The sequence below is a fragment of the Triplophysa dalaica genome, chromosome 19 (assembly GCF_015846415.1).
Source record: "Triplophysa dalaica isolate WHDGS20190420 chromosome 19, ASM1584641v1, whole genome shotgun sequence".
Classification (NCBI taxonomy): domain Eukaryota; kingdom Metazoa; phylum Chordata; class Actinopteri; order Cypriniformes; family Nemacheilidae; genus Triplophysa; species Triplophysa dalaica.
The window spans coordinates 6,459,241-6,746,503 of NC_079560.1; the positions used below are offsets into that span (position 1 = coordinate 6,459,241).

The 287,263-nt window shown below is 39.0% G+C and overlaps 15 protein-coding genes, 1 long non-coding RNA gene and 1 other non-coding gene across 19 annotated transcripts; 10 read left to right on the plus strand and 7 right to left on the minus strand.

Moving 5' to 3' along the window:
- Window positions 1–26,887: 26,887 nt before the first annotated feature.
- aqp3b (aquaporin 3b) lies at window positions 26,888–34,067 on the plus strand. Of its 3 annotated transcripts, none has more exons than XM_056730210.1 (6): window positions 26,888–26,998; window positions 31,664–31,790; window positions 32,274–32,411; window positions 32,563–32,681; window positions 32,864–33,081; window positions 33,277–34,067. In XM_056730210.1, exons 1-6 carry the CDS (start codon window positions 26,930–26,932, stop codon window positions 33,464–33,466), a joined length of 861 nt encoding a protein of 286 aa, XP_056586188.1. In that variant the 5' UTR covers window positions 26,888–26,929; the 3' UTR covers window positions 33,467–34,067. The 3 variants fall into 3 exon arrangements, with proteins under 3 accessions (XP_056586188.1, XP_056586187.1, XP_056586186.1); XM_056730209.1 differs by lacking the exon at window positions 26,888–26,998 and adding an exon at window positions 29,079–29,157; XM_056730208.1 differs by lacking the exon at window positions 26,888–26,998 and adding an exon at window positions 29,996–30,139.
- Window positions 34,068–35,179: 1,112 nt separating this feature from the next.
- Window positions 35,180–38,139, minus strand: LOC130407419 (uncharacterized protein C2orf81). Its single transcript, XM_056730215.1, has 3 exons — window positions 38,018–38,139; window positions 37,587–37,843; window positions 35,180–37,431 (listed from the first exon to the last, which is right to left on the minus strand). Exons 2-3 carry the CDS (start codon window positions 37,833–37,835, stop codon window positions 37,234–37,236), a joined length of 447 nt encoding a protein of 148 aa, XP_056586193.1. The 5' UTR covers window positions 37,836–37,843; window positions 38,018–38,139; the 3' UTR covers window positions 35,180–37,233.
- Window positions 38,140–38,603: 464 nt separating this feature from the next.
- vps29 (VPS29 retromer complex component) lies at window positions 38,604–41,758 on the plus strand. The gene is made up of 4 exons (XM_056730212.1): window positions 38,604–38,715; window positions 40,673–40,864; window positions 40,980–41,215; window positions 41,324–41,758. Exons 1-4 carry the CDS (start codon window positions 38,713–38,715, stop codon window positions 41,439–41,441), a joined length of 549 nt encoding a protein of 182 aa, XP_056586190.1. The 5' UTR covers window positions 38,604–38,712; the 3' UTR covers window positions 41,442–41,758.
- A 7-nt stretch (window positions 41,759–41,765) lies between these two features.
- Window positions 41,766–44,397, minus strand: LOC130408230 (uncharacterized). The gene is made up of 6 exons (XM_056731716.1): window positions 44,300–44,397; window positions 44,172–44,197; window positions 42,981–43,099; window positions 42,774–42,900; window positions 42,484–42,670; window positions 41,766–42,236 (listed from the first exon to the last, which is right to left on the minus strand). The coding sequence occupies exons 1-6, from the start codon at window positions 44,371–44,373 to the stop codon at window positions 42,092–42,094; spliced, it is 678 nt and encodes a 225-aa protein (XP_056587694.1). The 5' UTR covers window positions 44,374–44,397; the 3' UTR covers window positions 41,766–42,091.
- Window positions 44,398–44,447: 50 nt separating this feature from the next.
- Window positions 44,448–46,556, plus strand: gpn3 (GPN-loop GTPase 3). The gene is made up of 8 exons (XM_056730211.1): window positions 44,448–44,640; window positions 44,817–44,925; window positions 45,116–45,283; window positions 45,361–45,485; window positions 45,588–45,703; window positions 45,784–45,880; window positions 45,970–46,098; window positions 46,278–46,556. The coding sequence occupies exons 1-8, from the start codon at window positions 44,593–44,595 to the stop codon at window positions 46,341–46,343; spliced, it is 858 nt and encodes a 285-aa protein (XP_056586189.1). The 5' UTR covers window positions 44,448–44,592; the 3' UTR covers window positions 46,344–46,556.
- Window positions 46,557–46,761: 205 nt separating this feature from the next.
- On the plus strand, window positions 46,762–49,343 carry arpc3 (actin related protein 2/3 complex, subunit 3). Its single transcript, XM_056730213.1, has 7 exons — window positions 46,762–46,877; window positions 47,296–47,395; window positions 47,545–47,621; window positions 48,315–48,383; window positions 48,504–48,630; window positions 48,781–48,875; window positions 49,082–49,343. The coding sequence occupies exons 1-7, from the start codon at window positions 46,872–46,874 to the stop codon at window positions 49,142–49,144; spliced, it is 537 nt and encodes a 178-aa protein (XP_056586191.1). The 5' UTR covers window positions 46,762–46,871; the 3' UTR covers window positions 49,145–49,343.
- Window positions 49,344–49,755: 412 nt separating this feature from the next.
- On the minus strand, window positions 49,756–52,151 carry ube2g1b (ubiquitin-conjugating enzyme E2G 1b (UBC7 homolog, yeast)). The gene is made up of 5 exons (XM_056730214.1): window positions 51,938–52,151; window positions 51,301–51,403; window positions 51,122–51,219; window positions 50,858–51,036; window positions 49,756–50,778 (listed from the first exon to the last, which is right to left on the minus strand). Exons 1-5 carry the CDS (start codon window positions 51,978–51,980, stop codon window positions 50,692–50,694), a joined length of 510 nt encoding a protein of 169 aa, XP_056586192.1. The 5' UTR covers window positions 51,981–52,151; the 3' UTR covers window positions 49,756–50,691.
- A 3,737-nt stretch (window positions 52,152–55,888) lies between these two features.
- atp2a2b (ATPase sarcoplasmic/endoplasmic reticulum Ca2+ transporting 2b) lies at window positions 55,889–86,788 on the plus strand. The gene is made up of 20 exons (XM_056731405.1): window positions 55,889–56,482; window positions 57,043–57,060; window positions 57,164–57,246; window positions 60,016–60,120; window positions 63,807–63,945; window positions 75,185–75,265; window positions 75,844–75,929; window positions 76,637–77,101; window positions 78,664–78,752; window positions 79,481–79,583; window positions 79,752–79,883; window positions 80,026–80,145; window positions 80,247–80,465; window positions 80,557–80,892; window positions 80,998–81,218; window positions 81,665–81,867; window positions 82,370–82,455; window positions 82,547–82,680; window positions 83,331–83,448; window positions 83,603–86,788. Exons 1-20 carry the CDS (start codon window positions 56,365–56,367, stop codon window positions 83,870–83,872), a joined length of 3,126 nt encoding a protein of 1,041 aa, XP_056587383.1. The 5' UTR covers window positions 55,889–56,364; the 3' UTR covers window positions 83,873–86,788.
- A 132-nt stretch (window positions 86,789–86,920) lies between these two features.
- Window positions 86,921–140,833, plus strand: bcr (BCR activator of RhoGEF and GTPase). Its single transcript, XM_056731404.1, has 23 exons — window positions 86,921–89,956; window positions 118,966–119,150; window positions 121,377–121,481; window positions 121,568–121,753; window positions 124,370–124,477; window positions 125,629–125,689; window positions 125,971–126,023; window positions 126,577–126,717; window positions 132,371–132,492; window positions 132,730–132,895; window positions 132,977–133,096; window positions 133,179–133,254; window positions 133,345–133,446; window positions 133,636–133,710; window positions 133,858–133,955; window positions 134,297–134,428; window positions 135,607–135,666; window positions 135,753–135,862; window positions 136,551–136,690; window positions 136,811–136,945; window positions 137,030–137,135; window positions 137,428–137,590; window positions 138,136–140,833. The coding sequence occupies exons 1-23, from the start codon at window positions 88,459–88,461 to the stop codon at window positions 138,223–138,225; spliced, it is 4,032 nt and encodes a 1,343-aa protein (XP_056587382.1). The 5' UTR covers window positions 86,921–88,458; the 3' UTR covers window positions 138,226–140,833.
- Window positions 140,834–145,792: 4,959 nt separating this feature from the next.
- gfi1b (growth factor independent 1B transcription repressor) lies at window positions 145,793–150,283 on the minus strand. The gene is made up of 7 exons (XM_056730288.1): window positions 150,141–150,283; window positions 149,607–149,728; window positions 148,287–148,466; window positions 147,974–148,203; window positions 147,738–147,875; window positions 147,432–147,597; window positions 145,793–146,957 (listed from the first exon to the last, which is right to left on the minus strand). The coding sequence occupies exons 2-7, from the start codon at window positions 149,719–149,721 to the stop codon at window positions 146,779–146,781; spliced, it is 1,008 nt and encodes a 335-aa protein (XP_056586266.1). The 5' UTR covers window positions 149,722–149,728; window positions 150,141–150,283; the 3' UTR covers window positions 145,793–146,778.
- A 1,076-nt stretch (window positions 150,284–151,359) lies between these two features.
- Window positions 151,360–151,431, plus strand: trnam-cau (transfer RNA methionine (anticodon CAU)). Its single transcript has one exon. It is a non-coding gene; the product is annotated as a tRNA-Met (tRNA).
- Window positions 151,432–152,290: 859 nt separating this feature from the next.
- Window positions 152,291–167,851, plus strand: tsc1b (TSC complex subunit 1b). Its single transcript, XM_056731358.1, has 22 exons — window positions 152,291–152,346; window positions 153,874–154,132; window positions 154,250–154,353; window positions 155,417–155,569; window positions 155,658–155,802; window positions 155,974–156,128; window positions 156,416–156,489; window positions 156,562–156,740; window positions 157,610–157,728; window positions 159,121–159,286; window positions 159,544–159,662; window positions 159,750–159,831; window positions 159,939–160,034; window positions 160,222–160,828; window positions 161,291–161,334; window positions 161,490–161,656; window positions 162,690–162,872; window positions 163,040–163,150; window positions 163,251–163,373; window positions 163,470–163,657; window positions 164,756–164,929; window positions 165,098–167,851. Exons 2-22 carry the CDS (start codon window positions 154,024–154,026, stop codon window positions 165,693–165,695), a joined length of 3,696 nt encoding a protein of 1,231 aa, XP_056587336.1. The 5' UTR covers window positions 152,291–152,346; window positions 153,874–154,023; the 3' UTR covers window positions 165,696–167,851.
- A 32,028-nt stretch (window positions 167,852–199,879) lies between these two features.
- gtf3c4 (general transcription factor IIIC, polypeptide 4) lies at window positions 199,880–206,477 on the minus strand. Its single transcript, XM_056731924.1, has 5 exons — window positions 206,154–206,477; window positions 203,900–205,639; window positions 203,247–203,377; window positions 202,283–202,371; window positions 199,880–201,993 (listed from the first exon to the last, which is right to left on the minus strand). The coding sequence occupies exons 1-5, from the start codon at window positions 206,457–206,459 to the stop codon at window positions 201,929–201,931; spliced, it is 2,331 nt and encodes a 776-aa protein (XP_056587902.1). The 5' UTR covers window positions 206,460–206,477; the 3' UTR covers window positions 199,880–201,928.
- Window positions 206,295–211,135, plus strand: LOC130408417 (uncharacterized). Its single transcript, XR_008904751.1, has 3 exons — window positions 206,295–206,433; window positions 209,724–209,777; window positions 210,341–211,135. It is a non-coding gene; the product is annotated as an uncharacterized LOC130408417 (long non-coding RNA).
- A 20,776-nt stretch (window positions 211,136–231,911) lies between these two features.
- barhl1b (BarH-like homeobox 1b) lies at window positions 231,912–237,658 on the minus strand. The gene is made up of 3 exons (XM_056730238.1): window positions 236,401–237,658; window positions 234,560–234,782; window positions 231,912–233,430 (listed from the first exon to the last, which is right to left on the minus strand). Exons 1-3 carry the CDS (start codon window positions 236,852–236,854, stop codon window positions 233,139–233,141), a joined length of 969 nt encoding a protein of 322 aa, XP_056586216.1. The 5' UTR covers window positions 236,855–237,658; the 3' UTR covers window positions 231,912–233,138.
- Window positions 237,659–264,470: 26,812 nt separating this feature from the next.
- stom (stomatin) lies at window positions 264,471–271,699 on the plus strand. The gene is made up of 7 exons (XM_056730684.1): window positions 264,471–264,881; window positions 266,105–266,214; window positions 266,315–266,387; window positions 268,091–268,173; window positions 268,329–268,532; window positions 268,999–269,133; window positions 269,859–271,699. Exons 1-7 carry the CDS (start codon window positions 264,821–264,823, stop codon window positions 270,045–270,047), a joined length of 855 nt encoding a protein of 284 aa, XP_056586662.1. The 5' UTR covers window positions 264,471–264,820; the 3' UTR covers window positions 270,048–271,699.
- Window positions 271,700–283,001, minus strand: gsna (gelsolin a). The gene is given in 17 exon segments (XM_056730683.1): window positions 271,700–273,190; window positions 273,430–273,490; window positions 273,580–273,657; window positions 273,771–273,892; window positions 274,055–274,229; window positions 274,300–274,470; window positions 276,360–276,450; window positions 276,606–276,739; window positions 276,847–277,151; window positions 277,234–277,366; window positions 277,446–277,535; window positions 277,611–277,760; window positions 277,841–278,002; window positions 278,482–278,636; window positions 278,759–278,818; window positions 278,821–278,955; window positions 282,842–283,001. Coding segments are annotated over 16 exon segments (2,187 nt in total). The 5' UTR covers window positions 278,951–278,955; window positions 282,842–283,001; the 3' UTR covers window positions 271,700–273,020.
- Window positions 283,002–287,263: the final 4,262 nt, after the last annotated feature.

Here is a 287,263-nt window from a genome sequence, read left to right on the forward strand (position 1 = left end):
ACATTTTCTTTTGTGTTCCACAGAAGTCATATTTAAAATCACATGAGGGTGAATAAATGAATGACAGCATTTTTATTTTGGGGTGAATTATATCTTATTTCCAGTATGTTTCTATTCCATACTAGTCATTTGGGTTAGTCTTGTCATTTAAACCCTGTGTGTTAAAGAAGGCCTGACCCAAAGTTTCTGAGTTTATATCCAAACAATTAGCTAGTAATGCTCGTATAGGGACATAAAATATGGAGTGTCAAAGTCACCATTTATCCTTTTAATTAGTCCCATTTATCTAAGACTAACACCAGACCTACTGTATATCTGCTCCAGCTCACCCTCCCTCACCACTTATACGAAAGGAATTAACTGAGTGTACATCAAATCCACATTTGACATTCACTGTCATATTGCATTTAACAGAACGAAGAAGGGAATTTGACATTTACTGCCTCCCCTTTGCGAAGCCGAGCCCTCACTCTGAATAGATTTATGTCTGAAACGCCGCCGGTATCCATGAGGAGAAAAGTGCAATTTCACAACGCCATTCACTTTCAAATAACCTCCATTCACACCTTCCCCTTCATCACAACGGCGGATAGAAAAGACCGGAAACACACTTCAACACCAGCCCATCTTTAATTACATCAGATCGGTGAATATCCCTTTATATCCCCCGCACAATATCCTCAGAATGCAGTCACAGAGACCGATGCATGGGATCATTTGACAAAGAATACGTCATATATTTTTCTTTTAAACAGTTTTTGGTTTGACTTCAAGAGTCTAGATAAGCACACAGAGAGAAAAACAAAAAGTGTTGAGAAAAAGAGCCGCAATAAATACCTTTAAAAATAATCATTGGTTGCAAAAATTACTTTAACGCTGCCCTTGTTGAAATAAATCTTTACGTGTGCATGCGTTGCGAATTTTTTTCTTGTTAATATGGCAAGAGACCAAAAGAATATGACTGAAAATATCTGCTGGGTTCTGTTTTGCTAAACTGCTTTTGCTAAACCAGAAACGTTGCTAGTTCAATTGGTGGAGCATTGTGTTGAGTTTTGTTTGACTAACAGACAACACATACTGAAAAAATCTTGATGCACAACAAGTCATTTTGGATAAAGCATCTGACAATTGATGTCTTCACTAAAATACACTCACCTTAAGGATTATTAGGAAAACCATACAAATACTGTGTTTGACCCCCTTTCGCCTTCAGAACTGCCTTAATTCTACGTGGTATTGATTCAACAAGGTGCTGAAAGCATTCTTTAGAAATGTTGGCCCATATTGATAGGATAGCATCTTGCAGTTGATGGAGATTTGAGGGATGCACGAAGATCCTGTTTCACCACATCCCAAAGATGCTCTATTGGGTTGAGATCTGGTCACTGTGGGGGCCATTTTAGTACAGTGAACTCATTGTCATGTTCAAGAAACCAATTAGAAATGATTCGAGCTTTGTGACATGGTGCATTATCCTGCTTGAAAGTAGGCATCAGAGGATGGGTACATGGTGGTCATAAAGGGATGGACATGGTCAGAAACAATGCTCAGGTAGGCCGTGGCATTTAAAAGATGCCCAATTGGCACTAAGGGGCCTAAAGTGAGCCAAGAAAACATCCCCCACACCATTACACCACCATAATTGCATTAATGAGGAATTGAACAGGTGTTCCTAATAATCCTTTAGGTGAGTGTAGGTCCTATAAGATTTCATGGCCCATGAAGTCAGGGTTACATCTGTCATCTCTTTACTTCCTTCATGGTCTTCAACCATATTCTAAATGTAATTTCACATTGTAAGGGACAGTTCACCCCAAAAATGACAACTTGCTGTTCTAAAACTGAATGACTTTATTTCTCCATGGAAGACAAAAAGCGGTGTTATGGATAGACAGCACCAGTCACCCTTCATTTTCAATTACACTTTTTTCTTGAAATGAAACTAATGAAAGTACATAGGGACTGAGGTTGCCAGTCTCTTCCATCCCTCCTAAAATATTTTCTATTGAAGAAAGTAAATCAAATGGGTTTGGCACAACATATATTAGAGGGTAGCAAATGATGACCGAATTGTCCTTTTTTGGGGGAGTACAATCCTTTTAGGATTCTTGACTATTCAAACAGTTAACCATACCATTCCCCACATCTGCTATGATATCATTTTATCTCAACCGCCAGACAGTGTTATTTCCCATGAATCGTATTTCTCATACATTTATAAATACAAATTCCCTGCGGAAATATATGTTTAATATAAACTTCCTAATCACCCATCTCTGCTACTTTTCCTATTAAAACCCTGCCGTCTCACCCTATGCATCCTGCCAAGCTGGGATAGAAAATTATTGGGCACCCTGCGGAGCAAAGCGGTCCACCCAAGGCCAGGGCGGTCCCGGTGAGGTTAGCACTGCCCTCTTCATCACTGTCATCGCAGCCCCGGAGTGGAAAGGATACATTGCCCCAAACACACAGTCTGAACCACCAGAGAGTGACCATGATGAAACCCGTTGTGTGTTTATATTGGAATAAAAAGCCAATGATACGAAAAGGGAGACGAGGAGAAGCGATATCATGCAAAGAAAAACAGGGCCTGCAATCAATTGAGGTATCAAATAAACTATCATCCAAAGCTATTGAAAGCAATAGAAAACTAAAGTTGATGGTTCACTTTTACTGTTGACATTGTCTGTTACCATTTAGTACATTCAGATAACTTGGACGTTATATATCTCTAGGAACGTGCTGACAGTATTTACTTCATCTAAAAAGCCTGTGTCTTATATTATTAGGGCACAGAGCATGCGATAGGGCAGAAAACAAAGCAATGACTACGAAGCAAAACTAAAACTACATTTTTACCTAAAACCAGTCACTGCTTGTCCAAATTAAGTGCCAAAATGAATCCAGTCGTTTTAATTTTAGCTTAGTGACTTAATAACTTAATTGCATCTGTTATAAATGATGTCATGCTGAAGTGTCACACACCATTCCACGCATATTAGTTTGAAAATATAACACTCAAGAATTCACACAAATAATGATGAACTGAACCGGAGTTGAAGTGCCTTGTGTTTTGTATATTTTATGCGCACCAATTAAATGAAAGTGTGAGAATTTTCTTTATTTTTTCCATTTGAAAAAACAGAAGCATTGTAATGAACACCATCAGCAAAAGGGCAAAAAGCCAACAGACAAAAGTAAAGATTTAGTAGAAGTTACTTTTTCTTTATCCTCCACCCCCACCAGTGAAGCATAGCATCCACGTAACTTAGCGACAGAAATCTTAAGCTACTCACAAATGAAATGTGTTTGTTGTTCACATCTTTCACAAACTGAAATCTGTAATCTTTTAACATTGAGATCTGTATGCAAAAGTGATTCAATAAACACTAAAATTGCTTGAATGCTAACATGCAGAAAAGTATATGCTTTCTGTATTTTTTAAAGCGATAGTTCACCCAAAATTAAAAGTCTTGTTATCATTTATTCAACATCATTCACTTTCTTCTGTGGAACATAAAATATATTTTGGTAAATGTCTCAGTGGTTTCGTATCCATACAGTGGAGGTCAATGGGGGCAATGTTGTTTGGTTACCAATGTTTTTCAAAATATCTCCTTTTGAGAAAGAAAGTTATAAATTTTGGAATGACATGAGGGTGAGTAAATATTCATTTCCAAGTACGTTGGCAAGAACTGCTAAAATAGCATGTTGTGGGCTATGCAAAAATTTGGCACATAGTGAATGAAACTCTTGCTTTAAATCTGCAAAAATAGCATATATGCATTAAAATACACAAAATTACCTTACAATAACATAATGTTGCTGATAGTGAGGATGACTTCAGAGCACCATTAGTAACTGCACTTAATTAATAGAGTAATGTGTCACGTCATGAAGGGGCCTTATGGGGCCACATGTAAAAATATGTGTTAGCATTAGCAAAATTTTCACTACTTTAAAGTGCTGTGTGTCATTTTTTGGAGGATCTATTGACAGAAATTCAGTATAATATAAATAGCTATGTCTTCAGAGGTTTATAAAGAACTTACATAATGAAGCTGTATGTTTTTATTACCTTAGAATGAGCTATTTCTATCTACATTCACCGAGTTGTTTATACAGTAGCCCTAAACGGACAAACTGCTTTACATAGCACGTTAAGTAAACATGTTATCTCCTTCAGCAACGAAGCGAAAACGTGACAACAGTTGCATAATGCTTTGAAAGGGATGGTGGAGTGAGCCGTTGGTTGCAATTCGCACTCTCACCACTAGATGCCGCTAAAACCTCCACATTGCTCTTTTAACACAAAAACATTGATCTGTCTCTCTAGACAAAATTAGAAAACTAAAAACATTTCCTGCTAAACACTTAAACCATTTAAATGATGTAAATAAAAATAGTAATAAAAGGGGCAAAAGTGCCACATTTCTGCCACAAAACAGCTCACCTTAACTTCATTTAAAAGCTGTTTTGACTCAAAGTATTAAATATACTGTGCATTTGTTCTGTCTAGAAACCAAAATATATTTCTCTCCAAGTCAGCTGCCTGAGTTTATAAGAAATGTGTGAATGGCCGGTTGAAATGTGCTGAACTCACAGATGGTTTTCACACTATTAAGATGCTGGAGTGCACTGCTATACCAGCCCAATTAAATTGTGATGATGTTGCCAGCAGACAAAGTTTAAGCCTGACACGTAGTGTTCATGTAGACTGATTATGTTGCTATAGATTGACTATGGGCCTCACAGCAGAGGTGATTAAGATAGAAGAGAGAGATTTATAGCCCGCCGCTCCTAAGAGAAGGTAATTGAAATCATTCCCATCACTGAAGCTCTCTTCTCTCCTCTCCTCAGGTCAATGATGAGAAAAGAGTCGTCAGCTCTTGTGCTGTTTACCGCGCCGAGATCAGCTTCACCTTGCTTTTACATTGCCGCCTGCACTTGCACGCGCAAAAGCTCTTTGTTTCTGAGGGCCATGGAGGCCTTTTATCGCCATCCGGCGCTTCTGTAATTAAGACTGTAGAGGTTCCTGCACTGCTCAGCGCATTAGCGAGAAGAAAACAGACGAGCGAGAGAAGCGGGGAAGATCCTGATGGTTTATCTCAAGGGCTAATTAAAAATGGACAGAATCTTTCAGTTTTCTCTCTGCGTCACGGCGACCCTGAGGCTTTGGCAGATTCTGAGCTCGCAAACAACTTTTTTCCAACTGACCTGGAGGGGGTGAGAAGCAGAAGCAGCAGATTCCGACACTTCTAGCCAAACTTGGAAGAACTTCAAACGGCCGTTTAGGTTTTGAATGGCATGGGTGACTTCCCCTGGTAAAACCATCGCCCACCAACGGTTTCTTTCGCTTTCTGCATTTGGACTTTAGCTTCAGAACGTTTGCCCTGTGTGTAATCGAGCTGTGGAACTATATAATGGAGTATTTGCATTACAAAGTCATGAAAAGCGTTAGCACAGTAGGAGAGAGCAGACAGTCGTACAGGGCTTAGGAACAGTCCAGCGGTGCATTCGTTATCAAAGATCTATCTGGTCACTGCCTCTCTCTGAAGCAAACTGCAAGTCAAGTATTCGAGAAGAAAGCGAAACGATTACAAATAGAAACATATGATGCAATTTTAGCAATCCAGACTCCCACACTCACAACCTCAACCTCACAGATTAATAGGAAACTTCAGAAACGAGGCGTTAAGAGGCTGAAAGTGAAGATGATGAGGTTAGCAGCAAAGATAAAAAGGCTGGTTTCTTTTTGCTGTGTGTTTTTGTGTATATACGTGTGCTATTAAGAGGATTAGGGCCATTCAAAGAGCAAAGTATTAAATAAGGCCATACGTTGACTAAGGATTAAAGCTATACCGGCTTTATAGTTTGTACTATTCTGTTCCGCTTTCCCATTTTGACATTACACTTGAGCTTATTTCAAGCAGATGCTTAAAATTCCTGACACATTAGAAACATAACTGAAAATATAAACATTTAGACACAATGAATAGCCTATAAATACAGCGAGACCTCAGCGTTCAAAATACCTGCCTGCAACTACACAACAAAGTGTGCAACGCAAAGAACATCTCATTCAATCAAACACACTAAAGCACAGCTGTGTGGTTCTGGCTCAGAGCCTGGACTGAAAAACAACATACTTTGCAAACCAAACTCTGACAATTTAACTGTATTTGCAGCTGCTGTCATTAATCTGTTACAGCTGTTATTCGTTGGATTGCATTGCATTGTGGTGTCATCGGTATGGGAACGGCAACTTTTTTATGACCGCCAAGCAGATGAATTAATGCATGAATTTGGTATTGGCAAACAATCTATAAATCAATGAGATTAGAAGATTCTGCATCATTTGAAGAATGGCGGAAATACTTGCTTACAATGCTGTGAGTGTTCAATATTGGACTACATGTAAATGTTTGGCACAAAAAACACACCCTATATACAATCAACCCAAAACTGATAGAGAGAACTGATTTGAAAAAGAAAAGAACATACTTACTACACTAGAACTATAATTTTCATATGCAGTATATGATTATGATATACAGTATGTTGCCCTGTAGCAATTTACAGCATGTCTATCCAGCCGCCATAACAGAGTGATGCACAAAAAGTGTGAATCAGCCGAAAACACAAAGAAGCTGAGAGAACTTCAACCCACAAAGTGAATTAAAAAATCAACCTTGTTGACTCTATAAAAATGGTATTGAAATCAAGGTTGTACAAACTGAATAACAATGACTTTCCAAAGAAGCAAAAAGTAGGACAACTGTGCTTTTAGAATACCACAGATGTCCTTTTTTGTGTCAAAGTGCAAAAAAAAATGACCCAAATGTTATTCTATTATAAAAAGCTTTTTATGAATGCACCTTTGTTATACAGTAGCACATTTAGACGGTTTCACTGGACACAGACGCCTGGCCCGAAGTTAACTTTCAGTCTATGTTTGGTTGTAATATAATATATTTAATATTTATATTACTATTTTATTGTATTTTAATTGTATTTAATTAAATGGAAACTACTCAGTTTTTTATTCTTTGTGGAGCTCTATTGGAAGTGGGCCACATAAAATGTTGTTGCCGCTGAAACTGTCTATAAAACAAAACATAATTTAAATCATGCATTCCTAATGACTCTCAACATTAGCACTTTTGTACTTTTAATGAGCTGTAGTCATCTTTTTTCAATTGTTTCAATTGATTTTTCAAACTACATGTAAGCAGGCACACAAACCTAAACCAGTTTTCCTGCCTGAGGGACTGTCAAAATTTTGGCCTTGGCTAATAAACCAATGGTGTCACAAGTTGTTTTTTTATTTTGGCATAATCATGTTTAATTATAAATCCTGTGAGCTATCATTTCATTTCATTTAATGAGCTTGATTGCCTCCACTGTTTCGTATTATTGAACTGTTGACGGCATCCAAGTTTCATCAGACCGAAAATTTGGCGCAACGTTTGCAGAACATAATCTCCACTGTATTAAACGCACAGACCTTGACATCGTAATGGCGTAAATGGCAGAAGCTTATTTGCATACTCATTACACCAAATCCAAGGAGTGGGAGTGCAAGATTAATTGTCTAAATGAAATTCTTGGGGCTGTATTGAGGGCGTGTTGGTCTCCTTTGATAATCCGTTTTGTGCTGACACATTTCATTAAAGATCCTATGAAATCAGTAGACGACCATTGTTTTCCTTCTTGTGTGGACTTATTTTCAATAGAAACAGGACGTTTGGGCGGGACATCTCTTGTCGCTTTTTCAATCCGCTTGTTAAGACGTCCACTTGTTTCAAATGAGGCTACGATTTAAACAGCCATTTATGAGCACTGTGTATTCATGTCACATATTTAAGGTAGACTTTGATAAACTCACGATACACTACATTCTCCAGGCTCACAGAAGCTCATGTGTATATCATATAAACTCTTGGAGAAATTAGTGAATGAACAACTAAAAATTGTATGGAAATAAACAACATCCTTTCTCCTTTTCAGTCTGGCTTTAGGAAGCAGCACAGTACGCATTATTTTAAAAAGACTTACAAATGTTGGTCTATAAGATAATGCCATAAAATGGTTGGCAAATTATCTTTTGGGGAGAGCACAGTGTGTACTTAGAAAAGATTGTATGTCATTTGTTTAACCAGTTTCTAAAGGTCTACCCCAAGGATCTGTTCTGGGACCCATTTTATTTTCTTTGTACATAAACAATATTTTTGATATTGTCTCAAATGCTAAGTACCATCTTTATGCAGAAGAAATAATTATTTATTGTTGTGCATTATCAGCTTCTCAAGGTCTTCAAAACCTACAGTTAGCATTGGATGTTGTACAGCTTCGCCTACGTGAACTTAAGCTGGTTTAAAATATTGATTAAACTAAATAAACGATTGTTTCAAACTCTAAAGCCATGCAAATGAATCTTCCTGATATTATGTCCTACCAGGTTAAATAAAGAATGAATTAATGAATGAGTGAATCAATATTTTCATATTTCATAAAAATTAATCACTGTCTGGACATCTAGGATTTGTTATGGAGATAAAGGTTAGTTGTTACAAGTTGTTACATCTTAAAATACCTTGGCTTGGAAATGAGTTAGGGAAAAAAGAAATATATATATATAATGCATCTTACGCTTTGAATAATTTACAAAACATCTTAAAGCTCACTGTCACATTAAATGTAGTAAAAAACTATCAATGAAGATAAATCTCTCTTATGCTATTTTATATTATTAATATTAATATTAATAATATAAAACATGATATTATTAACAGTTTGTTTTAAACAATTTTGCTATGTCACACCAAAGGACAACGACCCACTGAATGATTTTCTAAATTCAAGTTTTGTCACATACGCAGTCTTATACAGTACATAGAACTTGCATGGAAAAAAAATCTGGTGAGCTTTATGGAATGTACAAGATACATAAGAATAAACTGAATATAAGATAAACTTGAAATAGTATAGATAAAATATATAACTAAATAAAATACAACTTAATATATTATCATTTAAATTGAAAGGGAAAAAAGCTGATTGTTGATGTAAATAACCTGTGGTTAACGTTTCCACTCAAACTAGCTAATGTTAGATAAATAAACAGTATTACTATTGCTACTATGTAATTTCAATATTTACCTTGGCAAGAGGTAAAACAAAACAATACCAATGTTAAAGTCGGTATGAAACGGAAGTAGCTATTGTGTTTTTTTCCGTATCGTGATGTATACCCCAGTGAAACAACTTCTGAAATGAGAAAAAAATATGTAGGACGGGACTTGATTTCATCCATCGAGTACTGATTGGATCATTGAAAACGCACATTTGCAATTACTCAGTGATGGGCACTATTCCTCGTGACCGGAAGTGAAGAGAGGTCATTTCAGGGGGGAGGAGGTAACAAGTGAAAATTATTATATTTTTAATACTGATATGCACGGATAAATAATAATAAATACTGCAAGACTGTTTAAAACTATTAGAATGATCATTTTTATTTTCATGCTAACTTTGATCCTATGTTTAAGGAGGTCAATCTGGGAGAAATTGTCCTCTGTAGGTTATGTACTTGTCCCATCTGATCCAAAGTATGGTAATATGTCCATAATCCAATTTACTTGTTGTTTATCTTAGTTGGTTTGATATTGTGTCAAACATAAGTGGATTGGATTTCAAACATGACCGAATTTGGCCCGAAGGCACTTGAATACACTCGGTTTGGATGGTTTGTTTCACTTGGCAATTCCATTTTTTTAGAAGTGACTGTTTGTCGAAATGCATTAAAGCTTTAGAATACCCGTAATGTACTGATGCTAATGACAGGAAATGTTTCCTACTGAGAACAAAATCAGCATGGAGTTTGTCTGACCTGTGGTTCACTAAACAGGCGTCACCACAGAGGCGGCAAACAGCTGGGTAGCTTCTTGCGAGAGGGAAGGAAAGTGTGGCTTTCTGACAGCCACACATTCCTCTGTGACCCCAGTGCCAGTCTATGCAAATCCAAACGGATGGCTACCACAGCGCAGAGTTAATGAGAGAGAGAGACAGAGAGAAGAAGCGCAAATTAAAACAATCTCTTCCAAGGGTAACAGCACATACAGTAGCACCATATGTTCCAGGAGCTAGGAAACAATTCACAACAGTTTAAATCGATATGACCTATCACCCAACCGCAAACCGCTGTCGTCTCAGCGCTTGCATAACTGCCAAATGTTCATCATTTAAAAAAACGCACCTCAACAAAATTGGATACAGCACAATGAAATGCCATACATATTAAAACCGAACGCTATCCGACAGGGGCATTGTTTGTCGTCGTGTCTGTCGGGTTCAAAGTATACCAAAAGCGCTTTAGCATTACAATCTCATTTGATGATCTCAACAAGATAACGCAAAATCATTTCGCTTCTCTGATCTACTCGAACATCCTTTCGCCGAGGTCTCAAAATGTTGACAGATGCACGAAGCTTAATGCAGTTTTAAGTTTCCTCTACAGGCCTCGTACAGATAATAACAAATACAAGTAAATTCTAATTGTTTGTCTGCCTGATTTACGACCCTCTTGATGCTACAAAGATAGACAGCAAAAAAGTCAGAATTTGTTATTGAATTGGAGATGAGGTGCATGGAAAAAACAATTTAACATCAATTTTCGGTGAATGAAAAACATGCAAATAACACGGCATAATGGAAAAGGCAGCATCGCAGGGAATGAGGGGCTGATGATGGGAAGTCACTCAGACAGATAATTGCATTGGCCGCTTCCTTCGTCCTTGACGATTTTGTTGCCACACGTTTGCGTGTAAGCACGCCATCCCTTTTGGGAACTTTAAGACAATGTTTAAACAGTGGTTTTGAAGACGGGCTGAGGAAGGTATTTCGCACTGTTGCGTGTAAGGAACATTTTTAGACGTGTAAACTAAAGTTCATCTGTTATGAAGCGACACCAATTAGTTATTGCACCTTTTCTTTCCTGCTGCTGTTTGGTGAGGTTGTTAGAATTGTGTTTTCAGGCTGATGTTATAACTGATGAAAAAGACGTCTTGCTATACTGTAAGTCACACCTTTATTTAACACTAATACACTAATAAACAAGTCATTCATTAACCAATTAGCCAGCATGTCTATATCATATTGATGGTGGCAGATTGAACTTGAAAAAGTTTGTATCTGTTGTTCTAAGTCCTGCTCATAGCAGCCTGTCATAGCAATAAAAATCTCAATGACATTTCACTAAAACATTCCTTATGGATAAAGTTGACACGTCCAGACAATCAACATGACAGTCGAACAAAGAACTTGAAATCCAATAATTAATCAAATAAAAAATGATCGAAATACATTAAAGACATATATAAAGGCAATATATCAAATATATTTTTATATTTATTCACCCTCATGTCATTGAAAGCTGTATATGACTTTTTTCTATGAAGGAATATATTTAGAGAAATGTCTTGATGGTGATTGATGTCCATACACAATGTCAATGAGCCTCAATGTTGTTTGGTTACCAACATCCTTCAAAATATCTTCTTTTGCGTTCTGAGATCAAAAGAAAGTCATTCAGGTTTGAGTAGTATCACAAAGTAATTTAAATCTAATTTAAAATATTAAGATAAAGCTTAAACCTTTATTTTATATTTTAAGTCAAGAGAGGTATAATGTGTCTAAATTGTATCTGAAAACACCATATTATCCCATTGTTATTTTTAATGAAGGACACTCAATTAAAGTGCAGGTGTGTTGTCATTCATTTGTTTTTTGTAATCAGTTTTGCCTGAGGGTGAAAACACATTTGGCAACCGATGTATCACAAACCGCGTCCCCAACATCTCCCACGGGACCTGCAGTGGACAGATTATAATTCAGACGGTTTAGATCTTGTTATATGTCCTGGGAATTACAGTGACAGTCTGTCACAAAAGATTTACACAGAGGATGGTAGGTCAGAACTTCTCTGACAACTCTGTGAGCTTCTGTAACAGACAGTGACACCGGTGGTAGGAGTGTTCTCAAGAGTACATTGTAGTGCATGTCTCTGAAGACCCCAAAAGTACAGAGATGCTGAAAACAGGAAAATCATGACTGGCCTTACAAGTGTACCTAGTGGAAGCTGTTTCGGATTAAAAATGTATCAAATTTGTAAAAAATAAAATACTGCACAAATTCAAATCTAGCAGTTTTTTCAATGTATTCTTCCACTGGCCCTGTCAGTCTCAATAGTTCAGCTATTTATGTGTTAAAAAAACATAAATAATGTGATGTGGTACAATTACAATAATACTTGTTAGCTGAGACCATGATTATGTTTTGACTAATCTTCAACCCCGCAACATTTTGAATGTAACAGGGGAGACACAAACACATAAGCATCATCTTGATCTGCGCTTCACACCTGATCAAAAGCCAACAGCGGATGGCAGACCTTTTGCGTGTCAGATCTCAGTACTCATGCTTGTGCGTGATCAAACAAGAACCGAGCAGGTCTTTTTGCCAGGAGACCGTGGGAGAGGGGTTAGATCTTTCTCTGCTGTCTGCTTCAGAGATCTCAATGATACATCCTTAAGTAAGAAATTACCTTTTCATTGTGCAGAAACTGTCTGTGCCCTTTGATTGGTATATAATCTTAAACTCCTTTTCTCCAGTGTGTAGGAGCACATAGTATGCATACAACATTGACTATATAACAAAAATGTGTATTTCAGTTAACGCCACTTGATTATTCAATATGTCGCAGTTCCATCTGTTTGTTTCAAAAGAAGAGAAGGTTGTTACTGACTGTACTGTCCTTTCCCATGCTGGTCTCAAACCAGATATAACAATAGCAGCAGCACGCCTCGTCTTCCAACAGCCCAAAAGGGCTCACGTGAGCCCTTTTGGTTGTCTTGGTTGTCTAATGCTTGCCTACAGGACCATCACTGGATCTGCACCTGCATAGTTTCACACCCACCTACACTCTTACATCCCATCAAGATTATAAGTATATTAACGTGACAGTTCACCCAAAAAATAACTCCTGTATATGAATCTTTCTTCTGTAGAACACAAAAGAAGATATTTGGAGAAATGTCTCAGGGGGTTTGTGGAAGTCAATTGGGTCCAATGTTGTTCGGTGACCAACATTCTCCAAAATATCCTCTTTTGTGTTCTGCAAAAGAGAAAAGGTCATGCTAGTTTAGCATGACATATGCGTGAGTAAATGATTAAAGAATTGTCGTTTTTGGGGGACCTATCAATTATATATGTATTTATTTATTCATTTAACGACGGTCAAAGCTAACAGATTGGAATACGTGCAGAAATAAATATCGTGAAAATTAGGAAAAAACTCAAAGATGCTACAGTTGCCTCGTGGACAGGTACAAAATAAAGGCCACCTAACAACTCAACAGTTTCAAAGCTTTCTGTAACCCATTCCCAATGTTGATTTCTCGCAATATCTCGCTTTCTCCCTCACTGTGAGAAAAGGTCACAACCAAACAGCAATATACTGAGGCCTAAGGCGTTCTTTGTCAAATCTGTGAGTCACTCGCAGCTCCGCACAGACTCTACTAAACTTAGCTTAAGCAATTGAGCAAACAGTGCATTAATCTATAAAAAAAGACCAGTACCAACCTACAAAACCGATTCGGGCCTTTCGGAAAGAGACCATTGTGTTGACATTCATTCCCTCTTTCTCTGCTCGCAGTGAGAGAGCTTCACGGTGACAGTAGGTCATGGTTGCGTTGAGTGCTCCAACAATAAGAGAGGTGGGTGCGTCACAAAATAATGCACTGTGTGGGTGGTGGGATGCAATTACCCAGTGTGCATCTCTCATCTAAATGGTTATCTACCTTTATAATTATGGGGCTTAGGTAAGGCTTCAGTGCATCTTCATGCTCTCTAACCTGCCGCAGCACAGTGTTGACATTACAGAAACGTAACAATGCCGTAACACATGCAACACAATTAGTTTAGCCCAAAAGCTCAACTTCTTGAACCCAGAAATATAACCTCAAACTGCTTTCCAACGTTCTTGTACCCACACACACAGGTCACTGATAAAATTGCATTCTTGTCCAGAAATTAACATTTCGCCCTGACGTTTCCCAGAACTAGTGGTCCTTTATACTATTTTTCCCCTTGGGCCAATCCTTTAAAATCATGTCATGATTACAAAGATAATTATTTTAATGGCCAAAATACTCAGTGTGCCCATAGCAGCAGATGCCTAATGCATCTGGAAAGTTACACTCAAAACATAAAGGAAGAAGGAAGAGACAGGAAGAAGGAGAGAGTTAGAGAGAAAGCAATAATGTAAGGCTCCGTGTCCTCAACCCCTTGCTGTTAAAAATGAAAGATAGAAAGAGCCTCGGCCATCATCCCTCAGGCTGAAAATGATTCACTCCCTTCCAAGAAATGGCTCGATCAGAGGTGAACGTGGCCTAAATCCTGCAACCAGTCTCAATTTCAACACACTCCTACTGCAGCGGGCCAAAACCATGAGGGTTAAAAAGCTTTTCGCAGAGAAAAGGAGAAAGCAGTATGGGAAAGAACGGAGGAGATGGAGTGAGAGCCACAGCAGGAGGATTTGGAGCTTTGTCGTGGCAACCCAGGGCACGAACGCAACCAGATGGGTTTGAATCATCTTCAACAGGGACTCGGATGTGTTCAGTCTGATTTCCATCTAAATGGGGATATAACTATAAACACGAGAGACTGTTTGAGAGGAAAGCAACCACTCACCTATTTGTATCAGAAAGCAAATGACAAAATCAATGTATAAAATGTTGGTCTTATTGGTTCTCCATTATTAAATATAGTGGAGTATAAAATTACAGTGCTACTCATAGACACCATCTGACTGATATCTCGCTTTTAAGTCCTAAGGCTTTTCCATGGGTTTCCAAGCACGTTGTGGTGATGACAAAGATAAACATGTTAAAAGCCATATTTAATCCTCAGCTTAAAAGCCCCTGCTGATGTTAGCATCTATCCACCTTGACACCCCTCCATGCTCATTATCAGATTGCCTGTCAGCTCCAGAACACCTTTAATGATTTATGATTACTCCTCGTATGGATCACAGAAACATTTCCCGACCACCTTATATAGTATGCAAAGTTGCCCTTAATGCGTCTGAACCCGGAGCTGAGAAAACACCAGATGAGATCATTAGCGTGTCTCCAGCAGCGCTCATCAGCTGTTGTCAAGAAGTCTTCTATGAGGAAAAATACATTTATATTCAGTGGCATAGACGTTCCCCATCAGGCTAGCTAAAACAAGTAGCTCACATAAAACAGACTATTTGCACACCTTCATGGCTGATGACTCATACTGCACTACACGGGTTCTTGTCCAATCAGGTAATTTGCTTTATTTACATTCTCCATAATTTCAATAAGGTTATATATATATAGTGACAATTTTTTATTTATGAATTAAAATTTGAATTAATATGGAGTTATCACATATTAATGATGAAACAGTACCTTTTCCAGTCCCCTTTTTTCTAACTGAAGTCTCCAAGTACATTATTACAACATAAATGTCTTAGGCATGTTAATGTTTATTTATTTAAAGTCAGGAATTGTCCCATCTCTTTCCCATCTTCATTACAGTAGCGTACATAACAGATAAGCAGACAGACGAGACACCTTGAAATATGACTAATGTGCTCATTCTTAATACAGATAAATATTGACTGTGTATGTTCTTAAAGTCATGAAGTTTTATTTCTAAACATGTATACCGTGCCATTACAACAGAACTGCATGCAATACACACACACCTCAACGGTTTCTATACATCACTATTCTGTCCAAAATAAACATAAATGTTGGGAAAAAAACATGACAGGTAAAATTTATTTAAACTTATATGTAAAAAATGAATTGTGCGAATTGTTCGCTGCAAAACAAGTTATTTTAGATCGTTATTTTGACAGTAAGTCAATGAAGCCCTATGTCAGTTGAGCGTACCTGGAGAGGCGGACAGTACAAATTACTGCAAAATCTTTTCCTCAAGAAACCGTGTAGAGTCTCTTGTTGAACTTCCAGGGCTAGTATTTGATTAAGGGAACATGATGGTAACCTACAGTGATCTGGCTTTATGGGAATTATAGCCCACAGTAACACGTAAGCCTACCGAAGCCTCTGCTGAAGGAAAACAAAACAAACTATTTTGCTATTATGAAGGTCAGGTTTGTTATTGCAGATTTGATTTTCTCTGTGCAATACCTGTGAAAGACCCAAAACCTTCACCTTATTGAGGGCACAGCACCAAGTTGACAAATGAATGTATTGTATGACAAATTAATACCACCTGAAATGTAACAGGTATTACCGGAGGTGATGATTTTGGTTGCCACTGATGTGTTTTCAACAAGTTCTCAGTGAGATGATTCCAAGCAAGTCTTTTCACATGACATTCAAGGGCAGACCAACACAGTTGTTTCTCAATGGCTTATGGTATTTTCTCTTTAGCTACAAAATGCATGTACACAAGCTGCCATGTTGCTCAACGGATAGGACATTATACGATGCCAGCTAATGCTAACATTTAACATGTTCTCTGTAGCTGCAGAAATGATGGACGCTCAAAATCCGGCAGTCCAATTATTGTCACAGGGGCTATTCTTAGGATGGATGTCCCAATAGCCATTTCTCTGTCTCTCACAATGTTAAAAAGAGTTGTAATGTGACTGACATACAGCCATGCAAGACTTTAAGGGCACAAGCAAAGAGCACAGCACCCAAGAGCCTAATATCATAGCCTAAAGACCAACGGTTAACTAATTGACCCATTAACATCTACCCATTATCCGCACCCTTGACATCTTGCTGTACAAGCGAGCCCATCACATGTGATTAGGCAACTTCTCAACAGACTGCATTAGCCTTGCCCCGGAGGGACAGGTTGGACCAAAACCGCGCTGAAGGCAACTGTCTTCTATTATTAGCCATCAATTATAACAAGGCCATAAGACAATCCACAAGCTGATCTCAGTACCAACCCCTATCCACAGGCTGAGGGGAGAGGCGGTGTGTCAGAGCTTCATTTTAGCCAGTGCCCCATGAGAGCAGCCCCCATCACCTCCTCAAATTTTGCTCAAGTTGCTTGGCAGCTATCTCATTCAGAGAAGCAGGCCGGGGAGACGTGACCTGTCTTTAACTGTGGTTAACTGTTATCTCATGATGGAACACGGGTGACCCTACAGGCTCAAAGGAAGACCACCACGGCAATTGAACTCTGATCTATATTGTACAACCAATTTGCTTTGGATTTTTTGCAAGCAAACACAGCTACTTATGCTATAATGACAAAGTAGCGCCAGGAGATATACCACAGGTTAAAAATTATGTGTTTTATTTTCTATTTATTTACAGAAACATATTTTGGCCAGTGAAAAATGTTATTCTTCCGACTATGTTTTCTTAATATTTTTTCAGTAGTAAATTAACTATTACTAGGTTTATTTTGATTTACCAATATTACAACATATTTATTTTGGTAAAAACCTAAAACCAGTCTAACATGGTTTGCTTAAAAAGTGTGCTATTAGTATGCTTCATTAAAATAAAAATACTTTCAGTCTTCTTTTTACGTTGGAAAATTGCACTAAAGTATGCTAAGTCTATGTAAATCTTATACTAAGTCTATGCCTGAATTCACTTGCAGCATAAAAACTACTAAACTGGTAGTTTACTGAGGGTATACTTTTAAGTGTCCTTTCCTTTGTTTGAAAATGTGCAACAATAGAACTAGTAGCCTAACTTTGAGCTTGCTGTAAACTTTATACACTAGTTGTGTACTCAAACTTTACACCTGAAGTACACTTTTATAAACTAAGTGGACCAATTTAGTACCAGGTAGTATGAAAATAGTACACTTTTAAGTATACTGCATTGATAATTTATAGGTGTACACTTACTGCATTAAGTGTACTTAAAATAAATGTTCAACTTTACTCAATTGTACTGTACTGTATACAATTAAAGCTTACCAAGGTAAAACGTGCACCATTGGAGTATACTTCCATAATGTTCAAAAGTGCTCTATTGTCAAACACAATATTGTTTTTTGTACTTAAAATCACTGTGTCTCAAAATAGCACGGAACACTTAGATCCTCTACTAGAAGGTTTTTTTGGATGTCAAGTACAGTACAAAATGAGTGCATGAAAACAGAGCACTTTGAGAGCATTTAAGTGTAATACAGTGTACTTTTTCACCTGGGTAAGCATACATATTGCTGGTAAGAGTGATCAAGCTGGTTTAGCTTTATACCTGCCCTTATTATGTGTAAAAGGCATGAATATTACATGTTAATGTAACTTAAAACTTAAGCATGCTTGACTTCTAATGGCCTCCCTAAGCACAAGAATGGAACAGAAAAAAACCCAAAACAGATATGATCCTAACACAATAGGATAGGCAATGGAGGAAGTTTAGCTGAGAGATAGAGATAAAGGGAAGAGAGGACAGAGATCAGATGTTGGATCTTCCAGTAGTAGCATGCTGAGACAAAGGGATGTAGAGAAAGTGTGGATCTATACAACCCAGATCAAATGATGCAGATTTGAGACGGGGGGAACTGAAGTGCAGATAAAATGAGAACACAGGCTTTTTCTATCGACCTTGGCAATGGAAGCCAGGCCTGAGTGAGCCAGAGGAACTAACTTGTCACATAGTATATGATAAGACAGTTTGAGCGTAATCTGAAGCCGTTCCCATGGCATTCTGTAGGTCAAAGTATGACAAACTATTAGTGACAGACTAATATTGACTAAAACCAGCAGCATCTGGGAAGTTTGGAACTGTTTTACACAATAATTAGCTCTAGTCTTATATCGATCCCTTACCTTATAATCAAAGCTGGACAGTACTGGAGTATTTGTACTCTAAAGAACATTTTCTGTACAAAATCTTTTAATTTAGGGATAAAATACACTTCAAGATTTTTGCTCAGATTTTGCCCAGATTTTCAGTCTGGACTTGTTGCAGAAAGTCTGTGCCAGTCTTAAGATTTGATCAGTAAGTGTGTTTATATATGAAACTTTCAAAAAGTCTGCAAGTGTATGATGTCTAGTTTAAAAAATCTGTTCAGATTTTGAAAGTCATGTAGTGTATTCCAGCCATTAGAATTTTTTTACTCCACTGCATTATAAAGCATAAACAGTATCATAATACATTTCATAAACATATACTTTTTAGTATGTTTTTACCTTTAATACTAAAGTAATAAGTACATTAAATATAAAGTACTTATAATTTTATTTGAATTAAGTACTACATTTTTAATGCAATTAAGTAATTAAGATTGAACAAACATATTAAATAATGTATCTATGAAATGTAAGGGAGGTAAAAGTATGATAAATGGTTTATAATGCTTATTAAGCTAAACTGTGTTTTATAGTGTAAGTATAGTATATACTATACTTTACAAAGTAATATGAGTTATGTAAGTTAAACTGTACAAAGTAAAACACGCTGAAAGTTTTCACATTGTTTTTATCTTTCACACTTAAAAATCTAGAAGTAGAAGAAGCGAAAGTGATCTCTAAAAGTAGCTCAGTTCAAAAAAATATATTAAAAGTAAAAACTTTTTAATGCACTCAAGTGTTAAAGGTAAAAAAAACATGTAATAATGTACTTATTAAGTGCAGCAGAGCAAGAAGATATATGCTTTATTATGCTTTCTAAAGCAATGGGTTACAGTGCATTTTATGACAGCTAAGGGTGTTGTAGCACAACGAGAATGCAGAGTTGTAACCATATAGCAAGATTTCATAAAATGTAATACTGTCAGCAGTTATAAATGGGGGTATTTTATAACGCCTAAGAAATTGCCTCAACTAATCAAGCACCGGAACTGACCGTTTTACACAAAAACACACTAGATAAAGTACATGAGAAATACATACAGTAAGTCTTATCCACCTCTGCTCATGATATCATTAATACCAGGCCACACGAACAAGGTTGATAATGTGCCACATCCACTTTTCAAATTGTTCTGTTAAATGATCAATTCTGTTCAACATCCAACCACACAAACTGTTGGGAATTGCTCACTGCAGAGGACATCTGAGAGCAAACCGAACATGAAGCAGCAACAATTACACAAATCCCACTGTCGTCATTTGTATTAAAATTACAGTTTTATCTAAAGGAACAAATCTGCTCAACACTCAAAAAGCAGATTTTTGAGCAGATCGAAAAATTTAGGCTGGCAGGCATTGCTTGCAAGTCTCATGCAGAGCTTCATTAAGAGATTGTAAAACAGACGTTTAATAGAAAAATATCTCAGTTGTCATGGAATATAAGGCAAAATACACCCTAGACTGTATTATTATCATAATAAACAATATTATCCACTCAAATTTAACAGAAGCCTACACAGTCATTTTTGCCATTTTCGTAAACATAATCTTTCTAAAACAACAGACAACACTTGAATACCAAAGGGTGCGCTGGACGATAAAGGTCAGTCAGCCACGCAAGCCCTTTCTGTGAATGAATACGCACTCATTTAACCGTTACCGTTTCAGCGAAGTTTCTGACCTTTTTAAAACAGCCCATCTGCGGCGTTTCCCCGCTCTCGCTCAGAAATACGCAGAAATCTCGGAATGAATTCAACATTTGCTTTCATTACCATATCCTTTGTTCCTCACAAAAAGTCTTTCTGTGGAAAAAAGGCATTGACAGGGCAATTAAATAACACACTTTAAAACAGCACACCTCCAAGAAATCCTTTGCTTTAAATGGCATTAGCTGTTTGAATGACAGAGCTGATTGTCGAAAACCATTTTTCTAAAACAAAAGAACAGAAAAACACAGAGATATGTGACATGTTCCATGAGCAAGTACGACAGAGCTAATGTGTGTTATTTAGCGTAACGTGCAGCAGATCCATTGTAGCGAAACTGGATTATTAATGAAAACACATGTGGATGAAATAATCACCAGTATATTAAAAACCACATGCCTTCACCACCATGCATTACCAGTTTGCACAGCGTTCTGCTGTGATTAAAAGTTCTCGCCAGGGCTAATTCTGCTCTCCTGATGTGTGTGTGATATTGGCCAGCTGTGATCTAACTGCTTTAAAGCCTGATGTTTTTACAAGCTGCTCTACACATCTTCCCATTACAGCGCCTGATACATAAACTAAGAGGAGAAACAAACTATAAAGCATCGCTGACATGTATTAACGCTGCTAAGCAGATGGCTTTTCTTGTGAGGAAAAAAGTCTAGGGTAAAACACATACAGAGTCCTATATACACAATAAGAGCGCTATGATTCAAGGTGTATAAAATGGAAGTGAAGCTGCTATCTAGATATCTTCAAAAATTGACAGGTTTTACCACAGAGCCTTAAGTAAACAAAGTCACTGTGGAAAAAAAAGACAAAACAAGAGTTTTTCTAAAGATGGTTAATAAAACTCACATCTGTTGTTATTTGTTTGCTTATTCCCGCAGGTCCTTCTCATAGCGGTGTGCGGCCATTCAAACAAACATTAGTTGCTTAGAGAGTCTGACTGCAATTCAAACAGCGCTCCTCAATCATAAAATGGCACTTAATGAAGTGCTTTCACCACTACATTGCCCCAAACTGTTATATTTATACAGCCACAGAAAAAATTAAGAGAGCGTTTCAAAATTATTTTCTGTTTTTCTGAATTTACTATTTATAGGTGTGTGTTCAGGTGAAAATGTTTTGTTGATTCTGTGAACTACAAGCAATTTTTCTCCCAAATTTCCAATACAAATATTGCTTCTATTTGCATATATTTGCAGAAAAGGAAAACTGGGGAAACAAGTCAAAATAACAGAAAAGAGTCATTTTTCAGACCAAAGAAAACAAGTTCATATTCACTTTTAAGCAAAACTACAGTAACATTTGAACATGTGTTTAAGAAAAGTTCAGAAATTATTTTTGATGTGATGACCTTGATAACGGTTAACAGAACAGTTGACATGTGTCATGTCATGCAGTCGGTCTTTCACATTGCTGATGGTGAATATTTGAAATGGGCTCTTAATATTTTCTGTGACTGTAGGCCTATAGATGGATGGTTCACATGGTTGTATAACACATTGCAATTTACACCTTTCTAATTGAGTATAAGGTGGCCAAAAATATGCCCAATAGGATTGGGCTTTAATATGAAATTAATGTAAAAGAATTGAACCGTTGTATGTCTAGAAGATATCTCAGCTTGGATGAAAGAGCATCACCTCCAGCTGAACCGAATGTTTCCGGCACACCCCCGGTGCAACACGATCTCACCATCCAACTTGGCAATGGCACAATCACTCCTTCCAAAACAGCCAGGAACCTCAGAGTCATATTTGATGAACAGCTGTCCTTCAATGAGCATATTGCAAAGACAACGCAGTCATGCCGATATGCCTTATTCAACATTGGAAAGGTTAGACCCTATCTCACTGAGCATGCGGCACAACTCCTTGTCCAGGCCCTGGAAAAAACACTAACCCTGTCTAGCTTTTGTTGAAACCAGTAACTTTGTATTGGCACCTATTGTATTATTGCTCCTCTATGATGTATCGCTTATTGCTCTCTGAACTCTTTGTAAGTCGCTTTGGATAAAAGCATCTGCTCAATGACTAAATGTAAATGTTTAAATTCACATTATCTGGTAAAATCATTGTGGTGAGCAATTAAGCTGCTTGGAGCAAGTAAAAATCAAAAGAGAATATGTTTCCATGGGAACACTCTTTTTAAACTCTTATCAGTTCTATGTTGTCTTCCTGTGCTTGTCTTCACCACCTCTCCCAAGGCTTTTATGAAAAGAAAAGAAAAAGAGAATCACTAAGTAGTTATAAAAATTAATATGCCCAACTTTCCATTGCACTTTAAAATAGCAGTCTGAATTCAACTCTTTGCATCACAAACCCAACTATTTCATGCCAGCTAAAACTTTCCCAGCCATGTCACACTCTTAGGAACCAAGGATACCCACACAATAAAACAGAAATAAAATTAGGTCTGAATACAGTCTTCAGAATGCCGCTGGCAATCTTTCTTTAAATTGCAATGAATTGTGGTTGGCCGGTGAGTTGGTTTTTGGTGAAGCAATTTGTCCGCTGAGCTAAGGGAACCTAATTAGCCTGGTAAAAACAAGAGATAGATAACGTTTGTGTGCAAGAGTTAAAAAGAGAAAGAGAGAGAAAGAGAGAGTGATGAGCAAAGATCCAGAACATCCATTTTGAAAGCAAAGGTTCCTTTGTTACATTACTACAAAAGACACAGATAAACAATTTGGACAGTGGGGCTGTCGTATCGCAAAATAATCATGTACTTGGATGTGTGTTTGCCTGCTGTCAGAGAGTTAAGAATGTTGCATTGTTTTTAAAGGTGCTGCAATGCATCAGATCTAAGTTGCACCAAAACACTGCAGAAGAGAACTGAGGAAGCAAAAAGACGCAGGAGAGAACAATTTTCAATGCCATGTTGTGTTCAAAGTGACGCTTGTATGAATGTAATATATATATATGGAACACTTGTCGTTCACACTTCAAGGCCTTAAAACAGCACACGTAAACATTTAAGCGTGTGCGTGCTCATATGGGAACACTCTGGTTTATTTGATCATAGCATTACTCTAGTTTAGGTGGGAGGTTTACACCCCTGCTGTTTTCGAGTAAAGTCGAGTTGAACCTTTCTACATTTTGGAAAAATGAAAATCTTACCTTTTTAAATTCCTAAAGAACTCCAAAGCTTTGTAGATTTCCAACTGAGTGTCTACTGGTGGCAAACCAGCAAGATGTCTCACAGAAGCCTTCAATGGGGTTTTGCTGCTCGTTACAATAATTTCCATTTAGCAAACTACCTTCGAGGCATCCTGAGGGGCCGAATCCATTTACTCACTGGCATTGCAAAAACTGATCCAGAGTGCAATAAAAACGATTTTCTTCAAGACATTCACCAATTCGTCCAAGGTACGAAATCAATTGTATGTGAACAATCTAAATACTGCATGAACAATTTGCTAAGAAGTTTGTCCTTCTGTTTGTTCAAGAAAAGAAAATGATCATCGTTAAGGAATACTGGAACGTCATGTTAAAGGTCGAGTGTGTAATTTTTTTGACAGGAATGCAATATAACATATGTATATAACTATGTCTTTAGATGTTTTTAAAGACCTTAAATAAAGAGGCGTTATGTTTTTATTACCTTAGAATTAACTATTTATCTACATACACCGCGGGTCCCCTTACATGGAATTCACCATGTTGTTTCTTCAGTAGACCTAAACTGATAAACTGCTCTACAGAGTGTGTTCTGTAAATAGGCAATGTCCTTTAGCAAAGAAGCGTAAACGTGACAACACTATAATCCTGTGCAGCCACCGTAGTCCTTTGAAAGGGAGGGGGTGGGGTGAGCCATTGGTTGCAATTCACTGCCTCACCACTAGATGCTGCTAAATTTCATAAATAGGATTTTTAATTCCAATACGAAAGAGAACACTATTTAGATATAGAGGCTAGCATGTCATCCCTTTTAGTAAAATGTACCGTTCAATTTTGTCCATTTAAAACAATGAAAGTACTGTAGATTTTAATAGGACGAACAGAAAGAGAACTTCATATAATTAACTGTGCGATGGCTATTTGAGCAGTATTAGCCACCGCAACAGTCTGTCCTTAAAAAACACTTGATATAGTTATAAACCCTATCGGCCAGAGTACAAAACGTGCAAACAAACAGTGCTGGAATGCGAAAGAACAAAGTGTTTGTCAGCATAGAACACAATGATTGCCAAAGTGCTTCAAGGTTAGTAATTCTAAGTATTTGGCATATTCATCAGCAAATTCCTCAGAAATAAGTGCTTTATAATACATATACAGATATTATACATAAAAATAGCAGGAAGAATATGATTCATAGCTTTCATAACATATTGTACTTCACAATCTAACGTTGAATAATAATATTGTTCCGCAGGCAGGTCAAAGTGAGCATTCGATTTTAGATAGAATGCATCTTTTGTTCCAACTCTGTAATTGTTGTAATTTTACGTGTCTTATATATGCAAGGGTTATTTATAACACACCAAAGATACTGAAAAACACGTATTTGTGCCATATGACCCCTTCAATTAAACTCCAAGTACAAAAGGTAAAGACATTATTTCTTGTAAATCAACATTAAGGTATTAAGGCACAAACAAGCTTATAAAACACACTCCAGACTTAATGTAACATTAAATGAAGCACTTAGTCGAAGCAATATATGGAAGTAATATTTGTTTTACTAGGGGGGCGGTTTCCCGGACTGGGATTATCTTAAACTAGAACCAGGCCTTGTTAACTTTTGGACATTTAAGTGGTTTTAACAAACATGCCTTACAAAATAACATTACTTGTGTTCATTTTGAGACATCACAGAGGCACTGATGTATTTAAAGATATGTCAGTGTAAGCTGTTTTCAGTTTGGACAGCTCTTACATTTATTTTAGTCTTGAACTACTCTTATACCTGTGCCCCTAGATGTTTTTCTTTCGAATTAAAACCATTTACTATGTTCTCGCTGCTTAAAAAAATGACCTTTATGAAACAACAACAAATGGTCGCCGACATTCTCTACAGCCCCAATTGCTTTTTCCTATCCCAGAATGCGTATAACTTACACATTAGACCCCAAAGTCAAAGTCAACATTAAGACGATAGACATTTAAGAAAAAATATTTTTAGTTTGATGATTTATATTTGAGGTCAATCCCATTACAGTTCACAGCAGAGGTCAATCTTGGCTGGCAAGCACTCCAAAGATGATCAATGGCTATCGAATTTGAAAATCGGTCTCAAAACAATTTGTCAACATATCAATATCTACTGATGGAACGGACAAAACAGGTTCAATGCATACGCTGACATACAGCTTTCAGCTGCTCGACATGTAATGGATATGAAATACAGATGCAATTTTAAACATTTATGCACATTGTATCAGGAAATGGTAAATTATTTTATGCTTCCCTAAACATCTGCTTTGCCTACATATATACTGCAGAAGATGAAAAATCACAAGCATACGTTCACATGAAAGAACACATTGAAACGCATCGGTACAGAACACAATCACTGCGACTACAGTTCTCTGATATTACTATTATTATTATAGGGGAAGATTTCCACTACAAAATTGAACTGAATTCAATCCATAGCTGCACTTGTTTATTGGGAGCAGATGATGATACAGTTGGCCTTTGCCATTACACAGATTATTAGTCTCTTAATAGTTGCAATCACAATCACAGCAATTGTAATAATACTGCAATCCAGTTTTCCCTTCCGCCATAAAAGAAGAAAACTTTTAGATCTAACAGATACTGCAGACACATCCTTTTGGTATCCATGGCAGCAATACCGAATGCAATTTCAATGGTGGAGCCAATGGCAAGAACAAGGACGAGGATTCCTATAATCTGTGTGGGGTTCAGCTTTGCATCTATGGTGGGGAACAAATGTACCCATAAAGGATAGAAAACCTATACAAAACGGAGGGCCAGCCAATGGCATAAACATTTTAAAATATGCCTTGAATGAAAACATAACCATGCAAAAAGCCAGCGGTGGCCATGAGGGAACTTGATCAATAAACATACCAAATTGTTACGAATATAAAAATGCCTAAATGTTTCTGTAGGGGTTAGATTTAGAGGTGTACGTAGAATTAATGTATACAAAATACTAATAGTTTGGTATAAAAGCAATAGAAGTCTGTGGAAAATACCCCCAAATATACCAACATAATCCTGTGTGTGCGTGTGTCAGTTACGCTAAAATCCGACTTTCAATTCCATCAGTTAAACTCCAGCATATTTTACAGCTCGAGACTTTCTCATTCTGCTTTCCAGCTCAGATAGATGCAGGATATCTCAAACATCTGATGCTGCAACCACAGCAGACAGCGCAAAGCCTGCTCTTTCATGCCTGGCTGACTTCATCTGTGACTCAGGTAAGAGTAGCCATGGACTCGGGGCAACTTGGTGCCCGAGGACAAAACCCGTTGCCAGATGGTCACCGTTCGTGTGCGTGTGTGCGAGTGTTCGTGCGTGCGTGTCTGCGTGTCTGCCTTCTCGGCCCTCGGTTGGTTTCCTATCACGTCTCATCAACTCAAAACGCGCTTCCGGTGAGACGCGCCTATCAACGGTGTGCTGCTGTAGCCTACCGGTGGAAACGTGTACTGTTTTGAACGCTTCAAGTACGCGGTCATATTCAGCACACCATCTCTGTGACTATATGGAACTACTTTTGTAAATTTCACACAGTTTTTGAAGATGAGTCATGTTAGTGAGCCCTTTTGTCACCATGGCTATTTATTCCGTGAAGCAACCGCTTTGGTGTTAAAAAAATAATGCAGTTTATACATTTAAAAAATGAGGGGTTTGGCTCATCCTCACAAGTGAGCGAAAGAGTTGCGTGTATTTACTTATGGATTGCAATATGCAATTAATTATGCTTTTAAACGATAAAGACTCAATATTCAATTAAGGGTGGTTGAAACAGTAGGCTGCGCTAGTGAAAATATTCGTCAACAATTTTCCCAGGACGAAGAAGAGACGAGACGAAAAGTATAGTAATGGTGGATTCACACGGTACGCGGCGGTCGCGTTTGTCCAATTCGTTTTTTAACGGGAAACATGCGTAAGGGGCAAAACGTGGGCCGCTTCATTAGCGGAGGCGGTGCTCGTGCATCCAAAAACGTGCAACTTCGTGGGGCATTGCTCTTTGCGGCAGGTGCATCTGAATATACAAATATTTCTATTAGATCTTTATTAAAAAAAAATGAAGATAAATATTACAGATTTTTGTGCGAGCTGGTCAAAACATACACCTATTTCCATACTGTATAGTAGGCGAGAATCAATATGAGTCATGAACAGTACGTCCGAAACCTCAATATGCGTAAAAACAGTAGGCGAGACCGGATGGTGTACGGCTTCTGCTGAGATTTGTGAGTGTCGTTGAATGGACACCATTCTATGCCATTATGCCACGGGAGCTAAGCAATGGTCACATTTCAAAAGTAAATCAAATAAAAATAGTGGAATACTTTAAGTCTGTTGTTCCATCCGAAATCGCATACTATGACAGTATGTTGTGATTTAAATGAAGAATACTTATAGACTGTTAAAAACAGTACGTTCTACATAGTATGTGTGGGGGTAGTATGAAAAGATTTCGGAATAACTGCATCTGCCATGTTTTATTGTCATGTGACCCATGCTCTTTACCCATGTAGGTAAAATATAATTTAATCACAAGAAATTAATTCATCTGCACTTACATTTGATAAACGGACACATGTTTGAAGTTTTTCGCTATTATTCGATTAGGCCTAAAAAATTATTGGACCGTTGCTCTGCTCCTGTTGCATCATGAGATGGAGAACTGTCCATGTGATGGATATTAAGTAGTAGACAATCCGAGTATTACTCAACTACCTCTTTATACATAGGCCTACTGAGGTTTCAGACATACTACTCATGACTCATACTCATATTCGGCTACTATATAGTATGGAAGTAGACAGTTTCGGACACGCGGCGTGTCTACACTGGGACAAAATGTAAAATTATAATGGGTTTCAATGTGTTCTTTTGTCTTTTGTTGTGTAATGCGCCTCATCCTGGACACGGTGTAAGGCGAATGTTCGTTTTCAAAAGTAAGTGGCAATAAAATATTTTGGTGACTAAATTATGTTTTAACCAACATACAGCTTGTAGTTAATACTTCATAGGTCAAAGAACATACCAGTCACATGCCAATAAAAAAAGGCCGATATAGTGTGTCCGAAGTGTATTCATTCTACTACCACTCATATAGAACATACTGATTTAACGGTCAATAGGTAGGTACTTATTAAAGTTCAGTACGTACTGTCACAGTATGTGATTTAGAACACTGCAATTGTAATGACCAGTGTAATGACCAGTCTTTCTTTTTACTTCCATATGACCTTCATTTTTTCTAAAAATTTTGTTGTGTGTCTTTATATTCGGTCACTTGGAGAGCAATACCGGCTCTCCGGATATACCAAATATGTACAAACTGATCAAGAAGGCCTCAGTTGTTCCTCCCAGGGCTCACTCAGGGCAGAGACAGTCGATGAAGGTAAACCTGGAGTTCAAAATATTTCCAGCAACAGTTCTGCACATCCTCACCATGAAGCTCTTGCAATAGTTTTTGCTGTATCCCATCAAACACGACAAAACTTCAAATAACCCTCCTTTGCCCTGAATGTTTCCCACTGTGTGTCAGCCATATATACAGTCCTGTTTTTTTGTGCTTTTACGTGCAGTGCATTTTCTCTTTGTCTCCTCTTATATCATCTATTTTTCTAGCTTTTATCTATCATGTGGAATATTGGTTGTTCACACCAAGAAAGCTGTAAAAAAATGCAAAGGATTTGTAAAACTAAGTAGAACACATATAAGATTGAAGCATTGGGTTTGTTACTGCTTCGTATGTTTCTCTGTATATACAGGAAAAGATTTTATAGGGTCATTGGTAAACATTCTGAAAGTCTGAAAATATTCTGACTTTAAATAAGCATCTGCGATGTGTTTTAAACCCTTGCCAAACCATGGGCATAAATGCTCCCTTGAAACCTAAAGTATTTGACAACCACTGTTCCTATGGTCTTAATTCTAATCCACACAGTCAGCGAAAAAAGGGACTAGCAAAAACAATAAAACATGAAAAAGGGAAAAAACGTCACTATCATGGTCATCACAGACACATTCATAACAAAGCTGGTATAGAGAGCTTGAAATGAAGATTGAACATGAAGGATTGTGTGTTGGACATGAAATGGGAGGAGGTAGACATTGAAGGAGGGAAAAGTTGAGGAAATTCTGATTTTTCAGTGACTGAGGGTGGGACCATCAGAGGTACATAAATGACATCGCCCTCTATGCTCAGGCACACTTACCAAGTGCTGGCAGTTAACCCCGTTATCGGCATCATTAAACTATCCTGAGGCATTATGGGAAGACAGAAGCTTTTCCTGGAAAAGATGGCTCAGATCTTTCAGGTTCGGAACAAGCTGATGCGACAGGCGCTGGCAGAATGTCTAGGCACCCTCATTCTAGTGGTGAGACATCTGTTTTGTTTTTGTCATCGATGAGTTAGTGTTGATAGTGATCTGGTTTCAGATTAAATTGATGAATGATGTATTATTATACTGCAGTCAACTTTAGGTGCATAATAGATTGAGTTATTGATCTGAATCAAAGTCAACATTTGCCATTCAGAGGACTAGTGATCATAAAACATCTTAATAAAGTGTTATTTACATTAGGTTTACTTTCTAGGTATTGTGAAGGTAGAAAAAATAGAATTCATGTAAAAAAAACTCAGTTAAGCTGAGAAAATTAATTTGTAAAAACAAAGCTTTCAAGATGAAAGACTGATAATGACAGATAATTATTGATGCAAAAATGGGATATTTTATCTTGGATGAGAACCACATGATTGAATGCATGCAGGACATCAAAAATAATCTAGATCCTTTTATCTACCGAAATGCCTGTAGTTTCCTTTCAGCTACACTTGAGGGAAAATGTATTTCTCTACCAAATATCAATGATGTCTTCATTTTGCAAATGACTGTTTTTAGAGCAAACCTTATTGTGCTGAGAAGCATTTTATGTTCTTGTTCGTCCTGCTTTTAATAATAATGTCTTCAGGTTATTTTACATTGGCCTAAAAAGCTGTAATACAGAATTGTGTTAAATGAAAGTTTTAAATATAGCTAATGAAGCAAAAAAAGTATAAATTATAATGTTCTGGATAAACCTGGTTTGGTGACCTCACATTCGGGGTCATGCGGTACAAAAAAATACTACTGAGATCAGAACAATAAAGAGTCTTACATGCAGTTAGCAGGTCAGCCAACCCACTGTTCATAACCAGCAGTAGCTGGAGATAACAGGGTCCATAATCTGAAATTCAAGACAGTCCATTTCCGGAATGAATTTGACAAGGTTAAACCACATCTTGTCTCATCTGTTTTCAATGGAAACTTAGACTTCAGAACGGCAATATCTGGAGAAAAGTAGAACTCCCTCGTGTGCGTCTGTTGTTTTCTGATGGTACTGCGGTCTGTAAGAACCCCATCCAGAAGTTGATCATGCAGCTCAATAACGGCTGGCAAACACAGACAGGCTAGAGGGCATCACACAACGGGAAAGTGAAAATACACACACGGTTGTCTAAGGAATCCACATGGTGCCTATAACATTTCACATTCTTTACATGCAGTCTTTAGTCAAGACAGGAATGAGGGTCTCCAAAGTTATTTAACAGACTTTCATTAGAATATTTATAGGAAATTGAAGGAACAGTTTACCCCAAAATGACAAATTCGTCATCATTTATTTACATTAATGTCATTCAAAACTTGTACATAAAACAAAAAAAGATATTCTGTGTCTCAATTGTTTCATGTCCATATAATGGAAGCCAGTGGGGCCATGTTGTTTGGTTACAACCGTTCTTTAAAATATCTTCTTTTGTGTTCTGCAGAAGAAAGAAAGTAATTTGTGGCTGAACCCATGTTGGCGTGTCTGCAAAGACTGTAACATTTATTTGGATTTCCTGATTTCTCTCTTTACAGATGTTTGGTTGCGGTGCTGTTGCCCAGTTGGTTCTTAGTGGAGGCTCTCACGGAATGTTCCTAACAGTAAATTTCGCTTTCGGATTTGCTGCCACACTGGGAATCCTCATTTGTGGGCAAGTCTCTGGTAAGATTGGTCATAAAAAGTTTTCTATGTCAAGTTATTTTTCTTTCCTGGGAGAACACAGGAAATTCAGGACTTTAGATCTAACATTTTTCTGCAGTGAGTCATTCCAAAACAAGCAAAACCACAAAACAATAAGCAGATATTATGACATAAAGTCTTTCACCTGAACATTGAACAGGTGGATTGCAACTGCTGTAGTTCCACTGCATTCTTTTCCATTTTTAGGCAACTGTCTGTTTAGATATCGAAGAATGAAGAAAGGGTTGAAGAACAACAAGATGATGGTGACGATTCTGTAGATAATGACAAGAAATCTTACATGCAATTTGACAACTGAGGAACATTGAGAGAAAATTGACAGGAAGTGAAAAGCCAGGTTCCTAGACAGAGATTAAATCAGATCCTTGTCTCAAATTGTTATGAAAATGTTTCAGTTGGAAGCCCTCTACCCAGACTTTAACCTGTTAAGCTTGTGTTCCTCAGGAGGTCACATAAACCCTACGGTGACCTTTTCCCTTTGCTTGTTGGGGAGGGAACCCTGGAGGAAGTTCCCTGTGTATTTCCTGGGCCAGACTCTGGGGGCTTTTCTTGGCTCAGGAATAATATTCAGCATGTATTTTGGTGAGTTTTAGTGCTGTGGAAGTTTATTGTGATCGTGAATACCGGGATTTCTTTCATATCCTGTTAAAGCTAACATAAACTAGCATTGCTCGGTTTATGAGGGTTGTGGTTAAGAACTCTTGAGAGCCTTTGATGACTTAATGCTTTGCAGATGCAATATGGGATTATGGGCAGGGGTCTCTGGTCGTTGTCGGGGATAATGCAACAGCTGGGATTTTTGCGACATACCCCTCCAAACACCTCACTTTGCTCAACGGCTTTTTTGATCAGGTAAGACATAGAAGCCAGCATTGTTCACAATAGTTATATTGTTGGATGTTTTGTGCCTTTTATTCCCTTTTTGGGTTTGTTTGAGTCCGTAAGAAGGCCATAGTAAATATTTCAACATATACAATTGTCATCATGTGAATAAAAACAAGCCATTTTTAATTTCAACCATATCTCTCCAACAGATGATCGGCACTGCATCTCTGATCGTGTGTATCCTGGCAATCATCGACCCCTACAATAACCCCGTCCCGAGAGGATTGGAGGCCTTCACTGTGGGGTTTGTAGTTCTGGTGATCGGTCTGTCCATGGGTTTTAACTCAGGCTACGCTGTAAATCCAGCCAGAGATTTGGGACCTCGACTCTTTACTGCAATTGCTGGATGGGGCTCAGAAGTCTTCACGTGAGTGCTCACTAAAGTCACATTTTCTTTCATTTCATAATATCAGTATCACACAATATTAGCCAGCTTGTAAAATTATTACAAATTCCTGTGAGATTGTGTTGCTTCATCCTACGTAAGTGATGTCTTGCTTTAAATGTTTCATATATGGAATAAATACTTTTTAACACTGTTTACATATTCTATCCATCACAGAGCAAACTCTTTCTGGTCTCTTGTACCCATCTTTGCCCCCTTCATGGGTGCTGGGATTGGTGTGATGGTGTATCAGCTGATGGTGGGATACCACGTGGAAGGAGAAGAAAGAGATAAAAGACAAGCCGTGGAAAGAGAAGAGACAGAAAGAATCAAACTTTCTGGTGTTTCTGAGAAAGAAAATGCATAAGCCTGAGCACATACTGTATTTTGTAGTTCCGTTCAACCATGAAAATTGTATTGATGTTTACCAACTTTTGATAGCGGTTGAACTGCTGTGACTTTGAAATCATGATTAAACAAATAAGCCTTGTATTATTTTTCTGATGCAAAATCAGTTGAAATTATTGAAGCACAAATTACTTTTAATGAATTGTAATTTGTTGCTTTTATACATAACCTTTCATTATCTTTTTCAGTTTATTCAAATATTTGTCCAATCATAACCTTATTAATTCAACTGGTTAGTCCCTATTCCTTCAATGCTTATATCTACATTGATGATTATGAATAAGGGATTTGTGAAATGTGTACCTTCTGTCCTTTCAGCATGTGCAAAATGGCAAATTTCAGGGGATGTTATTGAAGTCCATTTTATGTAGTTTCTTAGTACTTATAAGCATCATTTAGTCCAACTAAGCATCAGGATTTCAAGTAGAAAATCAAGGTTCTGAGTCTGCTGTGAAAATTGAATGGTTTGGTTGAAATGAATTGTGGACTTTGTGTGTAAATCAAATGCCTCATTCATATGAATAATCTGATAACTCAATAAAAGATAATGAGGTGTTGTATCTGACATGTCAACTTTATGTAGTTGATTGATACTGCAATCTTATTTCTAACACAAACTTTAGTCTCATCACGTAAAGGTACATCACGCACAAGGATGCAAATTTTCTAGTTTTGAATGCATTAATCGCAACTGATTCTCATGTAAATCTTTCACATGGAAAGGAAAGATTGCAGTGAATGTTTAGCTCAGTGAAGGGGAAAATAAGAGGAATGAAATAGGAATGAAAATAAGAGGTGTGTTTATTGGGATGAGATGGACGGAGATAACCCAGACCATGAATCTTAAATCAATGAGCGCTCATGGAGTCGGTTCATAGGTTTGTGGAAAATGAATGCAGATGTTAAGAGGAGTATTTGTGAAATAGAGTTTGGGAATATGCAATGAAAATTGAGGCAAACTATTCGAGGCTATGGAAACCATTAAACCAATTTTCTACTTGTGTATGAATTTTATGATAAATGTGAAAACTGTGTCTGTGAAATGTTTAAGGTTTAATCAAAACACGTCCTTTTTGAAGGCAAATACGTTTGCGAATAACACGTTTCAATATAGTTCTTAGAGGGTTTTGGGAAATAAATCCACAGTGTGAGAATTCCATAAACATGATTTTGTTGACAGACTAACATTTATCAGTCCCTGGTGATATTTTTATCCGTGCACAATAGTCTGAATATTAAAACACATGAAAATTCTGTCATGATTGTGTGTATTATAATTTTTAAGTTTGAATGAGGTTTCCATGACAACTGTTGTTCACGTTGATTGCATCACTCTTTCGTGTCAAGTATGCTAGACCATCGAGCTGATTTTGCCAAGTGCTTGATGTCCTCAGGACAACATATTTTGTTAAATAAACCTAAACCTAAACCTAACCACAACTTACCCCTAAAATCAAAGTGAAATGATAAAAACAATGACCTAGAAGCACTTAATCCTGGTTGGAAGATTACATTTTAAATAAACTGTAAATTTATTTCTGAAATCTGATTGGTTGATTTAAATGTTGTCCAAGGGTCAACATGATGTTGTCCTAAGGCTATCAACCACTTGGCAAAAACAGGAGACCTTATGATAGACAGGAATAAGGAACATAAAGAACATACAAAAACATATACAGAATTGTTTATTATACCCTTAGTCCTAAAATCGGGAATTTCTCACAGTACAGCTGAAATATCAAAGGGCATATTAAAAACATACATTTGTTTATACTTCTGTCAGAGTAGTAATAGTCTGTATGTGTACACATTAAAGATAAAGTTATTAATCTGAATGTTTATTATTGTGTACACAGCTGTTAGTTCAGGTGAAAAAACTGAGAACATTCTGATCTGTATTCTCCTGGGTTAGCCAAAAAGCCATTTATCATATACTTTTGTTTGTATGAAAAAAACTTTAACCACAAACTGTAGTTGAAAATAGGCTTGCCATTTAATCTGTGCTGTAAATCTTTTGCGACCACCATTTGTCAGAATCATTTCATTTCTTTCATGTACGGCTGTGCATAATAAAAATTTAATCTCTCAGAGATTTGAAGTAAATATAGTTGGTGACATAAACTGTCAATGAGAAACTGCTTGTCTGGTCCCCACCCACTGCTCAAACTACAGAGAGGCGCTTGACATTTGGAATTCCAGAACGACGTGCCCTTTCAGCATCGTGGATTCCCAAACAGTTCTAATGTCAATCAAACACCCAGCATCCCAGACCCCCAACAATGGTATTCTGAAAGAATCTATGACAATCACGACAGTAGCCATTCAGTCAAGCAGACATTGAAAGGAATTTATCAATCCTTAAATGTAAACCTTCGCACTGCCCTGTACTGCCAGTGGGTCATGAACTCAAAAACAGGTCACAGGTCTAAATGATCGGGTTTCTGGTTGTCAGACGAAAAAAATGTTTTAGCAATTAAAGCTTTCTGTTAAGCACAACACTTCATGGTTGATATGAAAGATGTCACATTTTATTCATTAAAATGTCTTTAAGAATTTAAACGGTGGTAAAATAGTTGAACATATTCCCTTGTGCCCACCCTATCACGCATTTCATTGCTTGTGCGTCAACTGAACTGTCAAACTTCTGGAACGCCTCTCATAGAAACACAAAAAACATGCTCTTACACCCTTCTGTGTGTGTGGATGTGAACCAAATAACTGAACTTTATAGAGGAATAAATTTGAAAGGCAACGTTTTTTTAAATTCATAAAAACATTTATGAAACTGCCTTAGGTTTTGGTGTTTGGTGCACCAACGGCATCAGGAGGCAGACAGTTGATATCTAAAAGACAACTGAGAAAATATTCATAAATATGTATGATGAGACAAACAGAGGGTCACGTGTCAATCAACATGCCAACGAGATGGTAAGCTCAAGCTAAAATCACAGAGCTCGAAAAAAAATAAGAAGCACAAAGTTTTAAGGCTAAACACACCACAAGTGTTGTGTCATGTCTGAAAGATCGTTTTTAGACATTTGCATGTCATCCAGACTAAATATAAAATGAGCTATATGTGAGAAAAAAAACTTGAGATTGTCTAGTTCAGCTTTTTAAATTTAAATGATAATTGGTTAGTAAAACTATTAAGAAACAAGCACATTAAGCTGAGTCAAATTTAGGAAATCCATGACATACCTCTTATCTTTGTCAATACTTTCATGGGGTAAAGAAATGAACAAGAAGCATGTTCATGTTCCCATTTCCCTGATCAAACAGTGACACTTTGTGGCCGAAAGTGTGAATTGCTAGAATAAATTTGAAAAAATATATATATACAGACCACAAAATAAATTATAAATGCATGCATGTAATGTTAAAATATACATAATTATTAAAAAAATAATGAGGTCAGTTTATTCTTAAGGCTTTGTGACTAAATTGGCAGCGTCATTCCATTGGTCTGGAGCTAGATGGTAGACGATTGTGTAGTTCTTTAAAGACAATATGTAGTCCTACTGTTAAAACAAAGTATAAAGAGTGTATAACCTACTGAAGTTAAGATAAGTAGGGTTTGTTTATATATTTATTTCACAAGAACAGTCCTATCTCTCCAGAAAGACAATGGCATTTAAAGATAACCTCTAACTTAAACAACAGAATTGTGGGTGTAGTGCTTAATTTCCATTTACCGCCCAAGGTGGGCGTCATAAACCCGACATAAAGCTATCTGTTATTCTGAGCAGCATGCACCACAGGCACGCATCCCTCAGCCCACGAATCGATAGCACAAGGCTGAGGTTCTGGGTCCTCTTTCCAAAACTGTTCTCGTTCTGGATCATCCCCCTCATCTCTCATAAGGAAAAGACATTCAAGCGTCTGTACCAGGTTGTTGCGCGCCCAGCAAACTGAGAAAGGTATCAACTGGATAAGGGAAGAAAGATGTGAGCTACAGTAAATGACTGCAAACCTGTTGTGTATGGTATTGCTTCATTTTATAAATAAACGCTAAAGAGTAAGTATTTATCTAGCCTAAATAATTGATTCCGCGAACTTCCACAACACAAGCTAAAACTCACCTGTCTCTGCAGATCCATCTGACAGCATCTGTCCATCACAACTTCCATCAGTTCTTCTATGATGTCCACCACCAGCTCATCATCCTCCTCCTCTGTGATAATGTTTGTCCAGTTGGGCTCGGTGATGCGTAGCGGGACAGTATCTACAGTCTCAACAGGCCGGACTGAGGGCGGAGGCGGAGCTGCATTAAAGGGACCAGAATCGGAGCGGCTTTTTTCTGCCCGTGATTTCACTGCTGAACGACGCATTGTCTTTTCTGCCTCGTGGACCGATTTTCATGGAGTAAAACGGAGATATTCACACATATTGATGAATGATGCTTTTGTCATGATTTATCAAGGAATTGTTTGCCATAGTTTCTTTATGATTTCCAACATTAAGTATTAGGCCTAGTATGTTAACAAAAGGTCCAATAAATGTACACACTCACCAGTATTTGAGTTCAGTACGGTCCCTTCTGTTGTTTACTTCGGTCCCTTCTGTTGTTTACTTCGGGCTCTAGTTGCCAAGCAACCAGATCATGCGTCAGGGCAAGGCAACAGTGAAAACAGGAAGTTTAAAACTTAAAGACACAAGACTTAAAACCACACACTTACAGAACATAAGGGACTGACATTCATTTCGATTTAATCACTCAACTAATACTAAGAACCTAAATTATTCCAAGACTTCCCTTAAGATGGTATTTATTGTCCAGATGTGATTAACTGATTATATGAAAAAAATGTCTTGTATTAGATAAAAAAAACAGATAAGCAAGACAACAATGTAACTATAATCATATTGGAGACGCTACTAGGAAATAGATGTAGAGAAGACATCTAAAATGTGTAATGATGCTCGGATAGTCTGTGATCAGGATTAAGAAGATGTACTCAAAATGATTTCATTGTCAAAAGAACCCCTCATTTTTGTTTTAGGTGGGGGTCCAGGGCGCAATTGTCTTATTAAATTGATTTTCAAGATGAGTTTTGTCAGATTTGTAGTGTCTGACGAATGTTATGTCTCCTGGGTGCGTTAGAGGGCGCTGTGCTGTTGCCGCCTTGCTGAATTGAAGGAAGAGTTGTGGCCTTTCGAGTCAACATCATCCTCCTGAGGTCCGTCTCAAACTCACAGCTGGACAAAATGGTAAATGTACATTTTATTAGACAGAAGGATTTGCCAGGAGTCTCATCTTCTCTCGGTTTATTTATATGAATGCGTCTGTAGATGTGCAATGTGCCCTCCGTAAACCTGCGATTTTAAGGAAAGGAGTCACATGACAGCGGAAGGCTAGCGCAGCTGAGACATTTCATATTGACCGCTTAGGATCTAGACAGTTGCTTTCCGATAGATAAATAAATCAAATCTATTCTGCTATGAGTGTATTCAATTTTATATAGGCTATATATGAGTTGCACTTTAGCGATAACTTCTGTGGTTTCTTACTGCTGTGTGATGAGTCTAATAACATCCCGCTAGCATACAGTGGCTAACATGAAATCGTCTCTAGTTTCCTTAATAATATTATCATGTATAAAAAGTATTTTTATACTTATTAACCCCGAAATTATATTATAGCAATTTGCACAAAATATATAGAACTAGTTGATATTTAATCTCATAGGAAATGGTGCACTGTTTCCGCTTGTAACATTTTATAACTTGTGACAGTCAATGTATTAAGTTTGGATGCTACGTTTATGTAGTTTAGGATGAAATCCACAGTGTAATTGTAAATTTCCTTCCGAGCATGTTTGGTCACACGTCACACTATGCTAATGTTAAATTAGTAAATCTATGTTGGTTCCATATAGTCATATTTGGCACCTACAGTCTATATATATAAGGGTTAAAGTCTAAAATGTAGAATGCATATTTTTTTAAGGAACGTTTTTCTAGCTCAAACAAACCAAGACTTCATTTAAGATCTCCTAAATTCCGAAAATGAAGTGTCAAAGAATTATTCACTATATTTACAGAATATCAAATTAGAGGTCATTATGGGTAGAGTTTATAATAAATGTTTTTGGTTTGTCAGTGGTGTTTAAAGGCAAACTGTGTTCTTATAGGAATCCTCCACAGCATAATGCTACTGCTACCTCACGCTTCACACTAACTGTGCCATCCATTTATCAACCATAATCACCTAACATTTAAACTAACTTATGTTTTCCATTTGATATTTTTTGTCCACTTTTCAGTTTTCCTACTGTCCCACATCATCTTTCATGTTTTTGTTGTTTTTCTTTGCTGTGATCACTCTTCCACACCTCCCTCACCCTCTTCCTCACCCACCGTTCCTCAGGCTGGTCACAGAGTAAGTGCATCCCCAGACCTCTCAGGGTTACGTCTTTCTGAATGTTACAGTAACGCTTTTTTCTTGGGACCAGCTGGATCTAGTATGATTCCTTACACTTCTGTTTCCCTCTGTTCTGCTGCTGTTTAGACTGCTCTCCGTAAATTATATATTTTTTTGCCAAATAATTTTGAAAGTATATTTTCTTTTTGACCATGATATAGAATTCACTTATAATCTTTTTTACTAGCCTAACAATTGAAAAACAAGCGACAGCACTGTTTCTAAGCAAGAGAGCAACATATTTGGGGCTTTAGGTATATTTTATAAAAAATGTTTCGCATATTTTAGACATAGTCTTATAATAGCATCAGCGTTGTAGTGTCATGGTACTGAAAGACCAAGAGATTTTAGACTGCCTAAGTAAAGTGCCTAAGAAAACTGTGTGCAACATAGTGATATACAAAAATAGCATGTGTATGAAATGGGGGCAAAATATAGATTCTTTCACTGTAAACTTATTAGCAGTTTGTCTAATTCAAAACAACCGATGACCATAGAAGCAGCCCTCTGTCTCAGCTTAAAATGTAAGCTTTAACCTAATTGCTGACTGAGGAAAACTGACATTTTGTCATAAGTTAACATTTTAGTTACATTTGTGTGTTTGTCCCGCGTGGATAAAAAAAAATTGTAAGATGCTTTTTTCAGACAGCAATGCATTGCTTGTGTCACTTACTTTCCTTACTCTTATCCTTTAGCAGTTACACATACAAGTTTGTGCACTAACAAGATTTTGTTTTTGAATAGCTGGTCCTTGTGTTAGGTGACCTGCACATTCCCCACCGATGCAACACTTTACCTGCCAAGTTCAAGAAGTTATTGGTGCCTGGCAAGATTCAGCACATCCTGTGCACTGGAAATCTCTGTACAAAGGAGAGCTATGACTACCTGAAGACACTTGCTGGAGACGTTCACATAGTCAGAGGAGACTTTGAGGAGGTAAAATTGACAATTTTCACCTTCACTGCATCTTTTCCAGTGTACGACACTGTCAGTGTTTATGTATGGTTTTAACCAACCAAATTGCTGCTTTATTTTTGGTTTAAAATGACAGAACTTGAATTATCCAGAGCAGAAGGTGGTGACAGTCGGGCAGTTTAAAATCGGTCTGATCCACGGCCATCAGGTGATACCTTGGGGTGACATGGCCAGCCTTGCACTGCTTCAGAGACAGCTGGATGTGGATATTCTCATCTCTGGCCACACACACAAATTTGAAGCCTTTGAGAATGAGAACAAATTTTATATTAACCCTGGATCAGCCACAGGGGCCTATAATGCACTGGAAAGGTATAATATTTACTATTTACTGCTTTCATGTATACACAGAGGGTAATATTCAAGATTATTTTGTACTGTTATTGTACTAAACATGTGTAATTTCTACTTTCTTTACAGTAACATCACACCATCGTTTGTATTGATGGACATTCAGGCATCCACTGTGGTAACGTACGTGTACCAGCTCATTGGTGACGACGTCAAAGTTGAGAGAATCGAATACAAAAAGTCTTAAAGACGTCTGATCGTGTCTGCGGCCTTCTTTCAGGATGCCAATCCTGTCATTCCTTCACATCTGAACCCACCGTGCATATGCTGTATCATAACGTTGCGCTATTTTAATGTAATATATAATACTGTTTATATGTCATCAGAATATCAAAGGTTGTTTTGGTTCGTGGTTTCAGCAGAATGCAATAATGTAATGTTAGGGAGACATAGTCTATTCATATGTTATGTGCCCTATTAATTTTTTTCAAGGCCATAAGATGTGTTTTTCAAGGTCCATGTGAAATCATATTTCGTACAATAAAGCCTCACATCACATGAGAAGCGACGATTTATTTTTTCCTAGGATTATTTAGGAAATGGTACTATAACTGAGACTTAAAGCATCATTGTACTTTAAGGGACAGACAGTTCGCCCAAAAATAATACTTTGTCATCATTTACTCCAAATCTGTGTCAACTTCTTTGTTCTCATAAACACGGAGAAAGATATTTGGAATAGTGCTTGCAACCAAAAAGGTCTTCAAAATGTCTTTCTAAGTGTTCATCAGAACAAAGAAATTCATACTGATTTGGAACAACTTGTGGTTGAGTAAATGATGACTACATTTTCTAATTTTGGATGAACTGCTCTTTAATGATTAAAAATCGTATGTTTTAAGTAGCAAGCAGAAAGTCCTCATCTTCTTCAGAATCATTGAAAGACAGGCCACTCATGCGTCTAGAGAGATAAGAATCAATCTCTGTCGTCTCCCACTCGAGGTCAACATCCCATTGATGTGATCCTGAAAATGTGAGCACATTTCATTTAATGTTAAATACAGAAGCTCAAAACAGGATTGGGGAGATTTAGTATGTGCAAAGTGTGGAACAATGTAAACATACTTCGCAAAGATGTGGGTTTTCCTACTGCAGTCTTACTTCTTGCCTGTGCTTTGTTTGTTTTTGGAAATCTTGAAGACACTCTTAATAGTTAAAGAAACAGTGTTAAGAACACATTGATTTTACGTGAGAAGATTTTTGTATTGTCTTTGATAGCATTTTCTTACCTTTTATGACTGGTGATTTTAGGCAAGGTTGTTTTCTTGGCCTTCTCCGCAATCACACGTTTCCTTCCATGTTCTTTTGTCCCAAAAGTCATTGTGGTTTGGGAGTGTGTGATGTGTTCCGCTTGTGCTGTTACACTCTCTGTTCTGTATGTTGTCGTCACCTTTGGTTTAACATGTGGATTTAGGTCTGTCATAAAAAATACAGCGTTTATGTTAATAAATAATAATATAGTTTAACAATAATAAAAATAAACATTCCCACGTAATATGCAGTGATGATGACTCTTCACCTGTTCTGATGCAGCGGTGTAATACATTCATGTAATGTTGCCATATCAACTGCCGCATATGATCTTTACTGTAAGCTTCTGCTATACTGTATAGAAAGCGCTTCTGTCCAGGTGTTAAGGCTGGATGCTGAATCCAAAGGACATTAAAAAACATAAATCATTGTACATTTGACTTGAAATCATTTAGCATATATTTTCCCTAAATACCTGCAAAAATGGAGCATCAGTCATTGCCTTGGGGATATGTATAGTTTTTATGTCCTGATTCTGGTCTCCCACTTTCGCTGGTCTCTGCCTTTTATGTACAAATCTTGAAGTTGTTTGGTCTAGATAAAGAGGTAACGAAATGCTTGAATACTCAGTAACACTTTACACTAAGTGCCCTTAATTACTGTACATACAATAATAATAAGTTACTACCAGATATTAGTTTACTAAACACATGACACTGGCTGTAATTATATGCGGAGTGAAAACTGCTGTACAATGGATCGGCATAATGTTACTTTGTAGTGACAACTATGAGATCAATAATTTATGGCAAAATGAGTTCATAGGTACTGTCATAGTTGTTGGTCTGAGGTTTTTTATTGGAATGCCTGTTTGGTTTTTAACTCAATTGGGTCAGAGACTCTGGTTACTCTGGTAATACAGGTGTAACGTTTCTGTAATTCACACAGATAAAGCTTACTACTGCCGTATGGAAAAAACCTGTCAGGTTGCTGGGGAGATAACATGCTGGTGTCTTGAGTTCAGATAAATGGCACAATTATAAGGTAGACACCTTGCATTTGTCGTGTATGTATGCAATGTGCAGGATGATGTTATTTTACAATTAGTAAATGAAGAGTGTGCCTTATAATTAAAGATGTAATATTTAGATAATACTAGGCTTTAGGAACATAATATTTCAAGAAAGGGCACAATATTCATTATTTAAAAGGTGTAAATTCTGCTTAATTTCACAAGTTTAAAGCACATGGGACCAGTTTCTAATGTGGTATAGAAAATTAAACTCAAGCATAATAACATTACAGAAAGTAGATGTATTCATTTGTTACAACGCATACCTTTGTATTAATTATATTAGGCTTGTCATGTCATTAAAGTAACTGTATAAATCTTTAAGTCTCGAAACAAATGTTTCTGTAAAACATTATAATAAGGTTAGGCTATACATGTAGGTAAGTGCATTTACTAACTTTCAGCATTTATTCATGATTACATGCATATAATGTTAACAGATACAACCTTTGATTATAAATATGCATTAAAAGTTGAAATTAATCGTTTAATCTTTTTGACAGTGTACATTTTGCAATTCATAATTAATAATAATTTACGTAGTACATATATAAAAATGTACAAAACATACAAAATAAATTAGTATTATCTTACCAGTTTCCACATGGTTTAGCCTAGACCTGTTTAGACCACATTATATCAGATGGGATTACTACATTATTACTATTTATGAAATATTTATAAAGTTTTTCATTCGATTCTCGATATCTTTTCAATCTTACCTTAGCGGGAAATAAGACGTCTTGTACAGATCGCTTTTATCGCCGTTCTCAATAAAATTCGGGTGTTTATTCATGTTGAAGTGTTTTCTAAAGTGACAGTCAACCTGATCCCTCAGCGTTTGCGTGAGTTCAATCTTTTTGACATCAGCGGGCTTCCGTAGACGACCGTAAAAGAAGCATGGCTACTGTAGGCAGCGACGAAGATAATGCTTCGAGAACATATCACATGTAACGTTTTCGTTGCAATATAAAACGATTTTACATCTTTTGTTGTGTGAGCCAAAAAAGCGACAATGCCTCGATATGCGCAGTTGGTGATGGGTCCTGCCGGAAGTGGAAAGGTAAAATTAGGACTGGACGAAGTTAGACTAATATGTTAGTAAGACCCTGCTTCGTTCTCTGATATATTGTAAATCTAAATCAGAATGGCATTTCCGTTTATATTATTTTACTCTTATGTAATATATTGGTAGTTATCTATGGAACCTGTCGCATACGTCATTTCTTGTTTTCACAGAGTACGTACTGTGCCACCATGATAGAACATTGCCAGGCCATCAACAGATCTGTACAGGTGGTAAATCTGGATCCAGCTGCAGAGCATTTTAACTACCCTGTCATGGCAGGTTAGGAATGCATATATACAGTGGATATATTGTACAGCACATTAATAAAATACACCCAATGATCTACAAGTAGTTCAGATAAATGCATTGGTCTTTAACATTACAAGCATTGATGCTTGGTGTTTAAAGAAATTGTAATGCAGATCTCCCTGGTCTCCTTTAATTTTCGTTGATTCATTTTAAAACGCAGATATTCGAGAACTGATTCAGGTAGATGACGTTATGGAGGATATTTCCCTGAGATTCGGCCCTAATGGAGGACTGGTCTTTTGCATGGAGTACATGGCCAACAACTTTGACTGGCTGGGAGAGAGTCTTGGTCATGTGGAAGATGACTACATACTATTTGACTGCCCTGGTGAGGAGCTATACAGCCTTATAATAATTAATCTGTCCTATTGTTGAATGTAGAGAATGAGCATTACTTGATTGCAGGTCAGATTGAGCTGTACACTCATCTGCCTGTTATGAGACAGCTTGTGGAACAGCTACAGCAATGGGAATTCCGTGTGTGTGGTGTCTTCTTGGTTGACTCGCAGTTCATGGTTGAGACATACAAGGTAAATTGACCAAATGCTGTGTCTGTTTCAAGTAATAATAACAAATAATATTATAAATAATTGAAGTGGAAAATGTGATATTTCTTTGAATTCATAATCTAGTTTATTTCTGGAGTTATGGCTGCCTTGAGTGCTATGGTGATGCTAGAAATACCACAAGTCAACATAATGACCAAGATGGATCTGCTCAGTCCAAAGGCAAAGAAGGAAATAGAGAAGTATGTCTCTGAGTCTACGACACGACGAACATATTACTGTTGAACTGTTTTAGGTGTAACAATGCATGCTTTATTTACAGATATCTGGACCCAGATATGTACTCCATGATGGAGGACAACTCTGTAGGTTTGCGAAGCAAGAAATTTAGGAAATTAACTAAGGCCATATGTGGGTTGGTAAGTTTAGAAGTTCTAAACCTTTTGAACAGTAAATAATACAGTAAATAATTTTACAAAATGGTTAAAATTCACTTGTTAATTTTCAGATTGATGACTACAGCATGGTGCGTTTTATGCCCTTTGATCGGACTGATGAGGAGGGAATCAACATTGTCCTGCAGCACATAGACTTCTCTATACAATATGGTGAAGATCTAGAGTTTAAAGAGCCCAAGGTTTGTACAGCTTACTGCCCTATTCTGCAAACTGGTGTTAATTTGTAGAAAAGCAAAAGTGATCTGTGATATCTTGGCCTGTTGCAAATAAACATTCCCCAGATCTTTGGGTCAAATTAAAACACACTTTATTGCTGTACAAGATTTCACACACTTATATTTTATTTTCTTGTCCCCAGGAATTAAATGAGGAACCCAGTAACACAGATTTTGATGAGTTCTTCCAAGACAAAGCAGATTCTTGAGCAATTGGACATGTAAATTCTGAAGTCAAACTGAGTTATCAGGACCTGATGATCATTCAAAGACTCATGTAACTCAAAAAGTTTATGTCCCTTCTGTAATGTCATTATATGAAGAATGCAACCCTAACCTGCCCTGTCTCAGTCATGTTTTACAAACTATTCTTTTTTTAGAATTGTATATTTATTTTTGCAGTAAAATATTAATATAACAAATCTGTGTGGTTTTTATTTATTTTATCATTGAACATGTAATGGTTAGATGCAACTTGGAGCTATTAACCTAGACAGCATTTTACTTGGAAAATATTTAGACGATTTACAATCAAAGGATATCAACAAAATCGATAGAAATGTCAAAAAATGTGCACTAATGTGCCTTTAGCGACTCCTATTGGTTATATCCGCATGTGGCACTGGAATTTCCGACGTAGTAACTTCCTGTATCGGTGAAGGGTGGGACAGCGGAAGCGTCGTCTCGCAGTGGTGACATACGTTTTGTCTGCTAAGTTTGGGATATATTTTACAAAGATGCCGGTAGGAAAACTTAAAAACAACTGCCTAAATGATGAAGGTTTATGTGTGCTTGTAATGCCGTTTGTTGTGTCACATTTCAGAACGGAAGCGAATTAGAAATGCGCTTTTCCGTTACTAGCAATGTAGCTAACCTATACATAATCTTACTCGTTTTCCTACATGTAACGTTTTATTCTCAAATATTTACGTTATTGTGTTTACATTCATCATGCTTTACTGCTAAATTATATACGGTTGTGTATCGAAAATATGATGTTACTGATGTTACAGCAACACTGATGCATCTCTTCATGAGACAAACAACTGGATTCACAGTCACAAAACTGCAGTTAGAGGATTAAAGCAAATGTCATTTATTTCAAATATCATACTAAATGGTGGTTCTTATTTTTTGCATCAAATTTTTCGATATTTTCAGGCCTACCACTCAAGCCTGAGCGATGCAGACACCAAATTGGTGGGAAATATGGCATTACTGCCCCTCAAAACGCAGTTTAAGGGTCCTGCTCCTAAAGAAAGTGAGAGACATGTGTTTTATTAAGATTTCTGTTTTGCTTGTAATCTGCATGTACTATACGATTAAGGATATGAGTGATTCTTCCTTAAATGGCCAAAAAAGTTCACAGTATTTGAGTCATCAGCTCTTTCTTCCTGTTTCCACATTTAGCTAAAGACACAGATATTGTTGATGAGGCCATCTACTTCTTCAAAGCCAATGTTTTCTTCAAGAACTATGAAATTAAGGTAAGGGATGGCAGACTGTGCAGAGGGCTGTACATGGAGGGCAAACGAGGCAATAAAATGAACTTGTGTTGCGTGCCCTAACATGCATTACATTTGAATCTATTGCTGGCTGGATATGTAGATAAATTGAAGTTGTTTTCCGCGCTGGGGACATATTTATGCATATAGAATTCTGTTAAGCAGGGTTCATTTGAATATTAAATGTTGACTTTTATTTTAAACATTATTTTCCCTCCTTATAACATTCCTCTTCTGCCTGATATCGATAAATCGGACCCAAACAGTTTCAACAAATGAAACTTCCTAAATCACAACTAATAAACTCTACCTATTCTTCATTAACATTTACTCGGTAACTTTTAATCACAGTAACTGAGTCCAGTTGTGAAACGTAAGAGGAGATCTGGCCCTCCCGGCCGAGACTGGTTTCTTCCGAGGTTTTTTTTTTCTCCATTTATTTATCAATGGAATTTGGGATCCACACCACAGGGATTTAATAGATATTATTTAAAAGAATGATTTTACTTGTTCTATAAACACAATGCACTGTGCTGTGTTTTACAATCTCTGTGAATTGCTGTTTTTCTCCTGTAAATCTGCTTTGGGACAATCCACATTGTAAAAAGCGCTATATAAATAAAACTGAATTGAATTGCTTTTTGGTTGAAATATAAATTTCTTTGCCTTTTATAGAATGAGGCTGACAGGACTTTGATCTACACAACTCTTTACATCTCTGAATGCCTCAAGAAGCTGCAAAAGGTAACTGTTGCAGAATATATGTGTGTTTACGGAGTCATATTTTTCAGGCAAAGGTGTTTTGCTCAGAATAATCTTTTAAAAATGACCTTTTAAAATAATACATTTATAAATAATTTATAGTGTAGTTCAAGAGGACAAGGAGAGAAAGAGATGTACACGCTGGGAATCACCAACTTTCCCATCCCAGGAGAGCCTGGCTTCCCTCTGAATGCAATGTACGCTAAACCCTCCAACAAACAGGAGGAAGGTACGTCACGGTCATTTAAACAATGTATAAGTTCAAATTGATTAACACTTGCAGCAAGTCCCACTTCCTTTACTCCTTAAAGAACTCTTCCTTGAATTATTTTACTGTGAGAAATTATAATTGTTTTATATTGCTGATTTTCCTGGGCAGAAACAATGAGGGCTTACCTGCAACAGATCAGACAGGAGACAGGACTGAGATTGTGTGACCGTGTGTTTGATCCTCAGACAGACAAACCAAGCAAGGTACAGCAGCGTGAAATATTGTCAGATTTCAATTCAACATCAAATGATAAGAAATGAGAAAACGTATCATTTTGTTGTAAGGATTCTTTTTTCTTTATAGCATTATCTTTCAATCTTTCTTCACTTTAATGTGCAGAACTAACTATTGGTTTTATATTATTGAACTAAAATATCAAATATTTATTAAATATGAATTTCTTTTTCAGTGGTGGGTGTGCTTTGTAAAGAAACAGTTCATGAACAAAAGTCTGTCTGCACCTGGCCAGTAATAATCAACTCAGGATCTCTCTTGGTACTTGTGTGTGAATGGAATCTTTAATGTCTGTTTTTTCTTTTTCAACATTCGTGAATGTGTTTATTCCGATTCTGTTAAGATACATTTTTTACTGGTAATATCAAGTATATTTGATATCCGGCCTGTCATGTGAAACAGGAGCTGATCAAATAAAAACCATTAAAGAGAGAAAGTGTCTCTGGTCAGTGAATGAAGACTACTAATACACTTACAGAGTAAGGAGCATAGTAATGTTTTTATTTATCGGAACCTGTTAGGCAAAGAGCATTTGATTGCTGCAGAAAGAAAAGTGACATTCCTCCAAATGCAATGCTCCAAAATCCATTTGATGCCACAGACCGTAAAAGAAATGGGAGTTCAAATCAAAATGTGACTAATATGAGATTGAAAGGGCAAAACTTATTGCTCAGTATTTTTTCTTTTAAACAGTAAATGTACAATTGCATTAGTACAACACCAAACAAATATATTAGAAAGTTAAACGTCACTAAGAATTGTATGCACCGTTGAAAGTTATTGAGGTAACTGCTTTGTTGCATGACTTAAGACAGACGCGCGAAAGGGAGGACAACATGAGGACAAACATTAGATATGTAAGACAAATGCTACATTTTAATGAGCAATTACATGATGTGGCTTTTGAGAACCGAAGAGTGAACAGAAACAAAGCTACAAAACTAAGTGTGAGGGGAACAAACAAACACTCCTATAGCTATGGTACAATACATCATATTTACATACACAAAAAATACAGCTTTTGAGCTCTATACAAAAAATATTCTCTGTCTCTCACGCAAAATCTAACTTTTTGGTTTTATCCAAAAGTGGATTCCAACTCAAAAACGTAATAGACATTGAGACTTGACATCACTTAATACAATTTTCCTTTCTGAGGACAACAACTTAAGGCAGCAGAGATAGAGATGACCCCTGTGGTATTGTTTTGAAGGGAGCGGGGCTGTCTGACATGTCAGTGAGGAGGGAAATCAGCATTGGCTCTGACCATCAACCTCTTCTGGTACCATAGATGCACACAAAACACTCCAGAATTGCATAAAAGACTTTGTTCAAAATTGATGGCTCAGTGGCAGATAAAAAAGCGAGTCAAAACACAAATGTCATGCAATACATTTCATCATAATTAAGATAATAAATAATTCAGACACACTAGAGGATGTGGGATTGATAATGACAATACGTGCTATGCCTCACACATTCAGAAGAAAAAAAATCTGATTCTGTGCAAAATCTGTCAAAACTGTCCCTGTTCGAAAGTTTACAACAGACTCATCTGGGGGGAGATGATTGATAGAATTTGACTTGCATTGCCACACAAAATGTTTTAACAGACACATCGGTTAAACCTAAGTTGATATGAGCTTTTAATGAGTTTTAAAATCAACACAGAAATCGGGAAATAAACCAAACTGAAATTCTATTAAGTTTGACTTTATGATATGAAGACGGGAACTGATACCACAGCATATGAATAAACTAACAAACGTAACAGCGATGGGGCCTTTAGTCGAATGCCATCTCTTGGCTTTTTCTCACGCATCGAGCGACCTTCCTCTTGAACTCACCGTTGGGATCTTCTCTCCACTCTTTCTGCAAGGCAAACACAGAATAGCCCTTTAATTCAAGCAACTGAATATGGCGAGTCAGCAGTGGAAAACTGTAGACTTACAGCTGCATCCACATTCGCCGGCGAATCGCTGTTGGGGTCGGCTAACATGGAGATGACGCTAATCATAATAGTCTCTACGGTGTGGATGGGTAGCCAGCGCTCCTCTGGTTTTTCGTAGCCAAATTTGTCCTCTCCGGGCTCATGAAGGATGGAAATACACACATCGCCATTCTTTGCAACTACAGAGATCAAGAATAACATCAGCATCTGCCCCGCAGCATATATTTAATCGTGTCTCCTTAATAAAATGACACATGCACTCACCATTAGGATGCCAAATCTCCGTAATAAACTTCATCTTCGGAGGCCGATGTGGGTAATCATGAGGGAAAATGAGATGTGCCTTAAAAAATCCACCCTCACTGCAAAGGAAAGAGAAAGAAAGTATTAGTACATACTTGCTGGATCTGTTTAGCCGTGTCGTAAACAAGATTGGTACTTACAAAAGTGTGTCTTGGGGGCCGATCACAACAACTTCCCACTGATAGATATCATCATCATCAATCAGACCAGCTGAAAAACCTTCAACTGGGTTTTTATTGAGCTCTGTAGGGTCACAAGAAAAAGAAAAGGAATAATAATGACGTCATATACTGATGTCCATTTAAATTTGATAAACGTTGCGCCAACCTTATTACACCAAAGTATGTCATGTGTGCCAGTTGGCAGATCAATGAATTGTCCATGTCTAACTAACACGTGTCAACTGTTCCTATAACCATCCACAAATGCAATTAATTTATTACTCGTATTAAAAAAAAATATTATCAAAACTGAATAATTGGAATATTTGTTTAAATAGCAAACACATGTTTTCTTAAATTGAAGGCCAACGCTGGGTGTAGTCAACATGTATACCTCACCAACTTATTCAGCTAGTATGCTTGCTAGCAAAGCCTTCTGACCTTATTACTTTACTACCGGAAATAAGAAGACCATAAGTTTATATATAACTTAAACGCTGACACAATTAGAAGCATTACACGTCATGTCGTTTTGTTTTTAAAGAGCCGACAAAGTGGATATACACTGTTGTCGTACTACACTGATATTGCTTCATGCTAAATGTTAGCCACCTACCTGCTAGCTGTTTTCGCAGAAGCAGCGCTGATTGTTCAGTCATTTTATTTTTAACTATTTTTAACTAAATACACTAAGTTCCCACTAAAATTATACTTAAAAAAGTAATCTCAATGTTGGAGACGAAGTAGTTCGACGCGGATCTGTAACGTTATGTCTTCCCAACTGTGTTTGAGATCTACTTCACATGCGCTGAGAACAGAACGGATACATGTGATATTGACACTGACTCAAAGGCTGTGTTTCAAACCCCAACTTAGTTGTCTAGCTAGACTGCCGTTTACAACATCATAGTCGTTTTCTGAGTCAGTTGCGCATACGAAACCATTTATGAATCGATTGGGCCTTTTCTGTACTAGTTTCTGTATTGTTATAAACCAACATCTATCTTATGACGCCAAAATGTGCTGTCTAGATAGCTATCTCAGTCGGGTTAGAGACACAACCTAGCTACCGGCTCCAGGCACCCAACATATGGATGACATCTTTTCTGTGTCTCATAAGCAGAAACAAACAAACGTCAAAAACAATTAAAGGTTAAAGAAATAATCACATAATTTCTAACGGATTTACTGGTTATAACTGAAAATCGTTTTAATGAAAACCATAATAATATCTCTGTGGTCTCGGTTGGGTTCTTCTGCTTGTATTGGGATGCCAGTGAATTTAAACTTACAGGATACTATTATATCCAATTGCAATAAGGCCCACAATACCCAAAACAATGAAATGTGTACTCTTTTTAGTTGTGAACAGTTCATAGTGTTATTCAAAACCATTGATTCGTATGGAGAAAAAAAGACTATAACAACTTAAATCAGGGTTTAAAATCTTATGAATGTAAGGTTTGCTTATTTATTTCTAGTTGCTTCCTAGTGAGTCAACAGTGTACTGACGAGTAACAAAACACGAGCATGCTTTGTGCAATGAGCTAAAAAACACACAAGGTGGCAGACCTTGTTCACATTAGTCTTTTCCGCACAAATATGTGGTTTCAGGTGTAAACAAACACGCACAAAGGCAGCATTTGCAGTTTGGTTTTGTTGGAGTTTATTGTTGTTTTAATTAAAATGGGGTACATAAAGTTATAGTAAATGTTTATATTATAAAATATCTTAATTTATAAAATCTCAAATGCCTGAATGTGTGAATCTGACTGGATTGATAAAGTCTGCTCGTCTTTTTCTTGAGAGCTTTACAATCTGCTTGACAAGCCAGAATCTTACATTTGCATTTTTACAGAACCATAAAAGGCAAACATTTGTCTCACTGAGCCTGAGGGTTGACACCAAACATAGACTGGATATGGAAAGAGTTGTTAGCAGCAACTACATTCCACGTTCTGCGAAACTCAAACAAGAGGATGGTTTTCTGAATAAACAGCCATGCTCAGGTGACAAAGGGAGCGTTTTGTTTACAGTTCCTAACTGGCTGTTTCCTCTGATGGCACATATGTTGTGGAATGGTGTCCCTCCCAGAACTGTCTGACTAGTAGAGATTTGTTATATGCCATATCTTGTGTTGATATGTTTATCACGCAGCTGTCACCCCACTGCCTTACGCAGAGTACACGATGGTACATTTAAACAAAGCATGCTAATGTGTAATCTTATGGAAAGATCTGACTCTTCTCATGAACTGCAGTCACTGATAAACAATTGAGCTCTTCTTATAAATCAGAACTGGTCATCTCTATAAAACAACAATAACAAGCGCAACATTTACCATATAACATATTGCATAATGACAAAGACACTGCAACATCCTGTATTTTAATAAAAGTTTTCTTCAAGTAGCTTTTCAGACAATATACAGAACATATAAAGTCTGTCTTTATCTTAAGCATGTTGGCTTCCAATGAGATGCTGAACGAGACACCTCTTCTCTCTGCAAAGAAGATCTTTAGAAATGTCTCAGTGGTCTTGTGTCCATACATTGGAATTCAATGGTGGAATGTTGGTTTCCAACAGTCTTTGAAATATCTTATTTTGTGTTCTAGAAAAAAGTAATTCAGGGTTGAAATGACATGAGGTTAAGTCAATGATGAAAGTTTTTTCATTTTTGGTTGAAATATCCCATGTTTTAAACATCAGTGTTTATTTCCACTTTAGCTTATGTGTGTCCAACTTATACTGTGAAGAATCACATTCGACTCTAATTTGACTTATAAACAAGCATCATAGAAGCCACCATGTCACATCACCATGACAACCCGCTTTCTGCAAAACTAATTTAGCTCTTTCATATCTTTTTATCTATGCCTGTGGTATAATATGGTTGCAGACTCAGGGACCAAGTCAATCTTATTTGTAAGGCCATGCCTCCGTTTCATCAGTGAAACAGTTTGTAGTGTGTAGCTTTATCTTTTGGTACAAATACAATCTTTTTCTCTTAATGATGCCTGGAAAAAAACGTGTGTATGTCAAAACCCAGAAAGAAGAAAAGGGATCAAACCAGCCTGCTAAGAACTATTTAGCTTATACAAATCTACCAAGAAAAGGAAATGATTTTCAGTCAGATCATTACTTCATTTATTAGAAATGATTTGCCAGGGTGCTTATTCTGCCAAATGCTTGTCAGTTTTAAAGTTTAAACATTTGAAGCAGAACACTTGTAGTAAGTTTACCATTCATTCAGTAATCTTAAATTAAAGGGACACTTCACCCAAAAATAATAATTTACTCACCGTCAAATTGTTCCAAATCTGTATCAATTACTTTGTTCTGTTGAACATAAAGAAATATATTTGGATGGATGTTAGCAAGTGACATTTCTGGGACATCATTGACTAACATATAAGAAAAAAAAATGGTTGTCAAAGTTACCCCAGAACATTTTGCTTTCCTAAATTCTTCAAAATATCTCATTTTGTGATCAACAGAACAAAATAATATGTATACAATAGTTTTTCTACTTTGGTAGTGAATGTGTCCTAGAACATTCTTCCAAACATCTTTCTTTTCTATTCAACAGCACAATGAAATGTATACAGGTTTGGAACGACTAATATTTGGGCCTTTAATTGAACAGTTCTCTGACGTATAACAGCCAAAATAATTGGCATCTACCAATTGTTGAAAAGGGTTTAAAATATAGGCCTATATTTTTGATACATTTTAAGGCGAACCCTCTGATACCACTTGTCAACTTAAAAATCAAATGTAACCGGAAAATAACAAACCATTATCATTAACCATTACTTGCCCTGACAGTCCTAAACTTAGAACTAATGGATGTGCTTAACAGTTGTAGGCTAGAACAATAGCCATTGAAATACAGAGTTATGACACTCGATCTCGCCGCCGTTTGGTCACGTGGTCCACGCTGTCACCCTATTTGAACAGACAAAAGCAACAATATTTGCATACATTTAGCTAAATATATGAGAACATTGCGTACACTGATAACTACGCTGAGTACATTTCTAGCAGCATTTTGTTATTAATATGAATATAAGATCCATGAATATATAACATGTCCGCCAAACCGTTAAAAATTCAGTTATTTCAACAATTGTACAGCAAATGCGTTTGGGAGAGATTGAAATGAATGGGCTTCAATCCTGTTGTTGGACATGACGTGAGTTACTTCCGCATTCCAATCTTACTATGGAGCTCTATGCGGGTCGTAACTCTGTATTTTATTTCCAACGGCTCTGTGTATAACTATCTGTCCAGTGAGTGAGATAAACATCGTGTGACAATTTTCCACATTCTCCCATAACATTGCTTAAGAAAACAAAAAAAGATATCACATTTATTTTCGCTCATCATCGTCTCTACTTGGACTTGCAGTCCTCTTGGGGAAAGCTCATAACATTTACATCTTCGTTGAACATTTTGTGCAAAACAGACATTTTTGCTCGCTATTTCCTCTGGAATGACGTCGACCAAACCTTCTCGAAAAGGAAGGTCAGCTGATCCACACTGAAGTGACGAAGAAAAGTCAGCGAAAGGAACGGAATTTCCGGAGTCCGCGCAGCCAATGAGCGTATTCCACATGCGGCCAGCGAGAGCGGTGCACGCGGATCAGGAGAGCGGCGGAGCGAAGACATGCGATTGGTGCTGATGGTGCAAGAGCAACGAACACCGGCAGTATAACGTTACCGCCGTTCACGGGATCCAGCAGAAGATTGTTAGGACTCTAGACTGTTTGGGACTCAGACTTAACACTCCAGGGATCGTACGAAGGACAAAAAAAACTAAGAAAGCGAGTTAATGATGTTGGTTAGATATGTTTTGTTGAATTAACTTAGTCAGTTTTCCCTTTTAAGCGCGTTCATCGCTCACCGTTATATTTAACGTCACTACATTTTGCTCAAGTTTTTCGAGGGTCCAAAGGTCTTGGGGTTGAGGGAAAAGGCTTAAAAGAAGCCCGATTGGTGAGGTTGAGAGTCCGATCGTCACCAGGGTGTTCGTCCGTCCACGATGGATAACGCGCACACGAAAACGGTGGAGGAAGTTTACAGTTATTTCAGCGTAAACGAGAGCACCGGACTCGGTCTGGAACAAGTGAAGCGACAGAAGGAGAAATGGGGAACGAACGGTAAGTGAGCTACTCGTCGGCTAATGCTAACCAAGCAGACATGGGCTTGGCAGTGCACGTTTCAAGAAAGAGAAGATTGATTTCACAATGTTGATCGAGTGGCGCGGCATTGTTAGGCCCGTAAAAGACCGCACGCGCACGAGCACATGCGGTTGATTCGTTTCAGCCGGCTTGTGTCCGAAACGAACGCGCGTGACGTCAATGGTTCTATAACGCCAGTCATTGAACACATTAAAACCTTCGTGTTTTGGGAAACCTGTTTCTAGTTGTTTCCAAATTTTTCTGTGAGTGTCTTGGTTTCCAGTTGTTTAAGTTAATGTCAATCTTATGAAATTGAACTATTGTTGTAATGAAGTAAAAGTGCTGTAACCATTTTAGAGTTGCGAACTTGTGGTTTCATTAGGATTACAGAAGTTAAAAGCATAGTTAATATTTTTAATCGCAAGGCCTAACCTTAAGCCTATTCAGATCGCTTACATTACTGGAACTTCTAGTATCTAATATCCTTAATTTTCTTTCTCTTTATCTCTCCATGTTGTGAATCTCCGGGTGTCACACAGAATTACCTGCGGAAGAAGGTAATCTTTTTCTTTTCCTTTAACAGGCCTCTTTTCTTTATGATTATATTATATTTGGCAACCTGGTCACTTTTGTCATGTATACATTTATCTTTGTTTTTAGGAAAATCTTTGTGGGAGTTGGTGGTGGAGCAATTTGAAGATCTTCTAGTCAGGATTCTTCTCCTGGCTGCTTGCATTTCATTTGTAAGTATCTTGAGACAGCTGATGTTCCTCATTGTTCTCTTAAAGCATGTCAATAACCAAGTGGTTTTCTGAACATGTCATCTTCATTAAGATATGTTCCATTGTGACATTTTTTAACAATGCCGTACATTGATGAAATTAATGTGATTAAAATCAGTTCCTATTTTGCATGTTAAAAGGATAATTCACCCTAAAGTGAGAATTATAATGACATTAGGGTGAGACAAAAATGACAAAGCTCAAAATAAGATATCTTAAAGGATGTTGGAAACCAAACAATATTGCCTCCCTTGATTTCCATCGTATGTACATAAAACAATTGAAAGACGGGAGGATAAACAAACAACGACATAATCATAATTGAGGGTTAAACTATCCCTTTAAAAGTGAGACCACTGTCTGCAATGACACAACTAAATCATACCATCTGTGCCCACAGTATTTAAGACCTTCTAATCTGCTGAAAGATTTATGACCATTCCATAAATGCTCTGTGGTAAATTTTGATCATGTTACAAAACGCTGACCTGTCATTAGACTAAGAGGTGATGATGTACAGCAGTATATGCTGTCTGACGTCTTCAGCACATTTCTGTTCTGGCTCATGTTTCGCTGCTGGAATCAAAGGTGCGAGACTGAAGGACTAGAGAAATCTCACTGTGATCATAGTGTAAAGTACCATGGCCCGGAGGTTAAATTACTGTTAAACTGATGTGGTTGTCGACTTCCTGTATTCATATTCATGGGTTTACTGAAATATTAATATTTGTTGCATCTACAGTGAGGAGTATTACTACAGTGTGTTTGTTTACGTTACAAATATGTGAAAGGAAAAAAAATATCCCATGAAAGATGTAACAGTTGCTGTCTATGTAGAGTGTTTTCAAGGTTAGTCACTTGTAGGGGTTCAATGATGTAGAATGCTGCTTATGTATTGATCGCTAGGTATTGGAATAAATTGTTTTTTTCCCTCACCTTCACTAACTCTTCATAGAGACGTTAAATCGCTTTTCCACATAACTTTTCCCATGGGGTGAGGGTGCTATTAAGTCAGCACAGTGCATCCCATCAGGACCGGCAGCCACATCAAGTAGAATTTTACAATCACCCCTCTTTCCCCCTCATGATTTTGAGTGGCATAATGGATTATAATGGATTAATAATGGATTTAAGTTCAAGACATTGCGCTTATTTTGCACACTTAAGCACTACTATCGGTCAACTTCATGGCATTTAAATTTATGAAATGAAGATTTGAAAACAAATGGAAAGATAAAATGACAAATTAAATAGGTAAGAAGGTCAAAATGCTGTAGTTATATTTTATACGGTTGCAAAGTATGTTTTTCTCTTTTTAGAAATCTCTTAAATAAATTGCAGATGTGTGCTGTTAATAAAGTGGACTGACGACAATTTAATTGTTTAAGATATATGTAATTAGTCTGCATTACATTATTATGTAAATAATAGCAAAGACTTGAAAAATCAACACAGATTATGGTTTAAACCATTGAGATGTCACAGAATAACCTTAAAAAAAGTATGTTATAAACCATAAATACTGCAATGAGACTTTTGCTAGCGCTAAAGTATGCAGGGATGTGTTCAAGTACACAAAATCTTTTAATGCAGTGCTTCTTGCTTTAGTGTAGATTAATTCGTTGTCAATGAGACTTCTTGTGTGGCCCCAGTACATCTAAACCCAGAGTTTAGATTGATGCTGGTCTATTTTAATTAGATGATATTACATATAGGGTTTTTCCAGGCTCAAAATAAGGCGATGTGGTGCCATCCTGATCTTGTACACACAGGTAGGCCCAATGTACCTTTAAGTGGCTTAACCAAAGTGACTGACATTAAAATGTCTAATAAAATAAGATGAAAATGACAATTAAGTTATGTAAAACATTACTTTTATTCAACCAAGCAGACTTTTTTTAATCAAATAAAGCTTTTTTTTCCATTTTCAACTAACTTTTGAGCCAACTGAATTAACCCGTCTTACTAAATGAGCAAAGCTCATTCACATCTCGCATTCTCTGAGGTTCACTTTAAATGATTCAATGATCTCTTATATTCGCTAGTGACTGAAAAGTTGGAAAACAAATAGCCGTCAAACACAGCTGGCTCTTGTTCTGCAACTCTGTTTAGCGCCTCGTTGTGCTGATATCGAAAATGTGCCTTGGCTTCACTTTGGCGTAATGCAGCAAATGAAGTTACAAATGACAGTTTGTTAAATGCAGGCAGCATTTCTTGTGAAGACACCTCACATAATTTTGGCAAGAGTCTGAGGCGGCCGACATTTGACGGAGGCGGCCACCTCCTATTTCTCAATGCAAGAAAAACCCTGACATAAAGCACTCAGCGCAGCAGCGTTCCCTCCGCTCTTTCTGGACAGTGTCAGCTTGCCTGTAAACTCACATAGCTGGCTCATTAAATGCTTTGTCTTGGCATGGATTAAATATAGTCATGCTTGTGTAGTTGCTGACGACAGACTGTCTGTTTTGACACCCGGCGCGCAGCCACAGTTCCTGCCAAGCCTCACATTTCAGAAGTACATTCTCAGGGTGCAGAAAAATATGAGGCACTAAAATGTTCAAGTGGTGTCTTCCCTGGAAGATTCTTTGGTGTCAATCATTGACGATCTCTCATTATATGGGAACTTTCTGAACGGCAGGAATAAATTTCAAACATGATTGAAAGTCTGTTTTAAAGAGATAGTCAACTGTTTGTAACCAACTATATATTTCTGTTGTGTTTTTTTTGTAGGTACTGGCTTGGTTTGAAGAGGGAGAAGAGACCATCACCGCATTCGTGGAGCCTTTTGTAATATTGCTAATTCTCATAGCCAACGCTATTGTAGGTGTTTGGCAGGTAGGTTTTGGACTTGGAAACTTTGTTTTATTTCTATCCGTGTTTAACACAAATGCAACTGCTTTCTCAAAGTTTGCTAAATCACCTTGATGTTGACACAATAAAAATTGTGCAGATAGTCTCGCTGACTGGTAAAACTGTTTGCTGTATCGCTTTGCACCATATGTTCAATGAACTTGAGCAAATAGATGTTAAACAAGTAATATAGACATATAACAAGTAACATATGGCTGAGGCGATACAGTTAAACCTGAAGAACACGATTATTTAAGTTTGATTAAACAAAATACAAATGACTATTGAATCTGAATATATTTTGAAGAAATATCTATTGAAGAAAATATTTTTGTTAGATAATATGCTAATTTACAATTTTTACATATAAACTTGTTGAATGCAACAGCTTACATAATCACATATGTTCCCTTTTTGTATAAATGTATAAGAGTTACTTAGTAGAAAGACACAGCATAAAGTCTGAGAAACGTGACAGTGAAATATGTGTTCTGAGTTTGTCATACAACAGAAAACTGTACTATTAACCACCCAGACAAATTTGAATGGAGGAAAAACATCCAAGTAAATAACATAAGTTATCAAAATCTTGGAAAAACAAGCAGGACTGGGGGTGTGTCTGCTGTTGACGCTGAAGCCACACCCACTCGAAACGCTCGAGCTCGAATCGTAGGATTTATGTGAAGCATGTAAATATGTTTAATGGGAGGATTTTAATTAAACAATGAGAGTCAATGCGTGCGATATTCATCAATAGATAATTCACGAGCAGGTTGAAAGGCATGTGTATTTGACGCGCTGTCTGGGGAGAGGGCTCCGAGCCTGGCAGTTTCTTCTGAACTCTGAGTAACACTACACTCCCCATGTATTAGCCCAAACCCAGAGCGCGTTGTGTTTACCGGCAATTTTCAAAGATAGCATTTGCGCACGGGGGCAGCTTAAGAGAGGACCCTCCCACAGAGCCCCCACCCATGAACCGTGATGTAATATGAATACACGATTTAAGGTTAAAAAAAGCTGTATTTTCCACACCGTGCATTTGTATCTCCTCTTTGCCCATCTCTGAAACGGGTTGATTTTTTTCAAAGCTCATTGGGAAATTAATCTAATAAAGATTAGACTGCTCCAATAGAGCCTTTGGAGCGAGGATTAAGCAACAGGACGGATTCTAAAAGAGAACTAGGTGGTTAATGTGGGAAATTAACACAATGTGTTGATATAAAACTGCGAAATTGTAAGAATCTGGGAGTGGGGGAGATCAAACCTTGTCGTTAGTTGGTCAAAAGATACAAATATATTATCAATAAACATATCTCCTATTTTCTTGACCCCTCTTCTGACCCATGCGTCAAAAGCTTCACCTGTAATTGAGGGTGCAAATAAATGATTTCTTGTAATGGGAGCTTGTACAGAAAGGTCCTTTAGGCGAACTCCAAAGGTGTTTTGGCTGCTTTTTTTTTTTTTTTTAGTTTGAGCCTTCATGACCAATCACTTTCCTTGCATGCTGTTATGGAAACGACAGTAATGGTATGGTCTCTGTCATTGGTAAGATCTGAAAAAGGTTCTTGACAGAGCTCTGAACTTTGTTCTACCTCAAAAGACGCTCTGAGCGGCAGAAGACGCTGGCATTTTAAAAAGCGCTCAGGACTTATTTGGAAGCACGGTTTACTCCATAGGATTATGATTTAAAACAGTCCCTAGCAACATCAAGAATTGGTGAAAAACTGCTTAACGGTTTGACTCCCCAATTCAGTACTACATACTTCTGACTCTTTGTTATGCGTTTCAGCAAACAGTTCTAGCATCAATATTCTGTTTAGAAAGAATTCTCAGAATTCTCTTTACCCGGCCTTTAAGACACGACTGTTAAGAATGATATAGAATCACATTGTATTGGTTCTCCTATATGTGTCTTGACCTTCGGACTTCTGGAGTTCAGGTGTCCTTGATAAGCTTCAAGGATTTTCCTTGGTGACCGCTGTATGATTCGTGTGCACTGTGACCTTTCCTTTTAGATGCTTGGATATTGTGAAAATTTCTTGTGTAGTTAGTCTTATGAAAATGAAAACATGTGGCCCTTTTTCCCTGCCATTTTCTAAAGATAGTCGTGCTCTCCCAGTGGAATTAAGTTTAGAGCCAAGACCCTATTTTCTCCAGCACCTCTCAGCGGCCTTGAAACCCATGTCCTAGATTTTTCACTAGCATTTTATTTTTGTCACCATTCATTACCCAGTCTGTCTGGCTTAAAGCTCTCCTTAAAGAGATAGTTCACTCAAAAAAATGAAATTCAGTCATTTACCAGACATCATGTCACTGGCATCCAAATAACATTGGTCTGAACTAACCCCTTAAAAGACCGCAAACGCTGTTTTGGAAGCTGTGGGTGAATGCAGATTAAAGGTGTTAACCCTTTGATATTTCCGTTGAATCCTTTTGAAGTCATTTCAGGGCAGCTTTACACTACTTGTTAACTTGTGGTGTATAGGTGGCCCACAAGAATTCCACTTGTAATTCCGGTATTTCAGTTTTCGGTGGTTTGCATCCCTTGTGGTTGGTGCTATGTGTGAAGCAAGGCTATTTTTCTTTTCTTTGATGACCAGTTTCCATTATAAAGGAGAGCATTAGTAGTTTGCCCAGGGCAAACCTTCATCAGAGAGGGCTGGCTCATGAACCTGCTCTGGTGCTGTGCATGAAGATTTACAGACACATTAAATGTCCAATCCAAGTTTCTCACCATCCAGGACATATTGCTAAATAGCAATGTAAGGAGTGTTGCCTTTTGCCTGTGTTCTGTGTTAGGATATTTTTTTGTATTGCCCAAGATTAGTGTTTGTTTTGAATGATGACGGATAAAATTTAGTCTGGAAATTTAGTTTACTTATCTAATAGTCCTGTTTGTGTAGTGCGGTTTAATTTATTACATTTTATATCTTTATTAAATATTTGATGACTTTTATGAATGGATGAAAAGTGTATTAATCCAATTAAATTGAGGCTCGATTGCATGAGTCTTTGGACCCTGACCTGAGTTTAGTTTGATCTATAGAGTGGCTGACTAGAATGTTGTAGGTCTCATTTTTTTACTTTTTTTGTTAAGAAGCATAGTTCACTCGTTTGGCAGGCTGTATTTATAGCATGAGTATTTATAGTTTATTTCCTTAAATGTCTTATTAATGTCAAACCACTCCCCGTTCGATTTTTCTGGGTTTTCACCCTCGAGCAAGCCAGTGTTGTTCATTTGACATGGAGACTTGGCGTTCCCATCATGCAAGACCAACCACAGGAAGTCTGCTGCCAAAGTACTGCCAAGCAGGCTGCTGCAGTAAGTTAGCAGGTCCCTAAAGATTAATCTCGCTGAAAGCAAAAGGTCACGATAAATACAAAGTTTATCTTTAGAATAAGAACTCCGAGGTCATGTCAAAAGGAGTTTCTCCTTCAGTCATAATGGTACATGGTTGGCACGGATTACGGCACAGTGGGTATGTAAGGTGTGCTTGCAGAATGTTGTTCTTATCTTACAAGTTCTGTACATCTGCCACCCATTGCATTTTTTTAAATGGAAAGAATATGGATTAGTACTCTTGCTTGTGCGACAAGTTTTCATAATATGTGTAAAATTATAATTGAAATGGTTTTTGGTCGTTCTCATTTGCTTCATTTTGTCCCCGCAGGAGAGAAATGCTGAAAATGCCATCGAAGCCCTCAAGGAGTACGAGCCAGAGATGGGCAAGGTGTATCGCCACGACAGAAAAACCGTGCAGAGGATCAAAGCCAGGGATATCGTTCCCGGGGATATTGTGGAAGTTGCCGGTAAGATGCTCTTCTGATTTAAAATTCTGTGTATTTAAGGAAATGTGATACAGCATTGTCCCAATAGCATCTTGAACTAATTGGTAGCAGGTGCAAAGCTGCAGTCCCATCACCCAGATGCTACCGCTATTATGCGAACAGGTCGGTTTCCCAGTGGTTTAGGCTTACTGTCACACTCTTTCTGAACCTTTCTGTGGCTCGGGTGAGATTGTGTTTCATTGGTACCGCAGTAAAGACTTCCTAAAGAGTACAAAGTAGTGCGCTGCTGGTACTTTATAAAATATTTAGTTTACTGGTGTGTGTTCTTGTAAGTCTAAGTCTATGCTATGTTTGTGTGTGTATTTTATGTACTTTTGTCATGTTTGTGAAATGTGAATGCTATTTATAAATTTAATTTCATTAAAAAGATTTTGAGAGACTGTAGCGCGTCACGTCACACACTAATTAGCATATTTGTGACATAGTCACTTGCATGTGTTGGCACTTGAAAACTTACACAAAGTTTCTCTTTTACTCTCTGATCTGTCACATTATATTGTGTTTTAACACAACAGATAATATGTGAAAATTTCATTCAGTTATGTTATCAGACATAAAATGAGTTTAAAATAATGACTGAACACCACCCAATATCATCTTGTGTTTAGTCCTTCCAGCTGTTACTTTAATTGCTGCTAAAATCCTGATTTATAAATGTGACTTGGTCTGGCTATATTACTTGTTTGTCTCATGCGGCACAAATCCTTTACTGCTATTGCTGTTCACATGGATGTGTTGTTGTGTTATGAATGCTTCTTTATTTTAAATGGGACTGATAGTTTTATTGTAGATCATGTATAGGGCAGACAATTTGGCACAAATTCAGAAATATCTGATAATACATTGTTGCTCTTCCACAGTATTGCAACTACAGAACACACACAAAAGTGCGCTCTCACACGGCACCTTAGGAAACTCTGCTGACCTTTCGTTAGGTCATGACCAACTCGATCAGCCGTCTTTTCTGTTGGTAACATCTGTGACTGTTGACGTTTACGCTGAAATCAAGAACATGTAGGAACGCATATTGAAAACACTGCCACCTATTAATTAGTCGACTGTCATTTGAGAGAGGCGCTGTCGAGACACTGCATGCAATATGAAAGGGAGAGAGGCGAAAGCTCGGAACTCTACAATGAATTAAGATATTTTAAATGGTAAAATAAAAATGCAAATGGGAATCATGAAAAATCTATTAATAGCAGCCACGGTTGATAGTATACGAATAATTGAATGTATGGGAGACAGACAACACGATGAAAGTTGTTGTGAGAAGTATTCTATAAAAATTGTTTTGGTTATGGCCGAACAAATTAGACTGGCAGGTCCCCATAGTCTAATTATTGAATGGGAAACGCTGAATAGTTTTATGGGGAGTATTCTCATTTTATAAAGCCTTTGGTTTATAAATGTACATCCACACATTATGCATTAATTTGGTACTTAGAGGTTTGATAAAGGATGATAAAGTGCATTCAAGCTATATTTTTTTTATTTTTAATTAGTTGCTAAGAAAATACTTTTTTGTGTGTTTTACCTAGTTAATTTGGTAAACTTTTAAGGGCTTTATGAAATGTTTTATTGTCTACTAAACTACTTTTTTCTGTTTTATTATTCTGGATAGTTCCTTACTATAAACTAGACATCTGTATATTTACCTTTATTAAAAATACTGTAATATTCTTTAGTATTCACTGTAGTTAAGTAGGGATGGGTACTGAGAACCCATAAGCTTCATGACAAACAATACTGTTATTGATACTTGTGATGTTTTATCTCTGTGTATTTGGGTGTTAAATGGCGAATTAGAGGCTGCTACATGTCATTTTACATCCTTGAATGATGTCTGAATGGCTAAAGTTTGCACAACGTATGTGTGATATCTAGGGCCATATGATTTCTGCGATTGTGTTTGTAATCCGTGTGATTCCGCATCCGTGTTTTACAACGAGGAAGCTTCCGTCAAACACCCCTTTGCGGCAACCCATCAAATAAAAGTATTTTATTTGAGAACAAGTTATTACATTGTTTTCTATAATTCAGCCACAGAGTATATTTACTTACTTTAGTTAACCTAAGTAAATGTGCTAGTAAAATTATTAAAATAGTACATATAATTAAAAAAAAATACTTAAATAGTACTTAAATTTATGTAGACCTAAAACAAGAATGGAAATAATAAATACAGTCTAACAGCCAAATAACCATAGTGATGTACAGTAAATATGTTGAATTGCATCATGATGTGCTCCTATGCACATGCTAAGTGCCGTTAGTTGTATGGTAAGGAACATGCACACGTTTTGTTACTTGAAGACCGTCAAATTTTAAATTTGTTTCGCAAGCTTTTCCGGTATATAATATTCAAGTATCACTCAAACTCTGAATCTGTGGAGACTAATCTAATGCATTCAGTCCTCATAATGAGACACAGAAAAAAACTGCAAGAGCGCCACTACGACTGCTACTTTCCTATTAATGCAGAATTTGCCACCTCCCGTCAGATTCCGCTCAAATTCCGTTTCCATACATGGATTCTACGATTTTGTCTGTTTTCCCTTACCTTTTAGAGATGTGGTTTGCGTTTACAATGCACTAGCATGTAGATAACAGCGGTTGACTTCGGTTCATTGTCCTTTGCACGTAAATTCATCTCCACAAAGATTAACCGGGTCGCCCCTTGCTCTATATTTCACCACGTTTCTCTTCACTCACTACAACATATCACCGTCACTCTTCCTTATTGCTTTACACAGTCATTTACACATTGCACGGTTATGTTTCGTAAGCAGTCCAGATCTACCTGAACGCTATATCAAAGTCCCATTCAGCTTGTTGAACTGCAGAATTTCAACAAGTTTGCAAGTTTTACCTCAGCCGTGACTAAACCAACCAAAACAATACGTCAGAAGTACCCTCGACATGTTCTCAGCGCTGTGAGGTCCTGTTTGGGCCTTTGTGCCCAGTTTGCTTGTGTATTGTGTGTTTCTGCTAAACCTGAGTAGGTGGTACTTGATAGCCTTGGTGTGAGTTATGGGAGGAGTTAGACAGCTGCTTAGTCATAGTGAGGCAAAAGAAACTTCTAGAGTCGATGTACTTTCCGCTGTGACTAACACCCTGCAGTTAAGATGTTTAAAATGAAATGCCCCACATGCATTGTCTCCAAGTGGGTGGAGTAGCTCTGGTGTCGGGAAGAAAAAGAAAAAAAAACACTTTTCGTCCCCACAGGGCTTGAATCAATTTTCTCCCCTTTGTTAGGAGGCTTAGTGACTCGTTCCCAGTTCAGATTGGCCGCCGTCGTCCTGCGTCACTCAGTGTTTCGGCGGCTGCAGTCTGAGATAGTGAGAGAAAGAACTGCATACCCTTTATCATTGAGAAGTAGAGGGAGGTCATAGAAGGTTTGAATTCTATTTAGGAGAGTGGAGAGCTAAAGCTGGGTGAAGTCAAGTTAACCCTTTGCGTCCCAGATAGATGTTATGGCAGAGGAGTAGAGAGTGAAGCAGAAAGACTAGGTTGATGAGAGGGAAGAAAAACAGAGGAGGAGGGGACTGCGGAGAGAAAGGGAGTCTCGTGAGGGTAATGTTAAACGTCAACACGAGCAGCAGTGCAGTGACACCAGAGCCCGCAGCTTCTGAGCTCTCATGGTTGTCAACATTCACATGTGTCCTCTAGCTTGTGCTTGGAGGTCGAAGTCCTGCCCTTGCAGATGTCGCATGTCTTTCCTCCCTGATGACGTCTGGATGACGTATTTTTCATCAAAACTCAAAGGAGTTTAGAGTGTGACGCACCACATGACGTAAATAAGCAGGGTTAATGCAACCGAACAAATCTTTTAAAGTGATAGTTCACCCAAAAATGATATTCTGTCATCTTGCATATTTTTTATTCTGTGTGTTGAACCATTGTAGGATGAGCAAATAATGAAATTGTCATTTTTGGGTCAACTAGCCACAGCATTTACATAGCAAGGTCCTAGCAACCATTTACAACATTGTTGCATCAGAGCAGCATGTAACATAATATTGACTTACTAGATGCATTACATGAACTAAAACTAGAAAGTAAAGCAAATACCTTCCATGTATCTTGTCATAACCACTGTTACTTAAAGGAGAACCACATTTTTACAATAAGCGTTTTCTCATTGAAGCCCGTTGAAAAAAATACTCGGCATAAGATGTTGCAGTTTTAACTTCCAACTTTGCATTCTAAGTTAAGATTTAGGTTTTCCAAAGTCACTAATATTTGCGTAGATTTTTAGTATTTATACGCACATTTGAACATTTATGCACATTCCCCAAGAAAACTTTCCACCTAATCAACAACATGTACGTCCGCACATGAATTTGTTCTTAACTTCGTCCTTATGTAAGTAAATTTGGAGTATTCTAAATGAGCGGTTGCGTGCACGAGATTAGTTATTTGCATAAAACGCATCCAGTCTATCTCCATATTTGTGCTTTCGGCCTTACCTTTCCTTTATCACCCGTCATCACTTTTGTCAAAGACTCTGGCAACCAAGTAATTCCAAATGCGAAGCCCTCATAGTCAGTTCATATACCATAAAACACCTTTTATATAGACACGCACAGTTTTAGGTAGCCGGCTGTAAAAGCGCTGTTATTTAGAGAAACCTTACAGCTCGAGCTATAGTCTAACGATGAAATAATTGTTAAATTAAATAAACATCTATGGGTAATTTATATATATGTATGATTTGTTGGTAAACGTATGCAGGTTTCATGCACAAATTTGTGTGTACTCATACTTGGTGAATGAGACCCATTGTCTTAGTACATTGAGCTACTATATATGTTTCTATAACCCCACTGTCCTTCATACATGCAAACATCTGATATGTGTTTGGGCTCTGGGAGCATCTTCTTTCATCTGCAGGGCAGCAGTAGTAATTGACCGTCTGTCAGTGCATGTCTCTTCTTTCACATTCTCTTGAAAGCCTTTTACAATGTGGAGCTCTATTTTTATATAAGTGGAAATGAAAGTTTTTCTGCAACTTTGCTTTCATTGAGAAATTTTAGCAGTTCTGCTTTAGAAAGAATTACTCTTAAAGGGATAGTTCACCCAAAAAGGAAAATTCTATCATCATTTGCGCACCCTCGAGTTGTTCCAAATCTGTATAAATTTCTTTGTTCTAACGAACAAAGAGAAATATATTTGGAAAAATGCTCTTAACTAAACTGTTCTTGGTCACCAATAGGGGCTTTCGCACCACAGGAACGATTTCATGGTTTCGGGGCAATTTAATAGAAGTACAAATTTTTTGTTATGTTTGCACTTCAGGAACCGGTTAGAATTTAAGTGCGGGTCCTATCTCCTTCTCAAGGACCCGTGATGTAAGCGAACGCTGATTGGCCGAACACGGCACCAATCACAGCATCCTCCTGCTTGCATCAATAAATAGTTACTTTTTGCCGGTGCGAATGCGATCGTAAATTTGTTCCTGAACTTATCCGGTCAGGAAGCGCCTATTGACTATCATAGTGGGATAAATTACACCGGTAGTCAAAAGTGTCCTAGAACTGTGAATAAAGACATTTATACAGATCTGCAACAACTTTAGAGTGAGTAAATGACAACAGAATTTCCAATTTTTGGATGAACTGTTCCTTTAAATTTGAGCTGTTGCAGAGCTTCAGTTGTTGGCAGGTTTAAGTCCAGACTAGTCATTTTAATGCACCATTGAATTAATAGACCCATAAATATATGTCCCTTTATTGGTGGTTATGATAGTACTTAGTAGTAAAATATCCATGATTTTACATTTGTCTAATACTGGCCACCACCAAACCGGTCACACTGGGGTGGTATTGGTGCCTTATTGATTTTTTAAAGATACAGTTTCTCAACCAAGACCTGACCTTATGGAACCTCACTGTAGTAAGACGTTAGCCAGGGAGACTAGTGTGCTAGAGGATGCTGGGGTACAGGGGCAAGCAGAATCACTGATCAGCCAGGGGAATACAGTTACACTCCGTGCTGATACAAACCATTAGGGGTTTGACTTTAAAAAGGGGAAATGGAAAGTTGTAGAAACATGAGCCAACTGCCTTTGCAACATGTAAACCGCTGCAGTATATGCCACTCACGTAGGGGAGAAAGTGACAAGCAAGCAGTGTACACTGGCTTTTGAATGTGGTTTATATGCGTTGTATAACTTCCTGTGAACATCCGGTCCCCAAATAAATGCTTTTCAATTTACCAACAAACCAGGAAATCCTTTTTTGCCCATACTCACCGGAGTTACCATTTAAACAACTAAAACAATTATGCCCTTGGACCAGTCAGGTATACAGATTCTTTGGGCCTGTGGTGATCAGGGTACGTATTTTACTTGAGTACTATACACATAGTCTAATCCACCACCCTGTTCCAGCAAAGGGAGAGAATGAAAGGCAGAGACCGGATCTGAAGTTAAGAGCTGGGCAGTTTCAAAGAGATAAATAGTCGGTCGACCAGATGGCCACTCTCTCTTCTCTTGTGTTTAACGGGGGATGTGGTCTGCTCTTTGTCCTCCCTCGCAGTCCTCGACAGCAGATCTGTCCCATAGGCAACAGTGGGAACAGACTCGGAGAACAAGTTGTCTTGTCTGCAGGACATGGAGCACATCCTGCCTCCGTGTTTACGTGCTTGGGTCACCACTGCGCTCGCGGCCTTTCGCGGTTGGTTCCCTCAAGTGACGCGTTCTCTGGGGAGGTGCGGCGAATTAAGATGGCTAGAGGCGAGAGAGCAAATCGGCCAAGGTCGATCAAGGAGAGAGCAATACATCAGTATAAGAATGCTTATGATTCCTGTGAAAAGATTAGACCTCCTTAAATTGCCATTTATGAGATCGAACAAAAGATCCCTGAAAAGATGAGCTGATGTAATTTTGCTTTTGTAAAGAATCAAGTCATCAAGGGAACAATAAAGAATCTTGATAGGCTTCGGAAGACATTTTTATCATTCCTTTAATTAAAATGCCCGAGGCTTGTACACATTTTAACTTTATAACTCTTTGTCATTAAACCAGCGTTATTAGGATAACATGAAATGGTTCTAAAATGATTTCTTGATCTGTTCTTAAAGGTGCTTCTGTCCTTGTCTAACCAAAAGTAGGTTACCCTGTTAGATGACCGTCTTCTAACTTGGGCTTTAAATTGAGCTCATGTTCTACATTTAAGTTTGGTTTAAGGGGCATTACAAATGTGTATTGTAGGGATAGTGAAACAATATTTTTAGAATGTTAGCTATGCAGAGCCTTTTAAGAACAACATTAAGTGACCTTCACTGGCTTTGTGTACTTAACAGAACTTAAAAAATAACATAACATGCCGATACATTATGTAGTGCTGCATTATATACTATATATTTTGTATAATGTGTAAATAATAATTTGTATAATAAAATAGACATATGTACAGTCTGTATAAATTGCAAACATGGAGAAGTGAGCTTTTCGTTCTACTAGCATATCATCTCCAACAAACGTGGTTTATATTACGTGTTAGCTCGACTGTAGTTTATATCAAAATAGCTTTTCCATTTTAGGTCATATATCGGTTGTGGGACTAGCACCCGTCATGCTGCCCCCCCATTAAAAAGGGCCTATCAATGCATGCACATGCTGGTCAAATCTTGGACCAGAAAAGGCAATCCAGCCAGCGTTGTATTTTCAGGTTATTTAAAGTCTTTTCCTAGAACATCCTGTGAGAAGAATCTAGATAATTCTTCTCTTCTTTTATAAAGTCATTTAAGTTAGGACGTCATCGCAAATGACTTATAAACGTCAAGTGTTTAAGCCGGCAAATGTATCCATCTGCTTGTTCATTAAAAGACTTGTTTGGGAAAGACTAAAGTTATTTACATTAGCTTTTTTAGTAGCAATTACTAACCCCCTCTCTGTTTGTGGAAAGTATGAAGCACTGGCTATTTTTATCCATGTCCAAACCAAACTTTTTTTTTCTAACATTTTATAGCATATGATGCTGTTCATTAACCCCTGCAGTGTTCAGGGCATTGTAGAAACCATATGATGTTTAAGATGTTAAACACTGTTTGACTGATGGTAGGGGTGGAAAGGTTCACAAAAGCCACGGTTCGGTTTGTATTAGTAATACAATAAATCATCACAATATATATAGCCTTATTATCCACCATTTACAGTATTTAAAAAGTTATTAATTGTTATTATTATGTTATTACATGTCATGTAACTATGTGTCCTCGTGTTCTCACGCTACGTATATAACCGTCAAAGTAGGGGTGGGCGATCTAGAAAAAAAATTCAAATCACGATGTTTTCCAGATAGATCACGATTCACGATTTTATCGCGGTTCTTCTTCAAGTTGGTTTTAAGACTATTTTGCAAATTAAAGGGGCTTCAATACAGCCAAACTAAGTCCCCATATAAAAATATACTCTTTACCATTTATATTTTGAAGAATATTTTAATCAAGTTAATATTTAATGCAAGTGCAAGACCATAAATCAGCTGTTAGCAAAAAACTTTACATTTAGAATTTTGTTTTTCATCTTGTTGCGGCACTCGGAGTAAAGCTGTGGAATGGGCGTGGAGGATAAATATTTTTGGCTGGGTATTTCGACTTTGAGCAGTTTTTTAAAGCCCTCATTTTCCACAGTCTTTATGGGATTCATGTCTTTGGCCAGGTAAAATGCGACCGCGTCAGTGACATCTTTCCACCGCTTGTTCATTCTGTCATACGGATACGGAGTTCCTTTCTCAAATGGTTCTTTCGCTAAAGTCGTTGTTTAGGCCTTTTAGTTTCCGTATGCTTGGTTGTACCTGATTTACTCGCGTGGGATCCCTTTATAATTTGAGTGTCGGCATACTCTTTCAGTCCCTTTTATTTTGAGGTGGTTAAAAAGGTTCGTTGTGTTGCCTTACGACGCTCGAATCTTATCATTGCCACATTTGCAAATAACTGTTGTTTGGGCCGTGTCAGTTGGGGAAAACCCAAACCATTTCAATATTACTGATGTAGAATTTTTTTTAGGGACCAAGTCCTCCGTGTTTCCCTCCATCTTCACTGACCGCGTCACTTAATCTTACTGAATTCACAAGCAACGTATACGAGCTTGTTAACATCTATCGCAAGTATGTTGACGAATTCTATAGAACACTACTATATAGGACGATTTAACGATTTTCCCGAAAAAGTGGATCGTGCAGTCATTTTAATCGTTCACGATCTAATGTCGTCATATCGCACACCCCTACGTCAAAGTCCGGTTCTAATGCTCAAGAACACAAGGACAGAGAATGCATGAAAGTACCCGGGTGTGTTCTCGATATGTGATGCATTGTATGCTGCCTTGCGCTTATGGGATCTGCTAGAATCCCAGAAATCACAGAAAACCACTCGCATGACCGGTCTCTACGAGAACACAAGTCTGTTCTTTGCGTTCTTGAGAAACGACCATAGATGCATTGTGACACGGACAATCATAAATTAAACCAATAGTTGAGATTCTGATACAGCAAGAGGGGAGTTGTTGTTAATTTCAACAGGCTTTTCATTTATTTGTAATAAAAAAGGTTTACAGCTGTTGGCCATAAATTCTAGCTGAGAACGAAAACAAAATATTTGTCAAATTAAAAGAATAGGCTGTAATGTAACCACAGTAACGGGCATGATCTGTGGTTGTCTATCGCTGCGGGAACTATTAAGTTGCTCTTTCCTACCCAACAGATCTGAACTTTTAGACTGTAGCAACACTTTTTTTCGTTAATTTTCACATTTCATTCTAATGGTGGCAGACGTAATACATTTAGTTTAAGTGGTAGGGGAAATGGAGGCGGGATGTTTGAGTACAATATGCGCTATACACATGCTTGCGCTTGTTGTTTGACCTCATGTGGCACCTCACGGACCACATGCCAGTGTCACGAGAGTGATTTGTTAGTAGACGGCTCTGGGTGGCTCCTGTTGCTCTGATGTTGCAGGCCGATCGGTCTGCGCAGCGCCACATGAAGTCCAAAAAGCCTGAACTGTGAGAACAGAGTGTTAGTCAATGCATTGAAGAAAACTGCGACCATGGATGTAAAAAAACACCAACCATGGATATAAAGACACGAGGTTGCTTATCAGATTCTCCCAACAAGCGACCATATTTTTTAAAAAGCCCCAAAACCTACAATTGTTTTTTTACAAGACTTGACACAAAATGCAACTTTGGTTTCTTTTTCTAAGACATGGCAACTACGCTGCTAAAGTTCACCCCTGTCTGTGCCAAATGGGAAGAAAGCATGTCGTGGTGTGCTTGACCGTACCGAACGATTCACACGCATCTCGAACAGTGACAAGTTCACGTTTTTTATGAACCGTTCCATCCGTGACTGATGATAGTTCTAGGAGCGCTTTTCCACCATCGTGCCGAACCGTTCTAAGCACAGTCTAAAATGGTTACAGTTATGTTTCCACTTCAGCCTGGTTGGACACGGCACGATTACAAATTGTTCTCGGCTTGGAAGACTCCGGCACGGAATGAATAAGCTCGGTAACACAAGAGACTGATCTCTACGAGCATTTTAAGGCAGTGCGTGACACGTTTGTGTTTATATTCTTAAAATTTCCGTTAAAAATTCCGGTGGAAAATGAAACCATTTACGTACGGGCTGGCAATGAGTGGCCAAAGTGGAACGATTAAGCAACAAGAACGATTTGGCGCGATGGTGGAAATGCACTCTTAGTCTGTGATGCAGTTGATTCTGAGATGTCTTAAGCCACAGCTGACCAAAAGGATGCACGTATTGAGAGACGACATACTTTTGGGGATTTCTATAAATTAAAATGAACCGTAAGGAATAATACCCAACAAATTGAGAAGGGATGTCTCTTTAGAACATTAAATAGTTATTGTAATTTTTATATGCCCATTTATGAGGAATATATACCGTTATGGATGTGACAATTAATTTACCTGGCTATGGAAAACTGCTTTGAAAACATGCCGTAAAAGCATTCAGAAATACTTCACATGGGTATTTAAACCGTCAAATATTGACGTCTGAATTATCATTATGATGAAAACCTTTGTTAAGGTCTTAAGGTTAACACTTACATGGAATTGCTAAATGTGCTTATAAATTCAGACATACATACCTCATTCATGTTTCATAATATAGCTTGCCGGGTGCTGAATTATCTCCATCTAACAGCATGGTTTGTTTCCTTTCAGTGGGTGACAAAGTTCCTGCTGACATTCGCTTGACTTCAATCAAGTCGACGACCCTGAGGGTGGACCAGTCTATTCTAACAGGTGAGGCCTGCATAATTTACTATGTTTTGTTTTTACACCACACTCATTAGATTTATTTTAACTTCAGATTCAGATTTTTTTCACATAGTGCTGTAGATTTGGCAGCAGCAGTGCAGTGATGCTATTGAATACACTGCCACAGTTGGCCACCTTATAAAGCCAGTTTAGTGGTTGATATGAGGTGGAAAATTAGACATTTTTCAGATAAAAATTAATTTGAAGAGAGGTCAGCTGTATTCAGTCTCTGCAGTCCTGTTAGGGGAAAAGACACAAAGGAAGCGCTCTTGTAGGAGTCAGGTCTTGCTTTACTGCCTTAATTGGTAACGGAATCACACAACTTTTTGGTCTTTTCAGCTCGGTCCTCAGCTATTTTTTTGGTTGAGACATTTTCCATTCTGAACAGAACTAAAGCACAATTACACAACTGCCCATAAAGCACTTATGCTTGGATACCTGCCTGATGAACTGCTAACCTGATCCTTATTAATTTCACTTTAATGGGTGGTCAGGTGGAACCATACTGTCTGGCTTGTAAGTTTTTGTTATTGTGAGCCTCTCATTATGTGCGCTTTTTGCAGGAGAATCTGTGTCTGTGATCAAGCATACAGACCCTGTCCCTGACCCTCGTGCTGTGAACCAGGACAAAAAGAACATGCTCTTCTCTGTAAGTCAGTCTTGACCTCACATGGCTGCTGTTGACATCATATTGATGGGACACACCACACAAAAAGAAAAATTCTGTAATGAATTTCTTGCCTTAAGAGTTCTCAAACTGTTTAGATTTCTTTGTTCTGTTAAATGCAAAGAAAGATATTTGGAAGAATGTTAGCAACTGTCGGTTCTGGTGGACCATTGACTACGAAAGGAATAACTATTATGTATTTTTTGTTCCGTTGAACATAAAAGATACTTTGAAGAATTTAGGAAAACAAACTGTTCTGTGCCAACATTGAATATGTTTTCTATAATGGTAGTCAATTATGCCCTTGCAATGTCAGTTGCTAACATTCTTCCAAATATCTTTCTTTGTATTCAACCAATCAAACAAAGAAAGAACAACTAGAGAGGGAGAGATTCATGACAGAATTTGTATTTATTTGGTTCTTAGATATAGTGATGCTTGCAAACATGGCTCATTTTTACGGTTTGATTTATTTCCAAATTGTTTAATGTTTTTTACGTTTATATATTTTAAATGGTTAATATTATACATAATTTATGATCATATAATTCATATATTTGAAAAAAAAAATTAAATCTTGCAGCATGTTGAGATCTTCAGTTCACCTAAAAAATCACCTTATGAGCAAAATCATAAAAACTAGCATGGTAACCTTAGTTGTTGCCTTACCCACAATTTTGCATTTGTAGGGTACAAACATCGCTGCTGGCAAGGCTGTCGGCGTAGTGATTGCTACTGGAGTGAACACTGAGATCGGAAAAATCCGTGACGAGATGGTATCCACGGAGCAGGAACGCACGCCGCTGCAGCAGAAACTGGACGAGTTCGGCCAGCAGCTCTCCAAGGTCATCACGCTCATCTGCATCGCCGTGTGGATCATCAACATCGGACACTTCAACGACCCAGTTCACGGCGGCTCTTGGATACGCGGGGCCGTGTACTATTTCAAGATCGCCGTCGCGCTGGCTGTGGCCGCCATCCCAGAAGGCCTGCCCGCCGTCATTACCACGTGCCTGGCTCTGGGGACCCGTCGAATGGCCAAGAAGAACGCCATCGTGCGATCTTTGCCCTCCGTGGAGACCCTGGGCTGCACTTCTGTCATCTGCTCTGATAAGACCGGAACACTAACCACCAATCAGATGTCTGTCTGCAGGGTAAGAATTTTGGGAATAGGATTTAGGAAATGGATTCCCACAAAAGGGAAAGTTTCCTTTTCAGAATGTATTCGATTTGCAATGAAGACATGATGAGTGAGTGAATGGCAAGCGTAAAATCATTTACAGGAGCTAATCCTTTAATTCTACTAAACTGCTTCTTCAAAGGGGAAATAATAACTTTCCACCCTGGGTTTTTACAAATTACGTTTAGCCCATAATTTCCTTCTGGCTAACAGTGGGTCTGTTATTGTTTAGAAATTTGTGGGCTGGGCTGCAGCCAAGCACTGAGAGCCATATTATTGCAATAACCATTGGGAGGAAATGCTCCTAAAATAAACTAGACCGATTCGGGACCGTATTTTTTGCGTGACTTATTGGTTTTGTAAGAAGTCGTAGGAAAACTATTTAACTTTGGCTTTTATATCTGAATTTTTTTTTAAACCGTTTTATTACAATTAGCATATTGACCTTTTTGTCAGGCTGCCCCAGGTTGTTGTAATGCCTCTTCATGTCTTTCATGTTTTTTTCCCCCATCCATTTCAAAGCAAAACATGCTTTATCTCATCTTCCAGTCTCTCGCTCTGATCAGTATGCAGTAGTCAGTTACTTGCAGTAGTGTTGCATAACCGACCTTGTGTGAGATCTAGCTCTGATCTACAGCAGTGCTCTTTCTGTAGGCTGTACATTATGTACAATCCAAATGTGAAAAACGGTAAACTTGAAGATGAATTCATTCATTCTCCGACTGCTAAAAATAAGACAAGCCTATATGGCGGCGTATCTTAACTCTGCCATGTTTCAGAAAGGCAAGCATTTCAATTTGTGGAGCTTGCCAGGGTGAGAATTAATATCACCAAAGCTCAAACTATAGATTAGATTATAGACATTTTTTGTTTGCTAAATAAACAAATATGTGAAATCTGGCACTATATAGTTACTTCTTGGGCAAAGTGTCGTCCTAGCGTTGTGACATTGAGATTTGCATGGGAAGGCACATATGCAATTACAAAATGTAACATTTGTTTCTTTTTCTTGTTTTTTATTTTCCACTCTCTGAAAACATGTTTGATGTGAGAGTAAAATCTCGGGTTGCTGTAGGTGAAGGTGTGGCAGGGCATCCGATTGTTTAAGTATTTTAGCTAATAACGTGTTCTGCGCAGTCCCAGGTACCTTAAGTATTTGCCTGTCTCTCTATTTCTGCTGTGGTACACCACGCCAGAGCCCTACAACATGAACGCTGTGCCACTGTACCATCCCACTCACTCTCCTTGCCTTCATTCTGTTCTGTTCCTGCCATATGCGGGATCTTATAATTTTTAGTGGTAATTGTTTTCTCCAAATGACAGTTCAGGCTTTTTAGTGGATTTTTAAAGCCCGTCTGACACAAAGTTCACTCTTAAGTGCATGAAGTGTGGGTTGTTACATATGTTCTGGTTCAGGTGTAGTTGGGATGTTTTTAGGAACAACTGGTTTGTTATATTCTGCTATGGAGTGTTCTGCCACCTGCTGGTGGAAACCTGTTTATTAAAATATTTTGGGAATGTCTTTTGTTTTTTCAGATGGTTATTGTAGATCAAGCCAATGGTAACAGCTGCTCTTTGAAAGAGTTCACCATTACTGGATCTACATACGCCCCCGAAGGACAAGTGTAAGGTTTTTTTGTAATACTTGTTTTATGTTTTTAAGATGTGCTCTCAGGGTTTAGCTTTCTTGTTTTTAATCTACATTTTATATGAATGTAGTTTTGTTTTTCAGTGTTATTATTGACCGTCATTTTTGATACAGAAGGTTCATTTAAACCTTCTCCACCCAAAAATAGAAATTTTCTCATTTACACACCCTCAGGTTGTTATAAACCTGTTATGAACCATTTTAACCAGTTCTTTGTTCTGATTTAACACAAAGAAAGATATTTGTAAAAATGTTTGCAATAGACATTTCTGGGACATCATTGACTACCATACTAGGATAAATTATTGTATTTTTTTGTTCCATTTTTATTTTTCCTATTATGGTAGTCGATGATGTTTAAGAAATGTCAGCTGCTTACATTTTTTCAATATATCTTTCTCTGTGCTCAACAGAACAAAGACATTTATACAGGTTTGGAAAAACCAAAGGTTGAGTAATTCATGATAGGATTTTTATTTTGGGAGGAGTATCCCTTGTGTTGTCAGTTCTGTCAGTTCTTTAACAAAATAACAAATGCCATTGAAAGTAGTTAATGGTTTGGAAATAATGAACTAATTTACCTTTTTTTACATTTTTAAATTGTTTAAAATTGTATGACACTATCTTAATTGTAAACAATGGTGTATCGTATTGAAATGTGAGTTGAGGACACTTTTGTAAAATCTTTTTATTAATTGGTTCCAGGTTTCATGAGGATAAACCAGTGAAATGCTCCCAGTATGATGCTCTGGTTGAAATAGCCTCCATCTGTGCTTTGTGCAATGACTCCTCTCTGGATTATAATGAGGTATGCCATGTCATATATAACTAGCTACACAACGCGTACAATAAACTGTTGACTTGTTATGTAATTAATTGCATTAAAATTAGCAACCAGATTGACAGCTCTAGTTTATATTTGTCCAGCATTTTACTGACACATACAAGGTTTTAAGCGATGACTCGTGAATTTCAGGCCAAAGGTGTGTACGAGAAGGTGGGAGAAGCCACGGAGACCGCCCTCACATGTCTGGTGGAGAAAATGAACGTGTTTGACACAGATCTGAAGGGTCTTTCCAAGGTTGAGCGAGCGAACGCATGCAATTCGGTAAGTCGCATTTCCAACTGCTGGTAGCAATATTGTTGGGTAATAAGTTCATGGAACTTCACATGTATTTCCATACGACGCCTCTCAGTGCTCCAGTGATTTAAGGGCTCTGATTTTTGAGGAATGTGTTGTTCTCTCTCAGGTCATCAAGCAGCTGATGAAGAAAGAACTCACTCTTGAGTTCTCAAGAGACAGGAAGTCCATGTCTGTGTACTGCACTCCTAACAAAGCTCGTTCCTCTATGGGCAAAATGTTTGTTAAGGTGACATTATACCCTGTTAAAACATGCTAGACAAAAGTAAATGTTTTGTGATTTAACACCTCAGTCGTGTTTTATTAAACTTATGCAAATTTTGGGTGCAGGGGGCTCCGGAGGGAGTGATTGACAGATGCACGCACATCCGAGTGGGTGGGGACAAAGTTCCTTTGACAGCAGGTATTAAAGAGAAGATCCTGTCTGTGATCCGTGAGTATGGCTCAGGACGTGACACACTACGATGTCTAGCTCTGGCCACCAGAGACAATCCCCAGAGTAAAGAAAGTTTGGTGTTGGAGGAGTCGAGCCGTTTCATTGAGTATGAGGTGCGAGCTTGATTCCAAGTGCACATCAGCGTTAAAGTTAAAAAATTAAGGGGGAAAATAATTTTTTACACGCTCTGTTTTTTCTTTTAAGACGGATCTGACTTTCGTGGGATGTGTGGGCATGCTGGACCCCCCCAGAGCTGAGGTAGCAGCGTCCATCAAACTGTGTCGTCAGGCGGGCATCAGAGTGATCATGATCACCGGTGACAACAAGGGCACAGCTGTCGCCATCTGCAGACGCATCGGCATCTTTGGTGATGAAGACGACGTATCACGCATGGCATACACCGGCCGAGAGTTCGACGACCTTTCTCCTGCTGCCCAGGGTGAGGCGGTGCTCAACGGCCGTTGCTTCGCCCGAGTCGAACCCTCCCACAAATCCAAGATAGTGGAGTTCCTACAGTCGTATGATGAGATCACTGCCATGGTAAGCTTGACGTCCACTGAAATCACAACAGATCAATTCCCCTTGTTTTAAACACATGAATATACTTTACACCATCTTAAAGTTGCTGTGTTGTTTGTCTAACAGACTGGAGATGGTGTGAATGATGCACCTGCTCTGAAGAAGGCTGAAATCGGCATCGCTATGGGATCAGGCACGGCGGTGGCCAAGACGGCCTCTGAGATGGTGCTTGCCGATGATAACTTCTCTACCATTGTGGCCGCTGTGGAGGAAGGTCGTGCCATTTACAATAACATGAAACAGTTCATCCGCTACCTCATCTCTTCAAATGTCGGAGAGGTGGTCTGGTAAGGATTCTTAAATTGTCTTTTTTCTCATTGGAACGTATATGTCAAAATAGTAGAATAGATATAAATAAGAATACAATTTTAATATTTAGACTACAAACATTATCAAGGCACATGCATTCTGCTAAATTAGACGAATGTTTGTTGAAAAGGTAAATACCTTCAATTCTGAGATCATGTTCACTTTAAAAATGATTCTAATATACAGTAGGTGAAATAATGATTCATCCTGTGTGCCAGCACAGAGCTAGTCGATTTCTTTTTAATTTCGTATTTGGCACAATTTAGTGTCCGCCCTAGAAGCGATACTATTAAAATGACAGCACTGTGAAGTTTATGTCTTACCAACAGCCAACGTATATCGCTGCCAAAGTCTTTTTGACACTCTTCCAGTTGTTATCTAATCGTGCATCTGACTTTGTGTGCGTGTGCTTTTTCTCTGGCAGTATTTTCTTAACAGCGGCTCTGGGTTTCCCCGAGGCTCTGATCCCAGTTCAGCTTCTGTGGGTTAATCTGGTGACTGATGGGCTGCCTGCTACCGCACTGGGCTTCAACCCACCCGACCTGGACATCATGAGCAAACCCCCCCGAAATGCCAGAGAGCCCCTCATCTCCGGCTGGCTGTTCTTCAGATATCTTGCGATTGGCTGTGAGTTCACCGTTAGCTGTTTTTGTTTCATCAAGTCTACGAGAAATGTTTGTAGTTGATGATGACACTTCCAGAATGATCTGAGCTATGTTTGTTAGTAATGGGTTGGCCAGACTTCTGAATTTAGGAATTGGCTTCATTACAGTTATTAAAAGGAATTTCAATGGGACTGACTGATGAAAAAATATTAAATGACCTTGCAAAATATTAAATGCAGAAGACAAATTTTTGTTAAGTTCTGCCCAAAAATCTGCATTAATGTGGTTTGACTTAATTATTATAAAAACTATTCATATTAAAAAATTAAGTGCGTTTTATTGTGTTATATACATTTCTCTTCTTGTTATTTAATTTATAGATTTTAATTAAAAAATGTTATGTACTTTTTGCTACCTTAATTCACATTAAATCCAATTTCATGAATTAAACTGTAACGTATGAAGAAACTCTCAATTAAGCCCCTGAAGGTGGGATTTGACATTCATTCTGTGTTTTTCTACAGGTTATGTTGGTGCTGCTACTGTGGGTGCTGCTGCGTGGTGGTTTGTCGCTGCTGAAGACGGGCCCAGGGTCACATTCTACCACCTGGTTAGTGACACCCCTCCCATTACACATTTCCTCATCTTCTCAAATACGCATCCAATCTAATATCTTAATCCCCTACGGTAATTTTTTCCAGAGCCACTTCCTTCAGTGCGGTCCAGACAACCCTGAGTTTGCGGGCGTAAAGTGTGAAGTCTTTGAGTCTCCCTATCCAATGACAATGGCTCTGTCTGTATTGGTCACCATTGAGATGTGCAACGCACTCAACAGGTTAGTCTTAGAAGTGCATTGAAATGAAGGCACATTTTATCTTCAAAGAGCACTTCACCCAAAAATGAAAATCCTGTCTTCTTTACTCCATCGAGTTGTTCCAAATCTGTATAAATGTCTTTGTTCGGATGAACACAGAGAAAGATATTTGGAAGAATGCTTTAACCAAACAGTTCTTGGCCAACATTGACTACCATAGTAGGAGAAGTGCTTTATACATTTCTTTGTTCTGTTAAACACAAAAGAAGAAATTCTGAAAAATGGAGGAAAGCAAACCGCTCTGGGGAAATTTTGACTACCATTGGAATATTTCCTTCTATGATAGTCACTGATGGCCAACTTTTTGGTCTAAATATCTTTCTCTATATCTTTGGGAGTTCTGTTTCACTGTGGGTGTTGTGATAGACAGGAGCTGAGCAGAGGGAAATTTCTTCTAGTCTCTTTCCACACTAACAGCTAATCTGTTGCCATTGTGCTGATGCTGACATCATCACTATAGCAACTAACTGCATATTGACTACACTGTTTGAACAAACATATCGGATCACTTGCTAAATGGCAGTAGAGACAATCTGCCCTCATTTAATAACCAAATCAGATTTGTTTGCAGTGTGTACCAACTCAATGTTTGATCCTTAATGTTTCCATAGCGTTTCCGAGAACCAGTCCCTGCTTCGTATGCCTCCCTGGGAAAACGTGTGGCTGCTGGGAGCCATCTGTCTGTCCATGTCCCTCCACTTCCTCATCCTTTATGTAGAGCCCCTGCCGGTAAGACATGTTGTTATATGCATTGGATCAATTACAGTACATTGGTTTGTTTTCCAAATTTTATTATCTTTTTTAATTTAGAAATATTATAACATAAGCGAAAACGTAAATGTACTTCCTTTATAGTAACCCTACAATTTGGCTTTCTCAACAGGTGATCTTTCAGATCACCCCACTGAACTTGACCCAGTGGCTTATGGTGCTGAAGATCTCCCTGCCAGTCATCTTGCTGGACGAGGTGCTCAAGTTCGCTGCCAGAAATTACCTGGAGCCCCTCAAAGACCTGGACAAGCCCACGGGCAGGTCCTGCTCGCTCAGCACCTGCACAGACGGCATCTCCTGGCCCTTCGTAGCTCTCTCACTCCCCCTGGTGCTGTGGATCTACAGCACCGACACTAACTTGGCCGAGATGTTCTGGTCTTGACTGAAATGAGCACAAAGAGCACACTATGTGTGTACACGTGTGCCGTATGCGTGGTTGTGCGTTTAAAGTGTGCCTCTGAAGCAGTGAATGTGTATAGGATGAAATTAACACACGCATAACAGTAACATAGAATAGCCATTTTTAACGTTTTTTTTGGTGAGGAATAAGCAGATCACGCAGATCTGAAGTCTTTGAGTATAAGTGACCGTTAATGTTCCTAGATCATTTGGGGAATTCCAGCATTCCAACAGTTTTTTTTTCACATTTTCTTTTAAATTAATCATTTTGTCTCAATGATAACTCATTTCAAACCAGTATGGTCATTCCGCTTTGTGCCCCGCCGTATCATGTGTTCATTGTGTACAAACACTATTTTATGCAATTTTTTGTTTTTGTTTCTGCTTCCATTTGTTTGTAACAGAGTGAAGTAGGGTAGAGTGGAAAGGGAGAAAGAGAGGGAGAATAGGACAGAAGGACTGTTTACTAATGTTTACCTTGTGTCTTCGGCGTCAATGTCATTCAGAGCCAACGGACAAGCATGGTGTTGCAAAGCAGCATGGGAAAGAGAGTGTGGGACTGAATGGTTAAATGCTACAAGGTCAAATCCCAGGATAAAAGCTGCATGTTGTGTACTTGCATGCATTGTGTGGGTTTACATTTATGATTTGTTGCTGTAAGTAATTTCATTAGTTTTTCACTATTAACCTACCCCACACTTTCGATTAGTAAAGCCGGTTTTTCTGCACTAGGCAGAGCACAGCTACCTCAGGACTGTCAGAATAGACTCTCTGGTTGCTTTTTCCACTTAGATTTACACACGGCTTGTACACATTAGACATCGACTGCATGAGGTGTGCCTCTATTTGGCTTGTGATAACAAAAAAAAACTCATTCCATTGGCCCTAACTAATGTTTTAAGTTTTTTTTTTTCATTGTATTTTATAATTGAATGACTTGCATTAACTTAATTTGGGTTTTTTCTTTTTGAGATGGGCTGGGGTGGGTTTGGAATTAAGATGTAAATGTTACCGTTATGGGTGGGCGGGACTGAGTCAAAGGAGTAGAAAATTTAACAAGCAAAGGTGTAGGTGTTGCATTCAAAAAGTGAATTTTACGATGCAAAACCAAAATGTTTCACACAACCTTTTTTCTACTTTTAAGAAAATACACTCATATGAACTATTGAATTAAAATGTCTTAATGTCTTCATTTTGCAAACTATTCTTTCTGTTCTGTTTTCTTTTTGCGAGATGCAACACATCAAGTTTTAAAGGCAAATATACTTGAATAATGAAATTTTATGTACAGAGCTGAGCACAAGATTGACAGCTGGGAGCAGCTTCCTTGTGAAGCTGCATCTTTTTGCCCCCACCAGAGCCATTGAGAGAGAGAGTCGTGGCAACAGAACTTCAAAATGTTTATGCGTCAAGTGATTCATGGAGCCTTCTGATAGTTCCGGGAAGTTAAATCCTTTAATTCTTTCATATTTTTCATTCATTATATGACTTGCATCTTAAAATGTGGTAAACGTTTGTCACAATCGGTCTGTTTAGCAGCTCCATGCGTTACTACTATTCCGGAAACCACCGCCATTTGTGTAAAAAACTGTTCCATTGGAGTCAATGGAGTTGACGTTACTCTCTCTCAATGTCTATGGCCCCCACCAGCCAGTCTGGTGGAGGGGCCTGTATATTTGAACACAGCACAATTACCAAACGGTACAAAGTACGTTTGCAACATTTAGATGTACATGGCATTATATTAATCGCTTGCTTGCTGTAATGGATGCATGTCTCTGACTTTGCCCTCACTGTGGTTTTGTCAAGTTTCATGTAACAGCCATACACTTTTACTATAAATGCCTTCGTGGGCCTCTATCCCTAAGTCGATCGTAACACATTCCTCCACTTGGCCCTTTCCCCCAATAAATGTCCTGAAGCCTTGCATTTTCTGATATTTGCTTTATTGGACCAACCAATACAAATCGAGGCTACATTTATCTAAAGTAATCATATTGGCTTGAGAAAACATTCCACTTAGTATATATAACTGAAATATGTAATTCTTAAAGTGTAGTATAAACATTTGTTGGTCAGATTATCTTTTAGTTGTTTCCTAAATCCCAAATTAATACTGTGTCTGAAAGGCAATGAAGTTAGTTTTCATCATTAGGTTTTTATCACATTGGTCCGTACACTGTGGTCTGGTTTGCTCAGGAACTAAATTCGGATGTTGCTGTTAAAAAGAAGCTAATCGAAACTCATGCTATAAATATAAAACCTTTTTTTTAATCGTTAAACCATTCTGACAATTAGTTTAATGTGTTTAATTAAATGCTAAATATTTATTTTATAGTGCACTTTAGAGTTTTCATTACCTTACAAAATATTTAATATTTTATACATAAATTATGTCTGTCTTTGGCAGTTCAGATCGGTGTTCCTGCCCTTTTCTTGTGTTGGGAAACCTCGGACTTCTGTGTTGTGCATGATTTTTTTGGAGTAGCTTTGAGTTTTTGAACATGCATGTCAATTGTGCAAACCTAGCCACCATTGCATTGAGGGTTCACATATAGGGGCATTCCATAAAAATGGTGAGATAATAGTAGACTCGTAATAAAGACGTAATAAATCATAGACACATTAGAATACGTGTGTATGGAATTGAACTGTACCATCAGTCCTCTACCCTGCATGATGACATGTCTAACATTGCGGATGCGAGCAGAGTTTGCTGCATTGTTTCTGTGTAAATTGTCATTGTTTTATATACATGTACTAGTATAATGCATGCCTTCAGTTGTAATTAGCCAAATAATTTGATCTATATTTCTATAACAACTTGCTGTGTACATTGCTGTTAAATGGTATACGAATACACATCATTTTACAAATAAAACTCGCCAGTTTAATTTTATTAATGCCCATGTTCATTCTGTGTCTCATGAATGTATGTGTCACCTGATTTACTTAGTGGTCTAGGTGGAGTAGTCTGCGATCCAATGACGTCATTACCGAATTGTCTATTTGCCAGCAAGCTTCAAGTGTATACAATAATACAATATAATGAAGTGCAAAATGAAAGCAGAATTAATGTTTTTGTATGATCCTAGTTGTAAATCCGTAAGTAAACCGTCTGGCTGCTGTAACATCTCCGACTGAACACTTGAAGGCGACACATACAAAGTGTGACGCGGGGACACGGTCCAAAAACAATGACATCATCGAATTTCGCATGTAAACACAGCCGCATCCTTTATGAAACCAAGGAAAAAAATTAATTTCAGAATAGCAGCAGCGGAGGATATCATACATTTACATTACATACATTTAGGCATTTGGCAGACGCTTTTATCCAAAGCGACTTACATTGCTTTATCCTATACATTTTACATAGGTATTTGCAATCCCCTGGGATCGAACCCACAACCTTAACGCAATGCTCTTACCACTGAGCTACAGGAAAGCTATCATAAAGCAAGTTTTGATTATTTAATTTGAAAACAAAACGGACAATAAATATGTCATTATTGCTAATTCGACTAATAGAAAACGTGTACATAAGTATAAGATAAAGATTTTTTAAACGAGAAGCATGTCAAAGCAAATATGCAATGCATAGTGTATGTGTGTGTTCCTGACACGTTCAAAACCTTCACGCATTCAAAACATTTGTACCACATGTAAATAAAGTTTGTGGTCAGAACAACACCACATATTACAGTTCTATTGTAATCTTCGAAACCACCTCAGTGGAGCAGTGTGTAACTTTAAATGGAACCCGTGCTGTGAAAGCTGTCACTCATGTCCCGTAGCCCCGCCCCTTCCTGCAGCACTCGGGCGCTTCACCGACAGAGGCATAACGTACAGCACACTCGCGCAATCTGCACGCGCAAATGATCGGAGACAAAATGGGATAACCGTGTGAATCGTCAGAGGTTTTCATCGCTCACAAAAGCAGCAGGAGCAAGCAACCAACCATCCGAGGGGAGTGTTTTCTGTCATTTACGTTTATTTTTCAATATCCATTCTCCACAGACGCAGGCACAAAGGGCTTCGGGGATGATGGTGATAAAAACGATATCGCACTACGAGCGCAGGACAACGGGAACGCAACGTCATAAACACGACGCAACCTTGTTCAAAGCTGCCAGCTTGATTTAAAAAGCGTTTTATTTGAGTGTTTTGTTCATCCTGTGTGCTCTGGAGAACAGATGCTGTCATTGTGTCCGAGATTTGTGCTCGTGATATTTCGCGAGCGGTCTCGTCGGAATGTTACGCGAGATGAGAACGTGCGCGTCTGTATTGTTTCCGAGCGAAATGCTCAGTAACGGTCATTCTGACAGCGACGACAATTTTGCAAAAGAAAGATTGAGACTTTTAACGACCATTCCTGGCAAATCATGAACGACGTGTTTTGTAAACATTTGCATTAAACGTTATTTAAATTCGCCCTATTATGAATGGGAATTGGCGATTTTTTCTTACTCTTGTCAGATTTGGCTAGCATCGCGTAATTTCCCACGTTGTCGGTGTTTTTCTGAGCAATTTGATATTTTCTCGCACTAGTTTAAGTGAATACGTTGAATGCCAACAATGGTGGAGCCTGTAGGATTCATTGAAGCGTGGAAAGCGCAGTTTCCAGAATCGGAGCCCCCCAAGATGGAGCTGAGGTCTATTGGGGGCATCGAACAAGAACTGGAAAAGTGTAAAGTCTCCATAAGACGATTGGAAATGGAGGTAAATAAAGAGCGTTTCAGAATGATCTACCTTCAGACGCTGTTGGCAAAAGAGAGAAAGAGCTACGACAGGCAGAGATGGGGCTTTAGAAAGCCACCTCACATGAATGAAGGGGACCAACAAGCTGTGGGGCCCGATTCTCAGCATCTCCATCCACAGGAGCACGGACAGGCAGAGCGAAGGTTTCAGCCTGCGGGGGAGATCAGAGCGAAGCCACGACCTCCCCCTGCCAGGAAGTCAGCCTCCCACGGTGATGGACTGGAGCTGCAATCAGCATATGAGGCGCACCAGGCAGGGCCGGGCGGTGAGGCGGATGGGCTCTCGCCATCCACACAGAGGGGCGGGGTCTCCCCTCGGAGGCCCCATCCACCTCCTGACAAGGAACTGCCTTCAGATCCGTCCTCCAAAGATAAGCTGGGCATGGGGCTCGGGGTGGCGGCCTTGCGTTCGAACTTTGAGAGGATCAAACGGGCTAACTCGCACTCTGCCAGTGATGGCAAGGGAAGCCAAGAGAAACCTTTTTATACCAACGTGGAGTTTCATCATGACAGGGGCTTGGTAAAAGTCAATGACCGTGAGGTTTCCGACAAGATCAGCTCTCTTGGCAACCAAGCCATGCAGATGGAACGGAAAAGATCTCTACACTCACTGCCGGGCAACCTCGCGACGGTGGCGGGCGATTTGCGCACAAGACCTGTCTACAGGGGGCGCTCTACAGAAAGCACCTGCGGGTATGATGCTGAGTATGAGGATGGAGAACCCAGCCCTCGGTATTGTAGAGACAGTGCAGCAAGACCCAACGGGGGTAAGCCACCACCGCCGCCATGGCAACCATCTGAATTCCAGCCATATACCAGTGTTTACGTCGGAGGGTTGATGTCAGAAAGTGGTGATGGTAGGGTCACTATGCGAGACCACGGAGGAAGCGATGACCACCTCACCTGGCCGAGAAGGTCTTACTCACCTGGAAGTTTTGAGGATGCTGGGGGTGGGGGAGGAGGGTACACGCCAGACTGCAGCTCTAATGAAAACCTAACGTCCAGTGAGGAAGATTTCTCTTCAGGACAATCCAGTCATGTGTCGCCCAGCCCTACGACAGCCTACCGTCGCCCCCTCCGAGAGAAGAGCCGCTCGCCCTCTCAAAACTCCCAGAATTCACAGCACTCGTTTGACAGCAGCAGCCCCCCCACACCACAGACTCAGAAAAGACACCGGCAGCAACATGTTGTGGTGTCCGAGGCCACAATTGTAGGTGTAAGGAAAACAGGACAAATCTGGCCCCATGATGGAGACTCTATTGCTTCCAGCAGGGCATCCCATGACAACAGTTACCATGGAGATCTAGGTGAGTAATTGCTATGAACTCTTGTGAACTTCTACGTATTCCTGTTGTTTTAAAGCTGTTGTGCCATTTTGTCTTGTTCTATCAAAGATATAGAGGATTCTGGCTAACAATGAAGAGAAAATTGTTTTTAAGCACAGGAAAGATTCATGCTTTGTGCTTTCGGTATAGTATACATGCCGTACTTTGTGTAGTACAGCAAACAGTGGATGATGTCATTACCAAGCTGGTACACTGGGTAGCAATTTGTAGCATGAATTGAATAAATGCACCTCAGTGTTTTAGCCTGATACACATTTTACTGAATATTACTTTTTTTATGACGGATATTCTTAAAAAAACTTACTTTTGTGGATTATGCCAGCCAGATTAATATTTTTCAATTTTTACAGCCACAGAAAAAATAAGAGATCACTGCATGTTTGATGGCCATTCCAGTCCATTGTCTGTTGGATTTCCAACAAAATCAAACCTGAGGAGTGACATAAGGCGACCCTCAGCAATATGAAATATTGAGAGAATGCAAAAAACCATTTTTTTTTTTAAATGATCCTTGAATTAATGTGCATTAGTATTCCATGGTTAAAAATGAATGTGAACTTTTTCTTAGCACTTCTTGAAACTTTTTTGTTACTTTGACCAGTTGCTTCGGATAAAATTTTCTAAAAATAGCAGAATACTCAGAATTTAGTGAAAGTGACCCATTTGTCCGATATGGTGACCCATACCCGAAATGTGACCTCTGCATTTTACCCATCCAGAGAGTAATGAACACACACACAGCAACCGTGAACACGCCTACACCCGGAGCAGTTTTGGAGAAATAATATAACTAGTCTTAGTCTAGATTTTGCTAATCTAGTTTAAATTCTCCTGTTTTAAACTAATGTTTAGTTTTTGTTTCATGCTTGCCTGCATCAGTCAGACTCCATGGCAGCATCTTGTTATGGCTAGAACAGTGTGGACCAATGAGTTGTTAGCTGTTGAATAGTTAACTGTATGAGCTAATTTACATTTAGTTATTTAGCAGACACTTTTATCCAAAGCGACTTACAGAGAGTTCAGGGAGCAATAAGCAATATGTCATAGAGGAGCAATAATACAGGTGCCAATACAAAGTAACTGGTTTCAACAAAAGCTAGACCACTACCTGTTTTTTGTTCATTTGTCTGTCAAGTATTCACAGAAGAGAAGGGTTTCAAGTAGTTTTTTGAATGTTGAATGTTTGAATGTTTAATGCGATTAGGTCAGAATGTGCACGTGTGGTGTGTCAGTGACTAGTTTGTCTCTTTCAGTGTCACATGCTGTTGAGGTTAATATCCCAAGATGACAAAAGAATCAGTTAAGCAGGATATGTGATAATTTGCATACACTTTTTTTGTAAAGATTATAGTCCATGATGTGTGAATGTGACTCACACTTCTCCTCCATCAACTTTGTTGGCCTAGAACACTCTACATTTGGATTTGTGTAGTATCCAGTCCAGTATCTTCAATTGTTTATTGCCAAGAATGACATCGACTTTAAGGATGGGTACAGGGAGGCAGTGTCATGTGGCATGCTGGTTTGAAATCCCAAAGCTTCGAGGTGATGAGGTGAATCTCACTTTGGTGTGAAGCAGACAGAGCCAGAGGGTGTTGGCACGGCGTGTCCATTCAAATGCCAGGAAGATCTCTTTGTGCAGGAGTGAGATAACACAGAGGGCGGGTGAAGATAGATAGACACAAGCTGAGCGTGGCCTCCGCGCACCATGTTCCTTTGTCCTCATTCTGACTTGAAAATGAATGTGAATAACTTTGAACTTTGTCTTATTAGTTAGCACAAGACAGTGGTGATGGAAAAACAGGAAACATATTTATTTCTGATGTAATATACAGTGCTGCCGCCTTCAAGTCCTTCGGGATGTTTTAACATAAAATTTCGTTTTGACACATTGTGATTTTGTTTGTAATATAACAAATACAACTATATTCTTTTATACAAATTGAGATCTTTAATTGGCATGTTGGTTGTGGTTATTTATCAGCATTACAACATTTTGACTTGAGATGATGTCATCAGCTTTCAAGAACTGTGGTTTGCTTTAAAACAAATTGATTCGGAAGAAATTCAATAACATCACCATTCAGCTACTGAATAAATACCCCTGTAGTCCTCAAAGTCCTCAATGGTATCCGAACATTTTATTGTTCTTGCATTACACAGAAAATGTATTGGAGTTCTCAGTTGGGTTTTGTTTAAGCATAAAACTGCTCTCAGAAACATATATAGACTAAAAGTTACATAGAGACCAAAAGTTTTAATTTGCTCTCTATGTTTAACCTTTATTTGCAATTCAAGAAACGGATATTAAAGAAATAATAAAGAGTTCCTTCCTTATAAATCTGTTCTAGTTCAAGACCGATATGCTTTTCTAGAGATTACAATTGACCTAATGCTTTGTTTTTGACACATGATTTTATGAAGACGCTTAAAATGAAAAACAATCCAGTAGCACAAAACCTGTGTTGTAAGAGAAGAACAGAGGGAGGCAGGAGGAGGTGTAATAGTGTGAGATGCTGTCTTTCGCCTCCGTGGTAATGTGGAGACGTGGGGCCTGCAGACACACAGATAGGAAGAACTCTCTCTCCTATTGCGTAATGGTGTGAAGAGTCCCACTCATGCATGTGTACGCTTCTGCACATGTGACAGTGTGAGGAAATGTGCAATTTCTATAGTATACTTCTATTTCTCATAGTCTCCAGAGTCCAGTGTCATTCCTCATTTCCAGCCTAACCTTGTCATCCTTTGTTTTTTTGCCAGAACAACAATGCAGAAGCATTTTTAAAGACAGCAGTATTTCAGAAAGCAGAATCGTGCCTTTCTGCTGAGGTTTCTGAATCTCCTGTTTCCTCGTATTCCCTGCGGGCCTGTTCCCACAGTCCATGTCTTTCTTGTAAACAGCAATGCAATTGTAATTGTTTCCCGATGCTTCTCTGGTTAATGAAGTGGCCATCCAGGAAGACATTTCTTTCCATGCTTTACAGATCAGTAGCAGCGTCCTTCAGGGTGAAGAACGAGTGAGTCACGGAGAGAACATGAGGCAGGGAGCGAAAGAAAACAGAAAGTTCTCACACAGAAATCCAAGAAAACATCAGTCATTCATTTAAAGTCCAGGCTTTGAGCAGCTGCAATGCTGTGTTTTAACAGGATTGCATAAGTCCTCATGTAAACTGAAGCAGTGCTATTCATCCATGACATTTACGGTAAAGCTTGTGTTTCAGGTAGCTGGAAAGGGACTGTCGGTAACATGGGTGGAAACATTTGCAACACACAAATGCTGTAAGAAAAATATTTATTTTGAGTAGATGAGCTGAAGTATGTTGTTTATAGAGAATGGTGAACTGCATAAAGATAAAGAAACATTCAGGCTTTCGTTCTATTTTATGCAAGCCTACCAAGCCTTTAACTATGGTAGGTCATGGCAAATTTTTTGTTGTAAATTAGAATGAAAGAAAAAATCTATGTTTCCGTGTTTTGTCAATTGAACATTCAATAGTACAATCCGTTGGTAAAACAAAACAATACCTCATAGTCATTTCTATATTAACATAAAAGGTCCATTCACTTCTAATGTATGGACACAAGACCAATGCAAGCGAATGGGGTCCAGTTGACAAATGTTTCATACTATCCTCTTTTGTGGTCTGTGGAAAAAAGACATATAGGTTTGAACTGACAGGAGGGTTTATAAATGATGATAGAATTTAGAACATGAAGAACATGAACCCCCCCCCAAAAAATCTTGTCACATGAGAATGAATGAATGTAAGTGGTGAATGTAACTGAAGAAGTAAGAGGTGTGGACAAGAATGTAGGTGTTCTGCAGTGCTCAATGTTTTCATTGTCCAGTAGCACAGCATTATAGGTGGGGCTCTTATTTTTAGACTTGCGCTTTCTGGTGCCAACCAAGAATGGATCGCACACTGAGAATGTGGAAGCGATGGCAAATGGCCTTTAAAAAAAAGCCTGTTCTTTTACATTTCAGGCAGAGAGACAACCAAGAATATTTGGCTAATTCACATAGTGTTCTGTGTCGTAATCTTTGTCAGATTTTGTCCTGGTGCTGCATCCACAGTTTTTCACTATGAAGGTGGTTGTGTTTGTTGTTAATTTTAACAGAGTCTGAAATACAATACTAGTATAAAAACATGTGCAGCGTTAAATTAATGGTTAAAAAAAATCATAATGAAGGCAGAAAAACGTCCCAGTGAGGTCAGAAAATTTTTCTGTCTCTTCCAGTCTGGAAAGAGAGTTTTCGTTGTCTGACTTGACTTTCTGCCAATTTTCCTGTCAAAGTACAGAAGCCGGTACAGAATACTAACTTTCACACTCTTTTGGCTTTCTGCGCCCATGCAGTGGGGTATAAAGAGAGAGGGGAGGTGCTTAACTTAACCATTTTTTTGTGCTCTACGTCCCAGGTTTTATCAGTGTCCATTAAGAAAGACACATTTGAAGGCATTTGGACAGTTAGCCCCTGTGTCCATCGAGGTGCTTCTACACTGCTGAAAACGCCTCCTGCATGTGGAGCGTTCCGCCCCAAGTTGAGTATTTTTCAACTCAGCGCAAAGGGTGGAAAAAAAACGCCAGCTGCTCGTTTTCAAGAAACGCGGCGTTTCCATTGGAAACAATTGGAAAAACCACGCCGGCAGAAACGCCTTGGTGGACACAGCCCCTTTAATGATTTTTTTGCATTGAGGTTTTCTGGGTAGATATTTATTTATGAAGTTCAGTTTGGAACTAATTTCCTTCACTTGTAGTTTGTTTTACCGAATAATGGGATCAAATGTAGCGTGCCATTACTGCCCACTCGAGCTGTGGATGTATGGCTGGAGGTATAGCAGTAGATCTTGGCATAACAGGGGTGTGAGAGGTATACAGCAGTTGGCCAAGCTGATGCGCTTGGCCGGGTACAGATGGCCAAACCCCTGCTGAGTGTTTCTTGGAGTGGGGTGCTGTTCAGACTGGCATGAGCTCTTTACAGGCCCAGTAGCAGACGGCCGGGAGCACGCAGTGGAAGGTGACCCTACCCTCTGAGGAAGATCCGCCCGACACCACCCTGGCGCGGTCCGCGCTGACTGCGGTATCGTCATCATTTCCAGAGCACGTGAGGTTTGAGTGTGTGTCTTTGAGGCCAAATGTGCCAAGTGCTCGAACACAGGAGGTTTTGTCGCTTTGCACAGATGCAGTCATTCCAGTGGACAGCAATGCACGCAGGAAAAAAAATCTGGAAAAATCTGGCATTAGAGAGGCCCACCCTGAACAGATTCACTGCTTATGTAGACTACAGCTGTTCTGTTTGCTTGGCTTTTTTGACAGGAGGAGTATTGTAGCAACCACCGGCTGTGTGATTTAGACAAGAGAAATTGCCATTGCAGAGTAAATTTGTGTTTTCTCTGAGGATAATTTGAATTAATCTGTATGCTTCAGATATCCCATTTAATATGTCAACAGCTTTACACATATTTTAAGTCAATTAATAAAGGAAATACTCCTCTCTGTGTAGGGTCAGTACCTTTTGTTTTTGGCTATTCTTCAGTTGCATTGTGGCATCGGCATGGCATACATCATCTGTAATTCGTCCCTCTGCTGATAAAACTAAGACATTCCAGATTGTTCTTTCTTGTGGTTTAATGAAGCATTCTTTTATTTCAGCCAGAACTGCTCCCTCATGCAATCTGGACAGCTGCTTTGAATCTAGAACGCTTGCAGCCAATTATTACACTTACACCTTTGCGACGTGCCTCTGGGTTTTCGACCAAACAAGGGGAAAACCGAGAGGAGATCAAAGTCTCACCCCCTAATGACACAGGGGGTCCCCTCATAACTGAATTATTTTACAGAGCAAAGGGGAAACCAAACCGAAGGTCTCTCCAGGCAACCTAAAATAAAGCTGGATTTCTGTTTTTATTCTTTTTTCAGCTCACTTCCGGTTTGTTTATCCGTTTCATTATTTCAACCATTTCTTCTAGACAAAATTGAGATTTATGAAAAAGGATACTATTAGATGTCTTTTAAGTGTCTGATTTTTCTCCTGAATCAAGACTGAAGTCTAAAGTCTGGGAACCTTTGTCATGAGTTTACTCTAAGCCAAATGATCTGTCATCAACATTCATTTAATAGCTTGCTTTAAAGGGAAAATTCTGTCATGTGGTTCAAAAACTTGTATGTGACACTTCTGTGTCAAAAATATTTTGATAACGTTTCAATGGTTTTTACAATGGAAGTTAATGGAGGCCAATATTGTTATGGTTTATGTTCTTAAATGTGTTCAGCAGTAGAAAGAAAGTTATACAGGTTTGAAATGACATGACGGTTAGTAAATGATGAAACAAGTTTCATTTTTAGTTGAACTGTCCCTTTAACATCTACTGTATGTTTTACTGTACAAGGTGGATTTTTCTCAACCATTGTTTTAATCTTCTTCCCTCACCTGTCTTACCTTTTCTTCTCTAATAGTAAATTGTTAATATCAAATTACAGCCCCTTTCATCACATGTCGCACAGTTTAAGTTTCTTATGAAACAGACTAACATTCTGTCTGCCAGAGCTGTGCTCCGTTTAGCGTGGATTCTTTGTTTAAGAAACACTATACCGGCCAGTTATGGGGGACAGTGTTCTATTAGTCTGTCTGACTGTAATAGGATCTGTCACCCTCGCCAGCCACGCGGCGCCCTCCTCCCAGTCCTCCCCATAATGCTCGGGATAGAGATTTTTCTATTTTCTCTGTGCTTCACAATATTCATTACATTACGCAGCTGTCAAGCTCAACCGTCACACTGTTCAAGAGCAAGAAAAAAATAACAACAGTGTAGTCTGTACTGTGGGCAAGAGATGGATTGTGTATCATAACCGATCAAAACACCAGGTCCATTGAGGCTTGTGTCAAAAACAATAAGCCTGGTTTACATCACAGCATGAGGTGTGGTGCTGCATGGGTGACTGTAGTAAAATATGGCTTGTGATCTAGAGCCAATGATGTAATGTTTTTTTTTGTTAAGGGTTTACAGTTCACTGCATTATTAGCAATTTAATTATTTTATATTTTTTTGGCAGAACATCCGTGGAATTCTTCCGAATGGATTTAAACATGGTAAAACGCGTTAAATGGGGCTGATTGTTATCTTGTTGGTTTCCAAAATAATTGTAAAATTCATATACAGTATTAATAATATATTCCGTTCAATTAAAGTTTTTTTATATAGCGCGTTTTACAATGTTGCATTATTTCAAGTTTTCATTGTTTTCAAAAATGCAAGCAAAGGGAAAATATTAGATGTGTAAAGTATATTTAGAGCTCAGTCAGATCATGTGTAAGATGTTTTGAATGACGGGTGTTTCAATTCTGTGAAAATCTGCTTTTCTGCAGAGATTTTGTAACCTTTTATTAGTATGTGGTTGAACGGTGAAATGGCTTTAGTGAGAAGTGTGATCAGAAAAGAGAGAAAGAGGCTGAACTGGGTTTGACAGGACACAGGGGAATGTATTCGTATCTGCTCTCATTCTATTGGACTGCAGGGACATGAGAACACCGTACAGTGATTCAATGTCAAGTTTAATCTCTTACACAGCCAGTTTAACTAGCAGTGTACAAATATGCACTTTCTTTTATAATTACTTAAAGGGACAGTTCACCCAAAAATACAAAATTCATTTTTTATTTACTCACCCTCGAGTTGTTTCAAATCTGTATAAATTTCTTTGTTCTGATGAACACAAAAGAAGATTTTCTGAAGAATGCAGGAAAGCAAACCATTCTGGGGCACTTGAGTACCGTTGTAACTTTTCCTACTTTGGTAGTCAATGGTGGCCAAGAACTGTTTGGTTACAAGCATTCTTCCAAATATCTTTCTCTGTGTTCATCAGAACAAAGACATTTATACAGATTTAGAACAGCTTGAGGGAAAGTTATTAACGGAATGATTTTTTAAATTTTGTTTCACTATATTTATATTAAAATGACATATTTTTTCTTAAAAAACAATATATTCTGGTTTCTCTATGTTAAATGTGTTGCAAAGGAAGGTTTGTGTTTAATCTAATAGACTACTGCATCACAAGTTTCTCTCTAAGGCCTTGTCGTCCCATTTTCATTGTTTCTCTGTTTCTAAGCTCTTCTCTCTTTTCCTCTGGCTCTTTGTGTAGGATTTATATTGCCGAGGCTCATCAGGGCGGCTTTTGCTATATAAACTGCTGTCGGGTTGCAGGGGACTTTTGGTTATAATAACACGTTATCTGATTAATGAGTGAGACTTATGTCTAGCGGCCAACTGCACTCATATCTCGCAAATTGGATAGATGTGAATCCAACTGATCAGCCTCCACCCTCCTTTGGAGGCAGATCAGTTATGGTGAAGGCAGGTGGGCCGGTTCTGATTTAAGTCCCAGAGGAGGGGCGGATCGCCATGGTGCAGCTGGCCGCAGCTCTGAGCCCCAATTCTCCTTTTCCTCTTTAACCAGAATACAAATCAGCCAAATACACAGCTGAGGAACACAAGCGTTAGACAGAGGAGGACAGAACTTTTAAAAAGGAGACGATTGAGTACAGGATGTCTTAAACTCTGAAGCTGTGGTCTCTCATCCATCTGTGCCTGTCTGTGTGTCTGCTCTTCTTCTCCAGGCGGTAGTAGATCAGGATTTGGCCAGCTCTCGGTCTGTTTAAGGGAAAATGTGCTTTGGATTTTAATGCTTTGGCTTCAGTGTGAACAGACTTGCAAATTCTTTTTCCTTTCTTTTCTTTTTTCTAACGTCTCTTTAACATTTTTCCTTTCTTTCATTTCTGCTTTATCTTTTCTTTTTTCCTCTTATTCAGATTTTTTTTGTTTCCTTTTACCTTTTTTATTTTTCCTTTATTCTTCACTGGACTAGCTGAATCCAGTGACCACAACCAGGCGCCGCAGCTGTTACACGGTTAAGTTCCATAGTAAATAGATTATTGGTCTACATTATGAACAAAACCTCATGCCAGCGCTGGCGTGCCACAGTGTCCCTCTGAACAAACACACTCGGGCCCAAATGGCAAAGTTTATCTTCTAGCTCTGTTTTCGCACACTATCCTTCTTCATAATATCTTTTCCCAAGGGATAGACATGTGCTAGTGATTATTATTGATGCCGGGATCTTTTCCTGCCCCACCTATATGCTATGTGGAGTTTTTCAGGTGCCCAAAGAGCTTAAAAAAAGCTTTTTTAACATTTAGAAATTTAACCTGTGTGTGACTGACTGGTTTCAATGCTTATAAATGTCTCCTATATTTATGACCCGGTTTCGGGAGGCGTGGGTGTCGTGGGTGTCCTCAGGGCGAAAGTGGGTATGTGTTGCATCTGCTTCATGGCTATACGCAGTGGTTTTATGTTACTGTGTTTTACAAGTCATTACAGTATCAGAGAGGAGGAAGCCCTTGTATCATTTACACACACGTGGTTGTAATTAATAAATGCTCAAGTTGTTGTGACCAACATGTTGCTGGTTATTGGTAGTCCTCTTTTAAGGCTTAGTTTATCACAGGCTATTTTCAGCAATCATCACCATAAAAATAATTATTATCTAACCTAATTCATGTATTTTTTAAAATGATATGCTGGTACAAATTTCTGTATCCTCACTTGAAATTCCTCAGTTTTATCGATTTTGGACTCCGCTGCTGTCTTGAATACAAAACACCAAACCTGTGCTGAAGAGTGTGTGTTCCACATGACCCCCACGTTGCCAATATGTTACCCGATACGCAGGATCTCCCCTAGCGAGGCGTGAAATATTCTTGCTGATATAGAAAGAGAGCGAGGAGGGGAGGAGGGGAGCTGCGCTCAAGGTGACCTTGTGCATGAACACAGAACAAGAGATGATGGTTAATGTCATCGGTGTATCCAGGAGGCTCACCCACCTACGCTAAGGAAACCACTTGCTCCTAAAAATAAAATTACAAGAAAGCCAAACAAAAACAGTTTAGCTGAGCAGAAATTACATTTAATGTCATACTTTTAAAACTTTGTGAGTAAAGTAACATGAATTAATATAATGAATGGAATATATAAAAATGTTAACTATATCCAAATAAAACTGCTTTGAATATTTTAATAGTCAATGGATAATCTGAACAGTTGTATTTTTTAAACCATTGTCATTCTAACAGACTAAAAGTGAAATGTCTGACTTTGATGGTTCACCCAAAAACTTAATTTCTGTCATCATTTACAAACCCTCTTGTCATTTCAAACCTTTACGACTTTCTTTCTTCCGCAGAACATAAAATAAGATTTTCTGAACAAAGTTGACCGAACAGCTCTGGACCACATTCACTTCTATTGTATGGACACAAAATCAATGCAAGCGAATGGGGTCCAGTTCACAATTTTTTTCATAATATCCTCTTTTGTGAAGAAAGACACACAGGTTTGAACTGACAAGAGGGTTTGTAAATGATGACAGAATTTTCATTTTTGGTTGAACTATCATTTAATGGAGATATGACTTTAATTCCATAAATCCAATAGGAGACATTATGCAGACTGATATGAAAACGCATCACATTCAGTCATAAATCTCCTCTTGTGTTCTACAGAGATTAGAAAGTCATGCAGGTTTGGTCAGACATGAAAGTGAGTAAATAACCACAGCATTTGTGGGTAAATTAACCCTTCAATATCTTAGGTAGGTTGTTTACTTCGCCATAAGTTATCCTATGTTACAAGACATGCTAAAACAAGACCTTTGTCATGCAGACTAAAACACTGATTTCAATATACAAAATCTGACGAAAATATATTAAATACGTGCAAAAGGGGACTTTGTTTTTCTAGACGGCCCAAGTTGAGACGCAGCGGCTGTGTTGTTTCAGATAGCTTTGGCCTGCCTTTGAACCTTCTCTTCTAATTTGCGTTTCTGTTTCCTCCCTGTTGACACTCATTAACATTTCCCTTCTGGAATATTTTGCTGTCGCTCACCCTTACTGAGACCTTTGTGTTTGGATCATTTTCAATGTGAGGATAATATTCTTATTGGAATATAGGTACAAAATAGTTCCCAAATGTCGTTGAATGTTTTTGTGATCGAACATTTGTTTAATTTTGCCTTTTGACCCTATGACACGTGGCTTGTAGATTGCGATATCTGTATTGTTCCAAAGCACAATGCCTGACTGGGAGATCCATTTTAAATTCGCCTGTTTTGTTCTGTCCCACCCACACAAATCTTTATGTGGCTTCATGTGTTATTTGGCTCCAGATTGGAGCAGATTGGAGCAATTACCAGGATGTGGCCCCGATCACACACTCTACCACTTACCCTGTGCCAATGTGGCCACCCAGAGCTATTTAAACTTCCTAATTATAAGGGAGATTACTGACCCAAGAGAGCTCTAATTATTGGTGCTAATTTTGGGTCATTAGACACCATTTTGAGGCAATTGTGGTAACTGTGTTATACATTGGGATGATGGTGTACAGTCTGTCTGTGGATGATGCGCTACAGTATGTTTATACTGTTGTGAATCTCGGGACAGTGAGGTCTCAACATGTGAACTCTTCTGGTAATTTTGTCTGGCTTCCAGACTGGGTGTTAAAGACAGTTTATGTGCTTGGATCTGTTGGTGGACCTGGTACGTTTGAGCATTTGGCAGGCGCTTTGGCAAAGTGACTTTCAGCCTTCAGATCTGCTAGCGCTATGTTGAGGACAGACGTGGTATTTGACAACACATTTTCATACTGAGTTGATTGATTTTTTTTTTTCTGGGGTAAAACTGTTTATTCAGGAAGGGATTAAATTCACTGTGGTCTGTTGTTAAGGTCATGTTGAATTTTCCACTATGCTGACATGAATCATTATGTCACTGTCAAACATTGTGTGCGGAGAGACCCAAACTACTTATGATTGTGTTTATGATGAATTGCTTTGCTTGGAACAGGGTTGAAAATTTGTAGATATCGATTAGTTGGAAGTTTTAGGGAACTAGATTTGTGTGCGCTGATGAAGTACCGAGCTCCTAGCCGGCCAGCCTTCCCCTGGGTCACACGTTAGCCTAAAGCCTGGCGGAGAATTTTATCAGTCAGGCAGATCACACGGCCAACTACACACAAATCTTTATGTGGGATAGGTAAAACTTTTCATGAGTTCAGATTTCAAATTGAAGTATGTGTAGTTATTTTAATAGATTTTCAAAGAAAGAATAGGAAGGAAGAAGTTAAAGGGGCCTTATAATTTAACGATGGCTAACAATAATAATAATGAACAAAAATATTTGGAGTTTTCAAAATACTTTTGAAGTTATCATGCCTAGTTACATCTTTTTTTACTTTGTGTACTGGTGTTTAATACTGGTATTTCTACTTTGAAATATACCCAACATTATCATTTTGAGTATTTATATTTCCAAGATTGGATTTTAAAGTTTCAACATTGCTAATATCGAAGCTTTTGGCATAGCTGATTAGATTGGTATTGAGTTTTTTTTATACATGGCCGGACGCCAGGGCTGTCCATAACACATTAACTAAATTTGAAATGCAAACAGGCTTCCTGTCACGCTAGCGGTTGCTCTGTACACTGCAGAGGTACAGCTCAATTTTGCACTGGTTACATAAGAAAAGGTAGATATTCACAGGAAATAGTGATGCGTGTACTTTTGGATCACGTTACACGCGTCGTATGCTATTTTGTTTATTTCTCTCCTTTCCTTGTGGAAGGAAAGTGATATGACCATGGCCGCATTAACAATAGGGCTAGGCGGGGCTAAAGCCCCGGGGCCCGAGCAAGGAGGGGGCCCGTGATTGGCTGTGGAGCAGATTGATTACTACTAGCCATCTGATTGCCAAAGCCTTACCACGTCCCCCACAAATTAGCCATGTTATTTAGTAGCGCTTTGCCGTGTATTCCATGCATTATCATGGAATCATTCTCATTAATATTATTAACAAAATTGCGCATTCGCGTTATGATTGGTCAGGTCGCATGTCAATCAAACCCCCGTGGGCAGCAGGGCACGGTGAATTGAAACGTCACGTTTGAATTTGATATACCAAATCAAATGCATTTATTTTATATACGTCAATTCAGCTTAGGCCTATCAGGCGATGGCTGTCTGCGCCTTATTAGAATATAGCCTACGCATCAACCAATCAATCGCCTCGACTCTTCACTTTATTCTAGAATCTAGACTATTCTTAAAATTGCCACGCAAAAAACAGTCTTCGACAGCTAAAAAATGTCATCTTTAAAAAAAAAATGTGCGAGTGGGGCTCAAAATAGGATTTTTTTAAAAGCTAAACAGCAGAGGAAACATGAGCTACTCAGTAAAATCCCAAAACTATCAGGTTATTTTACTAAAGCTGATGATCACGGAGTGGTGGATGTTGGAGCTGATGATAAAGACACAGCGTCATCATCGACCCCACATATTTCAGGTAACGTTAACTGTTAAGTTTGATTATTAACTTGATGGATGTATGATATTGCTTTTTGTGTTTGATCAAACTATTCGCCTAAAGGGCTGGCAGTGGCGATAGTGCTAATGTGTCCGGTAGAAATATGTCAATTGTGCTGCGCCATCATCATGATGTAAGTTTATAATTTAAACACGTATTTAAGCACCCAGCAAGCAAAAATGTGTTCCTTAGACGTTATTTAGACGTTATTTAGACCACTCCAGTCCACGTGCATTACTACAGGAAATGTTTTGGATGTCTCCCTAAACCAGCGGTTCCCAATCCTGGTCCTCGCGACCCCCTACTCTGCATATTTTGTATGCTTCTCCTACCGCTTCGGAGGTTTGTTTAATACGCCCATAAGAGCCCTGCGAAGTAAACATCACTAGATATTCTGCCATAAATCCCGTTCGAAATGTGGATAATGTTGCGCAAATCTCAAAATTACGGTTAAATTACCCTTCAATCTTCCGTAGTAAGTTTTGTTCTTCGTGTTCTTAAATTAACGTCAGACGATTTCATGTGTGCAGGGAGTAGAGAGCAATGAACACAGTTCAGGGAACACGTAATCGGAACGCGGTCCATTCATTAAGCTCTCTTCTAATGAGCTAGAGATTTAAATCAGGTGTGTTAAACAAGAGAGATACACAAAATATGCAGAGCGGTGGGTCGCGAGGACCAGGATTGGGAACCGCTGCCCTAAACAACACATGAACAAGTTAATGAGTTAAATCAGGTTGAGTTAAGGAATCAATCATCACTTTATTATCTCATTAATGATGAACAGCTGCTGTTAACAAACACAATCACTAAAGAAAACATGAGCAATAAGAAGTCACCATAATAGTGTTTAGTGTTTCCTTTAGTTGGGTTTAACCCTTGTTTATACGAGAAGTTTTCTGAAGCACAAATCTAGCTACCAAGAAAAGAAAAAATGATTTAGTTTCTTGTTGTTGAGAAAATTTGCAGAAGAGAGACGGTTTTGCACAGCGCACTTGGTCTTAAAGTGACAGAAGCTGCTAATAAAGCTGATGTCGCTATTGTGTCAATAATGTTAATCAAACTTAATTGTATTTTGTAAATGAATTGGCAACAGTTATTCTGAATGATTCTAGATTATATTTATGTAAAACAACTTCAGCAGTGTTTAAAAAAACAGTGTTTTTTTCTCTTTCTCTGTAGTTGGTGACCTAAAGTGGTGGGGGGGCCCTGCAGTAACTGATAGCCCCGGGGCCCAGTGAGCTCTTAATGCGGCCCTGGATATGACCTATATGTTGTAAAATGTACACACAACACAAATGTTATATTTGCTCTTAATAGAAATCATTATCGTAGATTTTTGACAAAATTGGACTTGTTGTGAATAGTCTTTCAGTTATTTGAAGAGGTCCCTTTTGCAAACCACATCCAAGACGAGGGGTGGATGACACCAGTAAAGGTTTTTGTGTGTGTGTTGTGTGTGTGTGTGTGTGTGTCTGTGTGTGTGTCTGTGTGTGCGTGTGTGTAGGGGGAAAGTCTGAGGAATAAAATGTCTTTGCTATGAGCCATGAAAAGGGAGACAGACAGGGTTGACAACTAGGAGGAGAGGAACGACACAGACACGCACTCTGCAGGGGTCAGACTGCTGGAGCCTTTCCTTTCTCTCTCTCTCTCTCTCTCTCTCTCTCTGTCTCTCTTTCTCCCTCTCTCTCTTTCTGTTTCTCTCTCTCTCTCTCTCTGTCTAGGTCTCCCTCTCGCTCTGTCCGTCTCTTGGGGATGGGAAAAGTAATAAGCTTCTGGAGTGGCACGGTGCCCTAAGGAATGCAAGAGCTACATATGGCCTGTCAGAACACTCAGGATTTATGATGGTTATTAAAGAATTCAATTATAAACCTATTGGTGGTGTGTGTTTGTGTGTGTTTGTGTTGCTCTCATCATGGACAGAAAAGTACAGTGTGTCTGTATATGTGCTTTACCACTTATCTTTTTATTTCAGTGTGAATGCCACATTACAGGTCTCTTATTGATAAACCGTTTTTTTAGGAAGTGACCTGCAGCCGCACGTATTGACGTGTCATAATGCCCACACAGGACTTAGTTCACCCCAAACTTCCCACTCCTGGAGATTTAAAGTAAAAGTGAATCACTTTTAATTGTTTTGATGGTGCTAGTTTGCTCACTTTTTTCTTGTCCTCACTCGTAGTAATGAACTCTTGTAATGTAGTATAGCCAGAACATTCTTTAGAAATTCACATTTCAAACAGGTTTGACATAAAGCTAAATGATGACAAAATGTCATTTTCATGTGAACTACTATTTTTATGCCCTCCAAAAACCCACACACGCATCCGTCCAACCTCGCTCCGTCATCTCACTTTGGGTTAGCTGACACATGCACATTAGAATGTGTTGAAACACAGTGGAGGAGACGCTGATGAGGACACCAGGTTCAGCAGCGGCGATGTTGATGGATCGTGTTGTTTCAAGAGGCGTGAAAGAGCGAGTGATTTGGACGAGAGGAAAGATAGAAAGAAAATAGGTCAGTTGTGAGCGATTGAGCCCTGAACTGAGAGTTTCTGTCATTTGAATCAATATAACAGATGGTAACTTGTTTGAATTTACTTTATGAGCCCTGACAGTCGGACCACAGTCCCCTCCCTGCGTCACCTCTTCATGGCTGTAGTTAAGGGGCAGGGCAAAATATTAATAGGCGGGCCTGTATCTGGAGTCTGGATGCCCGTTCAGACAGCCGGTGCATGGAGGGAGGAAGATGGGAGTGTGAAGAAATGGACGAATGAAAATTTTTTGAGAAATGAAAAAAAAGGGAGTGAGAGAACATGCTGGGTTCTTCTCACTCAGTTCTTCTAGTGCTATTTTTTCTTTGATTCAGTGATTAAGGATGTGCTACACACTGCTTTGTTGCATCTGATTGGTTAACTAAAAAGTGTATGTCATCACATGGACTGCTACTTTTGTGTGATGTTGCTCTCTTTCTTACTTGTAGTATTTGACAAAATATGTTTTGAAGCTTTGCTGACAAACATTATCGGAGGTGGTCGCTAGTCTCCGTCTGTTGCTTTTTTCTATACACATTCTTCATCAGAGCCTCACTAAAGATGGATCGATTAGTTTTGGAAGGTTATGATGCTGATTGAAAGCACAGTAGCTCGCGCTAAGGCCCTGCTGTCTCATTATGGGCTGCTGAGCGGGCCATTAGTTGTCTCTGTTGTGTCTTAAATAGATGGAATTCATACGGTATGGCTTAGGGCTCATGTATCAGGGTGGGTTTTTGGTGTCTGATGGAGAGCCTCTTCATTAATCATTGATGGGAGTTGGTCAGGTTTGTCTGTCTGTCTTGCACACACGCACACCCGGATCACAAAGGGGTGAGTTATAGTACAACACGAGCATATGCCCACCTTTTAAAGGCCCCCTTATTCAGGCATACTCAACGGCTCATGAAAAAATAATAGGGCAACTGAATTTCCGAACCAGAAAGCATTAGCGATACTTTGAATGTTACTAAAGGACCTCATGCATTAGGATTCTTGGCCAGCTTTTATTTTGGCATGTGTTCATGCACTTTCCAGGTTGGAGTGTGTTTATTTCCCTTAATAGCGCCATTTGGCATCTAGAATCAAGTGTATTGATGTTTTGTGTAGTACATTTATCATAAATTCACTTTCTTTACTACATCTGCCAAAAATGTGATGTAAATGAAATTTAATTCAAGCTGCCTCTGCTGATCAGACATGATCTCGCTTTATTTATAACCGTAATTACATTTGTTCAGGAATGGTTTATCATACTTCATCATACTTCATCATACATGGTTCTTCTCACCTACCCTCTTCTTTCTTCTGCAGCTATATATTTTTTATTTGTCCACTGTGAGGTTACTGGATCGAACAAGGTTCTTGGGGAAGGACTATAAATAGCCTTCTGTTGATTTATACATGACGAGGGAAGCACCTCTAAATAAGCTACTTTAAGATCGTAGGTGGATGACCTCCATCTCTTGTACTGGAAGTCACCCGAGAAGGACCCATTTCATCAAGGAGCCGATGTCGTGTTGCCATGACACCACTTTGACCTTGTCATCTGATTGGTTGGAGCACTTTGGTGCGTCCACTCTGATGTGTTTGTTTTGGGGTTATAATGCACTACATTGTTTACTAGCTGCTTTGTGACATCACGTGACATCATCTCCTTATTAAGTGGGGATGATAAACAGTTTTGATGACAGGTCAGAACTGAAAAACGGTAACAAGTTTATTTATAAACGGTTTATTTATAAAACAGTAACAAGTTTATTTATAAGCTGGAACTCCTGTGTTCTAAAAAAATAAATAGCTCACACTTCAGTTTGGGGGGCAATTATCGCTATTAGCAAACCATTAACTACGACTTTCCCCCCAACAAACTCTTAATTTGTTGCTTATTAATAGTTAATAAGGTAGTTGTTAGATTTAGGTATTGGGTAGGATTAGGGATGTAGAGTATGGTCATGCAGAATATGTGCTTTATAAGTACTAATAAACAACCAATATGCCAATAATAGGCATGCTAATGACAACTAGTTAATAGTGAGAATCGCCCCCCTATACTGAAGTGTTTCCCAAAAATATAATTTTCTATTATCCAGTAAGCTGGTCTTTTGACATCTGTGATTAAGAGGCTATAAAACCTACTAAATTAAACAATTTTCTTTCTCTACAAGATTTAACACAAAACCACTTGATTGTCTGATTCCAGATAAACTCTCATCTCAGATTCAAGGAAGTTTAACGAACTTGTATTTAAAGATAAATATTTGTATATTTAGCAGAAATGCCTTGCTATGTAGCCAAAGCTTCTTGAATTCATATATGTAGCAGGTGCAAACAAAATCTGATATTTGTCGCACGCATTTCTTAACAGATAGAAAGTCAGTGATTTTGTCACGTCTTAGTGACACTGTCCATGTATTGACAGTGACATTCATGTATGTTTCTGAAAGTGACTTGCTAAAGTGAGATCATGGATGAGTGGTTCATAGTGTATTTGATATCTTTGTGTATTGGCTCTCTTCTTTCCCCTTTGGGTTGGTCTGCTCTGTCTACTCTTAATGGAATGGTTGTGGAAGGTGGCCAATGCCTGGGGGATGTTCCGCTAGAAAGAAATAGTGCTATTTCACAGTGTTTTACCATTGTCAGTTAGCTCGGTTATATATCTGAAAGTGGCCTGCAAAAGGTTTTGATCGTGGTCCAGCTGAAATGGTCTGTGACCTAATGTGTGTGTGAGGTTTAAGTGCCCCAAGGGGTGTTGTTGAGGTCTCATGGGAATCGGCCACATTCAATTTGTGCTATTGAATTGCAGCTTTTGTGGATCCACCCAAAATTTATTGATTTTCTCAGTGTCTCATGTCACAATGATGACCGAATGCAACGTTCTTTTGTTCTTTATAGGATGACACATGCATTCCGCCCCTCCTTCTCTCTCTCCCTTTCTCTCACCCTCTCTTCTTCTTTCGGACTCCATTTTTTTTTCTGTAGCGTTCATAATATTATATGCATCGATTGCAGTACTGCATAGGTATATGGCTCTTTTAAAAAATCATGTGGCTCGCCATGTGTCTTACCCTTCACCAACATTGAATAGTCAAAAACATAATAATACATATGAATATTTCAGGGTTTCCTGGCCAACACATGCATGCAGTGCGATGCGCAAGCATCCTGACACTAATCAACTGCAAAAAAAAGTTTCTATAGTAAACTATCGTGCCCGCTTGGATTCAAGCTACGAAGGGCGTGAGGAGTTTAAAAGAGCAAGTATCATGTTTTTATTGAAAGTTACGCCTCTCTGTGGTGTACAGAACTTGTTGCCTCGCTATGCAATCACATAAAAAAAACATGCAGCAAAGTATCTGCTGAGTAGCAAGCAAACTGCGATGCGTCAGCATGGATGCGATGTGTTTAGCTCCTCGAAGCCTAATGTAAAACTGCAAGTTATTTTTAAGTAATGGAAATACATTTTCGTTTATACTGTTTTTGAGTATCGAAGGAAAATAACAATTGATCCCCACAGCGACCATACTGTGGTCTGTGGACATAAATCAAGTTATTAGTATTGAAGTCATTGAAAGATGTTATAAATAAAATGGTACTTTTGCAAAAATGAAGGAACCAGAACTGGAAAAGGTTTCCTACCCCTGGGTTACTGTAAAGTACTGTTAAATGTAAAGCTTTCCTGTAGCTCAGTGGTAAGGGTTGTGGGTTCGATCCTAGGGGATTGTACATACCTATGTAAAATGTAAAGGATGATGCAATGTAAGTCACTTTGGATAAAAGCGTCCGCCAATTGCATAAATGTAAAAGTGTTTCCCTTCAGGTCTGCGTTTTCGTGCGGACAGGATTAAATCTGGCGCCTTGCTGTCATTAGATGTTTCTCCAGCGGTCATGTAATTGTGCGTACATCTATGCAAACCCATATGTGTGTTCTATATTTCATCACTCTGACCTTGATAAATGTTATAAATGATTTTGCTCATATGTGCACACTCTCAATGCCCTTGACATACTGTAAAGCATGCGTTTGCGACAGCTACTGTACATCTGGTCGTAGGTGGTGGCTAAGACCTGGTGCAGCACTGCAGGTTTTGTAGTACCACCTCCCTTTCTCCCCTTTTTCCTTGCGTATTGCCCCTCCCCCAGCCAGCCTCAGCACCAGACCCCCAGCACGCACAGAGGTCTTTTCCTTGTCGTTTTAGGACACGTGCTCCACAGGGAAATCTCCTTTGTTTGACAGAAGCCTGGCTCTGCTGACGGAGGCGTTCTCCTCATTTTGATGGAAAGACATACAATGTTAGAGAGAGGTTGCTTTCACTAGAAGGTGAATGTGTTTGATATAAATGTTAACTGGAGATTGTGATCTGTCAGGATTGTCATTTATAAAGGATTATTTCATTTTGGTTTGTAGGAACGTAATTTGAAAATTTTGCAAGAATGAGAATTTTTTAATTGCATGATGGGAATATAATGATAATTGTAAGCACTAGAATTGATCCACTGTCCTTGTCCTTGTGTTGATAGGAAATTCTCTAGATGCTCGTGGACTGAGAGGACGTGATGCTTCAGAGTCCTAGGCTAATATGTTTTTTTCCTTGTTTGATGGAGTTACTTGTTTTAGTTACTGATTCCAACACACACATATCTTATGTTTGTATAGTGTGAGTAGCTTGATTTCATGACAAAAGAAAGGGTTTCTGTTGTAGATCATTCAAAATTATTGAATGTGTATATTTTCCTGGCATTCAATTTTGAGATGAGGTTTTAAATCTGAAAAAATGCAACCATTTAGGTTTAGACGTCTTCTCTACATTTTTACATTGTCTTTTATCACATATTGTGAATATGAATCAGCCACCCCATAAAATAGTAATGAATTCCCATGAAATCAGGTTTATTGTGTTAAGAAAACAAATTGGCAAAAACAGATTTGGTGCTGCTACATTTATTAAATGAGAGCTTGTATCTAAGATAAACAGAAAATGGTTTGATCAAATTCTGAACAAGACACTAGCCGGGTTTCAAAGTTGCAAATTTAGCTTATGTGCAAAATTGGAATAGCACAACTAGTTAACCATCACTTCCTAATAAACTGCCAATAAATATCAGTTAGAAAAGAAAGAGAAGCCATATATAATAATATATATGAATATAATAATTTTCATGCATTATAATACTTGCGCAAGCAGACGGTTACGAAGCACAATAAATGCGTTGCTTTTGTGGATGCCTGCTGTTTGGGAAACAAACTTGTGACCGTTCTATGAGGCAATTACAGAAATACTTGACGACTTTGCTAAGTCATTAAAGAATGACCATAACAACATTCCTGATGCTGTGTAACAAGATCAGAACTCTGATTAGTAGGGTTACGCCGTCTCATAGTGCAGTGACGTGACTTTTTGGATGAATTTATTCAACCAATGCGTTTCCATTTCCCATAATTCGAATTTCCAACCACCTCAAGCGAGCGTAAAAACTTTTTGCGAATTAAGGGTTTTTAATTAAAAATTTGCCGCTTCCGTTACTCGTTTGAGTCGTTTCTGAGCGAAATTTCAAAATGTGAATAAAACCAGAGTGATGGAAACCCGCCAAACATTCCATATTTCATATTTTTATGTACCATAATAGTAATAAAAAAATCTGCCGTGACCCTGATAAAACACAACAGAAAGATGTCTTGCATAGATTCAAACATTTGTGTTAGAGGCAATAGAGGAAAGGTTGTAAAAATAAAAGTTGGAGAGATGTAAATTCAGCTTGCTCTCTATTTTATTGCTTTGTGCAGTTTTTTAGGTGACACTTTTTTTCCGGAAGTCTAAATCTCTGAGTATGACACTGGGAAAGCTACATGAATCGCCTTGTCTCGCAGGCCAGCCAAGAGATTGCTTTTTAAACGTCCTCACTTAACCAAAATCTAACGTATTAGTTCTTCCCGAAGGAGCAGGGGAAGGAAAGATCTTGTCTGTAGAGCAGCTGGAGGATGTAATGAGGAGTGTGTTACGGTGGGAGGTGTCTTCAGATCTCACAGCTCTCTATCGTTTTGATGAAGTAAAGAACCGTACTGATTCAACTTGAAGGATAGAGGTTGAATGAACCAAGTGTTGCTGTAAAACCATAACAAGATCATTTAGAGGGAGATATATGACAGATACAGACTTCTCATCGGTTTCCTAAATACTAAGGCTTACTGCTGTCACCTACTTTATCTCATTAGTGTTGCTGCTTTGCACACAGTTCATTTTGTTACCATCGTCACTGAGTGACCTTGTTTTAAACAGTTTAAAATGATTTAAAGGACTTAAAATAAACCTTCGGTCGTTCCTCCATAAAGCTCTCTACTGTAAGATCAAGGTCTCATTCATCAGTAAGTGAATCAAATGTTAATGTAATAACCATTCTGATGGACTCACATTCATTCAATCCAACATTTTTCAGATGTCAGGGTTTGAGGATAATATGAGTCATTTGTTAAGAACTACAGGGGTCACACTGTATGTTTTAGGCTTCAGACATCACAATCGAAAGTTGGTCTTAAAACCTCATCACATTTAATTCTGGGTTATTTTGGGGTTAAACAACTATTGTTTTCGACTCGGCAGTGGCGAAGAAGTGCCTACTATGCAAGTCTTTAAACTAATAGATGGAGTGAAGTAGTTGATTTAAATTCTTTTGTAGAGAACAAAGATTATATAAAATCTTTATAAGATGAAAAACCCTTTTACAGCTAAACTTTCTAAAGAGGAAAACCAAGAGGCCAGAGGTATATCTGAAGGGCTGTTAAAAAGACGTTTATTATAACTACACAATTGGCTTATTTGAAGTTAAAACCAATAAGACACTGCACCAATTCCATCCCATATGAGATCACAGGCGGCAGCCAATCAGAACGAGATGTGTCAGCAACTCAGTTTGCATTGGTTTCCTAGGCTACAACTCCACGTTGGGTATCTAACAAATCTTCCGGTCTGTAATAGGAGAATAATGCCACATTGGCAGCAGTGTGTGACTGTGATATTCTGTTTAATAAGAGATTGAGCAAGATTTCATCCTTGGTCAGAGGCTTCTGTTTGTTATTGATAAGAAACAAACCTCTGTGGCTGCTGTTTTGTATGACACTGCCAGTTTTGCTCCTGCTGGCCTGTAAGGGTGTGTAGGCCTACTGTAGGCTTTGTTAAGCTGAAATACGCTAAGAAGGATGGATGGAGTCTAGAGACTATCAAAAAGAGAAAGAGACAGTTTTGCTTTAATGATTCGAAACTTCCCGTTTCTTTAGACGGATTGTTTCAGAGATATAGAACTGGTTTCAGATGGCACCGATACGTTATCAAAAAGATACTGGTTGAGCTTTAGCTGGAGCCCTTTTGCAGTTACAGTCACATTCAGATTTCAGGGGTATTGTACACAGTTTGTGTAGGGTTACCATGATATATAGGGTAACCAAAGAATACATAAAGAAAGAAGATAGGGAGTGAAGAATCAGAAAGGATTGTGCTTTTCCAGTGCTAATGTTCATTGCGGAGTCAGCATTCTTTCATCTTAGTGACCTGAACCAAGAGCCATATGCCGTTTGAAACCAGAGATACATAAGCCCAGGCCGCGGCACACTTACGGGCCACCTTTAACCTTTCCTCCTTACGGTGACCCCACACAACCCAAACCACTTTTTTGGAGCTTTTTATATTTGAAAACACTTGTTTGGTGTCTCAAATGGTACATGAAAAGAACCTCTGAAGGCTGAGAATAGGTTTTGACACCTCGGTTTGATCAGACATTTTTTTCACATTTTAATCAGACGGTTTTATTCATCTTAAACGTCCTCCCATGTGGTTTATCGCTGTAAGGAACATCTTCTGAATGCTAGATGAGGAGAGGACCCCTCGTAATACACGGATAATTGAATGAATGGCTGCACTGTAAAAAAATCTCGTAAAAAAACGGATAAAGTACTGGCAGAAAATTACCAGTGCATTTTCCTTTAATTTACGGACATTTCTGTTAATGCTCAATGGTAATTACATGCTGTGCAAAATGTAAAATACAGGTAAAACAACTGTAAAAATGAATACTGAAAATTCCTTCATGGTATAATGGTGCATTGGGCACATTTGTCTGGAAGCAAACTATAGATTTACATTTACAAGATTTGGCGGGTATTACGGATGTTACAGTGATACATTTTAACTGGTTAATCGACGTGTAAAAACACTGGTTGTACCAGTGACACCGGGGGTGGGGCGTTTGATGTGGGGTGGTCAAAGATGTGGCCCTGCGCATGATGCAGTTCACTTTTATTTTTTTTATATCAGCAATTCGTGAACGGCACTTGCACTTACCAAACTAATAACATTTACATTTACATTTAGTCATTTGGCAGACGCTTTTATCCAAAGCGACTTACAGTGCACTTATTACAGGGACAATCCCCCTGGAGCAATGTGGAGTAAAGTGTCTTGCTCAAGGACACACTGGTGGTGGCTGCTGGGATCGAACCAGCAACCTTTGATTTACCAGTTCAGTGGTTTAACCCACTAGACCACCATCTCCAACTCCACAATAACCAGAGCACACATCAAGCCAAAAAGAAAAAAGAAACGAAAATAAAGAACATTTGTGTTAGATAAGTCGCCTATGTTAACAAAACGAGTAATCACGGCACACATTGTGCAACAAATAAATAAAGAAAGAAAGAAGAAAGGAATAAGAAACGAAAAACGTTTATGGTAAATAAATAAATAAGTAACGAAAAAGAAAGGAGTACGAAACAAAAAACATTTGTTAAATAAAAGGCAAAGCACCAGCTTTTGAAAATTGGAACAAAAAGAAAATTAAAACTTAACCGGCTCTTGATAACAGTGCTTACATGTTCTTTTCCAGAAAAGCCTCCGCCATCGTCTTGTCAGCACTTCACTCTCCTCAGATGATGAATAAAGTCTGACTCCTGCTGCTGATCTTTGCTGCGACACATGTTCCGCTTACGCTGAATGCAGCAGCTGAGTTCAGACATGCAACTGTAGTTTGGTCTTTAACTAAAAAAATCTAAATGACGGTGGGGGTCGGAGCCGCGAAGAAAAGCGATGTTATCGGTAGGCGGTTGGACACCGTGTATCACTGGTGACACAAGCCTAGTGGGTTCTTATGATTTGGGCAGAGGAATACGCAAAGGTTATTGCGTCAAAATGTAGTATCTTTAAATGGATAGATACTCTCATTAGATCCTTTATATATTAGTCTACATAAAATACCAGCCATCTCATTGCGTTCTCCAGTTGAGCTTGACTGCATAATTGCACACTTGTCTCAAAGATTTTGATGGTTGTCAAATTCATAGTTAGTTGCAAAGTATCAAAGTCATGTTGATGACAGGACTTGTTAATTAACGGAGTCTTTAGAAGTTTCTGCCGAGAGAAGTATGTTCCTGTCTAGAGTGATCAAACAGTTGGCAGGAAGTCCCTCGCTGGGCCACCATCCGTCTGCCATGTGCTTCTTATGGATTTAAACCACATGGTGTGGGAAGTCTGACATTGGTGTAAATTGTGTAAAGCCGAAAGCAATGGTGACATAATCACAGCTCATATCATCCAGGTTCCCTGCCAAGCAGTCAGCTCCTTGAAGTGCATGCTAGATTTCAGTTTTAGCATGTTTCCTCTTCACTCTGTATTTCTCTTTGCCTACTTGCTTTATCTCAACTTGAATGAAATGTTATCATGAAAGCAGATTGCTCGACAGTCTCTTTTCTGAAGGGTGCTGGGGTATAGTGCTTTCTTTTTTAAGAACCATCTGAGATTTTTCCGCTTACTTGACTGAATTAGACATGATTCAATCAAAGAGGACTGTTTCTCAGAAGTTCAGTTTCTCTTAGTTGTCTCGTATGTTCTGCAACATTACCCCGTTTCTCGTAGAAACCCAACACACATATCTCTTTGTTTAGATAACAGGGCCGACACAGTTGCTGATATGTGGAAATAACATAGTTCAATTAAAGGTTAACGGGAAGTAAACATGCCTCCATTGTAATATACTTATACTACAGGTATGTGCATGCATTTTTTTGTAATATTTTGCTAAATCTTTTATAATTATTGTATGAGGCTTTATTTCGCACATCCCAGAACATAGAGAACACCTTAAAAAATCATATACGTTTTACCCAAAAATGTAAAGACTTTTGGTGTGTCTAATTCCTGTTTGTTTTTTGGTTACTTAACTTAGTTTTTTTGTTCATTTAACTTATTAAATACATAAATATTGTTGATAAATTGTGTAACCAATGTTTGCTGTGCTACACCTCAAAAATCCATGTTTAAATCTTTCCTATAAACCTGTGGAGAAGGAGGAACTCCGAAACTTGAGGTGGCATCACTGACACATTTTAATCCTGTTCTGCTGTAATGCTTTTGAAAGAGAAAGCGAGCGAGCGAGAGTGAGATAGAGAGAGAGAGAGGGGTTGGCAACATTGCTTGTAGTGTTGATTGCGGGGTGACTCTGTGTGTTGTGATTCCCTCTTCCTCTTGCTGAGACAAAGGCTGATTTTCTCACGCCGGGAGGCTTTTACTATGTGATCGCAACATACCGAATTTGGCTGCTTTCCTGGATTCAGCCCAATCATTTCTTCTGTTTATTTCTTTGCAGATAAATTTGCCGCTGAGATAAGAATTCACCATTAACCAAATCAAATTGCCCCTTGTTATTCACAGAATATATTTGAAGTAATCTGGTTTGGGCTTTATTGGAAGTCTAGACCCAAGAATGTGTAGATACTGTTTGAACAACTCGGTGTCTTAAGGAAGTTCTGTTTGATTCTATGTCCTCCTGACATTGATCAGGTCCTTAGAGATAATAGTATGACAGGTAATATGAAATAAATGTCCTCATTTATATACCCAGTTTTTTTCCATTTGCATTGACTTTGTTAAAAGAGCAGTTATGTAGTGCTATTGGGCTTGACAGACAAAGTACCCAATTGTACACCATGCGCAAGGTGCAGCACAAGAGATTTTGCTACTTGTGATCTGTTGGTCTAAAGTCAACTGTGCAATATTTTTTTGTTATTTAAAGAGCGGTTCCACATCGCGCTTTGACTTTACTTATTACACAGAGGGAAGCGCAGCAGCACACAAACATGCCTAATATAAAAAGTACAATGTAAAAGAATATTATTGAGTGAATAAAGATATAAATTCGGTTAGTCCTGTTGATGGGCTGCTCACATTAACCTCACGCACGTCCCTTCATAAAGAGAAAAACGCTGTATTCCATTGTCATTTTATGCCCTTTAAATGACACCGCTCATCAAATTTGCTTCTCTGTGCTATCCCTACTTGATACAGTCATGGCCCGGGGCAATGCTCCACTTAAAATTTGCGTTTAATTTTCACCTCCCCCTTTCTGTCCTTCGTATTCATTTCTTTTTTGTGCATTGATGATTAGAGTCGGGGATATTAAATAACCCGAAAATTTGATATTTAGAGAAACAAACTGGTGAAGGAAAAGAAGCGACTTCGTTATCCTTGATGTGCCATTTTCCATCTACTGAATTTCCTTACTGTTAAGAAGCCAGGTACACATGTGTAAAACACACACTTAGTTGCACAGTACAGTCTTATTTCTAGTCCTAAATGGCACCAGTGACACATGGGAAGAGGATGGCGTGTCTCTAATTCATCTGACAGATGCAGACCCATCACCGCTCATACCTCTGTAGGACATCTCTAAGAAAAAACAGAGTTGCCCCAATTACTCCTACAAAGTCATCCATCTTTTTCCTTGAGACCCACACGATAGGATTATCTGAAGCCCTTTGGCACGTACCGCTGCATTAGGTGCACACCCTGATGAGATTTTGGCAGTTTTGCTGTCAAAACCCACAACTTCCTCACTTCTCATAAAGCCATTGGCCGCTGAGTGGTGCCCTGCTGTACTGTAGGTTTCAATCGGCTCTTCGTTCCCCGAAATAAGTGAACGCGAAAGAGAAGGCCAAGCGCTGAATTAATTCCTTGTAAGTTATGTGGAATTCGCGGGATGCTGGGACGGTTAATCATCATAACAGTCGTGTTTGTGAGTGACTGTACAAACTTGTGCGTCTCAGTGTGTTTAGACCTCGGCGGGAGGTTGGAAGCGCTGTCTGATTTTAAGAATTGTTTATAATGATGATGATGTTTCCAGATGTGCATAACATGCTTCTCCTTAAGCCAACTAACAGCAGACATCTGCGGGAAGCCTTAGAGAAGGAAATAAGGAGTGAGAGAGGGATGGTAGAACTGGATCTGGTAGATGATGAACACTGAAGAAATAACAAGACAGTGTGACTCAGAACTGAGCTATGGCTACACACACACATAGCTGTGCAATTTGCACGAAACATTGTAAAATGCTATTTTCCTTATCAGGTAAACCTATTAACTGAGTTGAATTTGCTTGTCACATTTCACATACTGTACAAGAGGATTCACATTAATCCATGACACACTCGCTATGTAGAACTGGGGCCATGTGTTACCAATTCTTTACGTTTTTCACCTGCCAATACCGAAAGCAAGGGTTTCATCAGCCATGACTAGACCCCACCCTCTTTCTTCTGCAGAACTAAAAAGTTGGTTTTGTGTGGTCGTACAATTGAAACGAATGGGTACTGCCGATTGCTCGGTTAACAACATTCTGCAAAATATCTTCTTTAGTGTTCTGCAGAATAAATTAAGTCATACAGGTTTGCAGTGACAAAAGGGTAGTAAATGATGACCGATTTTTTCTGTTTTTGGGTGAACTATACCTTTAAATGAACATATAGCTTTGGCTTGAGATTGTCCAGTGAGGCTGCCAGGAGCTTAATGACAAAACCAGTCTGGAAAGAGGACACTTTTGGGCTCCTGTTCCATAAACTTTTGTCTCATGCTAAACTCAAATAATATAGTGCTGTCCTCAATGTTTCTAAAGAATTTGCTGTTTTATGTTTGGTTTTATGCATTGCATAATCTTAACATTTTTAAATGTTTATGATAACATCTCTTTTCTTGTTGTTTTGTCTCAGATGTCCCATTTACAAACACTCCACCAACCTACGGTTACGATGCGGACAGAGCGGAAGAGCAACGGCGACACCATGACATCCTGCCCTACATCGATGACTCGCCCTCCTCCTCGCCTCACCTCAGCTCCAAGAGCCGGAGCAGCAGAGACACCCTTTCATCCGGCTCGCTTGAGTCCTCCAAATCTGTAAGTCAAGACCACAAATCTGGTTATTCATAAATATCTATAAATACCTTGTGTAATTTTTGTTGTGCGGATGAATCCGGGCATGAACTTAGACAAATTCCTTCTAGATGCCAACGTTACCAATTGTGGCGAGAACAATTTTTCACATTTTAGTGCCTCAGTAAAGGCGTCTTCATCGCAAAGTAGCCATGGCGTCAAATTAATCCACATATTGTAAAACACACCTTACCTGCTTCATTGACACAGTCATTGGCTGTCAGTTTGATTCATGGCTTTACCAATACGATGCCCAGAGGCAAGCAGTTTATTTGTGCATGGCAGGATTTTGAGTGCCCTTTTGACCCCTTGTGTTTAGCTCCCACAAGGATTTTAATCAAAGCTGAGTAGATACTCACATGAAGTACACCTCCGTCCTGCTAACACACACAACTACCTATGAGCACTTAAAATGTTTACCCAACAAATAAACAGCTAGTGGAGGATTTGTAATATGGACGGATTCAGAGAAGGATTAGTTTTGTACACATCTCGCCTTGAGCTGCAGGTAAGCTTTAAAGGGTTTTAGGATTTTCACAGATTCGACGCCAAGACATTAGGCCACAGTAATAAGTCTGTAGGTGGATGGTCCCACATTTAGGTGTTTTATTGAGTGGGGTTATGTGCTGTTTTATGCACCTTTTCTAAACTTGTTTAGCCTCAAACAAAAGACCAGATAAGATTCGAATGAGTAAGATGTTTTTCAGCGAGCCGTCCTGTGTCTATGAGTCACACCGATGCTGTCCATGGCCGTTTCTCAAGCCTTTCTACAGAGGAGACATTTGCAGTTAATGGTCTATTTTATGGCTTCCTTTTTAAAATTACTAACCAAATAGTAACGCAATGGCAACATAGTAGCATTGTGGCAGCAAGTTTTGTATGGTTAAGCACCTGTCTTGTTTTTTTATTTGTTTTTTTATTTGTCTTTTTAGTGTATTTTGTTTCTAGGTCCATATTGTAATTTTTAATAATAAGAATTTTAATAAGAATAAGACAATTTATAATTTTAAATAATCTTTTCTTTACCATAAATGTATAGACATAACTTGTAAAAGCAAAATCTTTTGCTGCATAATATTTTAAACATACAACCATAAATAATTTATATTTATAAAAAAACTAATCATTTTTTATTAATACTCATGTTTTATAAGTGAGATTTATGGTTTTCTCAGCAGAGATAAGCTCAGCTCATTCTCATGCACCGGAACGCTGACAAGCTTTGATTAATAAATATGGATGAACAAAAGATGGTGGTCTTGAGATATGGGGAGCCCCCGGGGACAGACATCTAGCGCCCAAGAGTTCATGAATAAAACCTTGATTTCCACGTTCCCCCTGCTGTACAGTGGCCGGCTGTTTTCTGATGTCAGATGGGGTTTCACATCTAATATCAGTTGGAGAGATGCGATCTGCTTAATCATAAGAAAAGTATGCAGTGAAGTCCAGCGAACACTAAAAGATGTTGGTTAGAGGGACTGTGTGAAAACACGGTGATAATGCTGGGAAGATTGTTTTATGAATTAGGCCGAATATCAAATAAAAATCAATAACAAGCAATGATTTTAAAGCACCACAGTGTTTTTATGCTTTCATAATCAGCCTTTTAATGTCCCCTTAAGTTAGATTTTGATATTAACAAGCCATAGCAAAACAAGCCATTATTACATACTTTAGTGTAAAGGAACCATGCAGCATGTATTGCATAGACAACACATTCATGAGGCAGATGGGATAAACGTTTTACTCTAAATTCTGGAATCAAAAATCTCATGAGGCCTCACAAACATCTGTGGTTTCCATTACCTGTGCTGTGGCCATGGAAACCAACATTTCAGGTGCATTTACAGTAGCCCTCAGCTCTGTAACCTACACACATCCTACAAGGACAACATCACGAAATGCCTCACTTCTGGACGTATTCCTGGCCTGTGGTCTTTCATCAGGGTTTGCTGGGTAGCGTGGACTCCATGAAAGTCTCCATTTAGTTTAAAGCTGTTATAAATTTTCCATGAGTCGCATTTAACCAAGACAGTTATTATAAGGCCTTAGAGAGCATCTCCATTGAACCATTGCCAAATCGCTATTTTATAGCTCATTCCAGAAATGTCGGTATGTAATTTAACGTCATGTGATTTAGTGGTGTGTTACTTGTTCAGAAGTGCGTGAAGACTTTCTCTCTTGGCGCAGGCGGAGCTGGACCTGGAGAAGGGGCTGGAGATGAGAAAGAGGGTGTTGTCTGGAATCCTGGCCAGTGAAGAGACCTACCTCAGCCACCTGGAGGCGCTGTTACTGGTGAGCAATCCATATATCTACAGTATATGTCTAGATGTTTCTTTGTTGGATTGGTTTATCGAAAACTCTTCACGCTCCTTTTTCAGCCCATGAAGCCCCTGAAAGCAGCGGCCACCACTTCGCAACCTGTGCTGACTGTTCAGCAGATAGAAACCATCTTCTTTAAAGTGCCTGAGCTTTACGAGATACACAAAGAATTCTACGATGGTCTTTTACCCAGAGTGCAACAGTGGAGTCACCATCAACGCGTTGGAGACCTTTTCCAAAAACAAGTGAGAAAAATCTGCTAAAGTTCTAAGCAAATTTAATCATTTATCTTAATCCAAATTGTTTAATCTTTGATATTGTGGCTGTCCGATCTTGATCCACCGTTCCTGCACCATCGCGCTGAATAATAATATAAACATTTATAATTGAATCAAAAATCTTAAATGAAACATTTAAAGCGGCACCGCACAATCACAGAATGTCTGGACTACGGGAGTCTGTAACGCTGCTTTATTTCACCCAGCCACTTGTGTAGATACTACAGCGTGTGCTTTGTGTCTTAAGGACAGGACTATTAATAGTGCCATTTCAAGATTGTGTTCTCTATCTCACCCCTCCCTCTCTTTTCCATTAACTTCTTTCCTCACGTGATTCCAGACGGTTTGGAGGGCGGACAAATCTCCCTGGTTTTGTCGTCGCATTCCACATTTATTTATCTCTCCATTTACTCCTTCATTCTCCCCTGTTCTCACTGTCCCTCAGCTATAGTAGCTAAGCTACGTTTCCCAAAGAACGTGCTCCGGTTTCTTCAGGCAGACAGTCATTTTGACCGGAGGCGATTTGTCACTGATGCTGTCGCCCTCTCCCGCGTCCATTAACAAGAATCCGGAGGCAGGAGGCGAGGCGGCGCCCGAGGAGGCAGACTCCCTTAAAAGACAGTTGCTCGCAGCAGGAGAGAGAGCAAGATGAATGAAAGGCGAGAGACATGGAGATGGTGTGTGTGCGTGAGAATGTCACTATTAGAAATGTCTCCTGCTGTTAGTCATTTCTTCTTCCCTTATGTAAAAAAACCTGCAACGTAGTCGAGGAAGAACGTCAATGTAGGGTTTCGAAAGGTTATGGAAACCTGTGTGTGTGAGGTGAAGCGATGTGGTTGAGAGAGATGTTAATATTCCTGTTCTAAATGTTTTATGCCTGTTGGTGACACGCGTATTTAAATTCTCTAGAGACTGTTGGGAGAGAATCTGACGTTCTTTTTCGGTGCAGATTTGTGACCCACTTTAACATGGTTAAGTGCACGGAGCAGAGGAGCGCACTTTCGTCTTCAGCTGGATCTGGCATATGGTCATGTCATCATGAGGAAGTTCGTCTAGGCCGAGAGGATATGAACACCGCTGTGTTGAAGTCTCTGTCAAGCTGTCAGTGAATCGAACCCTGCTTGAGCTATTCTGTATATCTTTATATACATTTTAAATGAAAAAGAGTTTGAGTTTTGATAAGAATACTGATTTCAACTATTTGAAAAAGTCATTCTTAATGCGTCACTCTTTTTCCCAGTTGTTGTTATATTTTGTTACGTTTCATTTAAACACTTTAAGCTGCATTAGGTTGTGTTGGGAAAATCCAGCTTCTTACTTGAAAACTTAACCTATCCGCTCACAGCATTCAGCTGCGGTTAGACTGATCAGCTCGCCATGTGTTGTCATTGCTTTATTACGGTCATCATCTCTCTCCACGCTGTAATGAGGTTGTCGCAGAGTAAATTCCCATGCTCCGCTGCAGATAGACTCTAGCCCGGGGCGGACTTTTCTGCTCAGTGTGGAAAGGATTGAAACTCTCCGAAAACTACTTCAGTTTTGGGCTTTCTGGTCTGTGCAGGAGAGAAGATTTATCTCTGGATATTGCGTTTGCCAGTCTCACCGTATCACAAAAGGGTGATGTCATTTAGTTAGTTAATGCATATCACTGCTGTCCTTCTGAAACCTTGTATCTCCATATTTTGTGATTTTTATATTATTTTGCCATAAATCATTATTCTTGTTATATATAGCCTTTATGTTGTCACTGGGTTTTGCTAATATCTAACCCATAATAAGTATTAAATAGTGATTTTCAACTTGACAACACAGTATTTAATCACTTAAAAAGTACAGTGTTTTTTAAATTTTCTGAAAAACTTCGAATTTGGAAATCCGACATTTCGGAAGAACGGGAGCAAAATTACGCCATCATAAAAGCAAAAGCAGGTTGAAATCATGGGAGAAATTTGACATGTTTAACAAAATTACAACTCATTTTGGTGTAAGAAAACTTGAGTATCATTTTAGAAGGACTAAATGCATAATGAAACAAAATGTTTCAAAACTGTAGAAGATTGTCCTTTTACAAGCAGATGCACATGTCTATAAAAATGTGGTTTCATCCCCTCCAGCTTCTCATAGTGTCACACACAATGACAGACACAAACCATTTTTCATCTAATGTATATTTGTATTATATATTTATTAAGCTTTCACACAAGAGAGGTCTCGGCGCTGACAGGAAGGCTATTGACTTTGAATGGTCTAAATCAGATTTCCAAATGGCCGTTTTACAAGGAGCAAGCGCATGCATTAATTGCTCGCTGTAGTGTTGGCCTTTGCTGCTATGGTAACCGCTGTAGGCTCCATAACCATGTGATGGCCCAGCTGCTCCTGCTGCGATGATGCTGTCCTGTCTGTCCGCCCCATGTCACTGTGCCACGCAAATCCATCCGCGCATCTCGCAGAACCGTAGCTGCCATCTTGAATATTCTCATGAATGTCAACAGTTGTGAACATACAGATTTGAGGTTCACTGTACGTTAAATATAAGACAGCAGGATGAGTGGAGATGATTCAGTGTTTTTTTTCTTTCTGTAGGCGAGCCAGCTCGGAGTGTACAGGGCCTTTGTGGATAATTACGAACTAGCTGTGGAGACCGCCGAGAAATGCTGTCAGGCAAACACGCAGTTCGCCGAAATCTCTGAGGTAAGATCTACCAGGCATGTTGTTGTAATCCAAGAGCAGATACTCCATCATAAATCCCAATCTTGGTTATTACGGAAACAAACAAATACAAATTGGTTAGGAGGAATATCCAACTATTCAGATTTGTTTTTTTGGACTACTAGTAAAACAGAAATTTGTAAGTTGCTGAGGTCTCTATCAAATCAACTCTTCATCGAACCCGCCATAAAGAATTGAGCTTTTATATGTGACCGTACCTGCATCTCTTCTCCGAACTGTCACTCAGATATGAAAGTAATGCTCAGCCCTCTTCAGAGCAGGAGATTTTATGCCGAACTAAATGTTACTAGGAGATGGTACCTAGAATAAAATCTACATGATGATACACCTCTCGTCCCACTCCATTCCCCCACCATCCATTGTCATGCCAACTACTTGTTCCCTTTAGAATATATAGATATTTCTCCCATCTTACATGAGCAAATGTGAACATTAGGATAATTGTTTGTTCGCAGCGGTGTGTAGAAGTAATGATAACGCGTAGGAATACAATGTAGCGGGGGAGGACAGTTTCTGGAGGGTTCTCGAGCTTCTTGCCTCCGGTGTTAAGCTAACAATAGGAAAAGTTTAATTGTACTGCTTATGTCGATGAAATGAAATGTGACAGAGTAATTTATTCATTTAGTCTGTCAGTACAAATATAGAGTGGCCGAAAGGGATTCTTTATGTGCACAGTTTAGACAGGAGAGAGGTGTTACGCACAATGAAAATTGAAAGTGGAATATACACAGTAACAAACCAATTATTTTTAATGTGACGGCAAGCTTTGTGTGTTTTTAATGCAAAGTTTGGAGCATAATGAACTGTTTACAGATCTAATAAGCCTCGCGTTGACAAAACATGGGTAGTGATGTTTAGCTTTGTTTCGTGACTAGAAAGCGCACTATGTTTTATTTGCATAACTCAGCTTTACACATAAACAAATGTCAATGCAGTGTGCTCAATAAACATCTCTGGTGAGGAGAACATCTGCAGTAATACATAAAAAAAGAAGCAACCGAGGATACGTGTCAGATTACAGTCGGCAGACTTTTTACACAAAGCCTCTATGATAGTGTGCAAGTCATCAAGCATCTTTTTATTGATCTTGAGTTTGTCTCTGATACCACCAGAGTCTCAAGGTCAGGAGCAGCAAGGAGTGCAAGGACCTGACTGCCAAACACTCCCTGGAAAGTAAGAAACGAGATGTGTTGCTTTCAAATTCAGTATTAGTACTTGTTTGGTATGTGTATATATGTAGAATACACACATAGTATTTTTTTCGAGTTAAACTGTCGCACATTTCGCTCACAGCATGTTGTCTTTTCTCCTTTTAAATTCAGTTTTTTTAAAGCTCTTGAGTGGGTGGATTAGATAAGGTTTCAAACATCGGCATTTACGCCTGCGGTATGAAAGTGGCTCTTGTGAATAATCGCCCACTGTGTGTGTGTTCTCTTCTGTCTTGTCTCTGCCAGCTCTGCTCTATAAACCCGTGGACAGAGTGACCCGGAGTACACTTGTTTTACACGTGAGTTACCTGTACTTCATCACAACATGCCCTTTGAGCATTGCCTCCGTGAGTCTTTGTGGTTTGCTAAGAAAAGCATCACTCATACTGATGCTTGTATTGATCCTAAGAATTAAACATTAGCACTTAAATTATCTCATATGGTTTGAGCAAAGGATATGAATTATAAGTGATGCATGTTGAGGAGTGTTATGTTATTACTTCTTAAGTATTTCTTAAGTGTTCAGATGTAGGCTTTATAAAATGGGAAAATACTACAGACTTGCTTTCAAGGAGAGACTGAAATCTTTTAAAGGAGGAACTAGAATATAATAGTAGATGTGGGCATATGTTCTTTTGACTCTTGCCAGTTAGCAACGTCCTTGCACAATAAAAACACCCTAGCAACCATATAGCATCTTCATAGCAACCACCTCTTTGTGCCATGTTGATATGGCTGACACTTTGTGATTTGACTTTTTATTTAACAATTGCTTTTATAAGATGTACAGTATATGTATTTATATGCATTTACTGTATATATATATATGATTTGTTTGTCTGTTCCATACAGGATCTACTGAAACACACACCCTCTAGTCATCCAGATTACCCTCTGCTGCAAGACGCCCTCCGCATCTCGCAGAACTTCCTGTCCAGCATAAATGAAGAGAGCACACCCCGCCGCCAGTCCATGACCGTGAAAAAAGGAGAGGTGAGCACAGAGATCCCCCACTCCCCCATACGTCCTCCGTCATGTTTATGATGGAGCGTGTTTGTCAAATACATGTTTTTAAAGGGCACAGAAATGTCAAATTTCTAGATCACCCATCATGCGCAACCCCCAAAGCCTTCCAGCCATTGAGCTCCCATCAGGTTTTACAGTCAGCCATTTTCAACATTTTCTCTCTTAAAACCTCGCCAATATTCTACATTGAAGAAATCACGCATCCTCCATACACCAAAAACACATATTTGTTTCATATTTGTGCTCAGACATGAATTTAAATGTGGGATTTAGCTCTTCTACTTTTAAAATCTCTTGAATCATGATGATGTCATGGGTTACAGATGGTAAGAGCTAAACCCCCGATGACCCTGGCAAAGGAGGGCGGACATCATGAGATCACCCTCTCTTAAAGAGATCTTGGTCTCACATGCGGGAATTAAAGATACGTTTGGTTTAAGAGTGGGCAGCGTGACACGCTCCGTTCTACCTTTTTCATTCCAGCAGTCTGGTTTCAGGAGAAAGGCAGATGGATTGTCGTATGATTGATGGCGAGCAAGGGTTGCGCTTAATGTGCCATAATGAGCCACCAAGCTCTCTCGCATCTCATTGATTATTCATAACGCCGCATTTTGGGCTCCTCCCACATTGAGCAGGCAGCGAGGAGTTTGTTACCGTTCGATACAGCCATTCCTCCTTCCTCCCTTGGGTGACATGCGGACGAACCAAGATGATCAAATATTGATGGTGTGTACATGAAAGAAGTCATGGAGATCAATGTGTTGTGGAGCTTATTGTCTTGTGACCAGGAAACACAATACTTTTTGTTTTTTGTTGACCAATCAGGCAAGATGGTATTACTTTATGGTATATCATTTGATAAGACATATATATTAAATAAAACCTTTATTGGATTCTTTTGAAGCTGTATAATAATGCATGATACTGTGTTTAATCTGGCTCATAATATTCATTTAGTTGTTCTGGATGTGAGTCTAATCCAAGTTTTCTTAAAAAATCTTGATGCGATGAACAATGAACTTATTATTGAAGAGTAACTTCAGAACTGATATCAGTGGGCCGCTCCATGCATTAGCGTTATTGTTCAGGTCATGGTTGTGTTGGTTTAGTCAGGGCTTCTAGTGTTACCCGTACTGGAGTTGTGTGGGAGAGAGAGGGGAAAGATTCAGGGTGGCCCCAGAGGCCTTCACTAGCTGGGCCAGAGCCACTTCATTAAAATGCAAATGAAACCTCAGATTTTAGAATGCAGCTTTCTGTGTCTGCAATACACACAGAGCAATGTTTGTAGCATCACATGTGAAACACACAGTCTTAATAAAAGCGTGCACTTGGTGCATGTTCACATGTAAAAAGCGCAAACACACAAGGGCAATCCAAACATGCTAAAGCCTAGAGATAGATACACATTAGATATGCATACATACACAGCTAGATGACCTCAGGCGCTTTAAAGCCACCTGCTCTATTCTGCAAACCAACACACACTCATCTAATATGTTTCCCTTCAGTACCTCTTGGGTACAATCTGCCGAGAGTTGTAGATGGCACGCAGTACTGCTTTTTACCTTATAAACAAAGGTAAGATAAGATTGATAAGAATATTCATATCTGAAATTTAAAGTAGCTGAAGTCTAACTGTACTAAAGCCATGTTCTATCTTGCATTGACTTATTCAAACAGGAGGTATAGGTTGGATATATAAACATTTTATAGACTTTAGCCTGTCCAGTGTGAATCATCAGCATGTTTGGTCTGTTTTGCCAGAAAACTACACATTTCTCAAGTAACAAGTAAATTTATATCTATTTAGGAGCACCTCAGCATGATCTCAAATCTAACACCTAAAATCTAATGAACTAAAAGCCACTTAAAGAAGCAATTTGGAGTTTTTAGAGATCTAGTGGTGAGGTTGCGAATTGCAACCAATGGCTCACTCCACACCTCCCTATCGAAGCAGCACGGCTGCTGACACAGGACTAAGTTGTCGTTACGTAATCGTTTCTTTGTCGAAGGAGATAACATATTTACCAAACACGATCAGTAGATCAGTTTGTCCGTTTAGGGCTACTGTAGGAACAGCATGGTGAATTCTATGCAAAGGACATTTCTGGAGACAGAAATAACTCATTCTAAGGTAATAAAAACATAACGCTTCTTTATGCAAGGTCTTTATACAACTCTGGAGACATAGTTATGTATATTATTTTGCATTTCTGATCCTCAAAAAAATGACACACTGGACCTTTTACATTTTCGTGGTCTGAAGGATAAAATGAAGAAAATGTCTGAAGGATAAAATGAAGGATAAACATGTACAACCCAGCAGGCTTTGTGCTCATCACACACACACAGAGATTAATCTTCAGAAGCTGTGCAACATTTATTTCTGCTTGGCTGTGTGTGTGTGTGTGTGTTCTGGTTTAACTTTCAATGGTTTTGGTCCAATTCTAGTGGGTGATTATGAGATATTGCCATTGTCATGTTTCTACTGGAGGCGAGCTGCTGGAAAATGTCATCTGATGTGCTGAGACAGCTCGTTTGAGCGTTTTCTCTTTTATAGGGAGGCAGAAAGCACATCATGTTCACATTAAAGAGACAAGAGACTAGCTTTTCTAATAATATGCTGTGCAGTTTAAGTGTTTGCACTGGGGCTTTAAGTACGAGACAGGCCTGTTTGTTTTTGGATGTTTGTGTGTGTATTTGTACGTGGATGAGGTCTTTGCCTTGTGCCTACAGTGGAATTGCTTTGGAAATGTCAGTCATGTAAACTGTGATGCCATTGGGTGGTATGTTTTTATTAGTGCTGTCAATCGATTAAAAAATAACCTGATTATCACACATTTATTTCTGTGATTAATCACGATTCATTTCACATAACATTTACATTTTAAAATATACTTTTACATTCTAATAATTTCACATTTAATCGCAAATTAATGTAGAAGTAACAGATTTCTAAAAAAAAAACGAATTTTAAGAATGAAAGTCAACATTGTGATATTAGTACTGCAACTGATGTCTCCATTAAATTGATGATTTTTCTTGAAGAGACACTGAAGTGTATAATATACTGAAATACAGTATAACCGAGAGCTATCAAGTCTAACAAGTAGGAAATATACAGAATTTAAATTAAGTTCTCAAACACTGTACAGTCTTTAATGCTTGATTCTAAATTAGGTCATGTGACAAGAACCAACCAGCCAATAAAGAAAAGGCCAATGAAAATGGAGCACAGATGATCACAACATAACAAAATCTAGTACAAGAGTTATTAGGTTAGAGGTATTTTTAGTGCATATAATCCATATCCTTTGTTTATACCTCCTCGTCTCAAAGGCTATCGTGGCCCATGGTTGCTTAGCAACGACACACGCCAGGAGAGCGCAAAGTCCGGTCTTTGGAAGATCGTTTGCGCCGCATCCCACATCTAGAAGCTGTCTATCTGTACGGAACGTGTCAAAGCAACTGTTTCAAATCGAGCTTAAATAGTTTAAAGACCTTAACATGAATAATAGCGTGATTATATAATGTAACGCTAGAAAAAGGATGACCAAAAAATGGAAAATTGTGTTAAAAAATGTATGTTATATAGCGATGGGTCGGCCCCATTTACTAGAAATGGATTGGTTCAGCAAAAGGGGTTGAAAGACTCAAGGACTTGAAAAATGAGGGATTGGTGACGTCATCTAAAAAAGGACAGTTATTTCCAAGGCAGGGCTTCTGAAAGGTTGTGTAGACAAACATATTTTTGTCCTGTAGTTATGAATAATTCAGAATAAGACCAGAAATATGTATAAAGAAAAAGTAAACAAGAGCCATGTTAACTTAAAAGGCATATAGCGTAACACAAAAGTAATTGTGCGCCTCGCCCATCTTTTTCTGGCTTTTTCTCTTAATAGTTTTGCATGATTTGGATGACCTCAGTTCTTTCAGACTGGTATGTGCTTCTTGCGTGATTCGCCTTTGAAACATGACCAGTAGAATCTGGTACATTGGGACCATTTGGGAACATTGTGTTTCTATTTTACAAGTGCTAACTGGATCTTTCGGGCAAGAAGTTAACCCCAAAATCTAAATTTTGTCACCATTACTGAAGTTGATCCAAGCACAGAGAAAGATATTTGGAAGATAGCTTGTAACCAAACAGTGCTTGGCCACCATTGACTACCATAGTAGGAAAAAGGACAAAAGTAGTCAAAAGCGCCCTAGAACTGTTTGCTTTAGTACATTCTTTAAACAATATTTTGTGTTTATTAGAACACAGAAATGAAGGGTGGGTTAATGAAGAGAGATTTTTCATTTTTGTGTAAACTGTTCCTTTAAGTGTTCACTATTGGACTCATCTACTCAACTTTTTTAAGACCGTAACGATCTACATACACCAGACCTCTGCACATAAATTACTGCCAAAACAGCTGAGCTGGAAAAAAGAGGTTCTGTTACTGCTGATTGAACTGTTTGCATTGACTTAATGTTATAATTACTCTCTTTCCCCAGTTGGTTGACAGAGAGAGATGCTTTATAAGCGAATGCTCTTTTTAATGTTAAAAATGTTGCCATGTGAAATAGAAATATCACTTTGGCTAGGGATGAACTAAAATCAGGTCACACTTTGTACTGAAAATGCAGTGACGCATAACTGGCATGTTAAGAATTTCATTAAATCATTATGTGGTGACTCTTCCTTGTGCCCAGCTGCAGAACAACCATTACACACACACACACACACACACACAGTGTGAGTCAACAGCAGTGATGTTGTGTTAATAATGGGTGATCTTTCAGACACTGCGCTGAATGTGGAGATGACTGCAGCCATGTTCCACCATCTCGCTGGATGAGATGGTTGTGATATCATCTTTTGTTTCCTCCACTGCAGTGGTGACGTGTTGCCGTGGGAGCAGTGATGCGTGTCCTGTGGCCTGGGGCTTTTGTTAAGCACACGTCTTTTCACACACTAACCGAACGCTATGGCTCGTGGGACTATCGTTGTACAAGCATATGGCTTGTGGTCAGGAGTTACCTGTTTTAAAATGTCCTCCCAATTTTCTAATTTCAGAAACAAAGAGTCTTCAACACAAGATTGCTGCTCTTTTTTGAGTTGCTGTCTTGTTTTAGAAATAGGATGATACTTCCCCCTAGTGGGATTTATGGATAACTGCATTACAGACAAATGTGTCCGTCTTTCTATCTACAAATTTCAGACTCTGTAACTACATTTTTTATCTTTATGGCTTGTTGAAATCAAAAGTCCAAATAATGATGTTATTATAATAACAAAATTATTTATTTAATGCTTTGTCTTTCATTTATTGTATATTTATAAATATTCTGAATTAGTGTTAATTTTTTTATTTTATTTTTCATGTTAATTTTTAGTGCTTTAGTCATTTTCTTATTTATTTGCTATACAAGTTACATTTATTTTTATTTGTTTTGTTTTAGTTTAGTGTTCGTTAATTTATTTGTGTTAAATGAATAAATATTCCTCGACTTAAACTTGAGAAACTTTAACCTCAATAGTTGACCTATATTTTGTTTTCAATTCCCAGAAGTGTTTTAATCATTTTGTAAACTTGTGTAGTAACATTGTCTCTTTGCTTTGTATGTACAACAGAACCGTCAGTTGTTGAAGGACGGCTTCATGGTCGAACTGGTGGAAGGAGCAAGAAAACTACGCCATGTTTTTCTCTTCACTGACCTCCTGCTCTGTGCCAAACTGAAGAAACAGATTGGAGGGTAGGAAAAGTCCCCATGCATATCTCATCTTTCTCTTTCATTTCCATTCTTCCTATTTTTATGCAAAGAACAGTTCATCTTACATTTTCCACCTGTTGTTGCGAGACTTATTGTTATTTTTGCAATCTGAGAGTCTGAACTTTATCTACTGCACCAACATCAATACTCCCTAATCAGATTCCAGAATGTATTTTTGACTGGATATTAAATTATTTCCCTCCTTCTTCATGTTTGCAGGAAGAGCCAGCAGTACGACTGTAAGTGGTACATTCCTCTTTCGGATTTCACCTTCCAGACAGCGGAGGATTCCGAGCCTGTAACTATCCCACAAGCCCCTGATGAGGAGCTAGATACCATTAAGATCAAGATCTCATCCCTCAGGAGCGATATCCAGAAAGAGAGGGTACAAAACATTTGCTTTCTATATAGGAAGCGCACTAGGTTTAGTAGCACAGCTTACATATTTCACTTCTTTCTGTAACAGAAGGCCAACAAAGGATCAAAGGTCATGGAGAGACTGAGGAAGAAACTGTCCGAACAGGAATCACAATTGCTGCTAAACTCTCCTAACATGCCCCTCAGAGTGCATCATCGCAGTGGAAAGGTTAGAAATTCACATGATTCCATCCTCAGCTCTAGATGTTCCAGCCCAAACTCACAATCCATTCGTCTGTTTTATCATGCAGAGCTACATGTTTCTGATCTCATCAGACTACGAGCGTGCCGAGTGGAAGGAGGTGATCCGAGAACAGCAGAAGAAATGTGAGCGGCATTACACAGCAACCAGTATTTTCAGAAACTGTTACCGGTTCAGATAGTGGTGGATGTTAAACGAAGTTCTCGTTCCCACAGGTTTTAAGAGCTTTAGCCTGACATCCGTGGAGCTTCAGATGCTCACAAACTCTTGTGTCAAACTCCAGACGGTCCACATCCCCCTCACCATCAATAAAGAGGGTGAGGAATTCAAACAGATCCTATTTATATTAGTTATAATGTTCTTTTTGTTATAGCGCACAATTCGCTTGTTCACTTTAAACACACAAAAAAATTTTTCAACTTCTGCTGATGTACAGTACCTGTGAGAACAATAAGTCTATTCAGAGTGATAAAATCAACTTTTCGGTTTGGACTTTTTGTTCACAGAGGATGAAAATACTGGACTGTATGGATTCCTGAATGTAATCGTCCATTCTGCCTCTGGACTTAAACAGAGCTTAAGTAAGTGTCTCTTTACCTCCCCCTCTCTCTCTCCCCCTTCCTGTGCCTATCAGTGATCATATACACATTATTTCATTTTCCTAACAGCACATTAAAGAATTTGTATCTTGCTGACATGTGTTGACGAGATTCTCTGTGTCTCTTTAGATCTGTATTGCACATTAGAGGTGGACTCCTTTGGCATCTTTGTGAATAAAGCCAAAACAAGAGTGTACAGATACACCACAGAACCCAAATGGAACGAGGTACATCCCACGAACCCCGTCCCTGTCTGTAAAGCACAGAGACGAGAAGAGCCGGCTGCTGAAACGCTCTCGGGGCATTCATAATTAATGAAGCACTCATAAGTGAGGCCATGTGGAATATTCAGGCCTTCTGGACAAATTCTATTACAATTTAATTAAGAGCAATTACCATCCCCCAAAGTAAAGGGAGCACGTAAAGAAAATGAGTGATGACAGGTGTTAAGCCTGGACCGGCTTTGCTTTCTCTGTGCTTTATTTTTTTTAAAGGAATCTCAGTGTTTGGGTTGATTCTTCGTGGTGCATTGTGGGTATTACCGTTTGTTGTGATATATTTGTCTAAGGAGTTTGAGATCGAGTTGGAGGGCTCCCAGACATTGCGTCTGCTGTGTTACGAGAAGAGCTACAACAAAGCTAAGATGAACAAGGAGGACGGAGAGAGCACGGATAGAATAATGGGCAAAGGACAGATGGCGGTATGATCTCCAGCAAACACTTCACCTATAACAAAATGGTTGAACGGTATTTTGAGTGTTGAGAGCATACATTTTCACCACCTGGGCCCTGAGTCACTCTGGTGGGGGGATTGGCCTTTATACCCCAGACATTTAATCTGCCTTTTAATTGCTAGGGTGCTATTCAGTCGGTCTTGGCTTTTTAGTCACCAGATCATCCATTATTCATGTCAGCTGTCTGAAAATGTCACATTCAAACACCTACATCCGATTCGCTGACCTGTCAGTCTCTCCCTTGAGTTTTGCGGGGTCAGAGAGAGAGCACAGAATTGTCTTGCTTTACAAACGATTCATTGTGGGGTTTGGGTTTGAATACATCTAGGTCTGAAAGCATATGTTGGTGTATCGATGTAGCCTGGGGGGTTTGGGTGTCTTGATCTCTCTGCAGTCCTGGAAGCAGACCTGTTCTCAACAAGCTCCCTTTGGATGATCTTATTTTGAAATTGCTTTTCCTGTGTTGGCATACGTGGATTCATCTTAAATTATGGTTAAATGACACGAGCCACGATTTGCCGCTTGCTGTTGCTAGTCAGAGGCAGATGGTATTGGGGAAGAAGGGGCTTTCTTTTAATATTTTTTAGATTTTAGTGCAGGATGAGTCATCAATGATTTGTACCCTCACAATTCTACTGTAATAATATGTAGTAATAATATGCAAATGGTTAATCACATTTGTGCCAGTGGAGCTTATGTGACAATAGTTGGTACTAATGTGTGAGAAAACACTGGTTGAATTCTCTCTGAGCGGGTGACAGTAAAAGGTTGTAATAACTGAGATGATGAGATTACGTAGCAGAGAGGGATCAGGCCTTCCATGCGACCATATGGAGATTAGACCAGGCAAAAGGTACAACGCTGAACTTTACTCGCATTAAATAGAGCGTTTACGATAGGAGGATAAGAAATGACCAAACTGATGCACCAATGTAACTAGCTTGCAAGTTTTTTATTCATCTTGAACTGAAGATCAGACAATGTAACGTCCATCTAACCAACCCACAACCTATAGATCCCAATGCACATACATGTGTAATAGTTAGTGTACGTTGTAAGTCGCTTTGAAGTGTCTGCGAAAAAGAATGCATAAATGTAATTGTTACCATGATGTTTTACATAATGATGTATTTTTGTGTCTTCAGTTGGATCCTCAGATGCTCCAGGGAAAAGACTGGCAGAGAACAGTTATTCCTATGAACGGAGTGAGTATTTCCACATCTGCTCCTCTACTGCAGTCTTAATGTACGTATACTCACTGTTATGACTCAATGTGCATCTTTTACTTAAGATCGAGGTGAAAATATCCATGAAATTCACCAGCCGGGAGTTCAGCCTGAAGAGGATGCCATCACGGAAACCCATGGGTGTGTTTGGAATAAACATCTCCTCAGTGACCAAGTGAGTTGAAACAGATGACAAAGTTTAGTAACACTGTTCTAGTCAAGTTTCCTTGAACTTATAGCATTCCTATGCATTCAATCCCAGATTGATGTACATTAATGTTTAAGTTTTTCATTAAAAAAATTGAAAGTACAACAATACTGTGCAGGTAGAGGCAAAAAAAACCAACAGGGGTTATGTGAAGCCTCCTCCTAAGTAAACAAAATTAAGATAAATTAAGCCAAATTACATAATATAATAATATCAAAACCCAAGAACAATAAACGACAAAATAACAACAAAACAAACAAAAAACACCCAAAACTACAAAACAATTTTACAAAACATACATAAACAAATATTTTACTCACTTAATACCAAAACCCCTAAAAACAATATGCATCAGAAACCAAACAAAAAACATTTTTTTACAGAGCATCCAAAAGATTATCCTTTAAATATTTTTCGTAACGTGATAAAGATTTTTTTTAGCCAAATGGCATGAAGCATTCCATAATTTAATACCCCTAAATCTAATACAGTGTTGTCCTCTACAAGTTACATATTAAGTAATATGAAAATTGACGAGTAAAATGACCGTGAACCTGTGAGTTTACCTTAAAATAAATCTTAAATTGTAAAAAGTAATGTAGTTCAGGAGTCTATGTTTATGTATGTGTATGTAACATTTATGTTGTGTTTTCAGACGGGAGCGCTCTAAAGTGCCATACATCGTCAGACAGTGTCTGGAGGAGATCGAGAGAAGGGGAATGGAGGAAGTGGGAATCTACCGCGTCTCGGGTGTGGCCACTGACATACAGGCGCTCAAGACAGCCTTCGACACCAGTGAGTTATCACAAAACCAAACATGACCTACTAGAGAGTAGATCAAACATTACTGTACAGTTGCTCAACTGAAGTGGGCATCTATCATAGATCAGCTCTCTTATTCTCTCTCTGTTACAGATAATAAGGACGTGTCTGTAATGATGAGCGAGATGGATGTGAACGCTATCGCTGGAACTCTCAAGCTGTATTTCCGGGAGCTCCCTGAGCCTCTGTTCACGGATGAGCTCTATCCGAACTTCGCAGGAGGCATCGGTGTGTTGCTTGATCTGCTGAGTACATACTGTAGCATTCTTGGCCTCTTGAAAGTGTGCTGATTGTGTCCGTGTTTCTCTGTAGCGCTCTCAGACAGCGTAGCTAAAGAGAGCTGCATGCTGAACCTCCTGCTATCTCTGCCAGAGCCAAACCTTGTCACCTTCCTCTTTCTGCTGGATCATCTTAAAAGGTACACCAGCTTCTGAGATGAATGAGATTTTTAGTATGACAGTGAAGAGAATGATTGGTTTGTATTTCAGTAATACAGTTATTAATAAATCATGTCTTTAAGAATGAAAATAATTTAATTTACAAACAATCTGGTTTTTTTGTATGACGATAAAAAACAGGGGAAGGAGATGTGCATAACGTTTATGGAAATGTTAAAACAGGCCTTCAATAATTTAAACTTTATATATTTATGAAATATCGGATGATTTGTTTCAAACTGATGATCTGTCATTTTTTCCTGGGGGGTTTAGGATCGCAGAAAAGGAGAGTGTGAACAAGATGTCGCTTCACAATCTGGCAACTGTGTTTGGCCCCACCCTGCTACGACCCTCAGAGAAGGACAGCAAGATCCCCACCAACCCTACACAACCCATTACAATGGGGGATAGCTGGTCTTTGGAGGTCATGTCACAGGTGAGCACTTACCACTATACCCTGAACTCTCAAAAATTAAAATTCTGTCATTATTTACTCACCCCGACTTGAACCAAATCTGTATGGATTTCTTTGTTCTGATAAACACAGAGAAAGATATTTGGAAGAATGCTTGTAACCAAACAGTTCTTGGCCCCCATTGACTGCCATAGTAGGAAAACTTACAGTGGTAGTCCCCGAACTGTTTCTTTTCCTACATTCTTCAAAATATCTTCTTTTGAGTTCAACAGAACAAGAATGTAAATTGTCTCTACTATGTTAGTCAATGGTGGCCAAGAACTCTTAGTTACAAGCATTCTTCCAAATATCTTTCTTTGTGTTTATCAGAACAAATAAATTATGCAATTTTTCCTAGTATGGTAGTCAATGGTGGGTAAATGAAGACAGAATTTTCATTTTTGGGTGAATCGTTCCTTTAAGCTAGCAAATATGTGTCCTGTATTTCTTTGTGCTGAACTACATTCCATTTTTTTTGTTTTCAGTTGTCTCCTTACTGACGTGTGTTCTCTGTATTTCTGCTGCAGGTGCAAGTTTTGCTGTATTTTCTCCAGTTGGAGACCATCCCGACACCAGACAGTAAGAGACAGAGTATCCTATTTTCCACAGAGGTGTAAGACATATTTCCGTTGTCACCCTTGTGGGAGTGAGAGAAAGAGCAGGCATTCCCATCCACCAGGTATAATGGACACTGGAATGCACAACAGCGACACCTGGGTAAAAGTGTGTTGACTTTCAATCACTTTCAAGCGGTAGTCGCTAGGGGGCGCCACAGCCCTTTTTAACGCTGAGGAACTTGAAATACTGAGCACATCTTGAATACTACAGAACCCTAAATGTACCTTAAAAGAGCTTACCTTGCTCTCAACATCAATGTCAGTTCAGCACCTTCGCTCTTCATGGTGTGAGTCCACAGATCGTGTTTGATTTTGGATCCCCGAGCATGCTTGTGTGTCCTGTACACAGGCCTTTAACTGTCAGCCGGTGACAGGGAATCCTCTCATATCAACTACTCTGGGATTTCTTTGTCATGTTTGTCTTACATTGTGTGTAACCATTGGTCACTTATAAAAACTTTTTTTTTCTGTGCTGCTACAATTCAGGATTCAGCTCCAAACTGTTGGATTTTGTGTCAGGATTCAGTAGACACCCAATGGTTCTTATTTGAACCCTTGAAGATAAATAGGTTAATACTCTAAATGTTTCGTCAACCATTTAAAGGATATCATTTAAAAGGATTCTTGTGTAGAAGATGCTGTTCCGTTCAGTTATTGTCAGTGTTGATGTGATTTTAATTTAAGTGATGTAACATTGAGAAACAATCCAGTAGTAATTGATCCGAGTTCAATCTCACGTATATTTTATTTGTTTTGTACATTATTTGCCCTTACCTCTCTATCAAGCAATATTTAAGGATTGATTTTTGTGTTTACACATTTAAAAACATATTTCTTTAATCTTTTTGGAGTTTTTATTTGTGAGAGAGATCTACAGTAGTATCATGACCAGAAGGTGTCTATCTATTTTTCTTTTATCTGTTTTTACGTAATACATATAGAATAATTATGATTATTTATTTGGGGACTGATATCAACATTGGTGTCTTTTCAAAATATGTCTGCATTTATCAATAACTTGATCCTTGTTATGAAGTACTGTAGCTTCCATACATATCCTGTTCTATTTCCCCGTGTCTTTCATTTTTTGATCCGAAACATGGGTTCATCAGAAATGATATCGCAAGAATATGTTTAGCACAGTATGTATGAAATATGTCATAAATAATTTGATGATGCTAAAAATAGCACACAGTCATGAGTGTTTCCCTGCTGTATATCCAGTGTTAAGAGATGACCAAATGGAGAGATGCGTTTTAAAAATCTTCCCTCTCTTCACAGTAACATTGCTCTCTTAGTCTTATTTTAAGACATGAAGAAGAAACGCTGTATATAGCACAAACCGAGCAGGCGACACTAATGTTGCTGTCACACTTGACTTCTGTCAGATGTTTTGATGAAGGATAGGTTATTTTCTGTAACAATGCAGTACTGCATTGTCCTGTTTGCAACAATAAGAGCTCCTGCTTATATGTATTGTGTTTTTATAGCATTTCTGTTAATTCTGTAAAAAGTAAAATGTAATGCTCTTAAGTTGTTTTATTTTCATTCCAAGAGGTGCTTTAGTTACTTTATTTAACATGCAGGCATGTTTATTTCTTAAAAGCATTTTTTTTACATTTGTTTTATAAGTGTTGTTTGATGCAATAGTAAGATGGAACCAAATTCTGGCAACTGTGTGCAGTAAAGTGCGTTTCCATTATCGCCATGACAATTGTTTGTTGTGTCTGGCTGAGTTTGTCTTAAACCTCCATTGTCTGAACTAAATTTATATGCCCTGCGTCTTACACCCATCCCAACTTAATACAACAATCATTCAAAGTGTTAAATCATCATTTTCAAGCAGGTTTGGAGATTTCACTCACACGTGACCCACTGTGGAACTGACAGAGCAGTTTCCTCTCTGCAGTATAAACTCTTGGCATAAATCAAAGAAAGTAAAAAACTGTGATCTTTTAGAAGGCAGGTAAGCATAGGTGATACAAAGCATTCCCAATGTGTCCATTTTATTTCATGTGCTTCTTTAGATTGTTGAATGTTACTTGGTTAGGAATATAGAAACATGTTCCAGTTATATGGGAGTGATGCTGCGCATGATATTTCTTTCAACTGGACAAAATTACAAATACTGACAAAACATTGTTTATAGAACTGTTCTACAGAGCGTGATACATTTTCTTACATGACCTGTCATCAAAGTCTGGTTTATGATACATAATTTGTTATTAAGAGTGATGCGCACTTAAGCCTGAAGTGTTGGAGGGACAAAATTTGCAAACATAAATATGTTCTGTTTAATCCACAAGTGTAACAGGTATTAAATGCACTGCTAGAGGTCATCTGTATCATCCATTTTAGTGATATAAAGCTGTTTATGTTGAAATCTTGCCTTTAACACATTAAGATATGCTGGACAGCCACTGGGACAGGCTATGGATTCTTTCCCCTTTTCCAAGTTTTTGTCGCTATTTATTCTTGCTAATATTATCTTAATGTTCTGGTTATAGGACTGTACAAATAGATACCGATTTCTGCAGACTGAAACGTTTGGAAGGCATTTGCGGCCTCTGTTTATACACAAATGTTGAATAAAACCTGTATATGAATACCTGCTGTGATTTTTTTTCATTGCTGTTGTTGTATTATCTATACTGTGATCCATTATCACAAAATTCACTCATAGCGATAGTTCACCCAAATAAAGTATATTCTTTAATCATTTACTTATCCTCAAGTCAATACAGACCTGTATGACTTTCTTCAGCAGAACACAAAAAAGATATTTTGAAGTTCGTTAACAAACGTTCACCTCCATTGACTCTCATTGTATGGACACAAAACCACAGAGACATTTCTCAAAATATCTTATTTTGTATTTTTCGGCCAGAGGGTGAATAAATGACGATCCGTATTTTTGTCAGGTGGACTATTGCAATAAAAGGCTTTTAGAAACGTTTGGATTAGAGGTGTAGATTGCATACGTGTCCACGTGGGGGCAGCACTGATTCATGTTTCTCCGTTTTTCTGTTTTAAGCTTTTGAAAAGCAAAACACGTGCCTTTTCTACGTTTATATTGTAATATTAAATCATCTTTAAACTAAGACTAAGATAAGACACTAAGATTTTCAAAAGTAAAATTTGTCATATTACATGAGAAAAATTGAACACGTCAGGTTCTTATAAATTGATCATTGTTGTCAAATCAAGTTTTTGTGTATAGAGAACACCATGATTTAGACCTGTGTCATGACGTCACCTATTTGATATGATGATGAAGCCTGCAGCAGCAGAGGATTTATATTGGTCAACTATAGCTGGTCCAGTGCTTTTCCCGCACAATACACAGTCAGATAAGTTTCCTTCTCATATTATGAGACTCTGAGTCTGAGCTTTGTAGACGAGCAGTGCTGATGGATTTGAAGTTTAAATGTAGAGTGACACTCTGTCATAGAGCTGTTATGAGAGAAAGTGAGAAATAAAGTGCTGTGACTTCTGTTTCTCTTTGATTGCTCCTGCCACACGACTATCTCTCTTCTCCGGCTGTCGCTCCTCCCGGCTCAGGGTTCCAGAGCTTTGACCGTTAAAGCATGGCTACAGTCTGATAAGACCATCCCTCTGCCATCACGACCCTGCCTGCCCTGAAAGCTCTTCTCCACCAACAGATTTCATCTGTTCAGTTTCCTTTCTCAAGACTTTCCTCACAATTCTCACATTAAGTCTTAGTTTTACTACAGTGTGTTATTCTGTTGTTTGCTTTTAGGCTGTCCCCGCTCGGCCTGTTTAGCCATGTACGTGGCTTAGTTGTTGACAAAGTTTGGTTTAAGTCCCCCACCACTCATGTCTGGTATCTGTCAATCACTCGGTATCACTGGTTCACCAGGGCATCATGTGACCGGTCATACGTTTCCTGCGTCAACAAACAAATCAACTCCCTTTGATGTTGTGCGAGAACATTGGTTAAAAAATATATCTGTGCCGTCATTTATAACTAGGTGTCTGTTTATTTTCTACCCCAAATGAATGGGTCACTCTTGTTATTAGTTTTTTATGACACATATCTGACATTACCAACAGGACAGAGCACGTATGAAACGAAAATAAATGTAATACTCAAGGTTTGGTTTCAATACTCAAGCTTACATTTGGTTCCTACATCTCAGTTTTCTATGGACGTATACATAATCCTCCGAGTGTATTTAAATAATGATTGCCTCTTATCGTCTGTTCCACCCTAATCTGTGTGTTTCGGGCTGTGCTGTGTCATTCAAGTGACGCTCCACTTGTCTTTCTGTGGGTTATGTTCATCTCCAAACCCATAAAACTCTGTGACAGGCACTTTGTTTGAGCAACGCCAGTTGTTCAGTTAGATCTTAAAAGGCTTAAACGGTTCACACTCATCTGCAAACCAGCAAGTCTGTGTGCATGACTGCCAGTGTAAGCACAAAAATGTGACATGTAAATATACTTAATTTCCATATACTGTGGAAAGAAGAAAATAAATATTTCCTTTGCTTCTGTAACAAGCCTGCAGAAACTAAGTCAAACACAAAAGTCAATATTTTTCTTTCTTTTTTGTTTGACGTTCTATTGCAAACCTTCAGAATCTTAGACATTCTTGTTACTGGAGGATTTGCTTGTTTTCCTTATTGAAAAATATTTTATATTTAAAATAAGTGGAGATTTGCACTGCACTTTAATAGTAGCCTACAAAAAAACACCTTGTTACATTTTTTTAACTATAGAAGAATTGTGTCAATTTACTAAAAGCTTTTTATGGTTGGTGCCATCTGTTTTTCCCTTTCTTCAAGATAAATAGAAAGTTCAAGTCTTTATTGTCCAAGGTGATCATTTTCATTTCTGATAGTCCTCTGTGTGATAAGCTCATAGCTTCTGCTCTCGTTGGTTGGTACTTTGCCTCAGGCAAGCGCTGTGTTTTGCATATGAATTATTTGCTAACCAAATCTCTCCCCCTTTATCTTTCCCCTCCCTTCTTTCTCTCCTTCTCCCATATGGCTCTGTCTTTATAATGTTTGAGGATCTTCTGACCCCTCAAGAACGTTCATACTTAACTATTAAGTGCGTGAAGGGTTTGTGTCATCTTGTTGTGCTGATTAGTTGATTCAATGTGTGTGTGTGTTAATGTTGTTTATATATGCAGACATATAAACACTAGGTCAAATTTCTCTTTCGCCTGCAGCATTAACAGCTTTTGGCACCAGATCATTTTTTTACGATGTTGGCCTGTCCAAAATATCAGAAAGCATCTCGCATGTGCAAAGTTAGAGTTCATTCTGAAGAAACTAAGAACAGTTGCAAATCCTGAGTGAGTTTGAAATATTGTTTTAGATTTGTTAAAGTATTAAAGGGATAGTTCACCCAAAAATAAAATCTGTCATCATTTAATCACCATCGAGTTGTTCCAAATCTGTATTGATTTCATTGTGCTGATGAACACAGATAAAGATATTTGGAAGAATGCTTTTATCCAAACAGTCCAAACTTGGACCCCATTGACTACAATAGTAGGAACAATAACTTTATTTTTTGTTCTGTTGAACACAAAAGAAGATATCTTAGGACAGAAAACAGTTCTGGGGCACTTTTGACTATAATTGTAAATGTTCCTGCTAAATGGTAGTCAATGGGGCCTAAGAACTGTTTGGTTACAAGCGTTTGCCCAAATGTCTTGCTCGATGTTCCTCAGAACAAAGACCTTTATACAGATTTAGAGAGTGAGTAATATATTTACATATTTGGGAGAACTATCCCTTTAAACTGTAAATATATACTATAAAACATACTTATAAAATACATATATTTGTACATTCATATTTCTTTAATAACCTTATTAAATGCACTTCTGAATATTGTAGCTGCCTTACATTTTTTAAGTACACACAGTTCTGTTACATGACTTATCAAACTAAATACAGTTTATGATTTTAAGTTACATAATCCCATCACCGGCCTTTATTAAAAAAGTAAGTTCTCGTAAAGCCAATTTGATTGCGCTTTGATAGACTTTTACAGTGTGTATTTCAAAATGTCAAAATGGCGAATGAAATAAAACTTTTTTCAATTTTTTGTTCTCTGCCTTTACTTGTGATATCATCTGTACGGCCTTGAGCAGTTGTGGATTACTATGTATATTGCATTGTGTCCCATAACGGGTTCAAGTTCACGTCTTTCCAATTGCTGTTTGTATTTGTGTGATGTTTCCATTGTTGTGAAATAAAAAATAAATAAGATGTAGTTGTGAGCATGTCCAAATATTAGATTGGCATGTCTCTCTTGCATAACCTCTTACTGTAACCCCTGAGGCTAATTAGATTTTACTACGTTTTATATTAGTGCAGGGTTGTGTAAGAACAAAGCATTTTCAGATTTCAGTCAGATTTGAAACCGTGTGAGAGCAGTGATCCATAAACACACACACATTCTGTAATAAAAGAGGAAGTGGAACTCTTCATTTACCTGCGTTTCCCCTTTTTTCCCCTTTGATTCTACAGTAAACTGACCCCGCCCACTTAAGTCGGTCCTGAAATCCTGTTTGCTCAGACAGCGTCAATCATCTAAATCTGACGCCAATTGGCTCGCTTAGCATTCTTGTGATTTGCCGCCCGTCTTGTTCCAGGATGCACTTCTATAACTGTCCTGATTCAGTCACCGTTGCCCAGGGAATAAATATACACGTTCATTTGCATGCACACCACAGATTTGTTTACCAGCCGTACCCAGAACGGTCAGTTTCTACCCCGATGCGGACACTGATTTCCACTCCTAATATTCTGCATCTTTTTAGTGTGTGTGGGGGGTTTTCGCAGGTGTGCGGGGGGGAGATGGGGAACAGGTCAGCGGTGGAAGTGATGACATTTCTGCTCAACCGTCTTCAGCTTCTCTCTTAATCACTTCCTCTTGTTGAATTACAGCGCCTGGCTATAATGAAAACGTATTGTGACATATCAACGATATAGTTTGAATGTTGTTAGGGACCAAGTGTGTAATGTGTGTTTTATGGCGTGTAGACTGATTGGATTTTCCTAACTGTCTCTTTTGTTTGAGATGGGCGGTGAGCGCGAGGCTGCGTCTGTAAGAATTTGTTTGGCAAAGCAGCTGGAACCCAACCGACGGGAGTGACCCCTGTGTCAGTAAATCTCTATGGTTTTCTCAAATCCGACATGTTTGCACAACTAAGACTATTAAATCCCACACAGTGACACGGAAGAGTTTTAAAATGCCGCAAATAATCTCGTTCGTGGTTCCGCGATGTCCGCGTGAAGTTTACAAACCCGCTCGGCGGGAGATTTGCATGACTTCCAGGTATCCGTTCTGAATGAGGCTTTATCTCCTGTCACACCAGAGATTTCACACAGCCTCTGGCGAAGTGCGGGACCAACGGAACTGTGTATCCGGATCCTCGACAGGGCGGAGACACCTGAAGACAAACACGGCAAAGCCTTGTTTGCGGTCTCATTTTTCACTATACCCGGACTGATTTCTACACATTTTTTAACGCTTTTTCCATATTTCACATCTAGATATACAACTTAAGAATTGCGGAACAAGCTCCTTACAACCACAGTAGTATTTATTTGGATACCTTAAGATGAGTTTCTATAAATAGTACAAGAATTAAGTTCTTAACACTAATACTAACATACAATCTTTCATTTTCAATTAAAAGCATTACTATAAAATGTATCTGATTTTACAGGCATTAAAATATACAACACAGATATTTGCTATTGGTGGTGACAAATACATTTGATAATCTACATAACACAATCTCGTGGCAATTCGTAACTGTTTTACATTACAAGTAGGCATCATTACTGCTGTTTAATAGGGCAGACTGTATGTCTGTGTACTTTGCATTATAATTTTGTATTTAGAAACGCATACACAAACACGTTTTTGGAAATATTAACATATATTTATTTATATTTACCAATGCTTAATGATTATTTTTTACTTTATATTTTTCTTAAATATAAACATGTATGTAAATGCGTTAATAGATACACAATTATTATGCACAGTACACAGACATATATTATGTAAACACAAACTTTTATTCTGGATGCAATTAATCGCGATTAATCATTTCACAGCACTACTTTTTAACAATTGTTTTCCTAAATAGGACTACAGCTAAATATGACTGTAAAATAGTTATGAATTTCCTAGAGATCAGACTGGTAAGGATATTGCTGACATTTAACTCTTTATTGGGATTTAACGTTTTTCTGATTTGTTGACGTCACGCTCACCCATGTAGCCTACTTCTCAATTTCTCTCAGTAACGCCCGTTCTTACGCCATTCAGAAAAGTGCATTTCTATGGGAACAAAAAACTCATTGAGATCACCCTCAGTTTTCCATCTTCAATCATATTGTTTTCATGAATTTCCGAACAATTTGTTATGTGTTGTATGGTGGCTCTGTGGCTCTTAACATGAGTCTTTAAATAAAGTGTAATTTCACGATCTTCGCTTGTCTTTTTCCACGCCTTTAACAACCGGTCTTCATTTTCTTCCTGTTGTCCATCGCACCATCATTTCAAACTGTGCTGGCTTTCGTGATGCCGTCGAAGATCCACCTTCCTCTGGAAGCCCTTGGAGCAGATGTCGCAGCCGAAGGGCTTGAATCCTGTGTGTTTGCGACTGTGAGTGATAAGGTTGGAGCTCTGACTGAAGGCCTTACCGCACACCTGGCATTTGTGAGGTTTCTCACCTGTAAACAAACATAAATTACTTTAAAACAGAGCACAGAAATCTTTAGTGGGAAGTCTTTGCTTTAGTAAACTGCTTAAAGTATGGATTTGCGTGCCACCCAGATTTGTTCTGTTTTCCGACACAGGAGTGGCTGTTTGCTACGGAACGCATGCAAAGGGAACTTTCCAAGAGGCATCAGCAAAGCAGGAAGACCAGGTATGCAAATCAAGACAGTATTTGTTTAATCTTCTCTTCTTGATTTATCTTTAGCTGTGTCACTCTTGGAAACACCCTAGAAAGCAAGCCAACCTAAGCGTCTAAAGTGTAGATTTATTCAGCAAATATGCCTTTACCGTGTAATGATTTGTATAGAATAAACGTTTTTGGCGCATTTCCACATGATTTGTTCAGCATTAAAAATATTTGTTTGATAAGATTTATGGTTTTCTTCATTCTAGTCTCTTCTTAATCAGGTCAGTTTTGCTTTTGTCACCTGTGTGAATGTAGGTGTGTTTCTTCATATCCGATTTCTGGTGAAATCTCTTGCCACAGTACTGGCAGGGGTACGGCCGCGTGTCCGAGTGGATCAGCAGGTGAGTGGACAGCGTTGAGGAGCGTTTGAAAGTCTTCCCACACATCTTGCACTCAAAACTTCTTTCCTTTATACGGAAAACGAAAACATTAACATTATTTCTCTCACTACTTAATTACATACCTATACAGCTGACATCAAATAGCCCCTCCCACTATGTGATGTCAGAAATTTTTACCCACTATTCAGTGAGCTCTTTGTTCTTACCTGTGAGTGGACGTTCATGTGTTGCTCTAAGCTAACAGCATGGCCAAAGCTCTTTCTGCAGATGCTACAGCCGAAGGGACGCGTGCCACTGTGAGAACGTCTGACGTGAACCTCTAGACCATGAGGGGTGGAGAACACCTGGAGAAGAGTCATATTAAGTTTTGTCCTATATTTCCAAATTCTGTGGATCATTTTGTCCCCAAACGTTTAATGGGTAAACACACTTGTCTGAATACCTTATCACATGTAACACAGTGATATGTGTTTGATGTTGGTGAGTAGTGTGTGCTGCAATCCAGCGGCTGTGGAAGCTCAGAGCTCTGCTTCAGGTGAGCTCCATACAGACTGCTGGCGTGCTGGAGAAGCGATGGAGGGAAGTTCATCTGTCTGAAGTGATATGGGGAGGGAACGTGATCCCAGGCATAAGAACTCTTGTAGTAAGGAGGAAATTCTGCCAGTTGAGGTTCTGTTGGTGGTAGACACAAGTTGATGGTAATTTTGAATTTTATGTCGTGATCTTGCAGACGTAAACTATAATGACATACTCACCGGATATAAAATAAGGGCGACTGATTGTGACCTCAGGGTGAGATGGTATCGGGCAGTCGAGTTCTCGCTCACACTTGATGAAGTCATACGGGTCTTTGTGGGATGGCCGGGAGGCGGTAGCTGGCTTGGGCTGCTCTGGGGATTTACGCTCCTTTGGTTCTGACGGGACTAAAGCTGGGACTAAGAATTGAAAACAAAATTACACAATTAAAAAATGTGAAAAGGTTGGAATTGAACACAAAATGAAGACCATCAAAATTGCATGCTGTGGCACAAAAGAAGATATTTCGAGAAATGTCGTTTGTGTTTCCAGTGGAAGTCAGTGAGGTCCAATGTTGTTAGGTTATTAATGTTTTTCAAAATATCTTCTGATGTGTTCTGTAGATGAAAGAAAGTCGTGCAGGTTTGGCTAGTAAATGATGAAAGAGTTTTCATTTTTGGGTATCCCTGTAAGCTGCTCTTTAGAATGTATTAAAATGTTTTAAATACCAATAAATGTATTAAATAAAGTATGAGACATGTTCAAACACACAATGCTGGTTGTTTTCTCAGAACGACTTTTCTGCTTACAAACAATTGAAATATATTCAAAGAGAAAAACAAAAAATCTGTGTTTCTTGAAAATGTTGCCTTGTGCTGCCCTTCTTTAAATTAACTAGTCAGTAAAAAATGACCTTTCGTTTTCTTCTATAATGGCATTCACATATTTTAATATATTTAACTGTGTTCAAATAATGTTTAGGGCCAGAAACGTAAGCTGTTAATCACTAAAAGAAAACAATGTAATAGACGTTTGATTTCAGTTCAATGTGTGTGCATAAAAGAAGAATGATTTTCTTCGTGTCGAATCAATTATATATATATTTCCCCAAATGAACCCTAATGGCCTGTGAGTTATGAATGTTGGTCTTTTGTTTGTATGGGTCTAGTTTGCATATTCGTGACATCCACCCTAACCGTTCGACAAGCTTACGGACTTAATTGGAGTTGCGGCGAAAGAGCGGCTGTGTCAAAAACTATTGAGTTTCGATCCTGAATCAAATAACCCGCAGGCTTTAAACTTATAAACATCAGTCCTACAGGTGTTCTGCACATCCGCCCAACACTCACTTTAAACAAACATTTTCCAAAACATTACAGAATTAGATTGTAGGCTATAATGGACGTTATTATAAAGACTCAGACATGTTTATTGTGTGGATTGTTTGTAAACGCTTTTGAGAGTTTTCTTGTTAAATTGGCTATTTGTCACATAATAATCTATTAGTTTGAACAAATAAATGAGAACAGGAAACAAGCCGTATAGGCTATGGCACTTACTTGTCTTGGGTGCTGATTCTGGAAGTTTTTTCGGTTCACATTGCTCAGTCTCAAAGGGTCGGTGCACATTGTATGATGAACACTTTTTGCTTTTCACCAAAAACGAGCGTGGCATGATTATTCTGTAAAGACGATCAAAAATTGGTTAACTTTGTGTCCACAGTAGCGATCGACAAAACTTAAAGAACAGAAAAATTGCTCTAATTCAGATGTTCCTGTACTGTATTATAGCCTACGTAACATGTCTATATAATTTAGGCAATACAGTGCCATTAGCTAATTTAAGAAACTTATTTTCCTTTCTGGTAAAGATTACTCATCATTTTCACAAATGACACTTCAAAACATTATGGCCAGAGAGGGATGTTCCACAATTTGCTTTGGCTTGTATTTTTGTTGTTTTCTATTTTTTGTTGAATCAAAATCTTTCCTCTGCAATAATATATATCCAATAATCCGCAAGTATTGCAAATAACTTTAACGATAATAATAAAATGTTCTCCTTAAAAAAATCTTTAAAACTTAAATCTTTACCTGAGATGTCCGTAAATTTAAGCTTTGGCTTGTAAGGCTTGTATGAGAGGCAAACTTCGTGATGTGTAAAATCCGTTGTTAAGAAAGTTAAGCACTGCATCGCTGTGAGTTTGTTACGTTGCGTTATGAACTCTCCTCCCTGATTTTCAATCCGATAATTCTGCGGTGGAATCTGACTGTGCTTTCAACCAATGAGAGACAGCGGACAGGTGCAACATTTGCCTACAAAGATCCATGTTTGCAACGAAAAAAAAATGTTTGTTATGTAAAAATGCATAAATAAAACTACCGTTGAGAGTAGAAAGTTATCTGTTAAATGTATGAGATGTTTAGCAAAATTCCTAAACTGTTTTACTGGGAGTTTCATCAACTCAACTCGTGACCTTAATTATTCTAAACTTGCTGACGTTTTTTTTAACCAAAAAATTATATATTTAACACAATGTAATTCCAAAGACATTCTTCTGCAGGACACAAAATAAGACGGTATTAAAAAAAACCTTGGTGACCATTGCCCCATTCATTTCTGCTGTATGGAGACAAAACCACCCTCAAGCCATCTTCTTTTTTCTGTTCCGTAGACATGAGGGTGAATAGCCTAAAAAGTAATGAGAGAACTTTTATTATTTTCCTTTAACAGCTAAAAGGTTTGACACAGAGGACCACTGGGATAAACTAACTCTTAAACGCTTAAAAGTACCCCTAAGAAATACACACCAAACCTGTAATGTTAGTAGCCTCCCTCAGAATGTTTGCTTTGCTTTATTTGCACAGTTGTGTTTTGGTTGCAGCCTTAAGCGTTTAAACAAGATATTTGATTATTAAAAGCACAATTAGGTTAATACTTCTGTTGTTATTAAAAGAAATTTCGAGTCTATAAGTTGCTTTATGTGTTCTTCAGATGCGTTTTGATCCACTGCAAAAATGTTACATTTAATTATTTATCGGTGATCACTTTTGATATGGTTGTTTTTTCCAGAACATTATTAAATCAAATGTATTTACGCCCCCGTGTGGATTGCGATTCAACTACAACACACGGTTTGAGGAATCTTATTATCAAAAAAATATATATATAATGTAATCAAATGCCTGTATTTTTATAGTTAATTGTCCCTTTAGCAGATTTAACTTAATTATAATTATTAATTCTATGATACGTAGATAACAGTGTAGTTCTAGTCTACAGTACAAATATTTTCTATCGAGTAGCCGTAGTAGCAGAGTGGCGCAGCGGAAGCGTGCTGGGCCCATAACCCAGAGGTCGATGGATCGAAACCATCCTCTGCTAATTTTGATTTATGTTCTCAAGTCGAAGCTTTAGTGACGAATGTAAACTATTGAAGAGATTTACATTTTCAATGTTAAAATTACAGCAAGTGAGAGCTGTAGTTATAATTTATTATCGACATTGCTTAACACCTATTGATTGGACAAGCAATGCTATGCACTAGGTAGAATTTTAATATCGTATATTTGCCAATTACACCAAAAAACAGCAAAAGGCAAATTTTCCGTGTCATTGTGTGAGGCTCAAGTTGATTGATTTAAATGCATTCTTGAAGGAAAATGTCATTTAGCACCAAATAGATGATTATGACCATATTACACCACTAGAGGGAGGGCTTTACAACAAAACTGGCATTTTAGCAGAAAAAACAGTTATGTATTAGCTTTCAAGATGATAATGAAGTATATTATTTCCCATAATATTTGTTTTATTTTAACTTCAATGTATTTATGATGTATACCATTGTTGTTTAATTGCTTTAGAGCCCATGTTCCTGCTCAGTTATTTTACCCCATTATTTAATTTAACCATGACTAATCTACTTTTGTATGCAAAATGTTTATTAACTGGACCGAGTCAACGTCCGCGTTTACCACCTGAGTCACGCGAAAACCGCATAACAGCACACTGCATCCCTCCACCCTTCAGAAAAACAATCCAGGACCTAACAGCAGAAATACTCCCAAACTTTCATGCTTGAATCTTATTCACGTCACAGTTTAAACTATTTATAAAGTATGATTATAAATAGCTGTTGATGCTATTTATATTATGTGTCACTATCTTGTTAACGACACGGCTTGTTTTTGAGAGAGGGATTATTTCTCCTGCACAGCTGCGGATGGTGACCACGCAGGGAGGGGTTGTGAGGTGTTCAAGATGGCGGCGCCCTGTGGAGTGCAGTTGCTCTAACAGGTAAACAGGTTTATTCAACGTTGCATATTAAAGTGATATGTTTACATTATGTGCGATGACAGTCGAGACGTTAGATTTCTCAGCTTTTCTGAGTTTTACGTGCATTATAGAGTCCGTCAGTCGTCATTTCTGAATTGCTCTAAGCTTGTCGATAATAATGCTCTCATGCCTGCGACTGTCAGTGAAATAATAGTCCTCATTGATCGACGCAGTTCCCAAATTAATCTTAACGCATCTCCACATGCATTTGCGTGAGTTTACACAGGAATGTAAAATGCATGGTTTATATTAAATTTTGTTGGCGCATTTTTTGGAGAGGGATCCGAAGATTCTGGCCATTGTTCTCTCGAGCTGTTTACGCCAGTGTTGATTTCAACACAGAGTGCTGCTGTCAGTGCACTCAGGCTTTAACCACATTCGCTAACGTTTTCGCAGTATAGTTGTTGACCTTGCATAACATGCATGTAAATATATATTGGTAAGCTGCGTTTTATTAGTAATTTATTTTTAAGTCAAAACACTGTTCCTTTATAGAAACGCTTGTATGAAGCATTTAATATTATTTGCCTAACAAGTCAGTGTAATTCAGTTAAGTCTTTGGGTGTTTGATCCTCTACTGGGTTTCATCCTAAAAATATATATCATTAGATTAATATCAGAATGGAAGAGGGTTAAGAGCCAGAGCTTGATCTTTGCATCTCTGGCACTTTTATTTAACCTATACACAACCAGAATTTGTTTATTTCATATAGCCATACATCTGGGATATAAAGCTTCTTTGTATTGCAAGCAGCCCTGTTTTCCAGTTGGCAGGCACAGCGACCGTTTACGATGAGGTTGTCCGGCACTTCATAATATAAGAGTTTTCCCCTAAGAGTGATGCATTCTCTTAGGTTGTGGGTTATGATCATAAAGTCAGTCAATTAACTTCTTTGATTCTACCGTGATCTAACTATGCTTGACATCTCCTTTCCCTGGATGCTTTTCATCAAGTTATGCTCAGAACAGCTGTTTCGTTGGTTGATACTTGGAACCGTCCCGAGCAGCTGTTCGTCTTGCATGCCTGACTGTCCACTTTAGGTCTTGGTGACTTGCGTTACTCAGAGCCGGTACTTGTGTCACTTGAGAGACTCAAATGTAAAGAAAGTTATTGGTGTGCCAGTGGTGGTGTCTGTGAAAGAACAGGTCTTATGCTACATTATACAGAAAGGGTTGTATCTTTGCTTCTGTATTTCGGTTTGTTTTGCTTTCCTTATTAAACAAACATAAAAAAGGTCTGTGTTGAAGAAATGCATCACTCTTGTTTTGCGCTGCTGCAATAAATGCAACCCACATGACTGTTTGCTGATGATCAGATCAAACGTGGTTATGATGTTGTCATCATTCTGTGAACATTATCATGCACTCTGCAGTGTTCTTCTTGCGCTCAATTTACTTAGGGCAGGGACCGCAAGATGTTCTCATAAACATTTCATCAACACAGCCATTTCAGATGAGTGAACGTCAGCCCTTAAATGTCTCTTGCAGTGGTGCCTGGAGACTGGATCGACGGGCGGCCCAGGGACCCCTCCAGGCTGGACGAGACGCTGGATGCCGTGAGAGTGACGACTGACAGCCGCACCCTAGTCCTTTTTAGAGACACCCGCCTCCATACACTCCCGCGCTGTTCTTACCATCATGTCCAGGGAACAGCTGAACGTGGGGGACCTCCTCCCTCTCCTGGAGACCTCTGACCTACGGCAGCTCGATGAGATCAAGGGGCTTATCAATGATCACCTCAACACAGGTCTGACTGAAACATTTTACCTATTGCTAGAAACTCATTAGAAAGAGGCAGGCTTGGGAAATTTTCATGCTAGTAACTCAGTCTTATCACATGTTGGCATTGGTTCGTGTTTTGCAGATCGAGGGTCAGTGCTTCTGAATGGTTTGGTGGATTATTTCCTGGAGACTTACTCCACCCAGGCAGTGCACATCCTGTCCTCAGTGAGGGAGCCACATGATAAGGTGACTAACTGTTTTTCTCTTTATTGTTTTAAGCAGTCCTGAACATGCTATGCTGCATATGTGGTATGACATGTACAGTGAGGGAAATTATTATTTGATCCCCTGCTGAAGTTTGCCTTCTTATAAAGAAATGAAGGGCCGATATTTTTATGTTGGGTTTATTTCAACTGATAGAGACAGAATAAGACTAAAAAAATCAGGGGGATTTTATAGTATAAAGGTTCTAAATTGATTTGCATTTCAGTCAGTGAAATGATTATTTGATCCACGAGGAAAAATAACTTTGTACTTGGTTGAAAAACCCTCGTTGGCAAGCACAGAGGTAAGACATTTCTAATAGTTGGTCACTAGGTTTGCACATTTGTCAGGATACATCCACTCCTCTGTCAATCTTTAAGGTTTCTTGGCTGTCTCTCAGCAAATTGGAGTTCACAGATTGAGGTTGAATCTGGAAGGTACAGATTTTTATCTTTTATATACATAACAAGCTGATTGACGAGTACTTTCTTAAAGTGACAGGACTAATGTGCGGTCCATATAGGCACTTAACCAATCTGTGGTGCCAGAATTCTTGCTAGTTGGTAGGGGATCAAATACATATTTCACTGACTGAAATGCAAATCAATTTATAACCTTTATATAAAAAAAATCCCCTGATTTTTTAAAATATTCTGTCGCTATCAATTAAAATAAACCCACCATAAAAATTATACACCCTTCATTTCTTTTTAAGCAGGCAAACTTACAAAATCAGCAGGGGATCAAATAATTATTTCCCTCACTGTGTCACAGTATGACATTTTTACAAACATGTTAATGTAGGGGAATATATAGTGATGTCATATTCCAAATAAAATATTAAAGTAGCCTTTCCCTTAAACAGGATCAGACTAAATGACCCGGACTCTTATGTCAGAGCATCTTTAATTATTTCCAATTCTTTCGTTAATATTTAATAAGCGTCTAGGGCAGATAAACACTTCTTCAGCAGTTGGTAATCTGGTTAGTAGTTAGTAGTCTGGTTGATTTAAATATAGAATTTGCGGTCTTTTTTATCTTTCAGCACCTTTTTGATAAAATGAATGAATGCATGAGTAAAGCCCAGTGTCGCCTGCCCACGCTCACTCTACTGGGGCATGTTGTCCGAAAGCAGCCGTCTTGGATTCACAAGATTGCTCGCTATCCGCTGCTGCTATCTCTACTCAAATGCCTCAAGGTAAGTAAAAAAAAAGTGTTATTGATGGTATGTTGTGTATTGATGGTATGCGTCAAGGATACAGATATTTCTTTACTGTGTTTAACAGACAGACACAGATGTTGTGGTTCTGATAACTGGAGTCTTGGTGCTTATCACCCTGTTACCAATGATTCCTCAAGCTGGCAAGCAGCACCTCTATGAGTTCTTTGACGTATTCGGCCGTCTGGCTTCCTGGAACCTGAGAAGCCCGGGTGAGAGATTTGAATAGTCCACCTTGAAAAGCTGGCTCAGATTTGTAATGCACTTGAAACATCTGAACTCTCAAACAAAGCATGTTTTTAGCCACCTTCTTAAGCAACAAACTAAATGCTTTAAGTGGGGTGTACAAATAGTTGATACTAACCAGTACTGTGGTTTATCAGGACACATACCAGAGGTGTATCTCATCCACCTTCACGCCAGCGTCTACGCACTCTTCCATCGGCTTTATGGAATGTATCCCTGCAACTTTGTGTCCTACCTGCAGTCTCATTACTGCATGAAGGAGAACATGGACACGTTTGAGGAGGTGCTCAAGGTGAGCTTTGTAATCTGTAATACTATTGAAGTCCCGGAAATCAAAAGAATTTACTGAAAGAGAGTAAGTGAGTGATTTGACTGAATAGGAACTTTCTGTCATTTACTTTTTATGAATTTTTTGTCTTCTCTCACCATAGAAATAAGTGGAAATTTGGCAAATATGACTAGTGCGGTGATTGATGCTATAATTTTACTCCAATTTGCAAATTAAGACATGGTATTTGTATATTGTAAATGGATGGATACAATGAAATCTTGAGGATATATACAACGTCTGTGTTTCAGCCAATGCTTGAGCATGTTAGAATACACCCAGAGTTAGTTACCGGAACCATGGACCATGAACTAGATCCCAGCAGGTGAGTCACCACTCAACCATGTAATTGCAATACAGCTAGGCTGTCTTTTTCTTATCTTCTCTCATGTTACAGGTGGAAGAGGTTTGAGATCCATGACATAGTTATTGAGTGTGCCAAAGTCTCTCTGGATCCAAAGGAGGCATCTTGTGAAGAGGGCTACACCACCATGCCTGAGCATTTCTGTGCCCATTTACAGCAACGTCCTGCTGATTGCACTGCCAGTCCATACACCGACTTCCACAGTAGCTATGGTAACCGCCTCATACTTCTCTATATGTTGATTTAGAAGGTGAAGCCTAACATCTAAACTGGCAACCAGAACATTATAGGCTTCAAACCTATGACTGTTGCGATAACGGCTTGTCATGCACTTATTATGTTTTTGGAGTTTGTCTGAATAAAAAAACCTACTATTTTTTTTTCGATGGAAGTTATGTAATTGATAGTTACAACCGTATCGCCTGATTAGATGAGTCATAGTTAGTGATAGTTATAGTTCACCCAAAAAATGAAAATTATTTTATCATTTACATAAATACCCGTATGAATTCCTTTGTTGAGATGAACACCGAGAAGGATATATGGAAGAATGTTAGCAATTTTAATTCCGTGACATCATTGACGGCCATATTAGGACAAATTAAAAGGTTATCAATGGTACCCCCGAACTGTTTGTTTTCCTAAATTCTTCAAACGAAAAAAGATTAAAAAATTTTTTTTACCACTGTGGTAGTGGATGATGTCACAGAACTGAAAATGGCTAACGTTCTTACAAATATCTGAACAAAGAAATGTATATAGGTTTGAAACAACCTGAGGGTGAGTAAATGATGACAGAATTTTTGAGTGAACCAGCCCTTTAAAGCCATTGTAAAATACATCTGAACACCTGTGAGCTGAATTCTATAGCAACAAGCAAAGTTGCGATGTTGCTTAACAACGACAGATGACGTGAACTCTCTTTTGCGCTGTGTCTAACCAAACAGAATGGTCCTCTTGAACTATTAGCTATAAAATCAAGCCCACCACTTCATTGGAAGAAATTTAGTCTATTTTCAGTCATTTTGCTTTTTCAGTGGCAGGATGCTTTTTTTATAGAAACTTGTTTTGACTCTTACAGGAAGTTCTTCCTCGACTCATTTCTCCACCCCCCGTCAGCCTGTTGTCCCTCCTCTGGCCCTGTCCTCTTTCTCAGGGACTCAGCCGCCCTGTCGCAGCCCCACTGGGACCCGTCGGCAGGTAAGACTCCATTAAGAGATCGCCGGTCACCTGGTCATCTGTTTCTCAATGTGAGATTAACCACAAAGTAACATTTTGTTTAAGGATGTTTCCAAACAATGTAAGATTTATGATTGTGTTAAGTGGTGTATTGTGGTTATAAGTGGAAACGCTGACCTCAAGACAGTTCTGTATAAGATGAACCCACTAAATCAACGTTCTTCATAAACACTAATCCGGCTTGGAACATTTACACAACAGCACCAGTGAAGCAACCAGAGCGTGCTTCCCTCCACCCACTTGTTGTTTGTCAGCTGTTGTCTGTAAATCGCCCATCCTTGAACCCCTCCCTTCTCCACACCAGCACCCCCCTTCTCTCCCCATGAATCCCGTCGTTGTTCTCCAGGCCGGCAGAGGAGCCGAGACGAAGAAGGGGAGAGGTGTTGAGTCATTCCGGTGGGTGTGCAAGGTTCTAAAAAGAGAAAAACATGCCATCTCTTAGCTGACGCAGAAACGGTTCCCCCGGCAACGGGAATGACGCCGGAGCGTTTTTCTTGGCTTGTTACCTCCCACAGTCAGGACCTTTATTCAGCGGAACGCACCCCAGGCTGAAAACAAGCAGTCTGCCGTGTGTTTGTGTTCTAGCGAGGTGCATATTTGTGTGGATTTGGTCACATGTTTATATTAGGGATGTCTTGGTTAAGATTTCTCACGCTTTGTGTTTGTTTTGTGGTCAGGTTGCCATCATTTTGTAAATACTCTACATTCCTGTTCGAAGTTACATTCATGACAATTCCAAATAAACAATATTTTTATAAAATTAATTGGGTGATAGCAATGTGAAATTTTGTAATATTATAATTATAATAAAAATATCCCCTTATATAAGCATGCCGTATCAACAATAAGAGACGATCAACAATAATTGAAATATTATGTAACAGTTTAGTTAAAAATAAACAGAGCTGGAAAAAGACAAGTTCATGTGTTGAGGAAATATTTTGGGTAAATCTGTTAGACATGGTTCAGAGGTTTTTATCCGAACCGTTCCTCCATGAATAATTCTTACATTTTCTCAAAACAATGTGTTTCCTCTCCCTCGGTATAGGTCAACCCCCGACAAAGATAATGCGTCATACAGTCATGTGTACCGACAAGTCATATATTTATTACATAATGATTATTTTAGCATTCCACTTTCCTCTGCTTATCCTCTGTGTATACGAGCTATAACCCGCATGCATGTTTATGGGAAAAGCAAACAAATATGGATTGAATTTTAGATAACTGGGATAAGGAGAAAGTGTATGTGTTTACCCATGTCTCACAAAATAGTTCATTAAATGGAAATTTGATAATCGCCTGCGTCTGTATTAATAGTCAAGGGACTGTGTTGTTTGTGTTTATTTTTAGAACTCCAGCTGTGAATTTAATGCTGCATATGGCACAAAAGATTCCCTCTGGAGTCCCTCCTCCCAGTGTGGCATGGCCACGCCTCCTTCCTCCCGTGGGATGTCACCAAACCCGGAACTCTCCCAGAGTGCCTCTCACCTACCCAGCCGCCTCTACAGCACACCTGGTGACTATACGGTCTTGTAGTTTAGTACACTTTGTTCACAGTTGAAGTTGCATTTGTGCTCTTGGTTTCTCCACTTTCTTTGACAACAAACATGCAAATGTTTACATTTATACATGTCATTAAAAGTCATGCATATAGACGGCTAATGCTAACTTTTTGCATACTAACTTTCAATCAGTATATTCAACAACAAGTAGACTCCGTGTCAATATTTTCTCAAACAGTTTTTGTGGCTAACATCTCATTCCTCCCTGCAGCCGGAGGTAAAGGTACCCCGTCCTCCAGCACGCCCGCAGCCGCTTCGCCTCCCCCCAGCCTCTCTGATGAGTTTCCCCCCATGATGCCCCAACGCAGCACCGCCAGCCCGCCATGCAAGGTTCCCTTTAAGCCATTTTACTTCACAGATTGGAGTTTGGAGATCATTGCAATCTTGACTGTGTTTTGATTGTTGTGCTCACTTAAGGATGGAAGACCTTTTGACCACACCAAACCCGCCCTGGTAAGGCAGGAGCCAATCCGAGAGCCTGAGGTGACCAGTTATAGAGGTGATTTAATTCGGCCCGGTTGATTTGATGATGGACTGGTTTACAGATGAAATGGGAATTGATAGGGGGTGTTATAAACCCTGAATCTTTTGTGTTGTCTAACTCAGATGGTAGAAGTGAGAACATGTCCATGACACTGAAAGAACTCTCCGTCTACATGAAGGAACAGGAGCAAATGAGAATCGAGAAAGAAAGGGAGGATGGTAAGATCAAGAGCATCTCTTAAAAGCTCAGCAGTTGCTTTGACAAAAGATAAAGTCAAGTTTATGCGCAGAACATGACCAAAGCCTACTCAAGATTGCTTGCTTTTGTTAGTGTTGGTAAAACATTGTGTGTGCTAAAGACGAATGCTTACTGAAGATAAACGAAGATTTTGTGTTATTTCTTCAGCTGCCATCACAGAAGAGCTTCAGAAGTTGACTGAAGAGAAACGTGATGTAGCTGCTCTTCGTGGTTTTGACTCGCCCTTCTTCAGCACCACAGAGACTCTGACCGGAGCCCAGGAGAAACCTCTACACTACTCAGTCCTAGGCGGCTCGATCAGAGACCCTCAGAACGCCATCTACACCCCTGATAAATCCGAGACCGGAGGCAGGAGCAGGGTCAGCGGAGGTACATCCCAGGAGCATCAATGGTCCTTCCAACCAGTATTCACGCCCATCGATCATCCAACCCACAGTCATCTCCATCGGAGCCCCTCTGCATTGGAGGACGAAGCTCTCAAATTCGGCTTGTGCTCCCCGAGCCCGTGCAAACCTCCGCCGCTGCCGTACGAGGCGCTGTTTGACATGGCCTTGCCCCGGACGGCCTCCCTGTTCATAGGGAGGAAGACTTCGGAGATTGTGCAGCGAGTATCTATAGAAAGGTGCCAGAGAAATGATTTGGGCAAGCACGGCGAAGAGGAGGGTGTGGAGGGAGTTGTATCGGCTTCACCTCTGGAGGTGCTGGACCGCCTCGTGCAGCAGGGTGCTGATGCACACGATAATATGCTGAAGAGGTGAGTTTTTTTCTTGGATGCCTTGAACATGAATGTTTATAACCAAAAGGTTATAGGAGATAATCTAAAAATCTAGTTTCCAAAGTTAAAGACGTTTAATTTGCAAGAAACGCTTGCAGATTTGCTCTTAAACAACTGGCTGCATTGTCCTGTCTCACATCCACCGCAACTCAAATCAGTCAGCATGATAACAGCAGAGCCAGTGTTACAGGAATACAATCAGAGCTCTCTCTGTCTCGCTCTCTCTCTCTCTACCCTACAGCATGAGCAGGCCTTATGAGAAGACGACACATAATTGAGTTGGGTTACTGCGCTCAGACTCAGTTAGGTGGGCTTTGGCTCAGGTCACAGAGGATTCTGTCCCTGTGCAAGAACAGCAGTGCGGCCAAAATTATTGTCACCTAGTCACTGACCTTGTTGATGGCCTGTGTTTTTTCCCTTTCTCTAACATTTTGCTCATAGTTTACCCCTGCCAAGCAAGTCAGCTGACTGGACGCACTTCGGAGGTAAACAACATTGTGCAAACACACAATTGCTGCTTTTGAAAAAGGAGGGGCTGGTTTTTTTTCAAGTTTTGTTTTTACTCAAAATGTACACCTGATGAATATGAATAATGCTTTTGACAATTATATTGGTTCTTTCTTTCATTCTTTCTGCACAGGTTCTGCTCCTATGGATGAGCTGCACACACTGCGCAGTCAACTGCTACTCCTGCACAACCAGCTGCTGTACGAGCGCTACAAGAGAGAGCAGCACGCCTTGCGCAACCGCCGTCTGCTTCGCCGCATCATCAACGCCACCGCGCTCGAGGAGCAGAACAACGCTATGGTAATTGTCTCTCAGAATTACCTGTCAATCAACACACAGTTTTGTAAGCATTTAAGCCACTATTTAACAAGTAATACTGAAGAAATGAAACAATAACAAGTTTTTGCCTTTAACAGTAGTTTAACCAGCATTCGTCATCTACAATAAAAGGATAGTTTAACTTTAAAATAAAAATGCTATTAACAACCCTTATGTAAGGTAAACAACTTCATGACTCCTCTTTCTGTGGAACACAGAACAGATTTTGTGTCCATACAATGGAAGTCAATGTGGGTCCGTGCTTTTTGGCTACCAACATTCTCCAAAATATCTTATCTTGTGTTGTGTAGGAGAAAAAAGGTCATACTGGTTTGTAATGGCATGAGGGTAAGTAAATAATGGAAAGAATTATGGGTTGAACTATCCCTTGCCATTAATAGGGGTCATATGGCACGAATACATATTTTTCTGTGTCTTCGGTGTGTCTTTCCATGCATGTATTAGACACATAAAATTGCAAAAGAAGCATTCTATCTAAAAGCGAATGCTCACCCAGACCTGCTTGAAACGCCACGTGTAACCACACCCCCTCAAATCTAGCGTCAGTTCATGGTATGATCTGACTAAGACTACCCAAATGTATACGCAAGTAAGGTGGGCGTACCTGTCAGTAAAATTGCTTTGGAAATAGTAAGAGGCATTACTTTCCATCAAACGCTTGCACTATTCAACCAATCACTACGCACTGGTTAACTGGCCAATCATAGCACACCTCGTGTTTCGTCTGCGCGTTTCAGAGAGGCGGGGCAAAGAGGAGAAACAAAGATGCACGGTATGTGAAAATACAGGGTTTTTAAACCTTCAATCGTTTATACACATTGCATTACATCTAAACAAACGATAATATTCGTTTTAGCCGTGTCATATATGACCCTTTAATCTGGCCCATTTTGCCAGATGTTCACCTGTGTTGACCACTAGAGGTCAACATAGAACGGTATCCCCTATGAGGTTTAGTTAGAGTTGATTGTTTCTGAAACATCTGTCTCTACAGAAGGACCAGCTAAACCTGCAGAGTGTGGATATCATCTCTCTTAGAGAGAGCTTGCAGGTGGAGCAGCAGAGATATAGACAGCTTTGGGATGACAGAGAGACCGTAGTGACTCGCCTCCACAGTCAGATACGCCAACTGCAGCAGGCCAGAGACGATTATTACACCAAAAACCAGGAGTTACAGGTGCTTTACACAACCGTCTGTCCTATTGAGTCGCACATTGATACGGAGTCATTTCTTTAACAATCAGAAAATATATATTTATATTTTAAGAATATTATTTAACCAAGTTATCCTATGTTTAGAATGGTGTATTTCATTTTAACATGCATCTCTGATCGTCCAATCAGAGTAAGCTACAAGAATGTCATAAGAGAATAGGCGAGATGGAGGCGGAGCTTCAGAGGGCAAACAACAAGGTGTGCCACACAGGGCACCTGCTGAACCAACTCACTGCCAAGGTAAAGTTCATTTACCAGCATGTTTATGTTCAGTGTGTTTAAATTAAAACTTAAATGTCGATTACAAAGCATGATGATGATCATTTCTCCTTTGTTTTAGCTGTCGTCAAGTGAAAGCGTTCAGCAGCAGCTGAGTTTTCTAAACAAGCAGTTGTTGCTGTTGGGAGAAGCTCATAAACTGTGTGTCCAGGAACTGCAGCAGGCTGGACCAGACACCAGCAAGGTGCACATCACATCAGGAGAACAAGTAGCCCAGCATCTCCTTTAATCTTGAGGAACTGCAACACTCATCTTCCCTCTCTTCCTCTGTCTTTTGCAGGAGGTACAGATGCTCCAGTCATCCTGGGGAAAGGAAACGGAACATCTGAAGCAGAATCTGTTATTTCAGACCCAAAAGCTAGATGCTGGTCAGCAGAGAGTAGCCGAGCTAGAGACGCTGCTCTCCAAGAAAGAGCACCTGATTGCGGAGCAAAAGAAGTTTCTAGAAGATGTCAAGGTTCAGGCCAGGTATGAGAGCTTGTCTCAAAGATAGTGTTGTTCAACCCCAAGAGACAAAATTAAGCTCTGATTGTGGGAACTTGTGTGTGGGTGGGGTCCTGGTAAACCCTACATACTAACTAGCCTTTATTTGGAAATATAAAAATGCAGAAAGTTTTCTGTGATGATTTTGTTTAGGGGTATAGTGAGGGTTAGGAAATTATTTTCAAAATCATTACGTCTATGTGTGCGTGCGTGCATGCTGTGAATGTATTTGTCTCTGTGAGTTTGGTTGCGACCTATCTGGCACACAAACATGTTTACATTTGGTTAATTCTTGTAAACCCTCAAACTTTGTTTTTAAAAGAATGGTCACCAGAAAATGACATTTTGTTGTTTGATCACACTTATGGGCAATTCCGTCAAAATGTCAACCTTACCACGAAAATTTTTCATTTTTACAATGGTAACAGCACAGATTTTAGCATTTGGTGGTTCAATACCCAAGTGAGATCTCTCTTCAAATTTTTAAAGCATTTGTTTTATTTTTGTGCCATTTTCAGGATTGCCACGTCCATAACGCTACATATTTCTCATAAATGGACACATGAAAATGAATATAAAGTAACTATTTCTTGTTCTACAAAGAGGCATCCCTTCTCCCTTCATTGGGTATTATAGCTTCAGGGTTGTGCATTTTATTTTACAGAAATCCTACAAAGTTTATCGTCTCCCAAAAACCGTGTCCTTTTTTTGTCACATCCATAACAAGTTTATTTGCAAGTTTATTTCCCTTTTTTAAATAGATTTTTGACTGACAGTTTTGACAACAAGGGTTCAGTAAAATATAAACAGATTGGTCAATATAATCGTAACAAATTCATTCTCTGAGCATTTTTATGTAACATCCATAACGCAAAATGTCACGTCCATAACGCTGGAATTGCCCTTGTGTTGTTTCAAATGTTTTATGGTATTTTGTTATCTTGTTTGAGTAAAAAGGGTTTATATGGATCTTTCTATAATATGTCATTTTATAAATAACCGTGGGCTTTCAAGCTCCACAAACACTATAAAGCAATTAAAGAACCTGTTCCTTTAAATCTGCCTTTTGCATTGTAAATGTAGAGGGGAGCTGCACGCTTCTGAGAGCAAGTACCATACCCAGCGCCGGATAGCACTGGCCCTCCAGGCTGAACTTTTACAGCTGTACAGCAGACTGGAAACTGAAGACTCTTCTACCAGTGCTTCAGCCTCACCAGCAGAGGGTGCAGCGGAGGCACGCAGTTCTACAGAGACCAGGTATGACCAAACACCACTGTTTTGCAAAAATAAGTTTAAACGCTTAATATTTATTTAAAAGTGCCTAGTATTGTCAGGTTTTTCTTTATTGTGCATTTTGTGGCAAACAAATTTTTGTTGCACAGTTGTTACTGTACTATTTCGTTCTGACTGTTTCTGGCTTCTCAGTGTCATACTGGTGGACAGGCCAGTGAAAACAGCCACCAAAGAGGAAGGCAAACCTCCTCAGTCTCCACGCGGCAATGGCAGCACTCTATCATCAGGGCACTTCAAAGCCAGTCCCTCCACCGCCTACTCTGTAAATGGGAACCGTGACACTCCTCCACCCGTACTAGTGGAACCACCCCCCCACCGTCCCCATTCCCCGGTAGGCCCCCCAGGACCCCTGGTCTCTGCCGGGGCCCCGCTCACTGTGGGCTCCTACCCCAACGCCAAGAGCTTTTTGGGCATGCGGGCAAGAGAGCTCTTCCGCAACAAAAGCGAGAGCCAATGTGATGAAGACGAACCTCCTCCTCCCCGTCTCACTGGCCTGTCACAGGGCCTGAAGACTGAGCTTTGTGTGGAACCGACAGCGAAGAGCACACCTGGCGCTCCGGGGTCCAGCTCTGCACAGAGCATGACCCTCGTCACGTCTGCTAAAGAAACCAACCCTGGTTCTCAGAGAGCAGATAACCGAGACATGTTCGGATCGAGGTGCCCAGAGCGACCAAGACAGCAGCCTCTAAGAATCATGGACTATTATGAAAGACACCAGGAGCACAGCTGAAGTAAGAGGAGATATGGAGAAAGTCGAAGTTGGATGGAGAGAATTGCAAATTTAGATACATTTAGAAAGTGTAAGGCAGACTCTTTCAATTTTCAGTGTTATCTGTCCAATTTCCTCAAGACGACAACAGGATTTGCAATGAGGGATTAAGTTAAACCCTCACCAAAACTGGAAAGCTTGGACTAAAATGTTATGAATGCAGTTTTAAAGTTAGTCACGCATTAATCCCAGTATATTTTACAGCATAAACATAACTGCTACATTTTGTTTTTGCTTATTCATATATGTGTTTATGGAAATATTAGAAGAAATATTATTTGATTGAGTTTATAGTGATGGTACAGTACTCACACGCTCACAGCTCAACCGCACAGAGTGTGAGTGTGTGCTCGGATGTCTAGAGGAGGATCCAGTCGTCTTGTGCCAAGCAGTCAGTGTTCATTTTTTAAACCATCAGGTTCTAACAGACATGTCAGGATCCTTTTCATGTGCTGATATCATGTTTATTTTTACAATCTTACTGTGTGTATGTATGATGTCTGTGTGCGTGTGCATGTTGTAGAATATCCCGGAGTCAGGACCAAGACTTATCCTGGGTTAAATTGCACTGTCAGTTGTTCATCGTGAAAAATCCCTTTTAGTCTCGGATTAGACTTGATCTCGGTCTAAAAGGTATATTCAAAATGTTACAGCCAAAACAAAAGAGGACCCATTTGTGTTTAGAGAGGTTTTTTATATGAATAGAATTTTTAAATTGTATTTATTTTTGTTGTCCTATCTTCCCCTTATGTTATACATTGCTTTTAAATTTGATTTTGGAGAAAGTATTGCAAGTTACTCACTTACTGCTTTTAAAAAGCCTGTTTACTGATTTACATGTCGCCATTTAACAGGAAGTTCTTTGTGCTACGAGATATCTTAAGAAGTATCATTAAAATTTAGATATCGGCCATTATTAAGCCTCAACCTACTAGTAACGTTTATCACATAACGGTGAAGCCAAATTGCACTTATGATCTTAAAGGAACAGTTCATCCAAAATAAAAATTCTGTCATTTAATTGCCATCGAGTTGTTTAAAATCAGTATAAATTTCTTTCCTACGATGAACAGAGAAATATATATGGAAGAATGCTTTTAACCAAACAGTTCTTTGCCACCGTTGACTACCATAGTAAGAAAATGAAAATGGCAGTCAAAAGTGCCCCAGAACTGTTGCTTTCCTACATTCTTCAAAATATCTTCTTTTGTGTTTAACAACGAAAATTATTAAGCAATATTCCTACTATGGTTGTCAGTGATGCCCAAGAACTGTTTGGTTAAGAGCATTCTTCTAAATGTCTTTCTCTGTGTTCATCAGAACAAAGACATTTATACAGATTTAGAACAGTAAATGTAGAGAGAATTTGCATTTTTGGGTGAACTGTTCCTTTAAATTATAGGGTCCGTTATCGTCATTAATACTTTGAAAATCGAATAGTTAGACATACAATAAAACTAGAAGAGAACTTGTTCAGACAGCTTTAGTGCAGTTCTTCATTGTGCTGGCAGAATTATAGTCTCTTATCAGCTTTGGTGACACCTGTATTCTACCCTCTAAAATCAATGCACTGCATTAATTTCAATATTATTACTAATTTTGCTTTCTGAGTGCCAAATTTTTAAGACATTGTTATGTAGAGTTGAGCTGTATTGGCTTTGTCGTATTACTCTGCATATCTATTCCTATAACTACATATCAGTTAGAGTGATAAATGCAAGATTCAAGTTTTTTATCATTTGCCTTTTATTGGGAAGGTTGAGATTTTGCTCAGATGGAAGTTTTTAACAGCAGGTAAAGTTCACGCTAATTTATAAAGAAAAAAGTTCCCAAATCCTTTTGTCCCCTTGATATCTATGCTGTTCCTTCTGCCTGGCTATCTAGAGCATGTACAACAATCCTCTTTTAAGGCCAACAACAGGAACTATGACTTAACAAAACACAAGGTACAATCAGTATGAAAGGAACGTATAAATCGGAGCTCCTTCGAAGCAGATGAAAGTTCTGGGTCTGTTTGGGCAGGGAGGCCAGGTCGGTTCTGATGAGGTTCTTAAAGCAGTTGCCTGTGTTAACTGTGAATGACAAAAATAAAATCATCTTCAATGTTTTGCACTACAGATTTTGGCTCGTCTTGATTTCTTTCTCCTTGATTAAAGTTTCTTTGATGTGTGGAATGGAACGAAACATAATTTGAGGCCTACACGCAATGCTGGCCTGAAAAACTTCACTTCTTTGGCCGGTGCCTATGAGTTGTAGCTAATTTAGGTGAGTAATGTCAAGTCCAAATGTTTGCATAAATTACATTTTTAAAGCTATTAAACACCAAACTATATAAAATATATTGCTTTAGACATTGGATGCATTATACAAGCATTCTCCCACATATCTTTCTCTGTGTTCATCAGAACAAATTATTTTATACTGAGTTGGAACAACTCAATGGTGAGTAAATGAAGACAGAATTTGTATTTTTGAGAGAACGGTCCCATTAACTAACTATCTTTTACATTTTACAGTCCTTTTCTAATAGACTGTTAGAATGCCTGGAAGTGTAATAAAAAACATTCTCCCCTCTAACAGAGGACATATTTATACTAAATATTAATTTAGCCTAGAAAGCATTAATAACGAAGCAGTCTCCAATAAATGACAAAATATTTCAAATTCTGCCATTAAACTGCCACGTTGTCCAGCGGCCGGTAGAGGGCACTGTTGCTCTTATTCTTGACCTGAAGATGGCATAAATCAACAAGTGCAAGCACTCCATTGACTTTCTGAGCGTCATGGTTCAAATCAGTGCACACTTTGTTCATTTGAGGTCAAACTCTACATTAAATGCAAGTTCTTACCTTCCCCTGTGAAAACTTTCACAGTTCTGTAACATTCAGTATACGTACAAGTTGAAGTTTTTATTCACATTGTTAGGCCTCACGTTACCTGTAATATTCTACTATTATCATAGCGTCCGGTCTCTAAAGACAGTCGTCCAAGTGTTACATTGCCGCAGTTGACCAAATACTTGATATTTTATGTAAAAATAATGTTTTTAACGCAATTATTCCCTCTCACGCGCTTGTGTAAATTCAGCCGCGCCGAGAAACACGACTGCAGCCGCCGCAACTGAGAAAGTAAGATTAGTTTATCAAACGTGTGCATATGTAGGACTATTTCACGACCGAGTCCAAAAAAGCGCATGTTTAATTTAGCAGTACTCTAAGGGGTCAGGAAAACTGATGCAGAATAATTGGACGCAGAGGGAATCCGCACCAATTTGTGATTTCAGAATCTACTTGAGAAATTAGATGTCAGTGCAAATACGAAATTGCTCCTCAATGTTTTCAAAGATTGTATGAAATTTTAAATATAAATCTTAAGCATGCACAGCAAAGGGATTTCTTTCCTCTCTCCTTCTCCAACTTGAAATGCAACTCTATGAAATTGTCAGGACGCAGGAGGAGGCGAGACGTGAAGTTAAAGCAGCGCCATGCAGATGTGATTGGGCTATAAAGAGTGTTATTTTTTATTTCATTATTTTCCAGTTTCCTCTTGAAAATGTTGTTGAGTCTTGGTATCAAGGGTTCATCTTTATTTTTTCATTCATTTAAAAAAATATAATTATGGGATGACTGAAGCCAAGTATTGAGAGAGCTTCTGTTTCACGGATTCAGCCTTGGGCCTAGTTCAGGCAATATAAACAATAGTAATCATTAGTTATTATATTATATGTACCACTGGTTGTTTATTATAACCATACCAAATAGGCCTATAAAACATATTTTTAAGACATGAAACACGTGGGAATAAGGCATACATATTTTAGTGTAATTTCAAACAATTTATTAAATGTAGTTTTTATTTTGCTGATGTTTTTGGAAAAGCATGGTTGTATTTAAACGTTTGCTAATTCCACATGGAGGCATGCATAAGAAAAAATGCAAAACAAGTTTATTTTTGGTAAGCATATTTCTTACTGACACTGGTAAAACCGACTTCATTTGTCCTCATTAATAGCTTAAAAGTCTATGAATAAATAATCACACTTTTTGAGGAGAGTTTCCGCTTTATGTTTAGCTTGATGCACCGAAATAGAATAAATAAAAGTGTTTTTCCTCGATCCCACCCCTGCTATCAGGCTTAGACACGCACCTCTACACCTGACTGTATTCTCTGCTGTTTCACGAGAGGGAAAAAAAACCTTTGAGATGAGAGTAAATTCAATTAGCTGAGGGTGGCTGGTGCTTTCCTCTTTATGAATGTGTTAGCCAAGTAGAAGCGAAACTTAAAAAGGAGAGAAGAAAGGAGAAAAGAGCAAAAGGGGGAAGAAAGAAAGAGAACAAGAGACGTGAGCACCAATCCCAGTGGTTTAATTATTTTAATTATCATCCTCTTTCAGCTTTTCTAAAAAAGGGCCCATTAAAGGGCTGCCCATTTGGGTTAATCTGATTAAAAACGGCAAGATTGAGGAGAGATGAAAGACTGCGCATGTCACAACTAATCAGGGGAGTTAAAACTGCTATTTGTGATCCGGGACGGGGTGTAAAAAATGCTTTTGCATATCTGCTCTTTTAATAATACCTTCCTCCCTGTTTCACAAACTCCACCAATTTAGCAAAGACTTTTGCCAGGCGAAGTCCACAAGGACCATTTTATTGATGTCAAAGATAAAGTTGGTGCAACGTATCTGAAAATAGGATTTTTTTGTAATGTTTTTGTAGTGTAGAGTTGTAAAAGATTAAGCTTTGTAAAATTAACAGAAATATGAGTCTGTGTTTGTGTTTATTCCAAAAATATATATTTTTCAATGGCTACTAAGCAATTCATGTTTTAAAGTTTTAAGTAATAAATGCATTTAATTTTACAAGTTCATACTCAAAACCCATTTTTGTTGCCTACTGACTTGAATAGATATACGGCCCTATATCAATGTTTTTTCCTTATATTCTATCACCGATCTGGTTTTAGATGTGATATTTTACCAACTGCTCTTAATTGAACTATCAGATCCGGTAAAAGCATCTTTGTTGGAACAGCTGCTGTAATCCGTACATCTCTCTCGCTTTGACTAACTACGCTGTGACGGACACCCGACGTCTTATCACAGAAAGTTACAGAAAACCCGAGTGCAGAAGAGTGGCTAAAACCTGTGCAGGTGTTGAACCACAGCATGAAAAGGAGGAGAGAAAGATCCACTTTCTGAATAAATCAAGCAGAAGCGATATCCTGCATGTGTAGATGGAGAGATGGACGGAAGCCCATGTAATATTAAAAGCGCTGTGTCTGGCAACGCAAGAGGTGCCACTCCTTTCATAGCTCCTGCTCCCTCCACTACCCGGCCACTGGCTCTTCTCTCAAGGTGACACTTCAAAGCACCAACGCAGACGTGGAAGGCCTGCTTGCCAGCATGAAGCCGGCCCATCCCTCCTCCGCCCACTCCCTCAAACAGGCGCCTGCTACCCCCACTGGGCCAGGTCAACGGCAAGAATCCACACCGCTTGCCACTCGGGAACCCTTGTCAAAATCTGCTTCGTATCCTTAATTAATAACACTCCTTTCCTATTGCAAACACGAGGGGGGGCGAGAGCGCCCGTCTGGAGTCCTCCGGGCCCTCTTTGTTGACTGCAGACTTGGCTAAAAAATGCTAATCTATTTCATAAATGTTTTTTATTTAGAGACACAAATGCATTTCTTCTTTTTTTTACGGGATGTTCCTTATCATACGTCAGCAGCAGGGCTGTGGAAATATCCAAAACAAGAAAGGATGGTAAACGCTGATCGAAAGGGTAAGAGGAGTTCACAATTAATGAGAGTGTGCTATGTTTGGTTTCTAAGTTTGAACTCTCAACACACACGCCATACACACACACAAATCCAGACAGTCAGACAGCATCAGCTGGGTCCAACCGTAATCACCTCTCAAATCTGAAGGGAGAGTTTTACGAACACTGCCATGATCGATATTTGCCAATCCGTCATCGGCTATCAGCCCAAATAAAAAGCACGGGCGTCAGACGAGGCTGGTGAGGCAGGTCGCGGGGAGGTCCTCTCTACCTGTTTGATGTTTGTGCAGCGCTCATCAGTGTGTTGAGGCTTGTTCACCTCTGCTGTTGTGGAATCAGCGGGTCAGCGCTGTTTCAACCCCGCGCGCCGCACCGCTGATTGCCTAGCAGTTGCTGTGAGATTGGTTTTCTGCGGTTTGGGGATGTGTATGCTGGCAGTAAGCTTGGCTCGCTTTTAATAGGGCCTCAACACCAGACACAAAGGTCGCTGTACTGCGTGCTGCTCACTCGGGCTTGTTTATGGACATGGTTTACTACAGTTTTTGGCCTATTACCGGTGTAAGACAACATTTCATTTACAGCATTTTTTGTTTCACTGTATTATGTTTATGAAAAGATGAAGACTTAAAGGGAGATATCATCCACAAACAGAGATTCTGTCTTCATCTAATTACCCTCATTTTTAAAACCTGACCGGTTTTGTGTTCTGCAGAAGGAAGAAAGTCATGGTTTTACAAAAAAAATAAACATAGTCACCATACAGAAGTAACTGCTTAACAAAAATGGTTTTACTACTGTAACCGTAGTAACCCTTTTCTTTGGGATGGTTATAAATTATTTGGCAAGATGTAAACATTGTTCCAGAAACGGTTTCAGTGTTATGTTTTTTATTTTTTCTTTATTTCACATTAACTCTTAAAGCCCCACTGCAATGCCTTTGAATGCACAGCATTATTTGATGTAATGACGTAATTTCAACTGAAAAATGCAGAGTGATTTGCCCCCTTTTTCATAGCCACAGGGGTATTAAAATCTACTGAAAAGAATAGGAAGATCATAAAAATCAATTATTTGCAGCTGGTTATTTAGGTTGGTGAGTGACACTGGTGTTTGTCTTCTCCTTTGCTCATCAACGCTGCGTTGTCCAATCTCTTCCATAGAGTCTGAACATACAAAATTCTGTGTTGACTTGTTACGTTGTGTTTTCTCAGCGGATTTGCGCGTATGTTTGTGCAAATTATTAACTCCGTGCTATCTTGTCTCTGACCTAGAGGACACTCGCGTCTAACCGCTCGCGGGACAATAACGCAAAATTAAGACTATAATGTTAATGCAAATGCAGCACTCATAGTAAAGGGGGCAGGACTCTTTGGATTCTAAAGCAGATTTGATTGGACGAGAACTTTGACGAGAGGCCGAGGTGTAGAGTGATGTCATGGAATTTCTAGATTTTTTTGAGCGCACATCCCAGACTGTCAGTTTTGTATGCATATATCTTCTAAATGGTAATTTTGTCAGCCTGTAGAAGCATGTCAGTTTATTGACATCCCTACTTTTTTTTATAAAAGTAAAATCATTCATTTTCAATCATTCAAAAATCATAATTTTTCAAATGAATGAAGAGGATTTATAAATTAAATTAAGGCTTGCGGTTGACTAGCAACAGGTGCATGTTTAAAGAAGGTTTCAGTAGCAATAACATAAGCACAACATTATGTGGCCCAAACTTAACTTCCGGTAGACCACCGCAAAGGATCAATAACTGTTGAGTAGTTGTAAATTATTTTAATACAATGAATATAAAATACAATATTAATACCCTGATAGCACACGTACAGAAATCTATTTGATGTCTCATCTGCAAGACGCTCTTTGCTCATCTGCCCTACATCTCTGAGACGTCTGCTGTCAGATGTCATATAGACCTCTAGAAGATGTCTGTAAGATTTGTATGATTTAGAATGGATGTACAACAGCTCTTTCTAAGTTGTTTAGCAGATGTTTTTACACAGCAGATGTTTTCCAGATCTCCAGCTCTTTAGCAGACATCTTACAGATGTACCTGTGCAATCTAATATTATTCATATAAAATAAAATGTTATATTATAACCAAACACAGAGCTGGAAGTTAACTTCTGACAGCATGTGTGTCCGATGTAACCGTCTGTAGTCATTATACAAATACGTATCCAATGAGAATGTAGAGTCGAATATGATTTTTTTATAAATAACATGGTCAACTTGGTTTATTTTGATTTTTCCAAGTCGGTTTTCAAGGCCAGAAAATGATTAGCAAAGCTAATTCACAAGGGAAACATTATTGCCCTACTTCCATCAGCTGCCAATGGGGCCAGTCTCGTGTCCCTTGTGTGTTTTTGCCTAAACTAAATGCCAATGTGTGCCAGAGAAGACTAGCATAGGAGGTCACAGACCCACCTGTCTGTAATTAAAGGGTGCAGTGCGCAGCAAACATTGCTAAGAACAGAAAACGGTGCTCTATTTTTTCCTCAAGACAAATGAGGCTTTTAGTTCAGGGCAACTTTTTTTAGGTAGTCAGTTCTTTTTAGGGCATGCTTTGTCGCAGATTACATGCACTTTTTCCACTAAGATTTTTCTATTTCCGTTGCATTTGGCAGATGCTTTTATCCAAAGCAACTTACAGTGCTTTCAGTCTATACATTTATTCATTGGGATCCAATCCATGAAGCATTTTTAGATACAAAATGGGTCACTAGCGTATCAGTCTTTATCTAGTCTTGCAAAGTCAAAATTGAAAATTAGACTGTATTTGTTTTTGTGCATGATCAGTAATTTTTCTGCAATGCGGACAAAAAGCTCTTTTTTGTGGGGATTGCTGAGGTGTGAGGTGGGCCGATTGATTCATGGCCTTCGGTTGATCAGAGGGAAGCCGTAGATTTATTAGCAGGCTTGACGACAAAGAGAAGAAGAGAGTCTGCATATGTTAATCCGCTGGTTGAACGGTGATCAAAGCTGAAACATGCCGGGCTCCACCGAACGCTCCAGGGCAAATCACGCTCTCCAGCAGCATACTCAGGAGTGCAGGAGACGAGTAAACAGATTATAAAAATCAATACAGCATGTTTGGGGTTTGGCTAGATGTACGGTGCAGAGGGAGCTGGCCTTTAAATGCATACTGTACAGTTGCATCAGGAAACCCGAGTTTGACTGAGGAAAATGAGTTCCAGTGGAGCACTGTTTGTCGACTGTGTTGGTTGTTTTGGCAAGTTTTTATTACAATTTTATTTACAGTGTTGCTTAAACTTTTTCAGGAAAGTTTATAGCCTATACATAGATTTTCTTTTTTATAAGTCAGATGGTGAATCATATGTGGAATGAGGCTTGCTTAGCGATCAGTACATTTATATACAAACCACAAACTATTGTTTGGACAATGCAATACAATGAAATGTTAAACTAATGATGGCTTATAGTCTAGTAGTGAAGATTTTAGGTAACACTTTACAATAAGTTTGTAATTGTTTGCATTGACTTACATGAGCTAAGAATGAGCAATATAGTTTTTAGCATTTATTCATCTTTGGTAATGTTAGTTAATGTCAACACAATTGTTCAATTACAATTACATGTTTTTAAAAATGTATTAGTAAATGCTCAAATAAACATAAGAAAACAAAAATAAAGGCTGTAGAAGTATTGTTCACATTAGCTAATGAACTAACTAACGTTAACGAATACATCTTTGTAAAGTGTTACCAGTTTTTCTCTAAAGTGGACTGAGCCATTAGATCTTTATTGAGATTCGTTACAAATGTTCAGAAGAACTGGATCTGACCTTCTAAATATAAAAAAATAAGTTAATAAATGTTTTTTTTCTAGTGTTATTTTTATCTTACTTTTTTCACGATCCACTTGTCTTCCCCATGCCCAAAAATACGAACAGGGCACGTGCCCTTCAGTTTGAACGGGCAAGACGGCTCTGACGGAAACAGATCGGACCACTGCAGGGTGTCTTGAGTTCTTCCTGTAAGCTACATTACTCATGACTGCGCTGTAAAAAATCTTCAGCTCCTTTCCCGTTTCGTGCGTGCCGTGTGAAGCAGCGCTTTGATTTCAACTGGTCTGGATTTCAAAGGCAGAAGTGAATGCTGTGTCTCCTCACACTGAATCCGTTATCCGTTCCCCACCTCTTTGCTTGTGCTTCATGTTTCAGCCCGATATGCTCGCGTACACCGAGCACCTGCATTCTCCATGGCCCTCGCTATCCAGAGTTATGGCTCCCAAAGGATATCCTGTCACTTTGAGTATCTACCTGCTCGCCGCACTTAAGCTTCGTGTTTGTAGTGTTTGCTAGGTCTCCCTTAAAGTCTATTTCTGGCATAAATGTATCATTAATTACTGTTGATAAAGTGCGCATGGCAAATTATTAGAGGTGGTACCCATCTCTATTCAGTGAAAAAATATTAGCTGACGCTAAATAATGAAAGATATTTTTTCTCTTTCATTAAGAATTCTGTAAATTGTTTCCAGCGTACGAAATGACTTGACTTTTCCCTCCTCAGCTTGGCGTCTTTTAACTTCTCGCTTTTTAAGACGAGTGACTTGCGGTTATTATTTTTGTTTAATCTGCTAATAGATGTTTATCCCCTCAGGCTAATGTCTGAAAGTAGCTATCGGTTTTAGTTATTTATTATGCGCTTAATCTACATAAACGGCACGGAACTCCACGTGGACCTGCACGAGTGCGCTCTCTGTAACTTTTCCAGCTGTGGAGCATAGTGGGTCCATATTTTAAGAAGCAGACACCTGTCAGGAACACAAGCGTGTGATTGGCGGCTAACAGGATGCGGTGGTTTTCTGCAGGATGATTGACAGATGACTTCAGAGCTGCTGAGTGGAGACGATGTTTCGTTAGTTGGCTATTAGTATGCCGTGTGTGGCAGATCTTTGTCTACCCCAACATTACCGTGCTAATTTTATGAGACTACTGGCTTTCATTTTTATTTTTTATTTAAACAGTATACCCAATGACACAAGAAATATAAGAAAAAGTATTTATGCATTTGGCAGATGCTTTAATCAAACTATTTCAACTATTTATTTGTCAGGCGTTTGCATACTAATGCAATGCAACTTGTACGATAAGGCCCCATTCAGACCATCAGTGACACCCAGCGACATGATTCCATTCATTTCAATGAAGAGCTGGCAACTTCTGGCAATACGAGCGACAGTGACCGTTGGTGACAGGAAGTGGGCGTGTCTAGCGACATGATAAAGTAGAGAGTTGCTCAACTTTATGTAAATGATGAGCGACTTTTAGAAGTGACTACCAGAAGGAGTAGACCAGCGGAGCCCACGTCATCTGTCTTTTGTCAGTATGTTTTAAAATGTTACTAGAGCAACCAAAGCTAGGAACCCCTTCTAACAACCTCGTAGCAAGAGACTAGTGACACAGTCGCAGGCGGTCTGAATGCAGAGTAACTTGTACTCCTCGGTGTTAAAGTGAAAAATTGGAAAAGCGATGAACAACATCAGTAGAATTTATAAAAATAAATGTGGTTGCTATTACTATAGCAATAATAAAGCATAATAGCATTTGTAGCTCAGACCACTAGCACCCGCAATGCTTTGATGTAGCGAAGACCTGTTACCCCACAGTGACTCTCCCAACTCCGTTTATTTTTTTAATACGAGCTCAGAGAGACGTATCTTCTCCCAACCTCAACCTCGCCTTCAAGGGATAACTTGGAAGCAACCATCACAGCTGAAAATAGCTAAAGCTACGCTTATGCTCAGTGTTAGCATTCAAATCTGTTCTAAACATCCTGACTGAATAGTCAACAGTATAATGTGTTATCTGTTGCTTAGCTATTGAGTTTATAATAAGAATATTTTACACGCTACAAAGTCACCCTGGTAGCCTCCCTCCGTTTCTCGATGTTGACTGTTCGCAGTTCTGCTTTTTAATGCCGTCTGTCTCTCTTTCCCTTTTCTCCTTCATGTCAGAACAAATGCTTATTTATACTGCCAGGGAAAACAGCTGTTTGGAGGCACCAGTCGACCGGGTGACAAAAACAGTCTGAATGTGTAATGAGAACACGGCAGCTTGTCTCTGCGCTCAGCGGGACGCTTCGCTCTGCAAAACAAATAAAAGCAACAAAACGAACGGAAACGATGTTGGAAAGTGGCGTGGCAAAGTTTAATGTGCTTTCTAATTACATTTAGCCAGAGTAGCAGAAAGAGCGCGTGGATACGGGGGCCGGAGAGTTGGGGGGGAAGCGGCGGTCACACGCCCGTCATCGCATTCGGCGTTGGAGGTCAGAGAAAGGTGTTTGTTTCCAATCGAGGCCCACTGCAGCAGAAGATATCAGACAACAGCATGGGGAATCTGCTTAGTCGAGCGTATGCTGTGACTGATTGTTCTACGCAGGATTTGGTGTATCTGCTGGTAATTGGGAGTGCAACCGGTCCAATGCTGTAATTAGTGCTGGTATTGCCTGATTGCACCGCAAGGATCACATTTGGACCACTTCTGATTTCACAGAATCTGTCAGATGTGCCCCTCTTTGCAATGTCAGCCTTGTTTAGTTTTCTCTCCTAATTTACTTTGAACACTTCGAAAATAAAAGTTGCTTCGAAAAAATGTTCTCCTTCATTTTTAGCAATATTGTTTGGCATGCCAGACGAGCTGGCATTTTAAAACCTTGTAGAGAGTCTTAGAACCTCAGAAATGATTGATGTAGAGACACAGGTTGGACAGCAAATATGCCTGCTGCACAAATTTATATTAATGCTTTTAGCAGAAGCTTTCATCCAAAGTTACTTACAGTGTATTGACGTTATGCATTTTAGTCTGTTTACTAACGGTCAAAAGTTTTAGAACACTTACTCACTTATTCATATTTTTTACAAGCTCATTAGATCTGTAAAATAACATAAAGGGAGCTATGAGAATTATGTGTTGACCAAAATTATACATTTGCTATATTTTAGCATTTTTAGTGTAGTCACCTTTTGCTTTAAATTTGCATAAAAGTATTCTTGGCTTTTGAAATTCTTTGGGTTTCACCTTTTTAAACAATATTGAAGGAGTTCACATCTATTATGTGCTCTTACTGGCTGTTTTTTCATCACTCAGTCAAAATCTTCCATTTCTAATGCATTTTTATTTTAATAACATTTTAGGTTGTGATGAAATAAGTTGTATAAGCACAATTGTATTAGACATTGAAGCATAAAGCTTCAGATGAAAGCCTTTTTAAGATAATGAGAAACATTTCAATCAAGTGTTCCAAAAATGTATGCTCTCTGGAAATACTACACAAAATATCTTGAGGTATTAAGCACCTGATTAAAAGGTTTGCCTTAATATGGTTTAAAACACTGCCAACGTATCTGCCAATATACACGCATATTTTGATTGTGATTTCTTGGCCAAATAATGGAAAGTGATGCATTTATTCAAATTAAAAGTTATTTTATAATGATAATTATTTATAAACAATTAAAATAAATGAATAAAAAACTTTTTTTTTAAATAGATATTGTGATCAAATTATTCATTATTTTATCTATAATAATTGTGTAGTGAATTTCAATAGTGTACAGTATAAAAATCCATGTAGGTTCAGATGACATACATTTATTTGTAATCAGCATTTCTCTCCCTTTTTTGTTTTTGCTCCTTAAATATTCGGCCTACATGGTTTTGAAACCAAGCAACTCTTGCTGCTAGCAAATGAATGTGCTGCCAGGCATTTCCAATGAGGGCCAAATGAAATGGTGCTAATGTTAAGTGATGTTACCGACAGTTTGGTTTTCCCTTAAGAGGTCTATTTATTGTGTTTAAGCAATCATTATGTGGAATATCTAACATGGTTCTCTAGGCCAATGGGAGTGTTGACACAAAGGCCTTGAGCATCTACTGTCCCAGCCGGCCGAGCTCAGATCCACCACTGTGTCCCCGACATCTCCTGCATAGCACGAGCAGCCCTCAGGGAGAGCCCTGGGATGACATGAATTTAATAATAGAAAAAGCACACCAATCATGATTAGGTTATTAGGGCTAGGTAACTAATTATCTCATTTTATTGTCAAAGGGGCCAACAACAGGGAATGACTTGAATCAGAGGGGCCCCGTGCTGCAAGCGGAACAGGGATGTCACACGGCGGAACGGTCTCCCTCTCAACCTGTTGCCGGATGCCTCACGGCGGCCCTCCCCCGTCCTGCTGTTCGGGTTTGTGTGACATCTGCTCCGCGTCCCCCCGTGAGACACGCCTTCCCTTCTCCCCGCTCATACAGATGTTGCGGTCCCCTGGCCTGGCGCAGGCCCGTGGAGCACGCCAGGCCCGTTTGAAGTGTGATGAAACGGAATGGAGCGAGCCGCTCAGGGGCCCTGGGAGCTGGTTGAGGTGTGCGAGTGTTGGGGTGGGGAGGGGGGTTTGTCGAAGGGCCAGTGGAACTGGCTCATTACAATATCTCTCAGAACCGAGGGCCACGGGTTGAGGCGATCCCCCACCACTGGTGCGAGTCCCTGTGGGAAGGTATTGGAGAGTTGTCTGGATCCAGCCATGAGTGGTACCCTTATGCCTGTCTCTTCCAATTTTTTGCTTATTGTCTATCTGTCTGGTGTTAGACAGATTTTATTTGGGCTTGCCATTGTTCAGATGTACTGTTTTCTATGGCTGAGTCCATGCGTGCATTGAACACCAGTGCTATGTAAAGGAGGGTATTATTTTATTTTTATACACTAAAATATTTTTTTCTGTAGGGCTGTGCAGAATGCAACAATAATCTTCACCTTTTGCACCCTTCTTTTCTCCAAACTGTACCACTAGAATTAATATTAATGATACTAATAACAGCCATGTATTTTTGTGATGTCATCCATCAGAGATTTGTGTCCGAGCCGGTAAAGTTTGCTGTGAGGTTTTGGTGTGAGAAGGTGAGGTGTACTGCTGCGGGAGAGATGAACTCTTACAGATCAAAGCGAAAAACAAAAGGAAATTTCAAACGTGCCTCTGGAGCTCGGCAACAAACTTTTCGCTCCTCTGATAATACTTAGATCTATAAATGTTTCCTCACTTATTTATTTATTTATTTAATAACGTATTTATTTTTAAATTATTCATTGCAATAATAATTTGGCCCTAACAAGCACTTGTGGGAGACTCGTTCCTCTCGCATCTTTATTTCGCCGCACCATAGTGCAGGAAGCTGTGGGATTTAGGGAACTATTAGAGAGGGTTTTTTTATTTGTAGCTAATGAGTGTTATGAGTGCTATTTTTTGCTCATTTCGTATGCATAGTTGGAGTAACTGGTGATGGGATGTGGTATTGGAGATTACGAGCTATTTCAAGGTTCTTTAAAATTGAACCTTTCAAGACTGAATCGCATTGTTTTGATGTTTATCATTCTTTTGAATGTTTGCTTTCATGTAACTTTAAATTGGTTTGTGAATTGATTTAAGTATTTTTTTTGTCATTTATGTTTTATGTCTTCAATTTCACCCTCATGTTGTTCAGAAGCTGTGTAACCATCTTCATTCTGTGAAACACAGGACGAGATATTTTGAGAAAGTTCTTAGTGTTTTTGTGTTCATACAATAGAAGTCAATGAGGGACAATGTTGTTTGGTTACCAACGTTCTTGAAAGCATCTTTTGTTCTGTTCTGCAGAAGAATGAATGTCCTACATGTTTGTAATCAACGCAAATTGTTCAATCATAGGGGACAGACCCCCTAAACCCTCTGATCATAAACTATTAGGAACTAGTAAGTCAAATGCAAATACGTTTTTTCCACTTGTTGAATGGGGTCACTTTACAATGTCCTTGTGTCATTTTTATAGCCGATCGTCATCCATGTGTCCTGTGTTGGTGGGTGGTGACTTGAGTCCATCCACAACAACATGGCCAAACAGTTGTTTCAGCATTAACTTTCAAATGTTGAAAAGACTCATGCATGAAGACGATTCTATGAACGTAGCTGATAATGACCTCCCTACTGAATCCAGAGCAGCGTTCCCTAGATGTCCCGCTGAGCAGCGCTCAGAGACTTTGATGTTTGCAATGTTGTTTGCTCTCTTTGTAAATATGTATGTTGTTGAGAGGCGGAGGGTTGTTGCTTTATAGGCCTGGTGTGTGTTGAATGTTTCAGTATTGTAGAGTGAACGGAAATCGTGGTTTTTCAACATTTGAGATGTGCCAGAGGCTTCAATATCCTGTCCGGACAAGCACCGGTCTGTTCACCTTAATGGAAATCTTTGTGTTGTAAGATGGCTAGTAAGAGGGATGTATTTTTGTTTTTAAATCTACAATAACAAGAATTTTGATCCAGACGATGTGTGCTTAATATTTGCATCCCAAAATGTTTTACAACTATGCACTCAAAATGTCGTATCCAGATATATTGATATAATATATCCATTGTTTTCAATGCTCTTTTGTGTGCTTGTTATCGCGAATAACTGTTTACCATAGCAAAGCTGATTTCTGTTTAGATGCGTGATGTTACTGTGTGTAGATTAAGCTTCTGAACCACCTCCCCGCGACCCCAAGTGTTTGACAGCCCACCTGAGTGCTGTGCATGGCCTGCCCAAGGCAAGACCACAGGCGACGTACCTCTCCTGTGGGCCTCCACCATACCTCGCCCAGCCCATTATAGCACCCCTGCACCCGTCTCTCGCTCCCACCGCCCTTGTGTAGAAGGGATGGGGAAGATTTATTTGGGGGTGTCCTCAGGCATCCAGATTTTTTAGATGCGACCCTGTGCAACAGCCACAACGGTAAATGAGCGCAAATATCAACTATGTTACTTTCCACTCACTGCACTAATGCACTATGACTGCTGCGCTTTCTCTGGGAAAAACGTATATGAGACTGGCTTTACTACAGCCCCCTCCCTTTTCGTTCAATTTCTTGTTGTATTTTCCTTTGTCTTTGTGTCTGAGTCTTGGCTATCAACATTAATGAGACATTCTTCAGCTGGCCGGATTCTCAAAGGAAAGGTGAGGAGGAAACGATGTGGTATTCTGGAAGCTCTCTGACTTTCCGCCTATTTGAGTCTTTTTGATATAAATGAAACCCAGAGAGCAGAACGGACGCTGCATATGAAACAGGCTCCTGCATCGTGCGCCCTGTAGAAATATCAGGAGATAAAATTGTGTATGAATCATGTTGTGCATGCACTTCGCTAATGTGAGGTTCCAGAGTTGCCGGAATTGTGGTAATAGTTCAATTCATAATTAATCGCATCTCATTTGCTTGATTGCCTTAAAGCAGTAAGGGATTAAGTTTATGTGTGAAGAGATTTTTTTACTTTAAAGTATTTATGATTCTTGATAGAACTATAAATGGCAAAAACCATCTCCTTGAATATTGATTATTGCTAATTAAAAATTCATTTTGAGAAGGAAGTTGTCAGTTTCTCAAGCGCCTCAATATTTTTGCATGCTTTAAGTTGCCCGGACTTGAATTAAGCAGCAGAGAGCTTAATAAGTAACTCATTAGCTCTTATTATGTTGCATTTAATGATAGAACATTAAAGCAAAATACTTAGCATTTTAAGAAAAGCGCTGCAGCGAGACTGCCTGAAAACAGATGCAGACTTCTCCCTGACTGCTGATGCAAATAAATAATATATGCGACAATAACCATAACACTTAAAATTTACACATGCTAGTATGAGCCTGCTGTGACATTATTGCTTTAAAAATTTGGCTTTTCTTATAATTTACTGTTAACGTGTTCTGACGTGAGACAGAATTATTTTCAGGATTTTGAAGACAGTTGTCCACAGATTGTAAGTTGCATTTAATACAAAATGGGTTACAATTTATGATATGTTTTATATGTGTAATGTTTCATACTCAATAGTTAGTTATTTAGGAACTAATGCAGAACAAATGACTATAAACACTGTAGTCATTACCGGTAACTAATAAGGAAGACATACTAACTAATCAGTAGGTAACAGCAGATGTTATAGGTAGACAATTAGTTACTTAATACTTATTTTATAGTCATTAAAAAATACTGAATGCTTTATGTCTTCTGCTGAACTATACAATAACTAGACTCACAAATGCATGTTTTATGTTTTTTTTAATTACTCATATTGTCATGATATTGCTGTAGGCTTCAAGGTACAGTGTATGAAATGTAGCGGCATCTAGTGGTGAGGTTGTGAATTGCAACCAACAGCTCACTTCACCCCTCTCTTTAGCGCTACGGTAGTCTCAGACGCCTACGGACCGTTGGCTAAATGTCTGATGCATAAGGCACACTATTCTGGAAACACTTCAGCATGTTCGAAGTCTTCATCTGATTGGTTGAATTTCACAGGATATCCAGCAGACGTGCGTGTCGCGTTCTTTAACGGTCCGCCTGGAAACAACACGAAGCCATCTGATCTAAGAAGTAAGCTGTCGTGTTTACAATGGTTGCTATAAGAATTCATCACAACCGCCTAAACGCTTAATTCTTTAAAGTATGCGAGGTTCACGGCATAATCATTTTGTTGCTGTAAACTTTTTGTACACCGGTCTGTTACTGCGGGAGATTTCCACGCCTCTAAACATGACGCGGCACAAAACGAAACGTGATTGGTTGCTATCAGTCATATGGCCTCTTGGTCGGCGATAAAATGACACATTGGACCTTTAAATTAACGTTAAAGGATTTATTTTTGTACTGGTATGTCTGAGCATTAGTGCTTAGCACACACACCCCAACACTTTCCCTATCAATAAAAGTGGTGAAAAAGCCAAAAACAAAACAAGCGCTCTAGTTTAAAAGTCAATGTAAAGACGCAGAAGCTGCTGCGAAAATGGTAAACTGGAACAAAGAAGAACTTTTCTTCTGAGCTTTGCCCTTTAGCAGACAGAGATTAGTCGCCACACTCTCCACGGTTCTTCATAAGTGAACAAGTCAGCAAGCTTTATCGTAGCAGACTGCATATTTATCTAACAATGCCTAAAGTCAAGTTGTTTACATGCAGTTTATATTGTAGATTTACTATATCTGTCATTAAACAGGTGTTAGCTAGACAATTAGAGAAGTTTTTGTTGGATTCACTCATCTTTCAAAAAAAACCAGCGTGTCTTTAGCAGACCTCATACTGATTGTGTCTTTCCATGCTGAACACAAGACGTATCTGTGCAACGTGACCATAACAGACACAGTCCTGAAATAATTGAAATTGGAGTGAGATTTTGGACATATTTAATGTCAGGGTGGGACAGCAAGTATATGTGTAAACCAAGTGTTTGCATGGCTGTTTGCTTGTCGTGGCTGTTAGTGACAACAGCTCAAGTTGTTAGCTGGTTTATGACTTTTCCCTGGTTATGGCACTTTTTCCTAATGTCATTTTCTAATTCAAATTTTGCTTTTCATGCCCTAAGAGCAATAAAACCACATATTACTTAGATTGTCATAATTAATGCATAAAACGGTTATTTTAGAAATAAATACATCGTAAATAGTGTTGAACTTCTTTCGTATAACTGTGTTTGTCCCAGTGTATTCTAAAAGTTTTCCATCATAACGTAGAGCCAGAACACAGGCAGCGCCGTCATTTCATTATCTCGTCCAATGAGAAAGTACCGTGTGTTCGCCAGAGTAATAGTCAATCTGAATGCATGTATTCACTTTTATCAGAGCCTCTTTGTTTGGCTCATCGCTCTCACGTTCTGTATTAATGAGTGTGTTTTGCTCTGTGCATTTGCTGCTTCTTGGATTTGTTTGTCTCGGTTTGTTCACAATTTAAAAGGCTCGGAATAGTTCTCTTCCACCCCCACCCGGGCGAATATGGACAAAAATGGCATCAACCAGCAGACTGTCCTATATTTAGAGATGTCTTGCGTGTTGTTCTCACACCTCAAAGCGTTGGCTAAGGCCTGCTAATTGACTGTAATGCATAATGTTGGGTTGAGAGCCTCCGAGCCTTAACTTGGACAGTGTACATGTAATTACCGTCACTAACATGACTAGCAATTGTCACAGCTGGTTTCTTGGCTTTTAATGAGTTCTCTTTCTTCATAATTGTGGCCCGTTTAAAGACTGAGATGCTAGCTGTTTGCATCTTTACGGAGAATAAACAAGCTGGTTGAGGGGTCTTGAAAGAGACCATAGACTTTGTTTCTATAGGGACACAGTGAAAATGTACCGCAGAAACACAGGAAGGCACAGGGGCTGCTGATTGAATAGTAAGAGTGTGTCGGGTATGAACATACAGCACAAGGAAACCTGCTGCGTGAAAATCTTTCACACTTGGAGTGTTATTTACTGCCTGCATGTGACAATTATTGGTGGAAAGTTAACATGCAAATAGAGCCCCCCTTTTTTTCCATGTCTCTCCTTTGAGAGCAGTTGGCCCATTGTTTGAATAATGTTGTTGTTTATTTTGTTTATTTCTAAAACAATTAAAAGAGTTGATTATACATTTCATAATTTGTCTAATGTACAATAATGTGCTAATGTAGTCTGTTTGATGCTGTGAAACGGGCCCCCCAGTGAAAGGAAAGAATGCACTTTTCACAAGGTTAGTAGCAAATGACAGCAAATTTGATACGGAAGCGGAGTTTATATTCATTTGAGTGTTTATTTTGCATTAACATCATTCGGTACCGCAAGTTTTTTATTTGTATTGAGTTTTTTTGTTCAACATTTAGTTTTTTGTAGTTGATGAGTCTATTTATAACAAATAAGAAGTTTATAGTTATTCTTACAACTAACTATTTTTGTAACATATCTGGATTACATTATTATAGCTCACCAGGTTTAAAAAATATATATTATCAGTATTACCTTGTGCGTTTGTAAGCGAGACAGATGTTAGTTAAAGGAATAGTTCACATTTAAATGGAAACTCTGTCAACATTTACTCACCCTTTTGTCTTTTTAAATGTGTGTTTTTTTTTTCTTCTTCTCCAGAACAAAAATGCTGGTAACGTAAAACATTGGTCAACATTTACCTCTATTGTAAGGACACAAAACCAGTGCAAGTCCATGTGGACCAACAGTTCTCTGTAGCCAACATTTTTTTAATATCTTTTCTGTTCTGCAGAAGAAAGAAAGTCTTACTGGTTCGAAATGGCAAGAGGGCGTGTAAATAATGAGAGAATCTTTTCTTTTTGAAAGTGAACTATCACTTTAAGTATTTGCACTGATGAATTCAGTGAATTTTTCCTTTGAACATGAATCATGACTCGTTCAAACAAATTACTCATCATTTGTTTAAATTCCACTACACATTTTGTATTTGTGTTTTTGAATGTGCAGGCAGTATATATGTGTTTTTTAACAAATCCCAAGCACACAACTGAAATAATATCTAGTTTTTTTGACCATGGTTTAGTAGATTTAGATCTTAGAAAATCTGCTGCGTGGTCTATTGCATTGCAGTTTCTGCCAAGACATTATGTAGGTTTTAGCGTTCCCAGAAATTACTGACTGCAGGTGAATATGTATGTTCTGTTGACATCTGGAAATCATCGTTTTTGTAGTATGCTGTTTTCGGCCAATTTGAACCTTGTATTCATACTCAAAGCTCTCATTCAGCTCCTTCCTGTTTTCTTAATACACTCCTGTCCGAGATGGGCCTTTCTCTGTTCTTTTTGTCTCCCTCGAAAGCAACTATGCTTTCCTAAATGTGTTCAGAGGCCGAAAGCGTAAGACTGTCAGCCTCTGCCCTCAGTCACGGCCAGTTAGTTAAAGCATTTGCCATAGACCTCCGTTGAGACCGACGGTGCCAATCACAGCAATACCCAGAGTTTCCTGCATTGCGTTTGCTGCAAGCTAGTTTTTATAAATTTAATAAACATCCTACTGAGAACATGAAGCTTCAGATGTCGTGAGAAGCGCGGGTCCTAATGAGAAGAACTAACTTTAAGCCAACACGAACTATGAGCAACAGAAACACAACTAAATCTATATCATCACACAAAACAAGGCGTAGACATCCGTGCCATGCGCTCATAGACATTTTTATCTCACTCATTAGTATTCTGAGATTCTGGCAGATATTTTGAAGGGGCCAACAGAGAACAGCTAGCAGTCAAAATATAATGATGATCTTTGTTTAAATGCAGGATCTTCCGAGTCTAGACGCATCTTTGTGGACAGTATCATCAATGGGGGTCATTAAACACGGCCCGCTCCTCTCAGCTTGTGATGATACACATGGCAGCACGGTAAAAAACACTGTAACCATTACCATAATGCCTGGTTAATGGGGACAAGAGAGTCTAGATGTCAAATACTGGAAAGTGTAAATTCCCCTGTAATAGAAATTTCACTTTGCCTTCATTCCCCCCCCTCTCGCTTTCTCTCTCTCTGTCTAATGTTCCCTCCTGTTCCCTTCCCTCTTTATTCTGTATCGCTACATATATTCATGAATTCATGTTTGTGATGAAAACTTATGCATGAAATCATGGAACGAGAGAAAAAACAAACATAAAGTGTATTTTGACGGGGATCTGTCTCGTTTCAGTGCCAGAGAACTGGAGTAGCTTCGGTCCTATGGGACGTGGCAGGACGGTAGACCTTCATTCTGTATTTCTCTTTCTCATTTCTGCCTTCCCCCCTACTCTGCTCCATCCTCTACCTTGGCCCTCCCTCCACCTCGCTCTGTCTCTCTCTCGCTTTCCCCCTTCTGTCAAAGCCAGTTACAGGCGGAAGATCTCTCCTTCTTAAATAATTTACAGGTTGATTAATAGACTCACAAGGGTATAATTAAACAGGGGAGAGACAGTGGCTAGTGTAACCAGTACAGTGCTTAGGGGAATTAGATGGTAGGATTAATAAGGAAACAGAGAATACCGCGAGTGTTCAAAAAATGTGTTGCTAGTGGTTCGGGCTGGAGAGCGGAGCGGGTTTAAGATGGAGGGGGTTGGTTGGGCTGCGTGTTGTACGAAGCACTTTTTCCAGGAGCAGAGAGCCAACGTTTGTTTGATGTGGAAATTGGACAGTTTGAAATCCATCGCCTTTAATTTTTCACAAGTCACAGAGACCCCCTTGGTATACCACAGATTTCTAAAGGAAATAAATTAATTTGCCTTTACTTTCTGTGTCCGGTTCTTGGTTTCTGAAATTATTTTCTTGGTTTTTTATTCTTATTCTTTTAACTTGCATCCTGAGATCTTTATGAGCGACGGCGTCTTGTATTTTTCCGAGGTTCATCAGCATATAAACTCGGTGGCGTTGCCTCTAATACCGGATTGGGCTGCTTTCGCATTCTGAGGGGACGCGTTTTGTTGTGCGAGATTGCAGTTCGTTGCGAAATCCGCCAGACAGATCTGCGCTTCAAATGTAAACAGCTTCTTATCTCTCCGCCTGCACAGACCAAATCAGAAATGAAACAAAACGCATCAACGCAGAATCCAAAAACACAATTCAGAGACGCTTCTGTTCACCCTTCAGCGGAGAGAGAAGACTTATGGGACTTCACTTATGATGGTGGAGATTATTTTGCTGTCTTACCATTCGTCTTTTTGTTTCTCATTTGAAATATGAAATGTACTCTCTGTCCTGTCCCACATGTGCATTTTGAATGAATGAGGGAAAACAGCAGCTATTCAGTGTGGTCTGAACGGGCCCTGCGAGCAGAGCTTGTGGTATTTGTCTACCTTTTCTATCTCATTTCTTCCATCTGTCTCCTCCAGATGTTTCTTAAATTCTCACAATGCATCTGATCTGTTGGTGAGGGACGCGGGACATGACAGGGCTGTTTGCACAAGCCCATTCAGGGTCATTTCCTCTAAGTACAAGCAAGGTCTGATATTAACTTTTTGGGCATCACCTGCCAAAATGTAGAAAATGTTCTGAGGCGTACATTTTTGAGCTGTAAAACTGCATTTTGTTTGATTTTAATTAAAATGTGTTTTGTCCATATGAGAATGGAATATTTTTTCTGTTTTAACACCCTCGTAACAAAATGCACAGATTATTTTCTTTAACCGTAAATCCCTAACATACATGAGACATCTCTATTCAACCACACTTTTCACAAAAAAACTTTCTCTCTCTCTCTCTTTCTCTCTCTCTCTCTCTCCCTCCTTCTCTCCCTTGCTAACAAAAACAGGACATATTACAAAAATTCAAATGGATTAAATTCTAATAAAACCATATTGTATTGGGTTTTAATGGAAACTATATTGTTCTCTGTGGGTGTTTACTGTTGATGTGTTGGTTTCCATTGGTGGGATGTTATCTGTGGATGGGAACCAGCAAAACAGCATTAACTCCTATTGATACAAGGCCCGAAACACACAACAATACATATGTTTGTAATTAAATGGTTCTAAATGGTATTTATAATGAAGGAATCGGTATTGTTTCATTCATGTGGGATGGTAGATTTCCGCAAGACACAACAAGTGTATTCCTTTTCATGTTTATTATTTGGTCTAGTCCCTTACATTAATGAGGACGGGATTTACCAACAATTCGATTTAAACCATTTAATTTATGAGTTTCTCATAAATTTACCGGCCAACTGCCTGATGATTTACACGCTGAAGCCAATTTTAAACCGAATATGGTGCTTAGTATTAATGTTGATCTATGGCTGCAAGGCATGCGTGCAGTAATACTCCAGTGTTTATTCTCTTTATCTCACAATATTCATGTTTTGTAATTGAACTATTTGTGTTTTAATGAATTATTAGGATTTTTTGCAGGCCCTATGTATGTTTATGTTCTTCTTTGAAGCTTAACTTTAGAAAACCTGCACTGTTTTGGTAATGTACAGGGGGTGCTGGTGCTGGTGCATCCAGCTGCGTGTGTTGGTTTGTTTATCTAGGATGGCATTAAAGCACTGTACACCTGATAAAGGGAATGTCACGAGGCCTCTGACAGCCTCATAGTTTTTGCGATTTGGTTGCTACGCCACCAAAACACGAAGAGCCGGTGGCAACTTTGAAGTTTTTGACAGACGATAGTCTCTGAACATCCCTTAATCTTGGCGTTCCTCAGACAGTACACACGGCAAGTTCACGCTGTTTGCTTTCTGCCTCTTAATGACACAAACCATTCACCCACTGCACATCATAACATTTCATCTACTTTAATGCAAGCTGGCTGATTGCTTCAGAGGCAAAAGCCCCTTAACTTTCTCAGAAACTAGCCGTCTCCAAAGAGCGCGTATGAGCGAGCATGTGGGAGGAAGATGAGGCCTTTCGTGTGGCGATGAGCTCTCGCATGTCTTTTGCGGTTTTTGATCGTACCTGAGTGTTTTTGTTAGCACGGTGCAGGAAACTGCCTGGTGTGATGTGCTGAAAATCAGATCAATAGCTAGCGACTGTAAGCGGATGGCTCTGTCAGAAGCAATTGTCCTGAAGCAGGCGCTGACGAGAGACACGCTGTGCCTTTAAAACGCCTTAATCATTTCAGATCATGTGGGCTATAAAACAAAAGTAGACTTCAAAGGGAAATAACTTTTGGACAACAGGAATTTAGTTTGTGATTACTACATGCTTTTTTATTCTATAAATGTTTTATTGGTAACACTTTACAATAAGGTTGTATTTGCTAACATAAGTTAATGCAATAGCGTATGTGAACTAAAAATGAACAATACCTCTACAGCATTTATTAATACATTCATATTAATTTCAGCATTTACTAAAATATTTTTATTATCAAAAGTTGTGTCTGTTAACATAGTTAATGCGCAATGAACTAACATAAATAATGTTGAAAAACTATATTGCTCATTGTAGTTCATGTTAACTTAAGCATTCACCAATGTTAACAAAAACCAAAAAGTCTTAAAAATCTGGATTTTAAATATACGCTACACATCAAATGTGTAATGCAAAATAACTTTTGCCTACACTTCTGCATATTCTTCACACAATTCATCCAACAGTCTTAAACGTTTCTGAGTTACTTTCAAGTCTAACTCATATATTAAAATAAATAATGTTAATTTTTAAAGTACATAGGCACATATTATATTTATCATTTGTAATTTACATTAATTTGTCATTTTTATATCAGAACAGATCAATTCAATCGTGTTAACTTTTAATGTACAGCCTACCTCAAATTTTTCTGTAGTTTAACAGGGAGCGCTTTTGCATTATTTTATAAATGATGAAACACTTTGAAACTGCTTGACTTTTGTTGAAGAGCAAATATAATGAACTCTCCAGTAACACTCATTCACATTACAAAGGGGTCCGGTATCTTTGTTAAACCAAAACCTGTTAGAGCAGATGCCCAAATCATTCCAGTAAAACTTCCATACTATCATGTTAATAATTACTTTCTCTTATTGGGCCCTATTCATAATTCCTCTCTGTTTCCATCTTTGTCCTTTCTCATGCAGTGGCGGATGGCGTGGCTAAGGGATGGATTGTCTTCAGTAGTAAAGTAAAATGGAGTGTAGTGGCACAGTGCAGGTGGGCAAGAGAGGGCACAGAGGTTAATTACTCTATTACTGGGTGGCTCAGGCAGGAGCTGTTTAAACAGGGCCCAGTCAGCAGGGGATTAGGCCTCATTACTCCAGCTAAAGCTATGCCGCAGACCCTTCCCCCGGCCCTGCGTTGCCTCTGGTTTAGACGTGCCAGAGAATATTCATACTTATCCCAGGGGAGAAAACGAGAAATGGAGAGAGAGGGCTGACAAAAGCATGGAGAGAGTGAATGAAAGGCGGGAGAAGGAGAGGTTGAAAGCACGAGATTGTAATGGAAGTGGAAAGAATCAAACGAGTGAGAGAGAGAGCAAAGGCGCAGCACCACGATTGTAAATCTTGGCTTAACTTCTCCAGATCGGTGGCTTCAACCACCTGAGCTGAGCGATGCAACAATTATCCTTAATACCCACACGGGCAGATTAGCATCTCCACTCCGATTACACCCTGACCCGCTCCCTCTCTTCCTCTTCTCTGGTCCACAGGTGTCTGATGGCACGGCTGATAATCGTGCTCCTACCTGAAATACATATGGTGAACTGAAATGGGGTCGAGACTGTGTGCGTGAACTGGACTTGTTGGTCAGCGGATCAGTAAACTGGGTTTTGTAAGTCTTTAGATCAACCACATTCGGTTCTTGCATGTTAACGCGGACGGTTTGTTCAATAGCAAATTGTGAACAAGCTTGACACAGACTACATAACTAATAATTGTTTGGTTAATAATGTCCAACCAATAATTGTTTCATTGCCTAACTGAACAGTGTTTGGTGAAACTAGTTTCTTATAATTTACTTACTTTTTCTTTAGAAAAATTAAGTAAGGGATTACTCTTACTTTTTCTGAAATACTGTGCAATTTGTACAATAATGGAATTGACATCAAAATCAAAGTCTGACATTAAAATGCTTGCATTAATGTATTTTTTCTCACATTTGTATTACTTTCGTCAGTTAATAATAGAGTACTTTGTGTATAGTTCTATATTGTTTATTTAAATGAATTAAGAGTCGTTTCATATCTATCCTTGAATCCCTTAACTAATCACGTTTGATATTGAAAGTAATCAGTAATAAGTCATTAAATACTTTTTGAAGAGAGTAATTTGTTAAGTTTTCTAATTACATTATTGAATATGTAATTCGTAACTAGTAATTCAATACTTTTTCAGAGTAATTTACCCATCACTGTTACTAAAACGGATGACATTTTATCATAGGTTGGATTTTCATTTGTTGTACAGGTTTTGTTCCTAAAGCCATCAGTTAATTGTGAACACCATGTTTCCATCCGCGGTACGTGGACTCAATTTACAGGCGCATTATACAGTTCCGTTGTTGACGTATCCAGATTGACACTTGCACCTGGTGAACTCTTCTTTTGTGCCATGTACAAACAACCTACAGCTTTCTACAAAAGAACAGCGAGCCGGAGTAATGCAAGTGCTTGACACAGGATTGAGTCTTGCTCATGTCAGGATCAAGGATGTCTCAATCCCCCTCACTCCACTTTACTGTCAATCTTTACTTTTCTATTATATGGCCATTCTTAAAAACACTGTCCAGTCTGATGGAAGCAAAAGATGATGTAACCTGTATGATCAGATAAGCCTCTGTTCTTTTCTAATGTAAATCTATTCAAGCCACGTGTTTGGATAGGTTAAATCAAAACCTTAATAGACTTTTGCTTTGTTACATACCACCCTCCATAATGACTATGAAAATATAATACACATGTAGAAAGTTTCATCGGACGCAGTTCCCCGATAACTTCCAGTCTGTGTTTGGTCTGGCTAAGCGAATAATACAACTATTTACATTTAATTTAAATTAATATAAATTGATAGTATTATTTTATTGAATAATAATTGTATTAAATAAACTATTTGTTGAATTTTGTTTTATGTTCATTTTAATAAATAAATCATTTGTTGAAGGGGTCCCGTAACTTAGTCCCATTAGTTTTCTTTAAATGCTACATTGACATCTAGCGCTTAAGCTTGATATCATACAAAATTCAAAATATTGGAGAAGCAAGTTTAGCTAAGTAACGGTTCTGATTGGTTTCTTGTGCTTGTTATCAACAAACGTGCACATCCGCAGCTATGTTTGTTTATGTTGTTGAAACAAAATGAAAATTGCTGCTGTTTTTGGAGAAACCTTGTATCTTCATTTTTCATGATTTTACATTTTTGACATAAATCATTATTATTTATCACCATTTATGTCACTGGGTTTTGCAAATATCTAATAAATAAAAGTATGAAAAATGCTTGTAAACCGTGACAACTCAGCATTTAATCATTTAAAAAGGACAGTTTTTTCCATTTCCTGAAAACTGTTAATGTCCTTGTGGACATACAAGGTTTCAGAAGAACACTGACAAAATATTTTTCATTTAAAATTTGAGCCTGATACTTAGTAGGCACACTCACAGTCACAGAACATATCTGGAGAGATTGTTAAAAATTGCCAATAAAATACAATTAGATGTAAGAAAACATCGCTTCATTTCATAGAGGCCAGCCCTTCAATATGTGTGATTTAGCTCAAATCCTGGACTGAGACACCATTATATAATTGAGGAAAAAATCAATGGAAGCAGCTAGACGTGGCCGGCGTGAGCCAGGTTGCATCCATATTGAAAGTGTGCGCATTCGATCGGTGTCTGGGATTGGCTTAGCTTCACTACCCTAATCACACACCGAGCTGGTCGATGCTAGAGCCTGAGCTATTGGCACTCACAGCATATGTTAACATTAGTTTTTCTCTCCCTGTTTAAAAGCCACACCTGAGATCTTGGCCATTTACTGGCAAAAAAACAGGGATTATATTAAAGATTGCCTGAGGTGTGAGAGAGATCCTCTACCCCGCTGGTTGAAGATGTTTGGGTGGGCATTGGAGGACAGAAAAGACACACACACAGGATATTTATTTTATCGACGTTCTGCTGTAGAAACAGAAAGGTTTAGCGCGGCTGCGCTGTTAAAATTCCCACTGAGATTTTTCGCGCACACACACATACAAACACAGCCGTATTTTTTCAGGAGGATGAAAAGCAGGCAGTCAATATCTTGTGGTAATTTGCAATGGAAACTTACATATCAAGTCAAATAAATCCATAGGTTTAATCTGAATATGTTTGGTGATGCACATTTCGGAATTCAAGTACATGGAGGATTGGATGTTGATGTTCTAAAGTATTTATAGATCATTGGGATAGCTTTAAATAATTTAGTCTTAAATATTTTGAATTTCAGATGTGCTGCAAAAGACGTATTAAAACATATTAAAACCACCTAAAGTGTATTTTAAATCTCCGTTGACACTGTAAAATTGATGAATGCAAATTTATTTTCCGTTTCTTTCCTATTTTAATAGAAAATTGGTGTGGGATTTCTTTTTGAATATTACGCAAAATCTTTTAGTTTACTGTACTTCCTGGGAAAACATGATTTTCAACTTGCTATTGCTAGTCATTCACTTTCTACTCTATTCTCATTGCATTTAAAAGAAACCTGTAAGTACTATCCTTTGCTGTTTTTAACATATTATAAAAATATTATGTATAATTTTGCATAGTAACCTTTTGTTTTGGTTGAGGAAAAATTAGGACATTTCAATTTGTGTTTTAGGGATTCTTTAACTGGTCCATTTTTGTTGATGTTGGCCATCATGAAGACAAGCCCCTGCGGGGGAGATGCATGCAATTGAAACCCTAACCTTCTTCAGACTGCAGGTTCACAGCTGTAAAATTTTGAACATTTACTGTGTGGAAGAGATCATAGCTTCAATATTAATTGGCCTTTTACAATGGCCCAATTATGGTATTAATGGGCCCCGGTGTGAGAGCTAATAGCTGGAGACCTTTTTGAATAGCATTAGCTTAATTGAGCTTCAGATAGAGGCCTAGTGTGACTAGCAGGTCAATCTAATGTTACCAGTAGTCCAGAGGAAGACCTTTAACTGACAGCTATATTAATTAACAGCTATCTGGTTACACAGGCTTTAAAACAGATGAATTAGTAACATGTTTGTCGAAGCAGCGTATTTGTCTTAAGCCGAAAATGGAGCGAAGATCTGAGGTACGGGGGGGGGGGGTGATTTATTGGTAGAACGTGCAGAATTTTATTTGTAAAGTAGTGTTTTTTTTACCAGACATAGTTTGTTTTCATTTGACTGGGTATGGATATTATGTGTTTCAATATCACAAACAGGAATAGTGTATTTATCCTGCAGACAACAGAAGCACTATTAGCCCAGAATCTAAATCCAAGAGTTTGGAATAAGTCAGCATTTTACAGTCGAAAAGTCTTCCTACTTGTGGAAAGTCCAGCTGCATCAGAAAGTAGGTTGCATGAAGCAGGTCATGCTGGAAGCTCTTTTGTTATGTAAAGAGCAGCTATTTGATCCTCACGCAGGAGAAAAAAGGAAAAGAAAAGGGAGCCGTTCAGATAAACTTGCCTCATCAGATAATTGAAGATGCCTTCACTCCAGTTTCTCTCTTTTGCATAAATGTCTGATCAGTTTTCAGTGGCTGATAATGGCAGGCCTGAACCTCTACTCGCCGTCCCACGGGCTCCTCTGGAGTTCTGCAGGCTTTCTGAAGTTCTCCTGCAACGGTGGCCATGGCAAGAAAACATTTGCATTATGATCTATTTAGTTTTTGTCATGAAGAAACTTGTTTCCTTATTTTCGGAAGTACTATCCTCATTATTTTAAGCGTATAGTATTTGTGGCATGTTTTGTCCGAGAAACAGTCCATGCACATTTTATGTTATGTTTGGAGCTCAGAGAGCCGAGGGCCCATTTGATAACAGAATTAACAAAGAAAACAAAAGAAACAAAAGTTTTTTTAACAAGCTATACAAAAAACTATGTATTAACTTTTTGTCGTGAAAATGTTACATGACCACAGAATTATAAATGTACTCTTTTCCCATTTTGGGTTTTCTGATGTACACAAATAAATTTGATTGTATTTGTACATTTTGTGTTTTTGCTGCAGTAAAATTGACTCCTCTAAAAGTTTGGGGTCTCTGGGATGTAGTCAGTCTGAACAGAACACGCGGGTTAATATTCATATTGCATAAATCCAGTCAATTAATTTTCCTTATGAACTCGTAGCTTTTCTCCCACGCTTATTAAGTCAGCAGTGGGCGACTGGGTTAACTTTTCTCGAGACATTTCGAACAAATGCACATTTTTGCTACAAAGCAAAATGCTGCTTGGAATTTTGCTGCAATTACCACGCCGGACGATTATTCCGTTGACATTCATGTCGAGCGGTTCTTTCCTCCGCTCATTTCTCAGTAATATTCATCTGTCAAGATTCGCTTCCCTCCGCCCTCTCGCACCTCTTCCTGGTGCCAGTCTTTAACTACTCTCCACGTTGGCCACTGCTCTGCTTGTTACAGGCCCAACACGAGTGCAAACAATCAAAGTCTTTGGGAACACTGAAATATGCATGGCTATCCGTGACAGACAGATAAAGAAGGGCAATTAGCCACGTAATCCTAGAGTGGCGCAAGGACTCGTCAGCCTCAGCTGTCCGCCCTCTCTCTCTCTCTCTCTCTCTCTCTCTCTCCCCGGATCTCTTTCCTCGCGCTCCTCTCTTGCTCTCTATTAGTTAAATGTACTTTGTGTGTCGGCTCCCCATCAAATCAAGTAACACTTCCTCTAATTGGCTTATAAATTATACAGCTGAGGCAGCATTATAATTTCATCAGTGGTAAACATTGCAGGGCCAGTCGGTAAAGAATCTATCCCTCATTAATTTCTTAATTTGGGTAGATGGAACCAGAAAGAGAGAGAGAGGGACAAGTAGAGAAAGAGAGCGCGCGGAGGATCGTATGAACGAAAGACACTTGCATCACCTCAGGGATGAAGAGACGGTGGTTTAAAAAAAAGAGGAGGGTGTTTCCGTCGCTTTTGTTAATAAATGTCAGATATAGGATCCGAAGGTTTGGTCGGTGCCTGTGAATTCGATGCGGTGGCTTCTTCCCCATGACTTTTCTCACTCAGATCGTTTTTTCACACCATTTTCTGCCTTTGTGTTCTTATTTTAAAACCGACTTTATGAATATTTCATGCCAAAGGTCATAAATATTCATTCCAATAGCTTTGCATAGTAGTTATTACTGGTATTTCTTTTTAAAAAACAAAAATACTCATTATAAATTCTACATATTCTTTCCCTGAAATAATTACATGTGTGGATATACTGAAACTCGCATAAACACACATTCACACACACACACTCACGCACGCAGACACACACACATCACTTTGGAGCAAGTGCTTTGTACCATTGCTTTATGAAGTGGAGACAAATGAATTTTCAGTTCAGTAATAACTTGCCGACTTCCACGAGCTGTTGTGCCTCTTTAGAGAAAAGCATATGAAATATGTATTTTTTACCCAAAAAAGTGATCAACTTTAAGTATATAACCGTGTTTATGGGCTTTTAAAATCTACACAACAATGCATTTAATCCTCTACCTGCAGGTTACTGAAAATTCAGGTGATTTTTGTGGAAACTGTTCAAATGACATATGTTTCGAGTTGGAGTCGAATGCATCCACGTGAGTTTGTATCCTCACTGGGGTCCCATCTGTCAGCTCCTCACATGCTGTAGATTTGGACTGGCTGCTTCCACCTCCTGTCAGATTGAACATGGAAACATATGAATGAATGACTGAGAACGGCTTCCATTGTCATGTCACGTTATGTCTCAAGTTCCTGCCATTTTGATTGCTCATTTTGACCATTTCTGAACTTTTTGTGAAGCAGGGCAGGTTAATAGTGATATTGTCTGATCTTTGAGAGACATGTTTAAGCCATCTTCAAAACGAGTGGTTCTTCATTCCGTTTCTGTTGCGGAAGACAACATAAAAGGGTTTCCGCAGAGTGGGAGAATCTTTAGAGGGAAAGTGAAGGGTGGAAATGGTGGGAAATGCAAACGCCCAGTGGCTTTACTTTCATGGCTCTTATTCAATAAAACAGACCTCTTTTTTCTAGCCTTTTGAGTTTTTGACATGTAACACCCACATTTGGATCTGAGCCGCTTTGGCTTTGCTACTGGATGATTATTACTAAACATTTCTAATTTGATCTTTTTATTGGCCGATTATTCGATTTGCTGTAATTATCTGCATATTTTATTTTATTTTGTGACATGAGACTGACTGGTAATGTGGCCCTGTTTATTTTAGATAAACACACCGGGTCATTGTTTCTTAGCTTTAGGTTTTAGATTTATGTCATCATTGTTCACATTTAAAAAATATATTAACATCACACATGAAATTAATTACAGTAGACATAAACACACCTTCTTCAGACATGTTCCCTCATCTGTGGTTGTGTTAAATATGTAGGGAATGACTTTAATTAATGTTGCCATAAAGCAGAACTCTGGTCATGGCCTTTGTGAGGTGCTGTATTAGTTCCACCTGAGTTGCTCCATACCACAGAACAAGCAGAACGACCATTGACACCTCATACTCCCCAGAACACACATGTCAGCCAGTCACGGGTCACCAACTCCATCCCGGAGGGTCCGTGTACCTGTTAAAGGGCAGAGTTAACAGCCTGATTTCAGTGTCTGCAAGAAAAATCGGAGGTCCCTAGACGGCCCCCAGACAGACCTAATTACGAATGAATTACTGAAGTCGGAGAGAACACTTCTACAAAGCATACTTGAGAGCAAATGTATTCAGAAGGGAGAATTAATGTATGTACACTATGGGGTGAAACCACATGAGAAAATCCTCTTTGGTTTAGAAGCTCTTCTTCTTCACCAGTATGACTCATTTTATAGTCACACATACATGTACATACAAATTTTAATGAGATTATACATGGAAATTCTTTTTTTAGGCTTAAATTCACAATACAAAATTTCTTAGAAAAGTACATATGCACAAATAATTATTTTGTCTATTTTTTACCTTAATTGATTAAAGCATTAGTAAAATTTGATTTTACACAAAAAGTGTATTTATTTATTGTACATAAAAATATACATTAGGAAGTTACATCAAATAAATTCAGCATAATAAATAAACAATTATATGTTTATAAAAATAAGCTTCGGGAAAATATAATAAAACTATACTATACTCAGTGATGGGGTCAAGATTGGATTACAGATCAATTTGAACCTAATTCAGCTTCCCAATTTAGGATCTACAAACAAAAAGTAAAAAAAACTGTATTTTAGCAAAAGAAAATGTGCAACGCATTGATCAAGGGAACGACATCAAGAGCAATGTTTAGCGTGCTGTTTGTGAACAAAGTGAGTGTTTAACAAAAGGTGATGTATATCAAAACACATTATAGAACAATGAGAATATAAGATTAAATAATAATAATAAAAAATGTGTCTGTCTGTTTAAAGCACATAGACACGAACACAGACGTGATGAATATGTAATACCGAGAAAAGAGCGAAACCTTCTTTTGAAGTCTTGAAAGAGCACACACAAAGGAGGAGGGGGCCATAATTATTGTCGAAATGTTTTTTGACAGATTGTTATATTAAAGAAGTAGGAGGTTCTGCCAAACAGAGGTAACCTCTTCAACAGGAGGAGTCTCCACCTATCAACAAAGCTAGCACTCAAACCACAAGGCCAAGATCCATTTGACAATCTAATAGCTAAGCGAAGAATCCCACGGCAGGGGGGAAAAAACTTCAGAATTTCCATCACGCTTACGGTTACAATCAAATCTGTGACATTTAGCATGTGTGACTATTAATATGCACTGTAAGCTTTTCGTTTCCGTATTACGCCGTTTAAAAATCATCTTTTAAATTAATGTTATTAGATGCTTATCACAATATGTCAGAGAATAAATTTGCCGTGACACGCAGCAGACGCCATTAGCAGTTCTGAGCCCTGCCTTTGTGTTTAGTCCCCCTTTGATCAACACACACATTATTACCTCATAATCAACCACCCCTTATGCATTGCATTTACATTTGTAATGATATGGCAATGTTTCAGAATGGATCGTAATAAAACCAGGAGCAAATAAGTAAACACAAGCTATTTTTTAAGCCCTCTGAACAATATCTGCAGTGACACCGAGTGAGAGACGGCGAGCCGAATTGTATGTAATTATCAGGCCATCTTTATCTCGGGATACCATCCGAAACCTAAGACAGGGCTGCTGTCTAGCCCCGAGGCGAGCTATCATCTTCAGTGACACTAGAGAGAACCCAGGGCACAGACACAGGATGTACTGGGGATGAGAACGGACGTGGCGGAGGGTCCAACAGGCCCAAATCTATCTTTGATCACACACGGCTGCCTTTCACCAGTAGCGATATCGCACGGAAAGGGGTGTCAGGGTACACGGCCTGTGTGCGTCTCCCCTGTGGCCCACAAAAAGGGGGTAACTATATTTAACAATATCCACTCAACCTCGCTACCTTAATTAAAATGGGTATCACATATGCGGCCGGGATCCATTCCTCATTACTGTCGTATCTCATTAGAGTCCGGCCCTTCGGAGGGGCAGGATCAGTTTTAAAACAGTTTGCTCGGAGTCTGACTGTTTTTCATTTCCTTTTACATTCCTCTGCCCTCGTCTTCTGTTCCTTCAGGCCACGGAAAAGTCATTATTTGGAAATGGAGGAAGGGGGGCTGTAAGGTGTTTGCGGATACACAAAAATTATTTCCAAAGCCAATTAGGAAATCGATTTATTTAAACCAATTAAAATCGACCGAGGGAAGAGCGTGCATATTTAATGCAGAAGAAGCATGAAAACATGATATTAACAAATCAAAAATACAGCATAGAATACCCATTTCAATATTAAATTTAGCCTTTTTTATTACAGCTTGGATTTAAAATATTTTTTCACGTCTTATATTACAAAATATACATTCAAAGAATTTACATTCACATATTTGTCATTTAAGAAAATAAAAAACATTTTGTATTCTTTTGAGTGTAGCCTTTTTTTGTCACCCAGTAGTCAGCAGTGGGTATTTGTCATCTTTACAGCCGCTGGTTCAGTAGAACGGTGAGTCACAAAAGATGCAGGGACCTTTGAGTATTTTTTTTATCCAGTCTGGGTCTACGAATGAGGTTAAGAAAGAACATAGAGGAAATAAGTTTTGAATGATCATGCATAGTAATCTACATGTGCTACACATACATATATATATCAAATAAAAGCAAATGTGTCTGTGTGAATTCATGTTGTGTTTGTGTATCTGTGCGTTTGGGACAAGATTATCCACTGCTGTGTGGTCACCAGATTTTTTGTTTCACCTGTGTGTGTGTGTGTGTAAGGTTCTCTACATTACGAAAACAGTAAATGTGTGTTTTTTTGAGTGGAGATATGATAGAGCATTATGGCTCACCCTCGGGCTCTGGAACTGAGGCAATACTGCCCTGCAACATACAGCGACGGTACGTTACACCCTGACAGGCCTGATATGACAGCACACACCTTAGGGAGTGAGATGGAAAGAAAAACGAGAAGGAAAAAGACAGTTAGACACATGAACGGCAGCAGCAGGGGGAAGGTTTAGATCAGCGCTTGGCAGAGATCAAAATGACAGCAATGAAGCAACCATTTCCCTGATAGACCATTAGGGGCAGTAATCTCCATTCAGTCAGACAGATGGATGAAATGTCACATAAGGGGCTTCAAAGGGAGTCTGTACTTTTCGATACCTACTCAACATCTACATTTGCCCAATACAGAAAAGTGCTTTTATACCACCAGACCAGATACTTGCTTTGTTGGTTCAGATTTGATTTAACTTGGCTTTTCTATAATAGAACCACCACAGGTATATGTATATATATATATATTCAAATTTTAATTCCAGTTTATTTTTATTATACGCTTATAATAAGGTCATTTTTAACATGACGACAATATTGCCACATTATTCATGATATACGCCTTACAATTAACTGTAACACGAGTATAACATGCCGATATCAAGCTGTTATCTACATCATAAAGAAACCACAAATGAGTTAGGTACTTATAAATAACAATAATTATCAAGTAATTCTGTGTCTGATGGGAGCCAAGAACAGTTTCACTACTTGGAATTGAAAAGAGTTACTTAACACTGTTAAACAATTGATGACAATTGCAATAAAAAAGAGGCAAGTAGAAGGTATTCCAGACTACAGTGTTAGTGTTTGTTGTCATTTGACTACTTTAAACGCAATGCTGAGCTGTTTGTATAAAAAAAGTTTGCTTGTAAATGGACAGAATGATGTCAGATACTGTCTGTCCTCCGAGGTTATAAAACACAAGCACCAAATTGGAGCTGCAGATGTACGGCACCAAATTTAGACATGTACCTGAGCCATCTGTGCCCGTTCTTACACTCCGCTTGTTTGTGGCTTGTGAAGGGCAGAACTTCCTTACAGAGGCTACAGTACTCTGGAAATGTCTGCTTGTTCATCTTGTTCATGATATGACCCATCAGCACCTATGAGAGGAGAATCTGATATTATATTACACCTATGAACACATATTTCTGAAATGATTTAATTAAAGGGACAGTTCACCCAAAAATAACAATTCTGTCATCAATTAATCCAAATCTGTATACATTTCTTTGTCCTGATGAACACAGAGAATGATATATTGAAGAATGCTTGTAACCAAACAGTTTTTGGCCACACTTCACTACCATAGTATGAAAATTAAAATGGTAGTCAAAAATGGCCCAGAACTGTTTGATTTCTTACATTCTTCAAAACATCTTATTTTGTCTTCAACAGAACATGCAATTTTTCCTATAATGGTAGGCAATGGAGGCCAATAATAGTTTAATATCTTTCTCTTTTCATGAGCACAAAGAAATTTCCACAGATTTGGAACAACATGAGGGCAATTCAGTTACAGAATTTTAATCTATAGCTGAACTGTCCCTTTAAGTATATTTTTACCATTTAAAAATTGTAAATTGTGTGAAGTAGATTCTCAAAACTATGAGAAGTAGATTCACCTTGGCGGCCCTGTCTTCATTTGCCGGGTCATTTGTGAGAAAGTCACATACACCTTTGGTAGGTATACACGTGTTTTGAGTGACACAGGTGTGTAGGTACACCTCGCCCAGCACCTTCATCATATTCTCGCGGGTCAAATGGGACTCCACCTCTTCAATCCAGCCGCTGATCTCCTTCATTCGTTCCTCACTGCAGAAGTGATCAGCATCCCCCTGCTTGGACTCATCTAGAGCTGAAATGTCTGTGTCATCTTCATCCTCCCCACCTGCCTCATCATCACCAAGCACTTTACCATCCTTATCGTTCGGTCTCCACAGGATTTGAGTAGGGGTCTTTTGCATTGATTTGTGAAGCGTCCGGAGAAGAAAAAGCTTAAGCCGCCATAAGTAGGTGGTCCCTTTGGATCCTTGGAGCTTCTCGTCTAACTCCTTTTGGAGCAACGGAGGGATGCATTTGTCCTTCAGTACCCGCCATCGCAGCAGATCCAACAAGTCGGTCTGTCCGAAAAGGTTCTGCATTTGGGATTCGAGGAGTTCAGCAGCCGCTTCGTCGGGGGTCTTGAGGGTAATGAACTGCACCTGGTAGGTGCGGCTGACAGGGTGGAGTCCATTGATCATGCCCTCATTGGAGACCAGGGCAAGGTAGGCACCATTCGGACTGACGGATATTCCGTGTATACGTCGTCCTGCCACTCCTTCTGGCAGAACAATCTCCTGCTGTTTGAATACCACTGCAACATCTGTGAAAACGGGCGTGAGCTTCTTAACAACACCATTGAGGGAGCAGGTGAATATAGAGCCGTCTTTACGGCTAGCCGTCATGGAAATGATGGGGGTGGAATGAAGGCCCGTGACGTGGGAATTGTGAACATTGAGACCAGCTTTAGAGATGAGCAACAGGCACCAGAACACGTAGCAGCCGCGTGCGACCACCACAAGGCTGCAGTTGCATTTCTGGTGCGGATGGAAGAGAGTGATGCATTTTATGTTGTGGGCAGGTATCTGGTCCTTTTCCTGCCATAACGTCACGGGTTGTCTGAGGGTGAAATAGCCCTTCACTGCTTTAAGATTCACCGGAAGAATCTTTACAGGCCCAACTGAGCTACCCACGATCAACCCGCTCATTTTTCGCCCGCTATGCTCATATTCCCACCAGGTGAGCACGTTTGGCGATGAAACTTCAGACTTTATGGTGTTGCAGGACACCACTGAATCCTTCCCCTGTAGGGGCAAGCTGAAATGCCACACAACTAGATCTCCGTTCTCCATTAGTACAGCCATAAGAACAGTGCTAATGTCTTTACATTCATTGTTGGTCTGAACTTGTTGCGTATTGCACAGGCCAGACCACTCCATGCGCACAGGCGTCTGCATTCGATACCGTCTCTGCAGCTCATCCAAGTCAGAAAAAGGGGACGGCGACGAGCCATCATTCTGGGCAGCGTAGTTTCTGGACTTCAACATTTCACCATAAAGTTCTGTGAGGTTCAAGAGGGATGTCCACTGCAAATGCTTGTGACTACCCTGGATTGTGAGACGATTGTCCAGTGTTAAAAAGGCAAGAAGACTGCGGCCATTGCTGTCACAGCCTAAAGGTGACCAGCTAGTGTACTTGACTCCATGGAGATGTCCACTTTGAGGGTTCATGACTCTGTCAATCATTGTCATTTGGGCTATTACGGGATTTTCACTTCTTGCGAACATTTCTTTAACAGCCTGAACTTCTTTTTCGGGACCCACCTGTAAGAAATCATGGGGTTAGGAAAAAATATTGGACAAGTAGCAAATGTCACTAATTCTTATTTATTAAAAAGTACTTATTTGCAATTATGTTTAGATACACTAAGTTTGAGACAAAATGCATGTTTCTTAGGATCTGAAAAAAAGCGTAATAATTTAATCTGTAGGTATACAAGTTGTCCATATAATAAGCAAAACTATAATATGTTTATAAATGCACAAACAATGAAAATTGTAAAAAGCGCTATATAAATAAAGTTGAGTTGAGTTGAATTGAAGGTAAATTAGGTTTTTCAAACCTGTGACCATGTAATATGAAAATATGTTTGAATATTTTACAAATGTAGATTTTTTTTATTTATTTATACCATTTGCCGTATTTTCGTAAGGTGAAAACGTTTCAATGTTAAACATTTTCGGTGTCAAAATACAATTTTTGTATTTTATACTTTTATTAGCGCGAGGTGCTATAAAAGGACGCACGAGCTTGCACGCGCGTGCGCGCACAGTTTACCTTTAGTTCGTGCACGGTGTCCGGTACGGGGACATGAGTTCGGTGGAGCACGAGATCTTGACTGAGACTGTGTACATCACACACCAGCTCCACGAGACAGACGCTGTTAGTGCTGCAGGCCGCCAGTCTGTGATCCTCCGACCACGACAGCGGCTCCACGCCGCTCACCGGTGTCAGCAACTTCACCGCCGGTTTCCGCAACACCACAGGCTCCTGTGCGGAGCAAAAATCACTGCCCGGTCCCGCTTCTGACGCAGACGACTCCCCCGCGTTCTCAGAGGTATTAGCTGTAGTCGATGCCGCCATTTTTCTGTATCAAAATAAAACCGGCCTCCAGGAAATTACGGCGCCGGAGGAGGAGGGGCTTTATTCGAGGTTGCCAGATTGACAAAAGTCACTCCTTGGAAGCAGAACGTGCTTATTAGTTGCAAACGCAGTATTGATAATAAAATAATAATAATATATTTTTCATAAAAAGAGTTTCATAAATGACAAATAAAATTGTAAATGATTTGAAAATATTTATTTGTGATTCAAATCATTTTATGCATTACATTTAAAACTGTCCTTGTAAAACAGCATCCCAAGAAGTGACAATCAGACACTAATACATGCAATAGTAAAATATTTGGAATAGTTATTTTAACGTTTGAAATATTTGGCAGAAAGCCAATCTCAGCTGTGTTCAGTGTTACAATTACACATGTCATGATAAATTGTTTGGCATTTTTCATTTGATATACTGGCATGATCCATCAACTGAAAACACATTCACGTGATGTCAAAGGACAGGAGAAAGATCATTAATTGACCCGAGCATATGAGAACGGTCAGGAGCCCTAACTGTGTGACTAAATTGCAGGATATGAGTGATTAACACCTACATGCTTGGATCTCTCCTGTATTTGCCACCCTGACAGGTTGAAATGTCCTATTTCTCGATTTTGTATCTATCAATGTATAATTCAGTCAGAAGACACAAAGTAGAGTTGTCAGAAGTATTTAGCAATGCGGAGATTGCATCTGTAAGAAAACAAATCGGTACAAATCTATGAAACAAACATGTAATTGTGGCACAAATATTTTATTTTATTTATTTTATTCATCTATCTGTCAGTTGTTTCAATAATAAGATGAAAGCGGTGCCTCTGTGTATTTCAGTCTTAATGAAGCGTGTATGGTATGAATATTTCAGTGACCTGCTGCGCATGATTTTCTGGGTTTTGACACCGGGGTTTCAACACAGGTTTGTGGGATTGTTAGATGAAACATTCACCCGCGCTTGTCTCTTAGATTCACTTCTTGCATTTATAAAGTCTGGTCCTACAGGGCCGTTTGGCGTATCAGAAAACAATGCACTTCATTCCTGGCTGTACGGAAAATCTCTTGGTCTTTGCCAACAGTAACTGATAGCTCACTCAAATGTGCAAAGTTTGTTTCATCCAAAATGCAATTAGTAGCCGTTTAATTTGATTCGAATAGCTTCCTATTATGTGGTCTGTTACATTTTATGCACAAACTTTACAGATTTACATAAATTATGATGATTGACAATATCAGTGAAACAAATATTTGAGTCATAAATGCTAATTCTGTCATAATTCACTCATTCCAAACTCGCTTTTTATTCTGGAATGAATCTTGAATATTTTTAAATAATTTGAGTAAATGACCACAGCAGTTCCTGATTCCCGTAAACATTACGTTTTAAATTCTGCTTTCTTTCATATTTTGTTAAAGTATGTCTAAATAGGTGTGTTTGAGTGATAAGAACATGACAGCATGACCTTTATTTTCATAAACCCTTTTGTTAAAGCACACAAAGAGGATCTAATTATAACACATTAAGTACATAGTGATCAAATTTAATACACGAGAGTTAACAAATACAAATATTTTAAGACTGCAACTGTCCCCTTATTTAATATAGATATCTGAACTGACTATTTATAAAATGCAACTGCCTGCTACTTTTATCATTTAATTTAACATTAAGCTTTATTAGTTTAGGATTTGCTGCTTTATTTGCAGTCAGGGCAGCATCATACCAATCTGAATATAATTGTATGGTTTCACATGCAGGAGCATTGCACATATCCAGTCCAAACTCTTATGGGAAACTGTGACGGATGGTTCATCATACTTGTTTTAATTATTCAGCTGTGCAGACAGCACCCTGGGGAGACGTGCTGCGGCGCATTACAAAAAACACACATTCAGTGATATAATCATAATGATGATAATGAAATGTATTTAGAGCACATCAGTGCCTCTCTCTCTCTCGCTCTCTCCCTCTGCCTCTCACCGCTCTGTTGGGAAGATGTGAGCGTTGTCTGATGCAGGAGATGGGAGTTTGCTGTGCTCTAGCCCCCGGTGACTCCACGCGGAGGCCTGCGGTGCCCCGCGCGATGGCTCACCGGAGATTAGCCGTCAGAGCAGAGGGTTTTGCATACCTCATGTGCCGTCAACTGCGAAGGCTTACCTGACAGGTGTTGCTCTCGCTCAGATCTGCTGTGTCCTCCTGAGCTGAAGCTTCTGTGGGGCGCCTGTGGGTAGGAGAAAGATAGTATCCTGCTGTCAGTCATCACAGGCCACACAGCCAGACCAAAGCCAAAGACGAGAGGACCGTGATTCTGATCAGTTTGTCGCAAAACACCCTGTGGGCTGCTTGCAAAGAGTCCTTGTTGAATGTGTCATTGAGTGTTTCAAACTTTGGGAGGAAATGGGTTTAAATAACTTATTAGTTGCGCATGTTTTTTTTAGCCCAGGTGGGTATGTTAATGTTTCTAAATGTGACATTGGGTTTATGAGCGGAATCCATAAAGATAAAATATGTGGTTGCTACGTGCAAATTCAGACACCAAAACGGTACACATTGTTGAAAATTGATTTAGATCCTACAATAACGATATGATATTGGGCAACCCAAAGGTTTTCACTGTGCCAAGTTCGTTGCCACCAAACTAAATTTCTTTATGGACCTTGCTTTGTCAGCAGAGGGATTTTGGTGGTGGAACAGAAAAGAAATTCTGTAAGATTTCATGCCTGTATGCTTGATATAATGCACATGTTAGGCATTGCTGAAATAATCAAATCTGTTTATTAGAATCCACATACTTACATACTTTAGCCCATAAAGTGTATAGTTACCATACAAAACTATCCTCCTTCTTCATACTCCAAACAACACTGTTTACTTAGATTTGACCTCTTTATTGTGTTGTATACACTCTCACTGGAGATTTGTGTGCATTTGAGGGGGTTATATATCAGCTATTTCCCTTACTGTATTAAAGTGTGTTGTCAGGTTAATCCAACCTCAGTTCTTCCCAGAAGTGCTGGATATTAAGAGAAAGCGGTACTTAAGGTTGCTAAAAACAGCAGAAGAGACAAATGAATGATCACATGTATGCGCAGTGATAATATATTAATATTTCATTCAGCTTTATGATTAATTAAAACAGGCCTCAGGTCCTGTGGCAGATACAGGCTGAAACACACACTGACATTCCCATGTGATCCTCTCAACATCTGAACATCTGAACTCTCTCCCTTCTGCCTCCACTCCAGGTGGAGGACCCGTTTAGATATCTCCAGTGGCATTCAGTCTTTACTATGGGGACGGTAAGCGCTTGTTTTTTTCCTAAGACTTGCTGGTGTGTAGTAAAGCTGTATTTAGAGCAGTCAACAGTCTATTTATAGCCAACAGGACACGTTGACATGTGAACAAATGATTTAATTTATTGACCTCACCTTCGCTCTTTTGTGTTTAAATCCTTGTTTGCTATGTGCAGCTAATAATACTTTTATTTAGTGCTTCTCTGTAAAGTCATTTATACTGGTTTATAGTGTATATTGTTTAGCCCCTGTTGTAGCTTGCACGTTGGGACTTTGTGTATCAGCATTTCTTAGGATAAATTACTTGGGCTTACGAGGATTATATTTGGATAAAAGCGTCTGCTATTGAATTCATGTAAATTTCTTGCATATCATCCGTCTTTAACACACTGACCTTTTTCGTTCTGTTGAACATTAAATGTTTTTACACGCAATATGTAACAAACTGCTGAAATCAACTCAACTCAACTTTTAAATAAAATGCAAGAATATTGTCAGAGTTTTGAGGTCAAAATGACTATGTAAACACTCTGAAAGTTGTGAAATGTGCCGTATTGTTTCTCCTGCAGTCAACCATGCACAGAGTCTGGCCGGCGAGGTGTGGAACTGGTCCCGGCAGCTGGTGGTGGGCAGAGCATGCCCTGTGGCAGTGCTAGGGGAGGACCGGGAGGACCAGGGCCTCGGCCTGCTCTCACCCTTGTCTCGCCCGTGCTAATGGAATAAGGCTGGGCCGCCCATATGGCACTTGTGGGAACAGTGGGACTCTGGGGGCTGGCATAGAGAGCCACCACTCTGCTGTTAGATATTAAACAGGACAGGTCCTCACTGGGCTCTGCCCATAGCCGGACAGCGTAATGGATGGGTTTGGTGATTGGACAGCACTTGGAGCGGCCTGTGTGAACCCACCAATGAGCAGAGCCAAATAGTTGCAGCTGTGGAAAATCAGGCCTGGAGAGTGTCCTTGACAAGTCTAGTTTACTTTAGTTACACCTTTTCCATTGACCGTACGTGCTTAAACATCTTTACAACTAACTGGATTGGTAGCACCTAACTCAACTTTGTAGACCACACTGAGAAAGAAGGACGTTATCAACAAGTGATCAATCAGTAAAGATTCTTCATCTTGAACCAAGGTGATGATGATGCCTAGTCCGTTGTGGTTTGAGAGTGGTAGTACAAACCCAGCAGGACAACAGAACGTCCTTCAAGGGAAGCTCAAGGAAAAGTTTCCCTGCCAGAATCCATCAATGAGTCAAATGGAGAGAATGTGGATCAGTGCAGAGAGTTGACTGGAGTGGGGAGAATCAGTACACTTGGCACCACATCTAGTTTCCTGGATGAATTTCTATGTTCTAATGGATAAAACTTGGCCAGGTACAGCATTCCGAGATGGGGCTACAGCCTAACCAGAGCAAATGCTCACCCACTCTTTTAATGTATTATACCACACACACAGCTCTTAATTGGATCTTGTAGCAATTTGTAACATCCCCTAAAAAAAGAAAGCAAGTCGTTACGAGAAAGTCAGCAAAAAGTCTCTTTTGACACAATGGTGCCTCGTTTTCCTGTATGAATATTCCTGTGCATGCTCATGCCAGACTGCTAAACAGGTCACTCTACTTCCTCTCCTGCCACCCACCTCTCTAGATCTGGAACAAAAGCCAAGCTCCCCCATCTCTCCCCCTTTTCTCTCCCGTCTCTCTGTTTTATTGGTGACAGCTGCCGCGAAACAAACTCGCGGAGTGAGAGAAATGATGTGTCAGTGGAAGGTCCTTTAGCCCGCGCCGCTAATCTGTCACACGCGGTTTGTTGTTTACCGTTCCTTGGGCTCGCTGACCGGCCGTCGACGAGAGTAGCGCCGTAATGGCGACAGATGCTGACCCGCAGAAGTGTGAATCTTGCCGATTTCCCCCCGCTGTCAACCTGTAAATTACAGCTATCGGGAGTAATTAGACCCGATAAAACCCTTCCAAGCTTCGCCCCCCACGTGCCACCCTGACTCACTCTCTCTATCTAGAGCTCGCTCTCTCTCTCTTGGCCTGCCAGTGACACGAGATTGGGGGATTTGAGAGGCACAAGGTTGCTGGCATTGACCGATCTCACCGTTAACCTGCCTCTGACACCTTCTCCCCTTATTACTCTGGCACTGCCATCCTCAACAGGCTGTAAGGGACAGACACTAGAAAAATACAGTGGCTTCTCCATTTTTTATTGGTAGTAGCGAAAATAGTTTGTTTTTGTATCTTTTCGTTGGAATGTTGGTGAAAGGGATATTTTTTTTAGGGCAGTTAAAGATGTGCCATTTCGAGCTTGGCCAGTTTTGGCATGGTGATATAGTGAATGCCACTTTGGCCATATTCTCTGCCTGAACAAATTATTGGGCCTTAAAGTGTTCTTAAATCTTAAATAAATAAAAACATTGGACATTTTCAATCACTGTTTCATAAACACTATGGGTTCATGGCACTCAGGATTGTGGCACAAAGGGACAAACCGAACAGTTTGGTTAAATCAACCAAAGCAATTATTTAAACAACCCAGCATGTGTTATTAGGACAACCTAGCAGATTTGTATTGATAACCCAACAGTTGGGTTTGTCGCTTTTTGACCCAAGAGTGAAGGATTTTTTAATTCGGTCAGCAAAAAGCATACATGGTTTACAGATTGTGTACACAGTATATTGGTCAAAAACCACTTGTTATTTGATCATTTTTGCATTTAAAATGGTTTTGGTTACATAATGACATGAACATTTCTTTTGTTGTCACAGTCAGGTTGTTTTTCACCAAAAAAGAGTAGATGAAAACTAATCAGTAAGCTTTATATAGCCTACATTGTTTTGCTGACACTCTTGAGTGCTTTTGAGTTCACCCAAAAAAAGAAAATGTTATAATATTCTCAATCTCTTCATTCTAATCCTGCATGTCTTTTTTCTGCAGATATTTTTACAGTGTTTGCCCCCAGTCACTGTACGGGCACAAAACCACATAGACATTTCTCAAAATATCTTCTTTTGTGTTCCACAGAAGAAAGTCATTCATGTCTGGAATGGCATGAGGATGAGTATATGATGCAGAATTTTCATTTTTGATTGAACTTTCCCTTTAACTGTTAAAGTGAGTCGAAATGTACTTTGATTAAATTTAAATGTATCTGTTAAATCATCTCTCTTTGTGGTCTGCAGAAAAATAAGTCATACAGGATTTCAAATGACATGAGGTTGAGTAGATGATTGTAAAGACGTGTATCTTTGGATCATTAATAATTTGAGTTAGGGCTGTCACAATATGCAAATTTCACTACACAATTATTGTGCACCACAAAAATCTTGCAAATTATATTATCTTGTTACTGATCAAAACGTTTATAAAAAGAAATAAATGCCATCAGTGAAATTATTTTTTTATTTTGTGTTTTGTCTGTTATTTGGTCAATGACTTAAAATTGGTGTATGAATGCCGAGTGTGATTGTATAGTTTAGGATATGTATAGAATTAACACTGTTTCTGTAATTGTGGGTTATAATATACCTATTATTGCTGATACCAGAATATTTTGACACACTTAATTTGAGTTAAACGCATGAAGCAGACAAGTTAAGAAGATAACCAATCATTTTTAAATGCAGCCAAAGGAGAAATGGACGATAATCTGATACCCTGAGAAAGTGCCCAGCCGTGGGTTGGAGCTCAGCCCTCTGCCCTCTCCGTGTCCTCATAAGTCCCTAATGCACGTCACTGCCTTCTGCTGCCAGGCCCGGCCATGAAAAACAGAGTTCATGGCCCTTTAAGTAACTCACCTAGTGCTAAAGGTCACACAGTCAGGTCTTGTCATCCCCACCCTCTCCGTCTCCCTACTCACTCTTCCTCCTCCTGCTCTGCCATCCCTCAGTGCCCACTTCCTGACCATCGGAGCCAATCGCCAACCGCCCTTGCCTCCTCTGCCACCAATGCGGAGCAGCAATCTGTCACCCAAGCACTGGAGGACGCCACCCTGCTGGCCCCCTTCCGCACACCACCATAATGGCTTCTGGCATCCCTCGAAAGAAAAGTAATGGATAGAAAAGAGGAGAGAGCGATGGGGACGGTGCGCGAAAGAGAAGTCTGAGGGACAGCTAGTTTAGACACACCCTTCACTTTCTACCCCCGTCTGCCCTGCAGACCTCTAAACCTCTTGCTCATCCCCTGCACGACACCCTGCTTTGGCCCCGTCACTTTGCACGATACTTCAGTGAATAAATGAGTCGTTTTAATCCGACTGACAAGCTGGCATTGCCCAGCCCTGCCCTCCATCTGTACTGGCCGCCAGCTCAGCGGCAGGCCCTGGGCAGCTCCATGTGCCAATCCAACACACACACAGCTTATCCTGGCGGCCGCTTCAGAGACAGACGGGATAGAACTCCATGCGGCTACTTCCCATCCACACCAAAGAGCTATTTATATAAGAAAAGGATTAACTGTCACAATCTTTGATGGACAGCAACATGGATTGAAAAGAGGCTTGTTAATTATTCATTGATTTCTGGTGGTTTGGGTACGTTGAACCTTTCTCGCGTCCTTTGTATTCACATTGGAAGGGTTTAAGCGGTCAAACTTTAGGGAGCTAGTTTAGGGCAGGACAAAACCGTTTAAGAATTGAATTTTTTGTTTTTGTTGACTTAGTCTAACACATTAGGTCACAATCGCTTGTCCCAGAGAATCCTTTCATCATTTATTCCGTCATGTTGCTAAAAAACTGTATATGACTCTTTCTTCTGTGGAACTAAGAAGAAGATATTTTGAGAAAATGTATAATTTTTTTCATACAATGGAAGTCAATGGAGGCCAATGTTGTTTAATAACCTATGTTCTTCAAAATATCATCTTTTGTGTTATGCAACATGAGAACGAGTCAATGAACTTTAAATTAATAGTTCAACCAAAAATGAAACTTCTGTCTTTGTTTACTTACTCTCAAGTTGTTACAAATCTGTATAAATGTCTTTGTTCTGACAAACACAAAGAAAGATATTTGGAAGAATGCTTGTATCCAAACAGTTCTTGCCACCATTGACTACCATAGTAGGACAAAATCTTTTTAAATTTTTTCGTTTTTTTGCACAAAATAATATTTTGAAGAATAGAGGAAAGCAAATAGTTCTTGGGCACTTGAGTACCATTGTCATTTTCCCTACCATGGTAGTCAATGGTGGCCAATAACTGTTTGGTTACAAGCAATCTTCCATATGACAGAATTTTCATTTTGAGTGAAATATCCTCTTAAGAGTGATGCATCAATATTGCCATCTGTAAAATATTATTTTCTTCAAGAACAGGTCTTTACTAGGTCGTCCTTAATTTGAGTTGCTGAAAATCACCAAAGCTGCACAGTTCTACTTATTTACCTTCATCACATATCTCTCAAGTAAATAAAAAACTGCACAGGTGCAGTTATTTTAACTTATACCAAGATAAATCTAACGTACATGAGTCAGACGAGAAAACATATTTATTTCTCTAAACCAGAGCCCAGAAGAGATAAAACAAGAGATAAACAGGTTAAGGTCATAGTTCAGCTATTACAGATTACAGATTTTTATCCATATGTGGCAGAGTATAGATCATCCTAGGCTTGATCCGAGAGAAAAGAGTGTAACCCAGATTCTCATAGAATCAAACATTCTATTGCCTCCACTCAGGGGTTAATTCTGCTCTGTTGTCCTTGGCACACTGTGGGCAAACTGCAGCATGGCATAGTTCTCTCTCTATCTCTCTCTCTCTCTCTCTCCCCCTCCCATCAGTGGGGGGTGGACAGAAACACTGGCAAATGGAGGCGCAGAAACCCTCTGCTCCATTTCCTCTCTGCTCTCCACTTGTATCTCTGTTTGCTGTGCTCCCTCTTTCTCTTGGCCAGGTGGCACCTCTTAAACATGGCCCAGGAACATTTGAGTGGCCGATTAAGCATGAGGCTTTTCTCCTGTGTAGCCATAATGAGTCAGGTGAGAAAGGGTGCACTCTGTGTCAGTTATCACCCCCATGGAGTTCTCATTTTTTGCTGATCTAGACCAGCTTCACCAATCAGTTCCTTGATGAAATAGTCACCCTAAAAGGACATCTTATGTTTTCAAGTTATAATTTACTTAAAAACAAAAGATTTGGACGTTAACATATTAATTCATGTTAAAATGGAACCACTTTAAGTGCTGTATAGAACCATATCTTGGTGCTTCAGTGGTTCTTCAGAGGTTTCTCGAAATGGCTGTGCTATATAAAACCATTGAAGCGCCAAACAGGAGCTTAACACTTTTATTATGTCATCCCAAAGAACCGTTAAAGAACCTTCGAGGAACCACTCAAGAACCAAGATATGGATCTATTATCACTTGAAGTGGTTCTCTTCTGATTACGAGGATTTTATGTGTCAAATACATGAATGGGCAGCACACCAAAGACACAGAAAAACATGTGTTCGCGCCATATGACCCCTTTTACAAGCAAGATGTCCATGGTAGACCATGAAAGACATCTTTGTGAACAAGCAAGACCAGCAAACAAGCCTGGACCAACACTGAATTTAATACTGGCCTAAAATGGTCTTCTCAGCAGGTATGCTATCATATCAGCACGGTTTCGAGCAATACTACTCTAAAATGACACTTCCTGCCGAGCAAGTGACGGCTTAGCCTCACAACAGGAGATCATGACTGTTTGAGTAGCCGGTGCTCAAGCACAGCTGGTGACTTTCTTCCTTTTGATGATGGGTGTTCACATCAGAAGAAGCGTGTAAACAGAAGCGGATGTTTAACTGCCTTTTGTTGAAACGCTGATCTTGTCTTTATTTGCATGGCTGTAACGCCACCGTGCCGCAAACTGTTCTCTAAACTGTCTGTTGTTTGTTCTGCTGTGAGAAAGTCGTCATAAATCTCAGAAGACTCTCATATTTAACGGCCGTGGCGTGATGAAGGCTTTTTTGAAGTATTGCTATAGAAGCTCATCTCCTTTATAGTGGCATCCAATCAACTCCCAGTGCCACAAAAGCGCATCAATTGATTATTTAGGTTAGCACCCGACTACGACAGCTGTGTAGCAGCAGACCCCAAATAGAAATAAATCATTGATTTTTTTTCAATTAAGTAGGTTAATAACTGAAAATGGTCTGTAATGTTTTATTTAAATTTGGGGCAGGGACAGCGGAACAGGACAGCACATGTTGTTGAAGGCTGGAAGGAGGCGCAGCGAGCTTCGTTTGCTCCGGAGCGGAGCTAAGGTCTCGGAGAACGATAACCGCCCCTTAGGCCATTTCATATTAAACAAGTGCTTTGTAACTGTGCCATCATTACTATTCATCACAAATAAATACTTAAGCACAGAGAGCTTAGTACCCCGCTGTTATACAGTTCTCCATTATTACTGTGGCCTGGCCGTATGGCTGCCTGCTCGGCTGCAGTACGCCTAGGCTCTTCCTGTGTCCTTCAGCCTTCTGGAGTGAGAGAGAGAAAGTAAGAGAGGGAGGGTGACATATATGCCTGTCCAGCCTGCCTGCTATTGCCCTTTAAGCAGGTAAGCTGCCAAGTTATGTGTCTCATGGGCTTTGCTGTCCACAAACTGTGCTCTCATACCCATTCTCTCACTTTCACTCTCTCGCTCGCCTTTTTCTGCCTGCTTTCTCATACATACACATCTCAAATCTATAGTTTCTTCCTCTTTATTCACCATTCCTGTCATGTCGAAGCAAACACAAACTCACACAGGAAATGCACAGGCGCTGTTAAAATGACCATCATTCATAGGAATGTTACAGTACACAAATGAGATTTACGGAATATCTTACTTGTAACTGCAATGAGTTGTTTTTTTGCATTTGACTCCTTCGTTTCAGATGTTTTTTTTCTAAATGTAATAATATTGTGTTGTATTTCGCTCCAACCCCCATGTATTTTAGTTCATGATGGTCGATTTTTGTTTGAAGGTCATAAGGACACAAGTCACCCAAAAATAAAACCCATATGACTTTTTTTAGTAAATGAAAATGAATAGTGACCGAAGCTGTCAGTTCCTAACATAACGCGTCCTTTTATATTCCATGCAGAAAAGTCATCCTTCTTTGGAACAGCATAAGGGTGAGTCAATGCGTTTTCCTTTTTTTGTGTGTCAGATTCCTAAATTCCTAAAGTGTAATTTGCATAATTGTGTGCTATGCAAAAACACAATTTTAGGTTCTTTAAAGACTCATCGTTTACTCGCCCTCTTGTCATTTCAAACCTGACTTTCTTTCCTCTGCAGATATTTTATCAAAATGCTGGTGACTGAACAAAGGCAGTATATAGACCCAAAACCAATGCAAAGGGTACTGTAGTTGTTCGGTCACCAAAATTCTTCAAAATATCTTTAGTGTTCTGCACAAGAAAGCCATAAAGGTTTGAAATGACAAGAGAATGAATAAACGATGACAGAATAATCATTTGTAGTTTAACTATCCATTTAACTTTCTTATGTTGGTACCCCAAATCTTGAACACTTGCTTTCACTGACAAGCGCACACACAAAGACTACACACAGTGCCGGAGTAGGCCAAACTCCCTCTTTACCGTGAGTTTTTTGGAAGGTGATCTAGCTCATTCTCTTTGCATCCGTCCTCGGCAGCAGTACGCTGGGTTGGCTGTGCTGCCGGCTGGCTGGCAGAGATTGGCGCACGGGCTGTGCTCTGGATGTGTGCTGATGAATTGCAGGCGCAATGCGGGCCGGCAGCCGGCGAGGAGAACCACCGAGCGGCCGTCAAGCCCTATCAGCGTCTGCCTCCGTGAAGGGGGAAATTGTGGAGACAGCGCTGACAACTTAATTTAACACCAAGCTAGAGTGAGACTGCGCACTGGATAATTGATAACATTACCACACACGCGCAAATCGACACAAACACAGCAAAGCATCCCGTTGGAACGACAGATAGGCCTAACCAATCCATGAAAAGAACAGTACTATACAATGAGTACTTGAGAAATTTCTTGGGTAAATTCACAGAATAGTATGTACACAATGTAAACGACATCATACGTCTTATTTGCAAAGCACCTGTCATTTGCTTTTGATGTCAACCAGAATAAGGCGATAAGAAAAAATGAATGTAAAAGAGGCATTTGTGTACATTTTTATTGATCATAACCGTTACAATTCATTCGCTGATGATCTAATAATAAAGGGCAGCATTGTACCCAGGCATGTTTCCAACACTGCGGTGTAGTCAAATGCATTTTTGGGCAATTCAGGTGACTGGATAACAGGGGTGGAGCGATGCTGTACTTTTTATGCCAGATTGCAATAGGTAACAAAGATTCAAAGCCTGCAAAGTGAGTTTTATATTGCATTATACGTTTTAAATTGGTTGCTGAAACAATGCAGACAGCAACGGTATCAAGAGGCACAAGTCATTCTAAGTGAACTCTATGATGAACTAAAAGAGAGAAACAGTTGCAAAAGACTACCTTTATTCATTCTGCGGATGTTTCAATCCAAAGCTACTTAGAGAACGTTCACGGTGCGCTACATATTTTATCTAAAGGATGAAAAAACAACGCATCAGTTTAATTCTTCAGCTGTAGAGCTTGAAAGGCGCGCCATGTCGAAGTCAATGAAATCAAAATTTGAGAAGGCGGTATTCACACACCTATGATTTTTTAAAAACAGCTATTTCTTTTCTCTTGTGCGCGACGGATCGGATAAATTCGCAGGTGGAGACGAAGCGCGAGCATTTCCCGTGGGCCTAACACATATATGCCGTTCTGAAATATTACATCAGTTTTTGTAGATAAGCACACCGGAGTGTGAAGGCTTTGAACAGACCTACCCTGGTCCCTCCTCACACTTCAGGCAGCTCGCAGGGCTGAGAACGAAATAAAAAGCGGGCCTAGCGAATCCCTTCAGCGAATCAGGCTGCCGTAATCCCCTTTTAATTTCCTTTTGGAGCCTTCGCCAGGGCTCTGTCTAAAGCCGGCTGTCCGTGATGACACAGTGGCCCTGGTGACAGTGCGGGGCTATGGGGGTCTTTAGAGGGATCCGGGCGAGGAATATACAATAACCAAGCGAGGTCTTTTCAGCCTTTATACGGCCTGCTTTCTGTTTGCCCAGCACTCTGAGGGGGATTTTCTGTGTCATACACACATACAAACACACTCTTTCTCCGTCTACACCTCACACACACATGCGAACACACACTTCCGTCTGTGCAAGGCCTTACACACACACACACATGCACTCCTTCTCAAGCAGACCCGAGGTAAAATTTCTCTGTATAAAGCTAAGCTATTTATATCTTAATTTATACAGGTTGGCTGTGATGTATGGGTCAGGCGGCCCGCGCCTCTCAATCCCTCTCAATCCCACAATGCCCAGTGTAATATTTCCTCTTGAACAGCAATTTATTTTTCTCCTGTAGAGGAGTTATTTAAAAGAAAAGGTCTCATCATTAAAATGTATGCTTTTGCAGCACGGCTGAGTTAAAGGGCATCCGGGCGAACGCCGTTTGCCAGGCAGGAGGAATTCAGCACACCCAGAGAAAAGAACGAGAAGAGAGAGAGAGACCATCTTTGTAACATATTTGCCCAAAAGGTGGGTTCAGACCAACAAAATGGAGAGGGTTAACGTTATCCTGAGAAATGAATGGATTTCTCCTGACATTTACCATGGGGTACCGTATATACACTGTAGCTCACATATAATATTACGGTATGTGAAGTTTGCAGACGTGGTCATACACACTTATGAACCTCAGATATGCTGTCAATTCTTTGCCCTCGATTTCAGATATCTTGTTGGCTTTGCTTTCATAATGAGCGTTCGTTCCATGAAATGTCATTGTCTGAAGCTCTGCGTCAGGTGTAACCCGCGATCACCTGAAGATGTTCTCCTGCTTGAGTCTGGGGTTTTTCATCCCTCCACCAGCTGAAGTAATTAAAGGGTTATTAGTAAACAGATACTCATGCTCACTTACCACTGCCAACTGTCTCATACCATCTGCTGCCGGTGTGTGCGTGCATGCACATGTGTGTGTGTGTTTATGCACTTGACTGTAGGAAGGGTTGGAGATGCAGGCATCTGTGTTCACTGTATAGGTGACACACGGCGGTAGTTTGTGCTATATCTGTCTGTTTTTTCATATTCATTCATTTATCCGTTCACCCATCAATTCATGTGTTTACATGTATATATTTCTGTGTGTGTGTGTTTATTTATGCCTTGGTTTGGCACTGTGTTGATTCCAAGGCAACCATTACTTTTTATTGCATTTTCAGACAACTGCCTGTCTGCTCCAGTCTACCTCTTCCCCCCCTCCCGTCTCCCCCTCTCCATCCTCTCTTTTTTCTGTAATATTGAAAGGATTAACCCTGCTGGCCCCTTGGTGGTTACTGTTTCATTTTATTCTTATTAAAATCTTAAGAGCCTTCTTTAATATTCCTGTATGATACTACCTCAATAATCTAGCTCCCTACCTCTTACCCTTGTGTGCCTGTGTGTACTTGTTTTTGTGTGTGTTTCTTTTCCCGCTGCTTAACGCACACACAACCTTCGTTCACAATCGAGCAGCGTATAATAAACGTGACGAATATTGGCGCGTGCTTGATTTTGTTCGCATTTGTGTGCATAACAATGATCGTTGTAACCATAATTATCTAAATGCATGATCTCTTCTATGTAATGATTGTGGGTTTTTTTTGCAGGCCTTCAACTCGGATGTAGTGCTGTAATACTCCTGCTGTGTGCCCAGCAGCTGTCTACAGAAAAACGGCATTGATTTTGTGACGCCTCAGGTTTGGGTAGAGCAGTGAACATGAATGCTGTTGTCACAGCAAAGCTTCCTGGATCACTCTCTCATTTCTGCATCAGTTTTCATGACCCGAGGCAGCTTATAGCAACGCCTGTTGTTCAAGCGGAAATCAGAGCGAGTGTGAATGCGTGCTGAGCGTTTCCAGTATCAAACTATTCAGAGCGTCTTTGTCATCTTGTAACTGATTCTGGTCTGTGAAGTGCGAAGTATCATGTTTTACCCTCCATGTTATATTATAGTTTTAGATTTTTAACAGAACAGAGGTATACAAAAGAATTGCAAAAAATTGAATGCTAATTTGAATATTGTCAAATTTATCTTAAAGGGACAATTCACTCAAAATTATATTATAATTATAAAAGAAAAATATTATACTATGGTAGTCACTGATGTCCCATAACTGAAAATTGTAACGTAAGTTCTGACAGTAAATGATGACCGAATTTTTGGGTGAACTTTCCCTTTAAAAAAATTTTTTTTTGCATGCCATATATACAGTACATTCAGATAAGGCTTTTTTACCATTATTAATAATATATTTATGTAAATCTTAGGAATGTAGCCTTTTCCTTAGAAAGATCTTTCAATTAAGAAGTGTTTATGTAACACCATGTCTTCACCGGAGCGACACGACACCACAAAAGGCATTAGAAACGCATTAGAACCCATTATAAGTTTAAATGTTGTCCACACTTGACGCGATGCGACCATCCCAACCAAGCAGGTTGTCATGTCGCGCCTGTCTCGTCCGGTGTAGACATGGTGTCCTTCTGAAACCTTGTATTCAAATAAATCATTATTTTAAGTCACACTTTATGTTTGTCACTGGGTTATGCAAATATCTAACCACTTAGTATTAGAACTGCTTGTAAACTCTGACATCACAGTGTTTAATCATTTTAAAAAGTACATTTTTTTTTCTATTTCCTGAACAACAGCTAATTTGGACATCTGAGGTTTCGGAAGGAAAGCAACGATATTTATCTTACACCAGTAAATAGTTTTGAATTAAAAAAATCCTATTAGTCCAATTAATATATCCTATTAAACTCAATATGGCTATTCATGAATACAGCAATGTACAATCCTTCCACCCCCATGTATTTTAGTGCTAGTAAAAGACAAGAGTATCTCTCCTCTCCATTCACTGATAGAAACACAAATAGAAACCTGCTCCTCCACTCCCCTTCCTCGTTCACCGTCACACACAGAGGTCGAATTGTCAAAATGACTCTTTTTATTACAGTTCATAAACACAGATTCCCCCAGTGGCCTTGGGAAATTTCACATAAACTTTGATCAAATAGACGTCAGCTTTCTTGGTTTTAAGCACCTGTCACAACGTGCGAAAATAGCCCCGCTCAATCACAAGCAAAGAAAACAGTGGAAAAATAGAGCAAATGCCACAGCGTCGCCGTTATATCAAGTCATTATTGTCCAGAATACCCAGGGAATGGATCTCATATGATACAATAAGTTTCTGTTTCATTGATTTTTTTTCTCTCTCTCTGAATCTCATGTATGAATTTTTCTTCCCCGGTAAACTTTGTGGCTTATAGATAATGAGACAGACTTCACTGGCGAGTTTATGAACTCTGAAAGATGCCTGAAAATAGACAGCGGAGAGGGAAGGTCTTATTTATGTTTTTCAAATCCCTGTGGTTTTATTGCTCACGGTTAATGCTCTGTCCCTTCCATTCAAACAGTGTGAGGAGTGACGGCATTAAGCCCGTGTTGGACATAGACCTACATAGAATCCTCACATGGATTCGAGAATTATATTGGAAAAGAATCGGGAATTCTGCACTGTGAAAAAACTATTTTAGGGAACTTTTGAAGGAGCTAGACAATGTTTCTTCCCAAAGAAGATTTAGACATTCAAAGTTTTGATTGTGTATTCTTACTTCTAATGGATTTGAAAATGCTGATGGTTTTAAAACCGCACAAGTCTTTACATGGATAGTGCACAAAATGACACATTAATTATTACAAGCTGTGTGTGGGTAACCCTAGAGTCATAGAGATAGTGATGGAGCTGGCAGCTGTAAGGATATCAGAGATCACCCTGCTCTCCTTTCTGGCTTTTTGTCTAAGCGTTGGGCCTTTTCTCTCACTCAGAGACCTCACGGGCATCCTCCGTTGTTCCTTAAAATAGCAGTAATTATTGAGGACCCACAGCAGTGCTTTTACTGTCTATTGTATGTTTACTGCTCCAATTGAATGATAAAATAGAGTGTGTGTGTCTTGAACTCATTGTCATGTTCGTCTTTCCAGATCTTGTGGTCTATCTCAGTCCTTTCGGTCCCTGCTTCCTTGTTTCAAGACGTCCTTTCAGTGCTCTTCCGTATTTACTGTCTTGATGGCACATCATCCTCGCTGTGGTAATGTATCTGCTCCATCACAACAGTATATTGCCCTTATGACTGGCCTCATTTTATTAATGACATTCTTGTTGTATCGGTCATCTTGACTAGGATATACAAATGAGTGGATATGTTGCTCATTATTTTACTTTATATTCAATGCAATATTCACTGGCAGTATCATTGCCATAAATTCAGTGCCTGCATACTATATATGTGTGTTTGAGTGACTTTGGGAAGGTGTATGGTATGTGTCGGTATGAACAGGTGTGTCTGTGTGAATTATAAAGGATGCTCAGCACACCATCAGTGTTGTGGGTGGTTTTACACTCAGTCTTGGCATACTGAAGTCAGTGGAGACCTGCCTCTGCGCTGGATCAAAGAGAGCTGAGCCTGTGTCACACTCTCCAGCCATGATACTAATGCCACGGTCCTGGCAAGCACAATGCTGCTTTCCCATCTCCTACTGTTTCTGTGTTTTTCTCTCTATTCCTCTACCTCACATGATGGACATGCTGTTTTTTGCACCTAATCTTGTAGAAAACAGTTTTTGATAATATTAATTAAACTTATACAGTGGGTTGAATAAGGGTTGCATTTTGCAAACTGGTTGAAAAACTGTTTGGAATTTACCATTTACCAAAATATTTGAGAGGGGTCTAGCTGCAGCCGATGGGGCGAGTGGAGCTCCACTCTCGAACAGGAAATACGTCACCTCCTCTCAATAATAAAGAAGGGGCTTCCATGAAATTACGACAAAAAGGTTGAATAAACACTATGGATTATACATTTTTGACAATCAATATTGACGTCTAGCCAATGTTAGTTGATGTTGCATGAATTTCTTTAAAATACAGGTTTAGAAAATCAGATTTTTTAAAATATAATCCACCGAAGTACTGGAAACCCTAGCCGTACCGTAGGTGGCTATATACACCCAAACATGTTGCTTGCGACCCGCCATTGAAAGCAAAGAGGAAGAATCGTTATTTAATGTTCCTTGCAGTTGATGTGTTTTGTACATATAGTTTGTGTTTTATACTCAACAATTAAAACGTAATTTGTGGAAATTATTCAACATTTTATTGTGGTTATTTTGTGTGTTATTTTGCTTTAAATATAAAATTCCTAGATTATTTGTGTTCACATTTTTCATTTTTATAAAAACTAAGTTATTTGATGTTTAATTTATTGTTCACTGCTAACTATTATAATGTTTACTTTCTAAATACAAACCTGAAAGCAACGTCTGGATTTAGTATATTAAAGATATTTAATAACTTGATAACAACTATATATTGACATTAAAACAGCGCCATTTTATAAATTACTTCCGGGTTGAGGTCAGAATTAGGTGACGTATATCTGCTCGGGCTTCGAGTGGAGTTGACGTATTTCAGCTTTTGAGTCGGCTGCAGCCAGCCCCTATTGAAATATTTTACTCGGCAGCCATCTTGGAAAGCCTCTGAGCTTGTTTGTGGGTCTCCAAGCGGTTCCTATCTACTTTAATAGGCAAAGAAACCTCAAAATCTCCGAAACTGTCAAAATTAAATTTCAGTAATATTTTCAGTCATCCAATCTCATATTAGTAATATTCGCCTGATCGCATTCATAGATTTTAATATGGTTTTCTTTTATGGCAGTGGTGTTAGGGTTAGGGCCGGGGTTAGGGGTGTGGCTTCAGTACACCTTTTTTCTAGTAATCATATTTTTGTACGATTCACAATGTACCAATAAGCTACGAATTCCTATAGATAAGGTTGTTTTTTCTTCTGGAGCTTAGATCACTCTAAACAGCTGAACTTTCCTATTCCAGCTGTGGATAGAAATTCTACATTGTAAAAAAAAACACATTTTATCTTTAGTTTATTTAACATTTTTTTCACTCATTTTTGAAATACAAGTTACAGAAATTGCAATGCAAAAAAAGTGACTCTTTTTTTTGCAGCTGACATATTAAGCATTACAATTTCCTTCATTGTTGCGATTTAACATGTTTTTTTCTAATATTGTTATACAAAAATTCTCCATTCATAGCTTTGGTGAAACCTCAGTTTAGTTCTGTTAGTTTTGAATGATGAATGTCTTATGGTTGCATTGGCCATTGCGTTTTTTCCCTAAAACTTCACATCCATCACAAGTACAAAGTAAGTCAGTGCCACTTTCATGTATTTGTTTTTCTTCTGGGGTGTGAGGGGTTCTTGTTTTATGTCATGTCTTGTGCCGAGGTCTGTATGGGACTCCAAAGGGATTCTCACCTGTGTGAAGAGATGCTGTGAACCCATCACGCTGACAAGGAGCTTTGTGAAGACAGGCATGAAGCAGTCTGCACCCACAGCACACGTCATTGCCCGTTAGGAGATGCTGAACGCACTAAAGAGGTTAAACTGCCGTGCCTGGCAAAGGCAATTTTATTGATAACCATTTGAAGCCTTTTTTCCCGCCCGTCTCCAAGCCTTACGTGCCATCACGCTTTACCGTCTTTATTCCGTTTGCCACTCTCAACCGACTTCAAATATGGAAAGCCTCTCCCTCCGCCTGCGTACCGTCAGAACAGAAGCCGCCGCCGCTGCCTGGTTCCTGCTGTCTCAGCCGTGGAAATCTGCATTCTGATCTGGCAGACGATCGTCTGCAAATTCCCACATCTCTCTGATATATGTAAAATTTATAATATCAGGTTCTCTGATGATCAAATGTACGTTTGTTAATAGTGAACTTACGCTAGCGGCTTCCCCCCATTGTCAGACAGAATGTTGCTGCCGTGTTTGACTTGTTGGGAAGGGGGAGCCAATGCCAGAGTTAGCTTGGCTAATCTGTTTTTCTATCCATCTTCTTTCCCAGCTGGTCGGGCACTGCATCATTTCATGGTTAGCCCCTGGTCCCTGCCCTGGCCTGAAGTCATCGCTCGGTTAGGCAGCTGCCAGGCCAGCCCCAAGGGTCCCCGGTGGTGAATAAAGGAGTCAGGGGTTAGTCGCTGGATGTGGAAGGCATTGCCTCTGCTCTCATGTCCAATTAGGAGCTTTTTTTAAACAAACGGATAACACTTTCTGTTTGCAATACTGCCCTACTAAACTACAGTCCAGGGAGAGTTATACTGTATGTGCTGGTGTGTACATTCAAATAATATGGGATTAAATACATGCTTTTATTGTTCATAAAAACTAAATGAATGCAATTGGACACTAAACAGCAGATAATTTGTCCGTGTGTGTCTTCCCTCCAGGCTTCAACATACTGCCAGTGGCAGCAATGTTAATGTCCCATAGCAAGTATTAAGCAACCCCTGACTCAACATCTTTGTCACATCTTTGACTGCTAACCTTTCATTTTCAATTACAAAAACCAAAATAATCTCTTTATTAAAAACGGTGAAATGTTAAAGCTCTATATTCTTTCACTTTCTAAATATTACAAAATGAAGCTGAAATGTAAACTTAATAAAATAGACGGCCATTAAAATCTCTTTGTCTATCATCACAAGCAGTGTCTGTCTTAGACTCCACATTCTACACAGTAACACAAAAGCACAAAAAACACAACAAATAAAAACACATTGCCCATCTCCTCCCTTTGCCTCCTTCCCCCTCAGAAACCCAAAATGCATTCTCCTACCAGGCTTCACACAGAAGGGTGTTAAAAATACATGTATACCCTTCCTCATCCTTTATTCATACCCAATCCTTCCTTTATGTTTATGAGACTCAGGGGCTCGCCAGGTCCACCATTCTGACCCAGGTGTGCGCAAAGGTTCTCCAGAAAGTTCCCCTTTCTCAAAACTAATCCACTTTAAATGAGCCCCAACATAGAGAACTACTTCTTATGTACATACTGTATGTTGGAATCGTGTGACAGCGCTGTGCGGCAACAGCGGTGTAAAGTCCACAAGGCATTATTAGAGAGCAAATACAAGCAACAACATTTATTATTGAAGTTATTAATGAATAATCATACTTTGTGACAAATGCAAGATTTATAAAACCAAGCACTTGCTTTAATGTGTATACAGAGCTTTAATAAACATATTTTATGTATTTGTGTAGTTTTGTGGGCCAAATTACACGTGGTCGTTTTTTCTCCCAGCCTTCGGGTGGCAGTATAGAGTAAGGGGGTGATGGAGAGAGATGTTGTTAGTGCTCCTCTGCTAGGCCTGGGGGTGGATGTTGTTAGCGCTGGTCATGTCTACATCCTCCAGGGTAGCGAACACTCCCAGGGGACAGTTCTCCGCTTGTTCACTCATCTGTGTGATGGAGCCGTGTGAGAAGGGATTGTGAGCCGGGGGTTACCGACGGGCTGTATGACAGTCCGCCATTATTGATTAGATAATCAGCCTGTCACCTTAAACCAATGTTCTTTACATTGTCCCCTGCTGAGATGAACATAGTTTTTATTGCTGACTGTTGGGGATTCCTGCTACGAGCTCTTTTCATGTCCGCTGCTGGCCTTGTGTTCTTTTCCACATGAATTGTTCTCTCTTTCCTTCTCCTGGACTTCAGGAAGAGTGTATTCATTATTTGCCAAGATAGGTATGTCAATCCTTTTGCCCCTGACCCAAGTTATGAATGCTTTGGGTTTTATTGGAGGAATGATTACTGAGTTATCGCGCTACCTCACTCTGAGGCCTTTATACCTCCACACTTCGTATACCTTCAGGCAAGGATTGGATTTGATACCCAGGACTGTACCTTGGGAACTGTCTGCTCTCTATCTGTTTCCATTGTTTTGCTGCACCTCCCGCTTCTTAAATGTGTCTGTGTGTTGCTGATTCAGGTCATTTCAGTTGGATTTGATACTTTTTTTATTCCAACAGTGTTTTTACTTTCCATCATTTCCCCTTGTTGGCCTCTGTTTTATGCATAGAAACAGAGGACAAAAGTGATGGTAGCGCAGTTGCAATGTCCCATCCACCTTCCCCTGAGGGTCGCCAGGATCATGACCTTGCAGCAGGTGCCGTTGATCTTGTTGCCTGATCTCTGGCACAGTTTCCAGCTTTCTGTCCACAGCTGCATTAGAGGATGGTAAATCCCTTTTGTTATTGTTTAAACGTTGCTAGATTTTTGTAGATAAGAGTATTGTGTATAAAAGCTCTATTTTATGTTTTTTTACAATAGACTAAAATGTAAAAGGTCACAAAGATAATTACGTAAATTCTTAAAAATGTACATCTCAGAATAAACATGACGTCTAACACCAATCTAATATTGGCATTGGTACATTTGTATGCATTCTTATTATTTTATTGATTATTTTTGTCATTTAAAGCTTAAAACGTTTTACATTTTTCTTGATCACCCATGTCAAGTTTCTATCTAAACTAATAATCGATTTTAAAATGGATCTTTAACGATTTTCGTATTTTTCAACTTCTTTGATTTATTAGGCTAGTTAAGCATTCGGGTCTTAACATATAAAACATTTGTTTCTAGTATATTTTCTAGTTTACTATTATATGTTTTCTCACCCTAAAATACTATAATGTACTGAAAATTGATTTATTATTATTATTATTACAGAATTAAATGAAATGTAAGGTCAGTTCCGTTTTACAGGAGAACATATGAAATAATGTTGATAGAGATGGTTTGTTGAAATCTCTTTATATGTTAAAAGTAATGTTTTTTTATTACTAGGCCTTTATTTACTTTACTAAAAAGCGAGGCGACAAAAAATGGCAATGATCAGAAAAATCATGAGAAAAAAAGACAGTCTGCCACATCACGATGCAAATTGCACTTTGAGTGACTCTTAATTTCATCTGAAGGCTGTTTTGTTTGGTTTTTATTCTGAGTCAATGAGCTTAATCAGAGTCACTGATCCTGCGGCTCTAAGCTCTCCGTGTTGTGTTTTTGTTTGTCGGGAGATCAGCGAGACTCTATCCGCACTTCATTAACCCTGAGCCGGGGACAATCCTCGGTAAGAGCCGAGGGATTTACTACTATCCTTTCACATGCAAAAATCTCTGCGTCTCTTAACAAGACGGAGGAGATTTTCTTGCAATCAGCTGCGCACTTCGCAAGAATAACCCTTTTCATAAATATTGAGGGGGGTCATTCGCCCTCTATGGATCATGTGCAGATCCATGTGATAATTTTTTTTAAATAGTTTGATCTTGGGTGAATTGTCTATATATATATATATATGTAGAGAGAGAGAGAGAGAGAGAGAGAGAGAGAGAGAGAGGGAGGGGGTGAATTGTCTTTTATTTTTTTCTATAATTTTGCGAATGCTTATCCACATGTTTTAATTGTATATTTTCTCATTTACTGATTCATGATTCATGAGCCAAATAATGAGAAGCTAGATGACATGTGCTAGGCGAAAGTTTGCAGCAGGGGACCCACTGATAATAGCTTACACGTTATCGACGTTCAATTAAAAGCTATTAAGGACTTTTGTCTGCTCGTTAATATCCCATTCACTCGCCCTGTCAGGGCGCAGTCCCCAAACCCAGATCTTTATGGGCCGGCTTCTCGGTTGGGTTAAAGTCGGTCTTGGGCTCATGGGGGGATAAAGGGGGGTCCTGTCATGCCGCTGACCAGATGTCCCCATGCTGATCCTACCCGCAGACACCATTGCCCGGTAACCAGCTGTTGGGGCCGTTTGGCAAAGAGCAGCAAACTAGCACTCTCAAGAAAGGGTATGGAAACAGTCCATTTCCAAATGGGGTCATTTAGGGCACTTAAACAATTACACACTTAGGTGACCATTAATATTTCATCCCCATATTGTTTATTAAAACTAAATGGAAAGGCGTGGTAAACTCTACTTACTTGATACTTGTTGATGCTATTGTATTATGCAAGTTTCATTAACAGTTAGATACAAGACAACGGAGGGTGTCGAGTGTGTCTGCGAGAGAGAGAGAGTACACCCACAACCAATGTCCAATCTGTCTGTACCTGCAATTGTCTCATCAAAATAGTCACAAATGCCACCAATAGGATGAACATTGCTTTATGTTGTATTGAAACCGCCTCATGATTCGAGGCGTATGCTACGATCAAAATGATATTTAGGGGATGACCTATTAATAAGAGTCGAGTTAAACTTGAAGTTATGAAGGTAGAATTAAGCCCTCTGGAAATCTCCAGGCGTTTCTAAAAGGTTAGACTTGCGAATGTTCTTTTCATTGGGCGCGACATTCTTATTAACTTTTTTGTAGATTCGACAAATTAAATCCACGATGCTAACCAAATAGTGTGAGGTTTGTGCAAAGTGTCTGACAGACATGTTTAAAATTTATTCAAACACATTTGCCAGTAATGGAGTTCTCTGAGCTCTAATTTTATGATATTGCGATCACTGGCGTTATTTATGTTATTTTCGTTAGCAAACTTTTACTTTTTATTAAATTACACGGTAGATCTGGACACCAGATACATTTTAACTGGAGGTTATACCAAATGTACCAAATATTTGTATTTTATTTATTTACTTTTTTAAACTTCCTCTTTTTTCTTATATTTTGGGATATTTGTCCTTTAAAGTAACTGTGATTTAGGCCTACTCTTGATTTTACTATATGGTATAATATTCTATAGAATAGCCCATTTTATTTTTATTGCCCATAATCTTATAATATGTATTATATTTTAGACGGAGTACTATTTTAAGATATCTTCTTTAATTGTTTGAAATGATCATGTATCTGCCGATTGCATTCAAAATATGATCAGGTAGGTGCATGTGCGTTTGTGAAAAGTCAGACCGGCATATATCAAATATACGTACAAAAATTATAAGCAATGACAGTTTGTTCGTTTTCCTTCTTGCAGTCTTTTCGTATTTTTGCATTATATAAGCCACTACGCATTTTTTAATTCATTCATTTGTTTGTGTCTGTGTTCAGAGCTGCCACACGCATTATACACCGACATACCCTTTATATTGGCTCTTGGTTTAGTTTAATTGAATTGTCAATGAGGACACCAGTGTGTGTTTACCCAGTATTTGTACAGGCTACCTCCACATTCTCAGTCAGTATTAAATTAATGAAAGATCTTTATTAGCACATTTATAAAAGTAATTCTCCTTGCTTAAAGACCACCCACCCCCGCACATCCAGCAGTTTTAAGAGTTTTCCAGAAGTTCACAGCGCTACGCACATGGGGGCACGAACGAAAATCATTTCGAAATACGAGAATCATTACTTCACAAATCATTGTTGTCAATATACAGCTTCACCAGAAACAATGACAAAATATTTCAACGGATTTATACAAAGTAATGCACAATGCCTGGGCTAACACTTTGCGTGGGGCGGTGTAGATATATACCAATGCTGACAGTGCACGTGGTATAGTCTGTTATTTCCGTGACAACTTATTGATCATAAGTGATCTGCAACAAGCACTTGGCTTTTCCCCCGTATCAACATCAAAGTGATATTGAATATTATGAGGGTCGACCCTGTGAGAATAAAGTTCTTCTGGCAGTTGTGCAGGAATGAAGAAACGGGAAAATTCTGCACAAAAAAATCGATTTATAATCCATCTCGTCGATGTTTTGATTGACTCTTCCTCGGCAAACCTCTTGTTCTGTTTTGGTAGAACTCCGTAACATTACATTTTTGACTATTTGACAAATGTAGAATGACACTTCTTTTCTATGAATCTTTCTTCTTATTCTTAGAGTCATTTGATTTTAAATGTGCTGCTCACGTTTTACATTTCACATGTTAACGTGAGACTATGATACAAAACGAGAAAAGAAATCGAGTCTTTCAACATAAAACAAAATATTCTTATTTACACCTCTTTTTCTTTGTACATTTTAGAGGGTCACTACAAAGCCCACGATACCTGGATTTCATCTCAGGATAATTAAATATGAATCTTCCATTTAAATATTCTGTGTCAACAATTCACATTTGTTGTCTTGTCTAGTTCTAATAATTGTATTTAAATAACAACAATACGTTGGTGAACCGAAGTGCACCTGTAGTTTTATGACTCGTCATTATTGCGTTCAGTAGGCTATATAAATTTGTGTCTGTGTTTTGGGTAAACAATTCTACGCATAAATTAAACACAAAAGTAAAATAAATAATTAAATAGGTTGACACTGTAAGTTGAAAAATGTCTCTAACCACATTTTGCCTGTGATGTTTTGTGGCTTTGTAATATACCTCGGATATTTCTGTCACCAGTGACATTGTTTTTGATGGAGTTCAAAGCTGCCATGTATTTAAATGAGTCGTAAACGTGCCCCTCATCGTGGTGGTGTTGGTCTGGGTAGCACACCGGAGAGGGGGGGCAGAGGCGGCGGATCGTTGTGGCCTTGTAGACCGTGCAGGAGAATCCGAGGAACGAGAGGACGCTGCAGCGCCGGCGGGGGTGCCGAAGGACCTCTATATAAGTAAAGCGCTGCTCCAGGGTCCAGATTCGACACCAGGCTTTGAGGGTAGAAATACGGCGAGGGGAACATCCTTTGCAGGGCCGAATAATTTCCAGCCTCCGCCAATAACTCAAGTCCGACCGCCGTTTGCCTCTTCCACTTTGTCCTTTATCAAGAAAAAAACAGGGACGTGTTAGTGCAGTTAAACGTGAAATGTCAAACCGTTTAAATTCAATTCATACACATAAAGAAAATTAAACATAAACTTTGTCAAATGATGTATTACATTGTACGAGAGTTCGGAGAAATAAAACTATTCCACAAAACCGGCAAAGCTTGTTAAATCAGCACTCTCTTATTTATATCATACTACATTCACATACAACCACATCAAAATAGTTTATTTTTTAAATAAAATGTAAGTATAGTTTTGATATAATAATGCGAAATAATTTCACGAAAAGATAGGATAAGCTCAGAAAACTGCAAATCTTTTCCCTTTACATGTGAATGGCTGATAAATGTTAAATTGGCAAGCAGACGTACACTACGCCTCGCCATATGCCACACTATGATGCCCATGTGTCTGATGAAAGTTATAATAAAGTTTCTCAAAAAAAAATAGCTCACTTTCATTAATAATACGGCAGTTATGAAGAGCAAATTAAATGAACGAAATATTAAGATTTTTGACTAATGTGTTGATATTCATTTAATTATCCAGCTTGGTGCAGTCTTTATATGATGTTTGTGTTTTAAGAAGTAAAATTTAAAAAGCACTTTGATATATTTAAATTTTTTTGTCTTATAAAATTTCTCATGTATCTCGTTTGCGTTTTAAATGTTTCGTTTATCGCTCCTTTCCTGTTAGTTTCAACTCAGTATTTAAGATTCACCATTCAAGATTCTTAATCCTTTTGTATTATTATGAAATAATTTTAAACGATTTAAACTGCTTAATTTTTTCAAATGTTTGCGGTCCTACTGAAGTAAAGCTGCAACCTTCACTTGAAGGTTATCGTGTATATCAGGTATAGTTACATGCGTCCGCTTAAAACTGCATAATCAAAGTGAAATAAAAATAATATAGCCCTCCTGACCTTTTTTTATTATTTTTTATAAATTGCCCTCACGAATGGAATCACGTTTATATTTTTCAATGATACAGTGCTGCGTACAATGAAAAATAAATACGTGGACATCAAATCATCTAAATATAATATTTATTCATTTATTCATTTATTCTGCATTTTGTTTTTATTTTAGTTTGAATTGATTTATAACAAATGTCTTACCTCCTGTTTTGGTACCAGGTTTTGACCTGCGTGTCAGTCAGATTGAGAGATGCTGCCAGCTCCATTCTGTCCTGCACACTCAGGTACTTTTGACGCTCAAAACTGCGCTCTAGCTGAGCAAGTTGATGGTCAGTGAATGCGGTCCGCGCTTTCCGTGGCTTCTTCAGACGGACATGCGGGCTGTCTCTGCTGCTCGAGATCTCCCTGTCCCCCTCCTCTTTCACTGGAATAACACATAGTAGAAGGCACTGATTACTATAAATTGTTTTAACACACTGTCACTGAAATCAGCATAGGTAAGAGTGTATGTGAGTTCTTTGACTCTGTATGGTCAAACTGGATATTTGGCAACACATCATATGTTAGGAGGTCAAAGGTTTCCTTCTAAATACTTGGTGTCGTGTGAGCCTGTAATTCTGTCATGCATTTTTCAGATTCTTAGATTTTATTCCCAGATTTTGAATATTTGAGAGTTGCGTTATTTAATTCAGCCCTCTCTCTTTTTCCAAAGTAAACTCGTTTTTTCTCTGTGCCCAGAAAGAGAGAAACACGACGCAAGAGATCTTGCCAGTTGAGTAGTTGAGTCGTCTCTCAAGGAGCACAATAATCCGGCTAATTGAGCCACGAGGGATGGGAACCTTTCAACCGAGACCGGAGAAACTTCACAGGGCCGGGGATGAGAGCGAAATAAAGAGCGGACCGACCCCGTGCGTTACAAATCTGATTAGCACTGGGACAAATTGCATCAAATCCCCGAAATATAAGGGGTGGAAAGGCAGAAATCAAAGCGGCGAACACACTCCTTACAGGCGCTCTAGAGATGTAATTACTTTGATTTGGAGAGCATTAATTTCGATCATAGCGCGCTCTGTACCAGCCTAAGGATTTGCCAAGCTAATAATATAAAGGTGCCAACATGTTTGTGATCATAGCTGAAGGTTGAGGTAAACAGTTATGCAAAGACCCATCATGCCCTACTTCCACGAGCCGAGCTTAATTGTAATGATAACGATTTACAATATTATTAGCATCAGGAACACCAATATCAGTCAACTAACGACAAACAAAATGCACAATATTATTATAAAAAATAATGATAATGTCTAATTTCTCGCATGGTTACATAGTATATGGTTATTTTAGGAGCCTTTATTATATGTTTGCATCCTGACATCAACCTAATAATATATCACTGGAAACGGCCTGTAAGACCCTTTTTGTCCTCCGATGTAATTTCACCCTTAATGTGCAGGTCTTGTTGGTGATGTGTGTTTATTTTTGTTAACTTCCCATGCCTTGAATTTAACAAAAAAGTAAAATAGTGTTTTAAAAACTAAAATACCGAACGAAAGAGGAGAAAGTAGGTAATGTCGACTATATCAAAACATTTACAATACTTAAATACTTTATCAATAATTCGTTTTATTTAGTGAATAGCTTACGAGTTATTGTTTGATTAAACATTGACTGTTAAATAATGGTCATATGCTTTATTTGGAAACACATTATTTTGCTCATAATGTTGTGTCCTTTCATGTCCTGCTGTTATGTAAAATAATAATCCTATTCAACTACGTATGATATTAATTTATCACACCACACACATTACAATAAATTGTTTTATCTCTGTAGTATCATTATTCGAATTATAGTTTTAGTGTCATTTTTATGTTTATTCCCAATTCATTTATAGGCATATATGCAAAGATTCTGGAGTAAAAGGAAATTGTCATGCAACTATTTTAAAAGAACAACTCTGCGTGAAAATGCATCACATTATGGTAAGCGTAACACATTTTGCAGTATTGTTATAGAATTAACAAGCATGAGTATCTATTTACCTTTGTATTCACTGTCAGACGACGAGTTACTGTGGATTTTTTCAATGAAGTCGTCTGCGATTTTGGATGCCAGTCTCCCTGTCTCTTGTGTAGGTTGGCCATTACTCGAATATGGGGCACAAGCCGCTAATGGTTTACAGTCAGCCAAAATATCTCTTATTAAGAAGGATGAAGTGACAGTCCGAGGTTGCGATCCAGCGGACATCGGTCCGTGCAGCAAATGGGACCCAAGCCCGAGGGGGTGACCCTGTCTCTGCGCCGCATCCTCGCCGCACTCTCGCCTCGGTGACGGAGGAGAAGAACAACCGCTCTCTAAGTCTGACCTGGGGCTGAACTCCAATGGGGAGCGGCATTCCCCTACCAAACTGTCCCCCTTCGCAATGACTGGGCTTCCAGGCCTGTGGGATAGCAGGGAGTCGATTCCAAAACTGGACCCGTTGGTGGACGCTTCCATCTCCACACTGCTGCTTCTGTGGAGCCCCTGTTCAGATGATCATCTGTGTTTAACCAAGTTCTACGTGAACGGCGCGTGCAGAAGTGAGTTAATAGCGATCTATCCAGAAGGAAAATCCAAAGCAGAATCGGAAATGAGACATGTATCCCCTTGTCTGAAAGAAACTTTCTTCTTCCTTAAGAAGTTTTCGAAGTTTAAAAAGAAAATTATCTTGCTTGTGAAGGTTTTGTACGACACAGACCCTTTCCCTTCAGAATTTTTTTGCCTGTCTCTTCTTCTCGAAAAAAAATCGATAGCCTACAACTTAAATATACTGTAGGTTTTTTGAGCTTTGGTATTTCTCGGGATACATCGACGGTAGCTTTGAATTATTTATCAAATTATTTCAAAAAAGCTGAAGGAACAGATAACCTACGATGGTTAGTATACAACCACAAGGTAGACTACTTAGAGCGCGAGCGCTTTTCAGCACCACGGACAGAAGCAAAGAAGGATAAACACTCGAAAACTCAAGTCTTGCACCGGGCGCCTTTTCAGCAGGCGATTGTTAATTTTTTTCATCAGTTCAAAGGTAGTTCGCTGTGGTGAGTAGAGTTGAATCCGGCTGTAAAAGGCTAGCGCATTCTGTGCCAGAGCAAGGTGATGCAATGCGAGAGACGCAATCGTTGGACGGCAGAGAACACAAAAAATGCCGTGAGAAGACTGAAGCGCAAATGAGGTAATGCGGGTTAAATAGACACATTGGGGAAGGGAAAGTCAAAAGCGCGACAGATAAAGACTAAAAATGAACTTGTGCACAACTCACTGGCTAGGTTTTTAAGGGCACCCCTTCCACGTGAGTCCCAAGCGACTCGCTTTCATTGGTTATGAGGTGTTTTGGGGTGTTGACTGGCTCGCGAAGAGGAAACAGGACCCCCCACCCCCCGCGCTACTAAACCCCTCCCCGCAGGTCGCCCACTTTGATTAAAAGAGACACTGAATTCATTAGGAGACTCAGATCCAACTGTTTACAGCAATTTTCACAGTGTTTGCTTTCATTACATCATTGATGAGGCTTATAATGGGGTTATTATAAGGAGCGGGGAGGTCCTCTCTTTCGTCTCCACAGCGCGCACGTTGAATCTATTGACCACAATAAGTATTGACCACTTTCTCAAAATTCGGCCATTTTTCAATCGTTCCCTTAGAGCTGTAAAGTTCACTTTTTGATGTTGAGCGGTCTAATTTTATTTGCGATGTTTAACCAGACTTTGTGCAATCTTGTTCTGGCCTGAAGGCATATTGAACTGTAAAAGAAAAAGAAACACAATATTTCAATTTTATTTTCCCAAGGAATATAACATTTTTTCACACCAAATGTCAGTTCTCCGCTTTTCAGAAGCAGTGGTTAAAAAGAGAAAATAGCTAAACTAGTATTTTTAAATAATTGATTGTATAATCATGTTTACTTAAAAAATAATAACAGGTAAGCCTATATATATTAATATATGTTCCCATTCCACTCACCATTTTAATTAATAAGCCTAGGCCTATATTATAAAATAATAAAATGTTATTTGTGCTTCCTAGTCCTTTTCTTGTGTTTAAAATGTTTAAAACTATTAAAGGCCCAGTTACGAACAACAATCAGCCTGATCTAATTTAATATAAAAATGACAACAACGAAACATCACAAATGTATTAAGCAGCCACTGTTGATGTTTTTAAGCCAAAATCTAAAATGAATTCAGAACGGGTTTAGCCTCTTTAGACTCTAAACTCCAGACAGTCTGTTGCATTGTCCCTCGCTTTACTTTAGTTTTCTTTTCTCTTTTTAAAGCACAAAACGCGATTATCGAACAACCATGTCGTTTAGTTCATAACACGTATCTAATGGTAATGTATTCGATGTTAATGAGCAATAATGAGGGCGACTGCTCTTTCTGAAAGCCCAGCGTGACACAAAACCCTAACATGCATGAAATACTATTGTCCTCCCTTTCACGTCTTTCTCTCAAACAGTTAGCCCCTCGTGTTTTTTCGACAGGTCCCAATAATCGAGCCCCCATAAGAACAGCAGATTGGAAGCGCTCTTCGGTCGCAGACAACGGCAGGTTAGTGAATCCGCTCTCCGCTCCCAAGGGGTGTCAACGCGGCTGCAAGCTGTCACGATGAGGCGGGGTGCATGCACACTCACTTTATAGTTTAGACTCCAATTTAAAGGTGCCCACTGTGTGCCATGGGGATTCTTTCTTTTTCTGGTTTCTTTCAACTATTTGTGCCAGACAATCAGATGGGTTATCAGTCTAAGTTTGGGGTTTTATTTATAAACATTTGGGCCTCCGAGCTCAACAGGTGCATTTTTGTTTTAATTAATGTGTGGACACTAAAGAGAACAGCATTTCTTTTTCATTTAACTTTTAAAACTTTAAAGTTCTTTGGTGCACCACAAAATGAAAATATGGTTGTTATTTACTCACCCTTATGTGGAATTTTGAGACAAGAATTGAAGTCTAGAAAGAATGTTACATTGGTGCATTTTTATTAATACTGAGTTGTGAAACTAAGAAAAGTAAAACTGAGTAATGATTGAGGCTCTTAGTCATAAATATTATGCCAAACATCTGTGATTATTTTTCACACTACAAAAGGAAACTCATACCTTTTGGACAAACAAGAGAACACATTTTGGGTGAGCTGTCACTTTAAATACCTTAGTGTGGGTTCTGCTTTGCATTTGTATTTTCTTGAATTGTCCAACCTGTCTAGAAGAATGAATGACTTAAACAGTCTTTTCATTCAAAGACTACACGCAACACCTGCTACATTTTACAATATGGCTTGGGAATAACTAGCCCAGATAAGCTCATAAAAAAATTGTGGTGTGATTTCTAGTGGGGTCATTATAGAATTATGCATATTAAAAATATCTCCAATTAACTTTTAAAGGTTTATGTTAATATTTAAAAAATATTTAATAATCCAACATACTGAATTTTAATGTAGTTAACAATACTATGTGGCTTTCGGCCATATGAGTGATCATTTTTCTAGATATTTGTACACTTCTGCACTGTTTAGCTTAGATAAGATACAACGAACAACAGAATATCATTTAGTGATATAAATGATAATATATTTAAAGTTTAAGCATTGATGTTCTCAATTCATGACTAAAAAATTATAAAATAATTTCCAAGAATTTACAGCTATTAAGGTCAAATCATATTTATTTGTGTAGATTGATATATGATTAATAATTGAAACATTATTAATGATTTAATTCACTGGTTGCACAAACCCTACAAAAAAATATTGTATCCAATCACACTGAACCTCTTGTAACACAAGTGTTTACAATGTGTGTAACGAAAATCCGGAAGCTGATACAGCAAATATTGATGCACAGAAATGCCACTCAAACACTTGTTTTTAATGTTTGTCTACTGATTATTTGAAGATATGAGGAAGAGGCAGGAAAGATGACTGGCAAGAAACTTCAAAGATGCTTCATCTCCTCCCGGCCTTCGTCGTCACCTCAGGTGAAAACAATGTTTGAATTTCATTTATTTATTCTGTTCCATGTTTGTTAAATATATATTTAGATATGTTCAGGAAAACGGTGTGTCGCTTCTGGATAAACTTTGGCGTCGCTGTCATTTTGAAACACTTGGTAAAGCATGCCTTCTGAGAAAAGATCCGTAAAGGAAAGCAGCGTTGCCTTCAGTCAACAAACTAACAAACATTGTACAAATAAAACCGGGCACACCCTGGGCCAGTCAGCAATGCAAATGATGCACCTTAAAGCCATCAGGTGCGAGATTTGACAGAAAATAATGAGAACCGCTGAATCTTTTATAAGGTTAACACTCAAATTTCCCAGTCAGCTGTCACACAAGAAAGACTTTAGCGCATTCATGCTGGAGAAATATACCTTTATTGGCTCATTAAAGCTGACAGGGGGCTCAGGACCGCCAGTACTTGGGCTCGGGACCGCCAGTGCGCCACCCTGTTTTGTGTCAGTAATTTGCAGAGGAGGTATACCTACCTTAAAAAAATGAAGGGGGAAAATTATGAAGGGAGCAAGAATAAGAGAGAGAGAAATGGCAGAAGCTGGCGGGGCGAGTGCCGAAAGATGGGGGTGGAGGGGGGCTTTAAGGAAGGGCCTTGGGGGAGGGTGGAAAGATCGCTAGCACGCCAGGAGTCTGATTCTCTCCTAATTGGAAGCATTGGGCATTGTCAACTGAGGATTTTCAGTTGTTCACTGACAGGTAGAGTCGTCAGGATGATAGCCCACTTGTCAGCGCAAAACACCAATAAAAACAGACCACTTTTGATTTAATTGGAGGCCTAGCCGTGCTGGGGTAAGGCCGAGTGGATTGGGGGCCGCGGATTGCTTCAGGGAAAAAGTGCTGTGTGTGAGAGTGTGTGTATCGAAACCGTGTTTGACAAAGAAATCATCACTTTGTTTAAACCACCCGGAGCAGTGGCTCACATCGTCGGAGAAGAGCGGGTCGTCGTTATTCTGTGTGCGGTCACTTCCCAGGGTGCTGCTGAGGTTACAGGAAACACAGAGTTTGATTTGGTCTCAGGAGGCCATGAGGCTGTTCCGCACTCATCACTTCGAGTGTTTCTTCTCAAAAATGCACGCTCAGAGAGATATTGATATGGTGATACCTCCGAGACTGAAGCAGAGGAAGAGCTGACCTTACCTGACTTCTGCTACAACCGCTCCACAAAGTACAAAAACACCTTTTTGCCTCTCATCTCTGCGGCTGGGTGTCACTTTGTACACCTGCAGTCTGAATCACAGTGTTCAGCAAGGTGATAGATTTTTTTGAAAACATTGTATATGTTTGCCATGCTAGATACAAACAAATGCATGAACAGATATTTCTAGTCCTGGGTGGGAGGGGGATGTTATTTTAATGTGACCACCTTCAGAGAAGAGCTTGGGATAGACACGAAGTTCAGGTACAAGTCTGTTTCATATAGTTTTAAACTACCATTTGTGCAGATGGAGATAAGAAGCTGGAAATCTCAACTTTAAGACTGTGTAGTTATTATCTTTGTTGTTAGTAATATTTCAGTCTTGTTAATTATTTAAGGTTCGAATTGAAAAGGAATTTAAAGAGTTTCAGTCCAAACTTATTTTAATTGATTGCAAAGGCAACATTTCTAATTCCTCCTAAGGTTTTGTTTTTCAAATAATATTAACGCTGATATTTTATTTTATTATAAATCAAATGAAATGTTTTAGTTGTTGCTTCAAAAGAGGAAAGGTCAAAAGGTTCTTCCGCTCTTGAGAACCACACATAAGTATTTCAATATTATAGATGAAGCATTTGTTCGATCAATTTTGAAATTGGTAAGCCTTAACTTTTTCAGCTGAAATTTTTGAATATCGACATGGTGTTTGTCGTTAGCTGGTTCATGATGACTGAATTACTACTACAACATTGTCAAAAATCCAATTATAACTTTTTTGCCATTTATCATTTCCCTTTGTGCCTGTTTTCAACCGTAAATCATTCTCGCCATTCCTAAGGTCAAGGAAATGTAGAGAAGGAATACAGCCAAGGTGGTTTTTCATTAAGAGTTCAGAGTTCAATGTTAACCCATTGCACAGCCATTACAGAATAATGGGGTGGGTGGGCATTGCTGCGGATGGTGATCCCATCCAGCTGCCACTGGGAGACACACACAAGCTGTTGGACAGAGGGAAAGATGCCCCATACACCCTGGCCTACAGGGGGTGGCAGAGAGCACTGCCCCTCATCTTTAGCCTCTCTGCCAGGGCTTTTGGGAGGATTTTTGAAGACCAATAAATCATTGAAAAATGTTACTGTGGAGTCATTGGGGAGACTGGCATGAGGCAGTGACAGAGGGAGTGTGAGTATTTGTAAAAGTGGATTTTCCAGCTTCATTTTGAATGAGGTCGACAGTAGAGCATACTTAAAGTTTGTCATATTAGTACGATAGACAACCAGAGTCGGTGTATAGATGTTTTTTGTATCAAAAAGATTATAATGTGTACGCATCATAGTCAACACTGTGCTCGTGGAATTGGACATGTAGATGAAAAGACTGTTGTCTTTCTGTCTGTCTTGTTATATAACGCATTTTGGTAGCATGTTCATGTGAAGTCCATCATCCCCATTCCATGTCCCTTAGATTTAATCCAGTTGAAATATTTTGCAATGTGCAGGTAATATAAGAGTTCAGAACATCATAATCACACCTGTCATTGTTAGGACCGGTTCCCAGAGCCCCCCCTCTCACCCCCAACCGTGACTTTTATTGCTTCATTAGTGCACGCCACATGTTTTAGAGCACACTCGCCTTTCATTCTGTAAGCAAAGATGATCATTGAGCGCTCGAGGGCGGGGAAAGAGACCATAAAGACCGTCTTAAATCTCCCTAACCACGATTGAATATCGGCTCCTTAATCTTGAGATAAACAAGTTTATGCAAATAATAGAATAGGAAAAGTATACAGATTTATATTAAATCAGATATTAAAGGGATAGTACACCGAAAAATGTTATCGTTTACTCACCCGTTTGTCTTTTTAAACCTGTATGACTTTCTTTCTTCTGCAGAACACAAAAGAAGATATTTTGTAGAATGTCATGAAACCGAACAGCGACGGTACACATTCACTTGAATTGATTTTGTGTCCATACAGTAGAAGGAAATGGGTACCAGCGCTGTATGGTTACCAACATTCTTCAAAATATCTTCTTTTGTGTTATGCATACAGCCTTGAAATGACAAGAGGGTGACAAAATTAGATTTAAATTTTTGGGTGATCTATCCCTTTAAAACAATTAAGAGACCAAATTTAAAGTTTCTGTCCTTGTTAATTGTATACAAATAATTTTTATGTTCAAATTCAGAATACATGAACATTATTTCAAAAGCCTTTTATTTACGCTATTACCAGACTATCCAGTCATTTTAGTAACATATTTCTTCTACGTTTAAACTAAGTTAAAGAAAAGAAAACACACAATCTAGCAGTCAGGCGTTCAGAAGGAATTCAAGTGAGAATTAAGTCAATTTCATTTCAATATCAAACTTAAGTATAAGGTCAAACAATTAATGCAAGAAAATTTTATTCAAGCAGTCTTAACTAATTCTTGTATTTCTGTGTTTTATTAAAACAACAGTTTAAAATAACAGACCTTCAACAGGATAACATTTACACTAGTTCTTTTTCTACACCTACAGATTTTTATTCAGTATTTACTTTATGAGTCAGTGTATGAGGAGGCTTCTCATGAACTGTACAGGTATTTCTGGATTTTCGCAATCTATATGTGTGTGTGTGTGTATGCATGTGAAAGGAACCGAGCGAGACAGAAGTAGAGGGGTGTGGGGTACCGAGAATAAGACCCCAGCAAATGCTCATTAGAGTTGACCTTGGTACCAGGAGCATGCGTTTGATGGATCGGGTACAGGGCCAAACAAGCCCCCGGGGAGCTATGATCTTATCTCTTATTGTACACACACCTCCCTCCAACTGACCCTATCCCTGAGCACTCACAATGCTCCCCTCTCCACACATCACAGGCAGAATAAATCTGTGCTTGACAGAGAGAGAGAGAGAGAGAGAGAGACAAACAATGTCAAGGAATGGAAGGAAAAATAAGATGGAGGCGCAACATAGAGAAAAACACGCCAGGGCCCCGACAAACCAATAGCTTGCTGAGGTGTCATTAACCACACGAGTCAGGTGTACTTCTTCAGTCGACACGTTTCTTCACAGAGCCGATGAGATGGTGGGCCACGGGATGGGATTGGAAGAGGGCGGTGCAGATTTGCGGAACTGAAGAATATGGAGATCAGTGTAGTGGAGAAAGAGTTGATGAATCTTCATTGAAGCTAGCCTTAATTCCTGGGGGACCCTGAGTGGAGTTTGTTGCCAGAGCCTCAACCATCCTTCTCGTCTGTCTCTCCTGTTGCAGAACGCAGAATCTTCCCCCGTAACTTGTAGGCAGGGGACAGGCATGAGGCAATCAATACCTGCAGGAGGAAAAGCTAGTGAGCACTATTCACATGGGCTTCTTCCACAGCCACTCACAGAGATCTGTTATTCCTTTTTACTGTAACTGAAAGAGATGGAGCTCCTACGGGCTTCTGATTGAACAGGATATGAAGATTAGTCTTTAAAGCATTTTATTTCAGATGAACCACGACCTGTGAGTGTGAGCTGAAAAAAACACGTAATGGACTGCAGTGGACCAGAATGACAGAAGAGGCGTTGTTGACAATCCTAGTTGGAACTGTTTTATTACTATGTTTTGTCATTTTTTTATTATTTAAAATAAATCTGTATCAAGATCACAACGGTTAAAGGTGCTGTGTTTAAATTGGGAGAATCTATTATCAGAATTGCAATATAATATACATAACTAGAAGTGAATAAAGACCTTACCATGTTGTTTCTAAAGTAGAAGAGAAAACTTCATGACATCTTAGTCCTGTATCAGCTACCATAGTGCTCCGAAAGGGAGGAGTGGTGCGAGCCGTTGTTTGCAATTTGCAACCTCACCACCAGATGGCCCTGTTTTTCATACAATGGATCCTTAAAGGTTCAAAAGCAAATATTCGCTCTGACTCAATGTAAGTTTGATTCTTATGAAATGATGCAATTCATCATAAATTCTGAAATTTGGTCAGGATGGAGTTCAAATTGTGTCTATATAGGTGATTTATGTAATTGGAGGGACAATTCGGACACTTTTCGCTTAACAGAACTGGGTCTATTTTTGTTGGATTATTTTAACTAAAAATAATCCCAAAATTGTACTTCGTAGAAAATTATGCATACTACCTATATCATGAATATTACATAAATGATTCTGTTTCTTTTTTTTAAGACATGTCAAGGTGCTGAATGACGAGAGAAACAGATAACAAGTCCACTGATGGAGTAGGTAAACTGCTGGTCTGAGGTCAGTGACTCCTCTGTGAGCTTGTGTCAGAAATCTCTTTTCTTTGTTGCGCTGACACTTTAAAACATTGCTCATTCATCGTTTGGTCTTAAACACGCTTTGCCAAGGCAAGCAAATGAACAAAAATACATATATATATATTTTCCTGGTCGTTTGACAGATGGTGTGAAAAGGACAAAATTGGCTTCCCACAGGAAAGATAAATCCACCCTCCCCTGCCCAGAGTCCCTGTCCTTCAGTCTCCTCCTGTCTGCTTCTTAACAACTGGGTGGGCTTGATGTCTTATCTCTGATATTTCTCCACTCTGGGCTCATTTCTGACAGTTGGGGATGGAAACACAGCAAGAATGTTGCTGTAATTGCATCTGGTTGCGTCATGAAAAAGTAATAATGCACCGTCAAGAACGTCAAAGTGTCAGCGTTCAGCAGAACTGATAAGGTGTCGGCGGCCGTGAAAGTAAAGCCCCTTGCCGGTGGGCTGCCGTAAGTTACGAGAAGGGAATTTAGGCTGAAGGACATTTGCCAATTACCAATCTTTTTGTTTAATTGGAAGGAGAGGTGGCATGAAGAAATGCTCGTTTTTCATGCAGCTTGAATGGCAAGAACTGTATTTTTGTGCACTAACTAAATATTATCCATCTGATTGCAATAGGTTATTTTATCAGAGATAAAAAGCAATGATGAACTGACACAGTGAAAACTTATTGATTACAAAAACGATTTGTGGAGAGAGGTAAATTTGTAAGCGCCATATTGGTGTGAAAGCTACAGATTCAAGGGTGGACAATGTTCAATTGTTAAAACATCTGAAGTACGCATGGAACTTGTTCATCATTACACACTAGGTCAAACGGCATCACTAGGGAAAATGCTTTTAATAATCTGGTAGCCTAGTTTCTTCCTTTGATAAATCTTTACAGTACTCAACAAAGCCGGATATAGACTGCAGTGAGTCAGTTTGGGTTGTTTTAGACTTCAGTCTTTCCTGCTGAACAAAAATAGCATATTTTTATGAATTTTCATGCATGCCCAGGCATTATTTTGTTTTGTTTGGTTTTGTTTATCAAACTCTCTCTACTTTAAACCTGTTGTGCACACATTCGTATGGTTAAACAGATCCTACTAAAGTAAAAGAAAGCGTCTACGGCATTTTAAAAAAGGGATTATTTGGGCCAAAACCCTTTGGATTGATCCTATTGTATTTTAATAATGTGTCTATGGACTCACTTAGACATGCAAAGAGAGAGCGAGTCACCCGGATTGACTCATCGTGTGGAATCCATGTTTACTGAGAGAAATCCAGGGGTCAAAGTTCCCTTAAGTTCCCAGAGTTGTGAAAGAACGCGTTAATGAATTCTCACATCATCATTGCCACGTCGACTGCTCATCTTCCGTCTCTTCTCTCAACCGTTCAATCCAACTCTTTTTTTTAGTTTGTGTACATTTCGGATTGTCAGAACGTTTGAGATTAGCTGACCTTATGGTCACTGCGCAGACACGCACACACGGGCGAACAAAAGCGTACACTTTTTCTGCCTCCTTTCTCCCTTTTGAATTTCGCAAGCAAATAGTTGCATGACCCTGCTGTCTTTCGCTTCAGGGCTTTCTGCTGCCCATGTGTGGCAAAGTTCCTCCCGCAGATTCTCACAAAAGCCTCGGTATCCCACAATACTCGTGGAAAGGCCTGTGCATCCGCAGTCCACGTATCCCATAAGGCCTTGCGTAATTAAGCGCATATGGTCATTAGCAGCCTGTCCTTTCTATTCCCTCACCTTTACATATACCTCTCGCTCTATATCCCCCGTCCCCCCTCCCCTCGCTGCGGTTTGTCAGATGAAGTGATTGCTTATTGCTCCCACCCCCTCAGTGGTATTTAGCTATTCTCATTTGCATGTACATGCCCTTGCTGTGCGGCCGGTGAGCCGCTGAGATTGATCAACAACGCAGCGGCATGTTTTATTACATGTCAGTCGGAGGCAGGAAACCAGACGCAATGGGCACATACACCCGTGCACACACACATACACACATGTGCATAACTATGTACGTGTAATGTCGACAGTCCACACAAACACGTATACGCACAGAGACATGCAAATGTGACATGTACATAGTAGTGTGTATTTATTTCATATTCTGGGGAGGATTCACTAAAAATGAATGCGCCTGCCGTCATTGCAGTTTATTTACATGCGCTGTCTGCGTTGTTATCTGGCATACTCCACCACTGCTTTCCAAGGACAGTAAAAGTGCATTGGGGGTTGCACTAGGTTTGTGAATAAGGTGCAGTGTGTAGCTTAATATGTAAAGAAAAGAGACATGTTTGGCAAAAAAGAATGATAATAAATTAAACTGGCTGGTTAGTCACTACACATTAGCCATTAGTGTGCAGTATTCATTTGTATATATACATAATAATACATGGAGATTGTATGTTTATGTTTAGTTTATAAACATGTGTATATACTTGTCCCTATTTGTTTTGCATCCAACATTTCATATTCGCTCTACGGGTCCGCGTTTAATCCTGTCTAGTTGACTTATAATTTGCAATCTGCCCGGATAAACCTTCGAATAAACCCACAAATGGTGCCCTGAGATTCTCCCTGAGTTTCTTTTCCTGAAGAAACAGTTTTTTAAGACTTTGGCATATTCGGCTCCGCCGTGCCTCGGCTTCCATGGCTGATAGATATTAATATGCGCAAATGGTGGATGCAGTACAAAACGATGGTAATGAAGTGAAGAGCTTTGGGCTCTTGTGGAGCTTAAGAGCAGGCGTGGGGGAGCCAGCACATGGTTAGCCATATGCCTCTGAGCAGTTAGCAGACTCCTTTGGGAGGCCTTGGGGAGCGCTTGGTTGCTTTCTTTCTCTCAGTATGGCTTGCATTTCTTATATTTTTAGTCATGTTTGCTCTGATTCAGTCCCCTCGAATATATAATCTGCCCTTCAACCTGATTTCACACCGTGGGTACGGTCTGGTTAGCAAGTGATGGCAAGCAGGTACAAAAAGGTACCTGTCACTGAATGGAAAAAAAATCAGTCGGAAATATTATGTGCCATCCAATTGTATTTTATACGACGAGAAAAATATATTGATATATATTAAAGCTTTCCTGTGGCTCAGTGGTAAAAGCATTGCGTTAACAACACAAGGTTAAAGGTTAAATCCCAGGGGATTGAATATACCTAAGTATGAATGTATAGGATAATGCTATGTAAGTAGCTTTGGCGTCTGCCAAATGCATAAATGTAAACATTTTAAATAAATATATATTTCTTATTTTATTATAATTTATCAATATATTTCACACAATTTAATAAATTACAAATATTAAGAAAAAAAAATCTCTAAATATGTATAAAAATTTTGTTCTGTGTTATATACTTACGTTATTTAAAAAAGCACAAATCAAAATGTCTACCAGATTGTCCTTTTGTTCAGTATATTACTTTTAGGGGTAATATGCAACGAATATTACACATATGTGCCACCACATGGAGTTCTAAAGCGAAGGTGTCCTAGATAATATTTGGAGAAAAAATCTGTCCGAAGATGAATGTTTGTTTAATTAGATATATTTTATATGTCGTCATTTTGCTTTATAGTTATACAATCGGTCTTAACCACATCTTTCTGACACTGGTGAATCATTCCTACAGTATATATTTATATGGCAAAGCCAATCTGCTACTTTGTTTATTTTCTATTGTCTGCATAGGCCGAGTGGTATGAGAAAGCGTCAGAGGTCACAGAAAAGGCCTACAGCAGGTGAGGAGACTATTAAAGGTAGGGTGGGTGATCTTCTCCAGAATTATTTTTGTCATGTTGGTTGGAAATCTCTTTACACCCTGATAGCACTCAAGAAGTATAGTGGTCAAATAATATTTTTATAATTCTATATATTCTATTTTATAATTGTATATATCGTCTGTGAAAGGTGTAGGACCAAAAGACGTTTGCCCAATCAAAACATTCTGGCAGAACGCTTTGACTGGTCATGTGTGCATTTTCAGCCAACTTATTTTACCACTGTGCACCCTGTACACGCAGACTTCATACATCATCAGCGTGCTCACGTCTGCTGTGTCAATGTCGGTAGAAAATAGCAGACAATCGGCAACAATCAAACTTTACTGCGAAACCGACAACAAGTAAATCTACAATACGAAAGTCAATTTTTGAAAAAGCAGTGCTGGAACGTCTGGATCAGGGGAGAGGAAAAACTTCCATCGGTTCAGTTTTTACACGATGGAGACAGCTCCAGCAGGCAAAGGGGCGGAAGACGACACCATGGTTGCTCACTTTCTTATGGACAGGTTAGAACAGGACAAGAATTTAATGGATTTAGTTTGTACGTTTTTAAGGAAATACATTCATGTGTGTGAAGGAGGCATGGCGTTGGAAGGCAATCGCATAGATGGTGGGATTATAATTTACACCTTTCCAAATCAACCACCCCACCTTTAAGGGCTGAGGTGTATGTGAATGGACCAGAAAGAGTAAGAGAATCAGTCAGGGCTGAGAGCTCTGCCCATCACCAAGACATCTGGATGGAGAAATCTGCTGTTCTTTGGTGAGAGAAAGATAAGAGGAAGAATGAAGAGGGATTGTTCTCTTTTAAATCTCATTGTAGCCCAGCAGCCTGGCTGAATCTTTGCAGTCCCCGAGGAGAGAGCGCGAGTAATCCGGGCTCTGCCTTCTCCTTACACAAACGCCAGGATCAGCGTTCCTCGCACAAGTAATTAGAAGATAATGGGCAGTAATGCGGCCCGATCTGTCCCCATTATCTCCTGGCACTGCCAGCACAGCGCCATCTGGTGCCTGATCTGGACACAGCGGATCCTGAAAATCGAGCCGGCTTTAACTTAATCCGGCCACACCTTTCATTTGTTAATAAATCCTTTGAACTCTGCGTGCGTGCTGACAAATCATATTTAAAAGTATATATGTTTTCAGTGGATGAACTTGTTATATACAGTATGTGTGTTTCTACCACAGAACCATAATAAGAGTATAAATTCAAATCGTATAGTTCAGTGACTAAAAGTAACTATCCAAGCGAGATTGTATTCATTTTTTTACATTTCGTTTTTTATTTTATGTATTTGGAAATATAGGCTACAATTGACAGTGAATGAGATCATACGAATGCATACCAAAAGTTACGAATTGAATCCGAAGAGGGTTTTTGTACAGGCTACCTGTCTATCCACATTAAGATGGAAAAAAGTTCTTCCAACTTTGTGTAGTTATAGCCTATAATTGTTTTATACTGTTAAACTGTTGTCTAGGACTCTATAAGGTGGATCGTATATTTGTATTCACAAGTGAAATGTATCTGTTCTCTCGTTGCTGTTCCGGACATTGATGTTTACCCTACACCTGAAGCACACCTCTTCCCTATCAGCCAGATCAGGTGTCTGTTTCTGTACTGAGCAGCTAAATGACAACACTTATGTCTACACTTACACAAAAACTGGCAGCGCTTTTAAAACCGGATACATGCATCCTTATCCTTTAGCCATGTTATTCATTTATAACGGTTTGTCTTTCTGTGTTTTCTGGGTATTAATCAGATAATGGCATTGCTAGATCTGATCTCTGTTCAAGGAATAGTCCAGTGTTTACAAATTTTTTCCATGTTGTTCATAGCTTTCTTTCGTCAGTAAAACAGGACTGGAAATTATAACGAAATGTGAAACGTAAAGTGAAAGGTGACCAGTGACTGTCAACCTCTAAAAATAAAAATAAAAATTGTTTAATAGTGGCCTATGGTTGTATTATGGTGCTTGTTGATCATGTTTTCAAATTTGACATACTCTGGTCATCATTCACTTTCATCATAGCAAAAAAGCAGTGTCAACATCTTGCTTTACTTCTCCTTTGGTGGTCCACAGAAGAAAGTAAATGATGACACTACAAACGCAATTCACAATCACATGAATGAAATCCCGTGCAGACCCATTCATAGAGTCAATTTCATATCCATACGGCGACCCCTCCCATTACTAATCTATAACACAGATGATATGCAAATATAAACACCACAAATCAACACAAGCCCATATTGTTTTCCACTGCATCTTCCGCCCCCTGCCTCCCCGTTCCACTAATTTGCTCTTGCAGCAAACCTGTCTCTTTATTGAGATGCTAACTCCCTTTATGAGCACCTAATCCTGTAGCACGGGGGATAATTTATAGGGCATTTACATGAGGAAGGCTAGCTAATTGGGAGCATGTGTCTGCGTAAGCCCACACGACACCCCTGCACTACAAATGAGCGTCTGCCTCCTCTGACATCATCCATCTGCATCTTAAAATCATTTACTTTCGGAAACTTGACTAGATGGTTTTGTACATTTCACCTGCCTGTATAAAGTGCCTTATAAGCGCTTTCTGGGTAAACATTAAGTGTAAGTCTTGGCGTCTGGTCCTCCCAGAGTGCCCCAATGCAGTGGACATGCTGCTCTGTGACCTAGTTGCGAGGTGAACATTTGTTTATACCATCATTCCTGAGATCTCTCTCCCTTTCTCTCTCTCTCTCTCTCTCTCTCTCTCTCTGTGGCCCAAAAAGGATGATCCAAAAGGATTTACTGCTGGACATAGGAATGCATTACGAATGGGTGATGCAGGGGTGTCCTGCATCTATTTATTTTTGGACGCAGGTTTATAGATACAAAAGATAGGTAAAAAATACTTCAAAAGTTATTTATATGAAACAGAGAGTATTGCATATTTTATCTTACACTGGAGCAATCTTGCTGACTTAAATCAGCTTTACAATTGTTTCAATTTACTTAATTTTGGCCTCTGGTGAATTATGGTAACTTAAAGAGTACATAACCAGGGATTTTTGAGGTCCTTCTTTGGTTTAAGGATTGTCCAACAACAAGTTTATGTACATAGAAGATTATAATAGGCAATAATTATTACCATTCTCCTTGACCTATCAAAACGTAGGCGGGGACTCTTTTTAGCATTGTAAATCCGCAATGGTTCACGAATCGGACTGGGGACGACCAGTTGTGTGATTCAGAGTCCAATCCCATTTTCTAAGCCAATAACTTTGTTATTCGTTCACCTTCGGATTTGCATCTTGGCAGACTGCTTACTTTCAAACATGTCAACATACAGTAACACATTGCATGAAATGTAATTTTCATGATCTCATGTTGTGTACTCTTTAAGAATAAGTTGAAATTGCTCAACTTTTTTGATACATTGAAGGTAAAACATTGAACAATTTAGAAAAGTTAAAATTACGTTAGCCAATTTTACTGTAGGCCTACTTAATTAATAATTAAAAATAAAATGAATTTGTTGAATTCTAAAAAACCTTGCATGTTTTTTGCTTAGCATTGAATATTTTTCAGGCTGCGACTGAAATCATGTCTATAATATGCTGAAAGGCACTGAGTCTGAGAATCCCCCCTAACATTAGATTGAACACGTCCCCACTTCTAACGCACAGCTGTCATCATTGGCTAAGTGCCACAAAAGACTGGAAAAGTCCATCTGAGAGTTGCACCACTGCACCTTTCAAGAGCTGACCCTTGACCCCCTCAGCCGACAGGGAAGTGTCCGGGTCGGCCTCCGCCGGGCAAGTGGCCCTTTATGTACCGGTGATATCACCTGACCCGTGACTCTCCTCCTCGGTCTCAACAGGAGGAGCGGAGAGTCCTGCTCTAATCTGAGATCCCCCATCTCTCGCTCCTCTCCCTCCTCTCCCTCTCATTTACATCAGCTCGTTTTTTATAGCTTCACGGTTATATATTGGGCTTTGTCTGGCTGTGCGTGTACCTGCACCGGTCCCAGCTGCTGCTCATTAATAACCTGGCCTGCCACAGACATAAAGAGAGAAATGGACGAGCTAGTTACCATCCCGGTAAAACATTCAGAGGCTGTAAGCACAGCAGCGCGGAAAGAAAAGTCTACAGTATCGAAAGAAATGTGCTTAAACTGATACGCTATGCAGGTTCATAACCTGAATTCATTACAAGTGTTAAGTGGCTTGTAAAATAAATGAAGCATCTAGCTACTGTTGCATTAAAAAAGTTTAGGTGACCTTGAAACAACGGTGAACACAATGTATGGAAGGTAAAAAATGGATTTTGGGCCAGACTAAAAAAGAATTTGAGAACTCCTGTTTCAAACATAAGGGTTCTTTAAAATGTATTTTGACATCTCTTGTAGACAGTGCAGGTGATGCTGGGGGTGTTCTGAAGAGGTGAGATCACCGATCTGAGAGCAGACGGGTTCTTTTATAGAACGAGTAGATTGACAGAGGGCCTGAAATCTGTTACCCCGATCTCTGCTTAGAGAGCCAGAGGGGAATTAAAAGCATGAAAAAGGATTTCTTTAGCACGCCTCATCAAAAGGGAATTAGCACGCTGTGGGAGCGGTGGCAGGGGAAGGCGACACAATGAACGGATAACGGGGAAACAGCAGGATGAGCTGGTGTTCTACGTCTCAAGATTAGGCCAGATTAAAGACTGAAAACACTGAGTCTGTACACCTCTGACCATGTAGTGTCTGTAAACTTTGTTTCATCTTGGGACTTATTTGGGCTGTTTTTCCATATCTACTACTGTGAAACAGGCTGGGTACAAAATTACTTTTTGGCCATAGTGGCAACTAGCAGGTCATTTTCTCGACCAACACACTTCTTTCTATAAAACTGCATTATTTTTATCAACAATGTTTGTCCGGATGACAATGGAATTTTTAGCTGTTTTTTCGTTGCCTATTTTTGTATTGGCGCATGTTAGTGTCACTCAGAATAACATACTTGAGAGAAATCTCTCTCTCTCTCTCTCTCTGTAAAAATGCTCCTGTCAAAAAAGGTACATGGAGTCCTGGTGAAAACCTTTATACATCCTAGATAAACTTCTAATGAAAGATTTTCCACTAAGATGTTTCAAAAACCTTGGATTTCTTACTCAATTATGTCAAATTTAGTGATGCAATCTAACTGTTAGGTGTGTTGGAAATTTTGCAGGGGCTTATAAAATATTCTTGGGACTGAAAACACACTGATTCTCTTACATTGCTTTCATAAAGTGCCGTAAAATGTAAAGCTAAATTGTTTCTTTGAAAGCTGGCTTAAATTCAGGGGTTTAATTCCTCTCACACAAGTTTTCTCTTTAAGTGTTGAGAGCCTCGAACCCTTCAGTGTACCGGTAGAGCGAATCGAAATCCAGAAGTTTAAAGCAACTCCCGAGATCCGCCTCGGGCGTCTGAATTCGACCTGAGGTGTTACATCACTGACAAACCTTCGATTTCTCTCCCCAAACTCCTCTCTCGCTCTTTATTTTCTACCTTTTCTGTAACTCGACTTGGCGCCTCTGTCTGATTTGATGAAGCGAGCTTTGAGGCATCCGGCGCAAGACGTGCAACAACCAGCAAACAGCGTGTAAACTAATGTCAACAGAAGCTCTCGTCACCACTCCTCACCTTCACCCTGATGAAACACGCTGAAACTGCATCTCTACTGAACATACAAGCTTTACTTTTCCTTTTTTGTGGATCTTTGTCTTCGTGAGGTTACGGTCACGGTTTTGGTGGTGTTTCAGGACTAAAGAAGAGTTATATTGAGACATTATCGCTGGCACGGCGGCTGACTTGACTGTGTTCTTTATTTATCACGCGTAGTGACACATCACATCGATGTTGTGTCAAAGAAATCTGCTCACGAGTCAGCTTGGTGTGCTATTTTCCTCCGCCTTCTTATCTGAAGCAAAGCTTTTGCTAAGGCTAAAATGAGGCTAAAATCCTGCTATTGATATTAATGTGTTTTTAATTGTTTGTGCTTGCAGATTTTGCATGCATTCCACATTAGTTATTCCCACTGGATGTATTTGCCGTTTTTCCACCGCCTTTTTTCCTACTCCATTTGAGTGGTGCCTTTTTTACTCCCCTGCTTTGTCCTGATAACACATGTAGTTGTGTCTTAATCAGTGTTTGGCTAATACCGACCCAGCAAAAGTCACATCCCTCAAAATGTCCTGCTCCGTGTCCCCATGCACCCTCTCCCAAAACACGTCCGCACCAACGCAAACAGCGAAAGTCTTGTTGCAGTACTTAATACCCAGGGGCCTCCACCCCTGCCAAGGTGCAGCGCACTGTGAAACAACACACCCCATCAGTAACCAACCACGCCGTACTGTACGACCGCCCCGCCCTGCAGATTCATCTCCACGCGCACGGCCCTGATCATCAGCGCTCTGCATTATTGTGATTTATCGCTAGCTGCGCTGCGGAATAGCAATAGATCACACGAGCCGCGGGGGGCCTGGGGAGGAAGAGCAGGAACATGGGATGCAGGGGCCTACAGAAAACCCACCTATGATGAAGTGCTCTGTAATACACAAGCAGCGCCCGTAGTCACTCTATCAGAGCGACCTGACCACGTTTTCTTAATGCAGCTTCATTACACGTTTCTGTTTTCAAACGCCACTATGTTTTGTGGACCTGTGGTTTCTCCCACGCCGCAATCCTTAAATAGTTAATCTGAGATGCAGTGGGTAATGTCTGTTCCTCTTGTATTTATTGTTCTTTTTTCACTTTATTTATAGTGTATTGTATCTCCTTGTTGTGTTAAAAAATGTTGATGTACTACTGTTGTTACCTTTGCATCTCTTCACAATGTTTATCTAACATATACTCTACATTGATTTATAATATTTGTAGTGACTTTGTACATTATGCAAAATTTTAATTATTATGTTTATGGTAAATGGTATGTACATGTTTTTCTTGCAGCAAATCCTAAATTTGGGTGAATATGCCTAATGCTTGTACTGTGTTGTGATTTTAACCATTTTAACCATTTTCAGCTTTAAGAAAGTTTGTTGCCTCTTCAGCACTTTGCCGTAAAGTTTAAAATAGTTTTGAAAACTTGAATTTTTAGGGCTAATACTTTTTTAGGCCCAACAGATTTACTTTTTGAAAAGTGAACAAAATGTGAAGAAAATTTAAGAAAAAAAAAAAGTTTATTAGGATGTGATGATGATTTGTGCAGTTTGGTAGACAAAGTTCACATTTACTGTAGAAGTAAGGTATTTTTTATCATTTGCAAAAAACACATACCACATGTATGTGCCAAATCTGCTAGACCAGGGTTCTTTTTTGACCCCAAGGCCCCCTACTATATCCAACAATACTCTCCATTGGACCACGCTCACATTTGTTTTATACCCAATAAAATAGTTGAGACCTTGATATTAGCTGGAAAGTGTTTATTCAATATAAATATAGACAAATAATATGAAATATCTTCATCTTTTTAATTGTTTTAAAATGTTTTCAATGATCATTGTGTCTTATTTTTATGTATAAATCAGTGAGAACCACTGTTCTTAACTTTGAGAAGTTAAATAAAAAAAGTCAATATGGTTTTGGCGTTCAGAATGGGTGCAAACCAGGTCTGGTGCTGTTTGTTAACTTTCCATCCCCGTGTGCATAAACCTCAGTGGCGATCACATCAGACACCTATTCTCCAACTCAAGGACTCTGTCTTTCAAAACCCGTAATCTCTGATTATAAATGAGATTACGTTATTTAAAATGCAATATCCATATCCTATCGTCGTATGGCCTGGTGAACAAATCAGCCACCTTGTGCGTGAACTGTAAATCAGGAATAAAGAGGCACCTCCTGCATCTGTGTCTCACATGGAGGGGATAAAAAAGACCAGAAGACCAGAGATGCTAAGAACCTGTACATAAGACACCCCCATTGTTAGAATGTGCAGATGAGGCGGCTCAGCTAAATTGCTAACAATGAGTGGAGGAAAAATCCCCCTTTAACAGGGGGCCAAAGGCACACAACACTATTATCATAGTGATTTAAATAATCTAATCTCATTTTCTGCATCAGATAAGGGGGGCAGATCAAAATTACTGACATGCGTGTGCGTATATGTGTTATGAAGTGTTAGGAATGGGGGAGTAGGTGGAGGTTGGGGGTCGAGGGCTATAGGATTAGTATACTCAAAGATTTTGTAGATATTTCTGTTTTTGATACTGTTGAGAAGATTAAGTTGTGTGTGCGCGTGTGCGAGAGAGAGAGAGGGAAAGAGAAAGAGAGAGAGTAGCGCTGGGATGTGAAGGCGTAATATCAGATCTGACAACAAAAGGAAAAAACAGACGCAAGCTGTTTCTATTCTTCTCGTCTTCCGGTCCAGTGGAAAAGTTGATGAAGTTTAAATGAAGCAGAATTAGGAGATCAAGCGGGAAGGCGCGTGCTGATACTATCGGTAAGCCCTTTCCCACAGGACATCGCGAAGCCAGGAATTGAGCACAGGCCAGCTGACTTGGATGAAGTGGAGAGAAATCGCAGAGAAAGATGGGAATGGAGGGAAGAACAGGGGCGGGAGATGGGGTTTATGGGCGGATGGAGCATCCTCTAAATGTGATAATCTCCAATCACCTCTAACATCAATTCTGTCAAGGTTTCGGTTAATGAGCTCACGGCCGCTCGAGCGTTCTGCCGCCTCCCGTTTCTCTCTGATTCCCTCGCCATGGCTATCATCACTGTTATTCTTTTCATTTAATCCTCCTCTCTTCAGCCGATTTGAGCAGCGGGACAGGGGAAGCCTATTACGCAGGCCTTACTGCTCTCGTCTATCTAAATGCTAACTACGCCCGCACCTTACGCGCGGGGAAGGAAACGCGTTAGAACGCACGGGGTGCCAGAGCGAGGGCTAATCTGTTGACGACTTCGGTTGTGTTTTATCAGTTTATTATTTGTAACGACGGAAGGGAGGTGGGCTGTTAACGGAGGAAAAATATTCGTCGCGCACTGACGTTTTCTCCGAGGTCACTGGCCCTCATCAACGCGCGTTTCCACTCGAGATGATTTGACCCTTACGCGGGTGCCGAATCGAGCGAATTCGTTTTCAACCGCTTCTCACCCTCTCACATCATCCTCTCTTTTAATATCCACTGCTCAGATATTGATGGAAAAATCACGAGTGTCTTTATTCCTCCCGCTACTTCTGCATGAAGTTAGACGCGCTGAATCGATTGGTTGTAGCCGGTGTGTTGGGTTGGAAAGCTTGGGGTAAAAGCTCTGGGTCACCTTTTAGCCAAAGCTGATTTTCCTTCTAGAAGCCACCTCCTTACAGAAAGTTTAGCCATATTTTCAACCTATTGATGAATCTGGAACTTCACCTAGAAGATGTCACAATACAAGACGTTCACTATTTGTGGCCATGGCCAATATAAGTCATGAAAACAATAATATTACAATCTATGATCAAGTTTTGTGGGGACAATGAATCACTCTCAGTATATGAGTGTGACCAGGTGGAAAGAGAGAGTTTGTAACTAATGTGACTCTTAGGTTAATATCGCAATATCACAGTTATTGACAATACCAGATTTTGAATTGATTGATACATCTTAAATTGCATTTTGTTAAACAACTGGTTCAAGCTTGTTTAATGAAGCTTGTCTACTGTTCTCTCTCACACAAACAAACTCTGTTATTTATCGTTTTCCACATTGCATACATTATCACTATTTTTTACTTTTTTTCCAGAATGCCAAAACAAAGACCCGGAATAAGATGCATATCCTTTGACGTCTTTAATTGGAAGCTTTGCTGTCCCCAGTGCACCATTCCTTAATTCCTTTGATTCGCCTTTTTCAAGGGTACGTTTGATTTCACACACACCCCTTAAACAGCAGTAGGTAAGATAGCGAGGGAACTATCAATCTTTGTAATGCGACCGGTGGATGGTGCACCATGTGTAAATGTTTGCACAACCCTTCGTTCAGGCCTGCCATCAAACTTATTCCATTGAACAGAAGATTCGGGGCAGGCAGGTCCCTCTTTCTATATCTTTTCTCTCTCTCTGACTTCAAAAGCAGCATGGCGATGAGCCTGATGAGCGCATTGCCTTTTACAGATCTGTGCATTTTTCATATAGCCGCTGCTTTTATGTTTCATCTACAGCGGCTCAGGAGAGAACAGCTGTGTGGGCCCTAGACCTTCAGTAACTGACTGAGAACTCATTTCACTGGAAGAGACGGGTCAGGATGTAGAGGGCATTTTTACGGTGCTACCTGCTGGATCAGATACAAATGGATCTCTCTACCTTTAAAAAATTCAACCGGCACCATGCGAGCATCCAGATAACTGGAATAATACACAGAGAATCATATCTGTGACAGCTAAGACTGGATTAGTGTAATTTATTTAATTGCGTCAGGTCCATCACACAACACACAAGTTGCCCAGACAGTGTAAAAAAAGAGTTTTTAAACAAATTAATAATTATAAAAACAAAAACATCTTTATCCAAATCAATTAATGTGGTTATTTAATGATATTTTCCTTATAGTTAATTAAAGGGACAACACACAGGTCAAAACAATCAAAAAATCACAGTATTTGCTGGTCACTTGAGTCTCTTTTACTTGACAGTACTAAACTAGGTCACAATGAGCGCAAATCCAGTAGTATCTGATTTCTTTGAGGAGTAACAGCGCTCTCTTGTGTTAGAAATGCTAAATTGCAGTCTGATTGGAAGCCAGATGCTATTGACACCTTTGGCCTCATTTAAAAAAAAAAGTAGATTTGATCTGCAAAGTGTGTTAAGATTTTCATTGCGCAAAGTTCTATGCACCTTTTACACGTACGCACGATTAACAAATGAGGCCTGGGTTACTCATAACTCCATTTTTGTTCTATGCAGCAGTGTCCAGTGTTGGTCTACAGGAAAAGCTATATTATAAATAAATATCAAAACATGTTGTACTACATTGTGCATTGTATAAAACATCAAATAAGTAAGCGTAGCTAAATCGCTGTTGTGCTTTTGCTGACTACGGTGAACAGCGTTCAACGGCCTGTGAGCGGAAGACGGTTTAAAGCCTATGCAGCAGAATTGATTCACACACCTTTTCTAGACCTTAGAACCTTAGAGGGAATCTGTCAGCAATCAATAAAGACCAAAACAGTGTGCGCCAGGTGCGATTTACTGAAGAAGAAAGAGCTCAAGTGAGAAACCGAGAGCAATGCATCAATTGTATTTTCTAACTCATCCTCCGTGACTACATGCAGCTCAAGAAAAATCTTTAGCTCTGAAGGAAAAGGTCAAATCAGAGGTAGCCGCTGGTGAGGGAAGAGCATTTTTTCACACATGAGAAAGCAGCGTAAGGCCCTAACAGGCTGCTGCCAGTCAGTCATGTGCACTTCTCCCAGCTTGGTGCTTTGTCAATGTGCTGTGACTAAGCCAGGGTGGTCCCATATCTTCTCTCCTTAGCCTAATTAAAAGAGGATTAGACGCCACGGAGCCCCAGACCACTCCAGCGAGCAGCACATCCTTTCCTCTTACTTTCTCTGGATAATCACACATCGAGGAACGACAGGAACGGCGAGAGGGGCTGTCTGGATTGATGCCCAGAAAACGAGGGGCGTGATAGGAATGGCAGTAAGCTTCGGTCACTTTGAACATGAGAACGAAAACGCTGGGGTGTTGCCTATCTGCGAACAGCCCCCCATCTTCTCGAAGGCCTGCGGTGCAAGTGATATGAAGTGCAATTTAAAACGAGACATTTACTAATTGACACAACGTGTGATGTGTTTTAGAAATATTAAGACCTATTTGTTTTATAAAAGGTGTTTTAAAAAAACAGAAGCATGATAAACATAGCCTATTTGAAATATAGAGAATAGGTTCAAACTATTTGCAGCAATGGTTACATCTATATAAATACAATAAAAGGAGTTTTGAAAACAGAATAGCATGCATAAATAATCAAATCACATTCCTTTATAGTGGGCATGCATTTTTGTTAATAGTTGAGAAATATAAAATATTCAATATTATATTGAAATGTATAAAATATAAATTGTTCATGCAGCTATTGGTTGCTTTTTTGGTTAGCAGCATAACGTTCATGGGTTAGATTTCCAGGGAACACAGATTATGTACTGACGAAATTGAACACCAATGCACTAAATTGCTTTGGATAAAAGCATCTGCCAAATGTGTCATATAAGAAAAATGATAAAGATAACATGTTACAGTTAGTTAATGGAATCTTAAATCAACTGATAAAATAATACAGTATAAAGCCTATTAATGCACGTCTTAATTTGATTTTTATTTATCAAATACCAAGGCTAGGCCTATTATAAACTTCTTATAAAATCATTCAGAGGACGCACCAAATCTGATGTAGCCTAGAATAATCCAATCATTCTCCAATCTGAGAGGAATTGGGCCAATGCCACAGCATCTAGGCAGGAAACACCCTGGATAGATGACCAATCCATTGCAGTATAATACTGAATAATGTGTTTAAATTGTTTAATTTCAATAATATAGTTTACAAATGTTAATTAGGCACAAAAGACTACTCTGAAAAAACAGTTTTCGCCCAACGACCCGGTGTCAGTATGGACTGGTCTAAAGAACATCGCTAAGTACAAGACACCCCCACCCCACAGTCTGTGGAGAATCAACAACTGGCTGACGATCTGAATGTGTCTTACTGCCGATTTGAAAAGACCAGATTCACACCCCAAGCCCGCTCTGATCTGCACTTTACACATTCGCCCACCCCCTGTGCAACTCCCCCTCCTGTCTCCCCCACCATTCTACCTGTAGAGTATGTGTAGAGAGGATGTGGACCGGGTCATCAGAAGCAGAAGCCCCAGACGGTGTTTCACCTACCTGTTTAAAAGTTTGTGCTGACTAACTGGCTCCCATCTTCACACAGACCTTCAACAGATTTCTGGAACTGTGTTAAGAACTTCCCTGGTTCAAATACTCCACTATCATTCCGGTCCCCAAAATCCCTGGACTTCATTTACATTTTGTCATTTAGCATACACTTTTATCCAAAGCGAATTACAGATGAGGTAAACAATGGAATCAATTGAAACAACAACAGAAAAGCACAAGTGCAATAAACTGGTCTCACAAAGCCTACCACAGTATACAATGCTACATTTTTTTATATACAAACAGTAGAAAAGAGATAGAAGTCCGAACTGATCGGTCAGGAGCTGACGGAAGAGATGTGTTTTTCAGCGATTCTTTAAGATAGCCACAGAATCTGCTGATCTTGAAGCAGCGGGCAGATCATTCCACATGTGGAGCAGATCCAGAAAAGGTACGTGAGAGCGATTTTTTTACCTTTTGGGATTGCACCACAAGACGTTGTTCGTTTGCAAAGCGTAGGGATCTTGCTGGTCTGCTTTAGCAGATGGTTTCCGACTACAAACCTGTTGCTCTCACGTCTGTGATTATGAAGTTGTTTGAGAGACTGCTCCGGGCCTACATGAAGGACATAACTGGACCCTTGATGGATCCTCTTCAGTTTCCCTACAGAGAAAACAAGTCGGTTGATAATGCAGTCAACATGGGGCTGCATTAGGTTCTGCAACACCTTGATGAAGATGGGAATTACGCAAGGATTTTATTTATGGACACTTCGGCCTTTAATACCAGCATTCCTGACCTTCACTAAGACAAACTGACCCAGCTCTCCGTGCCCACCCCAATCTTTCAATGAACAGCACTGTGGCTGCGGTAAAATCATTCAGGTTCCTGTGCACTACCATCTCTCAGGACCATTAAGACAGTTAAGACTATGACATCAGATACCACTAGAGCTATTGGGATGGTCCTCACTGCAGAACACAAGATCCAGGGTGCGAGTTAGGATCCAGATCCAACTCCTCCAACTAATGAGTAATCTATGGACAAGTTTGCATTCTGGGAAAAAACGGTGGGCCTAGGGATGTTAAACTACTGGAGGGTGAGTAGTTAATGGCAGAATTTTCCTTGCTATGATGTCTTGACCTGTGTCAAAAAAGTCTCGCGCCGGACAGGCCACTGTATCAGATTCTTGAGTCGGCGCAGTTGCTCTCCACCGACTTAGATGATCAAAAGCATGATGGAAAACGACTTGCTGACGACACATCTTAATGCTCATTGGCTAAGAATGACCGCTGGTTTTTAAGAAGTTCACAATTTATAGTAGTTTTTATATTTTGATGTAGATATGATAATAAAAACGCCTAGGTTAAATTGCATACTATAAAGGTATGATTAAATAAATAGCCTAATTAGGGCTTTGTTTTATGTATTTCTTACGTCCTATTTGTTGTCATTTTTACTTTATTGAATTTTATGTTGGTGTACATTTTCATTCAACATTATTCCATGAAATAAAAAGCCAATCCATCATAATAAAATGCCAAATGCACACATACATATTATATTACAGTGTACAACATCTTAACATGATGTGTTGCTTGCTTCTCACACCACGCAGGCTACATACATCCACATGCCTTTTAGAAAGCCTGAAATGACTTAGAAAGTAAGAAGGACTGTACCAATTGACCACTTCTTCAACAAAATTACGAATTACACGGACGTTCCTAGCAAAACGCGAACATTTGTTATTGCCACTTTGCCTTAAAAGCAACTTTTAATAATTTGAATAATACAATTTTTGTTGTTTAATTAAATCCTTGAAACCTTTTATTGTTGCCTTTTATTTTGAATAGTTGCAAGTTGCACATACACTGTAGACCTGATCAGTGAATACCGATCTGTACTGTGAACACAAAACAGCGAGGTTCGGGGCGTGTCCAACTTACAAGCTGTTTTGTGACTCCTCCCCTTCCTGCAGCCGCCTACTCTCGTCTTAATTTCAGGCGAGGAAAGGCGCATCTCAAACGAGCCTAATCTTGCACCCTGTCCGTCGGGTTCTGCAGTGAGGAGCTACTGGAGAGAGCTATTTGTGAGCAAAGCGTTTTTATGAACGGCTCTGGCGGTACATTTAAGTTGTTCGCCTATCGGTCTGCGCAGCGCTGCATCAAGTCACGGCTTTTGCGTGGTCAAAGGATACCCGCCCCCACCCTTAAGCCCAGCCCCACAACAATAACCACCCCCAGAGTTAGCTGTCCCGTTACGTATTATAAGCGTCTCCTGCAGTAAGTCCTCTGACGATTATCTGCGCAATATCAACCGTGAATAACTCAAAGATATCTCCTACAATGGAAGATGGCCGAGAAACATCTGCGATGAGAAACCAGAAGAGAAAGGAACGACAAATAGGTTGGTTATTCCTAAATTATTGGTCATTCTTTCAATATGCTTGCACGGTTGCTTTCGTTTGATATACGCCGCATTTTTTTTGCATTTAGTATAAAACGATAGTAGGTCAGCATATTGACACTGTCACCGTGTGCTTTATCCATTAGCTATTTTTTATTTTAAAGGATTAACGTTATTGTTACTGGCGCAGCAGCAAGGGTGTGTCTTCATGCCCCCTGTGCCAAACTAAGCAACAACAGGTGCTCATACCACAACAACATTACAGTACAGTCCTGTGTAAGAATATGTAAGTTATGTAACCAAGCGTTTGATCTGTTTATTTAGGCTGTGCAACAGGCAAACTTACTCTGTCATAAGTCATAATAATTATAATTATATAAACATAATATAAACAGAAAACGCATATGCATTGCCTATTACTAGATTCTGTTCAGTGTTTATTTTCTTTGCACTACACAACGTTAAGAGTTACTAAGTCTATATGCGCAGCAACAACATGGTACTGAGCATCACTATCTCGAAGATCTTGCTTGTAAAAACAAAGGTTGCATGATCAGTTCATTAAAGGGTTGATCTAATCATTCAGTAATCGACATTAACGTTAATGCTCTGTAATTGAATCACAGGCATACAATCCTATAGGTTTGTGTCAATTAATGTAATTTGCTTAATGTGTTATATCTGATAAACGTAGTGTTTCGATTCTATACTGTATTAGTGCTGCTGATCTTTAGTTTTTAAAACTCTTTTAGTTATTTGGCTCTGATAAATGCATCATTACATGCACATTGTTTAGCTCATCTTTCAATATTCCTTATCAGTCCATCCTTAGCTTATTACAGTTACATCTCTCTATAGATCAATGGTCCTACACAATTGGTGATAATGGTAGGTAAAATTTAAAAGAAATGTTGTTTTGTTTATTTCTTTCGGGACGCTTCCATTTGTTGTGTCTCATTTTCTCTAATGAGGACACGTTAACTTTGATGTGATCATTTTTTCTTAGATGTTCTCGGCTTTTAATAGTGATAATGCGCTGCTGAGGTACCCTAAAAAAAAAAAAAAATTCCCATAATGCATGCATTTCCGTTCGATCCTTCCATCTTGCAGTTAGTTTCTGTTTTTATGCACTGCGTGAGGGTTAATCCACATTTTTTGGGTCATTTTTTATTTCAAAGTAAACTCATGTGAGTCATACATATGACATTTCTTTATCTTTATAGCTTTGGAGAACACAGATGATGACATTGGCGTGTGTGGATGGATCCTGGTGGTGTTTTCTATTCTGCTCACGCTGATGACTCTGCCTATCTCCATATGGATGTGCATTAAGGTACTTAGTGCTGCTTGTTTGTCTCATGGGAGGCTTATTTTTCATGGTTCTATGCTTTTCTAAGACTCTCATTGTAAAATGAAAATACTTGTTTCCATAGATAGTTAAGGAGTATGAAAGGGCGATCATCTTTCGTCTGGGACGCATTTTACGAGGAGGTGCCAAAGGACCAGGTAAAAACAAAATCAATTTCAACATAATTTAAGCATTTGATCAATGTAATTGAATCAGTGTTGGTGATTCAAGCATCAGGTGTGATACAGAAATGCTTTCTGCAGTCAGTCTTTGTTGTTGTAGATAAGTGTGTGTGGTTAAATGTGACACTCTTTTACGGTCAACTTGTTTGTATTCATGCTGTGGCTGTTCACCACAATGTCTACTTGTCTAAAGGAGGAAAAATAAAACAACATGTTAGGCAAGAGAACAGAGGTGATCTGCTTTGAACAAACCAGATTGTGCGGTTTATTGAATTTAGTTGAGAGTGTAGAATCAATATTAATACTTTTAGAGGGTCTGCAAACGTTCTTGTGGAAGCAATGTTTTGTGGTATATTTTTACACACCATACATTTTTCTTTCACTGTTTCGAGATAGTCACATTACTGTATGGTTAATGTCTGTATTGGTGTCCCTGGTGTATATTTGTCTTTGCCGTGTTTTGGAATATGAATCCACAGGGCTTTCCCTTTAGGGTGCCTATTATTAGCTAATCCTGTCATTTCCTGAAAATCAACACAGCTGTGAATATATCAAACATATTCAGAGCGCTAAGGTGGTAAATCTAGATCTGGAAAGCAATATATAATCGGTTCTATAGGTTAGGCCGGCAAAGACAGCTTTGTTCTAGTTTTTTTGCAAATTCGCTATTGGGGTCTGTAAAACTATTTGTGACCATTCCCCACAACCATATTAAGAGAGAGAATGTAAGTGGAATTTTTCCAAAGTACGCTATTAAAACCTTTGAGCAAAGTCGAGGCGGACTTTATGCAAAATGCCCGTTTGCATTGGAGTCCTGATATACATCATATGGGTACTACTGTAAAGATCACCTCGCCCCTGGCTTCCTCTTATTGTTTCACTTTTTAAAAACTGGAATTTTTAAAGCAATTCACTGTAACACAAACACATTCACTGTATAAACAGGGAGCTAATAAATCTGGTAGTTTTTGTGGATAATGCCCAGTTTTTTTAAATGTCTACCAATGAAAGGCCAGCACACACACAGACCTGCTTGTCTTCCTGGTCACATATTTCCAAACCGCTTCTTGTCCCTATTTGCTTCTTCAGTCTTTTAATCCTTTACTTATCACTCAGGACTTTGGATTGTTCCACTGCGTTTGGTAGAAAGTGTCCAAATACTTAATTTGGAAAATGTATGTTTTCATGAACGATATTAAACTGTACATACATCTGTGTATAATAACTGCCTTATGGTTTGATTTTTGGCTTATAAATCAGTAACAATGACGTGTGTGGTTGAAGTTCTGGCTTCACATTTTATATTTGTAGTAGTATTTGTAAAAACGTGGTTAGCAAGTGCAATTTTTGATTTGAACTAGTTTGTTCACACAAAACATGAACTGATATGGGTTATTTTTCATCATTAAGCACAAAAATATCTAATCCTATAGACTGTCACTGTACAGAACTGTAGGATATCAATAGGATGTCAATGTGATCATTCATTATATTTGTGAATGCAGTCAGCTGAGTCCTGCTGTCAGAATGGAATTTGATTGGTTGCCAGACATGCAGTTAAATCAGCTCATTGAGAAATGTTGGTGGTATAGACTATAATATGTTTTGCAGTGTACGTAGCTGTTATCTTGGTGTGTATCTTAAATCTTCTTTTATATTTGCGTGTTTTCCTGCTGTAGGCCTTTTCTTAATCCTGCCCTGCACAGACAGCTTTATAAATGTGGACATGCGCACCATTACTTTTGATATCCCCCCTCAGGAGGTGAGATCACACATATGCACACAGACACACAGGCTTAAAAACATGTCATTTATCATTCGCAAAATATTTTTTATTTTTATAAATTCTATTTGTTTAGACTTTGGCTTTATTTGTTTGTTTTTCTTGTTGGTCACTCTGCTGATATTTTCTCACAGGTGCTGACAAAAGACTCGGTGACAGTGTGTGTAGATGGTGTGGTCTATTACCGTGTGAATAACGCTACGCTTGCGGTCGCTAACATCACCAATGCTGATGCTGCCACTCGCCTGTTGGCACAGACCACTCTGAGGAATGTGCTGGGCACAAAAAACCTGTCAGAGATCCTGTCAGACAGAGAGGAAATTGCCCACAGTATGCAGGTAAAACACACTACAATTCAAAATGACCTTTTTAAAAACTGATTTTATTAAAATGTTCCATTTTTGACATTCCTGCTACCTAACTTGTACTATAATCCGAACAAAAGCAAATATTTCTAGACAAAGCCTTCTTTTGAGCAAAATTCGTGAATGCCATTCTCTAGTGATAAAAGTTTGATCTCATCTCTGGTCGGATTCATTCAGACATTCTGTTACTTCAGGCAGTGTTTACACCGTTGTGTATCTGAGGTGTTAAAATATCCATCTTGAGTGAACTGTTAGCACATTTTCTCAGATGCTCAGTCTGCTCTTTGCTTATTACATCTGACATCCTTTAAAAAAACTTTTCAAGAACATTCATCATGGCAGGCCAGGCAGGCTCAGCACGCCTGTCCTGAGGAACATGAGGATATAAGTATTTCTGACAGGAAACGTTGAGCTGAACCTTGGATTTATGATTTTTCAGTCCTCTCTGGATGATGCTACAGATGACTGGGGTATTAAAGTGGAACGTGTGGAGATCAAGGATGTCAAACTGCCCTTGCAACTCCAGAGAGCCATGGCAGCCGAAGCTGAAGCGACCAGAGAAGCCAGAGCTAAGGTACCTTGGTGATGTTGCTACTTACTTGACCGTTATTACAATTAGCTAATCTGTTCACATGTCATTAACATATGAAGAAGTCCTTAAGGTACTGTACTGTTAAAGGTCAATGTGTAATATTTTGGAGGATCTATCGACAGAAATGCAATATAGCATACATAAATATGTGGTATGTTTTTCTTACCTTAGAATGAGCGATTTCTATCTCCATACACTGCGGGTGCCCTTAAACAGAATTCGCCGTGTTGTTTTACATTAGCCCTAAATGGACAAACTGCTCTACAGAGCGTGTTTCGTAAATATGTTATCTCCTTCGGCAAAGAGGCGAAATTGACAACATCTAACGTCTTGAGCCATTTGTTGCAGTTCGCAACCTCACCGCTAGATGCCGCTTAATTTCACTAACTTGTCCTTGAAGGGTCAAAGAATAGAGAATACAATTTAGTGTAAAACTAAGTGACAATATGCGTGTTAATTGCTTTCCTGTTTCTTAACAAGTTTCCTTTGTGTATAACACGTTTATGTGTATGTTACTCCTAGAAGACTGTGGGAATGGATATGTATTTTATTTTAGTGCATAAATGCTCAATTCTAAATTTGATGACAGTGTGAAAAATTGGTAGTATTCCAATGTTCCATTCGTGGTCGATTATATTAAGCCAAAGCAATTTTTTTACTCTGGTCATTGCCTCTATTCATCACCCCGTTTTTTCTGTTTTGTGTAGGTAATAGCAGCTGAGGGTGAAATGAATGCATCAAGGGCGCTGAAGGAGGCATCTCTGGTGATCGCTGAGTCTCCCTCAGCCTTGCAGCTCCGCTACCTCCAGACCCTCAACACAATTGCAGCAGAGAAGAACTCCACCATCATCTTCCCACTGCCCATTGACATTATGCAGTCTTTTATGAAGCACTGAGGATACAGCAACACGTACAGATGTATCCATGCAGAAGTGAGCAGACCAACGTTAGATGCCATGCACTTATGTGCATATAATATACATACAGGGGGGTCCAAAACTCTGAGACTGTTTGAAAATGAGCTGTTTTTGTTTTTACTGTTCGTAGGTTTTCATAGCAATATTCATTTATAGCAAAATTGTCTTGAAATCTTGAAGCTCATCATGAAAAGATATCATCACATGTTGCATAAATTCAAGCGCTCTCATTAAATCTAAATACTGTAACGAAATACTAAACTTTTGTGACATTTATATGAAACTTTCTTTTTTTAACACTAGAATCTGTAATTAAAAAAATTCAATATAGAAAATTTGAAATCAAAGCATTTTTTTAAATGGATCTGTTAGATTGGACCACACTAAATAAACACTTCATACACTCTTGTTCAGATAAAGACCGTTTCAACAGCAACCACATACAATTTCTTTTTTAAACTTATCTTCCAATAGACAAGAATCAATAACTGTTGAGTAGCGTTAATTCAATTTAATACAATTCATATACAAAAATATTTTTTATAAATTAACATGAATATAAATTGTTAAATTATAACCAAACACAGGACAATAGTTAACCTCATGTGCGTCCGATGAAACCGTTTATAATCTGATGTATGATCTGTAAATGTCTCAAGAAAAGAATGAAAGGAACACGTAGCTTTTATTTCTGGCTCACATATACAAGTTCAAAGATCTTTGGTCATGCATTGAGGAGAAATTACAACGATACAAACCTTTTGGTTGATCTTTTATAGAACATCTCTTGGTTTTATGAACGTATATGTGGTTTCATGCAAGCATAACCTTATCCATCTTTTTGCCAAATAGGTCAGCAAACATTCAAGGGTATATTTAGATAGTATCCGTTTTCAAGATATCAGCTGACATCAGCGCTTTATTGTGCCTACCAGTTTTTCTTGCCGAGGACCTTTATTAATGCTGTCCATCAATATAAAGCCTTAAGCCATATATTTAGATTGTTAGAACAATATTTACAGGTTTACACAATGCTCTTTTTAAACCAGGGTCTAGCATTTATTTAATTTGTTTATGACTTCATATGCATATATAATCAGGAGTTAAGATCTTATTTCATCCTTTCAGATCGTTGTTTAGCTCACACTTTCATATGTTATTTAATCCTCATAATCACAATGCAATAGTTAAACAATGAAGATAGAACAGGTGCTTATAAAATGAGTGTATTTGCTGCTTCAATATCAGAGGATAGAATTACACATTCTGTTTATTAAAGATGTGAATCTGGTTAAATGATTTCTGGTTAAAAAAAAATGCAGTACAGGTTAATCAGTCATTTTTATCAGTCTATTACAAATGTATATTCTGTATTCAATGTTTAATTAAATCTGTTTTTCTGTTCACTCACATCATAATTTTGTATTAAAACATTGTTTTTCAAGGCTTCACCCATTTGTGAGCATATCATGTAGCATATTTATTAAATGTCCCATTTCCTTTAGAAGATTAAATCATATAATATTATTTCAAGACTTTTAAAAGCATAAATTCTTTACCAGAGTTATTTTCTCAGAATGCTGTTATTAAGACTGTTTAATAAATCATAAAAGAACACCCTGGACACTCAATTGGGGTTGTGGTTCTTTATTTTACTACCATTTCCATCATTTTCGGTACAATACAATATGCATGGCAAAAGCAGCACTATCTAGATAGACGTGTTTCAGTCTCTGGTCAATTTCAACAGCAACTATTGCATGATATGGGCTCTGCATAGAGGAGAATGGCTTACATTGCCCTAGCCTGTGAACCTACCCCCATATGTTAACAAGTATGTCACTATTTATGCTCCATAAGTAGACATAAGGCAGGGACTTAGCCCTTTCACTTTTAACACTGCATAGGATATGTTGACCAATGCTGAGATTTGTCCACTTAAACTTTCTGAAACTGATGATGGATTAAGCCTAGTCATACATTTAAATCACAAATCAATAAGTGAAACGAAATAACACATTGAATTAGATTGAAGGCAGAATTACAGGATTTTCACAGCTCCCCCTGCTGGTTAAAATGCGTCATTGTTTATAGTGGCATGATCGTGGCTATGTTAAGAATGGAATACTTGTATGCTAATGCTTACTGAATACTGTACAGTACACACTTCATACTTCCCGCTATATTTTTGTCTCACTTATAATATAAAATATACTTTTCTATAGCATACTGTTTATTTGTATTATGGTGCCACTGTAAACAACAAATTCCTTTATCTAAAATATAACATTTCTAATTGAACTAAGACACTATAGGCTACTGTTGCAAGTAAAACAGTATACAAAAGTTGAAAACAAAAAGCTTGACACATTTTTATAGACGCCTATTCTGTTAGAAAACATTGTGACGCGTTTTTGTAGGCGGAGCTTAGGTGGAGGAGGCAGAAAGTTACCCCCTGACCGCATTACTAGTGCTAGGTAGCACGTTTTATTTGTTTGCTTTTGACAATGACTAGAAAAAATAATAGTAACCTACAGGCACGCTTTTGTTTGTGAATGTGTACCGGAAGTTAAGTTGGGGTCACATAAGTGCGCATGCGCAGTTACGTTTGTTTATGTTGTTAATATGAAACCGTCTATGAGGATGACCATGTGCGTTTTCATCTGATGCACTTCATTAGAGTCGGGTGTTTAAACCAGATCAACGCAAAAGCATTTTACAGTTTAAATTAACATTAAAGTAACATTGCAGTGCAGGTGACAAACGCTTAAATATAAAGCAACCAGGTTAAGAATGAATAAAAATGGGGAGGGGCAGTAAGGTGTCTTATTAAAAATTGCCCTTTTATTCTGATCTAGGTCCATCTTTCGTGCTCTAGATGGTTTTAGATCTAAAGGCAGTTTTGATCAGCTTGCAGTAAAGAAGTATAGCTGAAGGGCCAGAAGTCAAGGTTTACAGCTCAAGCTCAGCCATGGCTCTTTCCAGGGGGTCGGTGGTCCAATAATCGTGGTCCCAGCCCAGAAACCAGCCTGTGAAAGTGGGCGGCTCAAAGCCCTGTTTGATCTTCACGATGGATGTGCGCAGGTCACGGTTAGCTGGGTCGGTCTGAATGTATTGGGCAGCTGTGGAGAAATGATAAAGAGGTGTAAGTATATCACTTATGTTTTGATTTTAGTTATGGTTTAAACCTTGTATGGTTTTCATGTTTACGAGACTGTTTATGACATTGCAATCGTGACACTTATCACTGACACAATAGCATTCTTACTGCACAGAAAATCAACTCAAATTCTTCTTGACTGGCTGCAGGACTTACACGGTTTCTGTATTGTGTTAACATAAGGGTTGTAAAAAGTCTCACCTGAAGTCATAGCTTCAGTCTTCTCCTCATCATGAGCCTCATTACCGATCCAAACAAACACCTACAACACATCAAGACTCATTAAATTGGCGATCATGATGATGCATCCAATTCACAGGTGTATTAAAAGGAACATGTGAGTCAACTCACCTGGTCCCAGGTATCAAGGATCATGACATCATCTGTAGCCAGGTCTTCTTGGGTCATCTCTCCAGGCACCTCCTCAATCTGACAGCCACACATCAATATCAGTTTATTATCAAAACCCACAGCTCATATGCACTTAAAAATAAATCAGCAAATTGTTTAATATTCATCAAATCTAAATCCTTTTTTCTCACAATGAAGTTGCCGGTTTTGTTAGAGCAGGCAAACAGTCTTGGCGGGTGGGCATTCATCTTGTCCTTCAGCCTGGATGATGTGCGGTAGTCTGCTTTTCCTCCCAGAGCGTTCCAGAAGCCGTCTGCAAAAGTAAAATGCAGAAAAGTATTCATATGAGCTGCTACCGTAATGGTCACACAGTATTGAGAAAAAGGTTTCTAAGAAAATTGGGAATAGTGAGACTTATTGTTTAAATAAGTTGTTCTTAAAAGCACAAATAAACTGAGTCTAAAAAGGTCTTTACTGTTTTCTCCTCCTTCATTCAACAATGAGGGTGAAACTCCAAGAATGTCACACAGCTGCTTTGCCCCATGTTTCTCTGTATCGCTGGCTCCACGTCCCACCCACAAGAAAGAACCGTCTGGGGTCACCAGGACGAAAGCGTCATTGGAGTTCAGATTGGAAGTCTCTGCATCGATCTTAAAGTGACAACAGCTCCGATTTAGCAAAGTTTGCACTTCACCTGGAGACTTTTTTTAAGATACTGACCTCCACAGCTCGCGAGGACCCTGCAGAGTTAGAGCGCACTTGGAACAGGCGTGTCTCGGCTGGTGCCGTCTGACCACCTTCCCTGGAGGTGCCACCCTTGTGCACCACCATGGGCTTTCCTCCGAACAGACTCATCAGGTGAGCTGGTTCCTTACCCTGGACCACCCGTGCCTGAAAAATACACACAGTGTAGAACGAGGTCACAGTATTTTGGTTGTTTAGTTGGTAGATGCGTGCCAAATTAGGCAGGCAAGTTGTGTATCATGCTCTCATCCTCGAACATTTGTAATCACACATTTAAATGTTTGACTTCTGTGTAAAAAAGATCTGTACTGTCCATTGCTTTGCCCAATGTAACATGCAGGTCCCTGAAGAAAAGCTAAGCCACTGGCCTGTATGACAAACAACAGTCATTTTAATTGTTGTAAGTAATTCCACAAGGTGGCAGTGTTGAGCTCTCTGTGAAAATGTTGTGCTTACGCCAACCTTCCAATCCTCCTTTGTGTCTGCAGTGATGACAGTGTTTTTTTCGATGTTGCTCTCTTCTGAATTGTGTGGTTGTATTTACTGGAATGTTATTTTACATTTTGTCCCTGAAACCTCACTTTAGTATGTGATACTTGGTAGAAAAAGACATGCTTTAAAAGAACATACTGGATCAGAACAGAGATGCACATTCTCTGGATGTTGTTTAGTGCACTGCACACATGATCTACTAGAGCATTCTACATTAAATGTGCTTTCGTAACTATTCAGAAACGAGTTCTTTCATTTCTACAGTTTTATAGCAGACAGCATGCATAATACAGACTAAAACGACACTCGGAATGAGGAAAATTCTCAAAGATGCAAGACGGAGCATTTCTGTTAATGTTCACATGCTGACTCACGAAAGTAATCTGTCAATGCGGAACACAGTTCGTACTTTTGTACGGATGACAAAATATCAATGTGTACACACAGACACAAGCAGGCCTACACAAGTGGAGGCGTGTGCAGGGATAGAATATTTCCGTGTACAGAGTCTTGCAGAAGATCTCCATAGTCTTTGAATTTATTAATCAAATTAAACACCAATGACATCAGTGATATAACTGAGGCCTTAAAGGTACAGTACACTCAAATAAAAATTCTTCCAAAATGTTCTGTCGAAATTTACTAACCCTCAACTTGTTCCAAATCTGTTTATATTTCTTTGTTCTAATGAACACTGAGAAAAATATTTTGAAGAATGCTTCCAAAACAGTTCTTGGCCACCATTGACTACCACAGTAGAAAAAATTACAATGGTAGTCAAAAGTGCTTCTTTCCCACATTTTTAAAAGATAAGACAAAGATAACTGTTTGGTTCCTTTAAAAGGACAGATCATACAAAAATGAAATGTCTTCATTTATTTACCCATTATGTTGTTCCCTATTATTACCTATTATTCTGTGCAACACAATTGCGGATTGACAGCCACTGTCTCCATTTAAATTAAGGGAAGCAATGATAGTGAATGGTGACTGAGGTCATCAGTTCCTGCTCTGCCTATTGTGTTTAAAAAAACACTTCTGTATGAATTTGGAACATCATGAGGGGTAGCAAAATGATAGATGAAATACCTTGACATTTTTATCTGCGGTTTACCTAAAAGTAACATGTAAAAATGTTAAAACACAGCTTCCCCTAAATCAGGTAGCTTTATTCTAGAGTGATGATGATTTGTTGGATTACAATTTTTTTTTTGATAACTGTACACTGACATTCTATCCGGGAGTTTGGATACCTGAGTTGTGAGGGGAATGCCAGCCATCTAAAGGATGTTAGATTTAAATAAAGGACAGGAAGGAAAGACAGAGGAGGAAGTTGATATAGCAGATGGAAAAATCAAGGAATGTTGTCAGGACAGGCTCAGAAGATTCGCAGAAACAGCACAGCAGGGAACCACATGACATGGCTAAACTAAGCACGATGAGGCAAAAATGCTATGATTGATCTATACAATATATATAATTTTGCTTTAATTAACACACATATAGATGTGAATGTAATCGCAAAATAAATTCTATAATGTTACCTGTACAGGTCCACCTCCAAGCTCATCGTCCAGCTGGGCCCCTAAGATGGCAGATGCCCCGATCTCATCTTGTGATGAATCCTTACCCTGCCTGCGACAGACATCATACATCAATGCTTAAAGAGCAGGATGATCTAATTTAATTTCTCTAATGACAAAACATAGCATGTATTCTTTTATGTGTCAGATAAACCAATACAGTAAAAGTCTGACAGCAGGGGGCGCATGGGAGCGATTAAATCATACCAGATGTAGATAATGTGGCCTTGTCTGCCTCCATGGTGATAATTGTAAAGGATAATGTAACTGTCTCCACCATAGAACTGGCCATAAGTAGAGGGGTCTACTGGAACCTTGTCTGCCCCTTCGATACGCCAGATCTGTATAGTAGCGGTTGGCACAAAAAATTAAAGAATATTAACCTAGTTTCCTGCAATATTTTGAGTTTACAGACACAAATCTAAAGATGAGAGCAACACTGACTGACCTGTTTCTCTCCATTGCCATCATCGATCATGCCATGCTGAGCAGCCATGGCCGGAGAATCATGCAGGGTGGAGGCGTCAAATGGCACCTTCTCAATCTTAGCGATGCTGTTGGAGACGTGAGCCACACCCAAGCCCTCCGTCTGGTCCACATCAGTCCATTTTTTAAAGAACTGCTTGAATAGAGGAGTCTCGCCCATCTCTGGAAGAATCTGCACCTGCGTATGCTTGGGGTAACCCATTTTCTTAATGAACTCATCAGCTCCCTTCATGGCAGCCTTTCGTTCCTCCATATTGGCATCTTTGCCTGTAAGGGGGACACCAGGATGATGTAAAAGTTCCCTTTTCGGAAGACGCAGTCGTTGTGATTGAGTGTTGCATTAGCCTACCTTTCCAAACAAAGATCCTGCCATCCGAGCCGTGGTCCAGGATGAAACAGTCGCTTGATTCTAGCGCGCTCTGGGAGAAGGGGTTCTCAGCGGCCACCAGAGCAATTGCCATATTTCCACCGGCGTCCGACACCTATTGGATGAAAAACGGGTATTTAAACTGGGACCCAAACAGTTCGATGACTCGAAAGGTTGTATTGACATTTTGGTACCTTATATAGTTTGGCCATCTTCCTATTGGAGGCGTCAGCCTGGATGTCATCAGATGCTCCTTCAGGCAGGTCTGGCTTTTCTCCAAGAACCTTTCAACACATAAATGAACTATGAATTGTGTCCAATTCTGAGCATTTCAAATTGTACAAGCGTAAATTGCATACCTGCAACATCTTCTCTCGTTCCATTCCTTCATCGCAAACGTACACCCGAGCACGACCACTGCGTTCATTGTCACGAATGCCTTTCGCGAGTTGAGTAGCTTTTAGCTTCTCAAAGCGGTTGCTCTCTGAACCGCACCACTGATAGATCTCCTGTAAAACACACAAAGTAAACATGGTTACGATTAAATCATTTTTCTAATTGTTATTATTATTATTCATATGATACCTACATTGCCCAAGTCCAGAATAAAGCAGTCTCCCTGGTTGAAGCTGTCCCAGGAGACTGGTACCTCTGTTGCCCTGATGACACGTCGACCTTTGACATGCAGCACACGCTGCATTATAACTTCATTGGTAACCACATGCTTGAACCCAGAAGCAACTCCACCTTTCTGAAGAAAAATGGGCTGTCTTTAAAGTGCATGCCTTGCAAACATTGAGAGTATATTTTGCAAAGTGAATTTTTTTCCATCAAATGCACAATATCTCTCTATTATGAATTAAACTGCTTTCTCATTTGTTGTTATGCTCCTAAAGCAATATACACTCAATTATTAATATCACATCCACCGCATGACTGCACTTAAAATTTTGAAATGTAACGGTGTCTTATTTTTGATCCTACAATCTTTATATCCATCATGTTGCACTATATATATATGTAATTTTATATATAATATATTATTATTTTATATTCATGTACAAAGACATTTCTTTCCAGATAATATAATTCTTGTATAGAATAATTCTTCTTCTAATTTTTTTGAATCTTTTAAATTATATAATTCTTGCAAAGTGTGGGCAGAGAGTCATACCAAGCATTTTTTACGGCATGTTGTGCTGTGTAGCTTGAAATACTTGGGTCACTCACCATGTACTGTATTCCTTTCTTAAAGTAGCCCAGGAAAGCTTCAGACTCATGGCCTTGCACTTCACGGTACTGGATGGGTTTTCCACCCAGATAGTCATCCATCTGCACTGTGAAAATGGCAGCTGCCCCACTCTCATCCTGAGTGCAGTAATCACCTGTTAATAAAAAAAGAAAGAGGTAATGCTTAAAAACGACATTATTGCTGGACCTCTCAAAATGTTTTTGTTGGAGTGCTGAACGAATGCAAATTCTCTTTAAAACAGCACTGTGCTCTTACCCAACCAGAAGTGGAGGTCATATTGTAAGTTGCCTGAACGTTGTTTGATGGTATTGAGATCAAGTAGGCGTCTCCTGTGTAGAACCCTCCATAAAGGTTCTGGGGAACAGCAACCAAATCAAACTTCTCGATTCTCCACACCTGGAGCCCAGGCTCTTTGCCTGCTCGCTCAAACTCGGGGTGGTACACCATGCTGTCTGCAAAAAGAGAGACATGTAGTTTATGTAGACCAATTTAGAAAAGAAACAAATGTGTAGTCATCAATTTGTGCGCTACAGGGGTGCCGTGATGGGGAGGATTAGATGTAGTGCTGTGGTCACCCAGGGGTGGCCGGTATAACCTCATACATCTATGATTGTGGTATTTGGGGCATAAAGTACAAATCCCTGGGGGCTGAAGTATAAACCCTAGCGGTATACCTGATTGGGAGTACACTTTGAGTTCTATGTCATAAATTTAGCAAAATGCTTAAAGCATAAAATACATAATCATAAATAAATTAAATGATCCATTTAAATACATGGGATAGTTCACCCAAAAAATTTAATTCTGTCCACATTTTACATCCTCCTTCAACATCTGTATATGACTCTTTCTTCTGTCAAACACATAGAAAGTTATTTTGAAGTCATAAAATGAAGTCAGTGGGGTCCAATGTTACCAATGCTTTAAAATATCTTGTTTTGTGTTCTTCAGAACATTAAGTCACATAAATTGACATGAGGGTGGATTGAAATGATAAAAGAATTAACATTTTTGGTTGAACTATGTTTACAGTTATTATTTTATAAACTCAAGTTGTCTCCCCTCATTCAATTCCTCCACATCTTGGAACATTTTTTCTGTGAGTTTATGGCAATTCCTTCCAGGATTACCTGATCAATATCTTTTATAACAGCTCTGCATTGGGAGCCTACAAAGTGATGATCTTTCAAAATTCTGCAGGTTTTAAAATGGATCAATAGAGTAGAGTTTGAACACCCCCACGTTGCAGACTAATCCCAGTGAACAGGCCACTTTAAAAATCCAGTGGCTGGGAGTTTCCCTCTGTGCTGATGGACAATTGTGTTTGACGCAGGAAAAAGGAAGAGCCGTGACTTACACTGTTAGAGTGACAGGGCCAACCGTGCACAGTGTATACAGATTATTCATTCCACAGACTTTCATGTACAAATTCCTGCATGTATTATTTGCGGCAAACAGTGTCCCCTAAGGCCTCTGAGAGGGTAACCGTGTCAGCTGTGCTTTCTGCCCACTTGTGGGGTGGGGACATAAAGTTTGGGATGTTTTAGACATGAGTCATTCAGATCGGTCAGAAATTTTAGGCTTTTCCACAGCCATTCCTAAGAGGGGGAAAACTGGAATCCATCTTTAAGAAAGGATCTGTATTCACTAAGAGTAGGTCTATGTTATTCAATCATCGTTTACACAATATGCATTCACACATACTCTATACAGGTAACACGCGGTTTCCTGAAGGGTGTTCCGGTTACTGCATGGAGAACACAAAAAAAGTTCTGGTTTGGGCTTTGTTACGAACCACAGAAACCATAGAAACAAAAACTTAGTCATTGGTTCCAATGCCAAGCAATCTAAAAAAACCACTTCATTTTTAAGACAGGATGAGGAACACGTCCACTTCCAAATATGGGGCTCTATGTCAGGGTCTACTAAGTGTCTACCAACTGTGTCCTTGTCTACAAACCTGAATTCCATTGCATAAATATATAGTCTCGCTATGTTTTTGAAAGATCATTTCATGAAAATATTACAGTACTGCTGAATATTTAAGATGACTGAACAACTTAAAAGCCCTACAGCTGTTATCATGAATTCATTGACACATTCTTTTTAGCTCTTACCGCTGCTACTGCAGCACGTGCTTCACAATAAGGAGTTTATTTTGAGACAGATCTAGGCATGCTAAGGCTTGAGATAACAGAAATAGATGTTTTGGTTATATTGCGATTCTTCACAACGCTCAGACTTTGGTCTATACGTGTTGATGTATTCACAGGCTTAAGTGACAGTTGTTTCCACTAGAAGTATTCTAAACAGACAGCATCACAACTATCTTAGAGAAATGTTATTTAAAATGGACAATGTTTCATGCTAATGACTAAACTCAGTCTACTGATCCTGGTTCCTTGTTTGTGGATCGCATGAATTACTTCATAAATAAGAGGCTGTGTACTATCTGAACTGTGCATGTCTGATATATCTGATGCAGTAGCCGCCAATCTGCTAGCCCACAGGGGACTATAAATAGTCGAGGTCATGTGACATTTGCTTATGGGTCTAAAAAGGAGGGTGCCTATAAACACTCCGAACGGGCCTTTATACTGTGACATTGTTTCTTCACTGTTCTTGTGTTATAACTAATTCGTATACATTGGGATATTGGGATAGAGTCCATATCTTGGTCGTAATTCTATTAAATTTCCATTAAACATAAAAGGAAACTATGGTGAAATAACTTTAAAAACACATGTGACTGCATCTGCCTAAGAATGTAGTAACGCATCTTCTAGCAGCTTCCTGAATTTAATACCTACTATGCAAATCAATGTACTATTGATATAACCCTCAATTAGAAAACAAACCTGACAAATCTCGGTTTTTCATGGAGAAATCCTTAAATCTCTCAGGGTGATTCAGGTTTTCCCTCCTTACATTGCTTAATACAGCTGAAGCTCTTGAGAAAACATCTCAGTTTGGGCCCTATAAAGCTAGCTTATCCTGAGCTCCCATCACAGACCAACCTCTGACTGCTGTGTTTACCAAAGGAGAAAACAGACTAAACACAGAGTACACCGTCTGTACAGCCCAACGACGTTGAAAAAATACTAGTGGATTGAGAAAGGCAATTCAATAGAGGAACATGTCCAAGAGGTCAAAGTCTGAGCTATTAAGGGTGTGACACTGTTTGCTACAACAGATTTGCTTCAAGCAAAGTGTCAGACTCGAACACGCCAGTTAAGTGCATCCTGCCAGTATAAGGAATTGACAAACTTCAAACACTCAAACAAATCATAAAATGTGAGCTTGATTAAGGTTGTTCTAGTCTGTTTAACACCTTCGCTGACACCTTTGATTCCCTGAAGAGAAAACTCATGTGCAGCACTTCCTCTTCAACTACAGCATCTTTACCACAAAGTCAATATTTGGTAAAGTAGGATGTGTTGCCAAGGTAACAGATGATAAATGCACAGAGGGGCTGATGATGAGTAATCAAAAGTGGAACTTCATAACACATGACACGATGCTATAGGCCTTAACGGTCTAAATTATGTGGCCAAATACTTTACAGAAAGCAATATATCAACTGTGTCCAAGTAGCCCCATGTGACTTCCCTGTTCGAATGGTTTCCATAACAAAATCATTATAAACCATCAGCTGTTTACCACTACCAACAAAATTCTGTTATGTACTCGGTTTGGGCCAATTTCCAGTAGGATTTAATGGTGTTTTATCAGTTCCCACCTCACAGTTATGACATTCAACCAGTACACATTACAAGTGGAGACCCACACATTCTTTAGTTTCAATTAAACTATACCATTACAACCATTAAATACAAACACTGCCTTGGTTTTAGAAGGGTTTTGTTAATAAGTTATTGCCAGATAAGTTACTCCTTCTGAGACAAGCTCTCTCCATACACTCCAAACATCATCAACAGTAGGTTACTTTTCCAAATGCCTGGTCGCTGCAGACTGCGCACTTCCAAAAATCCGCATAATCGAAACGCATCCTGGAATTCAGGATTTATAAATCTCCATATATGGCTTTGTTTGAAGAGCACGTCTTATATCCAAACACTGAAATCATGCGCTTTTGCAAATTAATATTAATAATAATTTGCATGGGCTTTAAATGCTGAATGTGTGTTTTTGAGTTCAGACTGTCCCATGCTGAAATATCCGATGCGTAAGCGGACTCACAGATCTAGTGGGAACATTGCACCACATAAATAATCGCGCAGAGACGCTTGCTTGAAATGTAACAGTTTATCTCAAAACTCAAATTTCAGATGACTGTTATTTCGTTGAAAAGGAGACGATTAAATAGTGCAAACTTACCTTAGAATGACTGGAGTCTGGATACAGAGTTTGGATGACTGGATTCGGTAGAGCACAGTTACTTTAATAGTACTGTATTGTTATGACTGGACAGGACAACACCCATCTGATTCACACAGCTTCCGCTGAAGTAAACCCTATCCAGGACCAGGGCAATCCAGGCATTTAAACCCCTCCCCTATAACAACCGAACAGGGCAAATCACTGCCACCTACTGCGCCACGTGGACACTACGCACAGTTTTTCCTACTGTGCATTTATTTCCTGTTTCACAAATGTGTTATGGCAACCACAGGCTTCAGTCACAAAGTTGTTATAGTTATTGTTACTGCAACGAAACCCACCACGAGCACCAAAACAAACAATGTCTATGTTAAACTATTTTTTTTTAAATTAAATGTCCTATGTTAAAGGAAACTCAATGTGGTGTGGTTCATATTATCTTGGGGAAGACTGAACTGTCAGCAGTTAACATTATTAAAATATTTTCAACAGTTTTAAAATGCATATTTATTGAGTTATAAATGTAACAAACATTCTATGATACCCCAGAGAGGTAAATGGTGTGAAGGGATGTGATTCTATCTAGTTTATTTTCTTTAGCCTAAAGTATATGTGTTTAACTTTATTAGAATGTGTGGTGTTATGCAGAAAACTTGCAAATATGACCAATTTTCATATAAAAGAAAATGTTATATTTTATTTAAAAATGGCACCATCTTCCTATTATTAGAAAGGTCTAGATTTGTAATAATTTTTCTGTTGTGAAAAGTTTTTGTTTAAAAATCATTTTAAATATATTTTAAAAAAAGATTAAGAAAAGAAGAAATGCTTTTTATAAATTATGACTCTTGTTTGCCAATCCAAATGAAGAATGACCTTTACAAACGTTCAAGTTTTGTAGATCGTTGGTTTGAGCCATGACTGGATAGTTCCTTTACTGAACAATGGGAAACATTATGTGAAAGTAACATTCTCATGTATAAGGTCATGTTCCCACCACTATGATGGACAAATGAAGAGTTTGGTTCCAAAATGAGAGAACACCGTTTTTGAAAAATTTCAGAAATCATGTTTTTTTATTGTGCATTCCAATTAATATCAATCTAACTGCAGTTGGTTTGTTTTGGTGTTAGCCATAAAAACTAAAAAGATAAAGCTAACTAACAAAATAAAACGCAATAAAAACATGATAACATAAAAAAACTTGATTTTAGAAAAATATTAAAAACGAAGTTATTCAATTTTGGAACCAAACTCTTGAAATATAGCAATAAGAGAAAAAACTATTTTGGTGTAAAAATTGAATAGGCCCCCTTTAAAATGATATTCATACTATTATGTACAGGTTTGTCATTTCAAACCTGAATGACATTCCATTATAAGATATTTTGAAAAATGGTGGTAACCCCATTGACTTGCACTGGTTTGGTGTCCATACAAAAGAGATGAATGGAGATGAATGGTTTTAGGTAACCAATATTTTTCAAAATATCTTCTTTTATGTTCTGCTGAGGAAAATCACACAGGTTTAAAATATCAGGGTGACTATATGACTTTTATTCACTATAAAACACAGGAAACCTTACCTGACATTAACAGTCTCAGTTATCAAGATGCAAGTTCCTTGTTTTCTCTTTTTTAAATTTAAGTGGGTAAAAGCATAGAATGGCAGAGTTTATTTTAGAGTCAAAAATAAGCCAGTGCACATTTTACACATTTATGAACTTTCTTTCTTATGAAACACAGGGGGAACATTATCTTATAATACTATTCATAGCCGTTAGAATAGTAATTTGCAGGTTTCCTGGTTGTTAGTTTGAGGCCTGCTCAAGCAGGAATTTGTTCATTGAACACAGGGGAACCTTATCTGACAGTGTCTTTCTCAGTTGTATGAATCCGTTCCTTATGCTATGATGGACAAATTTATGGATATCACTATCAGAACCTTCTTGTTGTGGGTTGAAAGTCAACCATGTAAATCTAAAGCATGTATGAGCTTTCCCTCTCATGAAACACTGAGGGAAGGGTATCTGATAGGAACAGTCTCAGCAATCAGATACGTTCCCCCTATTATCCTGGCTGAATCTAGAAATAGAAGGATACCAATTCCAAGGCCTGCACCAACAGTTGCTCAGAGGTCTTGCGCTTAGCAATTTTGTCCCGTGCTGCTAGGTTGTTGGTTTGAGGCCTGCTCAAGGAGGATTTTCTCCTCATCGAACACAGGGGAACCATATCTGACAGTGTCTTTCTCAGTTGTCTGAATCCGTCCCTTATGCTAAAATGGACAGATTTAAACACATCAATGTCAGAACCTACGTGTTGCATGTTGAAAGTCAACAATGTAGATCTAATGCATGTATGAGCTTCGCCTTTCATGAAAGATTGAACGGTATCTGACAGTAACAGTCTAAGCCGTCAGATACCGTTCCCCCTGTTTACCTGGCTAAATTTAGAAGGATTCCAGTTCCAAGGCTTGGCGCAGCATTTGTTCAGTGGCCTAGCAGTTAGCAGTTGTGAGTCTTTTCTAGAGGAGGATTAAACTCCACAAACATTATGATTATCTTTACTTATTTATATAATTGAGAATATTTTCTTATTGTTAATGTTTTATTGAAAATACTTGGTAGATTTGACATCACTCTAATGGTGATCAGTATTTGTTTTAGTTGGGCAGGCTTTTTAGACCTAGTTTTTCTCTAGTTTCTGATGGCAGGAAGATCAGGAGAAAATATGATGAGATGCTGTTGATTGTTTGATAAGTATGCACTCATCAGCTATCGGGTACATCACTGATCTCTTGAGCAATTTATGTCATTTAAAGTTTTTGCAAATTCTTGTAATTATATAAGATTAGTCTTATTATTTTGACTGTAGAAAGAAAAGCACAGCTTAATCAGATAAAGTTTAAAAGTACACCAACCACATTGAAATCCTCTTACACTTGCCCACACACCGACATCAAGGATCTGCATATGAATCACTATAATTCTAGATTTTGTGTGTGATGAACTCAACGGGAGACTAAAGTTTTAAAAACTCAACATTTTCTAAATCCACAACATTAAACCTTACAGAAATTGTGCTTCTCATACAGAAGTCTCCCATACGTGTAGGAAATTCACCACAACATGATCATGAAAGTTTACCACAAATCAGCAAAAAGCATCAGATAACATTTTCTCCTGACTTTCTTGCCAAAAACAAACTCTGCCACAGCAGCCAGAGAAACGCTAGTAGTAAACCGGCAAGTGTCAAACTGCCCAACTAAAACAATCACTTATCACCATAATGGTGACATCAAACCAAGCAATTATTTTCAGTAAAACATTAACTGAGTAAAAATGACAATGGTGTTTGTGAACTTGTTGTGGACAAAGTCAGTTATAGTTCTTGTGTTTCATCTCTTTCGGTTCTTGTTGTTTCCGTGTCCATCAGTGATTCTACTTGTTATAATTCCATCATCTCATTATCACAACATTCAATGTCACATTCACCACCCTGAAGTATGCTAACTAAGAAGCGTTCATTTCATCTGGGCTAACCCATGTGGGGCCTACATGGAATCCACAGACAAAACTGGCTGAGACCCAGTTAAACAGCCCAAATCAAACCCCACGTGGGCCCCACATAAGTATGTTGGCTGGGTGTTGAGCCTTCTTAAGCAGGACTCACAGGGGAGCCTTATCTGATAAAATCCCTTTTAGTTTTTTGTTTATGTTCCTTTTGCTATAAATGACCAATTTAAAGACAGCAGTGTCAGAACCATTTTTTGGTTGAAAAGTAAATAGTGTAAATCTAAATCATGTATGAAATGTCCCTTTTATGAACAGTAAAAGTATCAGTTATCAGATACCGTTCGCCCTGTTTTGATGACAAAAGTACGAATAAAGTGCCAAAAAAATCAAGGACCAACCCTAAATTCACCATTGGTTTCGTGGTTACCTTTGTTGGCTCAAGGTTGCCAGGTCATCATTTTAGGGCCTGCTGGCCTTTATTTTTTTTGCAGAACACAGATTAAATTTATCTGCCAGAAATATTCTTAGTTATCAGAATTCATTTCCCTGCTATTTTTTTATGTAGCCGAAAACCAGCAGAGGATGTCAGAATAATTTTTTGAATCAAAACAGCAGTGCGCATTCGACACATTTTTCTTTCTTATAGAACACATGGGGAAACATGATCTAATAGTAACATTTACAGCCATCGGGATATGTTCCCTGTTTTAATGGACCGTGTATTAAAAATGTACATAAAAATGTTTAGTTGCTTAGTGGTTAGCATCATTAGTTAGGCCTATTTTGTAAAAATTACAATGTGAAATCTGGCTTGCTCTTCTTTATATAGATTCTCAATATTAAACGGCAGATGCACAAGCAAAGCAGCAGGTGTGTGCTTCCTTCGTCATTTAAAGGGGGACTG

Coding starts and splice junctions, on each gene's coding strand:
- gtf3c4 (XM_056731924.1), bottom strand. CDS start 206,459: ATGGCGGCATCGACTACAGCTAATACCTCTGAGAACGCGGGGGAGTCG. Junction 203,378..203,899: donor ATGAAGACAGGGCCGCCAAG/GTGAATCTACTT, acceptor CTCCTCTCATAG/GTGCTGATGGGTCATATCAT. Junction 202,372..203,246: donor AACGGGCACAGATGGCTCAG/GTACATGTCTAA, acceptor TCACTCCCTAAG/GTGTGTGCTGTCATATCAGG.
- stom (XM_056730684.1), top strand. CDS start 264,821: ATGGAAGATGGCCGAGAAACATCTGCGATGAGAAACCAGAAGAGAAAG. Junction 266,215..266,314: donor CCATATGGATGTGCATTAAG/GTACTTAGTGCT, acceptor TTGTTTCCATAG/ATAGTTAAGGAGTATGAAAG. Junction 269,134..269,858: donor CCAGAGAAGCCAGAGCTAAG/GTACCTTGGTGA, acceptor TGTTTTGTGTAG/GTAATAGCAGCTGAGGGTGA.
- barhl1b (XM_056730238.1), bottom strand. CDS start 236,854: ATGGAAGCGTCCACCAACGGGTCCAGTTTTGGAATCGACTCCCTGCTA. Junction 234,783..236,400: donor GTCTGACAGTGAATACAAAG/GTAAATAGATAC, acceptor GTGTTATTCCAG/TGAAAGAGGAGGGGGACAGG. Junction 233,431..234,559: donor ACCTGGTACCAAAACAGGAG/GTAAGACATTTG, acceptor TTCTTGATAAAG/GACAAAGTGGAAGAGGCAAA.
- LOC130408230 (XM_056731716.1), bottom strand. CDS start 44,373: ATGAATAAACACCCGAATTTTATTGAGAACGGCGATAAAAGCGATCTG. Junction 44,198..44,299: donor ACGTCTTATTTCCCGCTAAG/GTAAGATTGAAA, acceptor TGGTCTAAACAG/GTCTAGGCTAAACCATGTGG. Junction 42,901..42,980: donor CTGATGCTCCATTTTTGCAG/GTATTTAGGGAA, acceptor CTTTGGATTCAG/CATCCAGCCTTAACACCTGG.
- bcr (XM_056731404.1), top strand. CDS start 88,459: ATGCCAACAATGGTGGAGCCTGTAGGATTCATTGAAGCGTGGAAAGCG. Junction 133,255..133,344: donor CCGAGAACAGCAGAAGAAAT/GTGAGCGGCATT, acceptor TCGTTCCCACAG/GTTTTAAGAGCTTTAGCCTG. Junction 133,447..133,635: donor CCTCACCATCAATAAAGAGG/GTGAGGAATTCA, acceptor TTTTGTTCACAG/AGGATGAAAATACTGGACTG.
- gpn3 (XM_056730211.1), top strand. CDS start 44,593: ATGCCTCGATATGCGCAGTTGGTGATGGGTCCTGCCGGAAGTGGAAAG. Junction 44,641..44,816: donor GTCCTGCCGGAAGTGGAAAG/GTAAAATTAGGA, acceptor TTGTTTTCACAG/AGTACGTACTGTGCCACCAT. Junction 45,284..45,360: donor CATACTATTTGACTGCCCTG/GTGAGGAGCTAT, acceptor ACTTGATTGCAG/GTCAGATTGAGCTGTACACT.
- aqp3b (XM_056730208.1), top strand. CDS start 30,032: ATGGGAAGACAGAAGCTTTTCCTGGAAAAGATGGCTCAGATCTTTCAG. Junction 32,412..32,562: donor AATATTCAGCATGTATTTTG/GTGAGTTTTAGT, acceptor AATGCTTTGCAG/ATGCAATATGGGATTATGGG. Junction 33,082..33,276: donor TGGGGCTCAGAAGTCTTCAC/GTGAGTGCTCAC, acceptor TATCCATCACAG/AGCAAACTCTTTCTGGTCTC.
- vps29 (XM_056730212.1), top strand. Junction 40,865..40,979: donor TCAGAGGAGACTTTGAGGAG/GTAAAATTGACA, acceptor TTAAAATGACAG/AACTTGAATTATCCAGAGCA. Junction 41,216..41,323: donor GCCTATAATGCACTGGAAAG/GTATAATATTTA, acceptor CTTTCTTTACAG/TAACATCACACCATCGTTTG.
- arpc3 (XM_056730213.1), top strand. Junction 47,396..47,544: donor GGGTCCTGCTCCTAAAGAAA/GTGAGAGACATG, acceptor TTCCACATTTAG/CTAAAGACACAGATATTGTT. Junction 47,622..48,314: donor TCAAGAACTATGAAATTAAG/GTAAGGGATGGC, acceptor TGCCTTTTATAG/AATGAGGCTGACAGGACTTT.
- gfi1b (XM_056730288.1), bottom strand. CDS start 149,721: ATGCCACGCTCGTTTTTGGTGAAAAGCAAAAAGTGTTCATCATACAAT. Junction 148,204..148,286: donor TCGCCCTTATTTTATATCCG/GTGAGTATGTCA, acceptor TACCACCAACAG/AACCTCAACTGGCAGAATTT. Junction 147,876..147,973: donor ACTGTGTTACATGTGATAAG/GTATTCAGACAA, acceptor ACTCTTCTCCAG/GTGTTCTCCACCCCTCATGG.
- LOC130407419 (XM_056730215.1), bottom strand. CDS start 37,835: ATGCGTCGTTCAGCAGTGAAATCACGGGCAGAAAAAAGCCGCTCCGAT. Junction 37,432..37,586: donor AGATGGATCTGCAGAGACAG/GTGAGTTTTAGC, acceptor TCCCTTATCCAG/TTGATACCTTTCTCAGTTTG.
- tsc1b (XM_056731358.1), top strand. CDS start 154,024: ATGTCCAGGGAACAGCTGAACGTGGGGGACCTCCTCCCTCTCCTGGAG. Junction 154,133..154,249: donor CAATGATCACCTCAACACAG/GTCTGACTGAAA, acceptor CGTGTTTTGCAG/ATCGAGGGTCAGTGCTTCTG. Junction 156,741..157,609: donor CGACTTCCACAGTAGCTATG/GTAACCGCCTCA, acceptor TGACTCTTACAG/GAAGTTCTTCCTCGACTCAT.
- atp2a2b (XM_056731405.1), top strand. CDS start 56,365: ATGGATAACGCGCACACGAAAACGGTGGAGGAAGTTTACAGTTATTTC. Junction 79,884..80,025: donor GAGCGAACGCATGCAATTCG/GTAAGTCGCATT, acceptor GTTCTCTCTCAG/GTCATCAAGCAGCTGATGAA. Junction 83,449..83,602: donor TTTATGTAGAGCCCCTGCCG/GTAAGACATGTT, acceptor CTTTCTCAACAG/GTGATCTTTCAGATCACCCC.
- ube2g1b (XM_056730214.1), bottom strand. CDS start 51,980: ATGACTGAACAATCAGCGCTGCTTCTGCGAAAACAGCTAGCAG. Junction 51,404..51,937: donor TCTGCGAAAACAGCTAGCAG/GTAGGTGGCTAA, acceptor GTGACCCTACAG/AGCTCAATAAAAACCCAGTT. Junction 51,037..51,121: donor GGAGATTTGGCATCCTAATG/GTGAGTGCATGT, acceptor TGATCTCTGTAG/TTGCAAAGAATGGCGATGTG.